Source organism: Natrix helvetica (assembly GCF_964273705.1).
Source record: "Natrix helvetica genome assembly, chromosome: Z".
Taxonomy (NCBI): domain Eukaryota; kingdom Metazoa; phylum Chordata; class Lepidosauria; order Squamata; family Natricidae; genus Natrix; species Natrix helvetica.
Genome location: NC_138554.1, coordinates 69,510,107 through 69,798,464, shown reverse-complemented (window position 1 = coordinate 69,798,464; position 288,358 = coordinate 69,510,107). Strand labels below are relative to the sequence as shown.

The window sequence follows — 288,358 nt, the reverse complement described above, 5'->3', positions numbered from 1 at the left end:
GGGAAGCCCCATGTAGAGAGCATTGCAGTAGTCCAGGTGAGACGTCACCAGCGCATGAGTGACTGTGCGTAAGGCATCCCGGTTCAATAGGGGGCGCAATTGGCGCACCAGGCGAACCTGGTGGAATGCCCCCCTTGCCACGGCTGTCACATGGTCATCCATGGACAGCCGGGCATCCAGGAGGACGCCCAAATTGCGCGCACGCTCCACGGGGGCCAGTTGTACGCCCCCAATGGCCAAAGATGGAAGCAATTGGTTGAACCGGGGGGCCGGAACCCACAGCCACTCCGTCTTGGAGGGGTTGAGCTTGAGTCGGTTGCCATCCATCCAGACCCGTACGGCTTCCAAGCACCGGGACATCACTTCGACAGCCTCGTTGGGGTGGTTCAGGGTGGAAATGTACAGCTGAGTATCATCAGCGTACAGATGATATCCCACCCCAAAACCACGAATGATCTCGCCCAGCGGCTTCATGTATGTGTTGAACAAGAGTGGTGAGAGGACCGACCCCTGTGGCACCCCGCAATTGAGGGGGCTTAGGGTCGACCTCTGCTCCCCTGTCAACACACGTTGCGTCCGGCCGGAAAGGTAGGAGCCGAACCACCGCAAAACGGTGCCTCGAACCCCCAACCCCTCCAGTCGGTGCAACAGAATACCATGGTCGATGGTATCAAAAGCCGCCGAGAGGTCTAATAGGACCAGGATAGAGGAACAACCCCTATCTCTGGCCCTCCAGAGATCATCCACCAACGCGACCAAGGCCGTCTCCGTGCCGTGCCCGGGTCGGAAGCCGGACTGGCACGGGTCTAGATAATCATTTTCCTCCAGGTGTCGCGGAAACTGATAAGCTACCACACTCTCTACAACCTTCGCCAGAAAGGGAAGGTTGGAGACAGGACGATAATTGGCTAGCTCCGTAGGGTCCAGGGAAGGCTTCTTGAGTAAGGGTCTCACCACCGCCTCTTTCAAGGCAGCCGGAAGAGACCCCTCGCCCAACGAAGCCTTCACTAGGCCCAGGAGCCAGTCACATGTAACCTCCCAGGATGCCAGTACAAGCCAGGAGGGGCACGGGTCCAATAAACATGTGGTAGGTCGCAGCTGTCCACGCAGTCTGTCCAAATCCTCGATGGCAACCAAGTCAAACTCCTCCCAGAATAGTCTCTCAAGACTCGCCTCGGACGTCTCCACTGGACCACTGAAAGGGACCCATTCCTTCCGGATTTGAGTGATTTTATCCTGCAGATATTTCCCAAATTCCTTTGCCCTGCCCTGTAAAGGGGCCTCCCGCGGCCTCTGAAACAGAAGGGAGCGGGTCACCCGAAACAGGGCGGCAGGGCGGTTCTCTGCGGATGCAATGAGAGCGGCACAATATTGACATTTGGCCGCTCTCAATGCCACAAGGTACGTCCTTAAATGGGTTCGTACCTGTGCTCGGTCAAACTCGGAACGGGGGGATCTCCAACGACTCTCTAGGCGTCTCTTGCGGCGTTTCATCACCCTTAGCTCCTCGGTAAACCAAGGGGCCAGGGTGGATCGTTGCCGCCGGAGAGGCCGCAAAGGCGCCACTCGGTCTAAGGCCCCGTTAGTCGCATTATTCCACGCGACCACCAGGTCCTCTACCCGGGGGCGGGTCAGGGCTACAGGAGGTGGCCCAAGCTCCATCTGGAACCTATCTGGTTCCATCAGGCGCCTGGGGCGGAACCATCTGATGTCTTCCGGCTCCGCCTCCCCGCAGCGGGGGGTAGCACCAGGAAAGTCAAGCCGGAGAAGTGAGTGATCTGACCATGACAGGGGAGTGATGGTTAAATCCCCTACCCCCAGATCACTCAACCACTGGCCAGAGACAAAAACAAGGTCCAGCGTGTGGCCTCCCTCGTGTGTCGGGCCCTGGATCAATTGAGTCAGGTCCATGGCTGTCATGGAAGCCATGAACTCCCGAACCCCCTCGGACGCTTCTCCCACCGATGGCAGGTTAAAATCCCCCATCACTAAAAGTTTGGGGGTCTCAACCGCCACCGATGCGATTAGCTCGAGGAGTTCAGGCAGGGCCGCTGATGTATAGCGAGGAGCCAGGTATACTATCAGCAGGCCCAACTGTCTCCCAGGGCCCCACTTCACGACAAGGGACTCACACCCGGATGTCTGCGGCACAGTGGACTCCCTCGGCTCTAAGTCCGCCCGGATAATCACTGCTACCCCACCGCCCCTTCCCTGTGCCCGTGGCTGGTGAAATGCTCGGTAACCTGGTGGGCACATTTCCACGAGGGGTAAACCTCCCTCGTGGCCCAACCAGGTCTCCGTTATTCCTGCGAGGTCCGGCTCCCCCTCAAGAATTAGATCGAAAATGAGGGGGGCCTTGTTGACAATGGACCTCGCATTGCATAACAACAGCCTCAGGCCCTGGGTCTGCAGCTCCTGACCACCTAGTACGTGGGGGTTGGTACAAGCGACCGGGTGTAACCAACAACCATGGTCTCCCAACCGACTACGGGTTCTTAATCTGTCCTCGCACCTGCCCCTCCCTACGACCGTTGGAATCAAAAAGCCCTGTAGGAAAGCTAAATCCAAAGCAGTTGCAATTCCCAAACACGCTACAAGCCTGTCAACACGCATTTTTGATTTGGTACACACTGACATAGTGGGTCCTTTCCCACCATCAATTGGTGGCAGAAAGTATTTTCTAACAATTGTAGATAATCATTCTAGATATGGATTTGTATATCCTATGAGAGAGAAATCTGAGACCTTTCAGATCTTTAAAGACTTTGCAGCTTTTGTTTCTACCCAATACCAAGTTCGCATCGCCAGAATCCAGAGCAACCATGGTGCCGAATTCATGTCTCAGCGTTTCCAGGACTGGATGTGTAAGAATGGAATCCTTCATCAGATATCCGCTCCATATACACCGGCTCATAACGGAGTCATAGAAAGAAGACAAGGGGTTCTACAAACCATGATGCATTGTCTCCTAGAAGATGCCAATCTTGGTAGAATATACTGGGGTGAAGCTATCAAATATGCAAATTACATTGTCAACCGTACTTGGAGCAGTGTAATAAATCAAACTCCTTTCTACATGATGTATGGCTACAAGCCTAATTTCAAGAACCTCCACATTTTTGGTTCATACACCATGGTGAACATTCCCTTAGCTCAAAGAAGAAAAGGAGGTCCAGTAGCAAATAGACTGAGATTTATGGGTATTGATGATAATTCAAAATGGAGCAAAATTTATTGATCCTAAACATGTAATTGTCATTTCACAATCTGCTAATTTTGAGGAAGATATTGACTGGTCTAGGATTCATTCCAATGATCCTGGAGTTTATTTTCCTAGAGATGATGTTGTAGATGCCACGCAGACTGATGACCAACATTGACAAGCAGATATTCCTTCTACCAGTTCTTCACAACCTGATGTTCCGTCTTCACAAGCCGCAGATGCTGATGCTAGTGACGAACGTGAGGACGAGGACGAAGGAGAAGAAGAAGAATGGACTGTTGTTCCGAAACGTTCCAAGAGGGTCACAAAAGGAATCCCTCCACAACGATATTCATGGCAACTGACAAAAACACCTTTGCCTTTGATTTGCAATGTTACTCTTCCTCCTGATACATTCACACAAATCAGACAGCTTCTTGCTTCGGAGCAAGACAAATGGTATGATGTAATGCAGGATGAAATGGACAGTTTAAAGAAACTTAATGTATTTACACCTGCAAAACCTCCAACAAACAAGAAAGTCATTGGCACTCGATGGGTCTACAGAATCAAGAAGAAACCAAATGGTGAGTCTTTATACAAAGCTAGACTTGTAGCTCAGGGTTTCGCCCAACGTTATCCTGAGGACTACACTTAGTCACCAACAGTCAGAACTGAAAGTGTAAAAATTGCTTTAACCACTGCAACTATTCTTGGTTTAGAAGTTTTCCAGTTTGATGTGGACACAGCTTATCTACATGCAGACCTAGATGAAGAGATCTACGTAAGAAGCCCCCCAGGATTCCGACAGAAAGAAAGGGATACCTGGTTCCTGAACAAGTCTTTATGGTCTGAAACAGTCAGGTTTAATGTGGTAATTATGTCTTACTGACAAACTAAATTCAATGGACTTTATTAAGTCCGAAACTGATGAATGCGTGTTCACAAAAAGATCTAACAATGCATATGAGATAATTCTTGTTTATGTTGATGAAATTGTTTACATTGGTCCAAATAAGAAAATGAGTGAGATTTTTGCAAAAAGTTTGCAGAGATACTTCACATTGAAATCTTTAGGTCACATTAGCACTTACTTAGGTGTTCAGATTGAAAAAATACAGAAGGGGTTTAGTCTTTCACAAGAGAAAATTGACCACATTTTGCATCATTGCAACATGAAAGATGCTAACACAACAAAGACACCCATGCAAACTGATTTTCACAACTTAACACATGAACCAAGTCCTGAATTCGAAGATCAAGCACTTTATCATTCAGTCATTGGGTCACTGTTGTACATTAGTAATTGGACCAGACCCAACATTGCATTTAGTGTTAATCTCTTATCACGACAAATAGGTAAGGCAACACAATTTCATTGGACATGCGTTAAGTTAAGTTATTGAAATACCTGAAACACACTAAACACATGAAGTTATTGCTAGAACCAACACACACTGATTATGCAGAATTATGTTGTTATGCAGATTCTGATTGGGCAAGTGATAAGAAATCACGCAAAAGTACTTCAGGTTACATGATGTTCCTGAATGGATGTCCTGTTTACTGGCAAGTGAGAAAACAGAGTTTTGTTTCATATTCATCTACTGAAGCTGAATATGCTTGTGTTTCAGATGCATGTAATTCTCTAACATGGTTTGATGCTTTGATCACAGATATCTGGACATGTCCGATTCGACCAATCACCGTGATGGAAAATAATGAATCAGTGGTTTACATTTCTAAGTCACATTTCACAGGTTCTAGGTCCAGACACATTGACATTCGTTATCAAAACACAAAGCAATTAGTTAAGCAAGGTTTTGTTAAATTGCATTATGTATCTACACATGATCAAATTGCTGACATGCTCAACAAACCACTTCCATCAGCTCAACACGAGTATCTGCGAAAGAAGATGTGCCTTATTTGACGATTTGATGACATCAGCCCAACTAGCAAAAGAAGGGGTGTCACTGCGTTAATTGTTTGCTAGCTGTGCTGAAGATTTACTGCGCAGATCACAGTCTTATCAGCAAGTGATTTACTGCGCCTGCTTACACACATTCCAAAGACTTCTGATCTTCGTTTGCCTGCCGAAGGAGGTGGGCAGCAATTGCTCTTTCCAGAATGTAAGAATTTAGATAGTAAGGTTTATTTTTATTTTCATATTAAAGTTTGTTTTCATTAGAACACATTCTCGGGTTGTTTATTTCTTACCAAGAGATATGCTTCTTGGAAGGGCTGGCAATCCGCACCTCAATTGGAGGTGGGAGGGAAACTTCCCATCCTTCACAAGTTTATTAATATTTATGTTATTCACAGTTCTGATTTGTTTGCATATTAGCTAAAATAATGTTAACAGAGTTTCTCTGTTTTCTATAAATTTTGTATTAGTAGTATTAATACAAACATATATGAAAAGGCTTGACTGAAATATCAATCAAATAATATTATTTGAACCATTTAAAGTGTACAGAGGAAAATAACCTTAACAGCTCAAAGAAAGATCTTATGTGTAGCTGATATTCAATGAACTGATGTATTCTGATATTAAACTAAATGATCGATTAATATATTCAGAATAAAATTTATAATATTTACATTCAGAAAGTTCCAAATGTAATTACTGATGTCTCAAACAGAGTTTGAAAACCTATGTTTGATACCATGAAAAACTGTTTTCTATCAGTGGAGATTGCTGTACTGGATGAAACATTAACTTATCTAACAATAAAATGCAGCTTCCTTTGCTTCAATGAATTACTAAAGGAGTGCAGATCCACAAGCAAAATTTGTAAGGAAGCAGACTCCTGTATTGCTGGCTAACATTAATTTAAAAATGGCTTTTTGAGATTGGCAATAAATTACTTTTCAATACGAACCTGCTTTTCTTTAAATGAGAAAAATCCAAACCAACAAATGAATTATCCAAATTTTGTACTTTAACTATGTACTGTATTTTTCAGACTATAAGACGCACCAGAGTATAAGACCCACCATGATTTTGAAGAGGTAATTTTGCACTCTGCAGGCCTTCCAAACCTTCTGCATGCCCCGTTTGTTGCAAAGAAGAAAAAAGAAAAGGGCATGCAGAGCTTTGGGGGGCTCTTAAAGTGGTCCTAGGGGCTATGGCAGTGGTGGGTTCCTACCAGTCTGCACTGGTACGCCCATATCGGTAGTGAAAATTGGGTGTCTGTTTCTGTATCAGTGGAGCCGGAGGCCCCCGTACTGGTATGGTCCCTCCCCTAGCCTGCCCCCTCTTGCTCCCCCTGCCTGCCCAGTTGCCACTCACTCACTCACACACACTCCGTCCGCACCACACTTGCCCCACCTGCCTACCCGCCCACTGCTTACTCACTGGATGGCTCGACTATCACCCTGCCACTGAGAGCTCTGTATACTGCAAATGGCCAACATACTTCTTTTCCTGCTTGGCTCTTGTGTCGTTCTTTGCTGACTCTATCTTCGCCTCGCTGACTTCCCGGGTTGCCTGCTCTGCTGTGTTACTGCTGCCTCCTCAGGTAAATAAGCCTACAGCTGCGACTTCACGGGGCACAAAGGTGGGTAGAAAACTACTGGGAGTGCTAGCTGGCTTCCCAGACTATGTGAGCCTGAGGACTTCCTTGCAGCCACTCCCCAGGTTCACGTAGACCGTGGAGCTGGCTGGCACTCAGTGGGCGACTTCGCAGGGTGCATGGGTGGGGTGAAAGGTAGCGGAAGCACCGTCTGGCTTCCCAGTCTATGCAAACTCAGGCTGCAAGGAACTTTCAGCTGCTTCCCAGGCCAAAAACAAGCAAAAATGATCTGTTTTTCACAAAAAAAAGGCATGCAGAGCTTTGGGAGGCTCTTAAAATGCTCCTGGGGGCTGGGGGGCACAAACAAGCAAAAATAGCCAGTCCCCAGCCCACAGGAGCACTTTGCAAGCCTCCCAAACCCTCTGCACATCCATTTTTGAAAAGGGGTGGGGTTTCAGGAGACCAAAAATGCTGTATTCAGTGTATAAGATGCACCCAGATTTTCACCCTCTTTTTTTGGGGGGGGGGAGAAGGTCTGTCTTATACTCCGAAAAATACGGTAACTTAGCAAATGTAAAAATTAAGCAAAATTTATGCTCAACTATCTAATTAGATACCAAATAAATAATTTAAATAGTCTTTTTTTTCTTCCATGATATGTCAGCATTTCATATGACAAAATTGGCACACATCCATTTCTTAAATAGAGGCTCAAAGTTTCTGATTCTTACTCTGGGGATTTATGAAGGTCAATTCTCTAATTCCTTGATTTACTCAGTGAAGCCAAGTACAATCATTTCATCTGGCATGAGAAACTAGTTATAAGCCAGAACTGCAGACATTTTAGATGTGTATAATATGGACACCAATAGAATGAGACAGATCTGAAAATGCTATCTTTGGAATATTAAACCTTTGTCAATCTTCAAATACAAGATTCAATTTCAACCAGTTTCACTTGTGAAATATGTTAGATGCACAAAAAAATGCCTTTGCATGTATAAAGGACCATTTTCTCCTTAATTACTCATTTCTATATTTTAGACTGTTATATGCAATGTTTTTGAAGTAGTCAGAAGGCCTGCAGATTTATAACACGGGATTTCTAGGGTATTTGAGTGGCATAAAATAACTTTTCAAAAACAGAACAGTTAATGAAGGTGGATGAGATCACATACAGTACATTCAAGGATAGGGGGCTGGGAAGATATAAAACAGTCTCTCTTTGCATAAAGTTGCAAAGTTGCAGAAACCTCCAGTGAATTTGTATGGCTAGAATTCAGAGGTGGTATTCAGCAAGTTCTGACCAGTTCTGGAGAACTGATAGCGGAAAATTTGAGTAGTTCGGAGTACCAGTAAATACCACCTCTGACTGGCCCTGCACCCATCTATTCTCGCCCCCTGAGTCCCAGCTGATCAGGAGGGAATGGGGATTTTGCAGCAGTGACGTGCGGTCAGTAGAGGCAAGGGAGGCAGGGCTTCACCTCTCTTCATGGAATAATAGTATATAATATTATATACTATATATATATATATAATATTATATACATCCGTCCGGCCGTGCCCGGGAGCTGCGGAGGCAGAAATGTTGTCGGCGCCTCCGGATGACGAACCAGTCGCTTGCTTTCATCATCGGGAGGCCGATAACATTTCTGCCTCCGCAGCTCCCGGGCGCGGATGGACGGAGGTAGCCAGAATGGCGCCGAAGCAGTCCGGTGGGCGAACGAGCGAGCGAGCGAGCGAGGCAGCGAGATCTTCGGTCACTCGTCCACCAGACTGCCTCGGCGCCATTCTGGCTACCTTCGTCCGGCCGTGCCCGGGAGCTGCGGAGGCAGAAATGTTATCGGCCTCCCGATGACGAAAGCAAGCGACTGGTTCGTCATCCGGAGGCGCCGACAACATTTCTGCCTTCGCAGCTCCCGGGCGCGGATGGACAGAGGTAGCCAGAATGGCGCCGAAGCAGTCCGGCGGGCGAACGAGCGAGCGAACGAGCGAGCGAGGCAGCGAGATCTTCGGTCACTCGTCCACCGGACTGCCTCGGCGCCATTCTGGCTACCTTCATCCGGCCGCGCCCGGGAGCTGCGGAGGCAGAAATGTTATCGGCCTCCCGATGACGAAAGCAAGCGACTGGTTCGTCATCCGGAGGCGCCGACAACATTTCTGCCTCCGCAGCTCCCGGGCGCGGATGGACAGAGGTAGCCAGAATGGCGCCGAAGCAGTCCGGTGAGCGAGCGAGCGACGCAGCCTGATCTTCGGTCGCTTCCAGAGCCGGAGCGGGATGGAGCAGCCACCGCCTTGGAAGTGAGTCGCGCGGATGGAGCTTTGGGGCTGAGGAGAGAGGCAGGGACGGAGGGAGTGGGGGGAGAGGAGCCGCCCCCCTCACCCCCCAGGCAATGGGGAAAGCTTTCCCGAAATGGGGGGGATGTCGCGGGAAATAAAAAGGGTGCGCGCTGGGGGGGGACGAAGGAGGCTTTGGCGTGCCTTAGAGGCAGGCGGGCAAGCAACGAAAGGAGTAGCGAGGGCGGGAGGTGGCTGCAGGCGGCAAGGCTTGAGCGGGGTGAAAGGGACTGGTGCCGGTGGAGGAAGCAATGCTACGCCACGGTCCCCTTAATGTTCACTCAGGAAGGCGGAGAATGAGACCACGTGTGCTGCACACGTGGTCCCATTCCCCGCCTTCCTGATGACGTCACCAGCCTCCCCAGCCATAACCCTCACCGCATGTCACTGTTTTGCAGTAACCTTCCCCTGGAGTGGGGAGGGAATGGAGATTTTATAGTATCCTTCCCCTGCCATGCCCACCAAGCTCTGCCCACAGAACTGGTAGTAAACATTTTTGAATCCCACCTCTGATAGAATTTCTAATTCTATGCAAATAGCTTATACATTCTAAAATTCTTCCTCTATATTCGGTGAATGCATGGAAGAAATGAAATGGCAGGAGTATGGATGAATATGTGTGCATGAGCATGTGAGAAAGACAAAGGTGTGTGTGTATATAGCGCGCACGCACACTATATACCATATTTTTTGGAGTATAAGGCACACCTTTTTCCCTCAAAAAGAGGCTGAAAATCTGGGTGTGTCTTATACACTGAACACAGCATTTTTTGCCTCCTGAAACCCTGCCCCCTTCACCAAAATGGCCATGCATTGCCTTTAGGAGGCTTCCAGAGTGCTCCTGGGGGCTGGGGAGGGCAGAAATGAGGAAAAAGCGGGCCATTTTTTACTCAATTCCCCCCCTGCCCCCAGGAGTACTCTATAAGCCACCAAAAGGCTATGCATACCCCTTTTTGACAAAACATGGACCCGTTTTTGTGAAAAATGGGCCCTTTTTGCTCATTTTTGGAGGCCCGCCCCTCAAGAGCACTCTTCAAGCCTCCTAAAAGCTATTCATACCCTTTTTTTTGAAGAAAAATGAGCCCTTTTGGGGAGATCTGGAGAGTGCAAAAACTTTTTTTAAAAAATTTGCTTCTTCAATCTTGTTACATCTTATACTCCAGTGCGTCTTATACTCTGAAAAATACGGTATATGTGGGTGTGTGGGTTTGTATTCTGAGGTGACAAATTTTCAGCAGTTTCCTAAATATTAATAATGAGAGCATTGGAGGAAGTCTAGTACTAAAGCAGGAGAGATCCATCAGAGAATAATACAGATATTAGCAAGGTATTAGTACTAAGGGTTCCATTCCAGTTTGGTTTGTGGGAGCCAGGTGTCTACTGTTGCTCAGGGTAAGGGGAGATCATATTATTTGCCACTTTAGCCTATGGAATTCTACTTTTTCCTGTTTTGGAATACTGCAATTCAAATTTCCAGTATTTTCTAGTTGCATTCTAATAAGGAGATTGAGGCACAATTATATATGGTCATTATATCATAACTACTACAACAAATCTAATGGTGGATTAAGTGTTTTACATATAGTATTGGCTATGGATACTATATGGATATACTGTAGCATTTAAAAATATATCTATTACTACATTAAAATACATGATCTTATAGAGAACATAAAGATATATATTGGCAAAGTTAGACAATAATTTGACCAAAGTCTGAAGTATTATCTGATGGTTAGGAGGAGTTGGACCCTCTAAAAGTACACTTCAAATTATAGAAAATGCTCTCCAATTGTAGTCATGAATAGAGATGGGCTATTTCTGAACTATAGATTTAAGCCAATCTATAGGCTGATTCATCCAGCATGTTAATATTCATGAGCAAGCCTTCTTCCATGCCCTTTCTACCATCATCTATCATTGAAGATGAAGACTCCCTGGGAATTTCCCTAGGTTATTCATAATTAATGAGAGCTGCATTTGCAAATGTCCTAATTGGAGAACCTGACTCTGATACCGATTCCCTTTAATATCCTCTTCCAAGTGTGGAAGGATTATTAGTTTGCAAATTCAGAAAGAACATTAGTTGATTCTGCTTCTTGAATATTTGTAAGCAGAGCCATACTGGGGGAAAACTACTTCAAAGTGCTCCTGTTGATCCTTTGAAGTTGATTTGTTTTAGGGTTTGGATGATGTTATACATACTTCCAGCTGTTTTGCTCCATTCATTCATCATCCACATTCACATAGGAAGAACACATCTCCTTCCCTTATAAAAGAGGTTCCTGCTTATCTAATAAATAGTAAAGTAAGGTATAAGAAAATATGTCAAATGAATTGTTTCAGCAATAGCCTTAATTTAATTGATTGTATTAGTTGTATCTTTTTTTAAAGTGATTCACCCAACTAATTTATAAACTATAAAAACTAAGACCAAAAATTCTCATGCAAACCAGTTTCTAATTCACATTTATACTCAGTTTTAGCAGGACAAAGTTGTCTATTTGCAGCTACAGCTTCATCATTGTTTATAATGCACTGACTTGCCTCAGGACATGATTAAGACTTTCTGGCTGTTCAGAATACACTTTGTTTAAAAAATCTATTTTGTTCTATAGAAATGGTAGCAGAGGATGCATAGCTATACAAATCAAATTAAATGTACAGTGTACAGACACCATGAATCTTGCTGCTTAACGGTTTCAACTGTCATAGGAAATCTCATAATAAAAGGAACCATAGATCATTTTTGGCTTTTTGTAGTTTTTGCATTTTAGCTTTCCAGATTCTGCGAATTGCCTTTAAATGACTATTTTTCTTGCACACAAAGCATTCACATGTTTCTTCCTTCGTGTAACTTTTTATTCCTATTTTTTGTCTTTAAAACAGACCCTGTAACAGAAACACCTTCACTATTAATGCTTTCTGTTTTACAATTATATTCTTGCAGTTTTTGCAAGAAACCAAAGACTAAATGGATTAAAACATAAAACAATAACACTTAAATCTATATAACCATACCCAATCTGTAGAACAGGATATAACCCTTCAACCACAATAGGAGCCAACTCACTACAATTAGAATAGTAAAAGACATTTAAGTCTATTGCACAACAGATCCAGATATCTCAACCTCAAAGCCCCAGAACCACATAAAAATCCACCCACTTACCAAATGCTTTTGTTTGCTGTCCTAGAACTGAACCGTGTTTGTCACTTCATTTCTGAATATACCTCATTTCAAGCAGCTGCCATAGATCTCTTTATTTCTGCAAATGTGACATTTTTGCCGCTCACTTCCTGACTGAAGAACGAGCCCAGAATTCAACTTCCAACAATTTTGGCAACCACAAAGGGACTCCATCCAACCTACCGCATTTTTCGGAGTATAAGACACACCGGAGTATAAGACGCACCAAGGTTTTGAAGAGGCAAATTACAAAAAAAGTAGGTAGGTAGATAGAGGGATAGAGAGGGAGAGAAAGAGAGAGAAATACAGTAGGGAGGGAGGGAGAGAGAGTAGTTAGGTAGATAGGTAGATAAAGGGGGGGGGGAGAGAGAGAAATACAGTAGGGAGGGAGGGAAAGAGAGAAGTGTAGGTAGGTAGAGGGATAGAGAGAGAGAAATAGTAAGAGAGAGAAATACAATAGATAGGGAGGGAGGGAGGGAGAGAGAGTAGGTAGTAGGTAGGTAGATAGAGGAAGAGAGAGAGAAATACAGTAGGTAGGTAGGTAGGGAGAGAGAGAGAGAGAGTAGGTAGGTAGGTAGGTAGGTAGGTAGGTAGAGGGAGGGAAAGAGAGTAATACAGTAGATAGTTAAGGAGAGAGAGAGTAGGTAGGTAGATAGAGGGATATATATATAGAGAGAGAAAGAGAAATACAGTATGTAGGTAGGTAGATGTTTCCAGGTGTATTTATCCATGTGCTGGAGAAGGAAATCACTGACAATCTGCAGCACCTAAGACTTGTTTCTGCTGGCACAGCACTTGATCAATCTAATTCTCATCAATCACTCTAACTAAAGAGCTTTCGGAAAGGAAAAAAAAGTTTTGCACTCTGTAAACCTTCCAAAAATGGCCCATTTTTCACGAAAACAAGCCCTTTTTTTTAAAAAAAAGGCATGAATAGCCTTGGGGGGCTTGCAGAGTCCTCTGGGGGGTGGCAAAAACAAGCAAAAAATGGCCCATTTTTTGTTTAAAAAATTGCATGCATAGCCTTATGGAGGCTTATAGAGTGCTGCTGGGGGCTGGAGGGGGGGGAAATGGCCCATTTTTTGCTCATTTCTGCCCTCCCCAGACGCCAGGAGCTCTCTGAAAGCCTCCATAAGGATATGCTCAGCAATTTTGGTGAAGGGGGCGGGGCTTTGGAAGGCAAAAAAATGCTGTATTCGATGTATAAGACACACCCAGATTTTCAGCCTCTTTTTTGGAGGAAAAAAGGTGCATTTTATACTCCGAAAAATACAGTAGTCAACAGACTGGGCCCAGGTAAGCCTTCACTTAGCCAGCAATAGGCTTCTTTGTCTGTGGGTAGTAGTGGTGGCTTCCGAATCCTGTTACAACCAATATGGTGCAACGGGGCCGGGTATCCACCACATGCATGAGCACAGCATGCGTGCAGTGTGTGCATGCATATTTACTGCCTGCAATGCTCCACAATGCTCTGTGATGCTCCGCAACACTCCAGCTGCTCGGCAGAGCGTCACGCAGGCGCCATACATTCCATGCACGTAAGCCCCGATCAGCTCAAATACAGGTAATGAGGGCAGGCGGGCCCTCCAGAGCACCATACCAGAACAGTATCTGGTGCTCCCAGCAGGTACCGGTATGCCCGTACCGGGGTGTACCGGTCGTATCCCACCACTGGTGGGTAGGCTCCCCAGACCCTGCTCAATTGAATAAGAGTTGTGAGACTTGTGTTCAATGGCTGCTCAAAAGGAAATATCATCAAATTTTTATTAGATTTTGTACCCCAGGCGAGCAAGGAGAGAGAGTGTGCATACGTGAATGCAAAACAAAGGACTTTCTCCCAATCGCAACTGGATCCTGCTCTCTCCATGCCTTTCCTAGCTGCACCCAGGCTGTTCACTAGAACCACAGGACTATGACCAATGACCATGGAAAGTAAAGGGATTTGGCCAGAGTGAAGGATGTTCTGCTAGGGAAGAAAGAAGCCATGTGAAAGAGGAAATGAAAAAGAGAGTGAAGGAGTTGCACTTAGGCAACCAGCTGGGAAATCACTCAATCACATTTTGATGGACAAAGTCCTCCCAGGGCATTTGTCTGAAAACCCTGAGGCAGCAGACCAAAGGTTAAAAGGTTCCTTCATCTTGTGGTGGTGTGAAGTAAATCCATGGATTGTGGGAGACACAGGAAAGAAGTCTTAGAGTCTCACTGCAGACAATAGGCAACCTGAGGAATACGGCCCAGAAAATGGGGAACCAAAACCAGAATCAAAGTTCCCACCGAGATCTCCCCTAGGGAGATTGATGGAGGCTTGGGGGTGGAAGGAATTGCCCAGCAATGCATGGAATTAAAACATGCATGCAAACTTTGCAAGGAGTGGACCCTGCTCAGTAGGGTTGATTTGGATAGAAAATGGGAGAGTTGATTTGGATAGAAAATGGTACCTTTGGTTATGGGATTTTAAAAGCACTAAGGCTTAAGTTAAAGCTCTCCCACATACCATACTGGTACTATTGGACAGAGTTATCGAGACCAGAAACTAAGAAAGGAGAAGAAACTGAGGAGCACCAGTTAGAGACAGATAGCACAATCACAAGCAACAAGACAGGAACCAAACTCATGGCTCCCTTGCTGCAAAAGCCCATCCCCGAGGAGGCAGGGGCCAAGTAGAATACATTCTTACCCACACCCCTTTTTGACTTTGTAATATGGAAAAAGGATACCCCTCCTTCAGTTGAACCCCCCAAAAGTCATTAGAACCCTTCAGTCTATTATTAATAGTCACAATCATTCATGGGGATATGACACAACTGCTTCATATTTTCCTCATGAAGGACAAACTTTTAAAAGTTGGAAAAAACGAGGAAATTGTTGGACCATTTATTTATTGTAATAAGTTTTTTTTATTTTATAGTATATAAAATTCCAACTTCAATTGAACAGTGTGTTGTCTGGGTACAAATCATTTTAAGAAGTAATAAAGTATTTACAACAATATTCATTGCATTATACTAATATTAATACCAATAATAATCATACTATTTGTTTAACCAATTTAACACATCTTCCTTGTATCATTGGAATCTTTCATATATTTCCCCGTTTCTAGCTCCTATTTTTGTCAGCTAGCCATTGATAAAATAAGTCGCAAGTCAAAAAATATTACGTTTCTTTCTTTTCCTTAATTCTAAGTGTTAGCTTGTCCATTTCTGCACTTTCTAATATTTTTCTAATCATATCTTCATCTATTGGGATATCTTCACTTTTCCACTGTTCTGCAAATACTATTCTTGCTGCTGTTAACACATGTAAAATCAGATATACATTCCCTCTATTATACTTGTCTGGCAAAATGCCCAGCAAAAATGTCTCTGGTTTCAAGTGTGTTATTTTATCATTTTTTCCAGCCATGTATGTATTTTTATCCAATATTTTTTCACTTTTTGACATGTCCACCATATACGATAGTATGAACCAAGTGTATGATGACATTTCCAACATTTTGCAGATTTATTCTTAAACATCTTTGCTAATCTTGAGGATGGAAAATGCCATCTATAAAACATTTTATAAAGATTTACTTTGTATTCAGTAAACTTTTTTAATTTACAGTTTCTATCCTATAATTTCTGCCATTGATCTAACTCAATCGAGTGACCAAGATTTTTAGCTCATACTGACAATCTCAATCTTACACGGGAAAAGACCTGAATAGAACAAGATCAGCATACCTACACCTGTGAAAATCTATGAATATATATATATATATATATATATATATATATATATATATATATATATATATATATATATATATATATATATATATATATATATATATATATATATATATATATATATATATATATATATTTGTTTTTGTAGATTTTCACGGGTGTAGGTATGCTGGTCTTGTAGGTATGCTGGTCTTTTTAAGCCCACAGCTTGAAGATGGCAGGTGTGATCCTGCCGAAACGTTGCAAAGACAATCTCAACCTTACACGGGAAAAGACCCGAATACAACAAAACCAGCATATATATATATATATATATATGTATGTATGTATGTATGTATGTATGTATGTATGTATGTATGTGTATATATATATATATATATATATATATATATATATATATATATATATATATATATATATATATATATATATATATATATATATATATACACATACACACACACATACATACATATACAGTATAAAGAATTTTTGTCTGTCGTTGTTAATATCGGATCTAATTATGTTAATTCTTTACTTAAACCATACATTTAACATTCTTCTCATATCTAGATTGTATCTGCACATATGAAATGAAATGAAATGAAATTTAATTTGTTAGCCGCACCCTCTCCAAAAGGACTCGGGGCGGCATACAATAAAACACATATAATATACATATATATATACAATACATATACAAATACAAATAGACACATACACGTACATGTACATGGAGGAGGTGAAACTCATAAAATATATATAAAATAGGATTAAAATAACTATTTAAAACACCCTCAGTTAAAATTACAAAATTTAAAAAAACCGTCAGGAGCAATAGGATAAAACTATGGTTGAGCCAGGCCTTGTTATCCAGTGGTGGGTTTCAATTTATTTTACTACCAGTTCACTCATGTGCGCACACTCGTGCAACGCTTCTGCACATGCGCAGAAGCAGCCAGGTAGATAGTGCCCAATGTTCAAGTTTGTCAAGATCCTTCTGTATCTTTAGCCTATCTTCTGGAGTGTTGGCTATTCCTGCCAGCTTGGTGTCATCTGCAAATTTGATGAGTTCCACATTTATTTCCTCATCCAAATCATTGATGAAGATGTTGAAGAGTACTGGGCCCAAAACAGAGCCTTGGGGTACTCCATTGCATACCTCCCTCCATGTAGATGCAGTTCCATTGAGCACTACACATTGAGTGTGGTTGGTCAGCCAGTTGCGAATCCATCTGGTGGTGATGCTGTCAACCCACATTCTTCTACTTTATGTAGTAGGTTATGGTCTGCCTTATCAAATGCCTTACTGAAGTCCAAGTAAACTATATCGACGGCATTCCTCTGGTCCACCAATTTTGTCACATTATCAAAGAATGCAATAAGATTAGTCTGGCATGATCTGTTTTTGACAAACGCATGTTGGCTTTTCGCTGTTACTTTTTTTGCTTCTAAATGTTCGCTAATTCGTTGCTTGATTATCTTTTCCAGAATCTTTCCTGGTATTGAGTTCAGGCTGATAGATCTGTAGTTTCCTGGATCTGTTTTCCCCCTTTTTTGAAGATGGGAACCACATCGGCTCTTTTCCAGTCCTCTAGTAGTTCCCCGGTGCTCCAGGATCTCTGAAAGATATAGTTCAGTGGTTCTGAGATCTCATCTGCCAGTTCCCTCAGAACCCTGGGGGGTAATCCACCCAGTCCTGGTGATTTGAACTCGTCTAGGGTAGATAGGTGCTCACTTACCATTTTCTTCCCTATTTCAACTTGTGTTCCTAATCTGATTTTTGTAGTGCTGTTTTTGAAAGGTTGGACTGTTTTATCCCTTTGTGTAAAGACAGATGCAAAACATGAGTTAAATAGTTTTCTGCTTTCTCCCTGTTGCTTGTCACCTTCTTGCCACTTTCGCCCAGCAATTGACCAATTGTTTCCTTAACTTTTTTCTTGTTTTTAACATGTTGGAAGAAGCTTTTTTTTGTTATTTTTTACTTTTGTGGCAAGCCCTTCTTCATTGTGAGCCTTAGCTTTCCTCACTTCATCTTTACATGCTTGGGCTATTTGCTGATATTCTGCCTTAGTTATGTCCCTCCCCCTTTCCATTTTTTTGTACTTATCTTTTTTGTCTTTCAATTTGTCAGAGAGTTCTTTATGCAGCCATGCTGGTTTCTTTTGGGAGCTGTTATTTTTTTCTTCATTGGTATTGTGCTAGACTGGGCTTTTGTAATCTCATTTTTCAAAATTTCCCAAGCTTCTTGAGTTGTTTTCCCCTTAAGGATTCTCATCCATGGAATTCTTCCCAAGCTCTCTCTAAGTTTATTGAAATTAGCTCTCTTAAAGTCCAAGACTCTAGTTTCACTTTGTTCTACTACTTGTGTTTGCATAATGTTGAATTTCAATATTGCATGGTCACTTGTCCCCAGGGTTCCTGTACTATTACTATAATAGTAATCTTCTTTAATCATTACACACCTTGCCATTAATTGGATTCCTAAGTATTTAACTTTCTTGATTATCTGTATACCTTGTTCTTTTTTCTCTCTGTGTTATATTTTTAACTATTATTTTTGTTTTTTCTTTATTTATTTTCAGTCCTGAAACTTCACCATATTCTTCTATTTGGCTAATTAAATCCATTTTCTTGTGGGTCCTACAAGATAAAAATCAAGTCATCTGCAAATGCCTATAATGTATATTGTTCCTTTTTTATATCCATACCTTTAATTTCTTTATCTTGTCTAAAATTTCTATTTAGCACTTCTAATGTCAATATAAATAGTAAGGAAGATAGTGGACATCCTTGTCTTGTGCCTTTTTTATGTTAAAATTCTCTGTCATATCTCTGTTTACTATCACCTTTGCCATTTGTTTGTGGTATATTGCCTTTATCATGTTAATAAATCTCTCACCCAAAGTCCATACATTATAGTTGTAACAACATAAGTCGCCAATTTACATTATCAAATACTTTCTGCACATCTAAGAAGATCAACACCATTTGTTTTCCAGGATGTGCCTCATAATATTCAATGTATTTAAAATTATTCTCATATTGTTTTTAATCTGTCTCTTAGGCAAGAAGCCATTTTGGTCTGAATGTATAAATTCACTTAAAAATCTTTTTAGTCTCTCTGCCATTATTAAAACATATATTTTGTAGTCTGTGTTCAGTAAAGATATGGGCCTATAGTTTTTTATCTGCATTAAATCTGAGTTCTCTTTTGAAATCAAAGTAATATTTGCTTCCATCCATGAATTTGGTACCTTCGCATCAATCAATACATCACTTCCAACATTGATGAGTTTAAAATATCTTGTAAGCATTTATATAATTCTGCTGGTAGTCCATCTGATCCTGGTGTTTTCTTGCTCTTTTGTCTTTAAATCACTTCTGACAATTCCATCATTGATATTTGTTCATTTAACATGACTTTTACTTTAGGTAGTTCTGCTTTTTCAAATATTCTTTAATTTTCTCTTCTGAAACTTTCTGCTGCTCATACAACTTTTCATAATCTTGAATTATTATTTTTTATTTTCATTTTGTGATTGTGGCACATACCTAAAGTGTTCAGTTATTGTGACTCCAATTTAGTAAAAGATAATCATATCTGAATATATTTTGAGATAAAACTCAGAATGATGCGTTATCTACATTTTTCCTTAAAATAAGCTGTTAGCATTTTGCTGCAAACAGAATTAACATAGTATGAGTTTGAGGTTGTTGTTTTTTTAATATGAAACTATTGCTATTAGCACACGTCCATTCAGTGGAGATGATGATTTCCAAAACTCTCCAAAGAGTTGATCCAGATGATTTTTATATTCTTCCTTTAAATATTGACCATTTTACTTAATAATTACTATGATGGGGCATTGAAGCAACTTTAATTGGGTTTAAAAAGGCAAAAAGAGTGATTCTCAGTGCATTTAGAATGTATCCTATAAATAGGTCATCTGTCCTATGATTAGCAACACATGAAGAGTCAAGAAAAAAAATAACTTAACACAAGTAAAAACATTAAATTGGACACTAGATGAATGATAGGGCATGGTAACTAATGGTGGGGAGAATTATAAAGCAATATAAATGAGATCATCTTGCTATTTATATACCCAGCAAACCATTGAGAAAGAACTTGGGAAAATTGAGTTTCAATTCATAGATGCTTGTTGATCTAATTGAAATACCTCCAGCCTACATTGGCTGCAGGGTTGGGTTCCGGCAGTTACTACTGCCAGTACACTCGTGGCTGCATGTGTGCACACTTGATGTGCGCTACGTGCGCATGCGCAGTACAATAAAATTCATTCTGCGCATGCACAGAAGCAAAAAATAAGATGGCGGTGCCCAGAGAACCCGTTTGGGGATGTGGCAGGCTTGGGTCAGGCCAGTTCCAGCGACCCAGGTCACCAAACCACTACCAGTTTGCCCGAACCGGTTTGAACTGGCAGGCACCCACCACTGATTGGCTGGAGGGGACATTGAAGTAGGATTTATTTTCTGTTTTAAAGCAATAGGACTATAAGAGAAAGGGACTTATTTTCCTGGTTGACCTACAGTAGTGGCCAAAATTGTGGAAACCTTTTGGGAAAAGTGTATTTTTGAGGTTTGATGGCTAATAACACCAGGTTTGTTTGTTTTTTGGAGTTTCAAAATAATCATATTCTCCTGCTGGAATGGCCTGGGAATAGCCCAGACCTTAATCCAATTGAAAATCTATGGAGCCAACTAAAGAAACGTGTTAGTCAGAAGCGACCCAGCAATAAAACCCAGTCAATAGAAGCAATCGATCAATCTTGATTTCACATTATAACCGCTGCAGAACTAGAAGACTTGGTTCACTCCATGGGAAGATGTTGTAAAGCTGTAATTCATACTAAAGGTTACCCAATTAAGTATTAACTGATGTGGTAACTTTTTCATATCTCATTATTTCTATGATGAAAATTTTGTAGATCTCATTTTTTCTGTGTTTCACTTTCCTTCTTTATACTCTAACTGCTATTCTAATAGCAAATCCTTCATAAAAATTGTTGCATTAAATTCTTAATTAAATACCTTTTGATTTTATATATAATTTTATGATACTACTCCAAAAAAAGGTGGTGTTATTGCTAGTTTTAAAAAATACACTTTTCCCAAAAGGTTTCCACAATTTTGGTCAGTACTGTATACAAAGCCATAAGTGTGATATGGTAACCTCTTATGAAAAGGGTTTTCCTAATTTTTTAATAATTTCTTATGAAAAGGTAATAATCATAATTGTCATAATCCTCCATAATCACTCCTGGGGGGCTATATTATTTTGGATTTCTACCATAATTTCTAATAATTATTTTTGCCATTGTTGTTATTCCGTTTTGTGTGGTTTTTGTGTGGGTTCCCCCTTTGTTCTTTTAAAATGTTTTAACAACCCAGAGTTACTGTATGTATTTGTGTGTGTGTGTGTGTGTGTATGTGTGTATCTATACAGTCACATATGCATGTGCAGCACACATCATAGAGTAATACTGTAGCCATTTGGAGAAGGAGTAAACATCCATCCATCTTCATACTTTCAAGAAGACAAGACAAGAGTAACAGAATTAGAAGGGACCTTGGAGGTCTTCTAGTCCAACCCCCTGCCTAGGCAGGAAACCCTATACCCGTGATGGTGAACCTATGGCATGTGTGCCACAGGGGGGCACGCGGAGCCATGTCGCCTGGCACGCCATCCACCAGGAGGTTGATTGGTGCCTGCGCATGCGCACAGAAACCGAAAGTTAATTCAGCTCCTCTTACCTCCTTTGAGAAGCTGAACTTTCGGCTGCTCTCGGAATCTCAGCTTGCTGCTTCTGCTCCTCGATTGTAAGTTGCCTGGGCTAGTGCGGGGGTTGGGGTGTGCAGAGAAGCCTTGCTAGCTACTTCCCAAAGCCCCCAGTCTCTGAAGTTATTTAACTCCATCCTGGGCTAGTGCTGGATTTGAAGAGGGGGGTGCAGGGAAGCCTTGCTAGCTACTTCCCAAAGCTGTCCACCTCCAAAGCTATTTCATGTCCTGCCGGACCAAATGAGATGGGCTAGAAGGGGGAAGGGATGCTTTTCAAGGAGCCACAAGGGTGGACTGAAATCTGGTTTCTGTCCCAGAAATAAGATTTTGTCCAGAACCAATCCCAACCTGAAGGGCTTTTGTTTGCTCATTCTACTCCTTCTCTTTGCATTTTTGCCAGGTAAGAAATTAAATTTCTTTTTTTTTTTTCAAAAAAATTTTTATTGGTTTTTTAAAACATTTATAAGGAAAAGGGTAGGTGGAATGGTTACAAATTTTGGCAGTTGCAAGTGTGGCAGACACCCCCTCCCTCCAAACTCATAAGATACATCTAAGTATAAAACATTAATACATAATCATAAAAAATCAGCATATTAATTCTAAAAAAAAGAGTTTTCAATCAATTTATATAGATATGATATATAGTCTAGATATAATTTCATTATTACTTTCGGTCTGTTTATAACATTGTGGTTTTCTTATTCATTTTTGTGATCTGAGCTTTCTTGGTGTTGCCCCTTCACCCCCCGCTGGCAGAGCTCCGGCCCCTCCCGTGTCCTGTATGACCGTTGTAGCGTCTTCTGTTTTTTCTAGGTTCGCTTTATTTTTTCCATAAAGGCCTGTGCCTCTATGGGTGTATTGATTCTGATTCTTGTCTCCTCCCAGAATATCAGCATACCTTCAGGCATCAACCATCTAAACCACACCCCCTTCTGGTATAGTTTATTCGCCAATTGCGAATAGTTTTTCCTTTTCTCCCTAATTTTTTTGGGGATCTGCTTCAGGATGGTTATCTCCCTGTCATGATATGTCAATGCTTGCCCCCTTTGTACACCCAGAATTTCATCTCTTGTGCTTTTCCTAAGGAATTTAATATGAACCTCCCTGGGTACATTGTGTGTTCTGGCATATGCTGAATTCACTCTATAGACCAGATCTATCTCCCATTCCATCTGCTGTTTATCTTTGTGTATGTATTCAGCTAAAATATTAGTCATAATGTCCCTTATATTTTCCCCATCTGCTTCTATTACATTTTGAAATCTAAGATAAAACGACATTCTCTCAAACTCTGTTTTCATTTGTTGGATATCAAGTTCTTTGTTTCCCTTCTGTAGAGCCTCTACCCCCCCTCTCACCTCCGCCACCCCACCCTCCACAAGGTCCAGTCTCTGTGAGTTCTTATAAATTTGGGCTTGATTCTCTTTAATTTCTTCCTTCATTTCTTTTAATTGTTTCTTAATTTCTTCCTGGCCCTGTATGAGTTGCTGGAGCATTTTTTGCAAATCCATCTCTGTACTCTTAGGTTGCATCAGTTCTGTGATCTTTGACTGTGTGGCAGGACTGGATGTTGCAGATGTCGGTGCAGAAGTAGCAAAGCCAGGTTTTCCAAGGGGTGGTCTTTTTGGAGACATGGTTTATAAAACAAAGAGATCAGTCAGTGTAGAGACTGGGCAGCTGGAGAAGTAGAGCAGGCAGATGAGTCCAGGAGGCAGAAGATCCAAACAGGTGGGAGTTTCTTTAATCAGTCTAGCAATAGATGAAAGTTTTTTCTCCAAAGAGTTCAGGAAATAACAATCCACAAGAGATTCCTCTGGGTGACACGGAGACAAAGATCGGAAGCCTGAATTTTAAAGGTGGAGTCAGGTTTCACAGTTCATGAAGACAACGGAAGTGTGCCATCTTGCCCTGCCAGCTTTGGGCTCAGAGGCATAGGAAAAATTTTAAAAGTTCACAAAGTTCTCAGGTCATCAATAAGTTCTGGAACTAAGTCCAATGAAAAACACTTTTACTGGGGTGAGGCATCATTAGTTGGCTCTCCCCCCTCCTCCTTCCCCTGGGGGCGAGAGCAAAATTTTTTCAAGCCACTTGTCCAAGGGAGGGTGGAAATCCCCCTCCCCTCCAGCCGCTCCTCCAAGAAAAATCCGAAAGATTAACTTTTAAAATTACTGAAAAGTCCATCAACTCAAAAGTAAGGGAATGAAGAGAGGAAGCATCTCACCACACCGCCGCTGCTTCCTTCAGTTTTGCGTTCTCCGATCGGCATGGAGCGAGACGCCCATGCGCCCTCCGATACTGCTCCCCGGTGCCTAGAGCGAAGCGGAGAAGCCCCCACCAGCTGCCGCCGATGCCCGGGCCCTCCGCAAGCCACTCCCTAGGCAGGACGTCTCTCCGGGGCGTCCTGTGCCCCCCCAGAAGCGGGGGAAGCCCACCGGGAGAGCGGGAGCGGGCAAAAGCTTGCCCGTCGCCGTAGCCGCCGGAACCGGAAGTCAGAAATTAAATTTCTGATAATGTAAATTAGCTCATAACTCACCTTACTAGACGGGTATTATCATGTCTAAAAGCAAGATACTCTTCTCCATCTTGTCTGGAGTGCCATTTAATCCAGAGTCTGACTTCTGGAATTAATAATGTAAACACGCAAAGGCAAGGAGTACAAGAAGCAAATAAAAGACCTTCATGTTGGACCAAATCCTACTTCAGGGAATTTCTTTAGTGTTAACTAATAGTGTTAGCTATCGTATTTATCAGACTATAAGAGGCACCAGTGTATAAAATGCACCAAGATTTTGAAGAGGTAAGTAAGAAAAAAAGTTTTTGTCTTCCCCGGCTGCCAGGAGCTCTCTGCAGGCTTCAGCAGGGCTGGGGCATGGCAAACACACCCCCATTTTGGTGAAAAAACGGCCCATTTTCTGCCCGTTTTTCACCAAAACATGAGGCATTTTTCCCTTCCCCCAGCCCTGCTGAAGCCTGCAGAGTGCTTCTGGGGGATGGGGGAAGGCAAAAACACCCCCGTTTTGGTGAAAAATGGCTTGTTTTTCACCCATTTTTCACAAAAATGGGACATGGGGGTGGATATTCGGGAAGCAAAAATGGCTGCATTTGGTGTGTAAAAGACACCAACATTTCCACACACTGAGGGGGGGAGAAGGTGTGTCTTATGTTCTGTAAGCGCTGTTATGGTGGAGTTTATTTTTTCCAGAGAAAAGACATTAATGAGTTGCTTTTTCTACATAAAACCTCATTATTCAGGTTAAATTGCCATATTGGCACTCCAAGATAAATATGTGGGTTTTGGGTTGCGGTTTGGGCACTCGGTCTCAAAAAGGTTCATCACAACTGCCCTATATCATTTCAGACAAATGGTTAGCCAACTCCTCCTAAAAACTTCTAGTGTTGGAGCATTCACTTCTGGAGGCAAGTTGTTCCAATGCTTAATTGTTCTAACTGTCAGGAAATTTCTCCTCAGTTCTAAGTTGCTTCTCTCCTTGATCAGTTTCCACCCATTGCTTCTTGTTCTACCCTCAGGTGCTTTGGAGAATAGTTTGACTCCTTCTTCTTTGTGGCAACCCCTGAGATATTGGAACACTGCTATCATGTCTCCCCTAGTCCTTCTTTTCATTAAACTAGACATACCCAGTTCCAGAAACCATTTATATGTTTTAGCCTCCAGTCCCCTAATCATCTTTGTTTGTTTTCTTATTCTATGATGCCACTCAATTATTGTCCATTTTATAGATGGAAGAGGCTATTCTAGACATTTGGAGTGCATAGAGATATACCAACTCTGAAGACTATGATCAGTACTAACTGGCTTTGAAATCCATATGAATCTCTGGTGTGGTTTCCATTTATTCTTCCACCATGGATTACCGTATTTTTCACCCTATAAGACGGACTTTTTTACTCCAAAAAAGAGGATGAAAATCTGGGTGCGCCTTATAGGCCAAATGTAGCCACCTGGGCAGTGGTGGGTTTCTGCTGGTTGGTCAATGAACCCGGAAGCCCCGCCCCTGTCACTCACTCGCAAGTCCTTGGCGTTTTTTTGCATCGGGGCTTGCTGCAAGAGAGAGGGAGCAAAGACCTTTTCCGGATTGATGGTGGTGGAGGTGCGGGCCCGTACTCACTAAAGCAAGTCTGGGGAAGTCCTTTGCGCCAGCTGGAAAAGGTCTTCACTCCCCCCCCCCTTGCAGCATGCCCCGATGCAAAAAATGGCGAGATCTCTTCTCAGAAATGTCTTCTCGGGCTGGCCGGATCTCTCTCCAGATCTTGCGGCTTTTTCAGGGTTTTCTTTTTAAAAAACACCTGTCCGAACTATCTTGAAAACCTGCGATGTTGCTTTGGGAGGGGGCAGGCGGCAGCATTTGCCCCTGCCGCCCTCCCTGGGCACCTGCAGCCTTGCAGCCTGCAGCTTTAAAACAAGCCTTTGCACAGCTGCCCGTCTTTCCCCTCCGAAAGCAACCTCGCAGGTTTTCAAGATCGTCTGCAGAGGCGTTTGGCGTGAACTCCTCTCCTGTTCCTTCTTCTGCGGGGGGGGGCTGCCTTGCTTGTGTGTCTGTCTGTCTCTCACTCTCCCTCCCTCCCTCCCTCTCTCTGTGTTTCTCTCTGCTCCCTTCCTCTCTCTCTGTCACTCTGTGTGTATATGTGTTTGTGTGTGTGCGTGTCTGTCACTCACTCACTCACTCACTCTGTGTGTGTCTCTCTCTCTCTCTGTGTGTGTGTCTCTGTCTGTCTGTCCCTCTCTCCGTCCCAACTGGAGAACAATCTTTTCTGTCCCCTTACCAGCCCATCTGGGAAGATGAGGAACGCGAGGGGGATCCCTCCCCCCCATGGATGGGCTCCAAATCAGCGGAGCTTCGTCCTTCTTTTAAAGCAGGCAGCTATCAGAGAGAAGAAGGCAGCGCAGCTTGTGCAGCAGCCGAAGATTGCCTGCTTAAAGATTGCCTGCTTAAAGATTGCCTGCTTAAAGATCGCCTGCTTAAAAAGAAGGACGAGGCTCCGCTAGTTCGGAGCTTTTCTGTCCCCTTACCAGCCCATCCGGGAAGATGAGGAACGCGAGGGGGATCCCTTCCCCCCCCGCGGATGGGCTCCGAACCAGCGGAGCCTCATCCTTCTTTTTAAGCAGGCGATCTGTAAGCAGGCGATCTGTAAGCAGGCGATCTTCGGCTGCTGCACAAGCTGCACTGCCTTCTTCTGTCTGATAGCTGCCTGCTTAAAAAGAAGGACGAGGCTCCGCTGGTTCGGAGCCCATCCGTGGGGGGGAGGGATCCCCCTCGCGTTCCTCATCTTCCCGGATGGGCTGGTAAGGGGACAGAAAAGGTTGTCCTCCAGTTGGGACGGAGAGAGGGACAGACAGACAGAGACACACACAGAGAGACACACACACACACACACACACAGAGTGAGTGATTGAGTGAGTGACAGACACACACACACACACATATACACACAGAGTGACAGACAGAGAGGAAGGGAGGAGAGAGAAACACACAGAGAGAGAGAGAGAGAGAGAGGGAGGGAGGGAGGGAGAGTGAGAGACAGACAGACACACACATACAGAGTGACAGATGGAGGAGAGAGGAGAGAGAGAGACAGAGATACAGAGACAGACAGACAGACACACAGAAAGAATGACAGAGAGAGACAGAGAGGGGGGAGGGAGAGAGAGACAAAGAGCTACACACAGAGAGACAGACAGACAGACACACAGAGAAACAGAAAGAGAGAGAAAGAGAGGGGGGAGGGAGAGAGAGACAAAGAGCTACACAGAGAGAGAGAGACAGACAGACAGACACACAGAGAAACAGAAAGAGAGAGAAAGAGAAAGAAAGGCAGAAAAAATGAAAAAAGAAAAGAAAAAAAGAAAGTGGGAGAGAGAGATGAAAGAAACAAACAAAGAAAGAAAACTTATGACCACAATTGAGCCCAAAATTGAGTGGCAATTGAGCCCAAAAATCTTTTTTTTCTAGATTTTCCTCCTTTAAAATTGGGTGCGTCTTATATTCCGGAGCGTCTTATAGGGCGAAAAATACGGTATATACCACTCCTTAACAAACCCCTCCCCCCAGAATTGCAATGAACATTGTTTTAGAAAGCAGATTTACTATTTATAGCAACCTTGTAAGAACCTATAAAAGCTTAAGATAGAAAGCCTAATGATATGGTTACCCTCGTAGGCTAATATTTTATGCAAATTGGTGCGTTCACTGCCAAGTATGATAATCATTAAATTCAAATCTTATCTAGCAGAGAGATAGGCAACTGAAAACACAGGAATTCAGGAAAAAATATAACAGTATGAAATATAGCACAATTACATTTTCACACAAGAAACAGTTTCTAAAATTAGATTGTGCAAATTTGGTTAACCCTAGGGCTGGAATTAATGTGAGCAAAATTTGAATACAGCCTGCGATAATCTAGAAATACAATGACTGGAACAAGGAGATTATTTTATGCTTCTGCACTATATAATGCATTACTTTTGTTTTTCCCAGATTGTAAATGTTATCATTTTATCCTTGTCCTGTATGCCACAGCAAAATAAGTATAAATATAATCTTTATTGTCATTGTACTTAAATACAACGAAATTGGTTTTAACCTCACTGGTGCAAAATTATAACAGAAACGAAAAGAAAAAAGAAAAAGAAAAAAAACCTAGCGTGTGCATGGAGTGATTGTGGTTGTATTTAAAAGTCTCACAGCCCAAGGATAGAAACTTTAAACCTGTTTGTTTGGCTGGCTATACTTTGATGTCTTCTGCCTGATGGCAAAAGAAGTTTACAGGACGTCATCCCTGTGGGTATGGCCAATTTCAGCTTTCCACTTCATAAATATTTGATGCAATACGGCATCATGAGAAATGGAGGAAGTATTAGTTATTGAAGGTGGGATGAAATGCTTATTGTTGCTGTAGAAATGTCTTTCTTTTTCTTTTTTTAAAAAAGTTTTAGTAGAATTTATAGATATTTCCCCTTCCCTCCCTCCACCGCAACCCTGCCACCCCTCCAACCCTCCCTCCCCCCACCTTCCCAGAGCAAAATACAGGGTATAAACATTTAACAATCATACACTAACATAAGCTAACTAACTATAACATCTTACCTCCCTTTTGTACTTTTACTCCCCTTTTCTTAAGCTAAATGTGGATAAACTATAACATCCCTTGTTCATTCATAAGCTAATTGAAGTTCCTTAGTCCAATGTTTATTTGAATAGTCAATCCATCTTCTCCATTCCAACTTGTGTTTCTCCTCTGAATAGTCTTTCCAATATGCTGAAATTTTAGCCGTCTCTGGTAAATTAACTACTTATAACGTCCAATCTTGAAAGTAAGCAATTCTTCCTTCTTCCAGCAATCTTGTTGCCATTATCAAATTAGAAACAAATTAGTCTCTATAATTGTACAGTCTGTAATTATACCTAGCAAAAACAACTGAAGAGTGAACTTTATCCTCTTTTTGAGAATATTTTAAATAATCCAGCATATTTTTATCCAAAATGCTTTAGCTTCTTTACAAATTACAAATCCACCATACATAATAATACATAGCATCAACTCAATCACATTTCCAACATTTAAATTATAAATTGGGATACCCACAAGCTAACTTTTTAAGATCTAAAAACAATCTATAAAACATCTTATAAAAACTCTCTATCAAGTTTTAATCTTACATAATTTTTTCATTTCTTACCCAAATCATTTCCCATATTCCCATCATTATTAGACAAAATTATCAATACCTTTCTACGATTCTTCCATATTTGCACCTCCCCCCCCCTTTTAAAAATCTTTGTATAATTTAAAGAAAAAATAAAAAGTTAAACAAGACTTTTTTTACTACTATTATCCTTCACAGCAAAAACTATTGTAAGTTCTCCCATTTATCCATCTGTATCTATATTTTGTGCCATAATGGTCATAATTATACTTATGTAATATCCCATTTAAAATTGTAATATAGAGTCTTAAGTGGATAACCTTTTTTATTATCTCACATCCTGTTATTTTTCTGATTCTTCTTTGGGATTTATCCTGGGATTGGTGGATATCCAGCCTTTAGTACATTACTGTAAAAATTTTGTCTTCCAAACTGAATTAAGATGATATCTTTCTTCTAAATAATTCACCACCAATCCGGCTGGGGCCTCCCATCTATACTGTAACTGGCAATTTCTAAGTTCATCAACTAGGAATGCATAATCCTTTCTGGATCTCAATATTTTAAAAGAAATTTCCTTCAGTACTGCCGCCTCCTGTCCTACTACCTGTAGTTTGCTTTCGTAAATCACTTTACATATTCCATTCCTTGTTTTCCTGGTAACAAAGTAGATTACAATATCTCTTGGTAGTTGTCTCTGTCTGGCAATCCATGAATTAACATGATATTTTTTTTCAATCTGCCAATCATATTCTGCTTTTGGTTCACCAATTAACTGAGTGAAAGCTTCTGCAAAGATCTCTCTCAAATTTTCTTGGTTATCTTCTTTCAGGCCTCTTATTCTCAAAGCAAATTCCATCGCTCTGTATTGTATCATTGTGACGTCTGCCTCTGATTTTTCAATCTTGATTTGAATCTCATCAACTTTATTCTCCAAATTCACATTAGACTGAATAATTTCTTCCACCCTGTCATCCAATGATGTTACAAAAGCAAACAGACCCTTAAACGCATCCACTATATCCTCTCTTATTTGTTGATTACGGGTTTGAATTAAGTCCTTAATTTCAGACATTTCATCAGACACATCTTTAAGGGCAGATGTAATTTTTTCTTGCAGAAATGAGGCTTGTGCCCTTAAAGCGCCTTGGAGATATTCAAATGTCACTGTTTGTGTATCCGCTAAAGATAATAAAGACTGCAATTTAGGTAGCTGGGTCGGGTGACTTCCAGCACTCTTAGAGGCACTTATTTTGATTTATTTTGAAGGCATTTCTGAATATTCAAATCACACTTTCCAACAACCAAATTATTGAGTCCAAAAAGTCAACTTAATCCCCAAACTTGTTAAATCTTATAGCTCATTAGTAAACCAAAACTGTTATCTTTAATCTTGAGCTCTTGAGTCTTTTAACGACATTAACCAACACTTAAATACTTTCCTTTTAAGTTTCACTTTGATCACACCCTTTGACTTACAGACATCATCTTTATTACTCTTTGTTCTCCTCAATCTTCACAGAAGGAAGTGATACCGTGTCGGAGTTAAAGTTTATACTTGCAATTATAATCGCTCCTGTCTTTGCTCTGCCTGCTTCTTATTCAATTGTAGATTAAAACATTGATTGCAGGGGTGGTCGTGGCGCTTTGTTTCTGCTGCAGCAGAAGCGTCCCGAGATGCAGAGCCTTGTCGGGCTGCTGGGCGGCTCTCACCCTTCGAGCCCCAGAATTGCTCCTGGGGATCTATGGGGAGCTCTACCCTTGCCCGACTGCTCTCCTCCCCTTTTCCCGAGGGGGGAGTTTTCAAGCCGCTTGACAGCTGATTTACACTGTTCTAGCAGCTTAAATGCAATCACGAGGCTAGCGTTCCCAAAGGAACGTCCTTCAATGCCTGCGGTGCCACCGGAAGTCGAAATGTCTTTCATAGTATGTATATATATTCCAAAGACTAAATGTCCTAACATTGTGATATATACTATAGAGCAGTGGATCTCAACCTTTCTAATGCTGCGACCCTTTAATGCAGTTCCTCATGTTGTGGTGATCCCCAACCATAAAATTATGTTATGTTTTCATTTTTTTTTGAAAATATGTGTTTTGCGATGGTTTTAGGTGACCCCTGTGAAAGTGTCATTTGACTTTCACTGCTATAGAGAATGTCTCACAGCTTCAGTTTCTAAATGAATTTTGTAATAGTTAAAATGTCCTGTAATATCAAAAAACAATCTCTATTATCCAAATGAAAGGTTTAAATAAATAAATACATTTCTTCTAAACAACTTGTTCTTATTTCTGAATGAGAGGCATGTACAGTTGGTATGAATTAAGAATGAATTCCAAAACAATATTCTGGGGAGTTTACATCCCAAATGTTATTTTGCAACTGTTGATATTGTAAAATATCTGTTATTTGCTTATAATTTTGTTTCCAAATCTTCTGCACATAAATGTCAAGCACAAAAACCTAATTAACTTTCTTGGATTTGAAACATTCTAGTCAATTCATAATAACATATCTGCAACTTCACAATTCAAATTATGTTTCTGCTATAGGTTTGTTTTTAGAATCTTAATAATGTTCCTCTATTGCTAGGGTCATATCTAGTGTTTAAAAAGTGTTAAGAAAATAAAAACCTCGAACTAGTGCGATTCTACATCACATTGTTTTTCTCACAAAGAACAAGTGTTGATAAAATTTTTTGTTTTAAGAAATTGTATACATTGTATGTCTCTGTATTTTATCTATTTTTAAAAGATGCTAACTTTATTTTGTCTACATCTGGCCCTAAGATTTTCTGAGCCACTTAAAAATGTTTAAAATCAAGCCAACAATGGCTAACTTTCATTGATCTCTAAACAATATTTCTGTACATGCAGTACACAGCACTACATGAGCAATTAAAAGTGACAACGTCATTGTTGATAGCAGAAATGTGACAGTGGTTTTAATTTTTTGGCCTACAGCAAGAGGTCTTTTGTCTATTTCAATTGGCTTTTACATGACAGCAGCATGTATTATCAACATGATTACCTAGGCTGATCTTGAAAAAAACTGAGTAGGATCAGATGTAATTAACATTTGGATACAATTGGAGGTGGCCCGAAAATCCCACAGGGTAATCAAAGAAACCACCTAGAACATGGCTCTGGGAGTCAAGCAGAAAAAGGTTTTATTACCACCAATATCTAAAACTAGAATGTGGTGACAGATTTCTGGCTCAGGCAAATTATGGTCTGGACAATACTATAAGGATTAAACATATTTTATCAATCTTTAAAAACTGCTAAGGAAGCAGAACTGGCAGCCGATCCCAAATATAGACAATGCTTTTTTATAGCTTTTATTGTTTTTCTACAGTCTGTCTCTTGTCCTTTTTATTTCTCAATAAAATATTGTTTCTCCTTCTTTATAATATACTTCCCAAACAAATGTGGGCATCTACACCTACTTTCAAGTGATTGACTCATTTCCCACCTTGGTCTATTGCTTTGTTTCTCGTGAAGAAGTGTGTAGGACATTCATTCATGTCATATCACACTTTCTGAGCATTCTCCCTGATTTTGAATATGCAAATAGGCACTCCATTTTATCTAAAACTCTTATTGTTGAAATGATTTGATTGGGTCATAATTCCTTCCTTATGGCTCTTAAGTAGATTTTGCTAAATCAGTAGAATAGATAAGGAAAAATGTTGCTGAACTGTGTACTTAGTTGATTATATGCCAAGTTTCTTTTATGAAAGCTAAAAAAGAAAAAAAAATATGTGTTGTATCTGATCTTAGATCAGATTTTCATCAGACATTTTAGGTATAGTTTTTGGAGTGTTCACCAATTAATTTACTTGTGAATATATTCAGTTCTGAATTGTTGGGTTATTCTCATTTGCCAATTAGGATATCCCACATATATATTTACAGAGGATGACCCCAATGTCCTTTGTGTACGATAATTTTGGTCTTTATCATGTCTAGTACTTGAAAAAATGAAGTGTAAAAGTGGCTGTGAAAATATACTATCCACAGCACCTAACATTGGTCATTTTCATAATGACTGCAGTTTTGGGAACCAAGAACAAAGCATCACAAAGAAATAGAATAGATTTTTAATCTCATTTTGGTATACTTTATTTGCAGTTAGATGGGGGGATTCATTCTATGTTTTTGACAATATTTGAAATATATATGAAAATCTGGGTTATTATGGATAGCAATAGTGCAAATAGTATTCTGCAGTGATTGACCAGGATGCAAAGAGATTATACATTGTAGAAACTCATCTCTTCAGCCTTTCTTTCCAGAATCTATTTTAAGCAAAATCACTATTTCAAATCAAGTTTTAAAAATATTATAAACTAATAATTATTTTGTTGATCAATCTTTGATATAGACAAACAAAACACAACATATTTTCACAAAGTCTTTGCTAAATTTCTCTTTCTCCCCTCTCCACTTTCCTTCCTCTCCATTTTTCTGTTTCTCATAGTGTCTATCAATATTCAATGAAATTTTGAAAAATAAGGCAACTATTCTATTTAACTTCCTTTAGGGAAGGGAACTTCAGTTACTAAAGCTACTGAAGCTACTTCAGTTATTGGAAAATACAAAATATTTCTTCCAATCCTAAATTCATATAGCATTCATCCTCTAATGGCGATGTACTTCTGCAAAAACATGTGAGAAATGAATAGCGTCTTCCATAGCTGCCTGTAAGAAAATATGGAATTGAAATAATTTTTTTGAAATGTTAATGGAAAACTTTTAATTTATATAATATAATAATATATTTATTTCTTAGCCGCACCCTCTCCCGAAGGACTCGGGGCGGCGTACAATGAAACATATGAAATAAATATGTGGACAAAACAAACATATAACAGAGACATATACCGAGACACACACAAGGAGGAGGTCGGCTGATAAATAAAAACAATTAAAATACAGTATTTAAAAACCCCTAGATAATTAAATATAATTAAAATACCCAGTTAAAAACCCGTCAGGAGCGATATGGTTAGATCAAAGTTGAGCCAGGCCAGCTGCTTGGAATAGGTGGGTCTTAAGCTTAATACGAAAGGAGCGGAGGTCAGAGGTATTCCTAATATCCGGAGGGAGGTCATTCCACAGGGCTGGGCCCGCCACAGAGAAGGCTCTACTCCTAGGCGCCGCCCCGCGACACTGTCTAGTGGACGGCACCTGGAGGAGGCCCTCTCTGTGCGAGCGAATTGGTCGCAGGGATGTATGCAATGAATTCATATATAGTGGTAAATCATGATATGTATTATTATTATTATTATTATTATTATTATTATTATTATTATTATTATTATTATTATTATTATTATTATTGCATCAACAGAATTGTATCACAGCGGCCAGTTGTTTCGCCGGATTTGGCATTAATTACTAATCGGGCCCCACCCAGGGGTCTAGGACGTCGTAACGTATTTTCATAATATGTGTGCGGATCCAAGCAGTGCGGCCTTTTGCATTTGACTGATGGTGATTTTGTCCATTTTTAACTGTTTTAAATGTAATTCCAGTGCTTTTGGAATAGCACCCAGTGTGCCGATTACCACTGGAATTACCACTGCTGGTTTGTGCCATAATAGTTGAATTTTGATTTTTAAGTCCTGGTATTTCGCGATTTTTTCATATTCCTTCTCGGCAACCCTGCTATCACCTGGTATTGCGATGTCTATGATTGTAACCTTATTTTTCTCAACCAGTGTGATGTCTGGTGTGTTATGCGCCAGTATTTTATCTGCTGGTATGCGAAAATCCCACAAGATCTTGACCATCTGACCCTTGATGACTTTTTCAGGCTTATGTTCCCACCAGTTTGTTGCTGTTTTAATATTATAATTTTTGCACAAATTCCAGTGGATCATTTGTGCTACTGAATTGTGCCACATTTTATAGTCAGTCTGTGCGATTTTTTTTACAGCAGCTGAGTATGTGGTCAACAGTTTCATCAGCCTCTTTGCAAAGTCTACATTTGGCATCATCAGAAGATTTTTCGATTTTGGCCTTAATGGCATTTGTGCAGATAGCTTGTTCTTGCGCAGCCAGGATTAGTGACTCTGTTTCTTTCTTTAATGCACCTGCTGTTAACCATAACCAAGTTTTTTCACTGTCCACTTAATCTTTTATGTTTTCCAGAAATTGCCCATGCAATGCTTTGTTCTGCCAACTCTCCATTCTTAATTTTATCACATCTTTTTTGTATTCTTGTTTTGTCTGTTGGGCCTTCAATAGATTTTTGTTCTTTACTTCAATTAATAGATGTTCTTGACTTTCTTTTAAATAATCAGCCAGTGCATGTTTTTCTTCTTCAACTATTTGCTTCACTTGTAATAATCCTCTGCCACCTGATTTTCGGGGCAGGTATAGTCTATCAATATCACCATGTGGATGTAAACTGTAGTGCATTGTCATTAGTTTCCTGGTTTTTCGGTCCAAAATGTCCATATCAGCTTGTGTCCAGTTAACTATACCAGCTGTGTATCTTATAACTGGTATTGCCCAGGTGTTTATGGCCGTGATTGTATTTCCACCATTCAATTTAGATTTCAAAATTTTCCTAACTCTGTTGGTGTACTCTCTCCTGACAATAGTTTTTACTTCTCCATGCTTGATGTTATCCAACTGCAGAATGCCTAAGTATTTGTAGGCTTCATTTTCATTGCATTTAATTAGTTGGCCATTGGGCATTTCAATTCCCTTATATGTAGTGATTTTGCCCCTTTTTATGGATACAGTGGCACATTTTTCCATGCCAAACTGCATTGAAATATCGTTGCTGAATACTCGGACTGTGTTTGTCAATGATGGGATTTCTATTTCTGACTTTCCATAGAGTTTCAAATCATCCATATATAATAAATGCGAATTTTTTTCGGCTTCTTTGGCTGTTTGGTAGCCTAATTTCATTTTTTTAAAAGATTACTGATAGTGGGATCATTGCGATGATGAAGAGAAGAGGTGAAAGTGAATTACCCTGAAAATTCCTCACTTAATATTAACCATTCCGTAGTTCTCATTTCCTACTGCCAACTCGGTTCTCCATTGTTTCATCGCCTTTTCAGTAAAGGATGTAATATTTTTGCTAATGCCAGTTGTTTCTAACCATTCCAACTATATGACAATGAGTCAAATGCCTTTTTGTAATCAATCCAGACCATATTCAAGTTCGTTTTTCTGTTCTTACAATTTTCTAATATCATTTTATCAATTAGGAGCTGATCTTTTGTGCCCCTGCTCCTTCTTTTGTTGCCTTTCTGCTCTACTGGCAAGATGTTGTTTGTTTCCAAATTATTATTATTATTATTAATAATAATAATAATTTTAAATATACATCCATATTGTGTGTGAACAGCATTGATTCTGGGTATCATTCATATTAATCCAAATTACAATAACAATATTGCTAATATTTATCATATTTATGAAACTTATGTGATTCTCATAAAATTTAAACAACAAAAATGCCTAACATCTGTAAACCTCTAATCTATTATTTTTGTTGATTCTATTAAGATATACATTCTAATATTTCCCCTAATTTTATTTCTGCCTCTTCCAGCTTACAAGCTCCCTTAATGTTTAAAAGGCAATTATTTCTATCCATCATCTCCTATCCTCATTAATACTTCAATTTTTATCCATTTTTTTACTTGCCTCCCACACTCCTCATCTTTACCTCTTTCTTTCTTGTTCAGTTTAGGCCTTTTTCCCAGTACAAACTTATGCTGGCAATTCTCCCAAATGTTTGCCCATGTCTCAATATCCTTATCAAAGATATCTTTCTGTCTATCCAATTGTTGATTTATCTGTTTTATTTTCTTCAATCTTTCTTCCTTTATCGGCTGGTTTGTCAGTCCTATTTTTTGCTCCAGTTCTTGATTTATTTGTTGATGTCACCACTTCATCTGTTCTTTCCACTCATTTTGCTTGCCATTTGTCTGGTCTTTCACTTCATCGAGCTTTTGCTTCATTTGCTAATTTTTCTTATCCATGTTTTTTCCCTGTTCATAATCTGGTTTGCTGGTTTAAGTAGTCCATTTTATCAAAACTTTCTGTTGATTCCACCAATTCATGGGCAGTTTTGTCTTTATTCGTTCTTTGCAGAATATTTTCCATTTTCTTGTCTATACCATCCATTGATATTTTAATATTTTTGAACAACAAAGTTATCTCATTAAAAAAATCCTCTCATTTTCACAGGTGTTCCTTCAGTTCAAGTCATGATAGCAATATAAGTACATTAAACAGTAAAAGTCTGCAAAGAACAACAAATAAAGACAAAAGTGCCCATGAATTGGTGGAAACAAAAGCTCGATGAAGAGAAAGATCAGACAAACGGCTGGAAAGAATGAGGATTACTGGGTCACTCAAATCCATCCATTTCCCAATATTGTTATTTATTCAGGTGACCAAAATGATTTCTATTTCAAAGGCAGGCTAAAAGCCTAATTGGAATGATGTATATTATCAGTACTTCTTGTCACCATTTTTTCTAAAATTTTGCAGACAAAAGATGTGTTGAAGATTCTGCAAAAATATTTTAAACGCAAAAGATTTAAACTAGACATTTTCCAGATAACCGTATTGTTGCTGGCCTGTGGTTTAATGCTACCTAGGTTATTCTAATATATTTTAGAATGTACGCTATGGATTATTGTTCTAATTTATGATTTTAGTCATATTTTAAAATAATAAAATGTCTAAAACAGAACAGAAAATAAATGTAATCAATAATATCACGAACAATCAATAATCTGAATTGAATATTATTAACCTCTCCTTAAAAAATGTCAGCCTCCACTTTGCTTTCTTGCTATTGGTTGGCATAGTAATGGAGAGAGTGGGGGCATGTGGTATTTGGGGAGGGAATTTCTAGGTGCTGGAGGAGTTATCATGAAGGGAGTTTTGTTCTCACCATCTTATGTGCATGCTGATGGCTCGTGTTTAGGCTTGGTCAAGGTCATACGTCTCTGCCTACCAACTGAATGAGGCCAGTTGAAGATGCATCTCAAATGACACTTTTGGGAATTGCAGCCTGGACATTGGGTTGGGTAACTGGGGGGAGTGTCCTGGGTAAACGTTTGATATGTACACATTCGTGCCTTTTTGCTTCAGATCTTGCTTATCTTTAGCTGTTTTCATTTCATGTCCAGTAAAAGTATCTTTATCTCTCTTAAAAAAAACCCCACACCAACAAGTACCAAGGAAACGCTGTGAAATAGCCCTCAAAGGCATGGAAGTTGCTGATTTTCTTCCTCCAGCCAGGAGAAGGAACCCTCCCCCTTTTATTCAGGAGAAAATGAAATCGACTCCGATGACGACCCCATGGTAAGTCCTCATGCGGGCCCCATGACCATCCCAGTAGAACTAAAAGTATCCTTAACTGGTGCCCAAGGGAAGATTGTGGCCCTTTTAGATTCTGGCTGAACCAGATGTGTAATTAGTCCAGAGGTGGTGGAAAAAATGAGTTTAAGACTGAGAACTATTAAAGTACCCATCATTTTTTGCCATTTGGATGGGTCAGTTGCTGGGGGTGGTGGCCCATTTTGTAACCGAACCTCTAGAGATGTAGTTGGGGGACCACCAAGAATCCTTGAGTTTTGTCGTGGCCCCTCATAGTGGGATTGCCTTGGCTATGGAAATGGAACCCTCAGGTGAACTGGTGGAAGGGGTGGCTACACATCCATTTGGCCAAGCCGACAGAGTGTGGGGGAAGACTTCCCACCTAGCCAGAGTCCTAACAGACCTGGCAGCATTGTCGCACGAAAAAATTGAGGGGGAGGAAAAAAATTCCAAAAGAATATTGGAACCTCAAAGAGGCTTTCAGCGAAAGGGCTTCCGACAAACTCCCACCCCCCACCGCACTACCGATTGCAGCATAGAAATTGTCCCAAGGAAGAAACCTACCTAAGCCACAGATTTCCTTGACCACCCCACGCAAACTAGAGGAATTACACAATTTCATTGATAAAACTTAAAAAAGGGGTTCATCCAGCCTGCTAGGCCATGTGTGGCCATGCCAGTCTTATTTCGAGAAGAGAAGAAAGATGGCTCTCTTCGCTTATATGTGAACTACAAAAACTTGAACGTCACTTGCATGGAAAACGCATACCTTTTACCCCTCATGAAGGACGTGTTAGAGCACTTGGCAAAGGGGATTTTTTTTCACTAAATTAGGTTTAAGAGAGGCCTACTACAGAGTCCAAATAAAGCAAGGAGATGAGTGGAAGACTGCTTTCAACTGCCCTCTGGGGTGTTTCCAGTTTAGAGTACTCCCATTTTGGACTGCAAGGGATGCTGGCCGTTTTTATGCAGTTGATTGAGGTATAAGCACCTGTATAAGGGGGTGTTAGTTTACCTTGATGACATCCTCATCTACACAGAAACACTAGAGGAACACGTAAAACTGCTCAGTCCTGAAAAAACTCTGAGCCGCTGAACTTTATGCTAAATTGTCTTAAGTGTGAAATTCACCAGGAGAAAATTGACTATTTGGGATACCACATTTCTCATGAGGGTATTGAAATGGATCTGGAGAAAGTCTGGGCTGTTACAGAATGGGCGCCCCCCCCCCCTGCACAAGCAGCTACAAAGTTTTTTGGGATTTGCCAATTTTTACCGCCAATTTATTCCCTCATTCACTAGCATTGCACTGCCAATTACGAACCTCCTAAAGTCAAAGGGAAAAGGAAAATCAAGGCCTAGTAAGCCCTTGAAGTAGACTACGGAATGTCAAGCAGCCTTTGAGAAATTGAAACAGCTGTTTGCAGCTGAACCTGTTTTAAAACAACCTGACATGAATGCACCATTTGTGGTCCAAGCAGATGCAAGTGACATGGCCATGGGGGCAGTGTTACTTCAAATGAATGCAGATGGCAACCTGCAACCTTGCGTTTACACCTCCCGAAAATTGACGGAAAGTAGGTGGGCAATTTGGGAGAAACTTTTGCAGTCCGGTTGGCCTTACTAATGTAGCGACATTTCCTTGAGGGGACTAAGCACCCATTTGAACTATGGACTGATCATAAAACCTTGAAGCATTAAAAACCCCGCAGAAATTGTCACCTAAACAAGTTCGCTGGGCATAGCATTTTAACCAATTTCACTTTACACTGAAATACCTCCCTGGGGGGAAGAACTTTATGGCTGATGCCTTGTCCAGGCTACCCCAGTACAATAGTGCCAAGTCGGTAATGATTCATTCCATCATTCTTGCCAAACACCTAACAGCTCCGGTGGTCACCAGGAGCCAGGGGAAAGTGGATTTGGAAGTGCCCACTGATTTGACGAAAAGGCTGAGGGAAAGCCTTGCAGCTGATGAGTGGTTCAAGTTACACTCCAATGAGTGCACCATGCAGGATGGCCTTGCATGGGTAGGAGCTAAGCTCTATGTTCCTGCTAGTCTAAAAAGCGTTGTCCTCCAGCAGGCCCATGACTCAAAAATGGCTGGGCATTTTGGTTTCGTGAAAACATTACATTTGGTTAAAAGATAGTTTGGGTGGCCTTCTCTGAAAAAAGACATAGAATCCAACATTGCTAGTTGTCCTATTTGTGCTGTAACAAAGAGACCACCTGGTAAACCTTAAGGACTACTTCAAAGTGTCACCCGACCTTGTGCACCGTGGAAGGAGATATCAATGGATTTTATTGTCGAGTTACCAGAAAGCCTCGGAAATACAGTCATCTGGGTGATCACGGATTTTTTCTCCAAGCAAGTGCATTTTGTGCCCTCCTCCAAGATTCAGTTGGCAAAACACTGGCTAAACTATTTATTTTACATATGTATAGGTTACATGGAGTTCCTGAACGCATTATTTCAGATAGGGGGGTGTCCAATTCACCTCCCTCTTCTAGAAGGAGTTCCTGAAGTTAATAGGCTCCACCCAGGGTCTAAGCTCCGCCCACCATCCCCAGACAAATGGGGCTTGTGAAAGGGCTAACTCGGTTCTAGAGCAGTATCTTAGGTGCTATGTCAATTATCAACAGGATAATTGGGTTGACCTCTTGCCCTATGCAGAGGTAGAGTACAACAATTCGGTACATAGCAGTACTGGAATGACTCCTTTTAAAGTAGTGTTTGGCCAGGATTTTGTACCTATTCCTGAATTGCCTCAAGAGAAAACACAGAATCTATCTTTGTCTGAGTAGAGTAATCAGCTTCAATATTTCTGGCCTATGATTCATAAGGCCTTAGATGATGCTCACCAGGCACACAAAAGGCAAGCTGATAAAAAAGGTCAAAGCCAAAAGAATACTGGGTTGGGGATAAGGTGTTCTTGTCCGCTAAGTTTCTTCAGACTACCCAGAAGTTGAAGAAACTTGGTCCTAAATATGTGGGGCATTTCCTCATTGTTAAAATTGTGAATCCTGTCACAGTGCAATTCAAATTGCCGAAAACCCTTAAGAGAATCCATCCTGTGTTCCATATGAACTTACTGAAACTGGAATGTACGTCTTCTCACCATCTTATGTCCATGCTGATGGCTCGTGTTTAGGCTTGGTCAAGGTCAACCGTCTCTGCATACCAACTGAATGAGGCCAGTTGAAGATGCATCTCACACGACACCTTTGGGAATTGCAGCCTGGACATTGGGTTGGGTAACTGGGGGGAGTGTCCTGGGTCTTTTTGCTTCAGATCTTGCTTTTCTTTAGCTGTTTTCATTTCATGTCCAGTAAAAGTACCTTTATCTCTAATCAAATGGAGTTGGAGGTTTTCTTTCTTGGATGCTGAATGAGGCACGCCTGACAGACCAGACTATTTTTTCTAAAATTTTGCAGACAAAAGATGTGTCGAAGATTCTGCAAAAATGTTTTAAACGCAAAAGATTTAAACAAGACATTTTCTAGATAACTGTATTGCTGCTGGCCTGTGGTAATGCTACTTAGGTTGTTCTAATATATTTTAGAATGTACGCTATGGATTATTGTTCTACTTTATGATTTTAGCCATATTTTAAAATAAAATGACTGTTGTCTTACCTGAACGGTTGTTCTCGGGGTGCTGCGGGAGAGTCCAAGGAAGGGTTAACACAGCCTATCTGCCCAAGGACTGAGTTGATTTTTCCCCTGGTCACGCCTCCTTTGCCTCCTTAGGTTCAGTTTTAAAAAAGAGGTCTTGTCCGTTGAGGATGCCCCTAGGTCACTTAACTTCACGGAACAGTCTTAGTGCTATCTATCAACCCTGGGCGGGTCTTGGACTCTCCCGCAGTGCTCCGAGAATGACCGTTCAGGTAAGACAACAGTCATTCTCCAGTGCGCTGCTTGGAGAGTCCAAAGAAGGGACATACCCAAGCTATTGTGTCCGAGGGCGGGAAGTGACACCACTGTCCGGAGCCTCTATAACTTTTTGCAAAACTCTTCTTCCAAAAGAGGCTTCGGCGGAGGCAAAGGAATCAATCTTGTAGTTTCAAATGAAAGCCGTGGGGGATGCCCACGTAGCACTCTGCAAATGTCAAGGATAGACGCTTGGGTCGCCCAGGCCGCAGTCGTGGCCGCGCTTCTTGTGGAGTGGGCCATCACCCGAGCTGGAATAGCCTTGCCGTGGTGCTCATAGGATATCTCAATGCAGACCCTAAGCCAGCGCCCAATGATCGATGATGAGACCTTGCGACCCAACGATCCCAGTTGAAATGACACAAAGAAGGCTTCAGAGTGCCTGAGGTCTTTAATCCGTTTCATGTAGAGCCGAACAGCTCGCCGCACGTCCAACTTGTGCCAAATGCGCTCTTTGGGGAGCTGAGGCTTGGGACAGAGGTTCGGGAGTATCACCTCCTGGGATCTGGGGAAATGAGAGTTCACCTTCGGTAAGAAGGCTGGATCAAGACGCAAAATGACTCGGTCTGGGTGGATGATGCACAGCTCCTCCCTGACAGAAAAGGCAGCAATCTCTGACACCTTCCTAGCAGAAGCGATCGCTATTAGAAAGGCGGTTTTAAGAGTCAAGTGACGCTGAGAGACTGATCCCCTAGATTAGAAAGAGACTCCTCTCCCACATGTCTGAGTAGAGGAGACTTTGGCCCAGCCTCACCGGTCAGAGGAGGCAAAGGAACCTGGGCTTTAACAGGCCTCTCCTTTGGAGTTTCCTGCCCCTTGTCCCCGTGGTGTTTGGGGGCCTTGCTTCCAGAAGAAGAATGGGAAGTCTTCCCCCCTGTGCCCTTATTTCCCTTTCTCTCTTGGCCTGAGGGATCTGGCCTACTGCGCTTTGCAGATGGCCCTGCCAGCTCCTCCCGTTGCTCCAAACCTTCATCTGCCATAGTCAGAGGAGTTGGTCCGGGTAGAAGAAGCAGCAGCTGCGGGAAGGGCAATGGATGCTGGCCAGACAGCGCCAAAGCATCCGCAGATCAAGCTGAGATTGGAGGCTGGATCCAGGAACCAGGACACTCCCTGCCGCCGCCCCCTGGGGTGGGGGTCGCTGAGAGGGAAGCTTAGGCTTGCCAGCACTCCGGACAGGCCCTCGCAACCCTCGGCGATGATCTGTGACGAGGCGGAGAGGCGCGAGAGTCTGCTGCTGTCGGCGGCAAGTTGATGAAACAAAAATGGCCACCGCGGTTTTCGCACGCTTGAAGAGCGGCCCAGAATGCAGCAGGCTCCCAATTGGTGGCCGTTAGAAAACGCGCCAATGCGACATCTTCAAAAATGGCTGACGTGCCCTCCCGATCATACAGAAACGCCGCCAGAGGAAAAAATCTTTTCAATTCCTTCCTCTGGAACGGCTGGAGATGCACAGAGAGCTGTCGCCATCTCCACGCTCGCCAGCAGTCGCCGGACCAGCGGTCTCATCTGTCCTGCCTGCTGCAAGTTAAATACAGCAGGAGGAACCCGATCGTCGCTTCAGAACTTAGTAACCAATTTAGAAATACAGACAAAATAATTCCAAACGAAATGAAACACAACTAAAAACCAAAACTAAAGGGAAAAATCCTAATAACCACTAAACTAACTGTTTACACTAAAATACAATGGAGAGCTCAACCTATCTGTCCAATAATTGAGAGCTCCCCAAAACTAGTCCTATCGGGCGGACTGAGTTTTTAAAACTGAACCTAAGGAGGCAAAGGAGGCGTGACCAGGGGAAAATTCAACTCAGTCCTTGGGCAGATAGGCTGTATTAACCCTTCCTTGGACTCTCCAAGCAGCGCACTGGAGAATGTCTAGAACAGAACAGAAAATAAATGCAATCAATAATATCACGAACAATCAATAATCTGAATTGAATATTATTTCAGGAACTTTTTTTAGATGTAATAGAGAAAAATTATTAACTTCTCTTTAAAAAATTCCTGATTTCCCATTCTTACCATGTGTACAGTTAAAATCTCAAGTGATTTATCATATTTTTCGGACTATAAGATGCACCAGATTATAAGACACAATAAGATTTCAAAGAAGAAAACAAGAAAAAGAATACTTTTTGCACTTCCTGGCCCCCGGAGCACTCTGCAGGCCTCCCAAACCCTCTTCATGTCCCAGTTTTGATGAAAAATGAGACATGGGGGGGGGGGGGGTTCGGGAAGGCAAAAATGGCCATATTCAGTATAAAATGCACTGACATTTCCACCCTCTTTGGGAGGAGGGAGTACGTCTTATACTCTGAAAGGTACGGTAATAATATTCTGTCCAATGGGCATTCATAGGATTTGGAAGAGACAAATAGAATCACCTCTGATACCAAATGTATGTTACATTCAAACTGGAAGAATAGGATCTAAAATTTAGCAGAAATGTTTTATATCTTGTAAAGTCTTTGTTTAGAAACTTCCAGGAAGAAAAGTCAACATTCGGGAAGGATTTTTAAGAAGAAAGGTGAAAAGGAAAGGCTCTAATGCTGGGAAAGGTGAAAGGGAAGAAGATTATCAGCAACAAGGGGACTGGATTCACTTATGGTAACACTGCATTGTTGGAAGAGCTGAAGGATAGATTAAAGACAATCATTGTGGAAAAAATCTACCTGTGTCACTAAGAGTAGATAATAAGTTGATGATACATAATAATTCAATAAAGAATTGGCAATGTTTGCCAACAAACATTCAGCATATGCCAGGTTCTCTCTTCCCTTTTTAAAAAAACGTATAATTAAACTACAAAATACAAAGCAAAGTGCCAATGTCCAGAATTATCATCATTTACAAAAATTCCTCTGGTCTATTCATAGGCCTTAATGCAATTATTAAAAATTCTGGGTGACTGCTTTGTTTTGCTCAGAATGAATGTCAGGCATTTGCAACACTTTGATGTAAATAAGCCTCCCAGAAGTAAAATAATTGATGATGCTTTAGAGCTAGAATATATAATATAGTAATAGAAAACATCCCCAATGGTGGCCACTGAGCTTCTTGCAGCAATTCTTTAAAATAATACTGGAAATGGACAAAACACTTTGTAAAGGCACAGTCTGAGATCCATCACTAGTTTTAGAAAATAAACAGGCTATCTGGCCGAGGCTTTGCACATTCCTACAGGCTTAATAGTAGTGATGGGGAAAGAGATATCAGTCTCATTGGTTGGTTTTCTGGTAATCAGGTGTTTTGAAAATGGCAATACACCCCATAGGTCAGTGATGGCGAACCTATGGCACGTGTGCCAAAGATGGCACACAGAGTCCTCTCTTCTGGCACGCAACTGTCACCCCAGGTCAGATCTCCATGGCGTTTCTTTCGTGACCTTCTGTTTCCTTGCAAACGACGAAAAAGAAGCACACAAAAGGTTTGCCCCATCTCTCGCTTGCCAACTGGTCTTCAGGTCTCTGCTGCGCATGCACGCATGTCCACGCATGTGCATGCCCACGCATGTTCATGAATGCACATGCATGGACCTGTTTGCGTGCGTGCCCACCTTTCAGTTTGAGCATGCACACACAGTTTGGGCACCTGGTGTCTAAAAGGTTCGCCACTCATAGGTGAATGTTGGTGAGAAACTCAAAATACTCCTATCTACTCTGGTGTATTCTGCTTATTAACCTCAAAAGTTTTTTTTTTCAGAAGGGGGCTGCTCAATGGGGCTTATTCCCAGAGAAGTAGATACAAATGAGGTTAGATTACTCTCAACTTTCTTGGACTCTAGAAAGTCCTTGAAAATACAAGGCTTGTTGAGCCCCTTCAAAATGGATATATTGCCTATACAGGTTGCTACTTTCCCACACTTTCTGATTGTTTTAATTGATTCATACAAATGTATCTTTGCTATTTTAACTTGTAAGCCAACCCCAGTCACCTAAGTGAGATGACCAACTATATAAATTAATTGAAATAAATACTGCTGCCTCATTCTGCCATAAATTTGGTGGAATACATTCCTTTTTAGTAACTCTATATAAATTTAGCTGTTCCCAATAAAATCAATAGTACTTAGCTTAACTGCATCTTCCCAGAAAAGAAAAAGGTAAACCTATTTCTCATTAGAAAACAAATCCAGAAATAGAATCCAGATGTATCAGATCTGGGGTGCAATATCAGGATGATCATTAGACAATAGCAGTGTCAGACAATTTACATTCTTTGCCTCAGATTATTCCAAACCAGATATATTATGCTAGCTCTTCTAGATGGTCTAATCTAAAATAAATCACCTGCTTCCAAAGGCTGGACACTGTTGAATCCTATGAAAAGCACTCATACTGAATGCATCTGACAGGAGTCCCATTATTGGTCACTTGAATGTCTGCCCAATAGAAAGATTTGGCAGCATAGAGACGATATAACCAGAAAGTGTATAAATGATACAACAATATACCACCATTCTTTTTATATATATAAAAAATCAAATTAAGCACTGCAGAAAACTGCACTAATCGCTCTCCACCAGTTTCTCCCCAATTTACCCCCTCCCCAAACAATGCTGAATTTTCAGGTGGTCTTGGCCGACAGCACCCATGCCCCTGAAAATAATGCATCGTCTTCGAAGGCCCCAAGAACTATTGGCAGCCGCGTTTGCCGTGCTCCCGTCTCCAAAGAACACGCATCAGCAAGCCCCCGACGCGTTGATGATCACCCGGGGATCCGAGAAGGAGGACCTGCCAGGGGAGACCCGCTGTCGCAACCAGGCGCGCTTCGTGGTTGGCTATTTCAGCTCGGTCCTCAGAGTGGAGCGGGGCGGAGCTGAGTTGAGCTGAGCGAGCCGCGCTGGCTGCGACACGACCAGAAGAGGCGTATTACGCGCTAGCGCCGCTTCTGCTGCTGTTGTTGCGGGTCCTAGGAGTCTAGTGGTGCTTGAATGAATGGACTGTCGCACGTATCTTTCCTCCCTCGCGTCGTTCCAGTTTCGAAAGAGGCGGCGGCGGTGTTGATACAGCAAGGCGGTTGGGGAACTCGGAAAGGCCAGACGATCTCACATTGTACCAGAGAGCTTAGCAAATAGGCATCCAGCCATGAGCCACATGTGTGGGATCTAAAGCCTGTTCTTTTTGTCACCGCTCCCCATTGCTCCCATTGAAAGAGCATGCTCTGCGCTCAGCCCAGCTTTCTCCAGGTAAGACACGTGCAGAGTTGTCCCGCTTTGCCTCGCTTGGTTGGTTGGTCCTTCCCAGTGGTAGTTGCTGTTATTTTCAGTCGCCTTGTCTCACCTTGGCCAGCATTCTTCCATTCCTGCTCTTAGGACTGGAGCCGCTCCTCTGTCTGGCTCACATATAGTAAAATGTTCCTGCTGTCTTCCTCCCATCCCCCCCCCCCCCCGCCGCCCCGAAAGCTGGAAAGGGTGTTATTGTGGCTTTGGGTTCCTACTCTGCAGCATTTTCCTCCTCGGTCCATACCAGGCTCTTGTGTTGTTGCGGGATTGGATTCGGACATGTTCAGGGAGTTACCAAATGCATCCTAATAGAAAGCCGCTTTGGGAGTAGGGAAAGGCCAGGACATATTTTCTATATTAAGTGCCCAGTCCAAGAAAGAACCAAAATGAGACATCTCTTTTGTGGCTTATCTCACAAAGGATGTTAGTAATACTCTAGGAACTATCGGGTATTATCAAGTCATAGAACACCCTGTAAAGCTTTATTAATTGATTGATTTCTTTCTTTAAAGGGACGGAGAATGTAGATGAGTGTGAAATGACAGCAAATCTGTCATTTTTGTTTTTGTTTTTATTCACCTACTGGCATCTGATTGAAAATGTCAGGGAGTGGGAAGAAGATAGCAGGAGGATTCTGTTTATGTGTGTACAATACAACATTTATTTTTTGAGTGTCTCCAAACTATGTCACCCCTTATTTTCCTGGTTCTAAAGGGAATTAAAAGTCAATATGCATATGCAAGAACACCTTTATGTTGCTGCAAGATTGGAGAAAGGAGTTGGGCACTTTTGGAATTCAATTGTTCAATTTCAATTCTAACTGTTAATAAAAATAGGAAAGCATAAGTAACCCATTACTGGTCGTATATCACATAAATCTGACAATGTTGATGCAATCTAGTTATCAGATGTCTGTAGCTTTGATATTTTTTTTTTGACGATGTCAATGCAGCAAATTCTTACATATGAGTTTTTGCTTAACTCCTCTTCGCACCCATCTTGTTTTATGTTGATGAGTGGTACTTCATCGACTTAGTTAAGTACTTCTGGTTTGTTTTCATACACTATATTGCCAAAAGTATTCACTCACCCATCCACATAATCAGACTCAGTTGTGAGTGAATACTTTTGGCAATATAATGTATGTAGTTTAAAATTAAGATTACTGGTGCAATCATGAATAATGCAGATTTTTTAATTTTTGTTTAAAAAAATGTCTCAGCTTCCAGCAGACATATAAATAGGGAGGTAGAGCTTACTGGATTTCACTAGTATATGTTCTTCAAATGAAAATGAACATTGTTTGTCCTGGTTTGTCCTGTTTATGTTCATTATTTTTAGAACTGCAGTGGTACCCCTGTTATGCTGCACACAGCAGAAGAGGAGAGCTGTTTTACAGCAGTCAGTTAGGCTGGGAAGAACTCTTCTCCTGGCCGATTTTACTAATTTGTCTGCATTTTTAATTGACTATCTGATTCAGTGGGGTGCATCCCTGGACTGAAGAGAGCAGCATTTAAGGGATAGAGGAACTGCTGTTTGGACAAGGTAACCTAGCAGGTGGGTCAGCTGTTCCCTTGTGAAGCCAGGAACATATGAGGATTTCAGGTATTACAATAACTCATATTAGCTGGGGGATTTATTTGAAAATTTAGATTTTCCACCAAGAAGGGATTATAACTTTCCTGTTGTGTGACTATCTTTTGTGAAGCAATGAAGTATACTAGAGTATGGTGTGTTGAATGGAATGTATGTTTATCTATCTCTTTTAAAATATACAATTGTTTTAAAAAGTATGACACTATTTTTATTAGTAATATAAGTAGCATCTTATTCAGTTATGATGCATTTTAAATAAAATCCTGCCAGCACTTTGAAAAGACATTAGAAAGCAGACTCTGCTGATTAAAAGTATATTTTATCACTTTGCTTTTATTTTTTATATTCTATTTTTATAATTGAGTATTGTGAGTGAGAATGTTTAGTTTGTTATAAAGCTAATTGTTGAAGACTAATGCTAATTAGACATTGACATTTAGCCAATGAAATCCTATGTTTTCAAACTTCATGTAAATATATTATTTTGTAGTTATTTAGTATAGAGAACCATAGAGACGGACTATAGAACTTCAGTTAGAATAGCAGTATTTTATTCCAGACAGGAAGAAGAAACCATTAGAAGAAACTCAAACGACCTCCACCTTCATTGTCTAGAGTAGCACAGGGAAAATGCACCCAGGCTTTCAAGATTCTGTTATAGTAGCCTTTATCAGTAAAACAAAATTCCAGTCATATTTATGGAATATGTTTCCTGACATGGCCTATCCTAAAAGATTGAAATCTAGTTTCTAGCTGGAAATGTTCAAATGTAATACAAAAGGCAATGCATTCTTTTTTGAATGAGTACATAATATAATTATAGTTAATTCTTATTAATGATGTATAATTGTAAATACTGCATTCATTTATATATTATATGCATTTTATTTACCTCATGAGTTTGCTATGGATTTCTAAGCAGCTTTCATTATTTAAGCAGTAAATAATGTCTTTAATTCCATTTACAAGAGTTATGGCCATCATAGTCATATGTCATGACAGTCATAAAATTGCAAACTTTTTGTGGCAGTCATTAAGTAAAGCAACTGGCACAGGCATTAAGTGAATGCCATGGACATTAAACAAATCGATGGTTTGCTATGGATGCTGTTTTGCTGAAATTTCAATATAAATGCTGGTTTTCTGCAAAATCATTGTAAACGTGTTAATGTGACTGTGGGATGCTGCAGGCAGACATAAATGTGGCCTGGGTGCTGAGCTCCCAAAGTTCAGTCACATGATTGTAGTTGTCATCCGATCATTAGAATTTTGAATCCAGATCTTAAGTAGCCCTAAGTAGGTTTGTTCTAACTTGGAAGGATTGCTATGTGATTGGTCATAAGTCAGGAACTACCTGCATGGGTGACTTTCAACAACACTGCAACCACAAAACAGTAAATCTATCCTATAAGACAAAAATTCTCTGGCACTTTCAACAAACTATTCACAGGCTCACATCTCATTTTAGTCAGACCAAGGAGTGGCTGTCCCACAAATAGCCTGACCCTACACACCTTGAATTATACCCATAAAAAAACTGAAGTCGGTGCAGCTCACACAACAGAAGTATAATAGTCATTAAACAAGGAGTGCCCAACAATGCAGACACTTTTCCATTCTGGCTCACAATATAACTTCCAAGGGAACTTCAAGGATAGTATGATCTAGTGCAGTGATGGCGAACCTATGGCACGCGTGCCACAGGTGGCACGTGGAGCCATTTGTCAGGGCACGCGAAGCGCTGCCCTGTCAGCTGGCCAGCACGCATGCTCGCGCTGGCCAGCTGAGTTCACCTTTTTAAAAGCGATTTTTCGCCCTCTCCAGACTCCAGAGGCTTTATAGGAGCCTGGGGAGGGCGAAAAGAGCCTTCCCCGCCCTCCCAGAGAGCCTCCGGAGGCTTCAGGGACCATCCGGAGGCTTCCATGAAGCCTTCGGAACGCTTAAAACAACCCTCCGAGCAAACCGGAAGTGACTTCTGGTTTGCTCGGAGGGTGGTTTTAAGCGTTCCGAAGGCTTCAGGGACCGTCCGGAGGCTTCCCTGACGCCTTCGGAGCGCTTAAAACAACCCTCCAAGCAAACTGGAAGTGACTTCCGGTTTGATCGGAGGGTCATTTTAAGCGTTCCGAAGGCTTCAGGGAAGCCTCCGGACGGTCCCTAAAGCCTCCAGAGGGCCTCCGGGGGGCGTGGGGGGGGCTCTTTTCGCCCTCCCCAGGCTCCTATAAAGCCTCTGGAGCCTGGGGAGGGCAAAAAAAGCATGTAAAAATGGGGGAGGGTCGCGCGTTGTGCGTGCATGCCCACTGGGAGTGTTGCGCATTGCATTATGGGTGCGGCACACCCGCACACAACCCCCTGCGCTCCCCCCACTTGTGGCACGCGAGCCAAAAAAGGTTCGCCATCGCTGATCTAGTGCTTATTGCAATACTCCAATTGGAAGTGCCTGTGAACCAGTCTTCCCTACCCAGGAAAGGGAGCCATTGAGATAAAATAGGAATTTGTAGAAAGGCCCTCTGACTATGGCTGCCATCTGCTCTTCAAACAGGAACCTGGAATCCAGGAGGATCTCCATATTGTGGACCAGTTTTGCTTGTGCTTTTGCTTTGTCTTGGACACCAGAATATGTTATGAATGATGCCAGTGTTCCTGCACTTCATTCCAAAATGCAGCCTTTGTTAAAAATGAACTGCAGGTCAGAGGTTTTAAAGTATCAAATGATGCACCCTGGTTGCTGCATTTTGTTCAATCTACTGACTGAACCAGTCTTGCTTTTTTCATTGCATGATAACATGCAACCCTCCAAGTGTCAAATGGCTCCATCTATTCACTTCTCAACTACTGGCTTAAGTTGAGGAAACTTGGAATCCATCAACAACTGAAGATCAGTGTTCCCCAATCAGATGAGTTGGGTTTATATCTGTCATTAACCATTGTTAGGACTTATTGTACTTATGTGAATTGAAATCCAGCACACAACAAAGGCGAATATTTCAGAAAGACTAAACCCGTGATGGCGAACCTATGGCACGCGTGCCACAAGTGGCACGCGGAGCCATTTGTCAGGGCACGCGAGGCGCTGCCCTGTCAGCTGGCCAGCGCGCATGCGCGCGCTGGCCAGCTGAGTTCACCTTTTTAAAAGCTATTTTTCGCCTTCCCCAGGCTCCTATAAAGCCTCTGGAGCCTGGGGAGGGAGAAAAGAGCCTCCCCCCCCCCCCGGAGGCTTCAGGGAACGTCCCGAGGCTTCCCTGAAGCCTTCGGAACACTTAAAACCAACCTCCGAGCAACCCGGAAGTGACTTCCGGGTTGCTCGGATGGTCGTTTTAAGCGCTCTGAAGGCTTCAGGGAAGCCTCGGGACGGTCCCTGAACAGGCACGAGACGTGCGTCTCCATCGCCCGGGCCTGGATTGCCTCCACCGCGCGGCGCCTCAGGCTCGGCGTCCTTGTGCCCGGCCTTCACATTGCTGCTGCCGCCGCCACTGCCACTAGGACGGGCTCGGCCGAAGTGAAGTCCATCAGGCTTCAGCCGCGCCGCCCTCGCCACCTCCTCCTCCTCCTCTAGCCGCGCCATCGCAAGGATTAAGGCGAAAGGGGGCGGGGAAAGCGAAGGGGGCTTTGCATGATTTTTTCGCCTTCCCCAGGCTCCAGAGGCTTTATAGGAGCCTGGGGAGGGCGAAAAGAGCCTCCCCTGCCCCCCCCGGAGGCTTCACGGAACGCTCGAACGCGGTGCCGGGGCCCGGCAGGCAGCGAACGAGTCGGAGCCTGCCGACTGGAGGAAGAGGGTGAGAGGCGGGTCCTGTGAATGGCGGCAGCAGCGGCGCAAATAGTCGCAACTCGGCTGCCTGCCGCCTTTCCCCTCCTTTGTCTCCCAGCCGGAGCGGCCCGCCGGCAAGTTACGACTATTGTCGCTGCTGCTGCCGCCGTTCACAGGACCAGCCTCTCACCCTCTTCCTCCAGTCGGCAGGCTCCGACTCGTTCGCTGCCTGCCGGGCCCCGGCGCCACGTTCGAGCGTTCCGTGAAGCCTCTGGAGCCTGGGGAAGGCGAAAAAATCATGCAAAGCCCCCTTCGCTTTCCCCGCCCCCGCCCCCTTTCGCCTTAATCCTTGCGATGGCGCGGCTAGAGGAGGAGGAGGAGGTGGCGGGGGCGGCGCGGCTGAAGCCTGACGGACTTCACTTCGGCCGAGCCCGTCCTAGCGGTGGTGGTGGTGGTGGCGGCAGCGATTTGAAGGCCGGGCGCAAGGATGCCGAGCCTGAGGCACCGCGCGGTGGAGGCGATCCGGGCCCAGGTGATGGAGACGCACATCTCGTGCCTGTTCAGGGACCGTCCGGAGGCTTCCCTGAAGCCTTCAGAGCGCTTAAAACGACCATCCGAGCAACCCGGAAGTCCGGGTTGCTCGGAGGTTGGTTTTAAGTGTTCCGAAGGCTTCAGGGAAGCCTCCGGACGTTCCCTGAAGCCTCCGGGGGGGGGGCGGGGAGGTTTTAAGCGTTCCGAAGGCTTCAGGGAAGCCTCCGGACGTTCCCTGAAGCCTCCGGGGGGGGCGGGGAGGTTTTAAGTGTTCCGAAGGCTTCAGGGAAGCCTCCTGACGTTCCCTGAAGCCTCCGGGGGGGGGCGGGGAGGTTTTAAGTGTTCCGGAGGCTTCCCTGAAGCCTCCGGGGGGGGCGGGGAGGTTTTAAGTGTTCCGAAGGCTTCAGGGAAGCCTCCAGACGTTCCCTGAAGCCTCCGGGGGGGGGGGCGGGGAGGTTTTAAGCGTTCCGAAGGCTTCAGGGAAGCCTCCGGACGTTCCCTGAAGCCTCCGGGGGGGCGGGGAGGTTTTAAGTGTTCCGAAGGCTTCAGGGAAGCCTCCTGACGTTCTCTGAAGCCTCCGGGGGGGGCGGGGAGGTTTTAAGTGTTCCGGAGGCTTCCCTGAAGCCTCCGGGGGGGGGGCGGGGAGGTTTTAAGTGTTCCGAAGGCTTCAGGGAAGCCTCCGGACGTTCCCTGAAGCCTCCGGGGGGGGCGGGGAGGTTTTAAGTGTTCCGAAGGCTTCAGGGAAGCCTCCGGACATTCCCTGAAGCCTCCGGGGGGGCGGGGGAGGCTCTTTTTGCCCTCCCCAGGCTCCTATAAAGCCTCTGGAGCCTGGGGAAGGCGAAAAAATCATGCAAAAATGGGTGCGTTGTGCGCGCATGCGCACTGGGGGCGCGTTGCATTATGGGTGCGGCACGCCCGCACACGACCCCCCCCGCGCTCCCCCCACTTGTGGCACGCGAGCCAAAAAAGGTTCGCCATCCCTGGACTAAACTATACCATCAATATAATAATGTTTATATGGCTGATCTGTGAAAGGAAGTGCTTTAAAAAGCTCTATCAGTCAGTCATTGATTATGTATTATCAAGTTGTTTTCAACTCCTAGTGACTTCATTGATCTTCTTCATGACAATCTATTTTAATCTGTTCTCTCAAGTCTCCCAACGGTGCACTCATTGTCACTATGACCAAGTCCATCGATCTTTGGTGCTAGTCATCTTCCCTTTCCTTCCACTTTTCCCAGCATGATGGCCTTTTCCAGAACATCACATAATATAGATATCACTAAGATGACCACACAAATTGTGGGAGTGTCTGATGTTTATTGGCTGCTATTTCCTAATGACTCTGAAATTAGAATAAAGATAACATTTTTTTCTCAGTTCTCTTATTAGGAAATGGACTCTAGACCAGGGATTCTCATTTTTTTTTCAGGGTGTGGAATCTGGTAGCTAAAAACAAATATCCCCAAACCCAAACAAAGCTCTTGTTGCAGAAAATTGGCTACATTCACCTGAACTCCCCCCATCCCTTAGTCTCTCCTATAATTCCCCAAACTATTCTGTTTTCTTTCCTCCTGCCAATGTTAGTTAAATAATTAGTTGATAGAGAGATTTGCTTATATAAAGACATTAGGAACATTACAGACAGTCTTTGACTTACAACCATTTGTTTTAGCGACTGTTCAAAGTTATAATGGTATTGAAAAACGTAATGTATGACTGATTTTCACACTTATGACAGTTGTAGCAGCCTATGGTCACTTGATCAAAATTCAGGTGCTTTGCCTAGAATGTATTTAAGACAACTGTCCCTGGTTCGTGTGATTATCATTTGTAACCTTCTCAGCTGGCTTCCAGCAAGCAAAGTTAATAGGAGAAGTCAGATTCATTTAAGACTACATGATTCAGTTAACAGCTGCAGAGATAACAATTATTGTAGCAAAAAAGATTGTAAAATGGGGCACAATTAATTAAATAATTGCCTTATTTGGCAGTGGAAATTTTGGGCTCAGTTGTGGTTCTAATTCAAGGATTACTTGTATATAAAATTAATCTTAATATGCATTTCTCCCAAAGTTGTACCTAGCTAATATCTAAAAGTATAGCTGCTGTTATAATATTATATGATCAAGCACTACCTGGATCAGGACAGAAGTCCCATCAAGTCAAGTCAATAACCAAATTTTTACTGTTGTTACCTTGTTAATAGGATATGCAGAAGTGAGTATATTGCTGTTACTGTTTTGCTGTGTTCAATGTTGTGATTTATTGTGCAACAATTAGTCTGTTGGGCAACTATTACTCTGGATATTTAAAATTTTTAATTTTAAAAAATAAAATACAAATATTTTACATTATTACCTTGGGCAGGGAAACTTGAATATGAAGGAAACACAAAGGGATGGTTATGCTTTCAGAAAAGCCTTTTCAAATAATCTGCTTTCTAGCAAATGAAGTGGGCTTGTTATTCAGTATCAGGCTTAGAAACTATACCAAGTAAAAAATCCTTGGCATCTGGTAGTAAAAGTATGAACAAATGACAAAAATATATCTAAAACCATTTGGTTTTTACAAACTGTATGCCTATGACTTTTAGATGGAGTGTTTGACTCATTTATTCTATTAAAGCAGATCCTCAAATCAAATAAATCCCTACTTTGAATTATCAAATCATCATCAAGCTTAATCTTTAATTTGTAGTTCCATATAAGGAAAATGCAATGGGTGGGAGTTAGTGTCACCATGACCTTGACTTTGACTGACCTTAGTTACCAATGAATCAGCTTAGTAACTTATTAAACTCTGTGCTTATCAGAGTTTTTTTTAGAGTAATAATATTTGCTTTGCTTTGCTTTTTCAGATCTCAAATTCTTTAATGTGGCCAGCTACCAGCCTTAACTATTTTATGCTAATTTGTGGTTAAGGTTATAAGGGCCCTTCAATTTCCAATATTCTCAAGAAGGATGCACCCCTGCTCTTATCCTTGAATTCTAAACAATTGGTGAAGTACTAAGTCTCTTTGATTATAACCAAATAGGTAGAAGCTAATATATACAGACAGTGGGAATGTAGCTGATCTGCCAGCCAATAATACCAAACAATCAATGTACATCCCTGCATTCTTTTGATAAGTGAAATAAATATATATCTTCCAACAGAGACATGAATTTTGCTCAAATACAAAAATAAATTACCCCATTCCTCCTTTGTTGATGGTCAAATTTTTAACTTAAAAAAATAAAAATATTTTACATTATTATCCTGTTCAGAGGATGCGGAATATGAAGGAAACCTTTTGTAATAATTTTACTGGGAGTACCATTAAATTATCTCAATTTCTTCAAATATGTATTACAGGGAGATAAAGGTAAATAGACTATTAATTTACATTGGAATATAAAATAATTTCTTTGTTAGTAATATACATTTGCACTCCTGTTGAAACAATGTAAAACAACTTCTTGAGGCAATCTTTCATGATGAGTTTTACTTTTGAAACAATGCAAGAAACGCTGCATTTTCAAAGTGAAACACTCTGATGGCAGGAGCCATTTCTCTTTATACCAGGGGTGTCAAACTCGCATCATCACATTGTCAAAACATGATGTATCGTGACTTTCCCTCTTCATTAAAACAGTGTGGGCGTGGCCAGCACATGACGCATCCTGCCCATGGACCACGAGTTTGACATCCCTGTCTTATACTGTTTGTGGACGTAAGAGCAATTTATAAACTCATGGCACATGTATCCACCTTGCAGCAGTTATGGGGTCAAAAAATAAGGGTCACTTGTGCTTCTGAAAACAAAACACACTGCAGTTTAGTTCATGAATGCTTTAGTTTGTACATTTAAGCAATGAAATTAATCAGAAACAGGCAGGGAGCTGCCTCATATTGTTGAATCATTTCTGATAAGCTGCTCCTGGAAGCACTGTTGGATAAACAAATGGTAAGTTCTTTCTGTGGTTTTATCATAATTCTCAAACCAAAGTTGCAGCTTGAGTGTGGTCTGTACCTTGGAAAAAAGGAAGCGGAAGGGAAATGAATGCATGTCTTCTGAATAAGCCGTTGATGTATATTCTGCTACCCTTTTGTTGCCATATCAAAGTAGTATTTTAAAGGTAGGATTGCATAGGCAAAGAAATCTGAAGAATATTAATTGTTAAGACTAACTTCATAAAGTGCTGACTTTCCCCCAGATCCTAATTCTATACTAAGCTTTGTTTCTGCAGCTGCAAATATTTTTTTAGAGAATTGAATTACTTTTTTTCAGTATCTTTAACTACTTTTAAAGAAGTCCTTAAACTCATTAAAATTGACCAATTGAGTAACTATTTCAAAAGTGAATCATTTATCATTTATCAGCTAAGCTAAAGCATGTGTAGAATAGGAAGAAGCTAACATATACAGATAGTGGGAATGTAGCCTGCCTAGCCAGCCTATAATACCAATTATAAAGTACTGTGCTGCCCCAGCAGTATATAACTAGTGTAGAAATTAAGAACTGTCTCCTTTAAGAAACTACTTCCTGGGAAATGTGACAGAGACTGCCTTATGGGAAATGTAGTTCCATGACATGTGATCACATCTCTGTTTCTGATTGGCCACTGGGGCATTCTGCCTGTGTGCAACATTTATAGCTGGTCAGTTTAAATGCCTTCGTGAACTGGAATAGTAGTGTTTGTATCTCTGCTCAACATGGGAGTGAAATTATCATCTTTTTACACCACGTGATGGGACAGATTATGGAAAGTCAGAAGTATCTTAACTCTGAACTGTAAGTTTGCTATTAAGAATGCCTGATAATAAACGTGATCTAAATAAGATTCTAAGCGTGGAGTTAACTGCATGCCCTGAGCAAGCCTACAATGCTCGAGGCAGAACAGTAAAAAGATGATGTTTTCACTCCCCTCCAATAAAAAGAAGTTGTTATTTTGAGCTCCCCTCGAGTAAAAAAAGTCATTGAAGTTGAATACCAAATTCTGTTTGCATTTTAACCGAGAACAGCTGCCGGGATTTCCCCCACCCCCTCTTGGAGCAAAGAGAAACATCCAGTTTCAGTAAGAAAGGCTGATTAACTGTCCTGGGATGAAGGACTTTGTTGTGATTAAGAGAATGTGCTAAACAGGGGCCAAGAGTTGTATGAAAAAAGTAGCCTCTACAACCTAGCTGGCTCAATCTGCTCTGAAAAGCCTGTTTTGTATGGAAGAATGCTTACAGACTAGACTCTTTTTTTCTCCTCTGATATACTGAGAAAGCAGATCCTGCAGTTAGAAAAGCATGTTTCCTCTCTCTCCCTGTTTGAAAGCAAGATAGACTTTGTTTTCATCTAACTGAGCTCCAGGGGTGGGGACCCAGGAATCGCATGATAAAGCAACCCCACTTCCCAACCTATCCAGTCTGATCTACTGTTATTAAGGCCAAATGCATGTGGCTTGGAAGCAAGCAGCAGCCTAACAAAGAAAAAAAAAACTGTTTCAGTAGATCAAAGCAAATTCCAAGCCTTACTCCTTAAGTGATTGCAAAAGCCTCATGGAAAGGTCTCCATGGAAACAGAATTTGAATAAGTGAGAGGTCAGTTAGTCCAGGTCCTTTGAACTTTATTTATAAGTTGTCTTGACAATGAGGGGCAATAAAGAGGCCCCAATCATTCCAGCATCAGCTTACTTTGTGTGGGCAGAGCCATCTGGCAGTCAAATGGCCACAAGGCAGATGCAGTCCAGCTGAAGGGCCTGCAAGTTATGGGCAGGCTGTTTTGTGACTGTTGTTTATGAAATATTGGAAAAAGGCAAACTCCTTAGGAGGTAACAAGCTAGCAGGATCCAAGACAGGTTCCGAGTCCAGGTAAAGACCCTATGGAATTCCAAAACTGGAAAGTTAGCTTGACAAACCTCAGCAAGGAAAACACCATTACCAATCACTCCAAACATTAGTCACAAGCAGCACCCTCTGGGGGCTCCCCTACAAACTGCAGTCCAGTATTTCAAGCCAACGCATGCAACGCACCCTAGTGCACCCCAGAAGCAGCTGCAAGTGCACATCAGTATGTGGTGACTCATCATCCCCTTGCTCATACCAACCAATCTGTTTAGTGAAAGTCTACCCTGATGGGTGCCTAGAAGAAGCCGGGAAGATGCCTAAAATAGTAGATGCACAAAGCTATATCATATCAGCCAGTTCAGCACTCTACAGCCTCATCAACATTCAAAGTGAAGAAACACACTTCATGACATCAACGTTCACTTGATCCCAGCGCACGGCGGGGAGGAAAGTTGATAGACTCTGTATAAAATTGTTGGATGGGAATGCACAGTTCCCTCTGCCACCATTATTAGAATAGGACGACCCACTAGATGATCACAGTCAGATTGCGACACCAGGGTTAGCAAGCTCCACACCTTACCTGAAGCACATGGCCAATCACTTTGCTGCTCTAGATCCTAAAGCCATAATCCTGCTCTTGCCGGGAGCAGACATCTCTAACGCTTTCACCCCCCAAGAAGTGGTCAAAGGCCCAAGGGGCTCCTCATTCACCCTCAAGACACAATTTGGAAGGTGCATCTTTGGAATGGTTTGTGTCGATTGGCCACAGGGCCCAACCCAGGCAAATGTCTTTGCAACCTACACTCTCAGTAACGGGAGAGCATCCCACTGGAGACCATGTCAAGAACACTTCACGACTTCAGCAATCAAACCAGTTTTAAGAGCAACAGTGTTCCAGACCAGCAAAGAAGACAATGACTTGGCCTTGTCGAAAGAGGACAAAGAATTTCTGAAGCTCATAGACAAGGAACTTCAACAGGAAACTACTAAGAATTGGATGACTCCACTACCCTTCCGCCTACTTAGGCAACCACTTCCAACAACCATGAGCAAGCTCTCTCTTGGCTTTCCAGTCTGAGATGACTTAGACAAGAAGCCTGCAATGAAAGTTCATTTAGTGGAGTTCATGGATAAGATGGTCCAGAACGGACGGACACACAGAACTTCCCCCACCTCTGAGAAACGATGAGAAATACTGGTACCTGCTATCCTTTGGAATATACCACCCACAAAAGCCAGGCCATATTCGAGTAGTCTTTGATGCCAGCGTGCAATTCCAAGGCCTCTCTCTGAACAAGGTCCTCACAGGACCTGACTTTACCAACAGTCTGCTCGGCGTGCTCATTCGCTTCAGAAAGGAAGCCATAGCCATCATGGCTGACATCCAGCAGATGTTCTACTCATTCCTTGTCAGAGAAGACCATCAAAACTACCTATGTTTCATGTTTCCAGTGTCAAACAGCACAACCAACAGAAGCAAGAATGGGAGATATGGCATGCCTCCCTGAGTTGTCTTCAAAGTGTTCCTGTGCAGCGCATATCAGTTTCATCATGGGAAAGGTGGAACTAGTACCACAACTACTCAACCATTCCTGAGAACCAGCTCGCTTCAAACGCTTCTCCAGTGGAAACCTCTCATGTTGGGCTTTGTGAAGGATGGGAAGTTTCCCTCCCACCTACAATTAATGAGGTGCAGATCGCAGCCCTTCCGAGAAGCATATCTCTTAATGAGCAATAAATAAAATCTGAGAACATGTTCTAATGAAAACAAACTTTAATATGAAAATAAAATAAAACCTTATTATCTAATTCTTACATTTTGCAAGAGCAATTGTCGCCAACCTCCTCCGGCATCCAGTCCTGGAAACGCTGAGACATGAATTCGGCACCACGGTCGCTCTGGATTCTGGCGATGCAAACTTGGTATTGGGTAGAAACAAAAGCTGCAAAGTCTTCAAAGATCTGAAAGGTCTCAGATTTCTCTCTCATAGGATATACAAATCCATGTCTAGAATGATTATCTACAATTGTTAGAAAATACTTTCTGCCACCAATTGTTGGTGGGAAAGGACCCACTATGTCAGTGTGTACCAAATCAAAAATGTGTGTTGACAGTCGTGTAGAATGTTTGGGAATGGCAGCTGCTTTGAATTTAGCTTTCCTGCAAACTGCACAATCCAAAAACACCTTACACCCCTTTAGATCCAAACCTTTTGCGAACTCCGGCATTTTTTTAAGAACACGGAAACTGGCGTGCCCCAATCTTCTATGCCACTTGTGGATACACCTGGAATGCAAAGGTTTACCAGTTAGTGAATTTTCAACATTAACAGTTTCATGAGGAAGCTCAGGCTTGCTCTGAGCAATCTGCTTCTTTTTTTCTCTGTTTGTTGACTTTAGGAGCCTTTGGAGTAGCAACGGGTTCTCTCTCTGAAGCAACTCTCTCTGGGCCCGTGCTGTCCCTTTTTGGAGTTTGCATACTTGCCTTGCTTTGGGCTTTAAGTAATAAACACCACCAATCAACATGGTTTCAGCAACAATATCTCCATCTTTCTCGAGGTGGTGAACCTGGAACTTTAACTCTCTAGACAAGTAACTTTGACTAAGCAAATTACTGATTGCTGAAGGTATGTAATAAACATTAGGGATGAATGTATCAAGCTCTTCAACGTAAACAGTTCCTTTTCCCATGACCTTACAAGTGTGGTTGGAGAAGGAGTACAGTTCTCGATATTCGGGCTCTGGCTCGCCCATCTCTGTGAAAAGTTCCTTTCTGCAGGTAGCGTGTAAAGCTGCACCACTATCTAAAGTCCACAAAAGACGTCTGTCGTATTCTGGACCAGGTTGTGGAACGTTGGTTATGGCCAATGTTGTGAGTGGAGCTTGTGGATCACGCCTTGGACCACGATTACCTTGTCTTCCACCTCCACCTCTGCCTCTGGAGTCTGTTCCTCTGGCTGGTATGTGACGGGAGCTGGAACTCGTTGGGGACAATCCCGGGTGTCATGTCGGAAGGGACGTCTAGCTGGAGCTTTTGACGCTGGGGGTCGTTGCAGATGTGGTGTAGCTAATTTGATAGCTTCCTCCTCATTTAAAAGTCTGCATACATGATTAACAGTGCGTTGAGCAATAGGCACGTGGTTAATCTTTGCAATGGCAACTTTCCATTCATAATTCAATGAGTTGATGATGCTGATCATTTGGATATCATCAATAACATGGCCTCTTTCTCTCAATTCACTTCTCATTCCTTTCAGTTTGGTCAAATGTCCACCAATTTGTTCACCAGGTTTCAACTTCGAACCATGGAACTCAGACATGAGCAAACATGAAGACTCAATTGAAATGGGCCTGTAGCAATCTTCCAAAATAGCCCAAATTTGTTGGGCTGTTGCATCAGGTGGGAAAGTAACCTGCAATTCAGTATCCATGGACATCAATAATGTTGTGCAAGCCCTAGTCTCTAGGTCTTTTATTGCAGGAGTCCATGGTTGGGCAGGAGGATTAAACACCATACAATGGGTACCTTCTCTGTGAAGCAAGAGTACAATCTTACTGACCCAGGCTTTGTAATTGTGTCCTGACATCTTTAATTTGGACTCACCAGTCAAAGGAGTGACAGAAAATGCCTGTTGAGGAATATGCATTTGAGCAGGTAAATATGCTGGTTGTTGAACCAGGGGGCGCTGTAACGTGACCTGTGGTCTCTGTGTTACAGTTGCCATTGGTGCTTGAGCAGCAAAATTAAATTGGCTTGCTTGAAAGGTTGGCATTTGCCTTTGCTGCATTAGGTTTTGCCTTGTTCCATCTAGGAAAAATCCAACACCACCAGGGGGCGTTGAAGATTGAGCCTTTGGAGGCATTTGCATTAGTGCTTGGACATCTGGACGAGCTACAGATATATTTGACCAAGACTGTTGCAATTTATTTAACTACTGCTGTAATAAATTATTTCTGCCAGGAGATGGCAGTGCAGCTTCACTTTTCAGCTGTATCATTTCTGCCTGCGTGGCTGGAGAACAAAGGAGATCACGTGGCTTCTGTGACGTGTACATATCTCTCTGTTCTGATTTGTCTGACACAATATCCTCCAGGGGGTGTGTCTTAGGCTGTGGAGAAGAAGGCAAGATGGCGTCCTCAGACATTTTGGAAATGGGGAAACCCCTCCTACTTGCCTCTAATCTATCATAGTGTTTTCGGGCTTGAAAAGCTGTTTTTCAAAAAGGTCTATCTGATCACGATAGCTTTTCATACCTTGCTCAGGGGTTGGGAAGAATTCATAAGTTTCACTTTCTACGTGGGGGTGGAATTCTTCTGCCGGCTGTTGCTTCGGGAGCTGTGGCCAGACATCAAGTGTTTCATAATCTCTAAAGATATTTGGGATTGAATTTCTCTGGCATGGAACGCCTTGGTTTAGCCCCGAGCATTTCATAATCTCTTGGAGATATTTGGGAGCATGCATAATCAGAAGGGAGTATAACTGACCTCGGTCTGTTTCCTTCGGCTTCGAAAGCAGCTCTATCTCCTCTGTGAGATTTTCCTCCCATGGTAGATTCTCCTCTCGGACCGGTTCGGAGATTTGGAAACCAGCTTGAAAAGTCTTCCATTTCTGTATCAGAGGGGAGGGACCCCTCGGAATGTGCTTCATTTCTGTCTTTCTTTTTCTTTGGCATGGTTAGGAAGTTGATTTAAGCGTGTCTCAGTAGCTATAAATCATTCTTCTAATTAGGCTAGCCGCTTTATCTCTTGGAGATAGCTTAACAAGGAAGAAGGCTGTTAATTAAGAGAACCATCCTGTCTGCTGCCAATTTGTGAAGGATGGGAAGTTTCCCTCCCACCTCCAATTAACGAGGCGTGGATCGCAGCCCTTCCGAGAAGCATATCTCTTAATGAGCAATAAATAAAATCCGAGAACATGTTCTAATGAAAACAAAATTTAATATGAAAATAAAATAAAACCTTATTATCTAATTCTTACATTTTGCAAGAGCAATTGTTGCCCACCTCCTCCGGCAGGCAAAACGAAGATCAGAAGGAAAGTACAAGAATGTGTGACGTATTATGAAACGTATTAGGAGGCATGCACAGTAAATCATTGTCAGATAAGAAAAACATTTCTACAGTATAACTCAGAATAGAAGCTCAATTGACAAACAAATTAATGTAGGGACAGGCTTAGCAGTGATCATCCTCACCACCCTCATGGCAGAGGTGGTAGCTATAATCAACACTCAACCTTTGGTTCCAGAGTGTTCAGGTCCTGAAAACCCAACTGTCCTCACCCCAGCCACCTTGCTGAACCTGGTGACTAGCCAGCACCAGCAGGGAACTTCATTCCCAAAGACATGTATTGGAACTCATGGCCTAAGGGCCTATGGGACTTATGCACCAAGTCCTACCCAGTAAAGATGGACTAGTTTGCCAGGTGGAAGCTCAGGTCACAAAGCTGCTGGAGTCATGTCGCGACCAGCAGACTTTCGTCAAGAAGCTCTACACCAAACCAATCACTGACCTGGTACTGCTGTTAAGGAAGACTGAACTAGAAGATTGAATCTCAAGCTTTGCATGCTTTGTGTTTACATCATTGTTTGCACTGTTTGATGCTATGCCTTTGTGTAACTCAGTTAATTAGTTAAGTTTGTATGTTTGATGTTATGCCTCTGTTTATCTTAGTTAATTCAATAGTCAAGTCTGCATTGTTTTATACTATGCCTTTGTTTGCCTTTAGTTAAAAGTTAGTTGATAGTGGAATTTATAATTCCAGGCAGGGAGTGTGCTGCCCCAGCAGTATATAGCTAGTGTAGGAATTAAGAACTGTCTCCTTTAAGAAACTACCTCCTGGGAAATGTAGGCAGAGACTGCCTTATGGAAAATGTAGTACCATGACATGTGATCACATCTGTGTTTCTGATTGGCCACTGGGGCATTTTGCCTGCATTCAAAGTTTATAGCCAGTCATTTTAAATGTCTTTGTGAACCGGAATAGTAGTGTTGTATCTCCGCTCAACATGGGAGTGAAATCATCATCTTTTTACACCACGTGATGGGACAGATTATGGAAAGTCAGAAATATCTTAACACTGAATTGTAAGGTTTGCTATTAAGAATGCCTGATAATAAACTTGATCTGAATGAGATTCCTAAGCATGGAGTTAACTGCATGCCCTGAGCAAGAATACAATGCTCGAGGCAGAACATGTACATCCCTGAATTCTTTTGTTAAATGAAATAAAGATATATCCCCTCAATTGAGACATGAGTTTTGGTCACATACAAAAACCCACTCCTTCTTTGCTGGTGTAGAGAGTAAGAACAATGATCTTGATGAAGACATGCAGGATCTGTTGTCTAGGCAAAAGTGAGAAAATGATTTTTTAAGTCTCGAATGCCCAAATAACATTTCAGAAGTGATTCAGGCATATGCCTTCCTAATTTACTGAATGAAAAGGTGGAAGCCAGAGTGCAGCACATTCAGGCTGGCATGATTTGTTTATTGTAGCCAATTTAAAGGTGTAGCCAATTTTAACCTTCCTGTGGAGTTGATTTCCTGGTTCGCCTTACCTGGTGGATTGATAGCCGGAGATAGAAATTTGTTTACTTAAAAGTGAAGAGGAGGATTTGGGTAAGGATTGAAGCAAAAATTCATTGAAGATTGTGAAGTGGTGCTGGAAGAACTACCTTTATTTCACACGGCTTCTGATTATAGTTTGGAATCTTCAGAATCTGGAGAACTCCAGATAATTGAAACAGAGGAACTTTTGCTATGCAAACATTTATATTATAGCAGAAATAGATAGTATGTCTAATTGAGAATTTCTATTATGTTATTGATTTCTGTTTTCTCAGAAATTCTTAGACTTGCTGCTTATAATTCTATAAGTTATGAAATGTAATAATTACTAACTGCAATTTATTTATACAAGTAGTCTGTATAGCAACCGCAATTAGAACAAGTAACTCAGTTAAGTGAAACAGTTGCTAAGTTAAACTGTCATCCTGCAAAGTAATTCAGATAGATTACTGTCAGCAGGTTAAAACTCTGACATAATTGAATCCTGCCAAGTATAAGAGAATCTGTCTGTTCTTGGAAGTGCTAGACCTACCAACCAGCTGTGTCCATGCTTATAGTTTCTCAGTGATCAGATCAATAAAACTTCCCATCTCAGGAGGGGAAATTGATGGTCATTCTTCCTTGTCATGCCCACCTGATGTCCTAGAAAAGTAAGTGAAAAGTAAGATTTAAAAAAAATATTTTGAATTTAGGGGTGATAGATTTAAATATAGTGAGACTTTTTAATATTTTTGTTCCACTATTTTTTCTTTCTAAATTGTAGCTGTTTACTGGATAATGTAGAAATTTTGTCCTTATTCTCAAGGAGGAAGATATCTCAAACTTTCTTGTGGTAAACTCTTTGGAAATATTCAACTGAAATTCGTACAGTTCATATCCCCTATCTCTTCTGTCTCTTGCTATTATTTTTATCCTGTTCTGTCAGAAAGTGAAGCACCATCAGACATTTCTTCATTATAATGAATCAAACAGTAGATTCATGAAAGCCTTTCAAATAATACATTTAAATTCATATAAACTAAAAGTCCATTGAAGAAAATGCATGCCTGCAAAATACAAAAGCACTACCTAAAAAACTTATATAGATATTTTAGTGAGTGCATTTTTCTATTGTTAAGTGTCCTAGACTTTTTTGTAGTTTAGTTACAGTTGATGAGACTTTACAACTTGAAAAGTTCTGTGAACTGAATAAGTTTTTTTTTTTAAAGTATGCCCTACTTCCTGCATTTGATAGTTTATAGTTTGCATTAAAGCAGGTAGCTCTAGGCAGATGAATCTTATCTTTATAGACAGAAATGTTAGTTCAGAGTAAATATGCAATTTGCTCTGGTTCAGTGGTGGGATACCAGGTACCGTTCCACCTGCCTTACCTGCATTTGTGCTGATCAGGCTTATGCGCACGGAGTGTACGGCGCCTGCGTAATGCTCCACCGAGCAGCTGTAGCATCAAGGAGTGTTGCAGGCGGTAAGTACACATGCACACACTGTGCGCGTGCTGCATGCGTGCATGTGGTGGATGCCTGGCCCTGTTGCACCATACCTGTTGCAATGGGATCCGGAACCCACCACTGCTCTGGTTGATCATGAATTGAAGTGGCCCATTTTGGTGAGATTTAGACCTTCTCTAAAGCTGGTTGAGCTTATCTCAGAGCTTTGAAATAATTTCAGTACTTCAAAGAATTGAAAAGATGCAGACAGCTTGCTTTGTTTTTGTATAAGTTATCTGAAAAAATGTAAACTCTTAAGAGTGATGAAAGACCAAAAATAGATTAAGCTCTTGGTTCCAACCAATCTTTAAATAACAAATCAGAGTATTTGGATGGACAGTGAAAAAATATGTCAGATATATGTCATATGTCTGCGTTACTCTTTTCTATTGCTCTGTTTCACTGGGTTAAGGCCTTTGGTTCATTGGCTTTTATGCTAAAATATATAAATGTCTTTTCTTATTTTAAGAAGTCAATGTTTCTTTGTCATTCACATTTTTTCGTGTTTACTTGTAGGGAAAAGGAAAGGTACTGTTTTTTAAGTGCATGAAATAAAGCAGAGTCTATATACTATTTTTATATTATTTTGGAAATTTTAAAAAAAAATTCCTATGCATTTTGCAGTTAAATCTGAATCAGTGATGGGGTACGACCAGTACGCCCTGGTACGGACATGCAGTGCCTGCTGGGAGCATCAGGTACCGTTCTGGTACGGTGCTCCAGAGGGCCCACCTGCCCACCCTTCTTACCTGCATTTGAGCCGTTCTGGGGCTTACGCACACGGAGCGTATGGCGCCTGTGCAATGCTCTGCCAAGCAGCTAGAGCATCGCAGGTGGTAAGTACACATGCGTGCACTACGCGCATGCTGCGCACATGCACGTGATGGATGCCCGGCCCTGTTGCACCATACTAGTTGCAACGGGATCCGGAACCCACCACTGATCTGAATGCTTCTGTTTAGGAGTAGCAAAACCTTTATTGTAAAATAATCTTATCTTTATTACCAAGTTTGACCAAAGTGAGTAATTACTTTTTAGTAACAAAATATTATTCTTGCTCTTTGACCACATTCTGTAAAATTATGTCACACTTAAAAATAGTGGATTTAGCCAATGTTTGATATTCTGTTTTCCTTTCCCCCCTTTGAATGTGAATTCACATGTTCAGCTTGTCTGGCAGTGGTTATATCAGCATTTCAAGTTGCTTTCTGATACACTGAGAGATTAAGTTCTCCTTATTACTCTAATATATCTGAACAGATACATTTATATCTCATAGCATATGGTACAATGAATCATATCAAACTCATATATGACTTTCCAAGTTCCCATGTTATTTTTCCAAATCAAGGTTAAGCTTTTGGCAGGGGTTGTGTTTTGTGCATTAGGAGGAAAATTATACTTCCATCTAATCCTATCCCATTTTGACAGAATGACAGCAGGTTTTCTAATACCTACACAAAAGAAAGGGTTTGCAACCCTCAAATATATTCTTGTCACCATCCACAAATGACTGTGGCATAGTATGAAAATTGGGAAATTTAGATACCCATAAAATTTGGAATAAATGAATTCAGTTGCCTAAATTATGCCCGTTTCTATATTTTGCTATTAAGTTAAAGAATGAAAAATAAGTTTATATTTTTTCTTTCTCTAATAACCATATCCCGTGCCACAAATATAGGAGAGTTGGTAGAAAAAAAGAAACACACTAAGCATGCAATTTTACCTTATATTAAAACCTGGAGGAAAGGTAGTTTTAAACAAGAAACCGATGAAAGAGCAGGAAACATGAACCAGAGAATTACCTTGGCTGAATTTATAATTAAGATTGGCTAGCTGAAATAATTATTATTTCCTCCACCCCATCCCTATTAAGAAATAGTTGGATTATTTCTGAGTACAATTTTAAGTCCTAATTGGATCTGTTACACTTCCAATTAAACCACTGGAGGCAAAAAAGAACTCTCATCCTTCAACTGTCCTGTGATTGCCCTCCACAGCTTCCTTTGAATCTCTTGCTCTGCTTTTTCTTCACCTTTTATCTGTTCCACTTTAATTTTTGTAGAAAGATTTGCTGTACATCTTACATAGTTTTTCTTTTGTCCTTGATATATCATACTTTGATCTGGAAAAATGATGCATTACAAGACTAATTTAGGTAGGTAGCTTGGGCTTCACTTGTGCTGTACATTGAGTTGTAGTGATAGTGATATCAGTGATATAGACTACTATCAGTCTGGTTCTTGGGGAGAAGCATGGATTTTCTGGAAAATTTTAAATTTAAATACTTTCTGTGCCAAAATGTATGATTCAAATGTTTTATTAATTTTATACAAGTGAAAAATCTAGTACAGGTAGTCCTCAAGTTACGAATGGAGCCTGCCAAGTACATTTGTAACCTGAGGATTCATAGGATTGAATTGCCTAACTTGACCGTGATCACTCCCTGCTTTTGCCCATGCATTCACTAATCGAATGTGTCAGTTGTTAAAGGCACAAGAGATATCTCAGGGTGGGGAAGGCCATGGGAGGGGGGGAATAGCGATGGATTAGACCATTCACTTAAGACCACCCAAAACCTCCCCCAATCCACTGATATACCTCATGCTCCCCATAATTGTTTTCCCCATCCATCCTGCCATGCTGTGGAGGCCTATGGAGGCTCACCTTTCGAAGATCTAGCTGTCTCCTCTCCACCCTCTCAGTTTCTTTGCCTGCTCCTGGTGAGTGGGGAGGGTAGAGGGAGAACAGAATGAGCGCACTGTTTGTCTTCTCTAACTCACTGAGGCTGCCTGCCACTTCAGGCAGCCTCAATTAGTCTCCTCCCAAGCTTCCAGTCATGCCACATCAAAGCACCTCATCAGTGCTCAAACACCTTTTGCTTGGAAACCGGAAGATTCATTTGAGATGACAAAATCACATTGCCTCAAAGCACTCCATCTGTGCTCAAACACTTTTTGCCCAAAGACAGGAAACTTCATTTGGATGCCAATGGGATGCTTTGAGGTGGCAAAATTGTTCCACCTCAAAGTGCCCATCAGTTCACAAACAGTTTTTGACCCAGGGACTGGAAGCTTCTCAGGGCCATAACCTCAAGTGACTTCAGGCAGCCATCTGCTTTTGCAGAGAATGGATGCCCGAGGTCCTGTAAGATCAGGGTACCCAGAAGCTTTCAGTCTGCACACAAAAAGTATTTGCAGTCCAATGGAGGCTAGAAGCAGTGCAGTTTCACTCTCCCAAATCCTTCCATCGGCATGCAAACATTTTTCTGTGCCAAGACTGGAAGCTTTGGAGGAGACTCACTGAGGCTGGCTGCCATTCCAGAAGTGACAGGCTGCTCAATGAGTCAGAGAAGCCAAGCAGGATGCGCTCGTCCTGTTCTGCTTTATGTATCTGCTCACCAAGAGCAGGCAAAGGAACAGAGAGGCTAGAGAGAAGACAGCCTACCCTTGGAGACCCTGCGGGAAGGCGTAGAGAATAGACAGGGCAAATGTTGCAGTGCCTCTGCAGTCATTCGTAAGGGTGAACAACTACCATGGTGCTGCAACATTCGTAACCTCAGGATTGTGTCGTAAGTATTTGGGGGATGTTCAATATTGTGAACAAAGGTGGTGAACAAACAGGCAAGACAGAGCTATCAGCAACCATTTATTTTAACAATGAATATCTACTAACACACAAACTGGCAACTAGCAACGAACCACAAGTTTCTGTCTGATAGCTCCTTAAATACCCCGCTGTCAGATGTCTTAACCAATCAGAGTCCGGCTCCATTCCCACCCAGGGAACGGCCTGCGTCAGACACTGAATAAGTAACAGGAGTTATGTCACAACTTTGAATGGTCACTAAGTGAACTGTGGTAACTCAGGGATTACCTATATAAATCAGGTCATTTGAATTGAAAGGCCTATTTAATTACTTCCAATTCAATAGAACGTATATTTATGGAAAGAGAATTTGTAAATAGGCATGGGACTTTGTTTATGAGGATGATTCTCTAAAAATAGGATAAAATTTAATGATGGTGGGTGAAAAAAGCTGGCAAAAAGAAATTGAGTTTGAAGATAGGCCAGATCAAGTCAGAGCTGCAGGGATAAAATCCAGAAAAATTGCTGCAATGCATCCCTTTGAGAGAAGCAGTTCAGGCAGCACCTCAGAGAATTGCTGACCAATCCACTCTTTCATAGTATCTCCAAATTTCAGCTTAAAGTGCCATGGAAACACAGTAACAAGTTAATATTAACTTTTTTCAGAGTGAGTTGGCAATATATTCCTGGAATTATTAGATTTTGGTGACATCTTAAATGTTCATTCAAGTTCATATTGTTCTGATGACAGGACAGTAAATAACTGAAACGAACATAACCCAGACATGCAGTATTTGAGAGTTTATAAATTGATAATTGATAATTTATAAATATGTGATGGGCTTAATAGGTTTGTCAAATCTCAAGTCTTTTTGATATTGTCATTAATTCCATCTTGCCACAACTTTCTTGGTTTTTGACTTGTTCTGAACTTGCTTACTCTTCCCTCATAAATTTGTTTTGCAGTTGAATTCTCATGAATTCATTTAAGGCCTGGCTCCTCCCCAGATCCTTGATGAGAACAATAAGAATGAAACCACTTACTTCATTACATTTTTAATTGTAATTTTTTATTATTTTTATTGTAATTTCTTTGTTTGATTTGTGCACTGCTCAGACTTGTTGAAAGTTGAAGGCATACAAATTTAATATTAAATGGTTGATTACAAATCATCTAGATATATAGGATTTGGCATTATGTACATGATAGTGTCTTTCCCAAGGACCTGGAGATAGACAAATATCATTCTTTAATATTATTAAAGGTATCATTGCAGGATGTAAGCTGTTTCAAGTAAGGCTGCTTTTTGCAATTACTGATTTTTGTTAGTGCTGATGACGTTCAAGAGGCATTCTAGATGTTTTGGGATTGCACCCAAGGCAGCTCTTAGTATTATCTTTGCTTTTTTTGCCACAGTCATTCTATTTCTATTTGCAGGTCTTTGTATTTTGTAATTTTCTCCAATTCTTTTCTATTCTTCCTCTCTCTAGGAACTACCACAACCACTGTCCAGATATTTTTGCCTTTCTCATTGAAATTTATTAAGTTTGAGGTATTACTATTATCACCTTTATACAATAAAACATAGATGTAATTCTGGATGTATGACTACAATTGGGATCATAATTTCCATTTCTAAGAATAGTGGTCATTATGTTTCCAACTTTATAACTTGTTAAACAAATCACTGCAGTTGTTAATTCAATCATGCGGTCATTAAGTGAATGTGTTTTCCTGCATTAATTTTGCTTGTCTGAAGCCAGTTGGGAAAATTGCAGATAAATGATTGTGTGATCCTAGGACACTGCAATCATTGTAAATACGTGCCACTTGCCAAATGTCTGAATTTGATCATGTGATTGCAGGAACACTCCCAACAATTATATGTGCGAGGTCTAGTCATAGGTCAATTTTTCAATGCCACTATAACTTCAAATGGTCACTAAATAAATGGTTGTAAATTGAGGATTACTTTTAGTCACTCATGATTATATTCAGCTCACATACATTCACATCCCATTCATTCATGTCCTTATGTTTTATTGCATATACTGCTTGAGTAACCATTTCCTGGTAACATCCTCCTCTCACTTTTGTATAAAACAATATGAGCTGCAGAATGATTTTATTTATTCATTCATTTAATTTAGAAGCCATCTGGCTCCATATGGACAGCTTAGCTTTATCATTAAGTTGGGAGCCATATAAATATCTGGGCACATGCTATTCTAGAGATTATTCCTCTGTGACGGAGAAACCCTGCTTCCTAAGACTCAATAGATAATATTGTTTAATTGAGGGGGGGGGGCTGGAATTTGCCTATTGTGGCTGATATTACTCATAAGCAGAAACAATAGAAGATAGGGAGTCCGTTTATATGCAGCAATTTCTGCTTTTTTAAATAACATGTTCATTTCTCAGTTATTAATAGTCTGCTACAAACTATGTATTGTCCATTACCTTTCTGTCAACATTGGTATATCATTTTAAAAATGGCCTTCCTCATATCCTGTTCCTACTATGTCTAACAATTAGCCTTTAAATCTGTATTTCACATGAAATATTCTATAATTGAAGCCTATTTCAATTTCAGTTATACATTTTCTAAATCAGCAATGAATTATTATTATTTTGCTCACAATTGTAGTGATCGACTGAATAACAAAAATCTGGACTCTGAAGCAACAGTACTTGCCAGTTATTTTCACTATTGCCTATCACACCCTTTCAATCAGAATTCTGCCAGATATCTTAGGGATGCTTAACAATCAAAATATAATTTTTGCATCCAGACTTTGTGTGGAGAATAACAGTTTCCTTCCAGTCATTAGAAATAGATGGAGTCTTCACTTTACATATTAAACAAGTTGCCTAGCCATTGTAATTATATAATTACAACAATTACATAATAACATTAAGTAAATACATAAACAAATATTGCTAGGACTAGACTAAGCTACCTACCATATTTAGTTGTAGCTTTCCACATGTAGTATTACTGCTAATAGCAAGTGGTCAGTTAGAGCTGCTACAAAGTAAATGCCAGAGAGTCAGCTTGGAACCTCATTTTAATTCAAAGAATGCCCAGAAGATTAGAGGAAGGGGGAGGTTTTCTTAGCAAATGAAACAGGAGGGGAGTGGTTGCAATTCAGAGATTTGTTTCAGCTCTGTTTACATGGTAGTCCTTGTTTTATGAACAGTCATTTAGCAACCATTTCAAGTTATAATAGCCTCAGAAAATGTTTTTTACAGTTTGTAGTGCACTTCTTTGCTCTTCCCCAGTATCTTTATTGGTACCTCTCAGCTAGGGGGACTCTCACTGCTTGGTACCATATCCTCCACAACTTTGAGTTAATCCAGTGGCGTAGCGTGGGGGGTGCAGGGGGTGCCGGCCGCACCGGGCGCAACATCTGGGGGGGCGCCCTGACTCGCCCCGCGCCGCCCTTTGCCGGACTGTGGCCACCTCTTTCCGCGCCCGGCTTGGCCCGCGAACTAAGCTTCCCGGCCCTGGCACGCCCAGGCCCCTCCTGCGCACCGCCTACCTCCCAGCGGAGCCGCCAATACCCGCCGCGCCGCCCCCACGGGAGCCGAAGGAGAGCGGCGCTGTGCTCCGTCTGCCCGCGGCTGCAACGCCACCGCGTCCTTCCGCTCCGCCTGGAGCGCCCCGGGGAGCCGGCGCCTTCCCGAAGCCCCCGGTGCGCCTCCCACCCCCGCGGCACCTGCTTCCCTTCAGTCGAACCTTTTCCCGCTGCCCTGTCGAGCTCCTCCTTGGGAGGAAGGCAGGAGGCCAGCATGGAGAGCCTCACTTGACTGATGCCAACCCAGGGGCAGCTGCAGTCGGGCCGCCCTCGGGTTAGGGGGCGCAAATTACTTGCCCCGGGTGCTGACAACCCACGCTACGCCACTGAGTTAATCCATAAAATATTTTGGTAGGGAAAACTGGAATAGATTGCCACATCTTTCTCCAGGCCAGAGATGTGTTACAATTGATCTTATGCTTGGATAGCATAGTAATTACAGAAATATGTTTGAACTCTCAATCATCATCATTAGTAAAGAAAGATTGAATATTTACAGAAAATATTAAGCTTTGGATAAAATTGAGATTAGCATGTCTTGAAAGAATTCTTTTATTGATGAAATACATGTCGTCCTCAATTTACAACCATTTGTTTAGTGACCATTTGAAGCTACAATGGGACTGTAAAAAGTGAGTTATAACTGGTTATTATACATGAATGTTGCAGCATCCCAATGGTCACATGATCAAAATTCAGACACTTGGCAATTACGTATTACATACATACATATGTACGTACGTACATACATACATACATACATACATGCAATGGTTGCAGTGTTCTGGGATTATGTGATCACTTTTTATGATTGTTTGACAAGCAAAGATTCAAAAATTTAACAACTGTGTTACCTACTTAATAACTGAAGTAATTCACTTAACACCTGGGGCAAGAAAGGTTGTAAAATGAGGCAAAATTCACTTAACTGTGTTGCTTAGCAGCAGAAATTTTGGGGTTAGGACTACCTATAATAAGTAAATTAATGCTTCACATTTTAGATATTTTCTTGTTTGTGTTTGTATTTTCTTTTTTTATACATATTTAAGATGTATAGAATTGCTTTGTATCATGGTTGGTTTATCTCACATCTCAGTTGCCTCTATCAAAATATTATATTTAGTTTACAAAAGTTTTGATCCACATAGTTTTAACAAAAGAACAGAAAAAAGGAAAAATTGTGTACATGTCTTATGTTTAAGTACATCCATTTAGCCACCCATTTTATTAAATATTCTCTAAAGTAAGCCTTTCTTCTTATAGTAATATGTCAACTAAGAGTTAATGGGACCTGAAGTCCAGTGAGATCATTACCAACTTCTTATATTGTCCTCAATCTCTTTCCTGCTTCCATTTCATACTGTATATGATCTGGGAGACACCAGAATTTTGAAAAGCTAGGTATTAGGAATATGTAAATGTCTCAGGTTCAACATGTTTCAAGATTTAAATGGCAGATCTAGGCAAATTAATTTACAGCTATTTCCTTGTGATCTGGTTTTCTTCATCAAAACAATAAGCAACATAATTTGCCCCGCAACTTGTATCACTTCAAACTGCTTAGGGACATATTGTGGGAACAGGGTTTTACCCTGCCTAAAGTGTTGCTAGATTAATTTGTATCAACGTGTTCTGTAGGAATGGCGGCATGAAACTGCTCAGTTTAAATCTGCAGGGATTTTAGCATTCCTTGATTTTGTAAAACAATGTGCTCCTGTGAGTTCCACATTCTTTTTCAGGTAGTTTTTCAAATTCAAAATTGTGTGTAATGTATACAATGTTGCTATGATCTTTAAGGCTACCAAATACAAACAATATTGCTTTTATCAATTGTGTTCACAAGTAGGGGGGCTGTATTTTTTAGTATATTGACAGAAACAAGTGAAATGTATTCAAATTTTGCATTTGTGCTAATGCACTGATTGATAATTAACTTCTGTTGCAATACGATAGAGAGTTGTTTTTTGTGCAGAAAGCATGCATCGAATAAGCATGTGTAGAAAAAAGAAATTTACCTTAAGAATCAGAGAAATGATATGAAAATGGTATTTAAGTGAATCCATTGTAGTTGCTTTTTACATGCTATGATTCTTAGGTAGGCCTAATTGCAAAAGTATATTGTACTATTGCTTTAATTGTTTTCTGTATAAAAAATAAATAGTTTTTTCCATTCCGTACTACATTATGTCAGAATAAGTGAAATATTTAGGGGTTTTATCCATCAGAAAACAGCTTATAAAAGATTCTGGTGCAAATGAGTTTGCTTTGTTTCAAGGTAAGAATATTTGCCCTTTGTTTTGTGCACAATCTTACCTTATATCTTACAAAGATTTTAAACCTTTGTTTGGCTTCATGTCTTTTTGTTACAGAGTAACAATTGACAGTAAGTGAACATATAACAAAATAAATTGAAACATGATATTGACAGCTAACAATATGCATAGACTTGAGATCTATTATTCTTGTGGTATATGCCCAAGATGACCTGAAACAGCTCCTACTAGATTTGTTAGAAGATAAGTCCAAATGCTTTGTTTCCTCAAGGAGCCATTTCTTGTGGCTTTATCCTGTGGGGAAGATTCAGAACTAAATTGGTCATAGTAATTTCCATGGCAACTCATGTTAGTTTCCATGGCAACGTAAGATTTTCCCAACCAAGTGGTTACATCTTTACATTACATTGTGAAATATTGGGAGAAACTAAGAATAAAGGGAGAAGGCTTCAACTATATGCGTTATTTGAGTTGTGGGGGAAGATTAATTGGTCGCCACAATGTAGAAAAAATGTGGAGACTCTAGAAAGAGTGCAGAGAAGAGCAACAAAGATTATTAGGGGACTGGAGACTAAAACATATGAAGAACGGTTGCAAGAACTGGGTATGTCTAGTTTAATGAAAAGAAGGACTAGGGGAGATATGATAGTGGTGTTCCAATATCTCATGGGTTGCCACAAAGAAGAGGGAGTCAGATTATTCTCCAAGGCACCTGAGGGTAGAACAAGAAGCAATGGGTGGAAACTAATCAAGGAGAGAAGCAACTTAGAACTGAGGAGAAATTTCCTGACAGTTAAAACAATTAATCAGTGGAACAGCTTGCCTCCAGAAGTTGTGAATGCCCCAACACTGGAAGTTTTTAAGAAGGTGTTGGATAGCCATTTGTCTGGAACGGTATAGAGTTTCCTGCCTAGGCAGGGGGTTGGATTAGAAGACCTCCAAGGTCCCTTCCAACTCTGCTATTGTATTGTAAATAACTTCTCCATTTAATCAATTTAAGTAATCATGTCAGTATTCAACTGCCTCATTAAAACCCTCATTTAGTATGTTGGTGCAAAGTGCATCACTAAGAATATGTGGTGCTCTCATAATGTCTTATCCCATGTGTATCTGTAAATTATCTTAATCTCGGAACAGATATTTAATCAAAACATGACTCTATTAATTTTGAATACATAGCTATGTCTTGTTTAGTTATTCATATTCATTATGATAGAGAAAAAATGGTTGCATTGGAATTTCTATTGCTAACCCTAATTTTAGATTTCCTTGCATGTATTTCCTTCTTTCCTCTAAGTAATTCATATAGTTTCTCAAGAAAAATTAAATAATTTCAAGTTGTGAGGGAATAAAGCTGGTGTTACTATCTGAAGTTGGGAAATGCAGCTGCAGTCAGGTAGAAAAGCTTCCCGCCCCCACTTGTCCAACCTTACCTAAGCTCATGCTTTTTCTCAAAGGCTATAAAAGTTTACAGACCCAGAAACTTGTAATGGAGTTGGGCTTATTTATTCTTCTCCCACTCATAGTATACTCACAAACATTTATTCCAGCATTCCAAATGTCTGGCTAATTGAGGCATATTCTGGTACTTCTGCAAATGTACAAACATCTTTAGGCAGCATCACCCTATCCAGGCCTTTAAACTATAAACGTGTGAGTGTAAAGGAGAGAAAACAAAGAAGACAACAAGGAGAAAGAATTGGTTGGTGATGTCTACAGTGTACCATCAAGTTGCTGCAAGACAACTCCACATGGCAACTCGCTCAGGGGACAACTTACTGTAAGCAGCCAGAGGGAGAGCTAAGGTGGCGGTGGTGAGCAAGCAGTTGGGCAGAGCACAGATGCATTGGGGCTGGAGGCAGGGAGGCTGCAGCAGCCAGGGCTTACCATTTTCTCACACCCTTTCTCTACCGCTCTGCCAGACCTGAAGTGGAAGTGGCCAGGGACAGCAGCAGCAGCAGCAACTGTCGAGGCAGGCAGTAGAGATCCTCCCATTTTCACACCATGTTACCACTGTGCTAGGCTTGGAGCCTCTGCCATTACTGCTGCTTCCATGCTGAGCTTGGAGATGTCACTGATGCCCGCCACAGTGGCAGCATTGGCAGCAGCTTCAAGTGTGGCACCACTGCTGCTGCTCCTGGTTCAGAGTCTGGCACAGGGGCAATAGTGGGTGTGAAAAAGGAAAAACCCCAACTTCTGCTTCCTCCCCACTGTCTACCTCAACTGCTGCCACTGTTGTCCCTGGCCTGTTCCAGGGTTGTGAACATGGGAAGCCCCTGGTCTCTGTAGCCCTCCCCCCTGCCACCCATCTCAATACACTCTTTACTTTGCCCACCCACTCACTTTTCCTCCTATCTGCTCTCCAGCTGCTCATCTGCCTGCCCATCTGGCTTCCCCCTTCGGCTGCCTGCAGCAAGTTGTCCCTGTGGTGCGCTGGCCATGTGGAGTTGTCCTGTAGCGACTTGGCAATGGCAAGCTAGCCATGGCATTTTGTCTCATTCCATCTAGTTTCTCCCAGCCATGTTATATTTCTTTCCTAAGTGAACTTTGCTGAGATCAATGGAACTTCTAGTATACAGTTCCATTATATATATTGCATCAGATAAAGCATAACTAACTTGTTCTTATTGCCCCATTGTGGAATTATTTAGTTGCTGTTTTGTTTTAATTCTTTCCCCCCCACTAGAAGCTTCTTTGAAAGTCATGTATAAATGATGTAGATAAAAACAAACCAAGAGAGTTCTCTATAAAAAGTTTTTGAAGGAGCAATGAAGCGGATGGCTTTCAAGAGAAAGTGGGTTAGGCTGCTCCAAGCAAACAAAGCCATATGGCAGAAGGTGTGAACAGGAAAATGGGAAAGCATCTGCCAAAAGTCCATGAATTAAGAGCAGAAGGAGAATGAAAAAGAGGTTAGGAAAATTAAAAGGATGGATGGACGGAGTGGGCCATTTTAAAAACGCAGCCCTTTTAGGTAGGTTAGTGTGAAAATTGTGTCCTGGGCCCATAGGAAGTATAATTGCTGAAATGGTTTGAATGTTTAGATTTGAATCATTTCTATGTCCCACTTCAAATCTAAACACCTATGTAACCTTTGATACTTCTGTTTTCTTAATGATTCACTTCAGTGCATCATTGAACTTCTATTTAAAAGTCATCAGCTGTGTATTATTGCACTTTCAATCCTTTTCCTTAACATTTCTCTCTGTAGAACTCCATAGATAGAGCAATATTCTTGTTCTAACAATTGTTCTAACAATTCCTTTGTTATGTGAATATATGCCATGTTTATGCTACATATTAGGATTAGGGTTATAAAATCAAAATTAAATTCAGACTTATATAAAGTATCAACATTAATTTTGCCATGGTCATTTATCCTATGTGGAAAAATATTTTATTAATGTAACTGTTAAAAAAGTAAAATGCATACTGAAGGTAGAGTGGAACACGTTTGTCTTATTCAACCTTGTCTTTGAGCTCTGTTATGCTTTAATACTATGGAAATATAAGAGATAGACAAAAAAATATTGCTACTATGGGTGTAAAGACAAACATATAAATGGTTCCAACTGATTATGAAATTTGTACTCTGGATTCTATTTGGGTCATTCCCAGAAGATATTGAGATACCGTTTTCTGGGAGGCAGACGGCCAACAACATTCAATTATATGTTAACTTCAAGCAGCAAATGTTTTTCATTGCCTTTCACCTTTTCTACCTTTAATACAGGGATCCCCAACAGGAGTGGGGTGCTCTCGGCATTACTGCTGGTTAGCAATCCGCACACAATCCGCGTGCATGCACCAGACACACACTGTGTGCGCACGCATTGTTCAATGTAAATTGTTCTGCGTGCATGCACAGAACAATTTTCAGTGAACTGTGTGCGTATAGTCATGAAAATCCAAAATGGTGGCAGCCAAGCGACAGCAAGAGAACTGGTTCTGGGGCATGGCAGGTTTGGGTCACTGCCGGTTTTGCAACCTAGGCCTAAATTCCATTGGAATTCCATTACCAGTTCAGCCGAACTGGGCCAAACTGGCAGCAACCCACCTCTGATTTTCCCAACCGTCACTACCGGGCCATGACTTGTTTGGAATTGCTTTAATATATCACACAAAAAACCCCTTTTTCCTAGTTTTTTGTTTCTCAATTTTACATAAAGAGTTAGGGTTACCATATATATAATTTTTAAATATATAAAAATTCCCAAGAGATAAAAGTCGATCTCAGTACACCCAGAGTGATCCTTCACCCAGTACTGTATTTAATAGATATGGTCAAAGAAATCTGCAAGTGCTGTTATCCAACTTCTAAATTTTCATAGTCTTTCATTTAAAACAGTTTGTAAGCACCACAAAGTATGCATAGGGAAACCTAAATATTTTGCAAGGAATTATTCCAGATGTGGGTTTCAGCCGGTCCTGTCAGGTATGCACGTACTGGTTGAAAGAATTTAGCATGCCTTCCTGTACCAGGGCTTCTGGGGGCCCAGTACCCAAACGTTCCCTCCCCTGGCCTGCCCCCCCCATTCGCCCACCAGAAGCCTTCTGGGAGGTTTTGGCTGGCGTGTGCGTGGAGGGAGGAAATTGCATGGATTCCCCACCCCCTTCATTAGAAAGGAGGCGGCTGTCAGAGGAGAGAGCAGTGCGCACCAGTGGGTTTGTCTGACAAATTCTCCCCTCCTGTTCCTTCTTCTGCTGTTTGAACAAGCCGCACAGGTCACGCTCCCTTTTCTTTCACAGCCGCCTCGTTTCCAATTGGGGGTGGGGGGGAAGAAATTGATCTTTTCTGTCCCTCTCTGTGGATTCCCTCCCCAATTGGAAACAAGGCGGCTGTGAAAGACAAGGGAGCGCGATCCATACTGCATGTACAAACTGCAAAAGAAGGAACACGATAGGAGTTCCATGCGGGGCTTTTTAAACAGCCAAACTCCCCTCCTGTTCCTTCTTTTGTTGCTTGTACACACCCAGTGCATAGCGCTTCCTTGTCTTTCACAGCTGCCTTGTTTCCAATTGGGGGGGGAAGAAATTGATCTTTTCCGTCCCTCTCCATGGATCCCCGCCCCAATTGGAAACTAGGCAGCTGTGAAGGACAAGGCAGCACACCCCGTGTGGCATGTACAAACAGCAAAAGAAGGAACAGGAGAGGAGTTCCACGTGGGGCTTTTCAAACAGCCGAACTCCCCTCCTGTTCCTTCTTTTGCTGTTTGTACACCCTGCACGGGTCGCACTGTCTTGTCCTGGCTGCCCTGCTGCCTCTGGCTTCCCTCCAAGAGTCTTTGCTCTTTGGGGCTGTAATTATGCAGGCTGTGCACGCATGCCTATGTTTTCCATAGCAGCGACTCCGGAGCACATCTGCAACCCCGCGTGGAAAATATAGGCGCGTGCGCACAGCCTGCACAATTACAGCCCCAGAGAGCAAAGACTCTCGGAGGGAAGCCAGAGGCAGCGGGGAAGCCTGGTCTCTCGCCCTCAGAGGGAGGAAGGGCCAGTTGGGAGAGGGGCTTTGGTCCTGCTGCCTCTGGCGGATGGAGCTTTACTGTCCTGCAGCGAAGATTCTGTCCCTCAGTCCAGAGCTTCGTAACTTGTTCTCACTCGCCTGGGCTTGTGCAGAGGCTTCACTCTCTGGGTCTGTAATTGTGCGGGGCATGCACGCACCTATCTTTTCCATGGCATGGGGCCGCGGCCGGAAAACGAGGAACGCGAGGGGGACCAGCGGGGCCTCGTCCTTCTGAAGAAGATCTGACCCTGAAGAGGGCAGATGTGGTGGCATCAGTTTTGGGATGTCCTACAGAGCCCCCCAGGGAAAACGCCGCTGCCAGATACACACTATGACTGCAGAATGCTGCATAAAACCATAAATACAGGCCAGTTGAGTGTTTCAAATGTGATTGGAACACTCAACAAGGTGACCACAGTATGTGTGGTTGTCTGTGTGTGTGTGTGTGTGAGTGAGAGAGACAGACAGACAGACAGATAGAGGCACAGATAGAAAAAGGGAGTGAGAGACAGACAGACACACAGACACACACACAGAGGGACGGAGGAGATAGATACAGAGAGGCAGACAGACAGACACAGAGAGAGAATGACAGAGGGAGACACAGAGGGAGGGAGGGAAGGAGGGAGAGACAAAGAGCCACACACACACACACACACACAGAAAGAGAAAGAGAAAGAAAGGAAAAAAGAAAACTTATGACCACATAAGAGAGATGAAAGAAAGAAAGAAAAAGAGAGAGACAAAAGGAAGGAAGGGAGGAAAAAGAGAGAGAGAAAGAAAGAAAGAAAGAAAACTTATGACCACAATTGAGCTCAAAATTTTGGTTGCTAAGCAAGAGCGTTGTTAAGTGAGTTTCACCACATTTTCCAAATTGGCCACGCCCACCTGGTCACACGACCGCCAAGCCACTCCCACAAAACAGGCCATATCTACAGAATAGGTTCTAAAAAATTTTGAAACCCACCACTGAATTATTCCATGAAAGTTTTTATAAAGTGCAGCTCTATTTCTGTACAGAATAACTGTAATAAAGCCATAAAACCCTAATTTGAAAAAAAATATGTCTTAGGAAGGTTGTTTCTGCCTACATAGTATCAACATTCTTGATTTTTTTTTTTAGATTGCTGAGAAAGGAATATTATGTTTCTACAGGGAAGGAACAAACTATACAGCATTATGTAATATTTGCCAGCTAGAAGTGATAGCTCATGCTTCATAATTTCTGATTCTGACTCCCCCCCCCAGCCCAAATATCTGCTATTTTAATTTCAAATTAAATATTTCAATTAAAGAATTGTAAAGGAGGAGGAGATTTATTTACGGTAATTCCCCAGAATTTCTAAAAATACTTCTCAATTTGTGAGCCTCTGTACTAGATCTCCTAATTATAATAATAATTCCCTATTGGTGTTATCGGCCCAATCATCCTGCATTGCCTCTTGTGAAATTATCTGGATTAAAATTAAAGTGATAAATCAATGCTCCCTGCTGATCCAACAAAACTGCCAGCTGTTCTTGCTGATTTGGAGGATGAATCCAACTCTTGGGACGGTTCCACAGATTTTGATATTATGCCAACATCAGGTAAATTTGATTTAGTGAAAAACTGCAGTTTCACTAAACTGCACCAAACTATTTCAGCAGTTTTTATTATTTTTTAAATATGCAAAAAGAAAAGGTTGGATAGGGATGGCTTTGCTTCAGCAGGCATGAGAATTAACTATATTCGATTCAATTTCTGCACATACTTGCTTTTTTGCATTCTTATTTTTATTGTTTTAGTATTTATAAAACAGGGAGACATACATAGGTTATTTTTAATTGCTTGTAGTTATATCAACCTATATTGGGGGTTAGTTCAGTTTTGAAATGAATATAACTTATTATTGCCAATCATAGTTTTTAATCATAGTGGATAAGTCAAAAGTCAGTCTGCTGTCTTTTTCCAATTGAGAATGTATTAACTGAAATTTTTATTGTTTCTTCTTATAAGAAAATCCCACATATTTTCTTAATATACAAGTAAAATGTCCTTTAAAAAACCTGTTAAGAACAGTTTTAAGCAACTGTTATCTTTTTTATAAATGTATAATCCTAGATTATCTGATTATAGAAATTCCAAAAATTTAACAGTATATTCTTCCTAATATATCTTATCTGTATATGCTTAATTACTTTTTTAAAAAAAAGAGCCCTCATGAAATATGTGTTCCAATAGTAGAATTTTAAGGCTTTGGATCTGATGTGGGATTATAATATAGAATCATTTAAACAATTGTTTAAATTGTTATCATAAATTATGATCACATTTAGTAAGGAACATCAGTTGCTACTGCAGTGTATCAGTGACGTGCGGTGAGGTTTATGACTGGTGAGGCACTGACACAGTGCTGAGTTTCAAATATTTTTAGACTTGTGGACTTCAACTCTCAGAATTCCACAGCCAGGCATGCTCAGTTCCAATTTAAAGCGACAGCATTTGTTTTTCTTCTTTGCTCCTTCTTTCTTTTTCTTTTTCTTCTCCTTCCCCTCCTTCCTCCCTCTCTCCCTTCCTCCCCCTCTCTCAAACAAACACACACACACACACACACACACACAAGTTGGATTTGACTATCTCTCCTACCCCTTCCCTCTCTCACTCACTCTCAAACAAACCTCCCCACACGCAAAAGTTGGATTGGATATCTTTTCCAGTGGCTTGAAAGCAGCTCCTCTGCCACCACCACCCCATTCCCCTGCTGCCTTTCCCAAACACCTCCACCATTGCAAATGCAGCCTGCTGTCTGGGTGGGAAATGCCTGGAACACAATAAAGCCCACCCACCACCTCCTGCTGGCAGGCTGGGGTGAGAGGAGAGGCAGAGAAGCCGGAGGGGAGCCGAGCCGAGCCTTCCAAAAGAAAGAGGCTGGGGGGAAGTGGCTTCCTGCCTCCTCCTGTGGTCTCAGTGCTCGCTTGTGCTCTCCCTCCCCAAGTGTAGCTTGATTGCAGGTGGAGCCACGTTGCCTTTTCAAACTTGTAATCAGTGAAGCTGGGCTAGATTTTTATATAGTTTTATCCAGCTGTGTGTGTGTGAGAGAGCAATGAATGGGGGCCTGGGGAGGAAGTCACTACACTTGGGGAGGGAGAGCACCAGGGAGGTTAAGCAGAGTCATCCACGATGAGGCAGCAACTAGCTCAGCTTTTTCCTTTTCCTTTTTTTTTTTCATGATGAGAGCGGTGAGGCTGTGCCTCACTTGCCTCACCTGACTGCACGTCACTGCAGTATATATTTGCTAATCTTTCTAAAATATGAAAGAAACAAAGAGTTTAAGCTTTTTTTAAAAATCTACTGGAGGATCCAGCAATAAAACAATATGTTAAGGTTTTAAAGCTAAACAGAAGGTGATTGTAAATTCAGTTCAACATATGAATAATAAGTATTGCAAGTTCAAAAGTTTCAAGATATGTGTTGAAATTTATCATGAAATATAAAAACAGTATTATTTCTGGATGGTTGACATCATAGTTAAGATATATCTCGCGTTCTTGGGGTACTGTAAGAAACAAGGTAGTCTTCAAGATTCCTATCTTGCCAAACTCTGCTTTCTCTGTTACACAACTAGGAATCAATGGACTTGGTATTCTATAGGCTGCAGGACATATTCAGCCCTTTGGCTGTCCCTGTCTGGCCCCTGGAGATGACCTATTGTTCAGATCTCCACAACAGTTCCAATTTTGAATGTGGCTCCTTGGGAAAATTAATTGCCCACCCTTTTTACAAATGTATTCCCTACTCTCTTTGGGAGAACAGAAGTCTTGGAACAAATAAAATATTGGGGATTTGCCTTTTGACAAGGATGCAACATAGTACAGCAGTTCATATTTTCATTTTGGTATTATCAGTATAAAAAACATGGAAGCCTCTCCCGGTACTCGATTAACATAAGGTCTTTAACATTCTGCACACCATGCACCACTTTCTGGGAGAGGGGCGGTCTAAAAATCTAAGAAATAAATAAATAAATAAAAATGCCCTCCAAATATCTCAAAAGGATATATTTATAAGTTCCCTGTTGAACAATGTCTCTCTACCTTGTACAGTTGATCAAGTTCAAGTTATTATCCGTTATGTCCTCCGCCACCCATTTTTAAGAGCAAGTTATTAATGGTAGATGAACTGAAGAGCTTTGACCTTGAAAAATTGAACTATGTTGTGTTTCCAACTGTAAACAATCAAGTGCTACTTTTGCTCTACTGTTATTTCAAATTTAAAGAAATGTTTCTTAGTTATAGCTTTGGCTTTTTCTGTTATAACCTTTATAGAATAATTCTTCCACTGTTATAACCTTTATAGAATAATTCTTCCATTCTTCCTTTATAGAATTATGTCTTCCATAATTCTTTTTAACAATTTGCTGTTTTGTTATTATTTTATAAGTTATTACATGTTTACAACAGCAATCCTATTTACTTACTGTTTTATTATGATTTTCAGTTTTGAATTTTTTTAATGCAAGAAAAAATTAGTCAAACGTCCTGGATAAAGTAGTATTTTAATATGTCTTTTGGCCTCAAATGTAGTTGTAGGATTTCTTCCACTATTATCTGCCTCAATATGGTAAACAAATTCTTATGAACAAATTCTTTATAATTGTTATGAATTCTCACAGATTTATAAGTCTTTTAAATTTGTGCCATTTTCCCTTACTCTGGAAATGAGAGTAAAAAATATTGATGCCTCTACAATAGTGCCAAGATTTGTTGATTTTTCATCCTCAAATTGCAAGGCAATCATTTACTTAAGTTAACAGAAGTACACTAATACACTTGTGAGGTAATGTAAGAGTCACCATCTTCTCTGTACCATTTCCTTTTATTTTTGCATATCATTTTATTTTTATGTATTCGTAGTTGCCTCATATATCTATTATTTTTATATGTGTGTCTTTTTTCTGCCTCTCCGTAATACAGTAGGTCATTCATACATCTAAAACTTCATTTTAAGCCTTTATTCTGGGTTGATTCAAGCAATTATGGAAAGATTCCATGAAATATAGACATTAGACTGATGGCAAACACGAACACTGAGATTATGCAGTGGTAGGTGAAAAGGTCAGATTTCATAAAAGTTGAGAAAAGCAATTGGGGGGGAGACTGAGCCATGAGAAGATTCATTTATAATTTCATACTCACTGAAGTTTAAGCAATTGGACTGTATGTCTCTGTGTATATGAAGGCAGACAGGAAATGAATGCAAGGATGTATCTGAAAATCAATAGATTAGAAGATGTTAAAAACATAATTCTTGGACCATATATATTTAGAAGATTCCTTCAGAATCCATTAGAAATACATCTGCACTGGAGTTGTTTATCCCATTTTCCTTTGGCCATTTTAATTTCAAAATTTATCAAATATCCACTTTGTCCACTAAATAGCTAAGGCACATTAACTGTACTTATTATGTTTTTGCTTATTTTTATTTTGGTATTAATTATCATCAGCAATATTCTCCTGATTTGATGCTCAGAGGAAAGCCAGAAATCTGAAAGGAATTCTGGATTTTATATACTTATATTTGGAGGAAAGTCCACAAGATGAAAAGTGTTGTTCCTTGTTCTTTATAAGCAATATACAAGAGTAAATTAAATGAAGGCATAACTATAACAATTGCATTAAAGTCTTCAAATGATGCACTTCATTATATAGTATTGTTCCCATGGGAATTGGGGTTCAGGAGAGCAGCAGGGTATCTTTTTTTAAAGAGCTAAATTACCACCTAAAGTGGTGACAAGGCTGTTACCAAGAAAGAGGAGATAAAAATCTTACTCTATAAGTAAAAGGTAAGCTTCCCTCCTTTTCAGTTTTGAAAATCTTATCTCCTGAATACTACATTCTATTTTTATTTTGGGAGAGTACTTTCATTATGCCCCTACTCCATTATAAAACCAGTTAAGAGACAAAAACTGTTTCAGCAATATTAATTTTAACTACATATAAATATTAAGGAATATAGAATTAAATTGCATGATGATGCTCTCAAGCTCTGTATGTGTAACTTCTTTTTTAAATCTGTAACTAATAATACTTCATATAATAACCCCCATTTGTTACCAAACGTTGTTCATCTTCATGAATTATACTTTTATTTTTTTGTTCTACTTCAGTTTATTGTATTCTTAATAATGCCATTTTATTGGTTTGTCATTGAACTATACAGCAATAGCTTAAGAGAAAAATGTTAAAAATAAATAGAATACTTTTTCATAGAACCTAAATATAAATTTATTTGGCATAGCAAAATACATTTTGGGCCAGAACAAAAAGTATAAATATATATCTTTATGTCTTTTTAATATATATTTCTGTGTTATTTTGGGATATATACTAAGTTAACCTCATTGAACTTTTCTCCAGGAATTGATGCACTTACAATTGGCGAGTCATTATGCTGCTCCACCTGTGTAGTGTTAAGGTCAGTGTGTTTTTCTGATTATAAAAACCCATCCATGTCATTCCATTATAAATCATAACCATTCATAATGGAATGTGCCATAGCCCAGAATTGGTACACACTGTTTAAAGACCTGGTACACATGGTCAGTTCAGGCTATTTGAAACAGGGTTAGGGAAATTAGAATTACAATGAATCTCTTCTCTTTTCTATCTTTTCTACCGGCATTCCCTTGAAGATCCCACTAATTTCACATTTTGCTTAGCCAGAACCATATTTGTAGCTATAGGAATCTTTTAACTAAATAAATACTTTTGGTAAAGGGGAGGTAATGTGAACTGATGAAAACAAATCTTTGTCTTCTGAAATATATTGAAAAGATTCTGTCACACATTTGTTTTATTCCTAAGGCATTTGTTTGGGGTCAGAGTGTTTGCTCAGATTATTTTCATTCTGGAATGATGGTCTGTTCTCCTATGATCGTGGAGACAGCAGCCAGAATGGGTTTGCTGTGTCCAGTAACCAATTGGACTGAGTCTACACTTATGATGTCATTGAGCCCTCTCCTCCAAATTTTAACCTTATAGCATTAATTGGCGATTTTTTACAATTTATTTTCCTTTAAATTGGCTTTTTAAATGATTTTTTTTCTTCTGACCAAATTGGAGGGAAATTCAAAACTGCTTCCAGGCTGCTTCTCCTCTGCCGTCTGACTGCCTGCGGCCACAAGTTCGTTCACAAAGCCTGCCTTGCAGTCAGATCGGCCAGCTCACGAGCTCCGGCTCCAGAGCTGTTTCTTCAAGGCACTCCTCATCTCTGGGCACACAGAGGGACAGCGGCTGCTACAGATCGTTCAGCCACATTGAGTGTCGATGACCATTTTGCGGGTCGGAAAAGCCTGCGAAGATAGCAGTGGCCATTTTGAGGCTCAGAAAACCCTCAGAGGAAAAAAGTCAGCCATTTTGGACACTTTAAAAAAGACACGAACTCTGCAGCAGCCGTGGGAAGTGCCCAGCGACCCAGGATTATCCCAGGAGGACCGAATCAGGAAGCGCATGTCCATCAAACGGGTGAGACAGTTGCCTATGCTTATTGTGGCTTTGATTTATGTCTTGTGAGATGACTGACCAAGCTGTGGCTGCAGATACAGGTTTTGAGGAGGCAGGGCCATCGGGGGCAAAGAGCAGTAGGAAGAGGCAAGCCAAAGAGGCTCCTTCCTCAGGGGGTGAACCCCAAGATCTCTAAAGCGGCTACCAGAGCAGAAGAGCGCAGGCAGAAAGCTCTGGAAAAAGAATTTAACAGGGCCCAAAAGCAGCAGCAAATTCAAAATACTCAGCCCTCTCCCCCTTCTCCCGAAGGGATCCAGGCTGCCCCTCCAGATCCACCAGTCTTACCCCCCATGGGTCCTTGCCCTTCACTGGCTGATTCAGATGGGAAATTGTCTTCTTCAGAGTCTTCCTCTTCTATAGAACCTCACAACAGAGGCAATTTTTTTGATGTCCATCTGAATAGGGATTGCACCTTTGAACAAGCTTCCCTTCCTGTTGGTCATGGTTCTGGGATTCCCCAGGCCATGTTCACCTCACCTGCAGATATGGCAACCATAATTGCTGAAACCATTAAACAGATCATGGCTGCTGGCCTACAACAGCGCCCCCAGCCTTCTCCATCACATAACCACAAGCATAGATCATCTACAGCTGCTCAACAACCTGCTCCCTCTGCTTCTACCTCTCAGGCTTCAGTTGGTGGGGAGCAGGATAACTTATGGGATTCAGATCTGTCTGACGACGAGGTGGTCACCCCGGATGCCCCAGCCTTTGCCGGATTATTCAAAACTGATTGCTTTAAGCCCCTTTTCCTTAAGGCCATAAAAGCTGCTAACTTACCATCTTCTGCTTCAGCCTCTACTTCACAGGCTAAACCGACAGAACCGGCTACAACTGAGGGTCCCAGTACCCCATTCACCAAACCTACTGTGGAAAAGGAGGTGATCCATGCTCCCAAGATCTTCATGAACGTGATCCAAAAGCAGTGGGAGTCCCCGGGCACGGGTCCACAGCCAACCAACCTCGACAAGCGTCTCTATAATATTGCACCAGAACTCACCAAATTCTTCGAGACTCCTCCAGTGGATGCACCGGTTGCAGCCCCATCATCTCCTACAGTGGTCTCTGGAGCCCCTGAAGAAGTTCTCAAGCCTGAGGAGAAAAGGTCAGACCAAACCTCAGGCAGGGGCCTAGGTTGTTAGGGTCTATACTGCCACTTCATTTTTCTCCAGAGTGGCCCTAGTCTGGATTGAACAAGTTCAGGAGTGTATTGCTCCTACAGACACTAGATCACATAGGGACCTCAACAAGATTAGGGCAGCCGTTGAATATGCAGCTGATTCTTCTTTCAATGCTGCCATGTTCGCTTCTAAAGCCATGGCCTCTTCGGTCATGGCCAGGCGTCTGCTTTGGCTCAAGCCATGGCAGGCGGATGTCTGTACCAAGTGGGGCCTAGCAACCTCCACCTTCAGTGTCACCCAATTATTTGATACCCCTTTGGATCTATACCTCACAGAGTCTAAAGACAAACTCAAGGTCCTTTCATCCATCTATAAGAAACAGGACAGTTGTCTCGCTCCTTACTACAGGAGGTCGACCTTTCGGCCAATCCTTCACTCCCAGACAGAGATCTCACCAGGACAGATCTAACAGATCTAACCCCCAAGAAGTCTTACTGTGGAGGAAGCAACTGCCAATTTTCATGACGAAAATGATTATATGGACTCTCTTCCAATCGGAGATCGCCTGGCATTCTTTGACCACTGCTGGGAAGAGACCACAACAAACAATTGGGTACTCAAAACTGTCAAATTTGGCCTCATGCTGGAATTCCTCTCCACCTCCTAGGAACACTTTGTGCCATGCCCAGTCTCTCAGTGTCCTCGCAAGAGGTCACTGATAGAACAGCCTTTCAGCACCTGTTGGAGATATGGGCCATCCAACTGGTTCCTCCTCATCAGGAAGGACAGAGTTTTTATTCCCACCTATTTGTGGTACCAAAGAACTCCGGGGGATGGAAAGCAATTTTGGATCTAAAATCGTTGAATCACCATATTGTCTACCGGCGTTTCAAGATGCATATCTGCTCACCATCATGCAGGGAATCAGAAAGGGTGATTTCCTCACGTCGGTAAACTTAACCGAAGCTTACCTTCATATTCCCATCTTCATAGACCACCGAAAATATCTCCATTTCTCTTATGGGAGGAGGCATTTCCAGTACCGAGCTCTTCCATTCGGACTGTCCTCGGCCCCCAGGGTATTCACAAAGGTAATGGCAGCCCTAGCCGCCCACATCAGGTCACCCCCAATTTGGATTCTCTGTTACCTGGATGACATCCTCCTGTTGTCCAGGTCACCGGCTCAAGCAGAAAGGGATCTCTCTCTCACCATTCACACTCTGCGGAATCACAGGTTTGGGGTAAATCTCAAGAAGAGTCACCTCATACCCAGAACTTGCATTCTTCACCTCAGGATCTTAATAGACACCGTGGCGGAGAGGGTGTTTCTATCCAACAACCGCATATTCAGTCTGAAGGAAATTATCAGGAAGGTTTTGCGCCTATGCTTCTTCTCTCCCAAGTTTTGGGCAAGATGGTGTCTTGCTTTGGGGTTGTCCTGTCGGTCAGGTTCCACAGCAGGATCCTTCAATGGTTCATGCTTCCGCATCAAAAGGCCGACAGGAGCTGCTCCCTTCTCAGGGTTCTCCTTCCCACTCAGGTCTTACAGTCCTTCAAATGGTGGCAGTCCCCAGCAATTTTGCAAGGAACATTGTTCAGGGATCTGAGTTGTCTCACACTTACAACGGATGCAGGTCTGATGGGGTGGGGGTGCACATACAGGAGCTAGTGGCTCAGGGTCAGTGGTCCTTCAAAGAGAGCCAAAACAGCATAAATTGGCTAGAGTTATGGGCTGTTCGCCTCGCCTTCATACAATTCCAACACAAAGTTCAGGACCACCATATATTAGTCCTAACAGACAATACCATGACCAAGGTGCACATAAACAGGCAGGGGGGAACACGTTCCTGGCCCCTGATGCAGGAGTCCACCCTGTTGTGCCGGTGGGTGGAATTTCACCTGTCATCTCAGAGCAGAGCACATCTCAGGGGTCTCCAACATCCAGGCAGACTTGGTGAGCCGGACCAGGATAGATCAGGCGGAGTGGAGCATCCATCCGAACCTCTTCCATCGACTGACACTACAATTCGGCCTCCCGGTGCTAGACCTGTTTGCGGCGGCAGAAAAAAACCAGGTACCCAGGTATTACTTGCTGTTCATGGATCCCATGGCAGAAGGAGTTGATGCCCTCAGGTGCCATTGGCCCAAAGGTCTCCTGTACGTGTTTCCACCCCTTCCCCTCATTCAGGGGATAATTCGGAAAATTTTGGAGCAGGAGGTGGAACTCTTACTACTATTTTTTTATATTTTATATTTCTTAGCACTTATATACCGCCCCCTCTCCCGAAAGGGACTCGGGGAGGTGTACAGTCCGTATCAGAAATACAACAAATTAAAATTATTAAATAAATAGATACATATATACGTATATGAGAGGAGGATAAAAAGATATGCAAAACTGTACAGCTAAGTAAATAAATCAGAATATACAAAATTTAAAACCCCAATATCCTGTAAGATTAAATTTAAAAGAGACAATCCCTCTAAAAACCAGTAAAAGATATGTATGCCAGGAGGTAGACGTTATAATTATGCCAGGCCAGCCAGTCGAAACAGGTGTGTCTTCAATTTCTGTTGGAAGGAGCGGAGGTCAGTAGTGGTTCTAATGTCGGGGGGGGAGGTCATTCCAGAGGGTTGGGCCCATCACAGAGAGGGCCCTACTCATCGGTGTCGCCCGTTGGCATTGCCTAGTGGACGGCACCAGGAGAAGCCCCTCCCTGTGAGAGCGAATTGGCCACAGGGATGTGTGTGGGAGGATGCGATCCCGCAGGTAGCTAGGCCCTATGCCATGGAGCGCTTTAAAGATGGTGACGAGAACCTTGAAACGCAGCCGAAAGACCACAGGCAGCCAGTGCAGCTCGCGCAGGAGAGGTGTTACGTGGGAGTACCTGGTACTCCCCATGATTACCCGCGCGGCTGCGTTCTGGACTAGCTGCAGTCTTCGGGCGCGTCCCAAGGGAAGCCCCATGTAGAGAGCGTTACAGTAGTCCAGGCGAGACGTCACCAGTGCATGAGTGACCGTGCGTAGGGCATCCCGGTCCAGAAGGGGGCGCAATGGGCGCACCAGGCGAACCTGGTGGAACGCCCCCCTTGCCACGGCTGCCACATGGTCATCCATTGACAGCCGGGCATCTAGGAGGATGCCCAAATTGCGCGCCCGTTCCACAGGGGGCAATTGTTCGCCCCCTATGGCCAGTGATGGAATCAGCTGGCTGAACCGAGGTGCCGGTAGCCACAGCCACTCAGTCTTGGAGGGGTTGAGTTTGAGTCTGTTGTCCCCCATCCAGACCCCGACGGCTTCCAAACACCGGGACATCACTTCGACAGCCTCGTTGGGGTGGCTTGGGGTTGAGATGTACAACTGAGTATCGTCAGCGTACAGATGGTACTCAACCCCAAAACCACGGATGATCTCACCCAGCGGCTTCACATATGCGTTGAACAAAAGGGGCGAGAGGACCGACCCCTGCGGCACCCCACAAGAGAGTGGCCTCAGGGTCGACCTCTGCCCCCCAGTCAACACACATTGCATCCAACCGGAGAGGTAGGAGCCGAACCACCGTAAAACGGTGCCTCCGACTCCCATCCCCTCCAGCCGGCGCAATAGGATACCATGGTCGATGGTATCAAAAGCCGCTGAGAGGTCTAATAGGACCAGGATAGAGGAACAACCCCTATCTCTGGCCCTCCAGAGATCATCAACCAACGCGACCAAGGCTGTCTCTGTGCTGTGCCCGGGTCGGAAGCCGGACTGGCGTGGGTCTAGATATTCGGATTTGTCAAGGTGTCGTGCAAATTGCTGTGCCACCACATTCTCAACAACCTTCGCTAAAAAGGGAAGGTTGTAGACTGGACTATAATTAGCCAGCTCCGTTGGGTCAAGTGAAGGCCTCTTGAGTAAGGGCCTCACCACCGCCTCTTTCAAGGCAGTCGGTAAGGAACCCTCACCCAATGAGGCGTTCACCAGGCCCAGAAGCCAGCCTCGCGTCACCTTCCAGGATGCCAGTACCAACCAGGAGGGACACGGGTCCATTGAACATGTGGTGGGTCGCAGCCGTCCACGCAACCCGTCCAAATCCTCGGGGGCAACAGAGTCAAACTCCTCCCAGAGTGGACTCACAAGACTCACTGTTGACGGCTCGTCCAGTCCACTGAGGGGGGCCCATCCGCTCCGGATCTGAGCGACTTTGTCCTGCAGATATTCCCCAAACTCCTCTGCTCTTCCCTGCAAGGGTGCCCCCCGCGTCTCCTGCGACAAGAGAGAGCGGGTCACCCTAAACGGCGGCAGGGCGGTTATCCGCAGACGCAATGAGAGCGGCACAATGTCCACGTTTGGCCGCTCTCAATGCCACAAGGTAGGTCCGTAAATAGGCTCTTACCTGTGTTCGGTCAGACTCGGAGCGTGAGGACCTCCACCTGCTCTCTAGACGTCTCCTATGGCGCTTCATCACCCTTAGCTCCTCGGTGTACCAGGGAGCCCGGGTAGGTCGCTGCCGTAGGAGAGGTCGCAAAGGCGCAACCCGGTCCAAGGCCCCCGCTGTCGCCCTATTCCAGGCGTCGACTAGGTCCTCCGACCGAGCGCGGGTCAGGGCTACAGGTAGTGGCCCAAGCTCCGTCTGGAACCTATCCGGTTCCATCAAGTGCTTGGGGCGGTACCAGTTTGAGCAAACTGGCTCCGCCTCCTCGCGGTGGAGGGTAGCGCCAGGGAAGTCCAGCCGGAGACATGAGTGGTCTGACCATGACAGGGGAGTGATATCTAGATCCCCTATTCCCAGATCACTCGTCCACTGCTCAGATACAAAGACAAGGTCCAGTGTGTGGCCACCTTCGTGGCCAGATTCGCCACGCTGGCCTTCGTATGCCAATCTAGTGACTCTGTCAATCTCCAATCCATGGCACATTCCACGGTCTCTCCTGTCTCTACACCAAGGGTCAGTTTGTCATCCCGACCTCCAGTGGCTACAATTAATCGCATGGCGAATGAGCGGCAAGCCTTAACTGCCGATAACATCTCCCTCAACGTCATTGCTACCATTCAAGCATCACGCAAAAGCTCTACTAACTGCATTTACGATGCCACTTGGCAGGCATTTGCACTTTGGTGTGCTAACAAGACTATTGACCCACTTACAGCGTCCATTCCTCAGATATTGGACTTCTTGCAGCGGGGACTTGATCAGGGCTTTACTCCTAATATGTTACATCAACAGGTGGCCACTTTGGCTTTTATCCTCTCATCCTTTGATCTGGAGATTTCTCCATGGAGCCTCCAACCTCTGTCCTCCATCCATCCCTAGGTATCTGACTTGGGATTTACCTCGTGTCCTAGAGGCCTTGACTTCCTCGCCCTTTGAACCAATGAGATCCACTTCTTTGAAACTGTTGTATTTTAAGACATTGTTTTTGGTGGCTATAACATCTGCCAGATGCATTTCTGATATGGCTGCCCTTTCAGTCAGGCATGACTTGTGCGTGTTTCATCCAGACCGAGTCATCTTAAGACTGGACCCGACATTCATACCGAAGGTGAATAGCTGCTTCCACAGAGGTCAAGAGTTAACCTTACCTGATTTCTGCCAATCTCCTCGTCATGAGAGGGAGTGTAAGTGGCACACTCTTGACGTACGACTGCCTTCAAGATCTACATTGACCACACCACTTCGTTCCGCCACTCGGAAGCGCTCTTCGTATCCTTTCGCCAAGCTTCCTTGGGTAACAAGGCTTCACCGGTGAGTCTGGGGCGGTGGATCAGAGCCTGTATTAAACTTCAGTCTTTGCAGGTACCTCTAAACATTGCAGCTCATTCTACACGAAGTGCTGCAACAACTGCTGCTTGGACCACGCAAACCACATTGGAAGAAGTCTGCCGGGCAGCCACATGGGCGTCTCCCACGGTCTTCATACATCATTACAAAGTTAGACAAGTATGCGTCAGCTGACGCAGCCTTTGGGCGCAGGGTGCTACAACAAGTGCTTGTGCCTTTAGTATTCCCACCCTAGTGGACAGCCCAGTCTTTGCTACATCCCATTTTGACTGCTGTCTCCACGATCATAGGAGAATGGAAATTGTTCTTACCTGACACATTCATTCTCTATTGAAGTGGAGACAGCAGCCAGCCCCACCCTGGGTGTGTCATGCAGTTCAGAACTTTTTGTGTGGAGGAGAGGGAGTATGGACTTGATACATGTGCGTTTGATTCTCACAATTCTCACTTGAGTCTACAGTCTGCTTCGTCTAAACTGGGGAGGAGTCACCAAGGGCTCGATGACATCATAAGTGTAGACTCAGTTCAATTGGTTACTGGACAGAGCAAACCCATTCTGGCTGCTGTCTCCACTTCAATAGAGAATGAGCGTATCAGGTAAGAACCAACGCCCATTTTTACCTTCCGGGCTGAATACAATGAGAATTTTTCACTAATAAAAATATTACAAGCCATCTGATTTTAGACAATTTCTTCTCTTCCACCTCCTCTTCAAGTGCTCTACATAACATCCTACACTGTTGTGAAGAGTGAATCAATTCTTGTGAACAAGTTTTGAGGGGGCTGCAATCAGTATGGGTATTGACAATAATTTGAGTACTTCACTTGTACGAGCAATATGTTTTCAGTGTAACTGCATACATTGCCTTGGGAGCCTGATTTCTAACTAAACATTGTTTCAGTTTATATATTTTGAATTAAAAAAACATCATCTGTTCAAATGTTAACAAGAGCATCGTGATTGTCTTTTTATGAATAATAAAATTCACAGAAGTGACACATTATGTTCCAGGAAAGTCTATGCCCAATATATTTCTTATTTTTAATACTACTACCTGTAAATTAAGATTGAAACTCCTGAATGTAAAGTGGAAGATCATGTGAACCATAATAAGAATATACTTGTGAACTGGAATACATCTTTCAGTATGGCATATACAGATATTTAAACTTAAATCCATTTAAACCCTTAGATCTTAAAGATTGATCACCTTTTCATTTTGCTTCCTTTAAAAAACAGCTAGCCCTAGATAAACAATTAATTCAACCTCTGGGCAGCTTCAACCCTGTAACTGCCACCTGTCAATTTCATGAGTCTGTATGCAGTATTGATTTGATTCTTAGTCATCCCAGTACATAAATCTGCCATGACAATGTGCATGCTTTATATATTTTGACATATGTCAAGCTGGATTGATTCCTATTGCAATGTACACATTTTAGCCATATCATATTATTAAATTATTATGTGTTTATTAAAACTAAGACAATATAGTACCGTTTTTCTAAACAATTCAATCTCTGAATTAAACCAAATATTTTCTGTTGTTTTTTTTACTTGCTGAGCTTTTCTTTGCTGCTGATTTATCAAAATAGTTTCATTTTCTGGAGGGTAGAATAATTTTCAGGATCTGCATTATTGTATTAACAATTGAGCAGCTGATCATGCCTTTTAAAATGATTGAGATCTGTGTTTATGGCAAACAGGCTTTTTTCAGTCAGTTAATTAAACATATTTCAAAAACTTACATAAGAAATAGTTGAAGCTTGTTCATTGAACAAAATATTGATGTAACTGTTCAGAAACTACTATGCAATCATTTTATAATATTTTCATGCATATTTTCCTATGCCACTCTTGATTGTTTGTAACCAAAGATCTCTGTATAATCTTTTAAGTGGAAATAAATTATTTTCATTTATCAGTTGTTGCCTTTACAGTTCAAGAATTTAGGAAGTGTCCCTTCTGAAACATTTGCCAAGCACCCATTCCTTCTGCATAGTCAGCTGTCACTTGCCTGACCATTGTCTAGTTTGTGGCTCTTCCTTTGGTTATTCACAGATATCATAACATCCATGTTCCCCTCACCTTACGTTAGGTAAGTTCTTAAGCGAGCCCCCTCTAAATAGAAAAAATATTGCATACAAGAATTCCCTAATTTTTTGGGGGGGGGGGGAGTTGCTTAAACAGAAGTTCCATCAGTACATTCTCAATCAATATTAGAATGAACTTGAAACCTTTCTGTATTTGATTTATAAAATGTGTTATTGTTAGTCATTCAACTTAGATGCCACCCAACTCCAAGTTTGCTATCTCACAGCATAAAAACAAAGCAAATCTACAATAAAAATATAAAACAATAAGCAAAATGGTTAGTGATAACAAAATATAAGCTAGCAAGGGCTTCCAACTACTCTAGCTCAGAGAACATTATATTACAATATGGTGATAATTCAATCTAAAATCATTGAAACTTTTGGGTAGAACAGAGCTTCTGTATAAGCTGCTCTGGTGGAAGGAAGTGTTAGGTTCAATAAAATCATATTTCTGTGCAAATATGAGTAACCCTGTGGTCAAATTCATATTTTGTCAAAATAGAACATCTATGAAGTGGATAAGAGATAACTTTCAATAAATATTGTTTCTTTCATGTCCATAGAAGTAAGCAAGTTGTTTCTTTAACTACCTGGCTAGTTTTCTTTAAGATAAGTCAGCTTTTCTGACACTTATCATCTTTCAACAGTCAATTCCATTCCATTTACAAAGGCTCCTCCTTATTCTTTATCCCACTTTTTTATTCAAGCAGAAGATAAATTAAGTGTTAAGAGTTATTGAATATCTTAGGTGAAATGTAAAGCACCTCTTCCAGATCATTTTTACCCAAGCACACAACACATCAGATTTCATTTAGAAAAGGTAGTCTGTTTGAGCCCCTACACAATTTCTTCCTTGTGTATCTTTTTGGAACTGAATTTGAAGCATTGTGTAGGGCTGACATATGCTCTCTAGACATCTGGGAAAAACCTTACCAACATAGGCTTATGCTACTTAATACGTAAAGGAATACTATGCTCCTTTAATATACCGTACTTTTTGGAGTACAAGACACACCAGAGTATAAGACATACCTTGGTTTTTGGGGAGGAAAATAAGAGGGAAAAGATTCTGCCTACCAGGTATTCTTCTGGCTAGCATCCTTAGTCTGGTCAGATTCAGCACATAGGTTTGCTGGTTTTGAGTGCTCATGTGTGCGCATGCTTTTTATCCCCTGATTGGGGATACAAAAACAGTTTCTAAAGCAGTGGTGAAATCTAATCCCCACCTCCATCGGTTCTGTGGACATGGCTTGGTCGGGGGGTCATGTGACTGGGTGGATGTGGCCAACTTTGTTTTTAGTTTCAGCTATTTTTTTAGCTTTTTAAAGCATTTTCCCCCTGCCAGTTCGGGCGAACCAGCAGGGAAAAAATGCTTTTAAAAGCTTTTTAAAAGCCTTTGGACGATCACATGGCTCACAGCTGAGCCGCACAATCCTCAGAAGTATTTTTTTTTTTACTACCGGTTTGCATAACCAAGGACAATCGTTCCTACCGGTTCAGCCAAACCGGGAGAATTTCACCCCTGTTCTAAAGCACAGCTGATCATTGGAGGGAGCAGTAATGAGAAAAGCAGGCAAAGCACGGAAGACCGCTTCACTCATTAACGGCTCATTAGGGCTGAAAAACAGCTTCGAAAAAGCTACATTTGGAGTATAAGACACATTTTCAGCCTCTTTAAGAGGGGGCAAAGTGCGTCTTATACTCCGAAAAATATAGTACTTTGTGAAGCATCTCTTTGTGAAGACTTGGCACTGTGGGAACAGAAACTAAGTTTGGAATATACTATATAAATAAGAAAGAGTGTCGGACACTTTCAATATTTCCCACTTGATTGGATGAAAACAGTATAAATGTCATATTGCCATGGTCTGAATTGCTCTTCCCCAGCAAATTAATCAGAAATAAAAACTTTAATACTATCGCTCTTCACCTCCAAGCCAGAGAAGGTACTTCATTATAAATAAAATCTTTGCTCTCTTTTAATAACACCCATGCTGTAAAAGTGAGGACAATAATTTTTCTGTTTAAAAAGCCAATGAAATAGTGTAACTCCTTAACATAATTTAGGAAATCCCTACAGGAAATCATCGGTTTACAAAAGTCTTTTAAGAAATCCCTCTGGACGCCAGACCCAGCTGCTCTTCACAGAGCTCTCCGTTCAAGCAGCCATTCTGCTGGCAGCTAGCCCCGCCTCTCCTGAAATCCAAGCTTTTAAAGGAAGGAAAATCATTGCTAAGAACAGAATAGAATGGAATAGAATTCTTTATTGACCAAGTGTGATTGACACACAAGGAATTTGTCTCTGCATAAGCTCTCAGTATACATACAAGCAATAAGAGATCATAAATCATTTCCTGCCAACACCAAAAACAAAAGTATTATATTTTATTGAGCATAAATAAAAGCAACTCTTTGATAAATAAAATATAACAATTGAAAAAAGTACTTTATAATTGAATGTTACCCTTCAAAATATCCATATAGAGAATAATGTTATAATAAAAATGTTTTTGGATTGTTATACTACACAAGACTTTCTCATTCTTTTTCTTGTCTGAAAACAATAAGTTAATTTGAGTAATTGCTACTGTATAAGATGCAGATGATACATTGAAGGAGAAAAGAATTTTCTTCACTTCTGATTCTATTAAATCTTTTTGACAATTGCATGCTGCCTCATAACCATAGCATGGTCTCTTTGTATTGATGCACTTTGGGAGTTTTCATTAAGAAACCTTATATTTTAAAGTCATGGGGCTTTTACTTTTCTACAATCCCATTTTTAGGGAATAGAGCCTATGTAATGTTTGCCTTCTTTTGGGTATGTTCTTATTACTTTGCTTCTCACCAGCTCAAGGTTGACTCAGCCTTCCATCCTTTCAAAGTCAGTAAAATGAGAACCCAGATTGTTGGGTGCAATATACTGACTCTATAAATCACTTAGAGAGGGCTGTAAGGCACCGTGAAGCAGTATATAAGTCTGCTACTGCTATTGCTACTTACAGCATAAAAATGGAATATATAGGTTGCAATTCAGTTTTAGGGTGAAACATTTCTATAAGTCCCCCAGGTCCTGTGGACTATATTCATGTAGCTATGTATAGAAATGCAGACTAAAAATAAATTGATCAATCAAATGTCAAAAGCAAATTCAATGCACAGACTCAATTGATTGAAAAATATAATTAAGGGCTAAGAGGGAAAAAATTAGTTCCTAAATACAGTTGAAACAGACCATTAATAATTTTCATCCACAAAATAATGACCTTCAAGAATTTAAAAAGACTGCACAGTGATATGCTATCCATGCACAGCTAACCAGTTTAGCAATCACCAATATTTCTGACTTCAAAAATATAACACATGCATACACACCCAAATCAAGTTGAAGCAACTGTACAACAATTATGCAACATTTGACAGATACATCAAAGTAAATAGTGTGCCTACACGTTACATGCATCTTGATCTGCTAAGAAGAGCAGGTCTTCATGTCTTCTAAAGGACAGCAGAGTCAGGATCATAGAAAATTCAAAGGAACAGGGAAATCATAGAAGTTTTCCCATATTTTTGGAATGATTAATATAATGACCTCTTAAAAAATAAAATGCCATACTCAAGTCTCTAGGCTATTATTTATTCACTGTTTTTCTCATCACAGTTGTTGAAAGTTGTTTTTCCAATTTTCATTTTTCACTAAAAGCAAGAATATTAGCAAAAAAGTATTCTACTTTAGCTCAGATAATTATAATTGTACATATGTTACTATGTGTGAAATCTATATAGGTAGTTCTTGACTTACAATCATTTCTTTAGTGACCGTTAAAGTAATGACATGTTATTGGTCCTTGTACTTAGTGACTATTGTAACATCCATGTACTCATGTGCTTGTGATTTGAGTGCTTGGCAATCAGCATATATTTCTAACCGTCATAGCATCCTAGATTCACTTGATTTTCAATGCCAATTTTTCCAGCAAGCTTTCAACAATTAAATGTGATGTGCTTAATGACCATGGCAAAATAGTTGTAAAATTAGTCATGTGACATCTCATTTAACAATCGCATTGCTTAGCAATAAAAAAAATCTGGTTCTAATTGTGATTGTAAATTGAGGAATATTTTTAATGCACATTATGTTTTAGGGTTTTTTGTGAGTTTTGGGGGAGATTTCAGACTCTAATGCCCTGATCCTTTTTTTTCTGCTGAAATTTTAATGAAGGGGAGCTGAATCTAGTTGAATTTATTTAAAGTCTATTTTGAAATCACAAAAAAATAGATATAATCATATACAATACATTTGTTTCTGTACAAATTTCCTAGAGAATAAAGAATAAATTACAACATTAAATCCTTTCTTCTTAGGACTTAATTTTATTAAAAAATGGGATGGTGGTGGAATAGTAATTACTATAAATTAAGAGGATAGTCATGGCTACCTCTGCTTGTTTCCTTCTTAACAATATTTCCCAGCTTTTATTTCCTTTTGAATAAAGAGATTTTATTCTGGTCTCTATTGTGATACTAAATTAAGCCCGATTTAATGCAGATCTTCTATTTAACTGTATCCTACAGTACAGGTAGTCCTTGATGTACGGCCATTCATTTAACAATATTTCAAAGTTACGTCTATATGATCCTGGGTTTGTAGGATCTTTATCTGGTTTCACTATCAGTATTATCAAAGATTGCTTCCAGGAACTTGGAATATTTCCCCTTCCATTATTTTATTAAACATCATCTTCATCTTCAGCACCAATAATCCTTTAAAATGTTTATAATATTCTATCCCTAGCCCATCTAACCCTGATGCCTTACCTATTTTCAAGTTATTAATAACTTCCAGTATCTCCTTCTATTATTGAATTTTACAATTTAATTTTTTTCTATATATGCCTGACTTTCATTCACATTTATTTTATTTCCCTTATATAGCTTTTCAAAGAACTTCTGAAATATCAATAATTTTTCTATCATCATGTTACATCTTTCCCCCTTATCATTCTTTATTACTCCAATCAGGATTTTTGCCTTTTTAACTTGTGTGGCTCTAGCCAACATTCTAGAATTTTTATTACTATTTTCATAAAATTCGCTGTTTAAATATTAGTTTTATTTGCGTTATTGATGGAGGTTTTGGCAAACACAATTAGGGAAGATTCATTGATTGAAGGAATTGGTGTACAGAGGGAAATTAAAATGATACAGTGTTAACATTTCAAAATCCTGTAGTTATTATAGAGAGGATATATTTACACCTGAATGAATTTGGGAAATATAGTGGTTTACAAATAAACAGGGAAAAATCAGAAATGATGTTATATAACCATAGTAAAGAAGAAGTGAATGTATTGAAAGGAAAATATAAATTAAAAATAGTAGATAGTATTAAATATTTAGATATTGACATCCCCAAAAATATTCAAGTGTTAAAATAAATTATGAAAAGTTAAAGAAATATATAAACAATAAAAAAGATAAATATGGGAAAGTAAAATTATCATGGTTTGGAAGAATTGCAATGATAAAAATGAAAGTTGTACCAAAATTTAATGTCTTGTTTTGAATGATCCCAATTAAATTTTTGGATCAAGAATTAAAGCAAATATAGAAGTTGCTGGAGGTGTATTGTAATGGAGGTAAGACAGCAAGAATAAGTAAAGCATTATGGTATGAACAGTTTAAAAAGGGTGGGCTGGGTCTTCCAAATGTTAGAAATTATTGAGTAGCTAATAAATTAGCATTAACTAGAGATTTAATATGAAGGGATATAGAGTTGGAAGTATTAAGGAAAATAGATGATCCCTATAGAAACATATTGCTTTAAAAAGGATATTTTAAAAATTGCTAAGTGGATTCAAAATCCCTTTTTAAAAAATTTGATAGAACTATGGAATATATGGAGATATTGGTTAATGCCTGGATACTGGTTAATACTCGTTAATGCCTTTAACATTGGTGGTGGAAATGGATAAATTCCCTAAGATTGAATTGAAAGAATGGATTAGTAAATTAAAAGAAAAGCAGATATATAAATGGGAAAAATGGAAAAACAAGATAAATAATATAACACAACTAAAGAACGTTTTATCAGATATTAAATTACATTGGTTGAATTTAATATAGTTTGATAAAGGGATAAAAATGGAAGAAAGATTCGAGGAGAAAGATAGACAGTTAACAAAATTTGAAATGATTATAAAAGAATGAGGTGAATGATAAATATATACTGTGTTTCTCCGAAAATAAGTCAGGGTCTTATTTCCTTTTGACCCCTCAAATAAGCAGTTAGCCTTTTTTTCTGGGAGGTCTTATTATTTTTGAGGTGCAGGAGGTGGTGAGTGTGGTCACCTCATGGCTGCTGCTGTGTTGCAATATTTTCAGGAGGGCTTATTTTCAGGGGAGAGGTTATTTTAGTGCATGCACTCAAAAGCCTGTTTGTGCTTATTATGCAGGGAGGTTTTATTTTCAAGGAAACAGGGTAGGTAAAGGAAGAATTGGGAAAATATACAGAATATTAACTGAATTAAAAGATTAGGCAAACACTTTAAAATTAATTTGGAAATCAGATTTAGTAGAAATAAATGATAATGATTGAAAAATATTTGGAATAGAAGAATATATAAGAATATGTCAGTTAGAGTTAAGGAAATGAACATAAAGTGATATGGAGGTGTACCTAACATCATGTAAATTAAATCAAAAATATGTTAAATATACAAATAGTTGGAAGTACGAGAAAGAGATTGGAACATATAAACATATGGTGGAATTGTGATAGTGCACAAAAATATGGAATATAGTATTTAGGGAAATTAAAGCACTTTTGAATATGAATTTAGATATGTCACCAAAGATTGCATTACTGTTGCTGATGGAAAAACAGGATATAAATTATGAAACAAAAAAGGATTTGATTGTAAATTTGATAATGGCAGCTAGATTAGTGATAGCTAAATATTGAGGATGAAATTGGGATATTCAAAGAAATGAGTAATATAATAAAATCTGGATTATGAAAACAAATGATAAATTAGCAACAGAAATGAAATTTTAAAAAGGGATGATTGAAGTAAGCAATTAAAATGAAATATGGGGGGATTTTATAAAAACAGTGTGGGTGGAAGGCAAAGGGAATAAGCCTACCATGTTTCCCTGAAAATAAGACAGGGTCTTACCATATTTTCTAGAGTATAAGACGCACCCTTTTCCCCCTTAAAAGAGGATAAAATTTGGGTGCGTCTTATACACTGAATATAGCCCCACCCACCCACCGGCCCCAACCCTTTGGCCTCTGCCTCCCAGCAATTTACCTTTTTACAGCAAACAGGGGCTTGCGGCCCTGCAGCCTGTAATAGTTGATGATCGGGAGAAATTGAAAGTAAAGCTTGCTGTTTGCTCCAAGTGGCAAATTGCTGGGGGGCAAAAAAAAATTCTTGTGCTAATCAGGTTGTTTGCTGCAAGGAGATAAGTCAACAACTATAAATGCCTATAGAATGTTCAAATTATTAGACTTATTTTTTAACTGCTTTATTATTATTCTAGACAACTTAACAAAATGAAGAAGCTTTTTTTAAAAAAAATGCTTGATCTGAAGAGGCCCCGTGCTATTGTTTTAAAAAGTGCTATTCTTTTAAATAGCAGAGAATAATTATACTTCCAAAAAGTACATCAATTTTAACAGTATCTGTACAAGTCTAGTCTGAAATATAACACTACAAACAGTGTATATTGTCTGTACTATTTGTTGCAAGAAGGCAATTGCTGAGAGGCAGATATTTTTCCCTTGTTTTCCTCCCCAAAATCTAGATGCGTCTTATACTCCGAAAAAGATGGTATTTTCTTTTGCCCCCCGCCCCCCGAAATAAGTGCTTGGTCTTATTTTTGGGGAGGTCTTTTTGAGGTGCAGGAGGCAGCGAGCGTCGTCATCTCATGGCTGCTGCTGTGTTGCAATATTTTCAGAGAGAGTTTATTTTCAGGAGAGGGCTTATTTTAGTGCATGTGCTCAAAAGCCCGATTGGGCTTATTATCTGGGGAGGGCTTATTTTGGGGGAAACAGGGTAGTCAAGAATATATTTGGTTTTGGAGGATAAGGGCACAATATATCTTTTAGTTGTTATAGAAGAAGAAATATAAGAAACATATGGTCTCTGGGGGACCACTGTAATATTTGCATTTTCCCCCTTTTTGTATTTAGATTTATATGTATTATGTTTGTATTATTTGTATTCAAAATTAAAAATACAAAAAAACCAACAATATTTCAAAGTTACAACGACCTTGGTAAAAGTGATTTACAATCTTGCACTTATGACCATTGCACCAATTCCGTGATAATATGATTACAATTTGGGCACTTGGGCGCTGACTCATGTTTACAGCAACATGTAACATCTTGTGGTCATGTGATTGCAATTTGTGACCTTTGAGCAAACCTTTGAGCTTTCTCTGTGGGAGCGCCTTCCCTCTGGAATGAGCTGCCCCTGGAGCTTCACATAATCCCTGACCTCCGGTCCTTCCGACGCACCCTAAAAAGTTGGCTTTTCCAGCAAGCCAGCCTGGCCTGTTAATTTTAACTTATTTTAAATGTATTGTCTTTTAAATTCGGTTTGTTTTTTTGGATATGGATTTAAATTTTTTTTAACTTTTGGGATGTATGTTTTTTAATGTTGTACGCCGCCCTGAGTCCTTTTGGAGAAGGGCGGCATATAAATCCAAACAAGCAAGCAAACAAACAAACAAACAGATTTGCTTAACAACTGTGGTGATTTAATGACTGCAGTGATTTGCTTAACAACCATTGTAAAAATTATCATAAAACTAAGTCTAATTTGACTTATGACAATAGTAACTTACAGTGTGCACTGGCCAGCTGGTCTCATGCACACGCCAGAAACCAGAGGAACAGCTGGTGACAGCAGACTTGCCCACAGAGAGGGCTTTGTGTACCACATCTGGCATACGTGCCATAGGTTCACCATCACGGTGCTATAGTTTAACATATATTTCTGTCAAATAGTCTCTTCAATGTTGCATATTCATATATTTACAGTGACCAGCATTGATATTACCCTAAAACTGATACAACCTGTTTTCATAAGTACTTATTTTCCGCCTCGTCAGGTTGCTTGAATTAACCAAAATTAGTAGCAAAATTACAGTAACGAAGTAGCAACGAAAATAATTTTATGTGTTGGGGGTCACCACAACATGAGGAACTGTATTAAAGGGTCGCGGCATTGGGAAGGTTGAGAACCACTGTCCTAGACCATCTCCAGCACTACAATAGTCTTTGCACTCTATCAACTGGAATGTTCTCGCAGAAAGCTAAAAATATTGGTATCAATATAGTAGGATAGAGACAATTTTTATTCTAATTAAAATTTAACTTAAAAAACACTTAATAGTTCTATGCCCATGTGCCACTAAGAATGGACCTTTATGGCTCAAGAGAAAGATATCTTCTAGATTACATGTTAATAGCATATGATTTTGAATTTATTGCAAAGATTGTAATCTGGTTTTTCTAGAGAATCATCATTTGTGAGTGTCTTCGCCTTTCATCATTTAATAAAGCAAAGTTGACTCAGCCAAGCAAGTAAACATTCCCCTTCTACTGACAGATATCACAAGCTTCTATGGTCCTTTAATTGTCTACAGCCTCAATTCAAGGGAGGGAGGGAGGAAAGAAGGAAGGAAGGACGGAGAATGGAAGGGCAAAAAATTATAGAAAAGGTGAAAAATGTAAAAGAAATAAAAACATAAAATAGAAGTTGTGTATTTGTACCACAAATATATCAATTAAAACCAAATATAAGCAATAAAACATGATAAGCATAGGATTAAAACCGAATAATAGAGTACATTCAATAAAAGCGTGGGATCTACAATGTCCTGGTTACAATTTTTACATATATGCTTAGTTATGCAGTAAATAAAATTACATTTGCCATATCACTAACATTTTAAATTAAAAACTGACACTGTGGGTTTTTTAAAAATATAATTTTTAAAATCACTATAAATTATTAACTAGAATTATAAAGTGTACCATATTAAGTTAACTCTAGGAATCTGCTTTCTTATAACATTGAAATAATAAACTGTTAATTTAAAAACAAATTTAGAATATGGTGGAACTCTGGAAAGTAAATCAAGATCCATGAGTGGTTTTTAAGATATGCAAAGCTAATTAAATATATTTTAAGGAATGCATTTAGTAAAAAAAAAATTCTGATTGGAAAAGGAATTCAGCTTTCCAGATTTGTTTCACACTGATATGAATAATTTTACAAAGTTCCTAAACTTTACTGCAGGCTTTTTTGCATTGCCATAAATGTGAAAAATGATTCACCTGATTCATTTAACTATTACCAATTTTTGTAAGATGTGATGAAGGTAGTGTGCAATGTTCCCTTTTTCAGTGTGTGCGGAAAAGTATAGTGTTTGAGCGGCACATTTTCAGGCCTGAGCACCTGAATATTTTTTAGCCATAATTGCCATCAGAGCAGATGTTGGGGAGGGGGGCAAGAAGGAAAAGGGTCCCCTCCCTCTCCCTCAGACCCCCCAGAAGGAAAGGAAGGGGGAGGGAAAGGAAATGGGAAAAAGGAAAGGAAAAAGGAAAGGAAATGGAAAAGAAGTCAAGGAAAAGGAAAGGAAAGGAGAAAGGAAAGGAAAGGGAAAAGGAAAGGAAAGGAGAAAGGCGAAGCCCCAGAGGAACCGGCGAAGGGAAAGAAAAAAGGAAAGGAAGGGAAAAGAGAAAGGAAGGGAAATGGAAAAGAAATTAGGGAAAAGGGAAAGGAAATGGAAAAGAAGAAAGGAAAGAATGAAGAAGGGAGGGAAAGGGAAGGGAAGGGAAAAGAAAAAAGAAGAGAAAAGGAAATAAGAAAAGGAAAAGAGAAAGGAAGGAAATGGAAAAGAAGGAAAGGAGAAAGGAAAGGAAAGGGAAAAGGAAAGGAAAGGAGAAAGGCGAAGCCCCAGAGGAACCGGCGAAGCTCCAGAGGACCAACAGAATTATTCCTTCTGCAGCGTCATTGGTCTCCGGGCAGAGTCTTCCTTGATTTCACCAATCACCAGATAGAGGAGAGAGTTCGGTGCAGAGAGAGAAGGGAGGGAGGGGGGATATTTTCAGTCATATTTTAAGACATTAAAAAACACTGCGCGGCAGTTTGAAACTTCTGCGCTGTGTTTTCTTGTTACGTGCGCGGCCGCACAGCCGCACAGCTTAGAGGGAACATTGGTAGTGTGAAAGGTAGAAGGTGGGAGGGCAACATTCTAGGGCAAAGAGGCAAAGAGCCATAGAAAGTTTGATAGGGAGAAAGAGTTTAAAAGGCTCCTGTCTGGTGATTCTCAGAGTATATCTGTAGTTATGCAAATAGTTTCTTTAGATAAAATTCTGTCTATAAGTGAGGAACAATAAAGGAGAATGAACTCAATAAACTCAGAAGTAACTATTTCCTAGTTCCTGGGGGTGTGACAGAAATGAATTATTCATCTTAGCAACGAAAACTTGAATAATGCACTAGTGACAAAATATTTTTACACTTTTGTCTAATTATCATATTCTGAATAAAATTAATAATTTTCTTCCATTGAAAGTCCCATTGCATGTTATTACAGTATTCAAATTCTCCATCCGTTTAATCATGCAGTCTTGCATATATTTGTTTCTGTTCCCAGGCCTATTTTATTAATCATTTATAAATTAAACTAAATAAAAATGTAAAGTTGTATTTAATATAATATTTGGATCCTGTCAAATTTCTCAATATTCCTCTTTTTTCCTGCAGTTGTTTTCATACTGAGCTTCTTATTTGAATGTTCTGGAACCAACTATTGTAAAATAAGAATCTTAAAAGATTTTATCTTTGTCAACACGTCTTGAAATCTGCTTATATTATTACTTTTCCTCTGATCAATTTTTAATAACCTCATCTCCAAAAGCAGATTTTTAAAAACAAAGCTAGAGGGGAAAAACTGGTATCATCACCAATATAACAGCACACAATTCATTATTGTAAGGTCTCTTATTAATGATTTATTTTTATTTGTATCAGTTCAAAAATATGTATGCAGGGCATCAGGAAGCCCTATTCCTTTCCAAGAAAGGATAGAAGCATGAGATAAAATCTCTTCTGTGATTCATATTTAACAACTAGCATAGTTGTACTGTTTAAGATTCAAATCCATGAATTCTCACTTTCTCAAATCCTGCAAAATCTTGATCTGAATCCTCTGGCTTTTATTGAACAGTATTTTATGGTTGACCATACTTTAATTTTAATACATATATGTAACATTTCTTAATATCTTATGCTTCCTGAAACTCACATCTTGATAACCACCCAGTTAGATTATGAAAACACATTCTGCATAGAAACAATCCAGAATCAATAGCTAGTACATTTAATAACTTGAGTATTGGTGAGATAGTGATGCCAATGTAGAATAATAATTATTTTTTGGGGGGGTTATGGTTAAGTAGTTTTATATTATTTCTGTATGGCTCTTAGGGTTGTTCAGGTGAGTTAAGAAATTATTAATTAAACATAAAGATCAATTGTGCTAGAAATGAGTTGTTTAGATATAACCAGATGACATCATATTTTTCATGGCAGATGGCCTTATTGTCCTTACTCACTGACTATCTGATAAAAGCAGCAGTAAATTTTCATGCCAGTTCTTTGCAAAGAGTGTTTGACTCATCAAGTTAGAAGATCAGGTATCTTTCTGCTGTTGCCATACTGCAAAAATGAAAACCATGTGCCACATCCCTTTACCAATAAAAGATAGAGGGTTGCACTTCTGTTTGAGAGGCCCAAGCTTTATCTTTGAGCTTTGTGATATGTCTTTTGATTTAGTGCTTCCAAAATTGCTAAACAATGTATGACACTAAATAAACAATAGCATATTAACTATAATTGATAAATAAAAAACTATTTATCAATTATACAGCAGAATCACAGCATAAGAGGCAAGTAGAATACCAATCCAAACTGCAGAACTGAATGTTGCTTTCGCCATTTCATTGACTCAGTCCTAGAAATTTGAACAATAATTAAAATAATTTTTATTTCAAACAATATGAACATAATGGAAAGAAACCAAGGGAAAATTATATCTTAATCTGCCTATATTCTTAATGAGAATATTTCACAATGTCAAGAAAGCACTCAGTTTTTTCATTAGATACTAGGCTTGAATATGGCTTCACCATCTTTGTACTGGGGCTGATATTAGAGGGCAGGTAGGCTACTAACAACTCTGTCTACCGATTCTGATCAAAGAGATAATTCGAAGTTACATAGGCTGCAAATTCCTTTTATTTTAGGTTTCCTTCTGGGTTGGGAATTATAGTTCAGTTTTTCACAATGATGCAGATTATGCATTCAAAAAACAAGCCATCTGTTTCTTCAAGCTGTCATTGAAGGCCGAATATGGCTTTTTCAGGCTCGTTCCTCGGCATGCATATTTTCCAGTGAGACAAACTGAGACAGAAAGATAATTTTATTGCAGTTAATCAGAATCTTCAGACAAAAGGAATTCCTCATTCAAAGAGGAAACACTAGTCTTTAGCTTACACCTATCCCCTTTTATAGTTAACATAACAAATAAATCTGAAAAAGGAAAGTTGATTGGACAGGATAATAGTATACATGTTTATTAAAATGAGGTCTGAAGAGGAATAAATTGTAAGGAGAAAGGTTGTTTAGGGTTCAAAAATAGATAAGCCAGACCCCAATTTGCACTAACAAACTTTTCTTATCAGGAGCTAGTCTCCAGCTAGTCTCTAGTTTAGGAATGTTAAAAGCTAATAAATCTTAGAATAGAATAGAATAGAATAGAATAGAATAGAATAGAATAGCAGAGTTAGAAGGGACCTTGGAGGTTTTCTAGTCCAACCCCCTGCCTAAGCAGGAAACCTTACATCACTTCTGACAAATCATTATCCAACATCTTCTTAAAGACTTCCAGTGTTGGAGCATTCACATCTTCTGGAGGCAAATTATTACACTGAGTTGCTTATCTCCCTGATTAGTTTCCACCCATTGCTTCTTATTCTACCCTCAGGTACTTTGGAGAATAGTTTGACTCCCTCTTCTTTGTGGCAACTTCTGAGATATTGGAACACTGCTATCATGTCTCTCCTAGTCTTTCTTTTCATTAAACTAGACATACCCAGTTCCTGCAACCGTTCTTCATGTGTTTTAGTCTCCAGTCCCCTAATCATCTTTGTTGCTCAGCTCTGTACTCTTTCTAGAGTCTCCACATCTTTTTTACATCATGGCGATCAAAACTGAATGCAGTATTTCAAGTGTGCCTTACCAAGGTATTATAAAATCTTGAGCATCATTTTAAAAGAAAGATATAAATCAGATTAAAATACAAAATAACTATGTTAGTTAACAAATAACAAAACCCATGTTATTTGCCCCTCATCATAAAAGCTGAAAATGAAATGTGTTGTGCCTTCCTACTAATTTAATGCTTTCAAGTCCCTTAGAATTCACGTGAGTTCCACACTATTTATGTTTGTATATGAGGTGGGAGGGGTATTTTGTATGTGTATATGTGACATATGTGCGTATATGCATGCATATGTAAACAAAAGTATGTTATCATCATCATTTTAGTGATTGTCCACTGCAGGATGAAGGCCTCTTCCACATGTTTCCAAACAATTGGTCCTGAGCTTTCTTTTGCCAATTGGGCCCAGAATACTTCCTGATGTTATGAATTCATCTTGTCTTAGATCTCTTTCATGGACGCTTTTTATCAAGTGGGATCCATTCTATGACTGCCTTGATCCACCTGCCATCTGTTCTCTTGCTATGTGATCAACCCCAATCCATTTTAGTTGTTTTACTCTTGATGATATCGTATACTTTTGTTTTGTTCTCTAAGCCATGTGCAGGTCTTTCTATCTTGTCGTGCAATTCTGAGGATGTATCTTTCCATGGTTCTTTGCATCTCTCATAGCTTTTGTATCGATTCCGAGGTTAGTGTCTATGTTTCACCAGCATATGTTAGAACAGGTAGTACACACCGATTGAAAGTTTTTCACTTCAGGCATAGGAGGAGGTTGTTCTTAAAAATTATGCTTACCTTGCCAAATGCCTGCCAACCACATTTAACACAATGTTCAGTTTCCTTTATTTTATCACTTTCCATTGAGATCTGTTGGGCAAGGTATATGTAGTAGTGTACTACATCTAGCTCTTCTCCAGATATTGTTTTTTTTCTTTCTTTAGTAAATTTATTAAACATAACCTGGCTCTTTTTCAGGTTTATTTTAAGCCAAATGGTTTTCCTTCTTTGTGCAGCTGCTGTGTGTGTGTTTGTAGTTCTTCTCGATCTTCTGAGAAGAGAACAACATCATCTGCAACTAGACGCCATTGGTTTTTATTTCATTTTTTGCCCAGTATAGTTTGCAAACTACTACTTTAAGGCAGGCTGAGAAAAGGATAGGCCCATGATGGCAAACCTATGGCACATGCCAGCTGGTCTTCCTCCAGAAACCAGAAGAGCAGCTCCCTGGCGCGCATGTGTATTCCAGGAAGCTGAGCTTCCATTTTACTGGTGCATGCATGCATGCTGGACAGCTGATCTTTGTGCGTGAATGTGTGCCAGAAACCAGAAGACTCATGCGCATGCTGGAAACTGGAAGCTCAACTTCCCAGTGTGCACATGAGCACTGGGCAACTGCTATTCTGGTTTCTGTCGCTCCCATGTGCGCACACCAGGAAGCTGCTCTTCCAGTTTCCGGTGCTTTCCCACACCCGCATATGCACTACCATTTCTGAGCTCGGTGCTGAAAAGGTTCCCCAACACTGGGATAGGTGATATTATATTATATAGTCATACATCTCATTCTGTGTTGATATCAATTTTAAGATCATTAAGCCAAATTGTCACATTATTTTTTTCATATATTGATTTTAGTAAGTTTATGTAAGCAGTATCTACACCTACTGTTGACCAATATATTAATTATTGCTTGCTGGAATACTGAGTCAAATGCCTTTTTGTAGTCAGTGAAAGCCATGTACAGAGGCATGGTGTACTTCTGTCTTTCAGTGACTTGCTGAACAACCTGGATATAATCCATTATGCTATGACTACTTCTGAACCCTGCCTGTTCCTTTTGCTGTGCATGATTTAATGTTTTCAATATTCTTTGTGCTATCATCTTGATGAAAACAGTTATCTTGTAGAAGACTGAAAGGTTTATTGGATGATAGTTCTTTCAATCATTTTGCTATTTTAAATAATACACAAACTCTTAATCACCCACCCTCACTATTGTATCAATAAACATAATATTCGTCAAAAGATAGTGGCAGTTTGCTTTGCTGATTATGTCTTTAATAAGATGTCTACAGTGTCTGTTACTCATATAGGATTGTGTACACAGATATACTGTAAATTGCCTTCCATGTGCATATGTACACACACACACACACACACACACACAACTACAAAAATTTCATCTGGTTTAAAGTGGATACTTGATCTAAGGCTAAAATATTATAAATTCCAAAACTAATTGTTTTCCAAATGCCTTGGAAGTACTAGTGCTTTATCTGTAGAGAAATGAAAAATGAGGGAAGGCTGAACAATAATTGCTTATAGTTGCTGGTTTTCACTGATCAGTAAAGCATTTTTATTAATAACGATTTCAGCTGGACTATCATAGACTTCAAAATCTAATTAGCATAAACTAATTATAGATATGGCCTACTGATAGTTTCTCTCAAAATATAAGTATAAGTAATGTATAAATCTTTATTACGGTCAAAGACCAGCAATACACATTACTTTTTACAATATATTTAAAAAAGTACTGACATTAAAATATATTTAAAAAGTATTGACATTAAAAGTGGATGTTCTCAAACTGTTCAGGTCACTCCCTGGTTTATGTGGATAAGTATGGGAGTAAATACAATGGTCCAGAAATTGTTAGAGATATGTCCAAATAATTGGTGCAAGATGACAACTATAATTCTGTAATCATTTTTTTTTCTTATGGACATTGCAGCAACACAGAATTTTGCCACTGCATATGTGGTAGACGGGTTTGTGTCCTGGAGGAGAAAGCCTACATAAAAATAGTCTGCCCTCCCTGGCAATCTCTCTAATAAGGGGAGAATATATGCAGACCTATAAACTCTGTATAGCTTACGGTATAATAGAACATGTGGGATACCTTCAACTTCTCTTTTACCACATATACAAATCCGTTCTGCTATTGGAGTTCTCTTATACCTGTCCTGGAGGAGTGCTGAAGGAAGAATGTTAAATCTGGCTCGGAAGAAAGCTATTCTTTGTTTTGGGAAAATCAGGTCATTTAGATATCTTGCTGATTCCCACAAACCCTGTTTGATTCCGTCCCTACTGTGGAGAGGGAACTATTTAGTTGTTCTTGGAACTCCATGCCCTTCAATCTATTGATTATTACTTGCTTTGCTTGGTCAAAGCCTAGGGACATTAAGAATACCAGTGAGAGCCCATAAGAGCCCAGCTTGTGATCTATTGGCTGCTTGCAATGTATGATCCAGGTGTGCCTTCTATGTCCCTTGCAAGTGGAAAACCACACCAAGGTATCTAAATGTTCTATGCTGTTCCATACTATGTCCTTCTGTTTTCCAGGAGTATTGGCTAGGTCTTTTAGCAAAAACTAAAATTTTTGATTTATCAAAGTTAAGGACCGGCTTTGCCTGCAATAGCCAAATGTTGCCCTAATTGCTCTCTTCAGTCCTACAGGAGTTTGTGAAATAATAGTGGCATCATCAGCATATAGGAGAATCGGAATTTTGTGTTGTGCTAGGTTAGGAGGATGGAGATCAGGGTTTTGTAAGAGGTCGATCAGGGGATTGATATAGAACTTAGGGAGGGGGACAGGATGCAACCCTGCCGTATCCCTTTTTGTATCCTTACTGGGTTGGTCAAAGTCCCTTGGGGATTGCACCTCACTTTCAAAGTGGAATTTGCATACAATTTTTTGTATGAGGAAGAGGAGGCGTTTATCGATAGTAGTGCATTTTAATTTCTCCCATAGAGTGTTCCTGGATATTGAATCAAAAGCCTGCTTAAAATCAAGGAAGGCCACAAAAAGAGGGGATTTTTAAAATATGTGTATTTTTGTACTAAATGGTGGAGTACCAAGATATGATCCATCGTTGATCTTCCTTCTCTAAAATCAGCTTGTTCGTCTTTGAAATAAGCCAGTCCTGAAGTTTATAGTTTGGCATACAGTTTACTAATAACACTCAGAAGACTAATGGGTCTATAATTGCCCAAAGATAAATTCTATTACTTTTTTTATAAATTGGTATATGGCCTATTTTATCTATAAATGTAAACAGAGATGCAAAAAGTGAAGCCCACCAACTGGGGTTCTTTTTGATTACTTTTGTCAGGACATTATCAGCTCCAGGTGCCTTATTAGCCTTTAGAGCTCCGATCAACCGGGATATCTCTTCTGGTGTAACGGGGCCAGTAAGGAGTTTGGTCAAAACTAATTTGGCTCTCCTTGGTTACATAGTCAGGGTCTGTATATAGCTCCCTAAAATATTCTTCCCAGGCATGAATCGGTACCTGATTAGTTGTGGGTAGGGGAAGTTTCCCTAATCCTCTGGTGATGTACCAAATAAAGGATGTATTTTTTGTCCTGACTGAAGTAATTAATCTATGTCAAGACTCCTTCAGAGCCGCACTTTTCTTTTCTTTTAGAAGGGTCTTATATTGTGCTTTCAACTGCTTTAAGTAGTCAGTGTGATCCTCAAAGGGGGCATTTTTACTTTTCCTATACTCCATATTATATATCCTTTTTAGTTGCATGCAATCTCTATGAAACCATTTTTATTCTTTGAGACCGGCCTTTTGGAGTGAACTAGTGTTCTGTTAGTGAGAACCAATTTCAAATTTAAACCCCTCTAAGTAAGATCCTCCAAACTTATTCCTTAGTAGAGATGTACGTAATTCTATGGTTTCTGGAACTAACATCCATTTATTAACTTCCTTAGCATTTTTCTCATTCCATTTAATTTTTACCTGGGTATTTTGACTTTCTAATCTGGGTAGGTAGGCTGTGCCTGCCCTTAGAGATTTCTGGTGTGAGAGTAAGGATTATTGCATCATGATCACTTTCCAGTCGCGAGTCTATCTCCATTTTCTGTAAGAACTTCAGGATATCATATGATATTATCCAGTAATCATCGTGGATTTTCTTCCTGCTCCTGATACGTATATTCTGCTGGGTAATCATCCCATGTGGACCCATTAAGGATACAAAGATCCAAATGTACAATCATCTGTCTTACAAACAAACCTAACAATATTCTCTGTACTTATTTGTACTTTTTGAATTTCTAGCATAATCATTTGCAATGTAAGTTATTTTTCTTCTTCATGTTGCGCCATTTTTCCAGGTTATAAATACTGCCACTAAAACATCCAAGGCTTTTTTGTTGTTTCAAACAAGTTCACAATAATCTTTGAAGTCAAGGCTTTCTCTTCACTCCAGTCCAGCTATTGATAGTACTCCAGAAGAGCACCTGCATAAACAATTCGTACTCTTCCCACTATCCCTTTCAATATATAAAATCAGGAGCTTTGAATTATAAGATATAAATTGGATGTTCAAAGGGAATAAGAAAAAAAATGTTTCCAAGCCTCCAGCCTCTAGGTGGCAGTATTACTTCTTTTTCCTCTGCTTTTACCCCTCTCTTTAATTCAAAGTTTAAGAAAAAAAATCCTTAAAAAAAAGACAATCCAGCCGAGCGTTGAAAAAAGAAAGGAAATAAATTCATAATCCACCAATATGAAAAAAAGGAAAAATAGAAGAATAAGGAAACCAGTTTAAAAAGTAAGAGGCATTTATAAAAATTCCATCCATAAAAAAAAGTTAAAAAAGGATAACACCCTAAGTTTAATACAGACTTAATTCACTGCTTGCTCTCTTCTGTCTTCAATTTTAATTTTGCTCTAAGTCTTTTTGGGTGTTCTCTTCTCTAATAGTAAAATTTTATCTCACCATTTGGACACACTCTCTCTCCTGCTTTTCTTCCATTTGGGGACTGTCCCAACTTTCTGCAGCTTAATGGCTACTGGAAAAAAGAGCTTCTCTTGGATCAATCAGGGACTTTATGATGTCCCTGAGGTCAGCAGGACCTGCCCTTCTCTGTCACCGTCTCTACAGGACAGTATGGGTCCAAAAGGACCATCAAGCAACAGAGATACCAACAGCAATCTTGAAGCTCAAGATTGCATATCATGTCATTGCGATGTCAGGCTCCCCCCCCCCCATAATTATTGCTGCTTTGGGATATTTGTCTGAGCAGCCAAGAATAAAATCTTATTTGCTGTCCCAAATCTTATTGATCAAATTATTCTTATTAAGTGGAGGAATATAGATATTAAAAAGGAAAATTTCCACCTGTTTAAATAAGAGTAAGGTAGTCACAACCCCTGGCTGGAAAGGTGGCAGTGATACACATTTAAATTGCAAGGATGTATTAACTAATGTCACAATACCCCCTTTAGCTCTCCCACCCACCTTGCTTGGGACAGCCGGGATTGAGTTAATCCGATAACCATCTAACTGAATCTCTGCGGAGGCCCAGGTTTCCTGTAAGAAGAGGATATCAAATTGTGATATATAGTCAAAAAAGAGTTTGTCTTTTGATGGAACAGACCAACCTCTATATTCCAGGTTATAAGGGAAAATGAGTAATCTTTTGCAGCTCATCAGGAAACTTGATTTATACAAAGGGAAGTTGTTGGGTTGTTGCCATGGATTGAGGTTTCATCACACACAGAATTGGCCTTTTCTAAAAGTATGGGGGTCCCATCTAAGTCTTTTGTAGACTCCTGAGGAACTTGTTCAGAGTAAGAGGTTTTAGCACCAGCTAACAGAGCTTGCCATTCAGATGCCTCTTCTCTGGGTGTGGGGCAAGGAGTTAGGTCATGCTTCATTCTTTGAGATGGTGGCTCTGACATGGGTCATCTCTCAATTTCCCTGGGTGGTGCTGAAGGTGTCATGGGATATTCACATAGGGATGATATCATCTCCATTTCTACTGGGACTGCTAATGGCCCCTTTGGATCTTGGCTTCTATTTTCCATGATCTCATGTTCATGCAATCCCTTGTCCTCTGGGGGAGAAGTGAGAGGCTCAATTATTGGGAAGACCAGATCTATAAGTAGCTCTGCTGTGTCCATTGTGACCAACAAGGATTTCTTTAAATTTTCTAACTTGAATAATATATTGTCTTGTTCTTTCCTTGGGAGAGCGCCAAAAGCATTAATGAGACCAGTTTCTGTACTGTTAAGTATCTCTTCACTGGACAAGGCTGGCTGACTCCCACTTTCTTTTTCTCCCTTTCCCAAGGTTAAAAATGAGGAAGAGACAGCCACCTTGGGAGCTTGCATGTTAACAATTAAGGGAGTAACCCTTTCCTCACAGAAGACTGATGGGAAAGATTTGAAAGGAAGCTGAATGTGCCCTCATCTTAAATAGCATCTGTGGTATGGTGGGCTGTTTGAAAGACAGGGGCCTCAGGGAGACACTCCATAGCACAGAGATCAATCAGCCCCCTGTGGCAGTGAAGAAGCTGGCTTAGGGAATTTAGTATTGCACTTCTGGTATTCCCACATTCGTAATTAAGTCCATTCATATGAATTGTAAAAGCAATCTGTTGTATTTGTAGTGAGCGATATGATTATTGTAACTGGGGGTGGGGAGATGCTTTCCTGACTTCTCGTGAGACTTCTCTATTGATATGTTTCCCTCTCGTTGTCTTGTCTGGGGAGGGACTGTTTTTCTGAGTGGACTGCCACCTTTTATCCGATTCTTTAACTGTTTCTCTGGCTCTTGGCTCTTGGCTCTTTTTCCTCTTCTTTATCCTGCATATGAGAGTTAACCAAGTCTACTGCAAGAACTTTAGTGGGAGTGCCCAGGGCCTGATATTGTACTTGAAGAAAGCTAAATCTTTTTTCAATGTCTCTAAAATTGTGTTGGATGGCAATTAGTTGTTCGAACATTGAAACCACAATTTGTGCTGTGAGAAGGCATTGCTTTGCTATAAACTCCGTTGAATTTTCCCAAGGTAAACTCTCCATACTCTGAATTATCTGGTTGTTCTTCATCTTTTTAGCCTTTAACTCAGACTCCATACATGATGTAATTGGACTAGTTGTTTGTGAGAACAGCTGGCTTTCAGTTTGTTCTCTCCCCACCAAAGTCTAGTAACTGCTGTTTTGCCAAATCTTTTTGCAGGTCCCATTCTAATCTCTCCAGATTGTTGGGAATGGGTGGGGGGGGAGGAGGTTAGTTTTACTTATAGATATCTTGCCAACAAAGTGCTTCTCAATTCTTGGTTGTTTTGCTGTTTTCACTGGAGGGAGAGATCCCGGACTGGTGCCATGGCGTTTCTTTTTCCCATGCCTTTTTAATCCTCAGCAGCAACAAAAACTTTTGTCAGTGTTGTGGTCTATGCTGTTATCTCTACCGAAAAATGTTAATTAAATAAAAAGAATCCAACAAGAGTACTAAAAATTGATAAAATAAAACAAAACCGGGAGACGCTCTGCAAACACGCTCCAGCTGCACCAGCTGCAGTCCGCCCCCCCCCAAATATCAATGTCTTAAAATGGTAATGTAAGCTTTATATTAATCTTCAGAATCTTAAATGGGTATTCTATCAACCACAAAAATAAAACAACCTGTACTTATGTGTCTATGAATGAAAGAACGGAATTTCATTTGATGAATCTTGGATAAAATGGCCAGTATGTGAATGACACTTGAAACTGTATTTTCTTGAAGGTTTCACATAGCATGTTTTTGATGTGAAGTCATTTGACAGGTTGACCTGCCGTTATGTAATTTTCTTCCAGCAAACTGTAATGATGCCAGAATGATAGCATGCATATTTATTATGAAAATGCTACCATTTGATACTCACATCCCATAACTCAGAAAAATAAATAAATAAATAGCATTTGTATGATGGTTAGATCACATAATCTTTCTTTCCTTCTGCAGATGTCATTGGTTTTTTTTTCACAATATTGCAGACTGAATCAGATTGACATTGCAAATTAGAAGTAAATCACAATGGAAATATCTGCTCAACCTAATGTAGCGTTGCAGTACAGAATTCCAAATAAGTGCTATAATTGAGCATCTTACAGTCTTAATCTTGTTACTTACCTTTCTAACTTCGATATATAAAAATGCATCATAACTGCATAGAATTCTTCTATACTTTGAAGGTACAATCAGCTACAGCAAAGTAGCCAGCATTTAGTTTAGAAAGGAATTAAGCTAAGAGGTTCACTTCTTACACACTATTAACCAAATTGAGTTGTCAATAATTGCCAACCACGAGTACCAAGCATATGATAAAAGCTCAGTTGGCAGCAGTAATTTTTGAGAAGGTGACTTGCATTTTTACTTTTTAAATTTTTTTTTTGACAAAAGTAGATTATGCAGTTGGGAGAAGCAGTGAAAATGAAGATGACTGCAGTAAGATTGAGGCTAAAATATTGCCTTAGCTGCCAAAGGCTGGTGATGAGCCAAAGTTAAAAGTCAAACAGAAATGTAATTTGCTGATGAAAGTTCTGTATACTTCATTAAGTAATATTATATTTCTAGTAAAATGAACCCCACTTTTGCAACATATTTGATACAAATTCATATTGCATCAGACAATAAATGTATATATGTTAATAATAGCTACTTACAAATGTATTCCAGGTTTTATGATTACATAAAAACATGCAACACTCTCTTCATTCTATTTGGTAATTTTCAAGGGGATGTCATTTTCATTTATATGAATTCCAATGATTTCTCTCTTTCATTTTGGCAGAATCTGTACCAGAACAGGTTATTAGGCCTGGCTGCTATGGCATCTCCATCCAGGAACTCGCAGAATCGGCGTCGGTGTAAAGAATCTCTGAGGTACAGCTATAACCCAGACCAGTTCCACAACATGGACATTGGAAGTGGACTCCATGGGACAGTCACCATTCCCCGCTCAACCAGTGACACAGATTTGGTCACTTCAGACAGCCGGTCTACACTCATGGTCAGCAGTTCCTATTATTCCATAGGACATTCACAGGATCTAGTGATTTATTGGGATATAAAGGAGGAAGTAGATGCAGGTGACTGGATTGGCATGTATCTCATTGGTAAGTGAGGATACATCATAGGATTTGTTGTAACTTAATTTTGCAAGTAAAATATGTATTGTAAAACAGATTTGTTTCAAGTTGAATATAATCCATAATTTACAAACAGTGGTCTCCTTTCTCCAGTAAAGAATCAACAAAAGCAACAGTAAAAGAGGTATCAAATGGAAAGAAAAAAGAGAAATGTTGATAATGTGAAACTTCTGCCAAGCCCTAGCCTAGGAAATGAGTTTAGTCTAGCAAAATCAGATTTGTCATTTAACTGCTGAATCCTAGTAATCAATGTCTCATAGCAAGTCCTACTTCTTTTGCTATTTTAGATCAGTAATGTAATTCCAAAATAGGTACTGCAATTAACAACACAAATATCTGTGCAGAGAAAGCTTGTAGGAAGCATGGACTTCAGTAGGATTTGGATTGTCAGCATTTCCAGTTATCCGTATTGAAGGGAAAAGGTAATTTGAAATAAATAGGGGTGCTACTTAATGATCATTTATTCAGTGACTCTTCAAATTTACAGAGGCAGGAAATAAATGATGGTCCTTGGAGTTATAGCTGTTTCAGTATCCCCACGATCACATTATTACAATCTGGTCGTTTGGCAAGCCATTTTTACTTATGACAGTTGCCAAGCACCTTGCGATCATGTGACTGCCATTTGCAACTTTTCATGCAGTTCAAAAAGTCCAAGGTCAAGGTGGCAAGGAAGATCTCAGGTTTTTAGGGCAAGTCTTCCTCTCACCTGCACACCCTCCCCTAGCTCTGTGCACTCACACAGGACTGGCAATTTGCACAACTCTTGCATAATCTCTACAACCCACATGGTACCTTTCACACCATCCTTGAACCATGCAGAATTTAATTAACAACTGCAACCAGGACTGCAGGGATGAATGTTACTAAGCTATGCAGTTGCACTGTATAATTGCAATGCTTAACAATGGAACTTCCCAATTGCCATTATAAGTCAAGGACTACCTGTATCTTCCATTTGGGAAAGACATTTAAATACAGTGTTGCACATAGAAACATTAGGAGTATTTTCCGTACTAGAAATCCAAGCAAGGATTTTTCTGGTAAATGCACCCATATTTCTAAACTTACTGCCAACACTAATTATGCTAGTTTCTTCTTTGTTGTCTTTCTAACTTCAAACAAACATTTTTACTCAGAAAGGCTTTGTATTTAAGTTGTTCTCAACCTGAGTCAGAATTGGTATGGGGAGGTGCTTATTTCTTAACGTAAGTGGTAAATATGTTTTAATCTATTGTTTTAATGTGAAACTTCTTGAGTATTGCTTTGGTGCACTACACACTGTGTGTTTAATTTTAAGCTATGATGATTTTATTTTCGGTTTTCATTTGTACTTTGTTTTTAAAAAAACTAACCAAACCATCTCAGAAGCCAGCAGATTATTTTCAGATCAAAATAAATTCTCTTTCAGAATTTTTTCCAGATTTATTATTATTATTTATTTATTTCTTTAGATTTCTAAACCGCCCCCTCTCCCAAAAAGGGACTCGGGGCGGTGTACAGTCAGATAAAATGCAATTTAATATATAAACTGTATAATTCAATTGAAAAAACAACTAAAATCTTTTTCTTGGGAAAATGTAAAATAAAAATCTAGAATAATGTGGCTACATAAGAGTTCACACCCTCTATATGTGACTGTATTCAGAATTAACCAATCACATTCAAACTGATGTTAAATAGTAATCATTACTACTGATATTCCTGCTGTCAATTAAAGTGATTTTAATCAAGCCCATATAAAGTTCAGCTGTGGCAGTTGGATTTTTCTGACATTTCCTCTATAGAGTATTAGAACAAAAGCCAAGGTCTGCAAAGAGCTTAAAAAATATCAAAGAGATCTCATTGTTAAAAGGTATTTTTCAGGAGAATACAATATACCATGGAACACAGTGAAGACAGTCATCGACAAATGAAGTGATTACCAAGTACTGAATGTCCCTCTAAAATTGATGAAAAAACAAGAAGAAACTGGTTTGAGAGACCTACAACAACATTAAAGCATCTGCAGGAATTTCTGGCAAATACTGATTGTGTACCATATATGACAGAACTTTCCCATATTCTTCAGTAGTATACAACATGATGCAGGGTGGCAAGACAGAAGCCTTTTCTTATAAAGAAAAAATATCCAAATCCGATACACATTTTGCAAAAATCCAAATTAAGTCTGACAAAAACGTGGAAAAATATATTATGGTCTGGTGAATCCAACATTGAACCTTTTTGCCATAATTCCAAAACTTATGATGTATAACAGAATAACAGGGAACTTGGCAGTCTTCTAGTCCAATCCACTGCTCAGGCAGGAAACCCTATATCATTTGAAACAAATGGTTATCCAACCTGTTCTTAGATATTTCTAGTGTTGGAGCATTCACAACTTCTGGAGGCAAGTTGTTCCACTGATTAATTGTTCTTTTTATATATATATAAAGTTTTTTTTATTTTTTTCATTTTCATAACATATAATCACATGTATATTATTACATAGTCAACATTGTATTGTATTATTAAATGTTTACATCATTCATCTTACCATCAATTCCCAAAAACAATTATTGGCTCTTCTGCTCTCCATACACCATATTTGTACCTTATCCTTAATTCTTTCTCCCTCTCTCCTCCCCTCTGTCATCTTTCTTTTCTCTACACCCCTTTCCACTCCTCCTTTCTCTTCTCCTCTTCCCCCCACCCTCTCTCCTATCCCTTCTTCTTCCCTTACCTCTCTCCTCTATTTCACACTCTTCATCTCATTTACTTGGTGTATTTCAACTTCTGAGCAAACTCCATTTTATGTTGATGGTATTTATATTCCTTTTCAATATACATATTTAATTTTAACATATATCTTCCTCCTTTTTTTAAAATAGAACAAAAAAGTATACATATGTAGTCATTGTGCTTTTAACACACACACACACAGAGCCTAATTTTGGGTGAGATATAGACCTGGTTGCAATTCCCAGCTATTCTCGTCATTATATTTATATAATTATACATCCTTACACACACCCAATTTGTGATTCTGTCTTTAAATCTTAATAATTTCCCATTGTAAGTATATTTGATGTTGTCTCTCCATTTTTCATATCTTGGATTAGATTACCCTTAATTATCTATAAATGGCAATCCTTACTGTTCAATGTTCCTTACAATTCCCTTAATCTACTATATAGAATAATAAGCGGTAAATGGCAATCCTTACTGTTCAATGTTCCTTACAATTCCCTTAATCTACTATATAGAATAATAAGCGGTAAACATCTCACTTTGTTCATCATCTTAAAAAGTTCTATATATGTCCATGTTTAATATATTTTAACCCATGCTTAATTGTCCTTCTATTGTCATATTCAATCAATTAGCAACTCAGTTTAATTATCATGTATAAAAGTGAATCACAAACCTCTGCTTTACAGTCTTCCCATATCAGTTTCATATTTGTCCATATTCCATATATTTTAACCTTTATTTAATTATCTTTCCATTATGATATTCAACCAGTTAGCAACTCCATTTTATTGTCATATTTAGGAATCAACCTCTTATCTTAGCTTTATATTTTCCCATATAACAATTTCTACTTGTCTAATTTTTCCTAGTAAGTCTTTTGTCCCACTCCTTTGTTCCTGCCTTCTCCCTTTTCTTTGTTTTGTCACATCCACCCTCTTCAATTTTCCCCAACCACCATCAAAATGATCTTTTATATTTCTCTTTGTTGGGGCGTAATCTCCTACTTCAATTTTCCTCATATTACTAACAACCTCCAAAACATCTTTTGTCTGCTTTTTCTTCCCTTTTGTTGGGACACATCCCCCTTTTATAATTTTCCCTAGACCACTGCCAAGTCCAATGGAGTTTTTTGTCTGCTTTTTATTTCTCTCCGTTTCTACCCCTTCATTATCTTGCCCTCCTTCTTTCCCTTCTTCTTTAAATACCTGCTTCTCTGGGTTCAGAATTCTATTTATGCTTGATTTTAATGATTTATGCATATTTTTTGTAATTTCACGTAGTTCTTCAAATTTCCAGCTGTCCATGATATCCAGTTCCAAAGTTAAAGTTAGTTATACAGTTCTTATTTCAGAGTTCTGATCCACCTTAAATTTATCTACTTCAGTTGCTGTGGGGAAGAATGACGGAAGCCATCTTGGTCTTTTGTTCTTCCTTAATGTCCAGTTCCAAAATTGCAGTTAGTTATACAAGTCTTATTTCAAGATTCTGATCCAGCTTAAATTTAGTTAATTCAACTACTGTGAAACCGGAAAAGAAGCTGGAGCCATCTTAATCTTTTGCAGAAAAAAAAGGAAGAAGAAAAAAAACCCTTCATATTTCCCAGTTCTTGACTCTGTTATTATTTCCTTTCCTTGCCACTCTTCACCTCTCGTTGGTCATAGCTTCTCAAAATATATTAATTGGAACAAGCTTGCATACAGCCAAAACTCCTTTAAAAACACAATCTTTTCAAGTCGGAAGCCAAATTTAAAGTTAGTATTTGAGTGGGCTTGTCACTTCTTCGCTTTCTCCCTTTCTGTCCAAACTGTTTCAAACAAATAGCTTTTTTTTGGGGGGGGGTTAGTGTTTCAGCCCCCCATTTTCCTTTCCTTTTTTTCTTTTTGAAAAAATCTTGGTCTGCCCATCAATATTATTTATGCTCTCAAGATTCTTTGTCTTTTCCAAGTTTGATTTATGGCTGTGGGTTAAATGAATTTTCTTACCGGTCTTTCATCTCTTCCTCACACTCCTGTTCATTTGCTTGGCTGGAAGTCAGCTTCTTGTACAGCATGTTGCCATGCTGCCACCCCTACTCCGATTCAGAGGGCAAATCTCCAACCTGCAAGGAACCTGTTGCCTCCCACTGGGTCTGATGAGATGCTGCCCCTTCTTCACCCCCCTCCAGGGGGGGGGTCCAATCGAAAAAAGATATCGGAGATGGTTTGTCAGACAGGGTTCATGTGAGATTCTTGAGAGACGACACCCCCCCCCCCACGTCTGTCCAGCTGGAGAACTTCCAGTCGAATTCCACCAATTAATTGTTCTAACTGTCAGGAAATTTCTCAGTTCTAGATTGTTTCTCTCCTTGATTAATTTCCACCCATTGCTTCTTCTTCTACCCTCAGGTGCTTTGGAGAATAGGTTGACCCCCTCCTCCTGTTGCAACCCCTCAGATATTGGGATGCTACTATCATGTCACCACTATTCCTCCTTTTCATTAAACTGGACATACCCCAAAACAATGCTGTGTATCATCAAAAGTATACCATACCCACAGTGAAGTATGGTGGTATATATGGTGGTAATATGCTTTGGGGCTGCTTTTCTTCAGCTGGAATGGAGGCTTTAGTCAAAGCGTGTGTGGGAGGAAATATGAACAGTTCCAAATATCAATCACACAAAACCTTTAGGCCCTGCTAAAATATTGAAGATTAAAAAAAATTCACTTTTCAATGCAACAATGATCCAAGACATACTTCCAAATCAACAAAACAATAACTTCACCAGAAGATTGAAGTTTTGAAAGAGCTCAGCCAGACCCCAGACCTGAATACAACTGAAAATCTGTGGGTTTACCAGAAGATGAATGCACAGTCTGACAAATTTGCACAGAAGAGTGGGCAAAGATTCCTAAGGCAAAATGTGCCATGCTGGTGAGCTCCTACTCCAAAAGACTGAATGCTCTCATAAAATAAATTTTTAAAAAAACTGTTTCAACGAAGTATTGGTTTAAGAGTATGCATTTTTATGCACCATGTTATTTTATTTTATTTTTCTCCTAAAAGATTTGGGGTTTTTTCCCAGTTGAATTATACAAACTATATTAAAGATAGAAAAAATTCTGAAGTGATTTACCTTAGTCTAATTTTTTTTAATGTCAAAAAATTTACGGTACATTTTAACAGGCGTGTATAGACTTTCCGTATTCATAGTATGTTAGGGAATAAAATCTGGAGGTTTTTTTTCATTTAAGTACATTAACATTTTCTAGCAATAACTGCATTCTTATTCAAGGATTAGGAATAATTTTAATCAGTTCTCTCTTTGTATAATTTTTCATTCCTCAATGAGCTATTTCTCTGGAAAAGCTATTTCAATTATTCCATGTGTTTATTTCCTTAGTTTAGATATGAAACTTTTAGTGATTTGACAGTATTAATGATTTATTTCTTTTAAAACAGAACTACAAAGAAAACCTAGTTTCTTAAAATTTCATCTTTTTAATCTAATTTTTGAAATTATAGCCAATAAATGGAAAACATGTAGCTTAGTAGTAAACGTAAAGCATCATGTCAATTTCATATTCTTTAGGATCTCTCAAATCGTCTCTGTTTCAAGTGTGATACCCATGGGAGGCCTTGGGCAGACCTGGGTCTGTCTTCTTTGAACATCACATGGCCTCTTCCCTCCCCCCCCCCCAAAGCACCGCATGCTGCACTTCCCACTCCTTGAGATTCTTTCAGACCTTGATCCTACTTCCTCATCATCAAATTCCTGCAGTCTTGGGATAATTTCCAACCCAGTCACTCAGCCATGCAATATAGTCTAGGCCGATGGCTGAGTTTGCAGCTTGCAGACTTTGGCTCTTCTTTCACTTATCTGGTGGGGAAGGTGGAGGATTGAAAATAAGCGGGGAGGTGCTCAATGACTCTATGGTCTGTCATAAGGTCGAATCTCCCTAAATTTGGTACATGTGATCAGGGGGGTGCTACAGCATCCATAACTTCAAAACCAGGTCATAAGGAGCTTTGGTGCAAGTTTGACACCCTTGTTGTAGTAGAATATAATATGAACAAAAGCATTTTTTTTGAAAAAAGAATTTTAAATAGAAAATAGTGGAATCAATATAAATATGTCATACGGAATAAATATATTTTATCTATTTCATAATTTGTGTTTATTATGAAAATAGTAGGTTGGAAGAATTTCACAACTAAGTGGCCTTTGAAAAATGTGAAGAACTCTAGTTTCATTTCATCTAGGCAATCTTGAGTCATAAATGCCTAAAACAGGCAATTTGTAGACTGTAATTTATGATTTCATATGCAGATAATATTGTATTCTGCTTATTGATATATTGTAGACTTTCTTCTTAATTATCCTTATGGAAAAATTAAAACATTTTAAAAAAATCTGATAAAATGTCATCATATTCTCTCAGGCCAATTTCTTGTTCTTATTTTTTTTTTAAAGTGTCAAACCTATTTTGAAGTAATTAGACATAGAAACTTTGCTTTAAGTATCATACGCTTCTTTCTCTTCGTTTTTGCCTTTAATTTTATTTTCCCTAAAAGGTTCTAAAATGAATGTAACATGAAAATATTCTAATTAGTGAGGATTTTCTGAATATACTAAGTGTAATTCTTGAAAAAAGGTGGAGGCAATTCTCAAAAACCCTGAAGTTCATAGTGAAAGAGCAATATTTAATGAAGCTACATTTGATGTATGAATGCAGAGTACTCATTCTAATACACAGTGAATTTTAGGGAATATTTTGTACATAGTATGCTTATTACAGAACCACTAAATATATGCTTTGGGAGAAAATAGTAACATTGGCTAGAATGTAGTTCTGTATGTAATTCAAACAAACCATGTCTTGACCCAGCAGGCTGACAGCCATTCCATTTAATTTGAGGATCTATTCTAAGATACACCAACCCAAATACAGTGGGTCAGGCAGTGTTGGCGGGGGAAATCCAGAGGTCTCCGGCAGGTGTGAGAATCGTCACAGGATGAGATGATGTGAGGTGTTGCAGGGTGAGGGGAGGTGCTGCCACTGCGAGGCAACACGGCGTGGGGGTGCTGATGCCAGCAACTGTCGACCATTGCATGCTTGCTCTCCTTTGTGTGTCTGTTTTTGTTTGTGGCTGAAGAGCAGGTCACTGCTGGTTATCTTCTCAGCCCCCTAGCGGGTCTTGCTCTTTTCCTGCATGTAGAGTGTGTTTCCCTCAAGTACCAGATACATATTGGCACTGCCACAGGTTGCCACTGCCACCACTCAGTAGACCTGTTGCCACTTAGCTGACCCATCCAGCCTGAAGGAGGTAGATAATGCCCAGGCCAGCAAGCAAAAAACAGCCACCTTGAGCAGGTGGTATCACCATCGGTGCCATGGCCGCCCAGGCCCAGCAGATATTGGGGGGAGGCACATAATCCCTGGCCTTTGCCATGCTCTGCCACCTCTATTCAGCCTTTATAGCTGGCCACTTTGCCTCCTTTGGGCTGGGCAGACCAGGTGCCCCGGGCAGCGACAGCAGTAGCCTAATGGACCTGCACAAGTTATTGGTGGTGGCAGTGGTCCACAGCAATGCTGAGGTGTGTCAGGTGACCTTTTCTGCTTGCAGTGGCCACCTTTTATCTGCTAGGCCTGGGCATGCTCTACCACCTCTCCTTTGCCTTTCTAGCTGGCCACTTTGCCTTCTTCGGGCTCCAGGCAGCAATGACAGCAGCCTAATGGATCTGTCTGAGCTCCTGGCGGTGTTGATAGTGGCAGTGGTCCAGAGCAGTGCCGAGGTGTCAGGTGGGAAAGTGGAATGCCCCACATATGTGGGCCAAGGGAAAGACCCGCAAGGGGGCCAAGGAGATGACCAAAGACTTTTCCAAATGCAAGCAAAAAGAGATGGGACAGAGTAGGTGGGCTGATGGTGTCTGGCAGCTGCCACCCCACCCCTTGCCTCATATTGTCTCAATCCATGGCAGCGGCAGTAGCTGGAGGCTCTGCACTGGGAGAGGAATGTGGTCTGGCCTGCTGGATGTTTTGGGCAGCCACCTGCCACGTGGGATGGAGCAGGCACATCTGGTGGTCTCTATCACATGCCTCTCCCCCCACTCTGCCCACTGCTGGTCCTGCTGCCATGCCTGCTTCTTGGAGGGCCAGCCTGGTGGTTGCAGCAGGCTGTGGAGCCCCTGCTGCCAGACATCTCCCTTCCGTATGTGCACACATGCAAACACGTACATGGATCTGGGAGAAGTAAGTGGAGAGCTACGCAAAGGCAATGATGGGGTAGGAATCAAAATGGGAAGCCTCTGCCCAGAGACTCTGGCAGGTTAAAAAAAACCCTGCGGAACAGCAGCTTCCCTTTTTGTCCACCTTCACCTCTGTTGCCTCCACACCTGATGAGGAGAGGATAGTTCTGCTCTCCCCCTTGCAATGCTAGAAGCTACATGCCATCCCGGCTCGCATGCCGCATTCCCCCCACAGTCCCTGTGATCGCCTAACGCCCATTGCACCTGGTAGACAGAAGCCCTATTGTCCTAAAGATCCCATTGCATTCCCTTACCATCCCCTTCCTTCCTCCATGCTCAGGAAGGGAAGAGTGCGGGGGGAAAGATTGGCAGCGTGGCTTTCCCGTTTGGGGGAGCAGGCGCCGATCTGCAACCTGATGGCTGCCATCTGGGCCAGATGGCAGCCAGCCTTAGATCTGCTGTGTCACCTCAACCCCACCCCACCCCCTTGCGCGTGCACATAGGAGGCAGCGAACGTATGAGGGCTGGCATTCTGGGTGAAAGGCAAGTGCTCAGAACGCAGTCTCCAGGGACACCAGGCCCTATGCGCTCACTGCATCCTGTGCGCATGGCCAGGAGGCAGACCAAGGCAGATCTAAGGCTGGCTGTGGTCCAGCCTGGATGGCTGCCATCAGGTTGCAGATCAGTGCCCAGTCGGCCAGGGCCAGGCTGAAGGCCAGTCCTTCATTGTTTCCAGGATGACCCCACGGCCAGATCTAACCACCTCACAAGCTGGATCTGGCCGTGGTCCTTGAGTTTAACACCTCTGTTATAGAATATGAGTTTTATATGACAAAATTGAGATTGCTATTAAACTGTATTTAAAATGATAAGCTATAATGATGCAGAAAATGATGCTATACTGGACACACAAAAGACACCAGCTAAGTATTAATCATTAAAAGGAATATACCAATAAAAATGTAACAGGGTGACTTGCATAATTTTCTTATATTGGATTTACAAAAGAGGCTTGCCAAAGCTTTGAAGAATTATGTGAGATGGACAAAGGAAAAAAAAAAAAAGCATTGGCAGACAGCTAGTCCCTAGAGACAAAATCCAAGCAGAAAGATAGCACAATTAGGTCAGGAGCATAGAGCTCTTCAGGCAAGAAGGGTCGGCCATGGAAGGTCCAGCCAAGATCATACATGAGTATCTCTCCCCCAGGGATGAAAAATCATTTTCTGATTTAGTCAGGGAGGATTTTTAGATCTGATCAGAACCTTCCAGGCTCTCCCCCTCTCCCGGCAACCCACTCTGCTTACCTGCATCTCCACTTAACCCACAAGACCACTTAATGACTGCAAATGAGAATGCCAGGATTGTGGTCATTGAGCAAAGGAGTCACATGGCCATTGAGCAAATTTCAGCTCCCTCTTGTCATGCTTAATGACTGCTTCACTCAACAACTGAGATTCTGGGCTCAGTTGTGGTCAACAGTTGAGGACTGCTTGTATTTCTTTTTCAATACTACATTCTATTTTTTCTTTATTTTTATTTTAGTTTGCATTACTAAAAATTACAATTGCAATTATTTTAATTATATTTAGTATTTAGTAATAATAATAGCAAAATTACTATTAAAAATATAAAACAAATGGTATGCATGCTACAATCCTTTGTGATAAAGAAAGTGTATATTCATGAAGAAGTTTTTTCTTTGTTTAGTTAATTTGCCTTAGAATTCATGCTAATTTTACTTTAATCAACAGATAGTAGTACATTTCATTTATTCATTTATTTATAAAATTTATTGCAGCCAATCTTACCTCAGGGTAACTCTGGACTGCTTATAGTCATACAAACAATTTGCCAATGATTCCTTATTTTGCTGTCAAATAATAAATTTTTATTTACTTCCCAGATGAGATTCTATCAGAAAACTTCTTGGACTACAAAAATCGTGGAGTAAATGGTTCTCACCAAGGCCAGATTATCTGGAAAATTGATGCCAGCTCTTGCTTTGCAGAATGTAAGTATCATTGTTCTTCCTCACTAATTTAGTGAACATTAATAGAGTTGCGCTTGCAAATCAAATCAAAATTTAGTAATATAATCACTCCATTTTTCCACATAGATTGAACTAATGTTCATTAGACATTTTTGAATTTATGAACACAGGAAGTCAGGCTCAATTACCCACATGTTTAAATATCAAGTGGTGTGGGTTTGTTCGTTTTTTAACTAAAATTTATGATCTTTATGAAATAAACAAGACTATATGTAATTATTTTTTTCTTAGAGAGACGAATAGATTATTAGCACTGTCATATTCATTCTTATTTGTTCCTTTATTGCAGTTTGAAGAGGTTGGTACTTTTGGGTCCACAAAGCAAGAGCCCAGGGTACTTTTGTGTGCTCTTTTATACAGTGTAGTTACATTATTCCTGAAGTAACTTTTAAGTGCTTTCATATGCTATCTCTAAAACTCAGGAAAATAAGTTTAATGATATTAGAAATATGTATAGGCTGGGCCAAGTATACTATAAGAAATGACAACAACAAAGCAAAACATAATAAAGCAAGCACACTGTTGTTTTGGAAAATGACCAAAAATACTAGGTTAGATTTAATGGTACTATATTATTAATAATGAAAAATGTGCGTATACAGTATAATTGCATCTAAGATCCATCTTACAGGAAACCTTTACAGACTTCTATCTCTTTCAGCTAATAATTATTCTATTCTTCAGCCCACAGAAAACATTCCCAACCCAACTGGACTTGCTCTATGAAAGCTCTTGAAATCTATTGCCACATATACTGACTTGCTTTGTCATGATTTCTACTTGCACTGATAGTATAAAGATACTACACATGATGTTCTCCATTCATCTCCATGTTGTTCTAGAATTATTAATAGGGAAGGGAATGCAAGAGCTGTGGTGGCTCAGTGGTTAGAATGCAGAACTGCAGACTACTTCTGCTAACTGCTGTTTGCCTGCAATTTGGCAGTTCGATTATCACTGGCTCAAGGTTGACTCATCCTTCCATCCTTCCGAGTGGGTAAAATGAGGACCCAGATTGTTGGGGGCAATACGCTGACTGTAAGCTACTTAGAAAAGGCTGTAAAGCATTGTGAAGTGGTATACTGTATAAGTCTTAATTACTATTGCTATTGGAACATGAAAAGCAATGTGATAAACCATTCTTCTTGTTTGCTTTTATCTATTTGACTTCAGTTGGAAAGGGGATTATTGACAATGTGTGTCTGAAATAAATTGTTTCTCAAATATAACACTTAATTTCTTTCCTCCTTCAGTAAAATAAGTAAAGACTCATTCAAGATAGTTTACTAAGCAACAATATTGGTTCCTCTGAACCAATTGCTTCCCTTCTCCTCCTAGGATTTATTTTCTCCCAGCTTCTTAGGGTAGCCTAATACTGGTGATTATTTAGGGGCTACTCAATTATTTTGTCCCACTCAATCATTCCCTTTAAAAAAGGAATCTAATGGAATCTATTTTACACAATCCTTAAATTATATTTAGATATTATATGTAATTATAAATAATGAAAAATGTGTCTCTTCTAATTATAAAAATGGGAAAGATCTAAACTTTGAATAAATGAGGTTTCTTATTTACCATTATTCTTTTGTCATTGTTTCTTAAAATAATTGTACTGGAAGACTTTGCCATGTGCTGCTAGCTTGTCCAAGCAGAGGAGAAGCAATTACTGACAACAATCTAGCTTTGCTGTTTTTTGTATATAGAAAAGCTGTGTGAGACTGCATCCTGGAGTTGCTTCTATAATTCGCTTGAGCAAGGTGACAGCTGGCTTGTCCAAGCACAATGGGGGTAAATTTTTGTGCATATTTGTACAGGCAAAGCCAGAGCCCTGTCAAAACATGCTCTGGACTTTGCTTGCAGAAGGCTTCTGTCAAGATAGGTGAGAAAATGTTTTAATAACAGCATTAATACTAATATTATTAGATTTTTTAGTGAACGGAAAAAACTATTCTCTTAGATAAAAATACAGATCACAATTAAATTATCTATTACATAAAGCATACTAAGAAAAAAGGAATCTCATTTAGTTTTAAATAGGAATATAACAGAATAGAAACTTTGTTAAGATTTGAATATGTCAGATATGAAAAAGTAATACAAAGATACAAATAAAACAATAACGCATGTTTGTAGTAAGTCATCATTCCTATAGATAATCATTATCTGGTTTAAAAACTCTTATCCTCTTCAAAATGGCTTTTGAAAAAAAGAATACAGTCTTACTAATGATATGTAGGTTTGTTCTCTACAAAAAGTAATATGTTTTATTCTATGTACCCCAATACTTTTTACTTTTTAAATAAGAATGTAAGTAAACAACCCTTTCTAGAGAGTACCGTTTGCAGTGAAAAAGAATGTGTCCAATGTCTTCCATGGCCAGTGCTCCACAAAAGCAGAGCCTTTCTTCAAAAGCTACTCTATGAAGTCTTATCAAGAAGTTCAGCAGTTCAAATTGAGCTCTACAAAAAGCTCTTCTGAAATGCTGAGATTTGTAAGTTGTTAAATATTTTTCTAATGAGGGGGCTGTTTTGTGTTGAGCCAGACATATCAGAGACTTGACATATTGAAGTGCTGTAATACCATCTTGGGCATCCACAACAATAACTCTTTGTATGAAAGCTTCTGTTTACCTTTAGATCTGTTTGGGCTAGGAATTGAATGAAGAATCCATATTGTGGGTGCCATTTGAAAGTTGAACAATCCAAGCATAAGATTGTATTTTCTGTGACTGCTTTTCAAAACAGAGCTTGGGTAATCTATCTGGGTCCATGGATAGTCAGTAATTGAATTCTTAACTGTTCTATAGGGAATGTACCCAACTCTAACATTATTGCTGAGGCTGGTGTAGGTTTGTCCAGCTCCTGAAGGGACATTTCAAAAAATACATTGTTTCTGTTTCAGTAAGGAGACATTTATACAATATATCTCCATAGTCTATTGGGAGTAGTTTGCTGTTATATACAATTATGGAATTAGAGAACCTAGGTAACTTTTGGTGAGCTACTTTATGGTATTGGCACAGGCCAACTTCTTTTAAAATGTGGGACTAGGAACTGTTTCTATAAAAACAAGTCCTAAGTATACATAGGACTGAAGTTGATTTATATATTCCATATCCAAACTCCGGTTATACCTGGTCCATTGCTTTTAGAAACAACTATTTTAGTTTTGGACTTATTGAATGTTCAGGTAGCTGAGTGTGCAATATGTACTAAACCTGTATAGCAGTTCTTCTCATCCGTATCTGGCTGTATGACATAATACAATACAATACAATAGTAGAGTTGGAAGGGACCTTGGAGGTCTTCTAGTCCAACCCCCTGCCTAGGCAGGAAACCCTATACCGTTTCAGACAAATAGCTATCCAACATCTTCTTAAAGACTTCCAGTGATGGGGCATTCACAACTTCTGGAGGCAAGCTGTTCCACTGATTAATTGTTTTAACTGTCAGGAAATTTCTCCTCAGTTCTAAGTTGCTTCCCTCCTTGATTAGTTTCCACCCATTGCTTCTTGTTCTACCCTCAGGTGCCTTGGAGAATAGTTTGACTCCCTCTTCTTTGTGGCAACCCCTGAGATATTGGAACAATGCTACCATGTCTCCCCTAGTCCTTCTTTCTCTTAAGCTAAACATACCCAGTTCCTTCATATGTTTTAGTCTCCAGTCCCCTAATCATCTTTGTTGCTCTTCTCTGCACTCTTTCTAGAGTCTCCACATCTTTTTTACATCGTGGCGACCAGAATTGAATGCCGTATTCCAAATGTGGCCTTACCAAGGCATTATAAAGCGGTATTAACACTTCATGTGATCTTGATTCTATCCCTCTGTTGATGCACCCTAGAACTGTGTTGGCTTTTTTGGCAGCTGCTGCACACTGTTGGCTCATATTTAAATGGTTGTCCACTAGGACTCCAAGATCCCTTTCACAGTTACTACTACTGAGCAAGGTATCATCTATACTGTACCTGTGCATTCCGTTTTTGTTGCCTAAATGTAGAACCTTACTTTTTTCACCATTGAATTTCATTTTATTAGATAGTGCCCTATAATATAGTGCACTATATTATCTGCATAAAGCAGAATGTTTACATATTTTTTTAACTTTACCAATGTGTATATCAATAGAGTGAAAGGACTTTGGGATGTAATTAATATACAGATTAGACAAAATGGAAGGTCCTGTCTGATTCCTTTGATGGTACTGATTTTTCCTCTTATGGAACTATATGTTCCTGTGTTTACTCTTACGCATTCGTTTGAGTAGAACATAGAACAATAGTTTTGGAACAGTCCTTGGAAGTCATCTAGTCCAACACTCTGCTTGAGCAGAAGAGTCTACTCTATACCATTTAATAAAAATGGCTGTCCAATCTCTTCTTGAAAGCACCCACAATGTCTGAAGGCAAGGCATTTTGCAGGTTGATTGTTCTCATTATTAGGAAATTTCTCCTTAGTTCTAGGTTGCTTCTTGGTTAGTTTCCATCCATTGTTTCTTGTTCTGATTTCTGATGCGTTGGAAAATAGTTTTCCCCCTCATCTTTGTGGCAGCTCATCAAATACTGGAATATGGCTATCATATCTCTCCTTGTCCTTCTTTTCATTAGACTAGACATATTCAATTCCTACTACAGTTCTTTATATGTTTTAACTTCCAGCCCCCTAATCATCTTTAATGCTCTTCTCTGCAGTCTCTCCAGAGCCTCAATAATCTTTTATATATTGTGGTGGTCAAAAATGGATGCAGTATTCCAAGTATGGCCATACTAAGACTTTGCAAAGTGATACTAATACTTCACATGATCTTGATTCTATCCCTGTTAATGCAGTCTGGCTATTTTGGATGGTGTCACACACTGTTCACCATATTTAAGTGATTGTCCATTTTGCCAAGATCCCTCTACAGTTACTAGTATTGAACCATGTTTGACCTAGTCCATACCTCTACAGTTGGTTTTTCTTGCCTAAGAATAGAACCTTACTTTTAACATTGAATCACATTTTATTATATAGGGCCCATTGTCCAAGTCTGTCGAGATTGCTTTGGATCTTGAGTCTATCTGGGGTGTTAGCTTAGTGTCATCTGCAAATTTGATAAGTTCGATTCCATTCCCCTATCTAGATCGTTTATGAAGATATTGAAGAGTACTGGGCCTAAAACTGATTATTGGTGTACCCCACTTACTTCCCTCTGTGTGGCTATAGTTCCATTGAGAACTACACATTGAAAATGGTTTGTCAGCCAGTTACAAATCCTTCATGTGGTTATGCTGTCTATCCCACATTTTTCTAGCTTATCAAGAAGTATGTTGTGGTCTACTTTGTTAAATGCCTTACTGAAATCTCTGTATACTATGTCATTAGCATTTTGCTGATGCGCTAATTTAGTCACTTTTTCAAAGAATGAAATAAGATTTGTTTAGCATGATCTTTTTTTGACAAAACCATGTTGGTTTCGTCAAAATTGGTTATAACTTTATTTGTTTCTAGGTGTTCACAGATTTGTTGCTTGATTATCTTTTCTAAGATCTTCCCAGATATTGATATCAGGCTGATTGGTCTGTAATTTCCTGGATCTGTTATATATATATTTTCTTTTTTGAAGATGGGAACTACATCAGCTCTTTTCCAATCCTTCGGTATCCCCCAGTACTCCAAGAACTTTGAAAGTTGTGGTTCAAAGATTCTGAGATCACATCTGCTGGTTCCTTCAGAACTCTGGGATGTAATCTATCAGGACCCAGAATTTGAATCTGGAGCTGACAGGTTTTCTCTTACCTCATCTTTGCTTTTTTAAATTTGCACCCGTAGCCTGACTTTTACAGTTTTGTTTTTGGTAAATTGGTGCCTTTGCTTCTCCTTTATGTCTTTTGGGAGGGCCTATCATCTCCAAGCATTACTCCTGAATCGCCCCTTTTGTCTTAACTGTTCTTGCCTTCTGGCAGCTCTGTGCATGCTCGCACTGGGAATAGGCTCCTCCTGTTCCCTCGTTCCTCTTCCTCGCTGATCTCAGACTCTGGAGGCTCTGGAGACAGCACATAACTTCCAGATGGCCCTGGCCCCCTCTCTGCCTCTGATGCAGAGCCCTTGTCGAGCCTTCCCCAGACTCCAGGACTGGCCCATGTTCCTCCCCAACCTCCTCTCTGTCTGACTCTGCTGGTAGCTCCGTAGGCCACCACCGGACTACAACATGTTACACTTTCATTTCATTACCTCTCAGATATTCCATTTTTATTACCTAGTAATATTTTTTTAATTTTTTTCCTTTTTTGGAATATTAAAATACATTTAAATATGGAAATTTCCAGGATATTTTAATTGTCTTTTTGTTTTGTTCTGCCATTTTTAACTTTGAATGTGCTGGAATAAACTTTTATATGTGAACTTTTGGAAAAGCTATATATCTAAATAAGTATTGAAACATATAATCCACTCAATAGTTTTTGAAGAATCAATTCCACATTTGGGGTTACATTGCATAAGAAAGATTTTGCTTCCTGAACACTTTTATCGTAATAGATTTTTGGCTGCTGATTGCAAAACTAATCTGCAATTTAACCTATCATTTTATATAAATATTCTGTTTTTGTGCAATGGCAATGTACACCATTCAGTATCTGTTGGCCATGCCTTACACAGGAAAGAAACATATAAAAACATGGGACTATTGTTGACTACTCAGGTACAGGATTGGCCTGTTCCACTTGTGCTGGCAAAGGAGGCATGATGCGGGTCCCATCAGCCTGATCATTCTGACTGACGGGGTCCAGGAGGATTCTGCCCTCTGGAACATCTTTCTTCTGATGCATCAACCTTTCTTTTGTAAGGCTTAAAGACATGGCTCTGCCAGTTGGCTTGGAGCCCCAGTGGGAGAACAGCACAGTGGTTAATCAAGTAACAAGAGATCCTACCTTCCCCCCCACACCACTCCATCCCTATCCTGCCCAAGTGTCCTTGGACTTTAATGTTTGATTTTTATTTATGTTTTAATGTATAGGTAAAGGCATATTTTATTACTATAAGTTGCCCAGAGTTATCTTATGCTCTCTACATGGGGCTTCCCTTGAAATGCACCCGGAGGCTGCAGTTGGTCCAGAACGCAGCCGCGCGGGTAATTATGGGGGTACTAGGTACTCCCACGTGACACCGCTCCTGCGCGAGCTGCACTGGCTTCCTGTGGCCTATCGGGTGCGTTTCAAGGTTTTGATAACTATCTTTAAAGCGCTCCATGGCTTAGGACCTAGTTACTTGCGGGATCGTATTCTGCCCCATACATCCCTGCGACCAATTCGCTCGCACAGAGAGGGGCTCCTCCAGGTGCCGTCCGCTAGACAATGTCGTGGGGCGGCGCCTAGGAGTAGAGCCTTCTCTGTGGCGGGCCCAGCCCTGTGGAATGACCTCCCTCCGGATATTAGGAATACCTCTGACCTCCGCTCCTTCCGTATTAAGCTTAAGACCCACCTATTCCAAGCAGCTGGCCTGGCTCAACTTTGATTTAACCATACCGCTCTTGACGGGTTTTTAACTGGGTATTTTAATTTATTTAATTTCTAGGGGTTTTAAATACAGTATTTTAATTGTTTTTATCAATCGATCTCCTCCTTTTGTATGTCTGTATGTTTTAGTGTACCTTTGTTATATGTTTGTTTTGTTTACATATTTATTTCGAATGTTTCGTTGTACGCCGCCCCGAGTCCTTCGGGAGAGGGTGCGGCTAAGAAATAAATATATTATTATTATTATTATTATTATGCTGAGATGGGTGGTCAATAAAATTTAACAAACAAATATCTATGGAGATCTAAAAAGTAATGGCTCTGATGCTTGGAATGCAGTTCAGATATATCAAATACTGTTTTTACATATGTGAAGGGGACAGCCATGTAAGAGAATTGCAGTATAATAAAAAGAAATGGCCACTCCAAAAGAATCTGTTCCCGGACAGAAAAAAAAAAACATGGCACATGAACTACTTGTTGATGCAACAAAAATATTTTTGACTCTGCTTCATATAAAGATTTAATGAAAGCAATGAACAATAAAGGTGAAAATCTTTGTTATTTGAAACAGATGTTAGAGAATAAGTCATGCCAAAATTAAGGATATTTTTTGTTTCACAGATCAGATACATCATCATGAAAAGGGGTTCTAAGATCTGATAGTGGGGCCAGAGGAAATCATTTGGAAGACATTAAAGGATGTTGTTGATAATTTTCTTGGCAAATAAGCAATAAACTACATTCAGCTGGCTGCCAAACTTCTTACAACAGGGGTGTCAAACTGGCGGCCCATGGGATAGATGCATGACATGCAGGCTACCCCCATCCTGGCTTTGCAAAGGCAAAAAAAGTTGTGATAGGTCATGATACAATCGAGTTTGACACCTGTGTTTTACAGCATACAAGACTATGAAAGGCAATCACTAAAGATTCATTTTCTGCATTCACTTTTTTTCTAAAAATCTGGGTGTAGTCACTGACCAATATGGTGTAAGGTATTACCACATTATCACAGCACATTACCACAATGGAAAAACAGCATCCAGGCAACCAGAACCCATTGATGCTGGCTGACTATTGTTGCATCAGATAGTGAGATGCATTGTACATTGACTACAAATGAGCACTTTTGAACCATGAGCATTATCAGAAACATTTTGCAATTATACATTAAACTCATTAAAAATTAATTTCATATTTCTCAGAGACTCCTAGGTAATAAAATCATTCTGAAATTTTATTTGTATTCAGTTTGAAGGGATCTCTCATAATCACTATGGGGTTTTCAGGAAACAAAACTTTAGAAAAATATTTGTTGTCCAGTGTTATTTCTGAAGCCAATTTTGCATCCAGATAACCAAACGATGCCTCTAAGCTTCTGAAGTTTAGAGTGGTATATAAGAGAGAGATGGAATGCTGTGTCATAGAAATGCTAATTTTTTACAGGCGAATGTAAAAAAACAGAAAATATGTTTTCACTGTGATGTTTTGTGCTTTGTAAAGCACTTTTAAAAATAGTTGTTGATCATACCATTTTAAATTACATAGTGAGAGTAGTAAGATTAGATTAGTCTATTTAACAGTAACTGGCATTGGGGAATTCTGAGACTTATAATCATGAAAGAAGGTTGTATTAACATATTCCAATCAAGGAGCTTTATACAACTGATTAGGTACAGCTTCCATGGTTACAATGAGTATTTCATTTGCATATCATAGGACATTATTTGATTCATTCCATTTCATTCAGTTTAATCCACCAGCTGGTATTTTCCATGTGGTAAGAAGAAATATATTGTAGAATTTTATTTTCTGCTGGCTAATTAATGTAAGCAGGAACTCCTATGATAATGTCATCATACTTTTAATTTGTACATTACTTAGAACAGGGGCCAGATATGGCCTGTGCAGGCCCTTACCACCCCAGCTCCATAAGGGCAAAAACAATTTCGATACATCCCAATATGGCCCACAATGCAATCAGATTTTACACTCCTGGCTTAGAATGTAATCATAGAAAAAAATAATCCACCAAATTTCAGAGAATATCAGTAATGCCATAGATAACATAGATACAATTCAGTCAATGCATGTTTTTGTTCATATGATTAATTGTTTCAGGTGCTAAATAACATGATATACCTTCATGTATTTGGGTATATTGTTTATTCCCAAATTAGTCAGAAGCAAGTATGCAAAATATTAAACCATGACACCCAATGGCCTCAGTAGCTAAATTATTGCAAGTAATGTTTAAATATAGTGTATTTCAAATATTGCTAAATATATTAATATTGTAAAGAAAATAATTTTACAAAATGATAAAATGTGTTCAAATCATAGAACAATTCAACTTTAAATCAATCTGTTTAAAAAAAGAGGGCCAGCCCACAAACATCAGCCCAGAAAGCTTAGCATCAACTTCTAATTTAAATTATGACTTGTAACTTACAAATGGCAATATTTTATTCCAATTGTATGCTGAATCATAGTTTGTTTAGCTTGTTTTATTGAATAAACCATATTAAGTCAGATCTGAATATGCTAATCAATAAACTAAATTGACAATCATTACAGCTAAAAACATTATAGTTTAGTAATGAATGAGAACCTAACCAACTGGACTTGCTAGACAAGCCCATGTGCATACCTAATCACTGAACTTTTATGTTAACTCACCAATTCATTTTAATGAAATTGGCCTACCTCCATTTTGAGTCATCAGCATAATAATTAATATAGAAAATTTTAAAATCAGCTTTATCCTAGACTGTCAAATTCTCTTATAAATAAGTGATACAAAAGAAATGAGATACTAAGATACAGAATTGAATTGAGTCAATACATGTAATCAAAATATAAGTTATATATATATATATATTGCAGATGCAGATGTATGCTATAATTCATATGTATAAAGGAGTGTAACATTTTCTGCTGTAATGAAGTTAGTTTTGGTCATGACTGTCTTTTTGTACCAAAAATATATTAAAAGAAGTGGCCTTTATTTATATCTCAACTACATTCATTTTTAATCAAATGGAATAAGAACCAATAGATGCATCTGTGATGCCAGTAAGCAACTGGAAAACAGCTTAGAGCTCTCTTTGAATTCCCTTGTTACCCTGGTATCTCTCTTTTCTCAAATGGACAATTCCTTGCTTTGTTGCTATGGAAATATTAGACTAAAAATACCATTGGATGTAGTTGATATAAAAAAAGTTATGCATGTTGAATAGAAAAGAACGAACATGCAATTATTAATGGAGCTGGCCTCATTTTTTGAATGTATTTCCAGGGGGAAATTAATATGTGTAATGGTAGATATAGGAAGCTTAGCTTTTTAATGGGTTGTTGTTATTGTTGTTAATTATTTAGCTTTTTTTAACACATACATCACATAATACAGGAGCAAAACCTATGCTGGCAAAAATATGCATGCTATTCCAAAATACTAATTATTATTTTTATATTACCCTACATAAATGCAATGGGAGAAATAACAAATTATTTCAAAGAATTGGATTAAACTTGGGGTACATAAACTTTAAATTTATTTTCTTCACTACATTGTCCTTTGTCTAACATTTCAAAATCTTGGAAAAGAACCAAACTATTTATATCCTACCTTGCCTCAGAAGTTTAAGATGGCATGCTTCATATTTCAGATTTTATCTTCACATCAGCCATGCTATTAAATTAAATTGAACATTAAATGAATGATTGAGTTAAAATCATATGTTAAGCTTCTTTGAAAATTGAAAATGGGTTTGAACCTGCACATCTTCATTCTTAGTCAGTATATTATTATTATTCTTTTATATCTTGGTCAAACTTTAAATTGCCAGAACGAAGCCACCTTTCTGACTTTGTCATTGGCCTAAAATAAGTCATTTTTGGTACTGTACATGTTTTTGGTTGAAGCCAACATATCTGTAGATAGGCTGGACTCTATTTCTCCCAATTCACACAGAGTGTTGTTACCTGCTAAGAGCCTCCACTTGAACGTACTGGTTTTACGCTTAGGCATTCCGACTCTCAACTTATTCAGGATCCTCCAAATAATATCAGGAAGTTTACTTCATCCACATCTTTATTTAATGTTATTTCTTGCTTGACAGTCTCTGTTCTGACCCAAATACTATAAACTCCCACATACATCCCTGCGGCCAATTCGCTCACACAGGGAGGGACTTCTCCTGGTGCCGTCCACTAGGCAATGCCAATGGGTGACACCAAGGAGTAGGGCCTTCTCTATGATGGGCCCAACCCTCTGGAATGACCTCCCCCCCGACATTAGAACCACTTCTGACCTCCGCTCCTTCCGGCAAAAATTGAAGACTCACCTGTTCCGATTAGCAGGCCTGGCATAATTACAATCTGTCCCTCCTGGCAAATGTATTATTATCTGGCTATCTTAGGGTTTTTTTAATTTGTTGTGTCTGTTTTAGGATTTAAAACTTATATTTATATTAGCTTATATATATACTGGTCTCGTTGTATTCGGGTCTTTTCCTGTGTAAGATTTTACCAATCGTTTATTCATGTTGTGGGGGTGTTTCTCTATTTCGATAATAATTATGGAAGCTATTGAAATAGAGAAACACCCCCACAACATGAATAAACTTTATGATACCTCCCGCCTACCAGACATCTGGAAACCAGCCCTAAGTCAACAAACAAGCCCCATCTATCATCCAGGCAGTTACAACATAAAACAACAACGGACACACAGCTAGCACCAATCAGCACCAATCTACCAATCATGATACAACTACACAGCCAATCAATCCACTTACTGAAACAAAGCCAGCACTCCACACAACCCCACCAAGATTTATAGAAAGACAGCAGCTCTGACCACACCTTACTCACACAAACACGAAGCCGAAAACACCAGCCTGAGGATGGCGAGTGAGACCTCGCCGAAACATTGCCAAGAAAATCTCAATCTTACACAGAAAAAGACCCAAATACAACAAGACATGCATACACACACACACACACGTGTACTAATAGTAGAATTGGAAAGAATATGAATAGAAATACCCTAAATGTATAAATGATTGTGATTTACACTAAAACATGAAAAATGGAAGAATGAAGAATGGAACTTTGATTTAACTAAGGAAATATGAACAACAAAATAGGTGAAAAACATGTTTTTGAATATTATAATGATATGAAAGGGGAAAAAAGTTAAAATAGGGAGAGAAAATAGTGGGGAAAATAATAATTATATATTAATATGTTAAGATATACAAAAGGACAGAAAGATGGTTGAAAATGAAGGGTGATAATAAAAGGCATGTATAAATAATACGAAAAAAATAAAAGTTTGATTGAAAAAAAAAAGATTCCTGTATTAGGAATGCCAGCAGCCCCAGGAAAAGGTTTCTCTTGTAGGCTAACAAGTCTGTCTGGCCAGAAGATGAATAGTTGTTTGACACACCTATTCATCTCCACCCCTTGCCTTTTATCGCCATAACTAGAGTGGGGCCTCACTAGCAGCGATGGCTCTTCCTTCCTCAGGATCGGCTCACGGCTTTCCATCGCTCTCCTCTTCTCTGCCTTCTGCGCAGCTGCATGTCAGGCACTGGACCTAGCTTCTTCATCAACCACCTCTGGACCCGGGGGCTATTAAATCTTCACCTCTCTCTCTTTTTTTCTCTCCGCCAGCTCCATTCCCTCTTCTCCCTTGGGCTCCCAGGTTGCCCTGATGCTGACCCTGATTCCCACGCACCTCCTCCTCTGATTTGGCTGCTGGAGGAGCCAGCAGCTGACAGGCCACAACTGTCTCCTTCTCCATAATTTTATTTGATTTTGTTATTATGTACCCTCAATGATGTTCACTTTTGCCATAAAGTTGTTTCTAGAGCTGAATTGAATGACTTGGGCCATATGTCTTTTCAGAGGATGTCAAGGGTCGGAAACTTGCTTAGTTCTCTCGGTGTTCATTGTAACCTCTTTCCTGATCTTAGGTGGGGCAATGCCGTTGAGAGAATATATTTTCTCAATTGGTGTAGGTTTGAGACATCCTATCACTAAGTGTACACAATAGTGACCATAATATCAACTTGTTTCACATGTGCAGATGTGCCCTACACTGGAGCATATTCTGTTGCAGAAATGCTTAAAGCTAAAGCTGTGTGTGCAAAATAGATGGTTGGGCTTCCCATGTGTAGAGTATCAATTTCGTGTTGATATTGTTCCTCAAGCTGATTTTAGGCTTAGTTTCAGGCAGTGCTGTTTAAAAGAGAGCATCCTGTTGAGTGTCACACACAGATTCTTCGGTGTTGGACAGTCCTATAGTCAGTTCCTTTACCACATAACATCCAACTCTTCCTTTGCAACTCAAATTTTGGAAGTGGAAAGAACACACTTTTGGATTGGGTTCTAAGTGTTTGATAATGTAATATCATCCTAACTCTTCAAATGCTACCATAAGTTTCCCACTTACCACATCAAAAATGTGCAGCCATTTTTATATCATCTGTATAGATGAATATGTATTGTTGGGGACTAGTTCATTGTTCCTTTATATGTTATACACCAGGGCAGTGTTGTGTTCCGACCGGTTTCGCCGAACAGGTAGTGGTTTGGCGGCTGGGGTTGCTGGAACTGGCAGCAACCCAACCTGCCACACCCGCAAACCAGTTCCCCGGGTGGTCCCATTGGCACAGCCATCTTGTTTTTCAGTTCTGCGCATGCACAAAACAATTTTTTACACTACACATGCACTATGCATATGAAGTGCGTGCACGCAGCATGCACGAGGGAACCGGCAGTAGTGCTTGCCGGAACCCACCCCTGCAGCAGGAGTGTCAAACTCAAGGCCCACAGGCCAGATTCGGCCCATGGGGGTCTTAGATCAGGCCCACAAGGCTAGCCTGGAAATAGGAAACCCTTTTAACCCTCTACCTGTGACCTGTTTTTGGCCTGGAAGGCCTCCTGCAGCACTCTGCTGGCCAAAACAGGTTGTGTGGGCCTCCAGAGGCCTCCCCAGTCTTGTTACAAGCTGAAATGGAGCCTCTGTGTGTTGGATCTGGTCCTCCCCCTCTTATTTTTCATGGCTTTACTGTACTTACTTTTTGAAGAGCACCAGAAGAGGCTGACCCAAGTGGCAGAGAAGCCAAAGTCTTTTATTCAGAAGTCTGTGAAACTGTAAGAATGTGAGATGTAAGGAAAACAGCTTTCCCCATTGTTCTGTAGGGAGAACGAGGCAGACAGGGACTGAGTCAAGGCAGGTTGAAGCTAACACAACCTTTATTAACAGTGACAAACAGCTCATATGTAAGGGAAACCTCGAACCGGCAAACAGCAAAGCAAAGGAAGCTGACAGCTCTTTTATACTAGAGCTGTCAGACGCTTAGCCAATCAGGTAGCTAGATTCTCCCGCCAGCAGGCTGCTCGCATCTCAGCCAATCAGGAACTAGCAATGTAAGTCAATGGCAGGGAACTTCAGTACTCAACACCCCTCTCCTCCCAGTTGGCACATGCGTAGTCTGCCAAGTACCCCGGCCGGCGACAGCTCCGTCCTGATCGTCTCAGTTCTGGGACGGCAGTCAGAGGAGGAGTCTCTGCTGGCTGGGCCTGTGGAGCTGCCGGAGACTGAGCAGCCGAGACGGCAGGAAGAGTGACCTCCGCTGGACCAACTGGACTACCAGGTAGGGTTGGCAACGAGAACGCGTTGGAGAAGGGCCCGGGAGCAGCTTCTAGTGGTGTTAGTTCACCAGGGCAGGATTGGGCCTGTCCTGGCTGTTGATCTGCACTGGGATGTCTCTGACGAAGCTGATTGATGTGCCGGCGCCACTCTCGCCCATCGTCTAGCTGGACCCTATAAGAGTAGGGTCCAGTTAGTTGTGTTATTAGTCTGGGGAGCCACCTGGGTTTAGCCCCGTAGTTTTGGGTATAGACCAGATCTCCCATGTCAAATGTTCGAGTAGAGTCTCCTGTGTTGGGGCTTTTCTCTGCGGCCTAGCCAGGGTGCAGCCGGTCCAGGGTTGTCTGGAGCCGGCGACCCATAAGTCGTTCTGCGGGACTTTGGTTGGTAACTGGGCAATGAGTTGTATGCTGCGCCAGAAGGTATTGGGACAATTTGTCATGCCAATTTCCTGGCCCCAAGTGGCCCAATGCCACCTTAGGCGACCGGGCGGTTCGTTCTGCCAAGCCGTTTCCGGCTGGGTGAAACGGAGCCGTGGGTGCATGTTGTATGCCATGCTGGCCTAAAAACATTTGGAAGGGTGCCGACGTGAACTGGGGCCTGTTGTCCATTACCACCACGTCAGGCAGCCCATGGGTTGCGAAAAGTCTCCCCAGCACCTTAATGACGGCCTCCGAAGTGGTGGAGGGCATGAGTGCCATCTCCACCCATTTCGAGTATGCGTCAATGATAATTTAAAAATTCTGCCCTAAGAACGGCCAGCGAAGTCCATATGGATTCGCGCCCTGGAGCTCGGGGCATATCCCACTCTCTGACGGACACTGATGGGGGAGCCGGTCTAGACTGCTGCACTGTTGACAGGCGGCTACCCAGTGCTCTATCTCCTGATCAATTTTGGGCCACGACATGTATCTCCGGCCTAGCGCCTTCATGCGCACGATGCCCGGGTAAGCAGTGTGCAGGCAACTCAAAATTGGCGCCCTAAGCTTGGGGGGAGGCACTACCCGGTTTCCCCACAGCAGGCACCCATTGAGAACGGACAGCTCATGCTGTCGAACGTAAAAGGGTTGGAACTCCTGACCAACTGACCCTTGTGGCCACCCCCTGCGCACCCAGTCCAGCACTTTGGAGAGGACAGGCTCTGTTGCAGATAGCCTGGCAATATCCCGGGCGGATACTGGCATGGCTAATTCCTCTACGAGGAGGACTGAGGCAGCGGGAGCAGGGTCCTCGACAGGCGCTGGTAAAGGGCAGCGACTGAGGGCATCCCCATGCCCCAAATTCTTTCCTGGCCTATAGATAAGTTGGTAATTGTATGCTGCCAGGAAAACAGTCCATTTGGACATTCTAGGTGACAAAATCTGCGGAGTCTGGCGGTCTCCCGCCAAGAGACCCAAGAGGGGCTTGTGGTCAGTAATTAATTGAAAGAAATGACCATAGACGTAGTCGTGGAAACGCTTGGCCCCTGCTACAGCAGCTAGAGCTTCTTTGTCTAGCTGACAGTAGTTCCTTTCTGCAGCTGAGAGTGTGCGGGAATAATAGGCAATTTGGGCTTCAGAGCCATTAGGAAGGACGTGGCTCAGAACATCCCCAATGCCATAGGGCGATGCATCGCATGCCAAAACCAAAGGGAGGCAGTCACTGTATTGGACTAGCAGTGACTGGGACGTGAGAACATCCTTAACTGCCTGAAAAGCATGGGCTTCCTTGGGACCCCAATGCCATGGCGTCTTAGAGTCCAGGAGCCTGTGCAGAGGCTCTGCCAATGAAGCCTTATGGGGCAAAAATATGACATAAAAATTAAGAAGCCCCAGAAAAGCCTGAAGCTCTACCTTAGACGAGGGTGTGGGCGCCTTTTTTATGGCTCTATTTTTGACGGGGTAGGGTGGATGCCTTTGGTGTCCACCAGGTACCCCCAAAATTCCACGCTGGGGACCCCTATCCTGCATTTCTCCTGCTTAGGAAGCCATGTAGTCTGTCACGGATTTCCCTTCTCTCTGGATCCTCTGTCGGAACACATAGCGTCTCGCCATATGTGAGGGAGTTGGAGAATAATGGTTTTTTAACTTCTCCAAAAGCGTCTCCCAGGGCATTGAGTGCACTGACTGAGGGGCTGCTAAAGCCCTGGCTGTGCCGAACATCTCGTGGCCACAGATGCTGAGGAAATTGCCTCTTTTACAGCCACTAATAATAATAATAATTAATAATAATTTTTATTTGATTAGCCGCAACCCTCTCCCGAAGGACTCGGGGCGGCGTACAATCAAAACAAATAAAAATACACATAAGACAAACATATATACAAAAAGAACAGAGACATATACATATGTGCATGGAGGAGAGTTGACTTATAAGTGAAAGACAATTAAAAACACAATTTAAAATCCCCTTAAATAAAATTACTAAATTAAAAAACCCATCAGGAGCGATACGAAGTTATGGTTGAGCCAGGCCAGCTATTTGGAAAAGGTGGGTCTTGAGCTTGACACGGAAGGAGCGGAGGTCAGTAGTGGTCCTAATATCCGGGGGGAGGTCATTCCACAGGGCTGGGCCCGCCACAGAGAAGGCTCTGCTCCTAGGCGCCGCCCCATGGCACTGTCTGGTGGACGGCACCTGGAGAAGTCCCTCTCTGTGCGAGCGGATGGGTCGTAGGGATGTATGGGGCAGAATACGATCCCGCAGGTAATCTAGACAAACCAGTGAAGTCGTTTGCCTCCAGGAGGCACTCAAACCGTTCGAGGTAAGCATCCCATGTTTCGGTGGCCGGGCTGAATGCCATGAATGCCGGTAGGGTAGCCATCCTGAGAAGGACGGGCAGAAAGAATCAACTCTGAGCGACGTCTCATTGCCTGGTGACTTGAGGCAGCTCTAATAGTGACTTAGCTTTTGTCCTTTACCTCAGACCTGATCCCATCCTCGTCGCCAGTGTTCTGTAGGGAGAACGAGGCAGACAGGGACTGAGGCAAGGCAGGTTGAAGCTAACACAACCTTTATTAACAGTGACAAACAGCTCATATGTAAGGCAAACCTCGAACAGGCAAACAGCAAAGCAAAGGACAGCTGACAGCTCTTTTATACTAGAGCTGTCAGACACTTAGCCAATCAGGTAGCTAGATTCTCCCGCCAGCAGGCTGCTCGTGTCTCAGTCAATCAGGAACTAGCAATGTAAGTCAATGGCAGGGAACTTCAGTACTCAACACCCATCTAAATAAAAGATTGGCTTCTCTGCCATGAGGGTCTGCAGACTTAGTTTAGGCCCAGTCTGGCCGATGACAAGCAGCCTCCTGCTTGCTGCTGACTGGCTAGTTCGAATGAGCAACTTCAGGAATTGGGGCATAGCAGCCAATCAATTCCAATAATCCTGGTAAGCTTATTATTTTCAGTGATACTATTTAACTTGAATAGCAATATTCTACAGTTGCAGTTCAGCCTGATGAGACAAAGGTAGCAAGCTCCTGATTGATTGGCTGCTGAAGCTGTCCTGAAGCAGGAGGCCTTTTCTACCACCAGAAGCCTTTTATTCAGAAACTGGTGAAAATGTTTTCCTTAGATTTAACATTTTTACAGCTTTCCCATCATCTGAATAAAGCACTTTGGCTTCTCTGCCAATGGGTCAGCCTCTTCTGGAGATCTTCAAAAAGTAAACAAGCCATAGGAAATGAGTGAGGAGGAGTAATTGGAATTTGGGGTGCTAGCAAAGCAGGCCCAGTCTGGAGGGACCCTGCAGGGCAGGATGGGAGGAAGCAATTGTGGGGACCCCAGGTGAGCATGAGGTATCTCAGTTGATTGGGGGAGGCCTTGAATGGCCTGCTCCAGCACCAGGCCTCTGCAAATTCGATTAACAAATGCATTGGGGAAAGCAGGGAGTGATCACATTCATTTAACATGATTCAATCAAATGAATCCTTGGGTTACAAATGTAATTGGCAGACTCTATTACATTCATAACTAGAGAATTACCTGCATAATGAGAGTGAGGGAGGCTCTCAGGGAAGTCCTGTCTTAGCACTTGGCCACCATAGGTGCCCACACACATTAATTCCGTGTCTCGGCCACCATGACCACTCCCCTGGGCTAGACCCGCCCCCAGACTTCCAAGATCAAACACAATTCTGATGCAGCTCTCAATGAAATTGAGTTTGACACCCATGTTATATAGTGTTGAACCCAGTGCACTTCCTTGTGGCAGCCCATTCTTCCATAGTACTGTTCTTACTATTGAGAGTCACATTAAATCTCCAGTGCTGGAGAAAATCCTGGTAAGCTTATTATTTTCAGTGATATTATTTAACTTGAATACAATATCCTATAGTTAATCGTGTCATGTGTTGCAACTCCAGTAATTAGCTTTCTTTTGAAATCATCCTCAATGTTTCGTGAGGTTTAAGATTTGACCACCACATGACTACCCCAGTCTGAAACCTGTTTACTCTCTTATGATCTTTGTATCAATGCATTTTGAAATATGGTTGAGAATCATCCATTCCAGTGCCTTGCAGAGAATGGCAGAGGAGTGATACCAGTTGATAATTTTTCAAATTGTCTGGATCTTTGCCAGGTTTCAATAAGGCAGCAGTTTTAGCCTGCTTCCACAATTTCAGGATTTTAAATTTGGCTATACAGTTGTCTATCAATTGCAGGAGCCACTCCAGAGTACGGGGACCAAACTGCTTCATCTGTTCTGTTCTTATGTCATCAACACCTGCTGCTTTATTCATTTTCATAGTCTTTATAGTTTCCGCCAGCTCAAATACCACAAAAGGGGCATTTAATACTTTCTCCTCTTGTTCCTTTGTTTGGATGGCTTGTTCCTGCATCTTTTTACCTTGTGTTTTTCCATTCTTCAGCAGCTGGCTCTCTACTTGATCTGCTATTACATTCATATATGATTATCAGTTAATAGTTGCATCAGCTCTTTGCCAGTTTCAACTCTGTCTTCCCAGAAATGTTCTTAGTTATAAAGTGCCTGATATTTATCCAACAAAGATTTAGTATCCCCAGTAAAGCCTGAACATACCTAGTATGTCATCCTCTTGGAATGGTTCTCCTTTGTATTACTTTCACAAGATGAATACATTCCTTTAATTATTTATGGTATGGAGAGATCTTCCTCCCATCTTTATCCAGCTGCTGTGAAAGTTCACGTTTAGCCTTCTTAAAGTTAACATGTCTATGAAAAGGAACTTCCTAGGGTTTCACAAAAGCATGTACCATACTCACAATGGAACTATGCTGAGTGTGTGGAATTGGCTTATCAACAATTTTCCTGCATTATGCTGTGATCGTCTTGCTAACAAAGATGTTATCCATGTTGTATTCCCCCTCCATCTGCCGTTGTTGAAAGATAATGGCAATTTCAGCTCATGAACAAGTTCAAATGCATTAGTATCTGCCCAAGATACAAGTCATGCCCTGTCTTTATTGGTTTGGTTATATCCCCAATCCTCACTGTGACAATTAAAATTCCTAATTATAAAATGTATTCAGTCATTTATCTGGTAAATTTATCTGGTTTGTTGGAAATGAAGTTTACTTCTGGAGGCTTATAAACAGAGGTAACAGAGAACAGTTTAAATAGTGAGAATTTCAATGTTGTTTGTTTCTGTCAATACAGTTGATATTATGCTGAGACCTGGTCTAATGTATATCGTGTCTTATTGGTCATGTGGGTTCTCAATCACCAGTTCCATTTCAGCCATTTTAGGCCTATTGCTTGTTGTCCCTGATGTGTTTCCTGAGCGGGAAGTATGTCAAATTTATGTTTATTATACATATCTGCTAATAAGGCACTCTTATTGCTAAAGAATCCCTCAATATTTATTGAGATCATTTTTAAAAGTTGTCCAGTACATAAATCTCTACAGTAATTTGGTTTTCAGTTGACATAATCTTGAATTTTGAAAGAGCTGAAACAATTTCCAGTTTTCACACAATTTTTGCAGTTTCAGAAAATGCTTTTTTTTAAAGTGTTTTTTTAAAAAATATTTTTCAAAAATAGTTCTGGGCTTATTTGTCTTCAGTGATAGATTCACATTGCCAAAACGGCTCAGTTGAGTTTATGTCATTTTAAAGAGAATATGTAGTATAGTATTCCGTTTTCCAGAGTGTATGAGAGTTATTAAGAACTAATATAAGCAAATTTTCTTTTTGATGAAAGATTGTGTGTTTCTCTTTTGAAACTTCTATTATTTTTCTATTATTTCTTCAACCTAAAACTGAATTTGGTAAAAAAGAAAAAAAATGTGCTGTTTTAGTTTTAATGTAGCTTTATTTCCCATAATTTGTTTTAGCATTTTCTCCATGGTGCCTTTTTTCTTATATTTCTAACAAATGTTAAAAATCAATGAACTCAATTATGTATTTATATGTGATATAGAAAATATCGACTACATAACACATTAAAAAACAGCTACATATAGATCAAGATTAGTGAAATTGGAATCAAACTCTACAGAGAATGACCATTATCTCCCATTGAAAATGTTTTTGAATAAATTGTTAGCTCTCTAATAGCTAAAGAATAATAGCTTAAAAGCTAAATAGAAAAGAGGCAAAAAATTTATCACAGAATAGTGATTAGTGTCACTGTAATTAAGAATTTTAAATTGTTGGAGGATAATATTTTATTATAATAAGATTGCATAGTCTTTATTTAATTTATATGATTTCTACATGCAACAATAAGTAAGCCAAAACACAGGAAATTTCGTTTCTTTGTTAATTCTGTATTTGTACATAAATGCAAAATTTCTGCTTCCTGATGATTTAGCTGTCTTTATACAATTTACAGTATATTGTTTGCTTTCAAATATAAATGTAGACATTTGTTGAAAGCAAATGATAAATCAAAGCTGATCTTTAAGCAGAAGTAAAGCAATGTAGAATGAAGAATAAGAGAAATTCTGAATGAGAAAAATAAAATAAAATAACTCTTCATGAAGAGTGCTAAAAAGATTAATGAAAATGTTAAAGATAATTATAGAACATTATTATATTTAAATTAAGGAAATTTTATGTTGAGTTATGATGAAGGTAAATATATTTTATAAACCACTGATAGAAATACTTTGTGTTTATAGTAAGACTTGGTATGTGTTTTAAGTAGTCCTAAGCAGAAAAAGAGGATAAAATATATTAAGTAAATTTTTCAAATAATTATGTGACACAAAAGTGTTTTCATAGAACCAAATTAGCATAATAATCATCATTTGGAATTGTATATTATTGCTGATCAAGATATATGTTAAATGTATAATATATGTAGTATGAATATAAATAACAAATTAAATTAGTATCATTATGTACTGTGTATGTTAAGATTATAAATTGGGTAATTTAATTTGATTTGAGAATGGAATTTAATTTGAGAATAGAAAGACAACAATATTTTTAGACAAGGAGAAAAATAGATGCTTCTGTAAGGTGTACATACTGTAGCAGTGGTGGGTTCTGGATCCTGTTGCAACCGGTACACTGCAATGAGGCCGGGCATCCACCACATGCACACGTGCAGCACGCGCGCAGCACGCATGCAGTGCGCGCATGCATACTTACCGCCCGCAACACTCCAGCTGCTCGGCGAAGCATTGCGCAGGCGCTGTATGCTCCGTGTGAATGCACAAAGGCCCTGATTGGCTCAAATACAGGTAAGGAGGGTGGGCGGATGGGCCCTCCAGAACACCATAGCGGAACGGTACCTGGTGCTCCCAGCAGGCACCGATATGCCCATCGTATCCCACCACTGTACTGTAGGTAGCATCTTAGGTTTGTTAACTCTATTCAGCATGTTAACTTCTATTAAAGTTTAAATTTTATCAATGATAGTTTTATCTGGTTAATCTTCTATTCTAATATTAAACTGAAACATTCAATAAAATCCTAGTATTTTTTGTTTCATATCAAGATTCAAATGCATAACTTTTTTTAATCAAACAAATCACAGGTAATTAAATGCCTTAATGTGACTGCACTGATTTAGAGCTTGATACTTTATTGATTAGAACATGATATGTTAATCTATTTAGTAGCACTAATTAAAAAGAATCAATTATCTTATTACTTGACCTAATAAGCCTAATAAATATAATTAGGAAAACCTAATAAATATAACTGGGAAAAGAAAAATACAGAAACCATATTATGAAGCAGTAACATTTAAGATGTGAGGCTAGGAATTAATTGGATGAGCTGTCATAAATTACAGTTTGAAAGTGAAAAGAGCTGTTGAAACTTGGGCTAAAGCTTCCAGTTAGACTTACAAAGTAAGGAATTAAGTTTCCATACATTAGCTTTCCTGACCAGCTGGAGTTTCAATACTGAGTGAAGTCAAGTAGCTTTGCCCAGAAGATGCTGTGAATATTCCTCACAGTAACCCTATAAAAATTCTCCTGGGTCCTCCTTATCTAGAAGGAAACAGATTGCCAGGCAGCTATCTACAGGGGGTAGAGGCTGCCCATATTGTTTCAAGGTAAATCCCAATAAAGACTCTTACCTGTGCTAGGTTGATTTCATTCTTTGTCTCACTTCACTTTTTAATTACTATTACTAAATTGGTTAACATATTATGTCACTTTGTCTCTCAGAGCTGCTCAGTAAACCATGGTACACTATGAATGTGCCATGGCATAATCCAGTCCAGCAACCTCATTGTCTACTCAGTCCAAGCCACGATAAGGGTATCAATGAAATATGTACCAGAGTTTGAGAAAAACTGTCCAAGCTGTCTGTGAAACTACATTGGGTTCATCAGGCACATCAGGCACTTGGATCAATAAGCCTCACCTCCTGGCATTTAGGAGCAGCTGCAGAGAACTCTAGAGCCAAAAAGGAATTATCTGTTCATAGCAAGGGACTGATGTTAACATTCCCAGATTCCAAATCATGATGCTCTTTCCCTGAGGCATACACCAGATCCAATGTGCAACTAATCATATCAGTTAGACTATGAATTAGTTGAACCTTGGCTACCATGGTGACCATGACTTCCTGTGCCATTCAGACCTTGAGCCCAGAGAAAACAGGTTGAAGGCCCCCCAAAACCATAAGCCTGGAGAATCTGACTGAATCAGATTCACCATGAATCTGAACACAGAATTCAGCAGCATAGATAGCGACACTGCTACACTATGGGGAAAAAGATAGGTGAGCAGAAATCCCCACTGGTCCCTATAGCATAGCCTGATAAAGTGTGTCTGATGTGATGATGTCTGTGGCAGGGCAGCTAGCAGCCACTAAAAACTATCAAATAACAACAGGAACTCTCCCATCCCTTTCCTGGAGTTGTGGCGAGTGCCATACTCCAAACTAGGAAGAGTACATTTCATAAAAAGCACCCTTCCAGTGCCCAAACAGTTTCAAATGAATGTGCTTTTTAAAAAAGTGAAAAGGTAATTTTAAAAGGCTACTTGGTTGGAGGGAATCTCGGTTTCAAAAACAATGTTGTCTAACAAAATATGGCATCACAGAGATTTATGCCTTTTGCATGATACCATAAATTTCAGTATAAATCGATAAGATAAGGTTTCACTGTAGCTTAGTTTTTGTTCTTGACTAAGCAGACACTTCTATCCTGAAATGTTTTTGTAATTCCTCACAGTTACTAGAAGAAAACTTCACTGAACTTAGTGCAGGTGATTTTTGATTAGACATGTTTGATATTGCACTCAAGGATTGCAAATGTAAACTATTTACAAGGAAATAAGCATTAAAAGCATAAGCACAAGCACAAAAGGGATTATTTTCTCTGTAGAGAATTATACTATAAATTTGGTACTTGGGTAAAGTAAGCTTTTTAAATAAAATGGGATAACCTGGGATTTGTTGGGTTACCCTTTCAGAGATAGTTCCTTGCCTGAACAGAGAAAGAAAATGAAATAAAAGCAGTGGGAATGGAAGCGACTTCTGGTTTCCTGCTGCTTTTCCCACTGACACTCCCAGAAGTTGTTAAGAAGCATCAGAAATCACTCCTCCCCTCCTCAACTGACGTTCTGTTATTTTGCTGAGAGGAGAGGGAATAAAGGGAACCATGGACAATTAGGAAAACTGCATCGCTGGTCTCCATTCTTGGGTATACTCAAGGGCCCTTTCTTTCCAGGTAAAGAACTCACATTTAACTGCTTGTGCCTTCCAGCTTGCCTCCCATGCAAGCATCTGAGTCACTTTGTTATCTTTTCCTCTTTGTCCACTGCTGTAAACAGATTTCAGATTTCAGACTGTGTTCCAAAGCAGCGGATTACCACTCAACTGTCAGGCCTTTCTGCCAATTGATTGGGTGCAGGAGTCAAAGCAAAGTAGGACAGATATTTTCCAGTAGAATGGAGGGAGGGATTACACATAGTATAGACAAAGCCTGATTGGTCCATAGACTGAGGGAATTTTCTTTAATATTCCATCATTCCCTATTGGCTTCCAATTTCCTCCCAGTCTTTTAGTCCAAGCACTGCTTTGGCTCCTAGATAGGAAATATTGTTAAATTCTTTAAAATTTTTAATTTGAATAATTGACTACTCTAAAATTTCTAAATTAATTGGATGCTGCCCCCAATGACTGTTGTTAGTGTTCTATGCAAGGTAGGAGAGCCTGCCTGACATTTTCCCTCCTACCTCACGAGGTGAGGAGCCCTGTCCGATCCTCGGGCCAGTGGAGGTGATGGACTCCAACTGGCAGCCATGTGGGAGTGAAGAGGAGGCTACGAGCCGGTTAGGACTCATTCAAGCATGCCAGGGGTGAGAAAAGCAAGCCGTGCCTTTAAAAAGGCTAATTACGGCTTCGTGGCACCGGCGGAGCATCGGAGTCTTCTTTGGAGCCATAGGCTTCAAAGAGCACAGCCGCAGCTTGTTGCAGCGCTCCTGGGCGAGTTGGAGCCTCCGGCTTCTGATGAAGAACTACAGCTGGTCGGCGCGAGCTGTGGCTTGAGAAGGCAAAGTGTCTGTTGGCAGCGTGATCGGAGCCTCCAGCGGCCATTTTAACCAGCCACGTGGAGGCAGACATTTTAGAACGCCTTGTGGTCTACACCTCGGACCTGCATCGCGGCCACTAATTGAGGCTGGCAGGTCACTAACTAAGACCTACTCTCCTCAGCTCCGGAGGGCCCAGGCACAGGTTGGAGCCAATGATGGCCATCTCTGCTCCAAGGGCACGTGAGTAGCTGGATGGCAACAACCGGATCTGAATTGCAATCGTCGCTTCTACAACATGGAGCAGGCTTTTGCTCAGGCCCTGCAGCTGCCAGCAATAGATACACCTGTAGCCTGGTCTCTTCCTCCTCTATAGTGTCATGGATGCAGCTGACAAAATGAAACTGGAGGACAGGCGTGTGGAACTTACACTATGTAAGAACTTCAACGCTTCCGCTTGGGCGATTAAATCCGCTGCCACAGCCTCTTACTTTAACTGCATAGCTATTATGTGGCTACACCAACTACAGGACCGCATCCCGGTCCAAGATGAGCGGCTGTTGCAGGACATCACTAAGATTATAGCTGCAACTCAGTTCTCTGCCATGCAACTCTGGATTCCATTAAATATGCTTCCAGGGTGATTTTCACCTCAGTGACCTCCAGACGGTTGCTTTGGTTATGCAGCTGGCAGATTGATAACAAAGCTAAATGGAACCTGGCAGCTGCCCCGTACATGGGCACCAATCTCTTTGGGGAAGCACTAGATCCGATCCTCATAGAAAACAAAGATAAAAAAAGGTTCTTCCCTCAAATGCCAAAAAGTCAGATTCTTGCCCAACACCATACCGTAGGCCCTCTTACAGGGCACCCGAGACAGAACAATAGCATAGATATCCTCGTTATAGATCTAATAGGCACTATCAATGCCCCTTTTACCAGGACAGGAGCAGGTACCAGGGCCAGTCCAGGCAGCCCTTTTGTGTGTGGGGTGGTGGTGGTGGCCGTCCCTTCCGCAAGGGGAAATGACTCCAATCCGGATCTCCCTATAGGCAGTCACCTGGCGAAATTCACGGATCAGTGAGATCGGATAACTTCTGATGCCTGGTCAGATCCACAGTCAGGAATGGCCTCCTTGAATTCCTCTCCCCCCCCCCCCGATGTTTTTCCACACCTTTCCTCTGTCCTGGGACCCAGAAAGACGCCGCCTGATGGATCTCACCATAGATCATCTGCTGGACATTCGGGCAGTGTAACCAGTCCCATGGGCGGAATGTGGGTTGGGTCATTACTCCAACCTGTTTGTGGTCCCGAAGAGCTCAGGGGGCTGGAGGGTGATTCTAGATCTCAAACGCGGAGATCTCATGGAGGCCCACCTCCACATTCCCATTCTGCCAGCCCATCGCAGATATCTATGTTTCTCACACAGGGATCTCCATTACCAGTACTGAGCTCTCCCTTTCAGCCTGGCCTCAGCATCCTTGCACCTTCATGAAGGTCTTGGCAGCATTGATGGTTCACCTGAGATCTGCCCCGGTGAAGCTCCAATGTTATCTCAACAACGTGTTAGTTCAGGCCCAGTCTCTTCCTCAGGCAGTCCTCGACCTCCAACTCACCATCCAGACCCTCCAATCCCTGGGATTCTCTGTCAACTTTCCCAAAAGTCACCTCTCTCCTTCCACGAGGATACTCCACCTGAGGGCAGTGATAGACTCCGTAGTGGTTCACTTTTCTCGAGACTCATTGGTCAGCCTTCAAAAGCTGGCAAACCGGGTGACAGAAGTCGGTCAGTTTCCATCCTGACCTTGTCCCAGTTGCTTAGCAAGATGGTGTCATCTATAAGGATAGTGCCCTGGACCCGCCTCCACTTTTGAACTCTCCAGTGGGCTCTCATCCCATTCCAGCAGAGACAAATGAGCAACTCCCTGCGATCTGTCCTTCTACCAGTGGACGTGTGGTTATCCCTCAAGTGGTGGCTCTTCCCCACCCTGAATCGGGGCTGTGTGTTTTGGGAGCTGGACCAAGTGACGATAACTACGGATGCGAGTTTGTTTGGTTGGGGGGCCTTGATGGACTCCAAGATGGCGCAAGGTCATTGGACTGCCTTGGACCTGTGCCACAACATCAGTTGGCTAGAGCTGAAGGAGGCTCGCCTGGCCTCCGACACTTCAAAGACTCGATCGTGGGGCGTCACATACTTCTTCTGATAGACAATGTAGCCACAAAAGCCCACATAAACCGTCAGGGGGGTACTCATTCCCAGAGGCTCTGGTTAGAGGCTCTGAAGTTCGGATCTTGGGCGGAGAGACACTTACCATCAGTCTCAGAACACATCTCGAGCATAGCCAACCATCAGGCCGACTGGTTGAGTTGTGCAATAATTGACAATTATGTAGAGGCATCCTTTGGACACAGGGTTCTACAGTAGGTAGCGCCCGTCCCTCCTCCTGGGTCCTAAGTTTCCACCCTGGGACTAAGCTTGGGTACATCCCATGTGTAATCCCTCCCTCCATTCTACTGGAAAAAGAATGTTGGTCCTTACCTGAACGTGTCTTTTCTGACACTTCAAAGACTCGATTGTGGGGCGTCACATACTTCTCCTGATAGACAATGTAGCCACAAAAGCCCACATAAACCGTCAGGGGGGGTACTCATTCCCAAAGGCTCTGGTTAGATGCTCTGAAGTTCGGATCTTGGGCGGAGAGACACTTACCATCAGTGGTCTCAGAACACATCTTGAGCACAGCCAACCATCAGGCCGACTGGTTGAGTCGTGCAATAATTGACAATGGCGAATGGCAACTTCAACCCGAGTTATTCCAGAAGATCTGCCTATGGTTTGGAACTCCACTGGTGGACATTTGCCACCCCGGCGAATTCTCAATTGCTGAGACTCTTTTTCCATTTCCAGACCCGAAATGCGGAAGGCACGGAGGAGCAGATGGTCTCCAGGCCTCCTTTACGCTTTCCCCCCTCTTCCACTCATTCTGGGGACCCTGAGAAAGGTAGTGGCAAAGAGGGCTCACATCATCATGCTGGCCCCATCTTGGCCCAGGCGGCCTTGGTTTGCGGACCTTGTCCAGATGTCCACATCTCCCCTGTGGAGGAGGTCTCCTTGTGCCAGGGTGTCCTAATCCACCTGGAGCCCCAGTGGCACCACTTGACTGCCTGGCACTTGAGCGGCGCCTCCTGAGGAATGCTAACTTATCCTCCCGAGTCATCGTAACCATAAAGGCCTCAAGATGGCCATTGACCACCCAAATTTACAATTCCACGTAGTCAGCATTCGTCAAATGGTGTGAACTCAATATCTGTCCAACTGAGGCTTCGGTGGCTCAGATACTCAATTTCCTTCAGAAAGGTCTCGACGGGGGCCTTTCACATAACACTCTGCGCCAGCAAGTGGCAGCCCTATCTTCAACCTCTGCCCTCCCCAGTGCATAGGTTTCCCACTTGGGATTTGCCCCTTGTGCCCAGGGCCTTGGCAGGGACCCCTTTGAACTGTTGCGGACGGTCCTCTCAGGTTCTTATCTCTAAAGGTAGCATTTCTGGTTGCCGTTACATCGGCCAGACACATTTCTGAACTAAGGGCTCTATCATCAAAAGATGACCTCGGTCAATTTCACCAGGATAGGGTAGTCCTTCGCCTGGAGGTCAATTCCCCTTTCACAGGGTGCAAGAGATCGTGTTGCCTAATTTTTGTCCTTCCCCCTCTCATGAGAGGGAGCATCTATGGCATTGCCTTGATGTCCGCCATGCCCTGCGCATCTATCTCAGGTGTACGTCAGAGGTGCGCAGATCTGAGACCCATTTCATTTCAGCCGGGTTCCTTGGGGGCCTGGGTATCTTCCGCCACAATTGGTAGGTGGTTAAGACAGGCCATTGTTGCTGCCTATGAGGCATCTGATCAGACTCCTCCCTCGGGGATCATGGCCCACTCCACTCAGAGCGCCGTCACCATGGCGGCGTGGGCCACCACGGCTCTATTTAAGGACATTTGCCGGGCGGCCATCTGGTCGTCCCCAACACCCTTTATCCAGCACTATTGGCTGGATGTGTTCGCTTCTGTAGAGGCATCCTTTGGACGCAGGGTTCTACAGTAGGTAGCGATCGTCCCTCCTCCTGGGTCCTAAGTTTCTACCCTGGGACTAAGCTTGGGTACATCCCATGTGTAATCCCTCCCTCCATTCTACTGGAAAAAGAATGTTGGTCCTTACCTGAACGTGTCTTTTCTGTAGAATGGAAGGAGGGGTTACAACCTGCCCTAGTTAGCTATAAGGTCAGCCAGGTGGAGGGCCAGGAGATCCTGTGGTCTGCTTGTGTTTTTGCAGGTGCCGCCCTTCGACCTTGAGGAAACTGGGAGCCAATAGGGAATTGAGGAATATTAAAGAAAATCCCCTCAGTCTATGGACCAATCAGGCTTTGACTATACCATGTGTAACCCCTCCTTACATTCTACAAAAAAGACACGTTCAGGCAAGGACCAACATTCTTTTGCCCTCCCCCATCTTCTCTTGTACCACATAATCAATGGATTTTCGGGAAGTGTATTCAGAAGGCATGGTGGCATTGAAGCAGCCACAACTTTCTCAAATTTCATTCCCATGGGAATCATGGCTTCCAACATTCTGTAAACTTAGCCCATTTGAGCTACCTTTATTTAATATTGTTGATCAGTTTTGCCCTATTGAAGATTACAAACAAAAAGACACAAGTTTTAATAGTATATGGATAAAGCAATGGGTACAAGTGAAAGTAAAGGGTTTATTTTTTATTAATTATTATTTCTAGATTACAGATTAGGACCATGCCAAGATTGCACTATCCTTTTCAAAGAAATAAATCAGAGTTCTACAAATAACCTTTCTTGATTTACTCCAGGAGCTGTACAATCTGACACAATCCATGCATCTGCCATATGGTTTGAAAAAAATGCAGCTGTTCTCTTAAAAAAGATTCTTGTAATATAAAACAATTTAGTTCCTCCCCCTTTCAAGGGGATGGAACAAAGGCTTCTGCTATTCTTTAGCTGAGAAACTTATCAGGCAATACCCTGCTGTTGTTACAACTATTTCCTGTTATGTTTAATGGAAAGGACTGTATTGCAGCCAGCAGAAATTTTTTAAAGCTCTTCTGCCCCAGGCAGCCGACTAACATGTTCTCTCTAAAGATATCCAGTAGAAGATCCAAAGAGGCTCCTTGTCCAAACATTGTCACTATCTCAATTCTAGAGAAAGTGAACCTAGGGTGGTCATTAACAATGGGAGAGAAAGATTAACCTTTCTCTCACCAAGGATCATCGTGAATTTCCCCCCTTTATATTAGCAATCAGTGTTTTCCAAATATGACTGTAATCCTTTGTTTTAACACTATTTTTTGTTCTTGGTTTCTTTTCTGAATCTTAGAAAGTATTTGTTCAGAACATTTCCACCAGGGGTGGGTTCTGGCTTCTTCTACTGCTGATTCACTCAGGGATGTGCTTCGGGCACATGCATGCGCTTCAAGCGTGTGCGCGCTTGATGCGGGCACACGCTTGAGGCGGGCTATGCGCGCATGCACAGTAGTAAAAGAAACAAGACAGGACCTGTTTGGGGGCAGGGCAGGATGAATTACTACCTACTCGGCCAAACCGGTCTGAACCGGTTGAATATTCAAATTTGCATTCACAATTAGATTGAAAACGGGCCTTGCTCTGCTCTCCTTTTGTTTCTTTGCCTAGCTCTCCTCTATCCTGCCTGTATATTTATTAGGCTTATTAGCTCAAGTTATAAGGTGATTGATTCTTTTTAATTAGTGCTACTAAATAGATTAACATGTTCTAATCAATAAAATATCAAGCTCTAAATTAGTACAGTCACATTAAAGCATTTAACTACCTGTGATTTGTTTGATTAAAAAAAGTTATGCATTTGAATCTGGATATGAAACAAGAAATAATACTAGGATTTTATTGAATGTTTCAGTTTAATATTGGAATAGAAGATTAACCAGATAAAACTATCATTGATAAAATCTAAACTTTAATAGAAGTTAACATGCTGAATAGAGTTAACAAACCTAAAATGCTACCTATAGTATGTACACTTCACAGAAGCATCTATTTTTCTCCTTGTCTAAAAATATTGTCTTTCCATTCTCAAATTAAATTCCATTCTCAAATTAAATTACCCAATTTATAATCTTAACACACACAATACATAACGATACTAATTTAATTTATTGTTTATATTCATACTACACATTATAGTACACTCTGAACATTTTTGTTGGTTATTTAATCCAATCTTCCTCCTATCACGTCTGTCCATCATGACATTTTATATATTTTTTCTTACTTTTTTCAATATAGCTGCCAGGATGCACTAATTGTCATATGCCAGACTTTGGAACAACATAATTAATGGAGAAGATATATTGGGGGATAAGGGAAGGACTTCTATTGCCTAATTCAAATCTTATTTTTCTTTGTCCTTGAAAATCTGTAATAATATCAAAAGATCTCTTTAGCACAGGGGTGTCAAACTCGATTTCATTGAGGGCCGCATCAGGGTTGTGTTTGACCTTAAGGGACCAGGGTGGGTGTGGCTAACTTGACATCACTAATGTTGGGGTTGTCTGTAGTGGCCCGAGCATTCTGCTAGCGAAAACGGGCCCCTGAGTTCTGTTTTCAACTGTGACGGCTTCCTGCAATCTGCCAGTGAAAATGGGTGACCGAATGATCTCCTGCAACCCTCTGCCAGTGAAAAGGGGGCTTGTGAGGGCCGCATGTGGCCCTCACAAGCTCCATTTTTGGCTGCAATGCTCCTGCAATACTCTGTCAGAGGAAACTAAGCTCTGGAGGAGGTCCATTTTAATTGACAGAGGCACCATGGGCCGGTCGATCACTGTTTCCAGGGAGTCCCATGGGCCAGATCTAAGCAACCCTTGGGCCAGATCTGGTCTGCAAGCCTTGAGTTTGACATCCCTGCTTTAGCACTTCAATTGGAACTGCCCCCAACCCTCATTGACCCATCTTCACTTCTAGTGGGTCCCAATTGCCATTGTAACCCAAGGACCACCTTTATTTAATAGTTTCTCATTCTTGTACACTAAACATTATAATTCCGAACAACTTTCATATAATTATCAAACATCATCCCAGCCTGTCAGAAGACATGTGTACTCTTGTGGACTTGGATAATTGTGTTTTAAAGGCTCTTTCAAACATACTACAGGGTTTTGTTGTTGTTTTGTAAAAGAGAAAAGAAACTAAATCTCATTAATTCCAACTTGCCCATTTGTAGATAAATCCTGTTTCTATTCCAGTTTTGCTAACCTAAACTCTGTAGTTGCTAACATTGGGAAAAGTTACCTATTATTTCTGTTTAAAATGAGCAAAACCTTTGACTAAGGTTTTCCTTTTCTTTTCCATTTTTTAATATTTCTCAATTAACAATTTATATTAACAATAAGCTCTAATTATAATGGCAGAAATGTATCATACAGAAAGCAAATTCCCTCTCTATCTATTGTATCCCCTCATCTCATTTACATTTTCTTCCTTATTTCAAAATGTGCATAACTTACATGCGAATAAAAGTAAAATCAATATGCAGTAATTAAAAGAGGGGGTAGCAAGAAAGCAGGGGAGCACAGAATGATGTCTGCTACTGTTAATGGTACTGTAATTTAGTGGGTTTCAAATTTTCTGCATTTGAAGAAAGCTTTTTATATGAAAACAGCTGATTGGAAATCCCTTGAGTTTCTCTACTGCTCTGCTTCTAAGGATTATAGATGATATTTAGGACATATTTTATTCATACTGGGTATATTTTCCTGTGCTGTAAATTGCAGAACAAGATCAAAACATGTTGGTTTTCAGAGGAACTTGTTCACCATTCCTGATTTTTTTAAATGAAGAATTATATACTTCATATACTACTGTTACTTAGAATACAGATTGCTGCTACTAAGACACTATTAAGCTTTAAATATTTAGTGTGCCCATCTGTTTACAGCAATATACTACTTTCAGAAAATTTAATAGGTTAGATTTTTTGTACAGAATATTTACATACTAAGTAACAAGCTACTGTACTGAATTGTCATTCCAATTCTAAATAAAGTTGTATAAGGAAACTCCTTTAAATTGAAAAATCAACCTCAGCCACATTTGGCATGATGCAGTTATTTTGACATCACCAACCTTTTATCATGGTTTATAAGTCAGTAAAGCTGTGGGAATTGAGGTGTTGAAATTGCTATGAAGAAAATAAATGTTTTTAAGTCAGACCTGATCTCTAGCAGCTATATGAAGTAATCCACAGTTTTTCTAGATAGTATTTTTAGAAGTCGTTTGCCATTGCCTTCTTCTAAAGGCTGAAATTAATGGATCTACCCACCTGGCTTTCTTTTCTTTTCTTTTTTTAAATAATTTTTTAAATGATACAATTTCATTGTATTTAGGTACAATGACAATAAAGATTATATTTACAACATCCAAAAATGCTTGGTGGACAGTATATTGTCTGGGTCAATATACTTTACACACAATTCTGATAATGATAGTACTATTTAAATATACATAATCATAACCTATCAATTTCTAACATTTGTGTATACATAGTAATTATAGTATGTTCTATTATATTTCAGTATACATAATACTATTTTCCCAATTTCTATTTTCTATTTCTTTTTTCTAACAATGCATGTAATAATCGGCATCTTAAAAAAATATTCTATATCTATCCATCATCCCTTGCCCTTTTTACTTCTTTTTTTTCAGACTAACAACTTTTATTAAATGCATATTTTTTATTTTTTATTTATTTCTTAGATTTTTAGACCGCCCCTCTCCCAAAAAGGGACTCGGGGCGGTGTACAGTCAATACAATAAAACCAGTCATAAAATTAAATACATTTAAGCTACATTTAAGATACATTTGGAGGGGAGATAGGCTGTACTAAGAAATAAATAATTCTAATCCTAAAATATATAGTTTCATGAGTAACAGCTCCCTTCCTCACTCCTTTTATCAAACAAAGTTTCTTATTTTTTTTGTTGCATAATTAAAAATTCTTTTATGAACAAAGTGTTGTCTGGATTTCCCCTTTAATATTTTCACATATACATAATTCATTTTACATTACATTTCCATTTCCAATTTTTGCCATATTACTTTTCTTCTCTTATTTTCCAACTTTTAATTTTTATTATATACATAAACAATATCATTTTTTCTTCCCTTTAAAAATAAAGGGAATTTATCATTCCCTTTTCATCTATTTTCTACAAGCAACATATGTCTTCAATTTCAGATTTTTATATAGTAAGCTTTTAACAAAATTACTTTGCACGCTTAAAAGTATTAATGTAGCTCACACACGTCTTAATTAGGTATATACTATTGCCATGTTTAAAATATTTCATTTCATTCTACTAGCTATATTTCATTCTACTAATCTCCAATTCTTAGATTTTCTTTTCTCTTTGTCTTCTTTTTATATGTCTTATATCTTCTCTTCTGAATTTTTTCTATTATTTTCAATAGATTGTTTGAATGGCTCTCCTTCAAGTGTTCCTTTTCCACCTCCCATTGTTTCTCTCTTTATTTTTGGCTGATTTCTTTTTTGGATACCATTTTCCTTTTTTCTTCTCTACTCTTTCTGTGCCTCTATAAATCTCAATAGCATTGTCCCACTGAGTTTTGTATTTCATTTCTTTTTCTACCTTGTTAATTTCTTGTTCATTTGCATTTCTTGTCTGTTTCTCTTCTATCTCCTGTTTCAACAATTTTTCTGGCTCCATTACTGGCTCTTTATTACCTTTTAATGTTGCTTCTGCCTTTTTTTAACATTTCCCTTACGCTTTTTAGAATTTCAACTCTTATTAACTTCTTGGTGAATCTTTCATGCTTCTCCTCTGGTATTTTGTGACTCATTTTATCATGTTTATTTAACCTAAACATTTCATCTGCCACAGCATCTATCTCTTGCTGTTGAATCTCTAGTGTACCCATTTGTAGTTTCCCCATCATTTTCAGGAGATCTTTTCTTTATTCTCTTTTATATGTTGAATTTTTACGGGATATTCTATCTGTTCCATATTAGAAATTATTGCTATCTCTTCTATATATCTTTGTCTACTTGTATCAATTTTGGATTTATCTCCTCTATTCTTTCCTCAGCTATTTCTGATTTCTCTCTGATCTCTATTTTCTGAATTTTTTGATCATTTTTTATTGTCATTTGCTGGGGGGTTTTCTAGTCTCAAACCTATATTCTGCATCAATTCTATCATCTACCTATGATTCCTTGTTAATAAATCTTCCTTAATACATTCTTTATAAACTGCATTTGTTTTCCTCTATTGTAACATTCTGTGATAATGTAATAAACTAATCACTGCTAATCACTACTCAATATTCCACCAAAGTTTCAATATCCCAATTGCCCAGAAACACCAATAATGCCAATATTAGTAAAAATTGCACAGTCCTGGAACTGTTCCTCAAATTCCACTAAATTAATTTTTCTTAATTTTTCTTTTTTCTTTTGCTTCGTAAAATGTTCTGTCAAATGATCTTAATAATCCAAATTGGCTCACCAAATTTCCCCAAGTGCCTTTAATCCACAAAGTCAGATATTCAGTCTCAAGGATGTTTCTTGTTAATTGTAATCCACTTTGCCTTAAAAATCTTCAAATGGCTCCCTAGTACTCCCAGGCAGCCAAAACTCCAGTTGATGTAGAACCAAAATAAAAAGGCCTTCTGGGTGTTGTTTGCCTTTCACTATTTTCTTTCTTCTCCTCTTTGTTATTCTTGTATTATCAAATAATTCTTACGTTCCACGGTTATTTCCACCATATACTAATATAATATCGTCTTTGACCAGTAGGTGGCACCATCGCTCTAAGTTCCAGCATTAAATGCAACAAGAATAAAACAGCTGACTGTCAAAGAGGAAGATTGGTAAAAAATAAAAAAGCAAAGTTCCTCTTTCTTTGTACAAATTCTTCCAGTAATCAAACAATATTATCCACAAATTGAACCACTTTTCATGCTACTACCAGTTCCAGTCCTGTCTTTCTATATTTTAAAGCTTCACAGTCTTCTATTAAAAGTTTGTCTCCCTTTAAGGTCTATAATCTTTCTCCATGTGCTAAATTGCCCCTTTCTTAATGATTTGGAGAGTCTTTTTTTCTTAAGAATTCTTTTATTGGGTTTAAGTCTCTAGTATAGAAGTTGAAAATTGTCCCACCAGGTTTCAATCCTCTGCCCACAAACTACTACAGCACATATTCTTCTTGTCCTGGTTGTTGCAGCTTCGGTCTTGTCAAAATGGTTGTCGTCTCTGTTGCTGATCAAGGGGGTTTTCTTTGGATTAAACAAGGAAATTGCTGTTTCCTCATGATCTACAAAGCATCTCTCCTTTCTTCATCATCCTTCCAGGGTGGCCTTTGGCCCCATAGGGTCTCCTGGGTAGCAGTATTGGCTGGGTTTCGCGGTGCACTATGGAGCTCCGCTATCTCATAAGCATCCTGCTGCAACACCAACTGGTCAATCTCTCCCTCCCATCTGCCTTTCATGCCATCAAGAAAATTAGTAAATGAAAACCTGAGTTTATAGTTCATGTGCATTTAAAGTGAAACATGACAGCATTCAAAGACAGACAGAACAATTGATGCTCCTTGACCTTTTTCCTTGGCATAAATTAATGCACTAAATCATTGGAGTGACAACAGATAGATAAATCAGCTTTCCCTATACAAAAACCTTTGTATGCTCTGGTACAAAAATTTAAAGCAAATAACATATACTTGAAAGTGCCAAATGAACACTCAGTGGTTGAACAGATTTCATATTATCAAATGTCAAAAAGTAACTATTCTCTTGATCCTGAAGTTACATTCTTCTTCTATTCAGTCCATTTTCAAATACCTTCAAGAAGGTATCATTAAAATTTCTCTCATTAGATATATCACTATAGAAGTACTTTTTATTCCTTCTTTATACTAATTAAGTATTTTGGGCTCGTTTTGTAACATCATGTTGATAAAATACACAGTATTTAATACATTTTTTATAATTGGCCTTGGACTGTAAACAAATAAACCAAAGCTGAGAACTACTGTTCCTGTCCTAATGTTTGATTGATAGTTATGTACCTCAGGTACACAGATCTGTGTATTGTTTCATTATGATTCACCGTAAATTTTATATTCTGCATTTCTTTTTCACTGCATCAAAAAGTACTTTGGGTGGAGACGACTTCCAGCAGCCGAAGGCGACGGTCGCGTGCGTCCGCCTTCTCGCTGCTTCGGTGGGCTCCCCTGAATCCTAGGGGGAGCACAGGGTGCCTTGGAGGGGCGCCCTGCCGTAGGGGCGGCTTGCTGGGACCCCCTGGAGCGGCGGCGGTTGCAGGGGGGTCTCCAGCTTTGCCCCAGGAGCTGGAGAGTGTAGGGAATGCGCGGAATGCCACCACACGCTTCACCAAACGCAGCCTGGAAGGAAATGATCAATCTGAATGTAACAGCTGAAGTGCGGTGAGGTGGGGGGGTCTCCCCAGGTCTTTTACAGTCTATTATTCTATTGACTGATCTGCAGTTTTTTGGGAGGGGGACTTTGTTTCAACCCTTGGAGGAGTTAAAATTGGAGGGGGGGAAATTTCCACCCCCCTTGGAAAAGTGGCACTTGGAAAATCTCTCCCTTGTAAGGGAGAGAGAGAAAGTTTAAAATCTACTTTCACTTCCCTTAAATAAGGGGGGGGGATTTCTTTTTTTTCTTTTGACCACAACTGCGAGAGAAAGGATGGTTGAAATGATTCTTCTCTAAACTATGCATGGGAACTTTGATTTTGTTGTTTCCTGACCACCTGTACCGGCTGAGCCAATATGGCCAACTTCCTCCTTCTTCTTTGTCTTTGTGCATGAGACTCCTCCCTTGAAATATTTTATGGCTTTGAACTAATTTCCACTCCAGAGACCTCCAGGAGCCTCTTCAAATAAGTTTTTCCCCTGGATTTGGAATATTTTGATCCACCTATCTGCTCTAGTTTTGTATTAAATGATCTCTACCAGCTGTGCTTTCCCACAGATACCATTTCTCTGTATAGAACAATAACTATCTCCGAGCTTCATGATGGGTCCAAAGAAGTTACCGCCTGGAAAGGCCTCATCGGCCCCGTCATCTTCTACGTCCAGCCCCATTGCTCACCAGTCACAACTGGGATCTTTTTTACAACCTAAAGCCCCTGAAAAGAGTTCAAAGGATTTGTCCATTCATCAGATGCTTCAAGCCATCTTAAAGGGACAGGACAAAATGAAAAAACAACTGCAGGACTTAAATGATCAGCTCAGAGAGACGCAACAACAAACCACACCGAATGAGCAGAGGATAGGTGCACTGGAGGAGGGTGCGGTTGGGATGAGAGACGACCTGAAGACAATCCAAAGGGGGAATGCAGAATTTGAGAACCATGTGATAAAAATGGAATTTGAAAGGATGTCTTTTTTCCTTAGGTTCCAAAACTTGTCAGAAGTTGAGAATGAAGATCTTAAGGAGATTATGACCACAATGTTAGCAGAATATATTAACAGAGACAAACAACAGCTTTGGTGGGATATTGACCTGATCTATAGGATTAATTCAGCCTATGCAAGAACACACAATGTTCCAAGGAAAGTTCATGTTAAATTTCTTAGAAAAACCACAAGAGATGAGGTTCTAGGAGCTCAAAGGGGAGGACCATTGAAATATAAGGATAAAGAAATAACCATTCTTAAACAGATCCCAAAGAAAGTAAGAGATAAGAGAAGGAAATATTCCTTCTTAGCAAAAAAAATATACAATAATGTGGTTTGGTTTAGGTGGTTGTTACCAGAAGGCATGTTGATTTTTTGGGAGGGCAGTAGAATTAGAATTAACACAGTTGTGGAAGCAGAGGCTTTCACTAAAAAACACAGTGCTCTCTTAGGTGACATGGGGGATGTTACACAAGAAACAAAGGAGGGAGAGGCTGAGGCTCTGCCAGTGGACGGGGGGGGGGGGGGGAGGATGCGACAACTAGAAGACTCAGATCACAAAAGTGATTTGAAACATTATTGCAAATGTTGTTACAATGTACGTTTATGGAAGTGCTAAAAAGCAAAATGATTGAAACATACTGATGATTTTGTGTTAAACTTAAAACTGCTAATATCTATGTAAATGTTGATAATTTTCTATTTTATTTTTTTTGTAAAAGTTGCGAGACCTGGGGGGGCTTCTCCCCCCCGCACGATGTAGCTGTCAAAATGTTCTATAACCTTTTAACCCTTTTTTCCCTGTAAAACTTTTAAAATCAATAAAATTTGGACAAAAAAAAGTACTTTGGGTGATTTTGTCATCAGTCACCAGTTAGGAGATATTGTGTTGCCACAAGAGACCCAAGTCTACTTCTCTATGAATTCTATTACCATTATCTAGGACCAGTTTAGCTTTGATCATTAGTTTCCTAAATTGTTGTGTATATGTAATAATAATAAACACTTATGTGCTTTAATTGAATTACTTGTGGCGGATATTAGGTTGCCTTTTAATTGAAGTATTTGGAATAGCAAATTCATTTTTTGTTCTCATAAAATGATAGCCCATATCAGTATTCACCTCGTTACAAAATGGTGCCCATTAATCAAAATGAAAGTTGGTGAAATTGTTCAATATAAGTTCTCTCTAAACCTTTCCTGTATTGCTGGTACTTCAGCAAAACTTTCACCTCAATGTATTATTGTCAAAAAAAATATGTACCAAAAGTATCAAAAAAAGTATCAAAATGTAGTACATGGTTTGTATTCTAAAATTAAAATTAGAATAAAATTATTCTAAAAGTATTCTTATAATAAAGAGTATGAAGCAAGTGGGTGCTTTACTTTAGAGTCTGCATGCTTCCATTTTGTATTTATTTAAAGTAACCTTTTGAAAATTCAGATGGAACACGAAACATGACAAGTGCAAAAGGAAGTGTACTATAAGCATCATAATGCAAGTACAGGTAATCCTTGTCTCATAACTGTTCATTTAATGACCATTCAAAATTTACAAAAGCATTGAAAAAAGTGACTTATGAACATTTTTCATACTTATGATCATTACAGCATCTCCATAGCCAAGTGATTAAAGTTCAGTATCTTGGCAACTGACTCTATTTATTTATTTATTTTATTTATTGGAAAATTTATATTGCCATCTACACACTCAAGGCGGCTGACAGGAAATGCATGATGGTTGCAGTGTCCTGAAATCATATGATCACCTTTGTTACTCTTAACAATTGCAGTGATTCATTTAACAGCTGTGGCTAGAAGGTTATAAAACAGGGCAAAATTTACTTAACAAATGTCTCACTTAGCAACAGAAAGTGTAATCATATTAAACAGCCTTGGGAGTAAGTTAATGTGGCAAATTTGAAAAGAAAAATAAGGAAAATGATGCTGAAAAAAAAGACCTGGTGTTATAAAACACCATAAAACTTAATGCAGAAGTCTGAATAATTTTCTATCAGTTAGTATGAATCACATCTGTCTTTTTCAAAGGCTATATACATCATAAAAACAAATCAGTTGCCATGTGTCTGAAATTTGATCACATGACTATGGTAATGCTGCAATGATCATAAATATCAAAATTACACAATAATCAGCAGAATTTCTATTGTGCTGAACAAGAGTAACAACAAATATGGAGTCAGGCCCATTTTTTCAGAAATAATTTCCTAAATTTGAATATTTACTATATTTTTATCTAATTATCTCTAAGTTCTTAATCTCCATTTATATACCTTCTCAAATTAGCCTGAGTACCAAAAGACAAAAGTCCTTGACTTACAACAGTTATTTAGTGACGGTTGAAAGTTACAACAGCACTGAAAAAATGACTTATGACTTTTTCACACTTACGACCATTGCAGCACTCCCATGGTCACGTGATCAAAATTTGGATGCTGGGCAGCTGCTTCATATTTATGATTGCAGTGTTCCAGGGTCATGTGATCACCTTTTGCAACCTTCAGACAAGCAAAGTGAATGGGGCAACCAGATTCACTTAACAATCCTGTTACTAACTTAAAAATTGAAGTGATTCTCTTAACAACTGTGGCAAGAAATGTCATAAAATGGGGCAAAATTCACTTAACAACTGATTCACTTAGCAACATAAATTTTGGGCTCAATTGTGGTCATAAGTCAAGGATTACCTGTAATTGTATTATCTTTAAAATATTTTTTAAATTAGATTCATTAAATTTTATTCAATTTGAAGAATTATTTGAGTGCATGAATTATGTACTCAAAATGTATTTTCTTGTACTAAGATTGAATCTGCACAACAGATATAATTCAAAGTTATTACTTTTTTTTTAGCTGAAACAAAGATCTGCTTCAAATATTATCATGGAGTGAGTGGGGCACTGCGTGCAACAACTCCCAGTGTGACAGTGAAGAATAATACAATTCCTGTAAGTTTTATGCTGGCTTCTTGATTATGATCATGCTGTTTTTTGCTTATGACTATGATTCAGTGGTATCAGTAGTTTTCATCTTTAAATCTGGACTTGCTGAATTGTTATGTTCTGTAATCCATTGGCAGTTTTTCTTCTCTTTGTGTATTCTTGCAATTTAATACAAGTATGTATTAAAGTATTCTACAGTTATAAAGTTAGGCTTGATAAGTACCAATAAAACTAAAAGTCAAGGATAATTGCATTTCTTTTCACAAAATAACAAAGTTGGAGGGGACCTTGGAGGTTCTATACTATTCCAGACAAATGACCGTTCAGTCTCTTTTTGAAATTCTCCAGTGATGGAATATTCACAACATCTGAAGGCTAGAGATTCCATTGATTAATTGTTCTAATTATCAGGAAATCTCTTCTTAGTTCTAGGTTAGATCTTTCCTTGATCAATTGTCTTGCCTTCAGGTGCTTTGGAAAATAGGTTGACCATCTTTTCTTTGTGTCAGTCCCTGAGATATTGGAAGATTGCTATCATGTCACCAATCGTTCTTCTCTTTGTTAGAGAAGACATAGCCAGTTCCTATAATCATTCTTCGTATGTTTTAGCCTCCAGTCCCCTAATCATTTTGGTGCTATTCTCTGAACTCCTTCTAGAACCTCAACATCTTTTTTATATTGTGATGACCAGAACTGGACACAATATTCTAAGTATAGGTTATCAAAGCAGTATGGAATGATGCTAGCACTTCAAGTGATCTTGAGTCTACCCCTCTTTTTATGCAGCTTAGGATTGTATTGGATTTTTTGCAAGTGCAGGACACTGCTGACTCATATTAAATGGCTGTCCAGTGGGACTCTTCGATCCATCTCTTAGTTACTGCTATTGACACAGGTACTATCTATTCTATACCTATGCATTAGTTTTTTTCTTGCCTAGGTGTAATACCTTATTTTTAGCACCTCTGAATTGCATTTTTGAATCGGGTTCTGTGTTCAAGACTATGTCAACAGCCTTCTGTGTCTTGAGCCTATGTTCTAAAGTGTTGTATATTCCACCTAGGTTGGTGTCATTTGCAAATTTAACCAATTCCCCTTTATCTTCTCATCTAAATCATTTATGAAGACATTGAAGAGTATAGGGCCCAAGGCAGAACCTTGAATACTCCACTGCAAACTTTCCTCCATGTAGATGCAGTTCCATTAAAGACTACACACTGAGTTATGAATCCATCAATGGTGATGTTGTCTAACTCACATTTTTCAATCTTATCAAGTAGTAGGTTGTGGTCTACTTTGCAAATGTCTTATTGAAGTCCAAGTATACTATGTTTACAGTATATCACATGATAAGCAAAAAAACATTCCCATAAGTATATTTGATATGTAATCTTTCTCATGATTCACACAGATAGCTTTACAAGATTACAGAATTGATTGGGCTGTTGTTGAAATTCCTCAGTTTCTTTTCAGCAGTGAGATGACAATATATTTGTCCTTGAGCTAAACATATTGTTCTTTTTTAAACTTTTCAAATCCCCCCTTTCTTCCCCTTCCTCTTAGAATAGAATAGAATAACAGAGTTGGAAGGGACATTGGAGGTCTTCTCGTCCAACTCCCTGGTTAGGCAGGACACCTTACACCACTTCAGACAAATGGTTATCCAATCTCTTTTTAAAACTTACAGTGTTCAAGCATTTACAACCTCTGGAGTCAAGTTGTTGCACTGATTAATTGTTCTAACTGCCAGGAAATTTCTCCTTAGTTCTAAGTTGCTTCTCTCTTTGATTAGTTTCCACCATTGCTTCCTGTCCTACTCTCAGGTGCTTTGGAAAATAGCTTGATTCCCTTTTCTTTATGGCAGCCCCTGAGATATTGGAACACTGCTATCATGTCACCTCTAGTCCTTCTTTTCATCAGACTAGATATACCCAGTTCTAGCAACCGTTCTTTATATATTTTAGCCTCCAATCCCCTAATCATCTTTGTTGCTCTTCTCTACACTCTTTCTAGGGTCCCCACATCTTTTTTACATCGTGGCAATCAAAACTGAATGCAGTATTCCAAGTCTGGCCTTACCAAGGCATTATAAAGTGGTATTAACACTTCATGTGATCTTGATTCTATCCGTCTGTTTATGCAGCCTAGAACTGTGTTGGCTTTTTTGGCAGCTGTAGCACACTGCTGGCTCATGTTTAAGTGATTGTCCACTAGGACTCCAAAATCCCTCTCACAGTTACTACTAATGAGAAAAGTACCATATATGCTGTACTTGTGCATTTTGTTTTTCTTGCCTAAATGTAGAACCTTATTATTTTCACCATTAAATTTCATTTTGTTAGATAGTACCCAATGTTCAAGTCTGTCAAAATACTTCTGTATCTTAAGCCTATCTTCTGGAGTATTGACTATTCCTGCTAGTTTGGTGTTGTCTGCAAATTTGATGAGTTCACCATCTATCCCCTAGTCCAAATCATTGATGAAGATGTTGAAGAGTACTGAACCTAAAACAGAGCCTTGGGGCAGCCAACTTCCATTGAGAACTACATGTTGAGTGCAGTTGGTCAGTCAGGTAGAAATCTGGTGGTGATGTTGTCTAACACACATTTTTCTATTTTATCAAGTAGTAGGCTATGGTCTACTTTATAAAATGCCTTACTGAAGTCCAAGTAAATTATATCAACAGCATTCCTCTGGATCACTAATTTTGTCACTTTGTCAAAGAATGCAGTAAGATTAGTATGGCATGATCTGTTTTTGACAAACCCATGTTGGCTTTTGGTTATTACTTTGTTTGCTTCTAGGTGTTCGCTGATTCATTGCTTGATAATCTTTTCCAGAATCTTCCCAGGTATTGAGGTCAGGATGATAAGTCTGTAGTTTCCTTGATAACACAGAGATCCAGTTTCTAGTCCATCCTCATTCTTGAATTTCCCTGAATAAATTTCAATCCGTGTTCCTTAACCCCACTTTATAGGGTTAGATTATGGAAGAAAAGTAGATGTGTACTGCTCATACATTTAAATGTACATCAAACAAAACTACTAAATACTAACATGGTAAATTTTTGCAATTTCAATTTTGTAATTTTTTTTTACAATTTTACAACTTGTCAGTTTTAACTTTCTGTATCTTTCTCTCTTTCTATTTCTCTGTCTCTATCCCTCTACCTACCTACCTACCTACCTACAATCACTCACTCACTTTCTCTCTACCTACCTACTGTATTTATATATTTATATTTATACACACACACACACACACACACGGGAAAAGACCCGAATACAACAAAACCAGCATATATATATATATATATATATATATATATATATATATATATATATATATATATATATATATATATATATTTCTCTCTCTCCCTTTATCTACCTACCTACCTACCTAACTACTCTCTCTCTCTCTACCTACCTACTGTATTACTCTCTCTTTCTATCCCTCTCTATCCCTCTATCTACCTACCTACTGTTTTAAAAAAAATTGCCTCTTCAAAACCTTGGTGCGTCTTATACTCCGGTGCGTCTTATACTCCAAAAATATGGCATATGTTTTATCTTTGAAGATAAAACTTGGTTGCATCTTTATTGTTCTTCTCTGCACTCTTTCTAGAATCTCAACATCTTTTTTACATCATGGCAACCAAAACTGGATGCAGTATTCCAAGTATGGCCTTTCCAAGACATTATAAAGTGATATTAACACTTCATGTGATCTTGATTCTAACCCTCTGTTTATGCAGCCTAGAACTGTGTTAGCTTTTTGGGCAGCTGTAGCCCACTGCTAGCTTATATTTAAGTGATTGTTCACTAGGACCCCAAGATCTCTCTCATAGTTATGACTATTGAGCGAGGCACCACTTATACTATTACCTGTGCATTTTTCTTGCCTTGTAGGACCTTACTTTTTTCACCATTGAATTTCATTTTGTTAGACTGCGCCCAGTGTTCAAGTCTGTCAAGATCCTTGTGAATCTTAAGCCTATCTTCTGGAGTGTTGGCTATTCCTGATAGCTTGGTGTCATTTGCAAATTTGATGAGTTCCCCATTTATCCCCTTGTCCAAATCATCGATTAAGATGTTGAAGAGTATTGGGCCTAAAACAGAGCCTTGGGGTACCCCACTGCATACTTCCTTCAATGTAGATGCAGTTTCATTGAGGACTACTTGTTGAGTCCAGTTGGTCAGCCAGTTACAAATCCATCTGTTGGTGATGTTGTCTAACCCACATTTTTCTATCTTATCTAGTAGTAGATTATGGTCTACTTTGTGAAATGCCTTGCTGAAATCCAAGTAAATTATATCCATAGCATTCCTCTAGTTTACTAATTTTGTAACCTTGTCAAAGAATGCAATAAGATTAGTCTGGCATGATCTGTTTTTGACAAACTCATGTTGGCTTTTGGTTATGACTTTGTTTGTCTCTAGGTGTTCACTGATTCATTGCTTGATAATCTTTTCCAGAATCTTCTCAAGTATTGATAAGTCTGTAGTTTCCTGGATCTATTTTCCCCCTTTTTTGAAGATGGGAACTACATATAGCTTTCCTTGCCACACTCTCTCATACTGTTTTGTTCGGTCAAACAAATTCTAAAGGGAATTGTTATTGAATACAATTAATTTTGCAGTGAATTTTGGAATGCTCAGAAAACAATAAATTTTCATCCTCTCAATGAGTTTAAATAAACATCTAAATTAATGCTATCCATGCTTTAGAAAATCTGAAGCACATAGTTCCAAATTATGTGGGTGGGGGGCAAGAGACTACAATTTAGTCTTAATATTCAAATACATAAACATGTGTTCTGAGATTGATTCAAGTATTTTTTTATTCTGTAACTAATGTTACATGGTCCAATTGAATCACCATCCTAACAGGAGTTGTTTCCCAGTTACACATTTCCAGGTGCAGGCTAAACATCCTTGACTCCCAGTAAAAGAATGTTGTTATGGATATACAACTCACCCCATTGCCATCCAACCCCCCTCCCAGTTCCCACAGCATGCCCATCCACCAAATATGGCAGCCCTGAACATCCAAAGAAAAAGATGCCTTCCAGGGCTGATAGGAGGACACGCTCATCGACTGAGGGTTTTTTTGGATGGAAATTCCTTTATAGAAGTGGCTGAGGAATTATAACCACCATAAACAACAGCTCTAATTCAGATCAGTTTATTTCTACTCGGAAGAGATAGGACCCTAATGCATTTTCTATTCTCAGCTGTGAAACCGAATATACAATAGGCGATTCAGATATATCCTGCACTCTGCTTGAAATGAACATAGTCTAGACTTCAATAAATGCTGCACTGCTCTGAAATGAGAAAAGTCATTGGCAATTCCTTTTGTAGTTTATAGCAGAGAATCATGATTGCAACCATTTATGAAACTTCTGAAAGGAAGCACAAGTTATCTTCTGAATAATGGTTAGGTAAGAGATTCTTACAGATCAGAAATGGCATAACTCAACTACCGTATTTTTCGGAGTATAAGATGCACTCTTCCCCCCCCCCCCAAAGAGGGTGAAAATTTGGCTACATCTTATACACTGAATGTAGCCAAAAACACGAGGCATGAAGGAGCCGATGGTCTGTGGCAATCCCTGCAGCCTAAAACAACTGATTGGGGGTATTCAGGGAGGCTGATCCACCCACCAATCATCTGAATCAGGCTGCAATAATGTGCTAATGCTGACCTAACTGTTTGCTATTTGCTGCAAGGACATGTCAGAGTTTGCAGCAAACAATCACATTCAGAAAGCACACACAAGTAATTGATTCAGCAAGAATCAATAACATCTCTTTATAAATAATATTACCCATTAAGTAAATATACAATACCAAAAGCAGTTTTTCCAACATGGTAGTTCAGCAGAGATGTTTCACTTTCAGTTTTAGTTTCAGATATCAACACAGCATGCAGCTTTAGTACAGAACAAACCACGCCCAGGCTCCATGCTGTCTCCTTCCTTGTTGCTCACACAGCAAATACTGTTTGTTTCCAAAAAACCCTAATCTCTCTAACACACAGACAGGATACTAGCCAGATTTTTTTTTCTTATTTTCCTCCCCAAAACCTAAGGTACATCATAGTCTGGTGCATGTTATAGTCCCAAAAATATGGCAATTATTTTCTCTTGAATTTATGCCCTCCCCTGTGTGTAATCTGAATGGTGCTGTGTTTATAAGGCAACAATCATGTTCCTAAGATTTCTCTACTGTAAATGTCAGCTATAATACAAATTGCATTTAGAAGTACAAAATAGATTTATAACTGATAGTGAGATTGGTACAGAGTGGATCTGTACCTTAATCTCTTATATGAAACTTCAAGATGCATCAGTCTTTTTAAAAGCCTGCTGTAAAATCCTTCCAGATAGTTTGAAGAAGTTATTTTCAGAATTGCAAATTTCACATCATAATACGCGTCCGTCATATGCCCTAGCAAAACAAAATTTCATTTGTAAGGAAATTGAAATAATAAATTCATAAGTAATACCTATAAAGAATAAATGTAACAAATCCTCACAACATATAATATAAATATTAATAAACCATACAACATAATATATGTATTACTAAAGGTATAAGATTAATGAAAGACAAATCTGGGTATTATTAGTTTCAAATCTTACTTTGACTTCAAACCAAAGTGTGTTGTCTTCCTTTCCCAACACTGAACAATATTTCTGTCAGATTATTAATGCAGAATTGCTCTAGAAAAAAGATCTCTTTATTTTTTATGTTGTAGAATACCATTTTAAAATACAAAACTTGTTCATAGGGTTTTCTTATCAGCATAATTAAAGTGTTCGTCACTATCCTTTTCCGTGATTCTCTCCCCCACCCATCCACCCACCCACCATTACTCAGTCAAAATGTTAAGCCTAGAAATCCCAGATGAAAGTTTGTGGAATTTCCTCCTAAATTGGGACTGACCCTGTTTGAGAAGAAATGCTGCCACCTGCTGAAATTCTCTAGTCACAATAAGTAAAAAATGTGGTTGACACAAAACCTGTATCAGCAATAATCGTCATTGGCCTTGCAAAGAATATGAGAAAAATGCTTGGTTATAGTAGAACATAGTCCAACTTGATACCTATTTTGAGTGGACATCATTGTAAGATAAACTATGGCCAAAATAGGTAATTTATAAACATTATAGGAGCATAACATTCTTAGACTGTGGTGGCAAAAAATAATAATAATCAGAAGGAATCTTGTAGTATTTTTTCTGAGTATTATTAAAAGGCAGAAGCGTTTGTGGGTAGCAGCTTATTCCTTTATTCTTTTAAATAAAATGCGCTAGTTCAAAAAGGTACTGCTTGCTCCTCCTTATTTTATAAATTATTTAGCCCTGAAGAAACTCCATATGGAAACCATTTTTCCAGTGCTGATTTTGATGGACTTATTTGCACTTCATTGAATGGTTGGGAAAAAAATACAAGAGAAAATGCCTATACAAGGAGGTCTGTTGAGAACAAATAATAGCAACAGGTGATACAAATTGAGTCAAGCAAAGCAAATCCAATGAAATCTGGCACACTATCCTAATAGGTAATGTGCAATTAGATTGCTGGTTTGACTGAATGCCTTACTTTTCCCCTCCTAAAAGTTGCCTATTAAACTGATGACATCTCAGGCTGGAGATATGCTTTTGTTGGAATTACCTATAACTTTCCTGTTCAGATCATCAGAAGCTGGAGAGCTAGAACGGTGTACATCTGTTGCTTTATGCACAAATAATAAGAAAAATTATTCAGGATATGCAACTGGGTGCAGTAAACCTCATTTTAGACTTTATGGTGAAATACGTGAATTAGGTATTTCACTGCCATAAAGGAGATTATATTTCATTTCATTTTTCTCAAGCCTAGTAATGAGTACAAAATCCTCACCTGTATGGCAGTCATTTGACCTATTGTAATAAGTAATTGTGATTTGTAAATACTAGAGAAAGTTCCTTCTCCAAAACCATAAATTATAGTAATTCTTTATCTTGCCTTCCAAATTTCTATGGGATGAAGCTCCCCTGTGGCCTCTTTACATTGAAAGCATGGATTTATCAGAAGTGTTTTAATCAATAGTTGTTTAATGAATGCTTATCATAGATTTCTCCTTGATTGTACTTCTTGGATTAAGTTGTTCCCCAATATTACTCTACAAAAAATATTGATGCTTTTGATATCTTTCTCTTCATTACAGATTTTTAAAAGCATCACTAGTGAAGATTCAGGCCAGGGTCATGGAAGCAGAAGGCTGATCAGTTTCTCCCTTTCAGGTATGTTTTTTCTCTAACATTATTTTATTAAAAGTTCCAGTGAATTTTTGTCATGACACCTAAGCTCAATAAAATTGGACTAATATCAATACAATATTTCAAGAGTAAACCCCTCTCTTTTATTGCTACCTATTTATGAATAAGAAAGCACCTAGAGTAAGATATCTGATGAACACCTTGCAGAAAGATTAGTTTACACTGTAACAACATTATTTACTAAAATAAGAGGAAAGTTATTTTTTAAAAATCCAGGGAAAGTCTTCAAGATGTAAAGTAATTCTGTGCAAAGATAGACACTAAATTAAACTTGGGGTCCTGGTAATATCTCAGTTATATATTCAGTTATATATTAAAGAAGAGGAAATATTTTAATATTTCTCATCAAGATTAGTAAGATAAACTTTGTTCAGTTTTGCGTGGCAGTTATGAGGGTATGCACATCTCTTTCAGGTTTCTTAATAAATCATTGTCTTCTAAGGAGAAGGGAAGAGGCATAGTTAGTGCATACTAGAATTTTAAAATCATGCTGCTGCCAATATTTTTTCAGTGTACAGCAGTATCTGTTCTTACCAGTCAACCTCCCTGGACCATAGTTTAGATATTTTATTTTATTCTTTATTGTACCAATCTTCTATTTGTGTCTCCTTGCTCTAATATTAATTCATTTTTCACTGCCTTGGAAACTATCAAATAAAATACTAAAGACATGTGCTTATAGGCATCATAAAAATGAACAAATACAGTAAACTTTATTGTATTCTTTGAGATATCATTAGGTAAAGCGTTATGGTAGATTTAAATTATTGAAAAACATTCCCTTTCAACTGATCTGGAGCCAATAATAGTGACTTTAAAAGATTTGGAAGAGTAGAAAATAATTATTATAATAAATAATAATTAATAGTAAGAAATTCAGGTTGCTAGACTAAACATTTATGGTTCAAGAAAAGCCTTGTAATATTAAAATCTGTTCATTGGCTTTTCTATAACTTTTAAAGTAGGGCTCATTATTTAATATATTTGTATTGCAGTTAGAGCTTCCTCTCCCCCCCCCCCCACTTTTTTTTTTTACTCCACAGCAAATCTCCTTGGGAGATTGATCTAAGATGGTGTTTTACCTGCTTTCCATCCCATCAGATTTTGTCTGTTAAGAAACACATCCTATCTTTCCTTAATTTTTTTATCTGTCTGGTGAAGTCTCATTTCTAGCTGAACTTTTGTAGAGCAAAAAATACTGGTGGTGGATAAGCTGTCTTTCAGGGAAGCCAGAGTACTTCTTGGCCTTCTTGATAAAACATTGCTGCATCTTCTTGGAATGCAGGTTTTGAAAATTACTTTAAAGATCCAAACATATGTGCCTTCATTCCTCTCACTATTTTTTTTCCTGGCTTAACAACGACTTAATTATAATCGTTTTATTATTTCTGAAAACAGTTAAAAACAGCCATATCTGTTAGCAATAGCATTAAAACATTAAAATATTTCCTTCTTTTTAATAATAAGTGAAATATCACCAGGATCCCAAGGTTAATTTGTTGTTTACTTTCCTCAAAGAAGTATATTTGTATCTTGAAGACATTTCTCTTATTTTAGTAATTAAGGTTGTTACATTGTAAATTTCATGTGCTCTCTTCTTCATAGATAGGTGACAAAAAAAGAGAGGCTTTGTGATTATTGTATTTATATTAGAACAGTTTTGTAAAGCTTTAAGTGTTACAACAAAAAATATTACTGAAATCTTTAATAAAATAATGCTATTTGTATCAGTCTTGTTGTTATACATATTTTATAGTTAATTATCATATACTATTCTTTAAAATTAGCTCCCTTCATGCAATTTAATTAGTCTATATAAACCCCAACTTCATCCATTTGGAATTGTCGTGTATGTTGAACAACATCTGGAATAGATATGCTGATTAGAAATAGTGAGGGTTGTAGTCTCAGAGTTTTTTTGTGTCTGTCTAAAAGTTATTTTCCTGAAGTATACCACTGTCCCTGTTCTGCTATATAAAATTATATTAGAAAACAGTAACCTGCTCTATCTCCAAATAAATGTACATGCATAATATCTACATATGTGTGTTTCTGTGTGTGTCAATTGTTATTGTATCTCTGTCTGCATCATTTTAATAGATTAACCTGCAAAAATTGATCTGTGTTATGTAATGTGCAAGTCATGCTAGTTTTTAAATGTGAAAAATAATTTCCATCCATTTCTTATGTTCTCAGTTGTTTGAGAAAATTTGGCTGTCATTTTCAAACAGATTGATATATACCAGTTGTGCAGAGGCCTATGATTTATAAACAACCAGAAATGATGTATAATACACATGTAATAATTCTCTTCATCAATAGATTGCACTGAAAAATATTCATGGAGAATTTTAACAGGTGCCTTCTTCCTCTTTGATTCATATAAACCCAAGAAATGTATTTTAGAAGTGGACAGCATTGCACTTCTTTGTATATTGGTTATACAAATGTTTCAATCTATAGCAGAAGTATCTGGCAAATTTACTTATCATAATTTGGTTCCCATCATGGATATCCAAAGTGCCTCATGTTCATTCTCCTATTTATATTCTTCTACTAGTCATAATGAAGTTTAGCCAGTCCAGATCTTCAGGATAGGGAAAGGAGCATCCATTTTTCATTCTTGTCTCCTTTCTATAAGCTATTCAAGAAGTAATGGAAGACTTTTTCTAGATTCTTCAGGATTCAGTTTCTCAAAATATATTTTTTTTAATTCTGGATTTGTGTTACTGAACATACATTTCTTTCGATTTACTTACATAGTTTCATCCATGGCTGCCAAATTCTTTTTATTCTTTCAGCATTTGCAGGAAATTGCCCCCATCTATTTTCATCATACCATTTGCCCTGATTGAGTATATTGTGAATGCTACAATGATTTTTAATGTGCTTTTATTCAGTTACATCTCAGAGCAATAATCAAAACTTAATTCACTAGTTTTGAATCTTATTTAGTTATAAAAGTTGTTGATACAGTTCTACAGAGAAATTATTGAGCGTCATTTCTTTTTCTATAACTGTCTGGTTTGGTACAACAATTAAACAGGACAGGTACAGACTTCAGTGGAAAGTTAGGACTGCATAAAAAATTATTTCAAGCAGCCTGCCTTCCATTGAGGACCTATATACTGCATGAATTAGGAAGAGGGCTGACAAAATGTCTACAGACTCCTCACATCCTAGACATAAACTGTTTCATCTCCTCCCTTCAGGATGCATACCAAAACAACTATACACAAAAACATTTTTTTCCTGTGCTGTCTTTCTGCTAAACACATAATTCCCACAGCACTGTCTTATCTCTAAGGATATTTCTCATTTAGTAAGACTATATTACTATTATCCTTTTCATTTCTACTACCTTCTCTTATTGGTATCATGATTATATTATTTTGCTATTTGTATTCCCAGTAAGAGCTTATGCACTGGAGATAAATTCCTTGTGTGTTCAATCACACTTGGCCAATAAAGAATTCTATCCTATCCTATCCTATCCTTTCCTTTCCTTTCCTTTCCTATTCTATTCTATTCTATTCTATTCTATTCTATTCTATTCTATGAGAAAGTCTTCATCTAGCAACAATGGTGAAAAAGTAATTTTATGATCAATCCTCCGATTTAAAACCTTTGTAAATCTACACAGCAAAGGAAAGCTGAAATAAGATCATAAGCACAGTTGTGTTTCACTTAGTGACTGCTTTGCTTAATAACTGAGTTGCCAATCCCAATTTTTTCAGTAAACATAGACCATTTATATTTATTTAATTTGATACACAATTAAAAATTTTAAATGAAAAATATTAGTAGTTTAACAGAATATAAATAATGCTAATATGGATATCTAACATTTTGCAGATTTCCAAGCTTTTGGTTTGAAGAAAGGCATGTTCTTCAATCCGGATCCTTACCTTAAAATTTCAATCCAGCCTGGAAAGCATAGCATCTTCCCAGCTCTTCCACACCATGGACAGGAAAAAAGATCCAAGATTATGTGTAACACTGTCAATCCCATCTGGCAAGGAGAGGTAAGCCATGGCCAAGAAAGAAATAAGGATGCCTAGAGAGAGAAAAAAGAGGCAAGATTTTTCTTGCTGACATAGGCTGATCTTTTCTTCTATAGAGAGAAAAGACTCATTTTTAGTGTTTTATATATTCATTTTATTTTTTTAGAAACCGAACATTTTCAAGGTAACTCACTCTTCCCATTTTCCCCTATAAAAATACAGTATTTAGTTAAACATTAGTCCTCCAGAACTCACATATCACTCTACACACACAGCATTTAGATATGCTTTTGATTTCATCTTTGGATCCAAACTATGAAAGAAATTGAACTCTTCTTCAATTGATTATTTTTTATTATGTATGATATAATGTCCAAGGACACTGGACCAAAGAAATTAACCCTTATAGACAAACAGAATAGCCTAGTGATGGCGAACCTATGGCCAGCTGAATTCACCCTTTTTTAAAGCCATTTTTCGCCCTCCCCAGGCTCCAGAGGCTTTATAGGAGCCTGGGGAGGACGAAAAGAGCCTCCCCCCCCCCGGAGGCCCTTCAGAGGCTTCATGAGCTTCTCAGAAACAGCCCCACAGGCACACCGGAAGTTCGGGAATGGACTTCCGGTTTGCTTGGAGGTTCATTTTGACTGCTCCGGAGGCTTCAGGGAGCTTCCTGAAGGTCCCTGAAGTCTTCGGAGCGCTCAAAACGACCCTCCAAGCAAACAGGAAGTGAAGGTTCATTTTCGCCTTCCCCAGGCTCCTATAAAGCCTCTGGAGCCTGGGGAAGGCGAAAAAAGCATGCAAAAAATGGGGCGTTGTGCCTGTAGTGTGCGCATGCGCACTGGGGGGGCACGGGTTGCATTATGGGTGCGGCACGCCCGCACACGACCCCCCTGCGCTCCCCCCACTTATGGCACGCGAGCCAAAAAAGGTTCGCCATCGCTGGAATAGCCCATTTCTTCATCTGTCAAAATAGAGGAAAAAAACAGATTTTTGCTCTTCTATATGCAGATGGTGTCATGCTGCTTTATCCAACATAATTGTCCTCAACCAGTTGCTTTGGCTAAGCATTCTAAAAATAACAGCTAGAAATTAAGTACTCTGAAACCAAGATCATTATTTTTGCTAAATACCCTAATGTAACATGTCTAGCAATTAAATTTAAAAGAGCAAATGAAGACTGTTAAATATCTGGAGATTGTTTTCCATGCTATGAGCAACTGTAAATTTCATACTGACTATGTTACTTTAAATGCACACGCGCGCACACACACACACACACACACACACACACAGCATTGGCTTTACACACCTTCTATTTTTCCAAAGAATCTCAGCATATAAATGCAATGATTACAATCTCCTTGGGTATGATTTAAACCCATCTTCTTTTTTGGAGCTCATTTCTTTGGAAATAATTCTATCCAAATTTTTGAGAGCAATTTTTCAAGAACTTGCCTGTATTTTGAACATGACCTTCATTACAAAGCTGACCTACTTAAAATAGAAACTTCTGCCTAGGCTTTCATCTTCTTCTGTTGGCATAAGTTCTTTTTTTTTGCAACCAGCCTGGTCCTCATAATTATGATTGACAGTTTTCAGTCCCCCAATTCATGACAAATTGCATTTTTATGACTATCCAAATATACCGATTTAGTATATTTTCTTTAAGCAATGAATTATCAACTTTATATATCAATTTATATATCCAATATATCTTTTCAATATTCTCATTACGTATCACATTTAAATCCATATTCAGAATAATTTCAGACTGATACCATATAGCTTGTTCTTCTGTAACTTCATTAACACAGTGTCTTATCAGATAACATTGAAGACTGTTTGAATATCCACCAGGTATTCTATTGTTAAAGTATTTTGCTCCATTTTTATTAAACTTAAGTTTCCTTCTCCTTTAATTGAACTGTTTATTATTTTCTAGCTCCCTTTAATGCCTGAATGTCAAAACCTCTTCTATCATGTTTTTTTCTAAAGAAACCCAAATAATCATCATTTCATCTAATTAATTTAAAATTGTAGTCCATCTGACTCCCTAAATCTTTTGTTAATTTTCTAAAAACCAACACTATCAGTTGCCTTTTGCTGTTTAATCCAAAAGTAATATTCCCAAATTTCAAAAGTGTATTTAAAAATTATTTCTTTAAGGAAAAGGTGAGTCACCTAGTAATTACCACATAATTTCCTACTGCCAATGGTTTTAATATTTCCATGGCAATAAAAAGCAAATCCAAAATGACTAAGAAATGAATCTCAGTCAAGTTGAGCTTGTTTCTCCCACAATTCCCAGCTCTCAATTCATAAACCAAGAACAAGAACTTATGCCAAATTCATATACATGAAGAGTGGCTGTCTGGAATACACATGGATTATCTCAAGATCTCCTCTCTTCCAGGAAGATTTCAGCATCCAAGATCCAACTAAACTAGTTGAAGGAGAATATGCTTTCTCATAAGCTATGCTTTGTGAAAGTTACATAATGTTTCTTTCTTTGTGAAAGTTACATAATGTTTCTATTTCTATTTATTCTATTTAAGTAGGTACTAGCAAGGACAGATATAGATACTCTGTACTCCTTAAATTTCATTCATTATAGCTTAATTTGTTGCTAAATCAAATGTTGTATTTTCTGCACTTTGTGTGACAAAATGGTTATTGGTGAAGCTGGTAATTATTAAATAAAGGCAGAGGCTGGCATTACAAGAACATAATTAGAGGCTGGTTGAGTGCCATTATTATGTACAAATATAACAAATAACTGGGAACAAAAGCAAAAATAAATAACATGTTTTGGTAGTGACAAGATAACATAAATTTAATTGAATAATTTGCAAAGCTCCAAATGCATTGCCCTTACACCTAAGAGCATATGGAATGTACTCAAATGTCAGAAGAACATTGGACTATGACACTTCATGGTGCTTCCTTTTAGAATGTTGTGCAGATGAGGGTGAATGAATGGAGCAGAACAGATGGAAATAGTAGCTCCTTTATAGATGGTTATTGAATATTTGAATAAGTATATAGTAGGTAAGATAGTCAAATAATTCAGGGAGGAGAAACAAAAACATATTTATGTTAGATAGATTCAGTTTGGAATATATGAGTACAAAGAATTAAATTGTCAATAAGAAATTTCAAACAATCCGATAAAGCTGGAAACTGCAAAGAGCTGTATAAATTGGAATCAATTAGGCAGTGACACAGTCAGCAGTTTTTGTAGGAGGTTATTCTGATATCCTTTCTGTGTCCCAGATTCTGTTTCACATTTCATTCATCCCTCTACATGTTTCTCATTTTGGAGTTCAGATTTGGAGCATAATCTGCTAAATTTCCAGTCCCCAATTCAGTAGTTTAATTCTAGTGTAATTAAAGGTCTTCCTCAGTTCAGCTGAATGTTTGCAGCAGGAATTGATTAATATTATACCTCCCTCCCACGCAGATCTACTATTTCAGCATAGGGTAACTTCAAGTATCTTCAAATGTTGTCTCTGACAATATGAAAAGGATTTGTTTCTAAATTCATTTCCTATGTACATACAATTGTTGCAGATGGGATGGAAATTACTTCTTTCTGTTCATTGGCTAAGTTTATAGGATAAAATTATCTAATATTCCTTATTAAATATTTGTTGACTGAGTTGGTCAGTAAAGTTGTTTGTGAGGAAACTAACAAAAATAAGTATCTGTAAGCAGGATGCTCTTTATTAGTTATCAGTTATTACAAGGAATTTAATCTTGCAGTGTAGCACTTCTTCATATACAAGTAATCCTCAGTTTATGACCATAGTGGAGCATGGCTCTTACGATTTTAAGTTGTGACGGTTGTAAAGCAAATTATCATTGCCTAGCCAGTATTCAACAAAAATGTTATGAATCACAGTCATGTGACCGTGGGATACTTCAAGCGGTCATAAATATGATCCAGTTGTCAAATGCCTGAAATGTGGTCACATAACCTGGGAATGTTAGCTGTTGGAACTTTAGAAACAGGTTGAAAGTACCATTGTAACTTTTAACAGTCTGATTGGTCATTTGTTGAGCACTACCTATGCCAGTCTGTAACTTATTTTTATTATAAGATTATAGGTTTTCCATTAAGAAATATTGTATGATTATTATTTTTAATTTCTTAGTATCAATTTTTGCACTACAAGATATATGTTTGTCTACATAAGTCAAAAAGTTAAAACTGAAGGTGTTTCTACTTGTGGGGAATCTTGTTGAGTGGAATTTATGTTCATAGCCATAATGTGATCAGGCAACCTCTGTGATTTTTTGGAAAAATAAAACCAGATCCTTGTTACAAGATTGTATAGCCAAAATTCTTTTTAATTGTTAAATCGATTAACCAATGGGCTATTATTCCCCAGAGGTTTTGCCTATATCATAGTAATTTTTAGTAATGGGATAAATAAGAGCAGAGATAAATAAGTCTACTTTCTATGGATTTTAATGATAATTTTCCATGAGATGAAATGCTGTAGTTAATTTAATAAATGTGTTTGTATGTTAGTTTTTTTAGTAGACAATAGTAGTAGTAATACTTATTTATATTTATTTTCCACATTTCTTACTTCCCATCTCTCTCAGAGATTAATTAATTGTCTTATATAGACAGTACATCTCTGCAGAGTTCTAAGCATAGCATGGCAAGACAAATACAACATAGAGGAAGCTTCAAAAGTTGTTCTCAGCATCTACTCCTAGGAGTAACATCAATAAAACAGCTACCCAGGCTGTCCATCCAATACAAAACTGGCAGAATTGACTTTTCTGCAGGCTTGCTTCTTTACTAACCTGTCAGATCTACAGAATTCTGGGGTGTATGTGTGTAAAATACATGTGTGTGTGTAAATAACATAACATAACATAATATGACATTTATTGGCCACCCATCTTACCTCAGACTAACTCTAGACAGCTTACAACCATTAAAAAATATCTGTAAAAAGATAAAAAGCCTAAGTAGAATACTTATTTACTTGGCATAGTTTTACTTGATGTAGTATTACATAGTATTTACTTGGCATACAAACCCCCAGCAACCCCTTTGTCTTTGATCTCATTGGACAGGCAGATTCCATGTCTAATAGGCAATATCACAGATACCCAGGTTTCAATCCATGCCAATTGGCATCTTGATTTGTATTCATAAACTGACTGGCAGCCAGTGTCACATTCATGAACTTAATATATCAAGAAAAGGAGTAGAATTTAGAATGAATGAGCTAGAAGGGACTTTGGAGGTCTTCTAGTCCAGTCCCCTGCTCAAGCAGGAGAACCTGTACTATTTAAGATAAGTGACTGGCTAGACTCTTAAAAACATCCAGTGATAGAGCGCCCATGATTTCTGGAGGCAAGCTGTTCCACTGGTTAATTATCCTCATTATTAGGAAGTTTCTCTTTAATTCCAGGTTGCTTCTCTCTGATTAGTTTCCAAACATTGTTTCTTGTCCTGCCCTCTGATACTTTGGAGAATAATTTGACCCCCTCTTCTTTGTGGCAGCCCCTCAAGTACTGGAATACTGCTACGTCACTCTTAATACTTCTTTTCTTTAGATTAACCAAACCAAAATCCTGCAGCTATTCTTCATATGTTTTAGTCTCCAGGCCTTCGATCCTCTTAGTTACTCTTCTCTGAACTTTTTCCAAAGTCTCAACATCTTGTTTGTAGTATGGTGACCAAAATTGGTTGTGGTATTCCAGGTGTAGTTTTACTAGGGTTTTATAAAGCTGTACTAATATTTCATGTTATCTTGATTCTATGCATCTGTTTATACAACCCAGGATTGTATTAGCTTTTTGATGGTAGCTGCACATTGCTGGCTAATATTCAAGCTGATTAGATTAGATTAACAGAGTGGAAGGGACCTTGTAGGTCATCTAACCCCCACCCAAGCAGGAGGCCCTACATCAATGATGGCTAACCTTTTTGTTGTTTCGTGCTGAAAGCACCTATGCGCACCTATGATGCAATGTGCATGTGCGCCCCTGGCACCCACCCCAACGCATGCATGTGCAACCCCTGCATATGCCCCACCCCCTACACATGCTTGTGTGACCCCCATGCATGCGCAAGTGTCTTCAGCATGCACCCCAGCTGGCCGACGGGAAGCGTGCATGGATGCACAGTAGAGCTGAATGGGTGATGTTGCCCAGCTCATGTGCCATAGGTTCGCTATAATGGCCCTACACCATTTCTGACAAATGGCAGCCCAATATCTTCTTGAGCTTCCAGTGATGAAGCTCCCACAACTTCCGAAGGCAAGCTGTTCAACGGGTTGATTGTTCTCACTGTGAGAAAATTTCTCCTTATTTCTAGGTTGATTCTCTCCCTAATCAGTTTCCATCCATTATTCCTTGTCTGTGTTACTGCGTTTATTTGGTTTGCCAGCTGTGCCTACATTCTGTGCAGCATGAACTGTCTCTTATCAGAAATGATTTACTGCACATGTCATTACATCACATACCTTCTTCCTTCCTTCCTTTGTCTGCATGCCAGGCAGACAGAGGCTCTGCCAAAGATGTAATTAATTTAGTTAGTAAGCTTGTATTTTTACTTTATTTACAATTAGAATGTTTTTTATTAGATTATGCCTCGGTTTTATTTCGCTTGAAAGATATGTTTTCAAGGAATGCCAAGATTCACACCTCGTTAATTCAGGGAGGAATTCACACCCTGACAGTCTGGCCTTAAGGTACCTTGGAAAATAGCTTGACTCCTTCCTCTCTGTGGCAACCCCTCAAATATTGGAACATCTTCTTTCAATCCTGGAGTGAATTATACACATATTGAGGATACCTGCCTATGCAAATGGATAACTTTTCCAATGGTTTCATTTAGATGTTAAATAATACAGAGAAGAGACTATATTCACTTCAGAAAAGCATGAACTCTCACCCCTTGCTAATTGGTTAGAAAGGATTAGATCTACTGCAAAATTGTGTTGTTCATTCCCAACTGTTTACAACACTTAATACATGATTAATGATATCAAATGGCACTGAGAAGATCAGTAGGATCATGTTCCCATTATCCTATTCTTGCTATGAGTCATTACCAATCAATGCTAGCTCAGCCTCATAGTCAAGCTTCAACCAGACTTTTCTCCAGGATCTTCAACAGCTAAACTTCTACCCTTCCTAAAAACAGAATGTAGAAGTCAGGCTAGTAATTGTCCAAAATAGCCAGATCAAACAATTGTTTCTTGAGGAAAGAGCACATAATTTCTTCACCCAAGAATGTAGTAAACACCATTCATACATATTCTCTTTCTGGAAATATTCAGTTATCAAATGAGACAAGGATCTAACTGGCAGAGCTTACATTGCAAATCACTCAGGATATACAGGCCCCAAACTATCCCAAATAATGTAGCAAGATCTGTCATCTGTCATCACTGTTGAGCTTACCTGGCAAATGTCAAATCCTATCAAACATGATAAGGATTGGACATCTAAAATGTATTGGACATCTAAAGGGATTGGAGGAATATAAACATTTTATTTTTAGATTCCTCATAAACTTTTCAAGCAACCAACTGTTAATTCTTCCTAAATTATCTAAACAGTAATCAATGGGTGCAATAATATCGAACAATCATAGACATTTACTTCTTTTATCACCACAATGAAAGCTTGGATGTGAACTCTTAACCACATTTAGACATATTAAGTCAAATGAGATTTTCTTTGCACTGTATTTCTTATCCCTTTTTTGTAAACTAAATTGAGTTTGATCTTAGAGACTCCATGTTGAAAATACCAAGAACGTTTGTCCTGTAGATCTGATTTGTCTTTTAGTCTTCAAAAATGCCACTGATCAGACTTTTCAGTGCCTAGCTATTCTCTATTAAGAACTGCATTGCTATTGTTCATTTAGTGGTTAGCCACTTGAGGAGCAGTATATTCTGTAGTTGTTATAGTTCACTCATTATCTTCCAAATTTTTACCATATTGCAACATTTGTCAGATGCCTCACACATTCTCAAAGTTATTTCAGATCCTCACTTGTTAGAGGAAATTGACCAAGCCATCACTGACACCAAGGAAATTGCTCACAATAATGATCAGAACCTTCTAAGAAGACTATTGATTATTTTTTTAAAAAATAAATAAACGGGGAGTGGGGAGAAGATGAAAAGGAAAAATGCAAGCCCAATCACTCCTTTGTACTAACTCCCTACAGTCCTAAATCCCTCACCTTGTTATCATTCAAGACTGCTGGGGTGGTTCTGTCATTGTTGGGTTTATCAATCCCTATAATCCTGTCTTTGTTAGATCCTTTTCAAAACAGATTTAATGTTGAAGGGAACATTAATTAATTTATAACCTCAGGCATCATTCTCAATTTCAGACCTCTTATTGTAAATTCAGGATTGGAACTGAATCCATTTTCTGCTTCAATTTCAGGTTCACAAAGGTAGTTGGGTAGTTCCAGGCTCAGGTGTCCTTGAAGATTGTCTCATTTAAGATCAGTTCTGAATCTTGTCATACTTCAATTTCTTCTAGGGCAGGCTATTGACCTTCATGAAATCAGCTTTTTCATGGTCCCACTGAGCTGCTACATATTTCTCATGATAGCCCAAGACCTCTTGGCCTTTCATTCCCTCCTCTGTTTTTTCTCATTTCTAGTCAAGTAGTGTTCTAGAATTACCATAAAACCAGGAAACTGGTTTTCTTTTCTGTTCTCTTATCCTGTGGACTACCACTGTTATTCCTCTAAAATAAATTGAATATGATATATCTGATATCTCTTGGAACGATACAATGTTCTTCTCCACTGTCAGTTGGGCCACAATCTGCAGAGGCTGTTGTGTTTTTCCTCCAGCAGTTATTTCAAGGGACATACAGTATAGTGTATTTACCACTGAATGAAAATCAGTTCAATCTTTTGAAAAGGAGGTGTTAATGGTTCTGACATTCCAGGTTATTCAGTTCTTCCTTCTACCACACAATTGCTGATAATTGGTATTTGGTTGGAGAGTAAACACTGAGATCCCCTTCAAAGAGTCTGCCTTTTTTTCAGCAAATAAATTGGAAGGATGGTGGCCTAGAAATGTAAAGTGCAGATGACCTGGTCTACTGATTGATGTAATCTGCTACTCCTTTTCCTGTCCTTACTACGGTTTCTGAATAACTTCTGGACCATCACTAGTCATTTTCCAAGTAGGTTGAATATGTAACTAGTAATCTGTGGTTTCCATCAGTTTTATTTCCAAAGTTGACATATTAAATCCTGAGATAACTATCACTGCTTCTCCCAACCAAAATAGAGAAGGTCTGCTGTTTCTTAGCTGCTGTTCACAAGAACGTCTGCTTAGATCCATATGGAAACAAGATTTTTGTCAAGCAAATAATCTTGAAAGGCATGATCTGTCAATTATTCTCTTGCACTTGAAGCAATATGGCTTAGCATATCTTCTATAAAGGCATAACTTGCAGTCATATCAGCTTTTACTCCGGTAGGTGGTGCTACTTCTCCCCCCCCCCCACAAGAACCTATAATTCTTTGTCTAAAGCTGCTTCAATTAACATAAATACAGATTCTACAAATGAATATCATCAGCATCAAATGCAATAGGAAAAATAAAATAATGGAGACTGTAGCCAATTCAACCAGGATTTTTCCAGGATAGACTAGGGCATGGACCCAGAGGTGAAATTCAGCAGGTTCTGATAGGTTCTGGAGAACTGGTTGTGGAAATTTTGAGTAGTTTGGAGAACCGGCAAATACCACCTCTGGTTGGCCCCAGAGTGGGATGGGAATGAAGATTTTGCAATATCCTTCCCTTAGGAGTGGGAAGGGAATGGGGATTTTGCAGTATACTTCCCCTGCCATGCCCACAAAGCCACGGCACAGAACCGGTAGTAAACAAAAATTTAATTTCACTACTGCATGGACCATGAATTAGTAGTGTCAAATATATGGTTTAAACTTAAAAAATTAAAGAGGACAGATAGGTCTGCAAAATTTGACCTGAAATATGTTTATTGCAGATGGAAATATATATCAAATTACGGAACACAATAAAATGGTGAAGTAAGTGCTTATAAACCCTGCTTGTTTATGGCACAAATTATCATCCAACTCATGTTGATCACTGCTTCACCAGGCAGGCAACATTGTAGCAGCATCTAAAAGTATCAAGAAGGTGTAAAACTGTCCTGGGTGCCCTGTAGGTGCCGTGGGTGCCCTGCAATATAGTAAAATTGAATAGTGTAGTATTTAAGACATCGGGCTAGAAACTGGGTGAATGTGAGTTTAATTCCAGCCTTAGATACAAAGACAATTGAGTGACCGTGGCCAGTGATTTTCTCTCAGCCTTATGAATTGCAAACCATTCTGAAAAAACTTACCAAGAAAATTGAGGGAAATTTTGGACATGATTCAAAGGAAGAAAAAAAAATGATGTGAGAGTCATACAAATGTCTCTGTAATAAAATACAGACACTAGCAAAGGACATGTTCTGTTGAACATGGACTTTGAACTTTAATATAATAAGGACAAGGATATATATCAATCAAGAATAATATGCCATTGAGGAAAATAACAGCAGAAAGAAAAAGTGAGGAAACTATGAAAGCTAAAAAGTGAGACAATGGAAGATCATTAAATAATGTGAAATCCTAACTTTAGAGTAGCAAAATTCTAAAGACAATACCGCTAAGACAGTAACTAGAATTAATAGCATTAGGAATGAGTTAGAAAATATTTGAAAATGTTTCTAACAAGATAAAAACAATTCAAATAATAGAAAAGAAAAAAAAAGAATTATGATTAAGAAACAAAAAAAGGGAAGGAAGGGATTGTAAAGAAGTTACTTCCAATCTTTTTGACAGCAGTTACACATTTATATTTTAGCTTCTCATTCTAAGGTTACATCATTATTTCCTTCTTTCCATAAACTATCCTTTCTAATCTTCAAACACATAAATCACAAGGTTTTTTTCCTCTTTTTTAAAGCAAAAAATCCATAAGGGATTGTCAAACATTGATAAGTATAGTTGTTGGTCTTCCTTTAATCAAACAAGTTAATTTCCTCATCTCTTTGTCACCAACCATTCCTCTGTCAGGGGCATTTCAGTGTCCTTCCATTTTTGCATGTATAATAGTCTTAATTAGCAGTAAGAGTCTATATTAGCAGTAATATAAAAATATAATTTTTGCCATGGATCTTTTTCTTCCATGATTCTTTTCTTTCAATAAATCCCAGCAAGAAAAATTCTGTTTCAGTTGATCTTTAAAAATGTTTCTATCATTATAAAGTATGTATTTGAATCCAGAAATGTCTGGCTTTTTTTTTCAAGCCTACCAGGCCTGACCAAATTACTAATTCTTCCACACTACAAGTTTATCATAGTGGTTAACTTATTGCTTTCTTTTTAAATTAAGAATTATCTATTGCCATCAAGCTCAATCAACTCTCATTAGGAGACTATACTGTTTGTAGATCGCAGTGACGTGCGGTGAGGTTTATGGCTGATGAGGCTGGTGACGTCATCAGGAAGGCGGGGAATGGGACCACGTGTGCTGGATGCTGAGGCTGCCTCAGCCTCCAGCACACGTGATCCCATTCCCCGCCTTCCTGAGCGTGCTCCGCCGGATCGCACTCCGCAGTCTTCGAAAGCAACTGGGGAACGACAAGAACCTTCCTGCCTCTGCTGGACTTTGCACACTCCTCGCGACTGCAATAGACATCCAGATGTGGCAGGGGCTGTTGGGCTGGAAGCCCAAACCCCATTAGCCACAAAAGCCGCTTCTGGTTGTATATTGCAGTCGCGAGGAGCGCGTGAAGTCCAGCAGAGGCAGGAAGGTTCTCGTCGTTCCCCAGTCGCTTTCGTGGCTTCGTCATCCAGGAGCGCCGACAACATTTCTGCCTCCGCAGCTCCAGGGCGTGGCCGGACGGAGGTAGCCAGAGTGGCGCCGAGGCAGTCCGGCGGGCGAGCAACCGAGGATCAGGCTGCCTGATCCTCCATCGCTCGCTCTTTCGTCCGCCCGGACTGCCTCGGCGTCACTCTGGCTACATCCGTCCGGCCACGCCCGGGAGCTGCGGAGGCAGAAATGTTGTCGGCGCTCCCGGATGACGAAGCCACGAAAGCGACTGGGGAACGACGAGAACCTTCCTGCCTCTGCTGAACTTCGCGTGCTCCTCGCGACTGCAATATACGTCCAGAAGCGGCTTTTGTGGCTAATGGGGTTTGGGCTTCCAGCCCAACAGCCCCTGCCACTTCTGGACGTCTATTGCAGTCGCGAGGAGCGCGCAAAGTACAGCGGAGGCAGGAAGGTTATTGGTGCTTCCGAGAACCCTCCTGCCTCCGCCAGTTGCCCAGCTGGCACCACCCTGCGCACGCACCTCCTCCTCCTCCTCCCTCCTCTTCCTCTTCACTCCCCAAAAACTCTTCTCCTTACCGGAACTTAGCGGGAGCCGTGTAAAAGGGATGGGATGAAATATATATATATATTATTATATACTATTATTTCATGAAGAGAGGTGAGGCTCTGCCTCCCCTGCCTCCCCTGACCGCACGTCCCTGATAGATAGGTAGTCCTCAACTTACGACTACAACTGAGAACAGCCACACCCAATATTAAGACATTTTCTGACACAGTTGTTAAGCAAATCACTTCAATTGCTAAGTGAATAATGTAGCCTTCAGCAAATCCAGATTCTCCTATTGATTCTATTTTTTGGAAACTAGGTGGAAAGGTACCAAATGGTGACCACCTGACTCCAGGACATTGTAATTGTTGCAAATTCATGCCACTTTCCAGATGCTTTAGTACCGGTAGTGAGTGCAGGGACCAGTTGTAAATTACTTTTTTCAATGTTACTGTAATTTCGAATGGTTGCTAAACAAGAACAAATCTGGATCAGTCACTAGGAGCAGAGATTTACTCTTCTAAGCTTTTGGACTCCTGCTGAAGACCATCTTCAGGGAACTTATCTTTTCTCTGTTGATGGCTGGTGATTGACTGTTGTTTCCTTGTGCTGCCAAGCCTCAGTTCCTAAGTACCCAATAAGATGGTGGCAAATCAGCATTCCTATTGACTGACATTTCTCAGAATTCAATCATTTCCTTGGCTGTCTTTGTATCTGTATGGCCAACAAATAGTTGCAAGTCAAGAACTATTTGTGATGGTCTCACTTTGATAGTAGCATCAATAGAATAATTTTATGAATAAAGGTTCACGATGACTTAAAATTCCAGTTATGGAGCTGTTAATGTTGAATACAATAAAGTTTAATTAGCTGTATCTATACATATTTGTCTTGCCTGCAAAAGAATGTCAACCAATCTATATAATGTTATAAAAATGTATTCCATTTTTAAATACGAAAATATATGGTGTTTATTCTATTGAATCAAACAGATATTTAAGTAGGATATTTCCCTTGTTGGCAATTTTATAGACTTAGACAATAGAGTTATTTGCTGCAAAACAAATTTTTTCAACAAGAAGTTTTAGAATATTGACAAAATTAATGGAAATTGCCTTATGGTATGCATTCATCAGGAAAGGAAAATGAGTTATTGAAACTTCAAATTGCCTGAAATTTCTGTTTTATTTCTTTAATAGTTCTATTGCATAGTTGCAAATCAATTTACATCAGTCACAATAAGATCAAGCATAAGATCAATATTCAGTTCTTTCTTTTATTAGCAAGCACTTTATCCATAAATAGATTGATCAAGTTAGAATGAGTTCTCAGTGCAAATGTTTTGGAAATGGGCCCAAATTTGCCAATATGTTTTTCCCAATTAAATTTCCCCTGTGCACATGCTTATGTCTTTGACAAGCATGTTATACAGTATTAGTGTAGTATTGAAATAGAAAAAATGAAGTGTCTACTGTTCTGGCTTCAGAATTTTTTAAATAGGTATAATTGGAGAAATGCCATTCTGAAATAATATGTGGCAATGACCTTGGGAAACAGGAAGAAGAACTGCAGATTAGACAACTATCTTTCAAAAGGTATCTCAGCCCACAGAAGGAAAAAAGGACATAGAGATGTCTCAGAAGGGATTTGCACAATTGATGTTTTCAAATAGTACAGAAGCACAAACCTTGTTGTATTCTATATTTCCTCATAAACTAGAGGATGACAAATGAATCTCTGATAAATCTCTGAAATGCAACTGGAATTTTGTCAGTGAAATTTATTTCACAGTCTAAGTCCAGAGTAATAATTAAATCTTTCAGAAAGGAAACATTTTTAACATCATATAGTTCTGTTAAATCCCATGATCTTTACACTTGGCTTGTACCTCATTTATGGTTTGATTTTTTATTACCTCCCGATAATCCTATTCTTACTTTTTTCTATTAATATTTCTATTCTTTTCAAACACTCATAATTTGTATGTTTCCCTTTTAATCCTCCATCCAGCAATTTTCTCATCTCATCATATGTCTCTATTCTACACTTCCAAAACTAAAACAAATAGTAATGACAAGAGGGATCCTTGTCTTGTCTCTTTCTATATCTTACTCACGAGTCCCAGTTTATTGTTCAACAGTGCAAATTTCTGTTTCTGTTTCTATTTCCTATCATCCCAGATGCTATATGGTTTGGCTAAAAACCACATTGTTTTATTGTATAAACTATTTTTTTAAATAAATACTAGCTTGTTAGAACACTTACCACTTAAAAACTTTTAAGTTAAAGCCTGAAGTCCGAATTAACATGATGAATAATGGTCTAATCTAAGAGGCATAAGAAGAAACCAAAGAATTTGCTTACCTTTTAAAGTATTTTAACGTCAAAATTAAGCATTCACATCTGCATCACTTACTCAAGGTCTTTGCATGAATTATTCATTGAAACAAAACTTGGGTGTATACTCAAGAATGCCATATAATTCTTAATTATTTAAAATGACAAAATATACAACATGAGATATTGCAATGGCTAAAAACAATTGGAATATTTGATCAGAAATAATGAATAATAAGCAACTATAAATGTGATGTGAGGAAGTATTGAGTTGTTATCCATCTTAGTCAATAATGCCTAAGTTTAGTGAACAACTGCAGTGAAGAAAGGAATTTATTCTGAATTAGATAGCATCAAACTGCAACCATGTAGGAAGAGTAGGGTTTCTGCTATATGAAGTAGCTGTTCCTTCCTTCTTATGAATGTTGAAATATTAGTATCTTGTCAGTCTTTGCTTAGTTTGTAGACCATCAGTTCCCATCTCTGAGCAACCCTTCTCAAGTAGTACCATATTTTGTGATAACAGCATTTTTGACATTTCCCATATATTCAAGATGTGCTCATGGTTGGAAAAAATTGAGAATCTTATAGCCCAACCGAATACTTCTATAAAGAGTCTGAGAAAACTTCTGGTTCTTTGGCTAAAGAATATAATAATAAGAGAAACACAGTGACCAAATATTTAATAAAGGACAAAGAAAATAATTCATTTTTTACTGCTCCAATAAAAATTGTAAAAATTTCACAAGGGAAAAACCTGTTAAGAATAGAAGAAAAGTGATATCTCTAAGATCTCTATGGTGAGGTTGGAGGTTAGCTCCTAAACAAGCCAGATATTTTCCCCTGCATTTTTATTTGCATTTTTATTATTCCGGACACATCTTGTCATAACAATAAATCTTGTCATTTATTAAAACCTTACTAAGTAGATCAAACAAGAAACATGACCAGATAAGCCAAGTTTACTTTATTGTTACATTAACAAAATTTTGCAAATCTGGGAAGATAAATTTCCTGTCATCTCCTTTTTGGAGCAAGAAACTAGGGAGGGACTCTTCTGAGCCTCCAGCTGTGGGCTATGTCCTCTCTTATATGACTGTTTTCTAAGCAGCATCTCTTTGCCTTTCTTTCTCATATGCAATTACATCTTTCTTATATTATGGCAGTGGTGGGATACGACCCGTACACCCCAGTACGGGCATACCAGTGCCTACTGGGAGCACCAGGTACTGTTCCAGTACAGTGCTCCAGAGGGCCCGCCCGCCCATCCGCCTTACCTGTATTTGAGCCAATCGGGACTTTCGTGCACGCGCACGGAGCGTATGGCGCCTACGTGACGCTCCACCGAGCAGCTGGAGCGTCGCGGGTGGTAAGTATGCATGTGCACATACTGCACACGTGCATGTGGTGGACACCGGGCCCTGTTTCAGCGTACCGGTTACAATGGGATCCAGAACCCACCACTGCACTATGGCCAGGTTTTTAACTGACTCATCCCAGGCCTTAGCAATCATCTACTGCCATTTGTTGCCATTTATGTACATAGTATTAGTGAAGTTCAGGAAGTTAAAAAGTTTCTGGAATCTCAGAACTTCTGATGCAGACAGAAACAGTGAGAAATTAGGTTTTCAATTTGAAATATTGTCAGCGTGTGTCACACAAACATACTATTCCCAAATTAAAAGCAACATATAATAACTGATAGAGAACAATGAGTTACATATGGGCTTCAGGGTTTCCAGTATTTCATCTGGGACTTACTGAAGTTATGGATAATCAGATACATATCCAGATATTTAGTAGGAAAGGTAGGGAAAACATCTGTAATTTTTTCCCTTTGTGTTTATTTCTTTTCCAGCTGTTCAGCTTTGTTTCTCTGCCCACTGATGTCCTAGAAATAGAGGTGAAGGACAAGTTTGCAAAAAGTCGACCTATCATTAAGCGTTTTCTGGGAAAGCTTTCCATGCCAGTACAACGATTACTAGAAAGACATGCTATAGGGTAAATCTTTGCAACATAATTTTATCTTTTTTATGAATATATAAGAATCAAAAGGAGAGTGATGGTTGCCATTGCAATTACACAATTGGGGAGGGGAATCCATAATTTAATCTCAATAATTGCCTTATTTTGGATAAACATTTTAAATAATTTAAATAATTTATTTCTGGTTAATCATAGAAGACATCTAATCTTCTGCTTACTATAGAATCTTCAATAAATTCAGATGATAATGTAGATGATAGCCTAGATAATAGTCTAGTCTTTCAAATATGTCAATGAAAAGAAAATCCATTATGTTTTACTCTATCTTCTCTTTGTCTTAAATTAGAATGTTAAATCTAACAATCTACTTAAGAAAAGCAACATAATCAAACATTTCTTTCTCTTCTCCGATTTCTATGTATATACTATATAGCCATTTATAATATATTCAGTTTTGATAGTGTTTATATTTTAGTACATATTATAATTAATAGAAATGTATATAATATTGTTTCAAACATAGCTGTGGTTTCTAGGTGTTCTATATACAGGATAGGGATACCTTATGTTAAGTTCATCCATTTACAAAACAATCAAGGCCTTACCACACCTCGCTGTGCAGTATATAGTGGCTTGCACTTCTATACGACACTGATATATTGTATTAATAGTCACAATTGAATCTCATGCATAATGGCTCATAGAATATTATATGCTTCTCAATTTATAAAATATGGCCTGTGCTTTACTTCTATAATAGAAGCTATTAATTCTGAAAAGGAAATTATACTGGTGTTAGGTATAAAAATGTTGTTAACTAAAAAATGTTAGGTACAAGGCTGTTAATAAGATTACTTGAACCATGTTTCTACAGATGAGACTGTTGGGATTGGCAAAACTACTTCTTTCATCCTTTTGGATCTCTGTAACTCACTGTCAGCACAAATATTGATGTTACACCTCTTAGTATTTACCAAATTTATCTGCACTTTCAGGAGGCTTAAGTGTTAGGACTTAGATTCCAGTTCAGAATTAATAATTGCCCTATGATGTCCTTTTATCAGATTTTTTACAAATAAGTCTAATGAAGAATATTAATTAATAATGTATATGAAGCAGTTGCAACAAGTATACCATATATAAAAATGTAATACTTTTTATTTACTTTTTTTCCAATAGAGACAGGGTTGTTAGCTACACACTGGGACGAAGGCTACCAACAGAACATGTCAGTGGCCAGCTACAGTTTAGATTTGAGATAAAGTCTTCAATTCATCCAGGTATTATTTATTTATTTATTTATTTATTTGTGTCCCACCTTTATTCCTTTTACAAATTACTAAAGACATTGAACATATCAACACACCTTCGTCCTCCTATTTTCCCATGATATTTTTTTTTTATCAAGTAGGCTTGGCTTCACTTAGGCCTTATTTAGCCTATTCACAAATTATGATTCATGTAACTTGAATTGGAATAGGAAACAAACAAGAAATGAATCAACAGATTGATAGGCTATGTGGAACTGAAGTTGATTTTCTTTTATTTTCCTCAGGCCTGAGAAGATAAATTGATGGTAGAGACTGAAGGAATCTTCTGTGTCATAATTGGATGATATGCTGTGTTTGGCTTTTCAAACTAATCATCAAGCAATTTTTAAGCAAAGTTTTGCCTCATAAATGTGCATTATAGATCATAAGAGATTCCTAGTTCTCCTAGGCGCTGCTTGGAGTGTCCAAGCACAGGTTAACTTCAGCTTGCTGTCCAAGGACTGAGTTCAAAAGATCGTGTAACCACGCCTCTTGCTCCCTTCAGAGGCTCAGTTTTAAAAAACTCAGTCGCCCTACAGGACGCTTTTTGGGGAGCTCCAGTCCTTGAGCAGCAGATTGGACTCTTGTGTTTTTGTGTTAGCTAGTGTAGTGTAGCCTTATAATTTGTTGTTTTTGTGTTAGTAGAGCTATTTCCCTAGTTTATTGTTTTCGGCTCCTGTTCTTCAAGAAATTATCAATTAACGCACGGATCACGCTGCCTGGAGCGTGGCTGGCTCTCGCCTGCCGCGATTACAGCAGCACCGCGGGGGACTCGCTTAGCGGCTGCTAGCAATCCTCTGGGGACAGGTAGGCAGTCAAGGTCCCCTAAAAGGAGTGGTAGGCGCCTCGGCCATCCCTCGGTATCGCTCCAGACATGTGGCAGCCATTTTGAAATCGCAAAATTGGCATGTTTTTCTTCTGAGCCGCTTTTCCTTGCCGCGCAACCTGTATTCAAAAGCAGATCGTCCCTGGAGGGCATTTTAAATATCGAGCCTAGCTCCGGGTCTCCATACAGGCCTCCCTCCTCCTCTGGACTCTTATCAGGCGGCCTCAGGGATTTTGGCCATTGCCAGGCCATTCTCTGTTTCTTGAAATAGCGCAGATCTGCAAGTGCCCTGATTACTTCAACAGGCGCCATTTTCCAGTGCCTCTGCCTCTAGCTGCGAAGTTGCCAACGTCTGAAGGCCTTTCCACCGCCTCAGCCGCAACTGTCCCTGCCAGTCATTGCAGCCACTCTCTCCCTGTGCCTCTCATCATGGCCAGTACTGTGACAGCTGAAGTGGATTCTCAAGCTGATCCCACCATCAGTAAGCGCAGCAGGCCCAATCCTGCTGCCAAGGGTGAGGGGGCTGGGTGCCCAGCAGAAGGGAAACACCCCAAGATTAAAAAAGTTTCCAAGGCAGCTGAAATAATGGACCAGAGGCACCAAAAGGCCCTGGAAAAGCAGTTCCAAAAGGCCCAATCAGCACAGCAACAGCCAGCAGCTCCCTCTCCACCCAGGGAGGATGGGGCACGTCCTCCCCTTCCCACCCCCAGCAAGAGGGATCTCCTTCTCTGGCAGCTGAGGATGATTTTGATTTTTTGCCCAATCCATCCAGGGCCTCTCTGGGGTCCCCCTGTCCTTCCCTGGCCAGGGATTCCATTGATGACATGGGTTCCATCAGAGGGGAGGACTCACTGCCCCCTTCTGAGGCCGACCTGAGCCTGCCTAGGACTCAGGAGCCACAGCTGACAAGAGAAATGCAAGATGTGGTCACTCGTACGATCTCCCAAGGAGGGCATCCACCAGTTGGCCTCTAAATTGCTCCCTCCAATGGCGAACCCTAGCAAGGGTCGAACTGTAAGATCTCAGGATCCACCAGCTAGGGAGGCCTCCCCGACTCCTACGGGGGTCAGTGAGGTGTCTGAGGGAGAGGAGGCGGAGCAGGATGCTCCGGACCTCTCAGAAGATGAGAATCCCGTACCTGACACGCCTGCCTTCTCAGGCTTATTCAAGCCCTCCATGTTTAGGGCTATCCTTACCAAGGCTTGGGCCTCTGCCACGCAAATGGGCCTCCCAGCCCCGGCACACACGCCCTCCTCTGATCAGGGTGCCAAAGATACCATTGGACCCCAGGATCCAGGAGCGGGGTTATTTAAGGAAACCTCTCCTCCCCTGGACCTGGTTCCAGCTCCTCAGTTGTTCCTTGACATCATTCAACGCCAGTGAGCCCAGCCGGGCACTATGGCTAACCCCAGTGGGATAGATAAGAAGCTTTATATCATGGAGTGTAGCCTAGAGGATCTCTTGAAGCTGCTCCAAGTGGGTGATCCCATTGTCTCTCTCACTTCCAATTCAGTACTTCCAGCTAACCTGCTGGAAGGCTTAAAAGCGGAGGACAAGAGGGCAGAAAAGGACTCCCACAAAACTCACCTGGCCGCTGCATGGGCCATGAGGGCCTCTTTCTCTTCCTCATACTTTAGCAGGGCTGCGCTCTTCTGGCTCCACAAACTGTTGTCCAGCCTACCAGCAGGGGACGCCAGAGCGAGGCAAGATGTTAATAAAATCATAGCTGCTGTTGAGTACTCGGCTGACGCTTCACTCAATGCCACAAAGTTCTCTTCCAGAGCCCTTGCCTCTAATGTGACCTCCCGCCGCCTGCTGTGGCTTCGCCACTGGCAGGCGGACATGAAAGCAAAGTGGAAGCTCACTTCCGCTGCTTTCAAAGGGGGGAAGCTGTTCAGGGAAGCCCTGGATTCAGTTTTAATTGAATCCAAGGACAAACGTAAGATCCTGCCTGCGGTCACAAAGAAACCGGACCGTAAGGGCCAGCCCTTTTGCAGGCAGCTCTTTCGGAGCTCAGAGCCCTCCACCTCCTCAGGGGGGATTTAGTCAACCTTACTCCCAACCTCAGGATCATCTCCAAGACAGATCCTCCTATAGGGACTAGAACAGGCGGCAGGGCAACCGTAGGCCCTTCCGTGGAGGGTATTCCAACCGCCCCTTTCGGAAGTCAAAGTGACCGGCTCTGGTCCTCTCCCATAGGCGGCTATCTCCAACTCTACACCGACCAATGGGAGGAGACCACGACGGACACTTCGATTCTGAATACTGTCCGTCACGGGTTGACCCTGGAATTCCTCTCCTTTCCTCCAAGGACCTTTGTCCGTTGTCCCACTCCCAAATCGGCCCACAAGTTCCAACTCATGAGGGCAGAGATAGATCATTTTCTGGAGATAGCGGCTATAGAGAGGGTCCCCAGAGACCAGGAGGGCAAGGGGTTCTAGTCCATCCTCTTCCTGGTTCCCAAATCCTCAGGAGGAGTAAGGGCAATACTGGACCTCAAGAAGCTCAACATCCATCTGGCATATAAGCGCTTCAAGATGCAGTCACTTCAGACCATTCTGGGCTGCATCAGGCAGGACGACCTCCTGACTTCCATCGACCTGAAGGAGGCATACCTGCATGTTCCAATCCATCCAGCGCACCGCAAATTCCTGAGGTTCCAGTTTGCCAACCAACACTTCGAGTACAGGGCCCTTCCCTTCGGCCTCTCGTCGGCCCCAAGAACATTCACCAAACTCCTAGCCACCATCGCTGCGCATCTTCGATCTCCCCCAGTAAGACTAGAATGCTACCTAGACGACATCCTCATCCACTCATCGTCCAGGGAGCAGGCCCAGAGGGATTTCAGTGTCACCATCCGAGTCCTCCAATGCCATGAGTTCTCAGTCAACCTCGACAAGAGCCACCTGACCCCCACCTTCAGAATCCAACATCTCGGCACGGTGATCGACTCCAGGAACTGCAAGGTCTTCCTCACACAGGAGAGAGTGGACAGCATCAGATCCCTCGTGAGAACCATCCATGCAACGAGGTCAGCATCCATCGTTTCTCTCTCCCAGTTACTGGGGAAACTAGTGTCATGCATATTGGTGGTACCGTGGGCGCGACTGCATACACGGGAACTCCAGTGGTTCCTTCTGCCGCTCCAGAGACGCAAGGCCAGCAACTCCAGGAGGGTGGTGCGTCTCCCTCCAAAGGTGGCATAATCTCTCAGGTGGTGGCAGACGGACGCCCTTCAAGGGACTGTTTCTTCAAGGAACCAGAGTGCCTGGTCATAACAATGGACGCCAACCTATTCGGTTGGGGGCGCTCATCTCCAGACTCACATTGTCCAGGGCTGGTGGTTGCAGGCGGAGCTCGCCCACAACATAAACTGGCTGGAGCTCCGGGCCTCCAGACTTGCCCTGCGTCACTTCCACCATCGCGTGAAAGACCGCGATGTGCTAATTCTAATCGACAACATCACCACGAAGGCTTACATCAACCACCAAGGTGGCATGCGTTCTCTGGCTCTGATTGCAGAGGCGGAGGCTCTGGGCTGTTGGGCGGAACGTCACCTAATCTCGCTATGGGCAGACCACATATCGGGGGAGGACAACGTGACTGCGGACTGGCTGAGCAGAACCACCATCCAGAATTCAGAGTGGCGTCTTCACCCAACTTTTTTCAGTCAACTGTCACAGAGATTCGGTCCCCCGAGGGTTGACCTCTTCGCTACCCCGGCCAACACACACCTTCCCCGGTTCTTCACCAGGTTCCATTGCCCCAGAGTGGAAGGGACGGACGCCTTTCGGTCTCACTGGCCCCCGGACTATTGAACACTTTTCCACCCCTACCACTAATTCCACTGGTGATCAGGAAAATTCTGGCAGAAAAGGCAGAAGTGTTGCTTGTGGCTTCACATTGGCCAAGGTGATCCTGGTTCGCCGACCTTGTCAGCTTGTCGGTGACTCAGCACTGGCGCATACCTCAGGAGCAGATCTCCCTCAGCCAAGGGGCCATTGAGCCTCCGGAGCCCCAGGTGCTGCAACTAGCTGTGTGGCACTTGAAGGGGGCCTCTTGAGACTCAGCAGATTCTCTGACAAGGTCATCCACACCATCCAGGTGTCCAGGCGCCCCTCCACTGTCAGGATCTACAAGGCAACTTGGTCTGCCTTCTCAACCTGGTGTAAAGCGCATCAGGTCATTACCTCCTCTGCAACCATTCCACAAATCCTAGACTTTCTACAGGAGGGCTTGGACAAGGGGCTTGCGCCTAACACCCTCCGGCGACAGACGGCTGCCTTGGCTACCATTCTGTCCACTGACTCTCAACTGCCTCTTAGTAGGCATCCACAGGTTCGTAGCTTCCTCAAGGGGGCTGCCAACCTCAGCCCACCTACAATCCACAGATACCCGACTTGGGAATTGTCTTTCGTTTTGCAGTCTGACTGCAGCCCCGTTTGAACCTCTTCGATCTGTCGGGCTGCACCACTTGACACTAAAGACGGCCTTTCTTATTGCCATCAGCTCGGCCCACAGGATTTCCGAGATAGCCGCCCTTTCAGTCAAAGACGACCTTTGCATTGTGCATTTGGACATGGTCATCCTCAGACTGGACTCAGCCTTTGTGCCAAAGGTCAACACCATCTTCCATAGAACACAGGAGGTGATCCTTCCGGACTTTTGCCCGTGTCCCAAGCACCCAAAGGAGCACGCGTGGCACAAACTGGATGTTCGCTGTGCTGTGCATATCTACATAAAACGAACTCCTTCCTTTCACAAGACAGGACACGTTCTTCATGTCCTTTCAGCCTGTCTCCATGGGCAAAAAGGTCACGTCTTCCACCATAGGGCGCTGGTTAAGAGCATGTATCAAGCTGGCCTATGAGCAACAAGCCAGACCGGTCCCTCCTCGCATTACAGCTCATTCAACGAGGAGTGCTGCAACCTCGGCTGCATGGGCCATGCAAGCACCCATCAAGGACATTTGCAGGGCCGTCACTTGGTCATCCTCATTCCCCTTCATGAGGAATTATAAGCTCGGCGTCTTTGCCTCGGCAGAGGCTTCATTTAGGAGAAGAGTTTTGCAATGGGTCATCGCAACGCCCACAGGCCTGGACAGTTCTTCTTCCCACCCTGGGACTGCATAGCTTGGGCATGTCCCATGCATGGACACTCCAAGCAGCACCTAGGAGAATGACCGTTGGCTTATCTGAATGGTCATTCTCTAGGCGCTGCGGGAGTGTCCAACCCCACCCAGTGGTAGACCCGCAGGGACGTGAGTTTCAATTCATGGACATAGAACAGTACCAGATGTATCTTCCTTCTGGGGCTTACTCTTCGTTTTTTAAAACTGAGCCTCTGAAGGGAGCAAGAGGCGTGGCTACACGATCTTTCGAACTCAGTCCTTGGGCAGCAAGCTGAAGTTAACCATGCTTGGACACTCCCGCAGCACCTAGAGAATGACCATTCAGGTAAGCCAACAGTCATTTTCTGCATGTTACTGAAATTCAGAACATCTCATAGCTGCATTCTATATTTAATTCTGCTTTGGATGTTTTGAATGATGCATCACAATTTCAAATGCTTTCTACATTTTAACTTTCAATCACAGCAAAATTTCAAATACTGTACTTAACCTGCTAATGCTGGTTGATAGAGTAGACCGAGTGCAGGACTCGAAGAGGGGAGACTAGAAATTAAAGGTCTGCTGAAGTCTGAAATTCACTTGGTAATTTTAAGAAGCCTCCGTCATTCTACTTGACTTCCTCCTAGACGTATTCTACAGACAAAAGATTAAAGAGGGCTATTTTCAAATTTAGAAAATTTTAAGTTTGATAGAGTTCATCAAAGGTCATTTCCCCTGTCCATGACTTACCTGATGGCTTAGCCATCATTTTGTTCACAGTGTACCATTCCAATAGTAGCATTAGGAAGAACCAATAGCTCATGTCAGTTTTGGAACCATTATGAAACATTTGGATGAAGAATGGAATGCAGATACCACATTCAGTTCTGTGTCATAAGATAGTAAGAGAATGCTAAATGATAAAATGGTAATAAATTACATATATGTATAATTATTTCTAGATTTCTAATTTATTAGGGTTTTGTGCCTTTCAAAAATGATTTGAAAGAAATTTTGTAGACCTGTGACCCTGAGACAATATCACTCTTGCCATTCATTAAAAATCTCCTTTTTTTTTTTTTGAAAACCTGGAATGGGGATCGGGTGTGGGGAGGGAGCCGTAACTGCTTTTAAATGAATTACTTGCGCAGAAATATGAAAAAGAAGTTGTTTAAGAAAAAGAAGTTTAAATGAATTATACTGTACACATGCTTACAGGAAATTCAGAAAAACATATTTTAATCATTTTCAAAAGATCACAGTCCTGTAATTTATATAGTTGAACATGGATGAATGAGCAAGAAGCAAAATCATGGCCCAGGATTTTAATCATAATCATCAGGGATTCTGTCTGTTTGCAAAAGAGGAAAAAATGGGACATAATTTATTTTAAATTTCACCATGTCTTGCGAAGTCAGTAATAAGATTGACTACACTCAGAAAATAAACATATACTTTGCATTCTGAGTCAACTTGGGGATTTTGTTGGCCTCTGTTTCTCATACATGCATATGAAAACAGAAATATCATTTTGCCTTAAGAATAATGCTGACCTTTATTACTCTTTTAATTAATTCCAAACATCTGAAAATAAATCCATTAAACTCTGTTTCTGTTTCTGAGTAGATATGTGTAAAATTACCTCATTAACCTTAATAGGTTGATATTTTACACATGGATCTATTTCTCTCTCTTCTTTTACATTTTTATAAAGAAAGCACATAAATTCAAAGTACAATGCTATGCATATCTACTCAGAATAAAATCCCATTGTATTCAATAACATTTATTCCAAGGTGAGTATATATAGGCTTCTAGCTTATTTGATAATTTATTCACTTGATCATGGATTCAGTTTTAAATAATAGAAAATTAATATCTTGCTTAATATTAAGCATTTTGGTCTATATATGATATTCCAAATTATTTGATTTGATTTTAATAAATGCATTTAATTCACTTGTTACTAAAATATATGAGGTGCAGCTTAATTCTGAGCTGTAATTAACAGATATTTGTAGATATTTAAGTTTTTTGAAGTGCCAGGCTATGTTATTTATACCCAATGTTACTTATATGTCATGTTTCTTTTCTTTTTGCTTCTAGCAGATGATGAAGAGGTCTCTATTGCTGCAGACCATGAATCAATTGAACTTCAAGAAAGCCCCATTAACACCTCAGCCTGCAACAGTATAGAGACCTCAGAAATTGCAGCTTCAGAAAAGCTAAATGAACGTCCACTACTGTGCATCAGTGTGGGCAACTCTGGAGCTGAAGAACCTACCTTGAGCTGCTCCTTCAAAGAAGAGCTAGCAGGATATAGAGAGAATGATGCTGTACCAGCAGACACAGTTAATCTCTTGGAATCTATCCCAGTGGAAATAATGCCTTCCCCAAGTGCTGTGGATTTCAGTGAACGACTACATTCGCTGGCATGCACTCCTCCAGAGTCTGAAGTTAGAGAAAACAACAAAGTTAATTCTGTTACTCAGGGAGATAGTGACATCTTTATCAGCATAGAAGCCTTATCTATTGATGAGGTGAGTGGGGATGCACAAGCTACCAAGGATTTAGAGAAGAATCAGGATGATGAAGGGGCTTCAGCCCAAGAGGACCAAGATGAGAATGATGATGAAAAGGAGAGCAAGCTACAACTAAGGATCATGGTGAAAAGAAAAAGCAGGCCTTGTTCCTTGCCTGTGTCAGAACTTGAAACAGTGATTGCATCTGCTTGTGGGGAGCCTGAGACTCCTCGTACACACTACATAAGAATACACAATCTCTTGCACAGTTTGCCTTCTGCCCAGTTGAGTAGTGATGATGGAGAAGGGGAGGAGGAACAACAAGGCAGTGTAATAGAGAATGACGAGGAACTGACAGTGAAGGAAGTATCTGAGAAAGATTTAGTTAGTGAGACTGAAACAGTGTTGGCTGAACCTCCTCAGGAAAACTTAGTAGAAGAGAACTTTGTCCGGGGAACTGTTCCATGCAGCACTTCCATTGAACACCTTGCTGATTTAAATGAACAAACATTGGATAATGAAGGGCCAAGAATTGAAAGTGACAGTGAACTGAGCCCTAGACCAAATGGTGACCCTGAGTATGAAGTGTGTGACACATCCTGTTATAGCACTTCTTGTTATAGCACTTCCTGCTACAGTACCTCCTGTTACAGCACTTCCTGTTATAGCACTTCTGGCCATGAGAGTGCCAACCGATTCTCAAGCCATACTAGGTTCTCTTCCATTGACAGTGCAAAGATTTCTGAGAGCACGGTTTTTTCTTCACAGGATGATGAAGAGGAGGAAAATAGTGCTTTTGAATCAGTGCCAGACTCAGGCCAAAGCCCTGAGTTGGACAGGGAACAGCTGGATAGCTCTGCCCATTGGCCTGAGGAATTGGTAGTTCCCGAAACAAATCTACAGGGAACTGCAGAAAATATAGAGTCTCCAGTAGCAGGCCCAAGCATCAGAAGAGAAGGTTAGATTTGAAGGAGGAGGAGACTTTGAATATCATAACTTAGGCAGAAATAATAAAGATCATATCATATAAAGGAACTTCTATTTAATGTAAGATATCAGATTTAAAAACCTACTTTTAAAAGCAGGTTTTGAATTTTGGGTATTGAATTTTCTTTTTTTATTGTGCTTTCATGATAATTTACATAGCAAATGAACTATCAAATGTATGGTGTGTAGAAAGTGAGAAATATATGGTTGCCACTTTGCAGTCCATGTTCTAAGCATTTATTATTGAGTATCAGGTGCTTCAGGTCACAAGATTTCTGTCTTATTTCTAAACATTTTTTTCAGCTCCATGAGTCCTTGTCTACTTTTTCTGTTAATGAATAATACACCTCATGTGATAAAGGACGAATTTAACCCTGGATTATAGAAGAAAATAATACCACCAAATTCAGAAATTTTCAAGTACAGATTGGCTGATTAGAATCACTAAGCTGTCCAATTTTATCTTTATTTCCTTTGTACTTAACAGTGACGTGCAGTCAGGTGAGGCAAGTGAGGCACAGTCTCCCCACTCTCATCAAGAAAAGAAAAGAAATGTAAAAGGAAAAAGCTGAGCTAGTTGCTGCCTCACTGTGGATGACTCTGCTTAACTGTTAAAAAAAGCCTCTAAAAAGTGCCCTCTACTATGAGGCAGGAGAACTGCATGCCTCCTCTACTCTGACTTTAGGCGTTTTATGATCACTCGAGCAGAGTTAAGCAAGGGTTAAAAGCCTAAAAATTCCTGACGTAGTTGAGGCACACAGTTCTCCTGCCTCATAGTAGAGGGCACTTTTTGGAGGCTTTTTTTAACAGTTAAGCAGAGTCATCCACGGAAGCCAGGCAAAGAGCCATGCTGTAGCACACACACTTTCCCCCAGCCTCTTTCTTTTGGAAGGCTCGGATCGGCTCCCCTCTGGCTTCTCTGCCTCTCCTCTCACCCCAGTCTGCCAGCAGGAGGTAAGTGGGTGGGCTTTATTGCATTCCAGGCATTTCCCACCCAGACAGCAGGTTGCATTTGCAATGGTGGAGGTGTTTGGGGAAGGCAGCAGGGGAATGGGGTGGGGTGGGGTGGGGTGGCAGAGGAGCTGCTTTCAAGCCACTGGAAAAGATATCCAATCCAACTTGTTTGTGTGTGTGTGTGTGTGTTTGTTTGAGAGTGAGTGAGAGAATGAAGGGGGTCGGAGAGATAGTCCAGTCCAACTTGTGTGTGTGTGTGTTTGAGAGAGGGGGAGGAAGGGAGAGAGAAACAAATGCTGTCCTTTTAAATCGGAACTGAGCATGCCTGGCTGTGGAATTGTGGGAGTTGAAGTCCACAAGTCTAAAAATATTTGAAACCCACCACTGTGTCAGTGCCTCACCAGCCATAAACCTCACCGCACATCACTCGTACTTAAATATATGTTTTTGTATGATATGTTCAAACATCACGGATATGCTGTATCGTCCTTTATTATGCTGGTGCCCTCCATGTGAAGCCACATAACACTCAGCAGTAGAGTCACTAGCGATGCTGACTGGAATTCTAAGTTAGAAACGTTAGTGCCAATTGAGGAAGATTACATTTATATCCTCACCTGGTATTTTAAATTGTTATGGGTTTACATGTGGGGATTTCACCCATCGATCCTCCAAAGATCTTTCTTTTGCTTTTATATTTCAGAACCCATCTGCTATATAAATATTTCTAGATTGTTAGTACACCAAACTGCTTTCAACTCTTATCATTCCCAAACCTTCATATCATATGTGTATCACAATGCATCTGCAATCAATGTGTGGCAACTTTGAATGAATATGCACTTCTGCATTTTCTTATCCATAGGTGATTGCCCTTTGCTCCATAATTCTCAGCCAATCAACCAGCTTCCTTCACTGAGACCTGATCACCATCAGTACCCAACTGTTGATGAGCCTCTCCCACCAAGTAAGATTCATATTTTATATTATTTGATTTAATTCCTCTAAAAGGTAAATATCAATATCTCCTGTACTTATACATCAAGCTCGCAAGAGTTAGGTTTGCTAAGATATAACCTGCCACCATCTGTCTTTTGTTTTTTCTTTTATGCCAGAAATACCTTTTTTAAACTAGGATTTTTGCTGCGTTTTTCCTTGATTCTATGCTGTTCTCATAATTACAGTTTATGATTTCTTCTCTTGTCATGTGTGTATTGGTGTATTTTTTAAAAACATTGTTTTGAACAATAGCAAAGTACCCGATAATTATTAGAGGAAATTTTTATCTATAGGACACGGTATTGTTTTTAAAAGGCAGTTCTAAAACATGGAAATAGAGAACAGACTGAAGCATTGGGTATGATTGAATGTACATTTTTCTTGCTTTTGAGAAAGTAGAATGACATGAGACTCAACTGTAAGTGAAAAATTACTTCTGCTTTCCCTTTAAGTCCATTTTATCTCATCAGTTCATGCTTTACAAATTTAGGTATGCATCAGCTGTATGAATTTTCCCCCAGATATCATAGTGCATTTAAGTCCAATTCATTTCAGAAAGCACATGAAGGCATCCTGATAAAATGTGGCTATGATGAGTTAAATCTTCAGTTGCTTTTCAAAGATGAAGAGGACAACTGTTCGAAGAGAATGCATTCTATACTGAGGATCCCACGAGATCCAAATTACCTCTTCATTTGAAGTTTGCCTATATCATCTTCAGACAGCAAACAGCATATAAATATGGATAGTTTAGACATTGAACCATCCATATTTCTTGTATGTTTTAATCCTTCTGCAAAATATGTATGCAAAATGAGTAAAGTAAAATCAATACTTGTAGTTAAAATTTTCCTAAAGTGTCCTGCATTAATAAATGTTGCCCACTAGAGGGCATGTTCTGATCTATAATACTCCACATCGTTGTCACCTTTAAGATTTGAATAATGACCTTTATAAATAATTCAGAGTCTTGTTATTAACCAACCTAATCATTGGATTTGATTGTGTTCTTGTTAATTTAATAAAAACCAAAAGAAATCTTCAGTCGTGCCACCATTTAATGCTCAGAAATTTCCACACTAAGGCCAAACATATATATATGTATTTGTGTTACAACCCCTGGTATGCCTAAATATGGGAGGAAGGTCACTACTCCCTCTTTCTGTCCTTCGGCTTATCACAGAAGACCATGCAGGCAGAAAACCATATTTTTATTTTTAATGTTGCCTTTTTATATTTGTGTTGCATTTGTACTGATAAATAAATAAAGGGAGACTAGTATAGATCTATTTCGAGCTAATTAGCTCTCATCAGCTAGCCATACCCTTACTGGGATTTGAACCCGGGCTGTATATATCTTAGGCAGGAGTCTTAGCCACTAAGCCACGGGCTCTCTTTCTTATCAGTTGAGCCAGGGAAATAGGTATGTATTTGTGTTACAACCCCTGGTATGCCTAAATATGGGAGGAAGGTCACTACTCCCTCTTTCTGTCCTTCGGCTTATCACAGAAGACAACACAAATATAAAAAGGCAACATTAAAAATAAAAATATGGTTTAATCTGGTGAATGTCGACATTCACCGGTGAAAGACCGAATATTTCATTACATTGTTTTACATTCGGACCTTCACCGGTGAATGTCGACATTCACATAGTCGCTTGGTGTATGTCCGAAAATACCCTTATCCTCTCGACACCCTTACCCTAATCCCCTTACCCTAATACCTCGGCTCCTCGCTTCCTTTTAAGCGTCTTCTATTCACGGAGTTTTTTTTTTTAAACCTGCGATCCTTAAGAAGACGCTTAAAAGGAAGCGAGGAGCCGAGGTATTAGGGTAAGGGGATTAGGGTAAGGGTGTCGAGAGGATAATGGTAATCCTCTCGACACCCTTACCCTAATCCCCTTACCCTAATACCTCGGCTCCTCGCTTCCTTTTAAGCGTCTTCTTAAGGATCGCAGGTTTTAAAAAAAAAACTCCGCGAATAGAAGACGCTTAAAAGGAAGCGAGGAGCCGAGGTATTAGGGTAAGGGGATTAGGGTAAGGGTGTTGAGAGGATAAGGGTAATCCTCTCAACACCCTTACCCTAATCCCCTTACCCTAATACCTCGGCTCCTCGCTTCCTTTTAAGCGTCTTCTTAAGGATCGCAGGTTTAAAAAAAACAAACTCTGCGAATAGAAGACGCTGAAAAGGAAGCGAGGAGCTGAGATATTAGGGTAAGGGGATTAGGGTAAGGGTGTCGAGAGGATAAGGGTATTTTCGGACATACACCAAGCGACTATGTGAATGTCGACATTCACCGGTGAAGGTCCGAATGTAAAACAATGTAATGAAATATTCGGTCTTTCACCGGTGAATGTCGACATTCACCAGATTTCGGTCTTTCACCGTAACATACATACATACATACATACATACATACATACATACATACATACATATATATATATATATATATATATATATATATGAATGACATGGCAACATCACCTAATAGACAAAAATGTCTTTCCTTTTAAATCTTTACCAAGCAGTTTGCATATCAGAACAAATTGTACTAGTGTTATTGTTTAAGAATGACATTTATTTATTTGCATATTTATATCTATTTTTATTATTTTCCCAAATAATTCAAAGTAGCAAACATATCCAACACACCGTCCTCCTCCTATTTTTCCCACAACAACAACCCATGAGATGGTTTGGGTTGAGAGAAAGTGACTGGCCCAGCTGGCTTTCAATGTCTAAAGCAGGATTTGAACTCATTGTCTCCTACTTTCTAGCCCGATGCCTTAACCACTAGACCAAACTGGCTGTCAGTATATTGTCATTGTTATTTAATAATTTGACACGTATTGAATTATTGCAAAATTTGGGATCCATGACTCCTGTGGGAATGAAATTTGGCAAATTTGAGGTGGTTTCAGTCCTGTCAGGCAGTCACATAACCCCTCAAAGGTTCAAAAGATCAGTCCCAGTGTAGTCTTGCAGAGGCCAGGTAAACCACTCCCAGCATTGGTTACCACAGAATAGTCAGCCATGGTCATGCCAGCAGGAAATCAGAAATTGTTCCCGCTCATACTGGGGTTTTGTTTCTTGTTTTGTTTTTGGTCCTTGATCATTCTGTTCTCTGGTTAGGTAAGGAAATATTTCAGAAATAATGACTCATGGGACATGGATTATCTAGGGTTATTTATTAACAAGAAAATAAAGAACTAATTAATTAGTTTCCATTATTATACCACCTTATTTCTTTGTTCCTTGTTTCTGAATATAGCTTTTTTTTCTTTAGTGGTTTATGCCTATTGAAAGCTTGCTGCACAAATTGTATTTTTTTCTTAATTTGATTTAAAATTATGTTGGAATAATGTTTAGTGGAATGATTTTTTAAATTCAGTTTTACATCTGCAATTTCAGCTCAATATTTAATATCTTATGTTTTGAATAGTGCTTCATAAACAATAAGTAGACTACACTTAAGCTGAGAGAACATTTATTTAAATTTGATGTATATCTGAGGTAATAAAGAAAGAACTATTTGTGTTAAGCTATTTATCTAACTTAGTGTTTCTGAAACTTGGCAACTTTAAGACATGTGGGCTTCACATTCTCAAATTCTGGGACTTGAAGTCCCCCCTCATTCACGATCTAATTTTAGAGGGGGAGCCGGACCTCGCGGGAATAACGGAGACCTGGTTGGGCCACGAGGGAGGTCTTCCCCTCGTGGAAATGTGCCCACCAGGCTACCGAGCATTTCACCAGCCCCGGGCCCAGGGAAGGGGCGGTGGGGTGGCAGCAATTATTCGGGAGGACTTAGAGCCGAGGGAGTCTACTGTGCCACAGACGTCCGGGTGTGAATCCCTTGTTGTGAAATGGGGCCCTGGGAGACAGTTGGGCCTGCTGATAGTATACCTGGCTCCTCGCTATACATCAGCGGCCCTGCCTGAACTCCTCGAGCTGATCGCATCGGTGGCGGTCGAGACCCCCAAACTTTTAGTGATGGGGGATTTTAACCTGCCATCGATGGGAGAAGCATCAGAGGGGGTTCGGGAGTTCATGGCTTCCATGACAGCCATGGACCTGACTCAAATGATTCAGGGCCCGACACACGAGGGAGGACACACTCTGGACCTCGTTTTTGTCTCTGGCCAGTAGTTGAGTGATCTGGGAGGAGGGGACTTAACCATCACTCCCCTGTCATGGTCAGATCACTCACTCCTTCGTCTTGACTTCCCTGGTGCTACCTCCCGCTGCGGGGAGGCGGAACCGGAAAGCACTAGATGATTCCGCCCCAGGCGCCTGATGGAACCAGATAGGTTCCAGACGGAGCTTGGGCCACCTCCTGTAACCTTGACCCGCCCCCGGGTAGAGGACCTGGTGGTCGCGTGGAATAATGCGACTACCGGGGCCTTGAACCGGGTGGCGCCTTTGCGGCCTCTCCGGCGGCAACGATCCACCCTGGCCCCTTGGTTTACCGAGGAGCTGAGGGTGATGAAATGCCGCAAGAGACGTCTAGAGAGTCGTTGGAGATCCTCTCATTCCGAACTTGATCGAACACAGGCACGAGCCCATTTAAGGACGTACCTTGTGGCATTGAGAGTGGCCAAACGCCAATATTGTGCCACTCTCATTGCATCCGCAGAGAACCGCCCTGCTGCCCTGTTTCGGGTGTTCCGCTCCCTCTTGTTTCAGAGGCCGCGGGAGGCCCCTCTACAGGGCAGAGGAGAGGAATTTGGGAAATATCTGCAGGATAAAATCGCTCAAATCCGGAAGGATTGGGTCCCTGTTAGTGGTCCAATGGAGACGTCCGTGGCGAGTCTTGAGGAATCGACCTGGGAGGAGTTTGACTTGGTTGCCATCGAGGATTTGGACAGAATGCGTGGACGACTGCGACCCACCACATGTTTATTGGACCCGTGCCCCTCCTGGCTTGTACTGGCATCCTGGGAGGTTACACGAGACTGGCTCCTGGACCTAGTGAACGCTTCGCTGAGCGAGGGGTCTCTCCCGGCCGCCTTGAAAGAGGCGGTGGTGAGACCCTTGCTCAAGAAGCCTTCCCTGGATCCTTTGGAGCTGGCCAATTATCGTCCTGTCTCCAACCTTCCCTTTTTGGCGAAGGTTGTAGAGAGTGTGGTGGCCTACCAGTTTCCACGGCATCTGGAGGAAAATGATTATCTAGACCCGCGCCAGTCCGGCTTCCGCCCCGGTCACAGCACGGAGACGGCCTTGGTCGCGTTGGTGGATGATCTCTGGAGGGCCAGAGATAGAGGTTGTTCCTCTATCCTGGTCCTATTAGACCTCTCGGCGGCTTTTGATACCATCGACCATGGTATCCTGCTGCGCCGGCTGGAGGGGTTGGGGGTCCGGGGCACCGTTTTGCGGTGGTTCGGCTCCTACCTTTCTGGCCGGACGCAGCGTGTGTTGGCAGGGGAGGAGAGGTCAACCCTACGCCCCCTTACTTGTGGGGTACCACAGGGGTCGGTCCTCTCGCCACTCCTGTTCAACACATATATGAAGCCGCTGGGTGAGATCATCCGTGGTTTCGGGGTGGGATACCATCTGTACGCTGATGATACTCAGCTGTACTTTTCCACCCCGAACCACCCCAACGAGGCCATCGAAGTGATGTCCCGGTGTGTGGAAGCCGTACGTATCTGGATGGATGACAACCGACTCAAACTCAACCCCTCCAAGACGGAGTGGCTGTGGGTACCGGCTCCCCGGTTCAGCCAATTAATTCCATCATTGGCCATCGGGGGCATTCAACTTGCCCCCGTGGAGCGGGTGCGCAATTTGGGCGTCCTCCTGGATGCCCGGCTGTCCATGGATGACCATGTGACAGCCGTGGCCAGGGGGGCGTTCCACCAGGTTCGCCTGGTGCGCCAATTGCGCCCCCTACTGGACCGGGACGCTTTACGCACAGTCACTCATGCGCTGGTGACGTCTCGCTTGGATTACTGTAACGCTCTCTACATGGGGCTTCCCTTGAAATGCACCCGGAGGCTACAGTTGGTCCAGAACGCAGCCGCGCGGGTAATTATGGGGAGTACTAGGTACTCCCATGTGACACCGTTCCTGCGCGAGCTGCACTGGCTTCCTGTGGTCTATCGGGTGCGTTTCAAGGTTTTGATAACAATCTTTAAAGCGCTCCATGGCTCAGGACCTAGTTACTTGCGGGATCGTATTCTGCCCCATACATCCCTGCGACCAATCCGCTCGCACAGAGAGGGCCTCCTCCAGGTGCCGTCCACCAAACAGTGTCGAGGGGCGGCGCCTAGGAGTAGAGCCTTCTCTGTGGCGGGCCCAGCCCTGTGGAATGACCTCCCTCCGGATATTAGGAATACCTCTGACCTCCGCTCCTTTCGTATAAAGCTCAAGACCCACCTATTCCAAGTAGCTGGCCTGGCTCAACTTTGATCTAGCTATATCGCTCCTGATGGGTTTTTATTTGGGTATTTTAATTGTATTCAATTATTTAGGGGTTTTTAAACATTGTATTTTATTGTTTTTATTCATTAGCCGACCTCCTCCTTGTACATGTTTTGGTATATGTTTTTGTAATATGTATGTCTTGTCTATATATTTATTTCATATGTTTTATTGTACGCCGCCCCGAGTCCTTTGGGAGAGGGTGCGGCTAAGAAATAAATAATAATAATAATAATAATAATAATAATAATAATAATAATAATAATAATAATAATTATTATTATTATTATTATTATTATTATTATTATTATTATTATTATTATTATTATTATTATTATTATTAGTCTTAAAAGTTGCCAAGTTTCAGAAACACTGATTTAACTGATGCCTAGATATTAAGTAATCATTAACATGGAGTCAGGCCCTTCTGAAAATTGTAAGGAACTGGTATTTAAGAGAATACCATAAGAAAGATAATATTCGGATATTTTGGACAGAAGCATAAGAATGAATTATTAGTTATATACATGGCCCAATGTACCCTGTGATTAAACAAGTTAATATAATTGCTATTAGCATTATTAGTGACTGTGATCTAGGAATGCTTACAAAGAAGTACAATCTATTGAACATAATGGTTCTTGCTTCAAAGTACAGAGGGATTTCAAGAGTATAGCTAAATATCTGTAATCCTGTCATAAATGTGCTTATTAGAGAGCCATGTTTCTCTTATGTCTCCGGAATTTTGAGTAAAGACCTATTCAGGAATATTCAAAACTGAGTGGTCTGAAATACCCATACTTTCCTGATCTATACCCCTTTAAAGATGAGTTATTGCAATTATCCAGAAAGCCAGCATTGATAAAAGGGGAAGAAAATGCATTTATTTAAAATACAGTATATTATTTCTATGGTCACCCAATTCTAGAGCGTTATCCTTTGGTTAAAAATGTAGAAATAGAAATAAAAAGAACATGAAACACAGCAGTACAGGATAATTCAAATCAAACCAAAACATATTTTAATTAATAGTCATTTCAGAATGGGCTTATCCAAGGCACAGAGAAGAAACCAGGTGTTCCAGTAGAACCGAGGGAGGGGTCACCACTGGGTATTCTCAAAGCCTGATTGGTCTAGAGACTGAAGGAATTTTCTTTTAATGCTCCACCATTCCCTGTGGTTTCCAGTTTCCTCTCAGTCTTTGGTCCAAGCACTGGTTTTGGTTCCTTAGAGGAAAAATTTACTATTGATATTCTGTTGTTTTAATTCGGTTAATTGGCTTCCTGGACAAATTCTAAAACTTGTATTGAGCTGCAGCCCTCAGAGACCGGGTCGTCCATCTTGTCTTCAAGGTAAGGAGGTTGCTTCGGCAATCCCTCCTCTCTCAGGGGCCCGGGAGCTCTGTCCGGTCCCTGGGAGAATGGGGGTGACAGGCTCCACATCGGCAGCTTCCAGGGAGCTGCTGCAAGTCCCCAAGTGATCAGGACAATGCTAAGTCGAGCCGCATGCTTTTAAACGAGCCGCGGCTAGATTAAGCGCGCCACGGCTTTAAACAGGCTGTGGCTGTGGTTTATTTCAAAGCACTGTCTTTCCTAGTGAGCCGTGGCTTGAAAAGTACCCATGGCATTTAAACAGAGAACCGTGACTCCTGAAGGCTCGAGAGGGGTGAAGAAGGATCCAGCGGCCATTTCCTCTGCACACATGGAGGTGGCCATTTTCCAGAGCATTGGTCCTGCCTTGCAGCCACTGATCAAGACCGGCAGACAGCACTGACCTATTTAGCGGCCACTTCTGTTTCCTCACGGTCTTGACACCGACAGGCATTCCTACTGGGCCGAATTCCTTGGTGGCACGTGAGTGTGCAATGGTGGATTCTATGGAAGATCAAGTCCAAAGGGATGTAAGGAGGAGAGGATGGACAGGCCCAGAACCAGGGCTGCTGCCTCCAAGCCCTTGGCTGCACAGCATCCCTCTCAAGCCATGGTCAGGGACGAACAAAGAAGACACGAGCTCTAGAAAAGCACATTGCCAGGGTGGAAAGGCAGGCCCAACCCATCAGGCCCATTCCACCCAACAGGCCGATAGATCCAGATCCCCAGTCAGATCTGGCTCCCACCTTTCTGGTTCTCCTCCCAGGGGTTTCAGCCCCTCTTCCCCTTCTGCTTCCCCTGCTAGGCCACTCAGGCAAGCTAGACAGGAGATTTCACCATCCCCACCTGTTTCTCCGAGGTCAGTCAGGGAAGACGGGGAGGACCCATTGGAAGGGTCATCTCGTGATCTCTTTCCGCCTGCAAGTCTTGCTCCCCAGGATTACCCACTGGGGCCATCAGAGGATGACCTGCATGAATTGGAACTCCTTCCCGAGAGTATCAAAAACCTCATCTCCTTGTCTATTACCAAGGGCATAACCACAGGCCTTTCCCAATGGGAACGTGTCCCTCCTAGTGAGAGTAGGCTTCGTATTGATCACCAGACAACATTCTACTTCTGCTTCTCATAGGCAGGACAACATCAGACCTCCATCCCCTTCGGTAGTCAGTGAAGGCTCCATTCTGGGGGAGGAGACTCAACACGACATGGGGTTTTCAGAGGATGAGGATTCTGTTCCTCCCGATCCTCCAGCCTTCCCTGGTCTTTTCTCTCCACCTATGTTCAAGACCCTCATGCACAAGGCAAAAAAGACCACCAAAATTGGGACAGGAGACCCTAGGGTGTCTCAGCCTAGGGACCCTAACTTGGCCATGTTCGCTAACAGGGCCACCAACAAGGAAGAGGTTCCTGCCCCCCACTTTGTTCCTTGAGGTAGTTAAGAACCAATGGGCCTGCCCTTCGACCTTTCCCAACCCTGGGAGTAACAATTGCTGCTTCTACAACATGGAGCAGGCCTTCTCCCAGGCCCTGCAACCTCCGGCCATAGACACCCCGATAGTTGCTCTGGTTTCTTCTTCTTCCGTAGTCTCAGGAGATGTGGCAGATAAGTTAAAACCAGAGGATAAGCACGCAGAACTTACGTTACGTAAGAATTTCAACGCTTCCGCATGGGCGATTAAATCCATTGCAGTAACCTCATACTTCAATCGTTCCACCATTATGTGGTTGCGCCAGTTGCAAGAACACATTCCTGTCCAGGACGAGCGTCTCCAGCAAGATATCATCAAAATTATTGCTGCCACTCAATATTCTGCTGATGCCATTCAGGATTCAGTTAAATTTGCATCCCGGGCTCTTGCGACCTCAATGAAGACGGCTTCTTTGGCTGTGTAGTTGGCAAATGGACAATAAAGCAAAATGGAACTTGGCGGCAGCTCCATTTTCTGGCACTAATCTCTTTGGGGAATCCCTAGACCCGATCCTCATAGAGAATAAGGATGAGAAGAAGATCCTACCCTCTAATGCAAAGAAACAGGACACTCGTCCAACTTCCTTTCGCAGGCCCTCCTACAGGGCACCCGAGTCTGATTATGAACACAGGTACGCCCCCTTTAGGACCGACAGACAACCTCATCGTCCTTTTTACCAAGATAGGGGTAGATTCCAAGGACAGTCCAGACGGCCCTTTCGTGGAGGGGACGGCCGTTCCTTCCGCAGAGGGAAATTACTCCAACCCGAGTATTCCCATAGGCGGCTGCCTGGAACTGTTCATGGATCAGTGGGACCGGATAACCTTGGATGCATGGGTCAGGTCCACCGTTAGGTACGGCCTCCGTCTGGAGTTTTTCTCCCCTCTCCAACTTTCTTCAAGACCTTCCCCTAATTCCGGGACCCGGAGCATCATCAGCTGATGAATCTGGCCATTCAAGAACTGCTGGATATATGGGCGATAGAACCGTTCAGAGGGTGGAACACAGGTTGGGCCATTATTCCAACCTATTCATGGTCCCAAAGAACTCGGGGGGGGGGGGGTGGAGAGCGATCCTGGACCTGAAGCATCTCAACGCCTACCTGGTTTACAAGTGCTTCAAGATGGCCTCCCTCAAGTCCATCCTCCTGGGGATCAGACGGGGGGATTATCTGGCGTCTGTAGACTTAACAGAAGCCTACCTTCACATCCCAATCCTGCCAGCCCATCGCAGATTTCTCCAGTTTTACCACAACAGGTGACACTTTCAATACAGGGCCCTTCCCTTCGGCCTAGCCTCACCCTGCACACATTCACCAAGGTCCTGGAGGCATTGGCGGCTCACCTGCGAGCCTCCCTGGTGAGACTCCAATGCTACCTTGATGACGTGCTCGTTCAGGCCCAGTCTCACTCACAAGCTGTTCACAACCTAAATCACACCATCCAGACATTACAGGCCCTGGGGTTTTCCGTCAATTTCCCCAAAAGCCACCTCTGCCCACGACGAGAATTCTCCATCTCGGAGCAATGTGGGACTGATCCAACTTTCCACCAAACATCTCACCAACCTCCAGCTGCTGGCATGTCACGTCAGCACAAGATGGTCAGTTTCTAACCTGATCTTGGCCCACTTGTTGGGCAAGATAGTGTCATGTATAGTGATAGTGCCCTAGGCTCGCCTTCACGCCCGACCGTTGCAGTGGGCTCTCATTCCATATCAACGTTGGTGACTGAGCAACTCCTTACAGGTCATTCCCCTGTCTCCGAGACTTCGTCTGTCTCTGAGGTGGTGGCTATCTCTGGCTCGCCAATGAAGGTCGACAATTTGGGAGCCGGATCGTGTCACAATCACTACAGATGCAAGTTTATACGGCTGAGGGGCCCGAATGAACTCCAAGCTGGTGCAGAGTCATTGCACAATATCAGACCTGCACCACAATATCAACTGGCTGGAGCTGAAAGCAGCTCGCCTGCCCTCCTTCACTTCTAGGACTCGATTGTCAATCATCATGTGCTCCTCCTGACAGACAATGTAGCCGCAAAAGCACACATAAACTGTCAGGCGGGGCACCCACTCCAAGAGTCTCTGGCTGGAGGCACTGAAGCTCGGCTCCTGGGCGGAGAAGCACCTGGCATCAATAATGTTAGGACACATCTCAGGCACAGCCAACCACCAGGCCAATTGGCTGAGTCGCGCAACAGTCAACCATGGTGAATGGCAACTCCACCCCGACTTGTTTCAAGCAATTTGTCATTTATTCGGCACCCCACTACTGGACTTACTTGCCAGCCCAGCAAACGCTCAACTGCCGAGATTCTTCTTCCGCTTCCTGACCCAGAATGCAGAAAAGACAGGTGCACTCAGGAGCAGATGTCCACCCGGCCTGCTCTATGCCTCCCCCCTCCAATCCCAGGGACCCTGAGAAAGGTAGTGGTAGAGAGGGCACACATCATTCTGCTTGCTCCATATTGGCCCAGGCGTCCCTGGTTTGCGGACCTTGTCCAACTGTCCATCTCTCCCCCGTGGAAGATCCCTCAGGAGGAGATCTCCCTGTGCCAGGGGTTCCTGATACACCCGGAGCCTCAGTGGCTTCACTTGACCACCTGGCACTTGAGCAGACTCTCTGAGGGGAGCAAACCTGTCTGCCATAGTTATTGCTACCATCGAGGCCTCCAGACGCCAGTCTACCACACAAATTTACAATTCAACATGGGCAACCTTTGTCAAATGGTGTGTTCCCTTCAACATCAGTTCGTCGCCCAGGTTCTCGTATTCTTGCAGAAAGGGTTGGAGGGGGGCCTCTCACAAAACACTCTATGCCGCTAAGTAGTGGCCCTGTCCTCGGTCCTTGCCAGGGATGGTCATTCCCATCTCTTGCAACTTCCTCTGGTAAAGAGGTTTCTTAAGGGAGCTGCCAACCTCCGTCCCCCTCCTGTCCACAGGTTCCCCACATGGGACTTGCCTTTAGTTCTTAGAGCGCTCACCGGAGCTCCCTTTGAACCCCTGAGGACAGTTCATCTCAGACTCCTATCCCTGAAAGTTGCCTTTCTGGTTGCTGTGACATCTGCATGGCGTATTTCCAAGTTAGGGGTCCTATCATCAAAGGACGACCTTTGCCAATTCCACCAGGATAGGATGGTCCTCCGTTTGGACCCCATGTTCCTCCCGAAGGTCACCTCTCCCTTCCACAGGGCACAAGAAATTGTCCTGCCTAATTTTTGCCCCTCACCCTCTTATGAGAGAGAACGCCTGTGGCACCGATTGGATGTCCACCACGCCTTGCATATTTATCTCAGATGCACGGCGGTGGTTTGCAGATTGGAGGCTCTCTTCATTTCTTTTCAGCCCAACTCCTTGGAAGGCAGGGTGTCTTCTGCTACAATTGGCAGGTGGTTATGACAGGCTATTGTTTCTGCCTATGAGGCTTCAGGTCAGATTCCCCCATCAGGGATCATGGCCCATTCCACTTGGAACGCCGCCACTACGGCGGCATGGGCTACCAGAGCCCTGTTCGAGGACATTTGCCGGGTAGCCATGTGGTTGTCTCCGGCCCCATTTATCTGTCACTATCGGCTAGATGTCTTTGCATCGGCAGATGCATCCTTCGGATGCAGGGTTCTCCAACAGGTAGCATCTGCCCCTCCCTCGTGATCTCAATGGCCCGCCCTGGGACTGAGCTTGGGTACGTCCCAGTAGCGACCCCTCCCTCGGTTCTACAGGAAAAAGAACATTGGTCCTTACCTGAACGTGTCTTTTCAGTAGAACAGAAGGAGGAATCACATCCTGCCCTAGTTAGCTACCTTAGTTAGGTTGATGGGGGGGTCGGGGCGGTCCCGTTTCTGTCTTTCTGTTTTTTTAGCAGTGTTCATCACTCGACCTCAAGGAAACTGGGAACCACAGGGAATGGTGGAGCATTAAAAGAAAATTCCCTCAGTCTCTGGACCAATCAGGCTTTGAGAATACCCAGTGGTGACCCCTCCCTCTGTTCTACTGAAAAGACACATCATATCTGAATTGAAATTACTTTGTTGTCACTATCATCTTGAACATAGTATTCCAACTATATCTTTAAAGTATGTGAATACACCTGGCATAATTTATAATATATGAAAGATATTTACAGTCTTTCCCTATAGATTGCCAGTTGGATAATTAATTGTTGTTTTTTTTCCAGTTTTCATTAACCATTTTATGTGATATATGAATCTTGCTGTATTATTCATTGGATAATTTCACAGTTTTAAACTGACTGAAGAAATTCCCAATTTCTTCTATTACATTCTGAATTTTAATGATTCAGTGATCAGTGTCCCAAACATCACATTTTAAAATAATTATTACAATCTACAGCCTACCCATCCAATCATAGTTAATATTTTGGCATTATATGCCAAATAATAATGCATATCCTATTATTGGCTTATTGTTATGTATATTTTCATCCATCATTTAAAAAAACCATTCAATTTTTTATAAAATATTCTTACAAACAAATGGAAAGGTTACAAATAAGGAAACATTTGCAGTAAAATTGATTTTTTGGGATTTCCTATTTCTTGCAGAATATTAGCTCTTAAAATGTTTATTTAAATATACATTTTTTATTTATTATTTTATTATATATTTATTTAAATATACATTTATTTAAATATACAATAAATATATTATTTACTGAGATATTAACCCTAATTTGGAAACTATATGGCAATATATAAACTTTAGTGAGAGATATATTATATGGGTGAGGTCTTCCTTGATCATTTCATTATCCAGAACAGCTCCATTGCTGATAGATGGAATGAGAACATGTATTGTTCCTAATACTGAGGGATTTCAACTTCCCTAAGACTTAACCACTATGGACAATTGTGCTCTAAATGTAGATTTTCCATTTTAGCTTCTGACATTATGATGGAGAATGGATTAGGAAATCCAAGGACCAAAATTGTAGAAATGATTTTAGATTATTTTCTCATTCCCCCCCCCCCTCCAATGAGATTAGCTATGCTGACTAGTTCACTTGATATATCCCTAATTCAAACCTTTGAAATGATATATTGGCCTAACTTGGGGCTTTATTAATGATTACTTTAGATCACAATAATTGCAGAGTCAGAAATGGGAAGGGTGGGAGTACAAATGCAATTTGGGAATGTAGTAAACATTCTTAAATGTTTGCATGTTACTTATTAAATTAATCATATATATGCTGTCATACATCATACATCTTACCAAGATGGCTTATACAATAAGATTAATACATCAGCTCCTACACTGATTGTAATGTTTTTTGATAGAATCTCTGCTTAATAGATCAATACACTTTTTCATTTGTTTTATGTAAATATGTTTGCGTAACTTTATAAATTTTAGGGCAAATGCAACATCTATAGGCTACATTTTCAATATCTATATTTTGGATATTCCAATTAAAATTAATTTGTTTTTGCCTCCCCCCCCAACTCCCCCCCCCCCCAATGTAAGACTGGGAAGCTCGAATAGACAGTCATGGACGAGTATTTTATGTGGATCACATAAATCGAACCACAACTTGGCAACGACCTACAGCTGCAGCTACTCCTGATGGAATACGCAGATCTGGATCAATCCAACAAATGGAGCAACTCAATCGGCGGTAAGTTTTTGGGCCAAAATATAATAGGCAAAAGAAAAAAGAAAAAAAGTATATATGTTCACAATTCTATTCCTTAGCAGACAGTAACCTAAAGAGGAAATACACAATATATTTGCCCAATAAGGCTCATTAAACATATCTTGCTATAACTGAAGAGATATAATATTGTGTCTGTGTATTAAAAATGATTATATAAAATGTTTTGTTCAGTGAATCTGATCAAAGTTTAATAAATGTCAAATATTTGGCAGACAGTTTTCATTTATTTTGTGCCAACATAAATGCCCAAGGTTAGTCACTGAGTGCAGACGTAAATGTCTCAATAGATAAAGTATACAATAGTGTTCCCCAAAAACAACTTCAATTCAAATGGCTCTTAACATAATTCTCATTTCTGCAAACTGGAATCAAGACTAACTTCTAGCCAAAAAAGTCAAGTAACTTATACAATTGTAAAATAATTTATGAATTTAAAGCAAAAAAAAAAAAAGTAAGTGTAGCTTACCAAACATCTAAATTAATTAAAAGTTGTTCATTACAAAAGGTTATACCCTTCTTTCCAATTAGGGAAAATATTCAAGATTATTAAAATCCCACTGACTCAGGTTAAGAAATCAATATAAATAGGTACATTTTATTTTAACTGTTTATTCTGCCTAATTAACACAGAATAAGATGTACTTAAACAGTACTGCAGGTAACTTCTGCTGATTGCCGGCTGCCTGAAATGTGGCAGATCAAGTCTCACAGGCTCAAGATTGACTCAGCCTTCCATCCTTCTGAGATCTGTAAAATGAAGACCCAAATTGTTAGGGGCAATATGCTGACTCTGTAAACCACTTAGTGAGGGCTCTAAAGCACCGTGAAGTGGTACATAAGTCTAAGTGCTATTGCTATTTTATTTAATTTAAATGTTCCATGCCTTTTTGAAGGCAAAAATCAAATGCAGGTGGAAGGCTTTAAGAAGGCATTTTTATTACTTATCATAGTCCCATGGAAGTTACATGAATTCAGACATCTGTGAGCCTTATAAAATTATTCTCTGTAAAAGATCTGAACAAGATTATATGAGTCTTCAGCCTATGTCTTTCTGGTGTCTCTGTTCTGATAGTTCTGTAGGTCTTTTCCAGCCAAATGCTGTAAGATTCAAAACAGTAATATATTACAACAGAAGTACAGAATTTGCAAGCCTGTTGGGTAAATACTACAACATAATTGCTTGTTATCATTTACTCTCCGCCTATATTTTTAAATATGGTCTGCCTGAATTTTTAACTATTAAAACTAAAAAACTCCTGCTGAAACTTATTTTGATTTTTTTTATTTACCATCAAATCTGTGTCAATTTTTAGTGATTGCCTAGGAGTTCTCCAGAAAGAATTGTCCCCAAATACCCCTTCAGATCTTCCAATATTTCACACATTGCTGCTGTAATCAAATCCACCTCTCGGGGTCTATAAACCCGTCATCAAGGCGGGCCCTTGCAAGCGTCAAGGGCCATGCCTGCGAGAGGGGGGTTTCCCGCAGGCGGAGCAGGTTAAACCTCGAACAAGTAATCTTCAGAATCTTAAAAACACGATGGGGTCAAAATGTTATAGATGGTAAGTGGTCAGTCATAGAAAAAAAAGGGGGGGGAAGAGTTCTTAGATGTCCAAATGGTGGTCTGGGTGGAGGAGAGATGGTCTAAGGGTAGATGATCCTGTAGACACACAGACATTGGAAAGTTTCTTTCCTAATTTCAGATGATTAATATATTTCTATTTCTTTCCTTTTTCCAAAATCCAGATATCAAAATATACAGCGAACTATTGCTACAGACAGAACAGAAGAGGATGCTGCTGTCAGCAGTTGTGTGGAAAGACTCCCTCCTGGAGGAGGCAGTGATTCTGAAACAGACCCTTCCCAGGCAAATACAGGTAAGACATTTTGTGTGGCCAAATGGTATTCTTCACTTTGCATTAAAAATACAATATTTTTCACTTAAAATGTTAAATAAATTACATTTAAACAAAATAATTCCTCCATTTAAGAGGAGAAAGAGCAACTTTGGGCAAAGGCTTAAATTCTTAGCAGTAACTCTATCATTTCAATTTGCAAGTGAGGGAATTCTGAGGTGTCATCATCATCATAGACCAAACAGTTTGTAAGTAATAAAAGCTTGGTTTTGGCTTAGTTTTTGCGTTTTAAGTTTTAAGTTCTGTTGCAATGAATGTTTCATTTTCTGTACACTGTGATAATAATGTTTGGCATTAGAGAAAATGTAATACGTCCTCAAAGAGTGTACTCATTACATCTCTGTTTACCATGCAGCATATTGTGTCTGCTTTTATTGCAAAAAAACATGGTTAAATTCTTGTTTCTTTGATATTTTTTATAACCAAACAGAGGTTATATGCATGTGTGAATGTCCAACAAATTAGAATTGTTCTTTGAAAAAAACTCTTCTGAAGTTGGAAAATATTTTTCAGTTCAAGAGAAGATGGTCCATAGATGCGATTTGTCTCACACAACAAACTCAGATTATTTTCAAGTGAAGTGCCTTTTCTAATACCTAATAATGGTCTGCAAGTTCTAGTAAAAAGTCAAGAAGCAAAGGGAAAAAATGGGACTAAGGTTAAATATACAGAAGATAAAATTAATGACAACAGATATAGGAAACAGCCTTAGAATTAATAATGATAATAATGAAGTTCCTTTTAGGATCAACACTAATGCAGACTAATATTTGATTAGAAGAACAATGGTCTTGGAAAAGAAATTCAATGTGCAGGCTATATGTTCAAAATCATGAAGGCAAGTATATTTCCTGTGCACTATGAAAATGGAACTTGGGTTTTGAAAAAGCAGGAAATACGATAGCACCTAGACTTATATATCACTTCATAGTGCTTTATAGCCCTTTCTAAGCAATTTATAGAATCAACACATTGCCCCCAACAATCTGGGTCCTCATTTTAATGACCTTGAAAGGATGGAAGGATGAATCAACCTTGAACCGATAAGAATCAAACTCCTGGAAGTGAGCTGAATTAGCCTGCAATATTGCATTCTAATCATGGGGCACCATGGCTCCTATAATGAGATCTTTTAACATGTTGGAGAAAACTTCTGAGAATATTATAGTTAGTAAAAAACAAAAACAAACAAATGGATCATTTAACAAATCAAGGCAGAGTTCCTCTTGAGATACACATTACCAAGGTCAAATCATTATACTTAGATACTGTGCAAAGATCTAGTTTTATGAATATGTCTATAATGCTGGAAAGCACTGATGAAAGGAGAATAAGAGAATAAAGAGCAGCAAAGTAGATGTACTCAATTATACCTGAAATTGCTGCACTCTTGGTAGAAAGATTGTCTTGGGAAAATATGTATCTATACTTGGTCATTAAGAATTAATATTGATTTGGTGGCATATGATGTGGAGAGACCTAGCCCATATCAATAGCCAAGAATCGGAAAGAAGTGAATGGATAACATCATCATCATTATGGCACATAGTATCTGCTGATCTTATTTTAAAACTGTATTTTTAAGATATAATTTCTAAGTATATCAACAAACTTTGGAATGTCTTTTAGTAAACTTTTATATATTTTTTATTGTTGTGGAATAGAAATATAGTATTGGTGTGGAATTAAGACTGTGAATATTATCCAAAAATATATTTTCATTTTACTGATATTGATATACTAAGTGCAATAGAGTTTTTTAAAAAGCTTGTTAGAAATATAAATTAGAAACTCAAGTCATGGTAGCTTCCAGATAGTTGTATATATTTTGTCCTGTTAATCTTCTAACAATTAATTAAACACTGTTAACCTTTAACAGTGATTGGTAAATATTTTATTGGATAAAATTTTTATTACATTGAAAATTATTTTTAAAGATAAAGTTAGTATAGTAAGAAAAGCACAGGCCCTAACTATTAAAAAGGAGTGGTAATAATAAACATTTTAAGCAATACATTGGGGGAGGGCAGAAGGATTATGCATGAAATCATTCAGAGAATAAGAGAGAGCAAAAGATACGAAGACTGGAATGATATAAATACCTTTTTGTTATAGTTTATACATTTACCATTTTGTTTCAGAAATTAGGAGAGAAATATCTGTTTCACCAGTGAACTCTCAAAAAATCACTTTATTGCTGCAGTCACCAGCTGTAAAGTTCATTACCAATCCTGAATTTTTCACACTGCTGCATGCAAATTATGTAAGTACTTGATTCTCTGCAATACAGGTTGGTGACTTACTTTAGTGATATCTTCTAGAGTGTTTTATTTCTCACATGCATCATTCTTAATCAAGCAAGTGATTTATGAAAGGGTAATGTGTCTTTTATTATATGTTCTATGAATGTGTTCATGCCCATAGAAGATCTAAATTACACATGTACAAATATAAGCTAAATGAATTACTCAAACAAAAAATAAAGGGTTTAGAAGCAAGTCTAGGTACTCTTGAGACTCAACCAAAAAAAAAAACCCAAGAAAGTCCATCCAAAAGAAGATTCAATCCAAATTGAACACAATAGGGAACAAACAACTGCCAGAAGAAATAAACCTTTAGATGAACTTTTAGAAATAGGCAACTGGCAACATGTCACTCATAGAACAAAAAACCCTAAAGAACAATGTCCCTGCTCTCTAGTGCAGTCCAATCCAATACAGCCAGCTGGAGCTGAGTAATTGATTTCATATCCTCAGCTTGGAGGAAAGCATGTAGACATCTGGAGAAGGGACATAATCAAATGTTCCAGTGACATGAAGCCCAGACTTCCCCAGGGAATAAAAAGGTGTTTTTGTTGGTGATAGGAGATTCATTTTTCAGAAGAATGGAATCAGCAATTTGTAGAACAGACAATCAGTCCAAGGAGGTATGTTGTTTCCCAAGAACAAAATCAAAGATGTGACTGAGAGCCTTACTAAAATAATTAAATCCGTGGATTATTAACTTTTTTCTTCTCTTTCATGTAGAGACAAATGATACAACAAAGAACTTGAAAACAATATTAAGAAACTATGAGCTTCTTGGCATGAAAGCCAAAGAGTTAGGAACATAGGGTTGTTGTTGTTTTCATCTGTACATCCAGTGAGGGATTGGGGATTTTAGAAGTAAACCATTGGTTTAAGAGATGGTGCCATTGAGACAACTTCAAATTCCTAGGTCACATCTATTATTTACAAGATGGGTTTCTGACAGGGGATAGGCTGCACCTTACAAGAACCAGGAAGAATCTATTTGGAAAATGACTGGTTTAGCTTATCAATAGGGCTTTAATCTAAAACAGAAGGAGAAGGATAATCAATCTGTAGGATCTTTGGAAGATAATCCCAAGCAAAAATTCCAAGACAAACAATCAAAAAATTAGTTAGGAAATGGTAGGAAGGAAGGGGAACTTGGATACAAAACAGGAGATGTAGAAAGCAAAATCAGGGTCAGCAACAAAGGACTCAAATGCCTGTTCACTTATTGCTCAGAAGTTTGAGGAGAAAACAGAGTGAACTTGTCCCTTGGGAGCAGATATAATATAATTATCATTACTGAAAGATATTGGTGGGACGAAACTGCTGGAATGTATTTTTGGAAGGATATAAATTGTTTAAAAGAAACAGACCTAAAAAAAGAGAACATAGAGTTCCACCCAGCTCATCTTTTGTTAGGTCTTAATTTTTTACTTGCATAAGAAATCACTACACCTCTACAGACATTCATAAAACCAAGGATGAAAGCCTCATTGAATCCATATTGATTGATATAAAAGGGGGTGGGGGTGGAATGGCATTGCTGTAAGTGTATACCAGAGGCTACCCAAACAGACAAATGCTGATCTGTTAGCTACAGTTTGCATGAAGCACACCAAAATAGTAATGGAGGACTTTACCCTGAGACAAAGAATTGTTTGGTATGTTTTGAAGTTCAATTGACACATTCTAACTTTCCTCAGCTTTATCTTTAATTGTAAGCCTGTTTAAAGGGTATTTTTAAAGGTATTTTGTAAGTTCATGACAAGTAACTATACTGAGAAGTGTCAGATTGTCTGCCCTTGGTATTATAGGCATTGCAAGACTAAATAATTGGACTGGGTTAGGTTCATCTCTGTCTGGTTTTTTTCACCTGAATCAGCCATACTAAAAAGTTGCTTTGCAGCAATCTAGAAAATAAAGTCTACAGACTTTTTTTGTTTCAACACTGAATGTTATTGTTTAATAAGTACTCATCTGCAATGTTAGCACCATTTACAACAACATATGGCTGGTTATCTTTGATATTGATCCAAGATGAAGTCACAGTGTGTCACTAACAGTTATAAAGTACAGGATTTTTTCTGGTTGTTGAAACATTGACAGTATGTGACTTAGTCATGAATGTTAGCATATGCTATATAATATGCATCTTGTAGTTGGAAGGGAAATAGTTTTATATAAACATAGTTTTACACAGATATAATCTACTAATATACTTCTGTGTAAAACATAGAAGAAAGTAATATTTCTCTAGTCCTGAAACAAGAATCTCAAATTTCAAATCCTAGATTATTTCTGATATCTTTTATTGGATTATTGAATTTTTTAAAAAAGACATCATGCATGGCACAAAGACTTCTACAAAAATAGAAAAATGCATCACAATATGCAAGTTTATTTCCCCCAAAATCTGTGACATAAAAGGGAGCAACGTGGTATATTTAAGACTTATTCATGCCAGACTATTGTGAGGCCTAACACCTCACTTCCCTCAATAGGGAACACTTACTATGGGTTTTGGATTATACTTTTCATAGCCTGTTATTAGTAGTCAGACAGAGTGAGTTGAAAACAGGGAATATACATTTGCCTATTTCCATCCTACAGTAAGTAATTACATGTGCTAGTATGTATTTTGGAATCATTTGCAGCATGCAAGCAGTTCTGTGATAAAAAGTGTGAAATCTCCTTGAAAAAAATTTATAGGACATTTCCCAGAAAATAAAAATTGAGAATAGTAGTAAAGAAATATCTGTTTTGATAGATGTGTATACTTTGCTTATAACTGACTATACAGAAATGAAAGACACAGGTTAAACAAATTGTTCTAATATTCTCTAATTAGAATATTATAATGCTTCATGAGGGATTGTTTTTCCTTAAAATTCATTTTCTGTAATTGATGTATTTGAATTTATTCTGTGATGAGTATGATTCTGGCTAATATCAATAGCTTTCATCCACCGGAGTTTAATTTTTTTTGTTATAACACAATCTTTTTTTAAACCTCCAATCCACCAAAGAAAGCAAAATGACAAACTAATCATCTTTCATTCAGATTCTACCTATAAAATAAGTATGCCACATGTATTCAAGCTTAATGTCACAACCCTGAATTACGTAATGGGACTGTTCTCCTTATACCCTTCGCTGCCCCTTTTTTGCCCTCAGAGTTCTGCCCCCAGCCATTCACCTCTACCATTTTGACTCTGCTGTTAGGCCCCCAGCTGTTCTCACCGGCCAATGAGACCCAGCCTCTTCAGTCCCAGACCCTGACGAAGTACTGTGAAATACTGTTCACCCCGGACTTTTGCGCTGAGGTGACAGTTCACCACCAGCCAATCAGAGGAAGGGAAGGGAGAAAGAGAGAAGGAGAGGAAAAGTGTTCCGTGTGGAATTTCCTCTCTGGAGGTTTGGAAAATCCTTTGCTCCCCCCTCCCCCCGAAATACACAACGGCCACAGGAAAGTTAAAATCATGACTTTCTACTTGTCACAATTCCTCAGACTCCTTCTTTTACTTTTATGCCAAAACTCTTAATATTTTAATTACTTTAGTCATATAATCTAACTACATTGTAAAACTCAGCCATATACCCTAACATAGACAGATTCCTTTCTGGCAGTGTTTATCTTTTGTTATTCCTGATTGGCCTATTAACAGCACAAAAGGTGTGAGGATTGCTCTGGTAGTTCAAGTTACTTGCCAATTCCTGAAGGGAATGAGGGTGGCATTTATAAAAGAAGGAAAAGGACCCATGAAGGATCCAGATCCCAATGCAGGAAGGATACAATTGACCGCAGGCACATGCTTTCGCAGAGGCACATGTGCCACAAATGCCCAAAAGGAAAACACCTTTATAGCAGCACAACACATATACATATTACAACAGAACAAATGCCTATAACATAACAAGTTTCTACTTCATGTGATAATACTTATTACTTTTTATTTATTACCATTTCCTTCATTTTTCTTCCTGTTTCACAAATACGGTAATAGAATTCTTTCTATCATGATGAATGAGGGGTGCATATTTAACAGGGATAGTTTGGAGGACCATGATATTTGCAGGCTTATTATGAGGGGAGGGAAGAAGAACAGCTCCGTAAAATAAAACAAGCAATCCAAAAATAAGTACTTTGAGTCAACACTCCAAAATATCAGATTCCATTCAGATAGAAGCAAATTTTCCAAAGGCAGCTATCAGAGTCAAACAAACAAACAAACAAACAGTGACATAGAATAGAGTACTTTGACTCCAACATCAAAGAGGGAGGTACAAAGAACAGCTTCAAAAATAACAAGCTAAACAGCTTCAAAATAAAACGAACTTAATGAGGTATGTTGAGTCAAATCAAAATCTACCTACAATAATAAATAAGTATTTTATTTCCTTGAAGATAATTACTAAACATTTGGCAAGAAAGTTCATAAATTCAGAGCAAATTTCAGATGAAATTGGGTAAAGTTCTAGTATTAATTATTAGAATACATTCAGACAAATATCAATATTCTCAGGCAGGTGAGCTTCTTTATGTATTCTATAGACAATTCATTGTCCCACTACAATATCAATAATTGAATCTATTGAATCACATTTCTTTTTATTGCCTTTGCTTATGATTCTGGTGTGCTGATTAATTGTATCACTTGCTATATTTTTTGCTATAGTAATACATACATTACTATAACAACACAAGACCCATCTATAGGTAACAGGTTCCCTCTTGGGTTCAAAGCGACCTTATAAAAGTACTTTGATTAACTAACATAGTCACATAGAATCAGTCATTTTTGTAAATGGGCTACCTGCTTTTTAATTTTGATTTGTAGATATACAGAAACAGAGTTGGAAGGGACCTTGAAGGTCTTCTAGTCCATGACCCCAAGATTCTGCAACTGTCATAAATGTGAGACAGTTGTCAAGCATCCGAACGTAAATCACATGACCAAGGGGATGCTGCAACGGTCATAAGTGTGAAAAATGGTCATAAGTCCCTTTTTTCAGTGACTTAAGTGAACTGTTGTAAGTCAAGAACTACCTGTATACTTGTTCTAACCATAGCCCTCCTGGACCTTTGGTTTCTGTTGGAAAAACAGTTGAGACTGTTGCTAGGAGGACCTTTGCCAGATTGGTATTTGCTATTCATTGCTGCTGTAGGTAATTGCTATATTAAAAAGGCACACATAATTAGTACGTATGGGGTTGTTGTTTTTTTGGCAAAAGTGTATCATAGTTATTTTGCAACAATGTATTTGAATTCCCCCACTTTTTTTCTTTGATATTCAGAGTGCCTATCGAGTTTTTACCAATAGCACCTGCTTGAAACATATGATTCTGAAAATCCGCAGAGATGCTCGGAATTTTGAGCGGTATCAGCATAATAGAGATCTAGTAAATTTCATCAACATGTTTGCTGATACACGGTTGGAACTCCCGCGAGGATGGGAAATCAAAACCGATCAACAAGGCAAGGTACAAGAATGAAATGAAGTTAATATTTAATACTGTGTAAAAAAAATACGTACATACAGCTTCTCTTCGTGCAGTATTTTATTCAGGAACATATACCTTAAAATAATTATTTATTTATTTATTTATTACTTGAACTTATTAGTCGCCCCCTCTCCCCACAGGGACTCGGGGCGACGTACAAAGGTATTATATAGCGTATAGAGGAGGTAAGAATAAATAAATAAGTTACAATACTTAAAAAGTTAAAACCCCAGTGAAATTGACCCTTAAAAACTAAAATTACAATTAAAAATGCCCTGGGCTGGGGAGGTTGTAGAGTTATGCCAGGTCAGCTAGTCGAAACAGGTAGGTTTTCAGCTTCATACGGAAGGAGCGAAGGTCGGTTGTAGTTCTGATGTCTGGGGGGAGGTCATTCCAAAGGGTGGGGCCCACTACAGAGAAGGCCCTACTTCTGGGCGCTGCCCTCTGGCACTCTCTGGAGGACGGCACCCGGAGTAGTCCCTCTCTGTGTGAGTGGACGGGTCGCAGGGATGTATGGGGCAGGACGCGATCCCGCAGGTAACTAGGCCCTGTGCCATGGAGCGCTTTGAAGGTGGTAACCAGTACCTTGAAGCGCACCCGGTAGACCACAGGAAGCCAGTGCAGCTCGCGCAGGATAGGTGTTATATGGGAGAACCTCGATCTCCCCATAATTACCCGCGCGGCTGCATTCTGGACCAACTGCAGTCTCCGGGTGCACCTCAAGGGGAGCCCCATGTAGAGAGCATTACAGTAGTCCAGGCGAGACGTCACCAGCGCGTGAGTGACTGTACGCAAGGCCTCCCGGTCCAAAAGGGGCCGCAACTGGCGCACCAGGCGAACCTGGTGGAACGCCCCTCTCGCCACGGCTGTCACATGATCTTCCATAGACAGCCGGGCATCAAGGAGGACGCCCAAATTGCGTGCCCCTTCCACCGGGGCTAATTGATCATCTCCGATGGTCAGCGATGGCATATGCTGGTTGAACCGGGAAGCCGGAAGCCACAGCCACTCTGTCTTGGAGGGGTTGAGCCTGAGCCTGTTGTCATCCATCCAGACCCGTACGGCTTCCAGACATCGGGACATCACTTCAACAGCCTCGTTGGGGTGGTTTGGGGTGGAAATGTACAGCTGAGTGTCATCAGCATACAGATGGTATCCCACCCCAAAACCACGGATGATCTCACCCAGCGGCTTCATATATATGTTGAACAGGAGAGGCGAGAGGATCGAGCCCTGTGGGACCCCACAGATAAGGGGCCTCGCGGTCGACCTCTCCTCTCCTGCCAACACACATTGCGTCCGGCCAGAGAGGTAGGAGCGGAACCATCGTAATACGGTGCCCCCGACCCCCAACCCCTCCAGACGGCGCAATAGGATACCATGGTCGATGGTATCGAAGGCCGCCGAGAGGTCTAATAGGACAAGGATGGAGGAACAACCCCCATCCTTTGCCCTCCAGAGATCATCCACCAACGCGACCAAGGCTGTCTCCGTGCTGTGACCGGGCCGGAAGCCGGACTGGCGCGGGTCTAGATAATCAGCTTCTTCTAGGTGACGCGGAAACTGCTGAGCCACCACACTCTCAACAACCTTCGCTAAGAAAGGAAGGTTGGAGACAGGACGGTAATTTGCTAGCTCCGTTGAGTCCAGAGAAGGCTTCTTGAGCAGGGGCCTCACCACCGCCTCTTTCAAGGCAGCTGGTAAAAGGCCCTCACCCAGCGAAGCGTTCACCAGCTCCAGTAGCCAGCCTCGTGAGCCCTCCCAGGAGGCCAGTACCAACCAGGAGGGACACGGGTCCAATAAACATGTAGTGGCTCGCAGTCGCCCGCGCAACCTGTCTAAATCTTCGGTGACAACAGGGTCAAACTCCTCCCAGCATGGTCTCTCAAGACTAGCTTCAGACGTCCCCACTGGAGCACTGAGGTGGGTCCATCCCCTTCGGATCCAATCGATTTTATCCTGCAGGAACTCTCCAAATTCCTCTGCCCGGCCCAGTAATGGGGGGTCCCGCTGCCCCTGTGACAAAAGGGAGCGGGTCACCCGAAACAGGGCGGCAGGGCGGTTCTCCGCGGACGCTATAAGGGTGGCACAATACTGACGTTTGGCCACTCTTATTGCCACAAGGTAAGTCCTTACGTAGGCTCTTACTTGTGCTCGGTCGGATTCGGAGCGGGAGGACCTCCACTTGCTCTCTAGGCGTCTCCTAAGGCGTTTCATTGCCCTTAGCTCCCCGTTAAACCAGGGGGCCCGGGTAGAACGTGGCCGTTTATCTGTATTGCTTTTCTTTCTTTTAATGTAAGTAGTTCTTCAGTCTACTTTCAATACATTAGTCACAATGTGTTTAGCCATTTCATTTCTTAAACTAAAATAAATCAGTTAGGAATCATGTTTGAACCTATATTACCAACTTGGTAGCTCTCTTAATATTATTTCTCATTCTTAGTATTCTTCTATTGCAGTCTTTCTTTGTTGACCATAACAGTCGTGCTACCACTTTCATTGACCCCAGAATTCCACTTCAGAATGGCCGTCTACCCAATCACTTGACTCATAGGCAGCATCTTCAGAGACTCCGTAGTTACAGCGCTGGAGAGGTACATAAATATGGGCTATAGAACCTAAGAATTTCTTCAGATTCATTTTAGTAAAAGCAGATGCTAATTTTTAGCATGAGCTTTAAAAAGTACTGATATGCGACTTTTTCTAAAGAAATTACAACTGATTATTTATTTGCTTATCTCTGGGAAATTAATCTGCAGGGTGTTAGTAGTAGTTTTGCATGGGTTTATACAGTCTGACCAGTTTATATAGTTGTTAGAGTTACACCTGTAAAAAAAACAGGGAAACTGGAAATAATATTTGTTACATTTGCATACTGCTGATTCTATGTGGATTCTTGGTGGATTGCATCAAATACCAATAAACATAAAAATAATTTTTAAAAGACATAATATTCTACAAACATACAATAAAGCTTCAATTCAGCTCAGTAATATCAAATGGGAAATACTGTCTGGAACAGCTTCACTACCTTCCTAATATCCATCATGTATGATGATGCCATTTGAATTTTTGGGAGTGAAGTCTTTTATTGGAATACAGTGTATAATTAGAAAAATATTTTTTTCACTTCCCCACCCAAAGTTTCTTATAGTAGAGGTCCTCTTAAAAACTTTAATTGTGAAGTGCATTCTTTACAGATCAAGTTTAAAATGGCCAGTCCTACAATTATCTAGGTGTCAATTCATATAGAGCTTCATATGTGACTAGGGGTTTGATTAGTAGCCTATTGATAGGCAGTACTGTGCCACATAAGAAATGTTATATTAATTAATCCAATATGTCTCATCCAGTAAAAGACTGCCTACTGCAATTCTGTGCCTGATTGTAGTTTCTACAGGGAGCCTCATATAGAGCACAGGCTTATTGTCAATCATAGAAATAATGAGATGAGTTATTAATGCCATTGCCTCCCTCTTCTGATTTGGAATGGGACAATTTACAACAGCTGCCTGGCCCTGTCTGCTTCATTCTGTCCCAATAGTCCTGCTGATCCGCCATAGGCATTCTTCCCCAGCTGCTCCCCCTCCTCCACTCCTTCCCCACCAATTCTCCCCTGCCACATGGCCCTGGGCAATTTGCCATGGGACATGTATTCTTATCTTTTCTCTGATCCTTGCCTTCTGAGGTGCCTGGGCCTCAATTTAATTTTGCTTTCTTCTGGGCACATTTAGTGGCGCTACTATGGCTGAAGTTTATTTCTATACAAATTATATTCAAGAGCAGAGAACTGTGAATAGGACCCTGTGTCAGCTGTCCCTAATTGGGATTAAAGCACTTTGGACCAATGACAGAAATTCTTAGGTCGCTTTGTGTGCAGCCTTCAATCGCCTTGATGTGCCTCCGAAAGAAGAGGAGGTTCAAGTAGCCCGGCCTGCCCTAGTGCTACACATAAAAGGATATTTAGTTATTTATATATGAATATTTCATTCTTTCATAAGAAGTATGGAATATAAATAAATTTTCTACCCTACTATCCCTAATCCAGTCATTCTATTCAATACAAATGATAGTTAAGAATATTATTCTTTAGATTATTGTATGCAGTCATGCTCACTAGACAGAGAAGAGAAATGGTAAATGTCATGCCTACATCCTAATTCTACTGGAAGATATTGTCATGGCATTTTCTGAATCAGTAAAATTAGAAAAAATACAAGACTGTAGCCTAAGGTGGGATAATGATTTTTAATATTCTCATGCACTCAAACAACAAAGTACTAGTTTCATTTTTTCAACATTTTTCTAGTTTGCATATTCTGTCTTGGCTATGATTTTTTTATAAATACATACTTTTAAAAAAAATCTATTCAACTTTTTACTTTAAATACAATATAATTATAGGAATTCTTATTTCAGGCATCAGAAGTCTCTCGAAACAGAGCGGTTTCTTTGTTGACTAGACCAGCCAATAGCCTAGTAGCAGCAATTCGAAATCAGCATCATCATGAATCCTTGCCTCTTGGTATGTATCACTGCTTTTTAAGTGAGTTCAGATAATATTTACTAAATTTTCTTAGCTAAAATAAAAGGCTCACTGCAATTCTGCTGTTATTTTTTCATTTAAGAAATATGGCTTCATTTAATGGATGAATGAGATATTGCAACAGTTAATCCCCTCTGGGTACAGAATCACAGCAAAGAAAGAGTTCGTCAACAAGCAATAAAACTGCTGCTTCATTGGAAATTGTATCTTCGCATCCTCTTGGCTTTAGAAATAACACAATTAACCAGGTTTACCAGTGTTGTTGATTATCTAATTTAGCTATTGGTAAATCACTCCAAATATATCGCATTCATGTATTAATGCCATTATGTGTAAGCATTTTTCTGGTTTATACTTCACAACACAGCTCATAACATATGAAAACAAAAAATATTAAATTCATTAAAGCATAGGGAGCACATCTACAAATATATTATACATAAAAAACAGAATATGACAAGGCAAGGAAAAATGTTAAATACATTGTTATTTCCGATGGGCTGGGATGGACTTCCTTAGGCACACCCTTATGGAATTTAAAGAGTTTTTTTCTTTGTTTGTTTTCAGAACAGCAAATCATGGATGTGCTAAAGAATAGGCCCAAAAGTGAGCCTAATTTTTTTTTCTTAGTAGAACACACACCTATTTTATTCTCACTTGGCTATCTTTGCATAATATAAGCCAAAATATTTCAAAAAAGTTATGGGACAGCTGAAGCAACTGTAGTACTTCCAATGTGCCTCTTATAATAGACTTTTCAAGTCTGGAAAACAGATTGATGCAAAATACTAAAGGCCTGAAACATCAGCATATTTTCCCATATTAGAGAAACAATCAGCAGCTTTCCCCCTTTTGCAAGAAGTCAAACAGTCCCTGCCTGAAGAAACTTACTGACAATGGAATGCTAAGGTACACACATCCAATTTCCCTTTCAGATTCTAGAGTCTAGATCTTTTCAGGATCGTATTAACCATATGTATTGAAAGGAAAAAAGAATCCAGGATATTGGCTGTGTGCACTTCAGTAATCAAGTAATAAGTAAACTAATTCAGGTAAAGATTCTTTGATCCTTTTGCTCATTCAGGTTAAGCCTGGGGAGTTTGCTCTTTGAAACAATTTGGGGGACAGGGTTTGTTTGGAAACATGGGGGTATTCAGATCAATTATAGTGGAGGAATGTGCAGAAATTCTGTCCCTGTTATATTTTATAAATGACAATTCTTACTCTGGCTTTACATCTATTGCGTCTATTACTATGTCTATTACATCTCCAAGGACAGGGAAAGAAAAGATGTGGTAGGAAGGGAGAGACCTTGATAGAATATCCATAGGCTAGTTGAAGGTCAGACATTCTCTGTCCTGCTGCTCAACAACATACTACAAGTAGGCAAGCAGGACGAAATGGGTAGCATGAACAATCCTAAACCCTAGTGAGTATGCTGTGACAGTATATTTCCTATAATTATGCTATGAATTCTGGTCAGCACCAGAATTCTGTTATATGCAAAGTACTAAAGGTGCTTTTACGAAAAGGGAACTGGACTATCTTGGGTTTTTTCCTTTTGACAACATTTTACTTCTCATCCAAGAACCTTGTTCAGTTCGGTTCTTGGATGAGAAGCAAAACATTTGGAAAAAGCATCTTTGGGACAATATAACCTGGATAATTGAAAATCTCCATAGACATGTGGCTGTGCAAAATATTTCAGTGAGATGCTCTGCAGTTCATGAGAACATAAATGAAGTGCCATTGTTTTCTAAATCACTAAAGCATTTGCATATGGAAAGAGCTGAGCAGCTTTTGGAGCATCACTTGGAAAAGATGCAAGCACTTTTGACAATACAGATATGGATACTCTTTTGTACTCAAAACAATACTTTAAATATACCTAATCTTCCATGTTATTTTTACTTGTTAGATTTATTTGCTTTTTCTTGTTTACTTATTAAATATATTACTTTTCCATCAGAAAACCCAGGGTTCTTTAGAAAACAAAGTTTAAGGCAAAAATAATAAAACAGAAGAATGATTTCACACTGGGATGTTTTTGTGCTTTTTCAGCATACAATGACAAAATAGTCGCGTTTCTACGTCAGCCTAATATTTTTGAAATGCTGCAGGAGCGTCAGCCAAGTTTGGCTAGGAACCATGCACTCAGGTACAACAGTCTATAGCTTAATTACTGAATACTCTGGTAAAGCTAAGATAGGAAAGCCCCAAAGTGTGATTTACCTGTAGTTTATTGGTTACTATAGACAATAAGAAACTAGGTAGATAGGTAACATGTGCTTTGTGCTCATAAGATTCCAGATTGCTTTCTTTTTCAATTAGAAGATTGAAGTTATTGTTAACCTAATGTATAGCTAGACTTCAAGGTCCAATCTGTGTTGGTCAGAAATTTAGTCTGCAGAGAGGTAGTCCTCAACTTACAATCATAATGGAGCCCAAAATGTATGTTGCTAAGTGAGACATTTGTTAAGTGAGTTTTGTCCCATTTTATAATCTTTCTTACCATAGTTGTTAAGTAAAACATTGCTGTTGTTAGGTTACTAACATCGCTGTTAAGTGAAACTTGCCCATTCACTTTGCTTGTAAGAAGGTTATAAAATATGATTATATTCTCCCAGAAAAGTCTAATTATCATTAATATGAACCAGTTAATAAGTTTTCAAATTTTGATCGTTTGACCATGAAGATGCTACAATGGTCATAAATGTAAAAAACTGTCATAACTCACTTTTTTCAGTGCCATTGTAACTTTGAATGGTCATTAAACAAACATTGTAAGTTGAGGACTACCTGTAATTCATTCGACAAATGCAGTGATTTGCTTTTAATGACCCTGGTAAAAATTATAGTAAAATCAGGTCTGGTCATATGATGACTGACTTTATGATTGCACAGACTTAACAATGGAAATTCCAGTCCCAATTGTGGTTGTAAGCTGAGGACTAGTTGTAAAGCATCTATAGTGAGAATACTGTTAATTAATAATACTAATACTTTACTCCTTTAAAATGGTAGTGGAATAAAAGGGACAGCAGAGGAGGAGATGATTAGGTAGTATCAACAATGCAATGAACATGAATTTGTGAAAATTCCTCCAATTAAGGAGAGGGGGACCATATGGGGTTGTAAGAAGTCAAGAGACAACTTAGTGAGTGAACAACAGAATATTAGGGACTGAAAAGTATACAGTAATGTGGTTTAACTTTATACTGTTGATGTATAATAAAGAGCTTATATCAGCAATATAAATATCAGTTATAACTAGATTAAGAAATTTCTTCACCATGGTGCATAAATATATTTTTGAATGTACAGTGCTTTGAATCAGGAGATGAAAAGATCTTTTTGAATAGACATGGGTGTGCTTGCCACATCTGTTGGCACCTTCTTGAAATGGCTCTGTCTCTTCAAAGATTGTACCAATAGTTGACAGTATGCTTACATCCGCTCTGAAATGCTTTGTTGCATGCTGCAAATTCCTTCTTAATCCATAAGTTTATTTTCCTGGGATTGAGCAGCTATTGAGATAACTCAGGAAAAGATTCTAGTTCTTCAAAGAAACACTAATAGTGTGATATGCATATCCATGCTCTCTCTGAAGTACATTTTTTATCTTTGGATTTGAAACACTCCACATCCCTAAATATGACTTGTCAATTTATTTATTTAAGAAAATTTGTATGGCTGCCCATTCACCCTTAGTTGAGTGATGTTTGGATCATAATGATAATTTGTAAAATACCAAGCTAAAATGCCATCCAGAAGGGCATATTTTGGCAACATTTGATGCTTGACAAATGCCCGTATCTATAAACACACCAAAACACCATTGTTGCAATCTAAAAAAAGGTAGTAAGATCAAAAGATTGATTAATTTCATAGTTAGGCATGATAGGTAGATATCAGTATATCAGATCATTTGTACTAGTTACATTGTATGTAGGATATTAATATACATGTAGTCCTTGGTTAATAATGGTAATCATGACTGACTGCTCAGTTACTAAGAGATGCATAAAGCATCATAAGACAAGACATCACATCCAGCTCAGACTTACAACAGTAGTTTCAGCAGATCTAGTTACTTATCATTAGGCAAATCTTGCATGGTCATTAGATATGATGTCATGTGGTTGCCATTTTTGACCTCCTTTTGGCTCCCCCATTGACAGATTAAGGGAAGCCTCAGTGAAGGTCGCAAATTTCAACCACGCTTGCCTTCTTTCTCTTGCTTTATTTTTCCTCCTTACTGGTTTGTTTGTTTGTTTATGGGATCACTGACTACTCTGATTTAATTTATAGGTCTAGACAAAAAGATATTTACTTCCAAAGAATTCAGTTTGGCTCCAGAAGAAAAACATTTATAAGATTTAGATGAGTCACATTAATAAATTAATTGTTTTTAAAATTCACTTTTCCATTAGGTGATCATTCTGATGATGACTATCAAATTATTTATTTTGTTCTCTTTTGTTTTAAACTAATTTCAGTAATAATATTTCAAATAATGTTTTAAGCCCTTTTTAATCAATTCTCCCATTACAATTTTGTTTGCCAAATGACTATGCACCCTACTTTCTTTACAACTTTTCCTTTTACCTGCACATTTCTGAACAATGTTAATTTCAAGGAATTTTTTTATCATATTACATGCATTGTAAGTTGATTTAGATACAAATATTAGCAAACTTTATAAGAGAAACCAATGTATGTTTCTGTACTGACTGTTTTATATTAGCTTTTGGAAGAGAAATGGGTCAGTGTAGATCAAAAGGAATGTATCTAGCTTTTCTTTAATATAATATCAGTTTGTAGATAGAATATATATAAATATATATTTATATATGTTAATTCCCTAGGGAGAAGATTCATTATATTCGAACAGAAGGTACACATGGAGTTGAAAAATTGTCTTGTGATGCAGATTTAGTAATACTTCTGAGGTAATAGACAATAATTATTTCTAGTATAATTTTTTTAAATTAAAAAACAAGTATAAAAAGGATCACACAAAAAGAAAGATAAAAGTGCGAAAAGAAAATAAAAAAATAAAAAATGACTTCTGACTTTCTTTGATACAGATATTAAAAAGTACCTCCAACTCTTACTCTAAATTTGGCAATAGCCTATATTACTTCCATAATTCCATTAATTCCAATCATCAAACCCAATCATCAAACTACATTTCCCAAAGGTAGCTCCATTAGCAATTCATTACTGTCTCTTGAAATACAACAGCTCTTCATTCCATACTACATATCCTTTTTTATAAACTCATCTCTAAATCTTCACCTCTCCTTATTAAACATCCAGTAAAATTTTATTAAAATATCCAATAATATAAAAATAGAGTGCCTTTTCCATTTAATATTTGTTCCCCTCATCCCTCTCTTAACAATTCAACTTTTGTAAAATATAAAATTATTAAACATTATCAGAAATAATCACCCCCTATTTTGGAATGACTGGTGGAACTAGAAGAGGCAAACAAGTAATTCACTTATTTGATAGCATCAAAACTGATACAAAGATGAACATTGAACAACTGAATATGCTGTGCTTGACATGGTAATATGGAAAGCACTTGCCTATAAAGTTGCCAAGAGTCAGACAGGACTGAATGGTTAAACCAGCAACATTTAGATATCAAAAATTAATCTGTTACCCCATTACACATTTCCAAACTGAACAATTGTTCTAGTTCACCAAAATATAAGAATTCCTTATTTAATCATATTCTGATTTAGCAGTTTTATTTTATTTTTTTCTTCTTCCTGCCAACCATTCTTAAGTCCTGTAAATACATTTCTGGCTCCTGTTTTTTTCTAGTATCTTCTAGTATCTGTTTATACTTTCCAGGAAGTAATTCCAATAAATTTCTTCTATTTCATTTTAACATAAACAATTCACAACATTTTTCAGTTTTTAAATGATTATTCAATTACATTTGTAAATGCAGTGAATCCATCTCAGTTGTCTCCAGATAATTTGTTTAACTTCAATAATAACATATTGTTCCAGTAAAGAGTTTAAAATATTAAGGACTTCAAAGGCCATATATCAAAAGTTTCTGGAGGGGGTTTCTTCTTCCAGAACTTAATCAATCCATTTGCCCTCCAGTTTCTCATTCCTCATGAAATTGAGGTTTTCTGATTGGCTGATGAGCTGAGCGACAAGCGTGTTCCCTCAAGTTCACAGTTGTGACACAGCCTAAATGTATGGGTACTAGAATTGGCTATTTTCGGGACTCAATATACTTAATAATTAAATGATTTCTTTCCATATCTAAATCCTTCCTTCCAAGAGTAGCTACTTCATACTTACATCAATAAAACTCATAGTAAAAGAAAGAAAAGAAAATTCTACATAATTTTGGTTGTCAAGGCCAAAAATGTTATTAGAAAAGCATGAGCAATCCTAGAACTAGAACAAACTATTAATGGCCTTTGAAAGATAAGATTAAGTGGAAATATGTGGTAAAAATATGTTTGTATTTTATGTACAGTGTTGGCTTTTTTAAAGAACGTTTTCCAAATTTAGAAAGATTGCTTTTGTTCAGAACAGGCTTTGGAGGTCTTCTACTGTAGTTCAACCCTTCTAGTTCAATTTTTATTCTTAGATTTGGAATCTGTAAGAAACAACTGGAAACCAAGATTCATATTTGTGGGAATTTTTACACATAATGAAGTTCTCATATTTCTCTCCCTTTTAGTCTTTTTGAAGAAGACATTATGTCCTACATTCCTCTTCAATCAGCCTTCCATCCTGGCTACAGCTTTTCTCCCCGTTGTTCACCCTGTTCATCACCTCAGAATTCTCCAGGTAAAGCACTTGAAAGTCAATTCTGCGGCTAGATTTGTTTCCTATTATATTGTATTCCTATTCCAAAAAATACAGCAGCCAAAGAACACACAGTGCCTTGTTTTTAGATCTCCCCCTCTTCCCTCTTCCATAGAAAAACATGATAAAAGATATGTTTGCCAATATTCTCTTTGCATAAGCCTGAACAATTTATCTCTGTGTTTCAAAACAGATCATTAGCAACCTACAAGGCTTCGTCTAAAACAAATTTTCCCTAATATTTTTGTACCCATTATAAATGCATATTTTAGTTTATATCTGATCTGAGGAATGTTCTGCCAAAAAAAAGGTGGTTGACAACTCTCACTTTCTTCCATACTTTTATGCTGTTAATTTGCAAGAAATAATGAATTTGCCACTTTTGTAGTGTTAGCCACAAAAAAATTTAAAGAAGCTTTCAGCTATCAGGACTCTAGCTGTAGGTATTCCTTTGCTTCTTTGTAATGGAGGACTTGTTTGGGCATGCTAAGAAAATACCTTCATTATAAAAATATGCATAACAAAATCTTGTCACCACATAATAGTGTTGTGTATATGTTTGCTACTGTAGCTTAATTTTTTAAAATCTTGAATTTAAAATATGTAATCAAAGCACTATCTTTATATACAGAGAAATAATTTCCAGAAGATGCAAGATTGAATTCCACACATTGTTATGCGATCTCTAAAAATAGTTCTCAGCATTGTTTTCTTTCTTAATCCATGTAAAATATTCTACATCAATCTTTGAATCTAGTATCATTTAATAATGCCAAATGGTGCTAAATTTAAGTCAGATAAAATTAAATTCTTTGCTATATTTAACATACATACATAGATTAGATAATTTGGTAACATGTCTGAGTTGTTTAAATGTACAGCATTTAAAGATAGAGAGGATAAATTAATGTGAAATATGCATATGGATGGTTGCTAGTCAAAATGTCTAGTTTCTTTCATCAGTAGTAGTATACATTTAAAGAATAATCATTGGAGAGAAATATTGTCTTTATGGTGTGGTTTCAAGAGTTATTTGGTTAGTTGTTTCCACTATGGAAAATAACATATTCTGCTATAAATGTAGTTAGCCTCATTTAACTGGTGTTTCTTATATTTTTAATTATTTATGACATGATGACACTATATTATATAATTCGTTGTCCCATCTTAAAGTCACTAATCAATATCCTGTCGACTCAGTAGAATTACAGTAAGACAGGGACAGAAGTGGCATGGTAAGACCCAGATATGTGCAAATCTCATCTAATTTTTTTCCTAAGTGCAGGTGCTAATTGAGATAGGTGGCTTTGTCACAAAAGCTCATCTACACCCTTATCTATACTCTCAGTTGATTACATGAAACCTTCTAAACAGCTGAATGATACTCATATGCTACAAATGTGAAATAAAAAGTTTTGCCTTTTAAATATAAAGATTATACTAGGAGATCATTAATGAATCAGATCATTGTTAACAAGTATTAGTTCAAGCCAGTGGTTGCAAATTATAAGTTCTTTCTTATGTTTGTACTCATCAGGCTTGCAGCGGGCCAGTGCAAGAGCACCTTCTCCTTACAGGAGAGACTTTGAAGCCAAGCTTCGCAACTTTTATCGAAAGCTAGAAGCAAAAGGATATGGCCAGGGTCCAGGTAAAATTAAGTGAGTAGTTATTCATGATTCTATATATTATTTATTTAAATAATTTACAAATATGAATGTTTTTATAAAGGAATCCACTTGGAAAAATTTTCAGTTCTGCAAAGCAGAAAAATACAAAGGACAATTAGCAAAATATAAATGTAATCTGAATGCAAATAGTGATAATTGTGAAGCTAGTATATAGTAAAGGAAGAAAATCTGTTTTTCATGTAACTTGTCATATTTTTTGTGGAGAGCTAAGCAATACCCACCTTGGAAAAAAAAAAAAAAGCAAAGGCATTATTTGAGAACAAAGATTAGTGTCAGCCTCTACTTTACTTGCTTGCCATTGGCTGCCATAGAAACGGGGAAAGTGGGGCTTGTGGTATTTGCGGGGGGGAATTGCTAGGTGCTGGAGGAGCTATCATGAAGGGAGTTTGGTTCTTACCATCTTCTGCGCAGGCTGATGGCTCGTGTTTAGGCTTGGTCAAGGTCAACAGTCTCTGCATACCAACTGAAGTTGAAGATGCACCCCACATGACACCTTTGGAAGCTGCAGACTGGACATTGGGTTGGGGTAACTGGGGGAAGGATCCTGGGTAAATGTTTGATATGTACACATTTGTGCCTTTTTGCTTCAGATCTTACTTTCTTTAGCTGTTTTTATTTCATGTCCAAGAAAAGTACCTTTATATCTAATCAAATAGAGTTGTGGGGTTTCTTTATTGGATACTGAATGAGGCACGCCTGATATTAAGCAAGATCTCTCTTTGCACCCATCCCGGAGTTAAAAGCTGTAAAAAAATGTAAATACATTTTCAGCTTATTAATTTGTTATAAAGTTCCAAAGCTAAGGCATCATCACTAAAAATCTATTTTGTGATTATTTAGCAGCACAGTTCTAATAAGGAAGATTGTATAATTTTAGAATTGTAATTCTCTGCTGATAGACTGATAGACTGTATAACTTTGTTTTATTTACAAAGCACAGATGGGTCAAATTGTATGCCAAAACTCTTTCAACAATATTGAAGCAACTTATTGCAGAAGAGAACTTTATACTTAATTAATTACTGCAATAACAATAGTTGGGTAATCCAATTTACATAATTACTTCTCATTCACCCCACTCTAGATTAATAATAAGGCGTGACCATTTGCTGGAAGGCACTTTTAATCAAGTGATGACTTACTCACGGAAGGAGCTCCAAAGAAATAAACTCTATGTTACATTTGTTGGAGAAGAAGGGTAAGGAGTTGCAAAATGTGAGCAAAAAGCATGTTTTCTGTAATTTGACATGGATTAAATTTATAACGGAATAGGTTATACAAAATAACTGACAAGGAATTAAATCCAAATAGTGCATTTTTAGCATCATAATATCATTGCATTATGGTAGAAAAAGTCAGGAGGGATTAATCAAAAGATCAGCCTTGATATCAGCACATAGAACAAATGTGAAATTGGTACAGTAACACCTACCTTCCTTATTATTTCAAATGAAGGACAGTATATATGGATATAAATAATTGGTATGAGTCCAGCCCATAAAAATAGCATCCTACAGAACTTGCCAGTAATTGCGTAGTAGGGAGGGACTCCTCCTGGTGCCATCCGCTAGGCAATGCCAGCGGGCGACACCTAGGAGTAGGTCCTTCTCTGTGATGGGCCCAACCCTCTGGAATGACCTCCCCCCCCGACATCCGAACTACCACCGACCTCCGCTCCTTCCGTCAAAAATTAAAGACTCACCTGTTTCAATCAGCTGGCCTGGCACTCTCTTAGTTTTGTCTCCCGGGGATATATTTTAATTGGGTTTGGGTATTTTAATTGGGGATGTTTTTTAGGGTTTCTGTAGTATATTTATTTCTTGTACAGTCTTATCTCCTCCATCCAAATGTTTAGTATTTAATTGTTTTATATTATTGTATTTTATCTGCATTTTATTTGACTGTACACCGCCCCGAGTCCCTTTTTGGGAGAGGGGGCGGTTTAGAAATCCAAGAAATAAATAAATAAATAAATAAATAGTCAGTAAAATTTACAAATGAATTAACGACTCCTTGCTATGACTTATTCAAATATTTACAATGGAATTAACTGCTTGAACTAAGGTGGCTTAAGAGCTAATTTTTTTTTTCTAAGGATTTTTTTTTCTAATATTTAAATGTTTCTACTTATTACGAAATAAAGGGTCCTTATTAGTTAGAAACAGGCTAAAATTATGTTAATAATGGAAGAAGAATAACAGTTGGTAGGAATTTATATAATTATATATACTGTATGTATAAAATTATAATATATATATTAGACTTGGACAAATCATTCTAGGAAATACTTCTTTGCCAGAGGAAGGGCCTTGAAGACAACCACAAATCACAAAATATTTCACATTCTTGGCATTTGTTTTAAAAAAGCATAAAGAATATTCCATTCAGTGGTATTATAAGTGATGTTATGTCATTTTTTCAGATGAGGTGAAAATATCATTTAATGTAAGGATGTAAAATAATCAAGAATAAATAATTCTGTAGAGATAAAAAGCAGCAGAAAAATTATTCTAAACATACAGAAAACAAATATCACTCAACATTTGTTATTTTTACTTTGGAGATATTATTTTGAATATCTCCAAAGTAAAAATAACAAATTTTGAGTGATATTTGTTTTCTGTATGTTTATAATAATTTTTCTTTATTAATAATGTAATTATTTTTGCTGGTACATAAATGTCATAAATTGCAGTGACTATTAACTAAAAGATTTTGGAGGAGAGGTGTCTCTCTCTGCTGATTCTCCCCACCCTTCCAGTAGGTAGGTAAAAAAACCCAGTAATTTGGAAAATGTGAGTATGTGAAATACAACTTAATTTTAAATTGCATTTTAAACAACTTTATATTTACTTTGTATTTCAAAGCAGTTTGGAGAGGTACATTTGCAGCATTAATTCTCAATCAAAATTAAAATCCATTCACAAAACCTCTATAAAATGTCTAACTGTTTAACATGGATAAAGAGGCAGAATCAGCAATTTGTCATGAAACATATGATTAGTAAGAGCCATTCCTTGTGCATTTTCCCCCCAGCTTGGATTACAGTGGCCCATCCCGGGAATTCTTCTTCCTTCTTTCTCAGGAGCTTTTCAATCCTTATTATGGCCTGTTTGAGTATTCAGCCAATGATACTTACACAGTACAGATCAGCCCCATGTCAGCATTTGTAGAAAATCATCTGGAATGGTAAGCTATTTAGTTAAGAATACATGTCATAGTAATTCTCAAATAAACTATACATTTTTTTATTCTCAAGTATAATATTTTATAAATTACAATATTATCTTTCTTCATATGAGATTATGTCACAGTATTAGACCTACAGTAAGGCAGCTAAAACTGAGAATCCAGTATTAACAAAACCTTGGGGAAATAATTACTCAGTCAGACTTAATTGTTAATAAAAGAGCCAGGTTTAATCATGACAGAATTACTTTAATGAAAGAAGAATCTAGTAACTTATTTGACAGACAGGAAAGCTACAATGATACATCTGGTTGAAGGATTCAGAAGAAGTGGAAAGATGGAAACAAGAACAGTGCACCATAATTTTATTGTTTTATATTTTATTGTATTATAATAACTGATTTTTCATACTCTAGGAAACTTGTTTTTAGATATCGTGACACTCAAATTTTCAAGAAAGATAATTTCTTCCTTTGGTCTTAGAGAGCACTTGGGTGAATTAAAGACAAAGCATTGAATACAGTCATAAATATTTTTTTGCATGTTTAACTTGTTTTCTTGGTATATTTAATATTATTGACATGGTACTCAGTTATATAGGTAAAATAGTGTTAAAAGCTTTTTTTTAAGTTAAGAGGCTTTATCTGCCATACTAAACTTACAGACTCCATGTCAGCACAGAACTAGATTGATGAAATAGAGGCTTGTGTCAAAGTGTTACTAAACTGAATAGAAAAATGTGCTTATAAGAATTAAAGAATTTGTTTCATTCATAACCACAATTAGAATACTCTAATTGTCATATTAAAAATATTCAACATACATTCTCTATTAGTCATTTAGGTCCTAGAATTTTCTATTGAATTAAAGTTCAAAACTCTCATTTTCTCTCATAATACCTGAGCATGTTATTGCCCTGAAAGACTGGAGATGATCCTATTAGGACTCTGGTTTTCCTTGTGCATGATTATTATTTTAGCCAGTTAGGTGGCAGCACTTACTAGAATGTGGCCAATCTGAAAATGTTAGCAAGATCAGACCTGATTAGGACTTGGAGCTGTAAATTAAATTGAGAAAACATTAAAAAGAAGGTAGTATCCAAACACTTTCATATTATTGCCACAAAAGTTCTACTTCTGGCTGATAAATTATATACATTTAACTTATGTGTCCCTTGTGAAAGAAATAGAAATAGCTAAAAAATATCTAATGCTGAAATCATTAACATTGTAAGTAAAAATTCTCCCAGCTCACAACTAAGCAAAACATTATTGTGGAGAGGTAATTGCCTGGGTTTCCAATTAAAGTAGGATTAAGTATCATATAATGAGAAGGATGTCTTCTTCTGAAGCCTTAAAAACCCATTATCAGAAGACAGCTCTGGGCTATGTAACCAAGTTATCCAGCTACTGTATAGATTTCAATGCCCAGAAACACAGGTTGAATAAGTATTGCATTCATTTCCTGCAAACTGCTTGTGTGTTGATCTTTCAGGCATCAGTTAGGAAGGAAATTTATGAAGGAAGGTTTCAAAATAGAAACTCTGACTTCCCTACATTCTTAACTAGATAGTTGAAATACTTAGTGTAATGGTTAATGTACATACCTGGAAACCAGGAACTTGTGAGTTCTAGTTTTGCCTTAGGCATAAAAAATAACTGATTGACTTTGGCCAGTTACTCAGCCCAACTCATCTGATAGGGTTGACGTTGTAAGGAAGACAAGAGGAGAAAAGATTACTGGTATATTTGCCATTTTGTTGAATATAAAAAGAAAGGGTGGAATAAATATTTTTAAAAAGCCAATGTATTAAAATCAAAAGAACAAGAAATGGACATTATTTTCCTTCCGTTTCAATAATGTACATTGTTTATCTCTTATTCTTTCCATTGGAAAAGTACATTGTGGTTCTAGCATGGCATTCAATTTATTGGTTTATTTAAGTTATATAAGATATAATAATAAATATATGCCTTTATAATACAGTTGTATCACATTGTCAGGAAGGAAATTGTTTAGAAAATCAATTCGGATCACATTAAATGAATCCTATGATAAAATCACCAATACAGTTTTTACATGTTGGTTAAATACTTTGATTGCTGTTAGATATATTATATTATTTTCAAATAGAAAAAAAGGAATAAACTATTTCAAAAATTACGCATCCCTCATTATGTATGTTTTTGGTTCAGGTTCCGATTTAGTGGTCGTATCCTTGGTCTTGCTCTTATTCATCAGTATCTACTTGATGCTTTCTTCACAAGGCCATTCTACAAAGCATTGTTAAGGCTGTGAGTATTTACAGACTCAATGGAAGAAACCATTATGACATTTCTTAATCTCTTGACAAGATGGAATAAGTGGAATTTTAAAGAGAGTTTTTTATTTATTTATTTATTCATTCATTCATTCATTCAATTTATACAGCCACCTATTGAGTAGATGTCTCAGGTCAGTACACATCAATAAGCTGCAGTTAAATTCATGTAAAAGTGACAAAGTAAATATAAAGACATAAAGTGCCAAGAAAAATTCATTCAAAAATTCATTCATGCCAGTCTCTGACCTAGTGCCCTGGGGAAATCTTAAAGGTTTTTTGAAAGGCAGACAGAATTGGGATCAACCCAATCTCATAGAATACGCTACTCCAAATGGTGATGCTATTGGCACCAGAGAAGTTGTTTCTTCTGGATCCTACCAGATGACATTGCTTAAGCAATCTAGAGCATGCTGATCCTTTTAGAACTTACCAGCTGAATGAAAATAATTAGAAATAGATGGTCCCACAAATAGTTTAGCGTGAGATTCTCTGTAGATAAGAACCAGTTCCTTAGATTGCATTCAAAATCTCACTAGTATTCAGTATAGCTTGTGAGATGGTCTCCTAATTACTCATGCCACTATATTTTGGACCAGTTGCATTTATTAAGCGATTATCAAGGGAAGGACCATATAAAGTGCATTTCAATAATCCTATTACGAGGTGACCAGAGCAGGTACGTCCATGAGCAGGGTCTCCCAATCAGAAAACAGGCAAACTGGTGTGCAAGTTAAAGCTATACAAAGGCTGTCCAACCCAGTTGTTCAATTGAGACAAAGAGTTTAGAACCCCCAAATTGCACATCAGATTGTTTGGGACAGTTCAACCCCATCCATACTTATGTATGATGCATTCATATATATGGCAATATTTAGGTATGGGAATGGGGGAAACCTTGAATTCAATAGGACACATCTGAATTTATTTTCCTAAAATATATTTTAAAAAAAACATATTTTTATTACCCTTTATTTTATATGTTAACAATGAAATATTTTGAATTACTGCTTTTTAAGAAAATCTGTATAGCAAAGTTTTGTATGAATAAAAAGTCCAATAACACTTCATGATCAGAAGAGAACAATATCAAGCATGAATCAAAAAGTTGTAACTCACTCTAATAATATTAAGAAAATAAATATCTAATCACTCTAAATCTAGCAGAGGACTTCCTTTCTTAACCAACTAGATCATAGGTGTCAAACTCAATCACATCACATGACGTATCATGATGTATCGTGATGTTTCTTGCCTTTGCAGAGCCGGGTTTGGCGTGGCCTGCACATGATGCATCCGGCCCACGGGTTGCTAGTTTGACATCCCTGAACTAGAAGATCCCTAGAAAGCTGATACAAAATAATGCAATAGAATTCTTTATTCAGTGGTAGTGAAATGCTGATTCTTCATATTCCAAATTTTACTACCACTGAATAGAGATACAATGCTTAGCTATGGTTGCAGGTAGCTAATGAGAGTTAAAGTTTGAACTGAGGCTACTGTGTAATATTTTACTATTTGAAACTTAAACATAATTTATTATCTATTGTCAATCAGGCCATGTGACCTTAGTGATATGGAATATCTGGATGAGGAATTCCACCAAAGTTTACAATGGATGAAAGACAACATCATTACTGATATTCTGGATCTCACTTTCACAGTGAATGAGGAAGTGTTTGGACAGGTAACTTAATATGAGTATTACAAGTTAGAAATTAGGAGTCATAAACATTTCAAAGAAAGCTTAACTGGAGACCAGTTATTAAAAGGATAGGAGGCAATGGTGGGTTTCAAATTTTTTTAGAACCTATTCTGTAGTTGTGGCCTGTTTTGTGGGAGTGGCTTGTGACCAGGTGGGAGTGGCTTGGCAGTCATGTGACCAAGTGGGAGTGGCTTGGCAGTCATGTGATATGGTGAGAGTGGCTTGGCAGTCATGTGACTGGGTGGGAGTGGCCAAATTGATGTCACTGAATTCTTTGCCCCAATGAATGACCTACAAAAAGAAGATATAAAAAAGGAAATTTATTATTTTGTGCACTTACTACTTAAATAAGAATAAAATAAGTGCACAAAATAATAAAAGAGCTAGTTACAGAAGGAAGATGACTGTCCTTGCCAGTCTTCAACATCACTGACCACCTTGCTCCAATGAATGGCCTGCACAAAGAAGAGAAAGAAAGGAGGACTTTAATTGCATACACTACATTAAGGATGAAACCAGCACACACAAAAATAAAACAGCTACTTACAGAGGAAAGATGACTGTCCTTGCCGATCTTCAACACCACCACCTCACCACCTTGCTCCAATAACCTGCACAAAGAAGAGACACAGATTGTTGTTAGGCTTCCAGACTCCCGAAAAGTTGCACTTCTCTTGGTCTTCACTCATAGATCATCAGCCGTGTGATGGTGTGCTCTGAGCCACTTTTTGACAGTAGCAATTGGGTCCCATCTCTTATCAGGCATGCCAACAACATTTATTGTCATCAGTTAGATGAGTTCTTTGCTCTGAACATATGAGGTTCATGTTTGAGAACCCCCTTTCCGCCTCTGCGGAACTAACTGCAATTGTCCTGACAATATCTCTAGCTTTTTTGATACTGTCAGGAATTTTGTAGGTTTTTGGATCTTTGATCACATTTTCCAAAAAATATCTGTAGTTGTTCAAATCAATTTCATGATTAAACATTTCGCCAAATTGAATCAATCAATCCTGCCTCTGCTTCTGCCCATGGTACGACTACATCTTCAATGTTCCAGTAATCCAGCTCCAAATATGTGAGAAATTGTAATTTGTTTGCGTCTGGCAATTGGCTACCTGTTTTTAGATGGTTGCAATCCATCAGCCTTTTCTTCAAATTGATGATGATGCTTGCCAAAATATTTTCATGAGGAAGGGCAACAAATTGTTGATTTGGAACTAATTTTATGTTTTTGAAGGCTTCTGAATCTAGCATTCCATAAACCTTTTTTTCATATGGACTCTTTCCCCGTCTAAGCATTTCAAATGCTTTAATTGATCCCAATACCAATTTTTCTGCCTTGATGTGTTTCTGTGTTTCTCCCTTGCAGGGCATTTGACAGAAGAGAAATCTCATTTAGAATATCAATCATTGGGGCCAAATCGTTCAAAAAATTTAAAATTTCAAAACGGGAAGCCATGCCTAGGAATCTTTCATTGCCCAGAAAAAACTGATGTAGCGCTGGATAAGCGTGCCACATAGCTATGGTCAACCTTAAGATACAGGCAGCCCATCTTGGTCCTAAAACTCTGCTGCCAATCTTCACAATTTCAATGCCCAGTTGTTCAGAGATTTGGAAAAGTTCATTCTGGCTCTTGCAGGATTTATGGAAAGTAGTGTGTATCTTGTCAAGGAATATCTTGAAGTGGTTCACTTGTTTGATTTCTTTTATCGCATCATCCAGCACAAGTTGGACATGGTGGTTCAAGCAGTGCCAGATTACAATGTTTGGGAAGTCTTGAGCTATTCTGGAGCTGAGTCTAGATTTTCTCCCAAGCATAACGCTGGCACCATCGGACCAGAATGTATTAAATTCTTCTGCAGATATTTGGTGGTAAAACCAACTTTATGTAAGCTTTTCATCGCTGCAGAACATATGGTCTCCGCATCTTGTTTCTCCAATTCCAACAGCTCAAGAAAAATGGTTACTGGGCATTCTGAATCCTCAACTTTAACAAAAACTATCAGAACTGCTTTCATTAATAGCGTTGAGGCTTCATCGATTATTAAACACACATTTAGATTCTTTGCAATAATGCTGGCAAACAGGGTGGTTTTAATTTCGTTTGCAATGAATTCAAATATTTTCACTGCGGGTCTCTGTGAATGCAACCCTACTCCCACATCTACTCCAATTGCAGTTAGCAAACATACCTGCCCTTCAATGTCTGAGAATGGTTTGCATCTTTATGCCCATCTGTAAACAGTAAAAAATATTTTGCTAGTACTGGATAAATGTTTGTCAGTTGACTTATCTATGGATTTGGTTAAAGCATCCTGCTCCCGTTGTTTACTGTTTACTATTCTCTCTACAAATAAGGCATGCTTTTGATTGAAAATGTTCCTTCAATTTTTTTCTGAGAGATGATTGCTGATTCTCCTTAGTTGTCCGTACTGCCACAATCTGGAAATTTTTCCACTCTCTAGAAACATGAATACCTTTCTGTAATGGGAACATGGGTTTCGCACAGTACTCACAACCTAACTTTTTGGTGGATACTTCCAGTCCATCATACTTCTCCTTGAAGTTTCTGTATTGCTGCAAACTCCAGCAGTCAGAAGGTTTCAGTGGAGGAAATGCATTTGCTGCATTCTCCGACTTCAAGTGGTGCTGGTGCTGGTGCTGGTGGTGCTGGTGGTACTGGCACTTGTGGTGCTGGTGACTGTTGTGGATCAGCTGATTGCTCCTCTCTTGGTTATTTGGAGAAGAAAGCGGTCATACTCTGTTGCCTCTTCTTCATCCTGTTAAATAATACTAACTGCAAAAGAAATAAAACAATATTGGACTTGATTGTGGTTGTAAGCTGAGGACTATAGGCAACAGAAGGGATCTCTGTTTTCACCCAACAATGTACAGTCTTTTCAAGAAGGAAGTCCCCCAACAAACAAGAAAGATATAGTTTTTCATCATCTAAGATGTTAGATCAAGAAGAATGAATGTCATAGGTAGATTCACAGAGCAATACAGATTTCTTTTTCTGAAATTTATTCTTCAATTAAAAAAACAGGAATATATGAATTAGGTTCAGTACTTAGGTCTGTCCAAGTAGCTATTCAAGAGTTAGTGGTGTCATGGTTAGAAGCAATGGTAAATAAAGATATGGATTTAAAACCAGAAATATTTTGTTGGGTATTTCAAAGGGAATACAATGCATATTTAATTTTACACATATAAACAGCTGCTGGAATTGTGTTTCCACAACAGTGGAAAAACAAAGATATGAAAATGAATAAATATTAGAATGTGCAGGAATGAATAAATTGACAAGAAGGTTTCAAATACTTTTCCACGTGGGATTTGTTTTATCAATGGCTAACTAACAGAAATAGAAGTTATAAATCTAAAAGTATGAAAGAAAACACCAATTATGTAAGGAAAGGTAACTAAAATGTATAAGCAAATATTATTATTACTTGATCATTATTAATGTGTAGATAACTGCGGGACATTACACACACACACACACACACACACACACACACACACACACACAAACTATGACAGCACCAGGAAAATACCAAAAGAATAACAGTTTCCCCCAAAAGACTGCAGATGAAACCAGTTATTCCCCTAACCCTAAGGACAAGAAAGACAAAGCCACTGGAATAAAAACCATCAAGGCATTGTGGGAAGTTATAAAGGACAGTGCCAGAAAGTTCACAGAACAGAAACTACAGAAAACAGTGGTTTCCCCTTTAAGAAAACACCAGACAAAAACACCAGCTGAAAGGTAAATTTTAAGAACACCCATTAAGACAAAGGCTAAAAATAGCTCACCTGGAACTCCCCTTTTCCTGTTTCCTGGCAGAACTAACCCCCAGGTAGGAAAGACAAAAGACCTGGGACCAAGATTAACCAAGGAAAACAAGAAAATAAAAGCAGGGCAATCAAAAACCATCAAAACTCATCAAACTGCAGGAGCTCACAAAGAAGCACACAACTCAATATATGAAAACAGCCATGGAGTCACATAAAAGGTTATTGCTGCAAGAAGCAATCGCCTCACAATTACCTCAAAAACAAGGTATCACTACAGAAACACACAAAATCTCACAAACCATGCACCAACCTGCCCACTTAAAAGCAACATATTGCATTACAAATAAAACATTTCCACAAAGCAATAACATTTATTGTAAAAAACATGTTCTAAAAACAATAAATAATAAAAACATTCCCTAAAACCAATAAAAAAACAATTCTATAAAAATAAATAAAAAATATTCCCTAAAACAATTTAAAAACATATTCTGTAAACAATAAATAAAAGAACATTCCCTAAAAACAATTTTTAAAAACATATTCTACAAACAATAAATAAGAAGAACATTCCCTAAAAACAATTTTAAAAAACATATTCTATAAACAATAAATAAAAAAACATTCCCTAAAAACAATTTTGAAAAACATTTTCTGAAAACAATAAATAAAATATCCTTTAAAAAAACATTAAAAGCATAAAGAAAAAAACCCAGTCACTTACCATCAGGCAGAATCAGCTGCTCTTCGATGTGATGGCTGCAGGAAGCAGGCAGGCGACCAGGCGGCAGACCCACCTGGCATGAAGCCGAGGCAGCTTACAAGCTAGGCGAGGCTAAGGACTGGGTGGATGGGGTGGCAAGAAAGGCACTCAGCTGAACGCCACACGGTCCTGTGATTTAGGCAAAGCCGGGGATCAGCCTTGCCTAGAACACAGGGCGCTCCAGCTAGCTTCCTGCCGCCACCCCCATACGAAACCGCTGGCCAAGCGCCACGTGGTCCTTGCTTTTAAGTGTGCAAGTTGGTACATGGTTTGCGAGATTTTGTGTGTTTCTATAGTGAATTCATTACAGAAATAAACACACAAAATTTCACAAAGCTGCCTTGGACCAACCCGCCCATATAAAAGTGGCAGCTTTTCTATGGGCAGGCCAGGTTGGTGCAAGGCAGCTTTGAAAGTATCAACTTATAAAGCGTTTCCATGACTATTATCAAGTTGGAATGAAAAGGGAGGGAGAATTCCATGCATACCTTCGACCAGAGTCAGATCTCAAATTTCTACAGCAGACGTGTGAGGTACAAAGTTCACAGCTTTGTGCAGCACCTTGTTGGTGGATATGATTTATGACACAGACTGAAGGGAGGGGAGACACAAGGGTAAAGGTCAGAGACCATCAACTGGAAATCAGTTTCGGCTCCGCAGAAGAACATATCAAAATGTTGATCCTAATAAATGACTGGATTTCTTTTGAACTTTGTCTCGAGGCTTGTAAATTAATTAGGTCATCTTTTGGAAACTTTACAGAGAGTCGAAACTGACTTTTAAAATCTGTCAAGATTTCCAGGTTTCCTGAATCCCGGGTTCTCCAATCACTTCCTTATATTTGGGGTTCTTGGAGGGAAAATCAGGCAACCATGGCTGAAGAGAGAAACTGATTGCAGCTGGAGGAATGCGGCTAACTCCAGATATCAAAGCTCCAGACATCCAAGCTGCGATGCCTTTCCCAGCGATACTTATGCAGTTAATAAATGAGGTGCTGCACAAGCACCTCTATAAGGGGGTCTTCGTCTACTTGGATGACATCCTCATCTATACTGGGATCATGGACGACCACATATCCCTGGTCCACCAAGTACTGGAAAAACTTCTGGCAGCCAATCTGTACGTCAAGGCATCAAAATGCGAATTCCACTGTGCACGGTTAGACGACCTGGGTTATCGAGTGTCAAATGAGGGAATAGAGATGGACCCAGGCAAAGTACAAGCCGTCCTAGGCTTGTAACCCCCTCACAGCTGCAGACAGCTACAAAGCTTCTTAGGGTTCGCGAACTTCTAAGGGCAATTCATCCCCTCCTTTGCGAAGATTGCCAAACCCCTGACAGACCTCATGAAGACAGGGAGCCCAGGAACGAAACCTCGCCCGGGACAACCTCTACATTGGGACCTAACCTGCCAAGAGGCGTTCGAAACACTACAACAAATGTTTGCAAAAGAGCCGATGCTGAAGCATCCTGACCTCGAGCAATCCTTCGTGATCCAGGCAGACATGGCAGTGGGAGCGGTGCAAAGAAACAACCAAGGAAACTTACAACCCTGTGCCTACACCTCCCGCAAGCTCACAGACACAGAGAGACGATCAGCCGCATGGGAAAAGGAGGCTTTCATGGTGAGATGGGCACTGCTAACCTGGAGACACCTGTTGGAAGGGGGCCAGAAACTGTTCGAAGTCTGGACTGACCACAAAAATCTGGAGGCGTTCAGCATCCCGTGGAAACTACCACCCAAACATGGGCTCAATACTTCAACTGTTTCAATTTTGTATTAAAGCACATTCCAGAGGGGAGGAACTTGCTAACTAGACCAACCAGCAAACGACCTAACCATGAGACTCAAAACCGATCTCAAATTTCTACAGCAGGCGTGTGAGGTGCAAAGTTCACAGCTTGCTGCAGCACCTCGTTGGTGGATATGATTTATGAGGGGAGGGGAGACATAGGGGTAAAGGTCAGAGACCATTAACCAAAAATCAGTTTCAGCTCTGCTGAAGAACAAAAAACAAAGTGTTAATCCTAATAAATGACTGGATTTCTTTTGAACTTTGATCGGTGAGCCAGCAGGTCACTGAGCGGCAGGCAGGTAGGCAGGCAGGGCAAGCATGGTGCAGATGGGCGAGATGAGCGAGCATGCAGCAACTGGGGGGTGAGCGGGCAGGGGGGGCAGGCCAGGGAAGGGACTGTTCTGGTACTGTGCCTACAGAAGCAAAATTCTTTAAACAGATACGGGCATACTTTACCGTACCAGCTGAAACCCACCTCTGATAGGAGAACAACAAACAGCAAGTACAGTATTATAAAATAAGAATAGACAAGTATCATGTTCATTTGCTTAATTGTCTTTACAATCATTACTGGGATTATTTATGTCAGGATCAGAGGTGGTATTCAGCAGGTTCTGGCCAGTTCTGGAGAACTGATAGCAGAAATTTTGAATAGTTCAGAGAACCAGTAAATACCACCAACTGATTGGGAGGAAATGGGGATTTTGCAGTAAATTTCCCCTAGAGTGGGGTGGGAATGGAGATTTTAAAGTATCCTTCCCCTGCCACACCCACCATGTTACACCACACCCACTATGCCATGCCCTCAGAACCAATAGTAAAAAAAAATAGAATCCCACCACTGGTCAGGATTTGGGTTTTTTTGTTATAAAGTTTTTTTATTTTTTTCATTTTCATATCATATAATCACATGTATACTATAACATAGCCAATATCATATTGTATTATTAAATGTTTACATCAATTCATCTTACCATCAACTCCCAAAGACAATTGGCTCTTCTGCTCTCCATACATCATATTTGTACCTTATCCATCATTTCTTCTCCCTTTCTCCTCCCCCTCCCTACCTCCTTTCTTCCCTCTGTCATCCTTCCCTTCTTTACTTCTCCTTCCTCTCTCCTTCTCCTCTCTCCCCTTTCCATTCCTCACTTCTCTCCTCCTCTTCCTCCCTTGCCCTCTCTCCTCTATTTCCCAGTCTTCATCTCATTTACTTGGTGGATTTCAGCTTTTGAGCAAGCTCCATTTTATGTTGATGGTATTTATAATTCCTTTTCAATATACATATTTAATTTAAACATGTATTCTCCTCCTTTTTTAAAAAAATAGAACAAAATAGAACAAAAAAGTATACATATGTAGTCATTGTACTTTTAACCCACCCACCCCCAGCCTAATTTTGGCCGAGATGTAGACCTGGTTACAATTCCCAGCTATTCTCATCAATATCTTTATATAATTATACATCCTTACATGCCTCCAGTTAGTGATTCTGTCTTTACATCTCAATAGTTTCCCATTGCAGGTGTATTTCATGTTCCTTCTCCATTTTCCATTTCTTAGATTAGATTACCCTTAATTGTTATAAATGACAATCCTCGCTGTTCAATGTTCATTACAATTTCCTTAATCTATTATGTAGAATAACAGCAGTAAACATCTCACTTTATTCATCATCTTAAAAATTCTATATATATATCCATGTTTCATATATTTTAACCCATGCTTAGTTGTTCTTCTATTGTCATATTCAGTCAATTCACAACTCAGCTTAATTATCATATATGAAAGTGAATCACAAACCTCTGCTTTACAACCTCCCCATATCAGTATTATATTAATCTATATTCCATATATTTTAACCTTTGTTTAATTATTTTTCCATTTTTCCATATTCAACCAATTAGCAACTCCATTTTATTGTCATATTTAGGAATAAAAACCCTTATCTTAGCTTTATATTTTCCCATATAAAAGTTTCTAGTTGTCTGATTTTTTCCTACTAAGTCTTTTGTCCCACTTCTCTGTTCCTGTCTTCTCCCTTTTCTTTGTTTTGACACATCCACTCTCTTAAATTTTCCCCAGCCACCATGAAAAGAATATTTTATATTTCTCTTTGTTGAGGCAAAACCTCCCACTTCAATTTTCCTTATGCCACTAACAACCTCAACCTCTTTTGTCTGCTTTTTATTCCTTTTTGTTGGGACACCTCCTCTTTTTACAGCTTTCCCTGTATCATGGTCAAGACTAATGGAGTTTTTTGTCTGTTTTTTATTTGCCTCCATTTCTACCCCTTCGTTGTCTTGCCCTCCTTCTTCTTTGAATTCTTCTTTTGATATCTGCTTCTCTGGGTTCAGAATTCTATTTAGGCTTGATTTTAATAATGTATGCATATTTTTATAATTTCACGTAGTTCTTCAAATTCCCAGCTTTCCATATGGTCCAATTCCAAAGTTACAGTTAGTTATACAGTTTTTATTTCAGAGTTCTGATCCACCTTAAACTTATCTACTTCAGCTGCTATGGGGAAGAGCAATGGGAGCCATCTTGGTCTTTTGTTCTTCCTTAATGTCCAGTTCCAAAATTGCAGTTAGTTATACAAGTCTTATTTTGAGGTTCTGGTCCACCTTGAATTTAATTCAATTACTGTGAGACCAGAAGAGAAGCTGGGGCCATCTTAACCTTTTGCAGAAAAAAAAGGGACGAAAGTGGGGGGGGGGGGACCCTTTCATTTCCCAGTTCTTGACTCTGTAATTATTCTTTCCCCTGCCACCAACCACAGCTGCTCAAAGCATATCGATTGGAACAAACTTGCGAACAGCCAGATTCGGGTACATTTCTCTTTTGCCTCCTGCTTTTCCAAATTCTGATTTATGGCAGTTGGTTAATTAAAATAAGTCATAGCATTATCAATAGGAATGCAGTTCTCAAACCTGAATGTATCTGAATTAAATAAATCAAATATTTATTAGTCAAAAAATCAGCATATAACTGAACTCCTAAAATTTTAGATTAATATTTCTTATCTCTTGGATATTGGAAAATTAGGAATCTGCGCCAAATAATACAATTTAATTAAAGCTAAATTAAAATAATTGAGAAATGCAGTTTTGGAATGTTAAGACTGATAAAAATATTGAAACTAATAAAAAAAATCCAAATAAAGAACTCTGATCTAGATGGAATTTTTTGAAATAAAAAGTTGGAAAAATTGGGTTTGGCTGCTTTATTCAGAAAACTACTTTTTAGGTAAATAATGAGGATTTAGAGAATTTGTTACATATTTTAACCACCAACACATCCATTTTAAATATTGCTGGCTTAGATAACTAATACAATTTTAAAGGCAATGCTGATTAGAAAGGAAATAAGTTATGAGCCATAACTGTATTACACTAAACTCCCGCAATTAGCCATGTGCACAGAACTGGGTTGTTGTAATAGAATTTCTCTTCAGTGGCCTGGAACTGAGTACACAATATCTCTAACATATGCCCATACTTCCAATTTCAATAAATTGGTTCATTATGGTGTATAGTAAAAACATAAACATCTACAACAAGAAGTCAAATCAAATAGCATAACAATACATACCTTCAGGCAATATCTCTTTTGAGCAACATGATCATTAAAAGTACTAGTTGTCATGGTAATTTCTATATTCCTGCCCAATATTTATGTTTTGCTTATTTGATTTGTTTCCTAGGTAACAGAAAGAGAGTTGAAATCTGGAGGTGCAAATACGCAAGTAACTGAAAAGAACAAGAAGGAGTATATTGAAAGAATGGTTAAGTGGCGAGTAGAAAGAGGGGTTGTTCAGCAAACGGAGGCACTAGTTCGTGGCTTCTACGAAGTATGTATCATATTTTATCAAATAAGGGTTGAAGAGTCATAAACATAACGGCATTTCAATTACAGCAAATGCAGTACAAAAAAGGATAAAGAATTAATGTTCTAGTAGTGGTTTCAAATCTTAATAGGAAGCATCAGTATAAGTGGAAGATCTATCATTATTTAGACATAGCATGCTTATATACCTTTATTTTCATTTAAGAAATGGACTTTTCACTTCTATTTTACCAGTTTTTGGTAGCAAACCTATGAAAAATAAAAGTGCAAATTCCATTTCTTAAATGAAAATAAATGTAAAGAGTTGTGCCTATATAACATTAAATTTCCCTCTACAAACTTTCACAGAAATTCTGATACTGCCCATTGCGGTAATATTTTCCTTCCTCCTGGGCCCAAGTCCATTAAATCAGCGGTCCCCAATCTTTCTAGCTTAGCGATCTGGCGTTGGGTGTTTATGAGTGGCAGATGCGTATGTGTATGTGAAGCTCCACTCTCATGAGTGAAGGGCGCATACATGAAGCTCCATACATGAATGCAAGCACCCTCTGTTGATGTGAATGGAGCTTCATGTACATGCGCTTGCCCATCTCTCCTGCGACATCCTAGTAGTGAGCCGCAGCTCAGGAGCTAGTAACCACTGCCTTAAATTAGATTACTAATTACCAATTTGGAAGTTTTTGCATAATTTCTAAGTCCCATTTTGTAGAAAATTGACAGCTTAAATCAAAGCCATAAATTTTAGTTGTCCAGTTTTTCTGCTCTTTCTCCTGTTTTTTAAAAAAAGGTTAATGAAGATTTTCATCTTAAATCTTGTTATCCATGACAATGTCATACACTCCCCCAGCCCCCAGACATAAAACCCCAACAAAAACAGGGTAATTTTGGTTCCAACATTTCAGTAACATTATGAGTAGTCTGCAGTTTTGTTGGGGGGAAAATTGAAACTGTTTTGCCATTGCCTCCTTCCTAGGGCTGAGAGATGGGCTGACCAAGGACAGAATTTGAACTCACATTTTCCTGGTTTACCCGGGAACCTTCACCATCACATCAAATTGGCTCTCCTCCACTATTCTTTTCTACTGATATAATATTTAAAATAATTTTATTCTATGATGTAATATTTCAAATAATCAACATTTTTGTATCAAAAAAACTAATACATTTTATTGAGCAGTAATTGATCGGTGTTACCATTTATTGCTAAGTCAATGGCAGATAATGGTGAGTAGATACATTAAAAGAATGTGTGTGTATCATTCAAATATCTAATAATTGGAAACCAGCTTTCACAAATTTGCAAATATACCTAGCTTGTATAACATATTGAGTCTTTTGAAATTTTTGCGTTTATTGCTAGCATGTGTGCTTTATTTTTCAGGTTGTGGACTCAAGACTTGTTTCAGTTTTTGATGCTAGAGAACTAGAATTGGTAATCGCTGGCACAGCTGAAATCGACCTTAATGATTGGCGCAATAACACAGAATATCGGGGTGGTAAACATTGCAATTATTCTTCCTTGACATTTTTGCATTTCATTAAGTCCTGTTAATGCTGGGAATTCTGCCCATGTCTGCAAAGTATGTGTTAAATTACTTACTTTATAGATTGTAGGTTGGTTTATATGTCTAATAGCTATACCATTTATATATATATTGGATATGCTTAATTCAGATATACCAGCAATTACATAAAACTAATATGGAAAAAACACACATATTTTGGGCAGATATGGCTAGATAACGCAAAATATGATGTTTAGTTCATCTTCACATCCAGTTGTGTCTTTTTTCCCTGGTTCTAATGCATTTGTCTTTTACCCATGTTCTCTTTTAGGTTACCATGATGGCCATATAGTAATACGATGGTTCTGGGCTGCAGTAGAAAGATTCAACAATGAGCAAAGACTACGGTTGCTGCAGTTTGTTACTGGAACTTCTAGTGTCCCTTATGAAGGCTTTGCAGCCCTTCGAGGGAGCAATGGACTACGGCGCTTCTGTATAGAGAAATGGGGTAAAATAACATCACTACCCAGGTATGTTTCATCTTAAAATAATATTCCATCATTCATAGTTGGTATAAATTTATTTTTATGTTCACATGATTCATATTTTTATTAAAGACAAAACTATTTGACAGCATCTTTGAATGTTCCAATTTTTCATATTAAAGACTGCTTTAAAATGACATCCTAATTATTTTGTGTTATAGAAAAGATAGGCTGAAATTGAAAAAGAATATCAGATCCAAAATGATGCAGGAGAGGCATTCATTTCAGGTTCATAAAGGATAACAAATAATAAAACGTTGACAAATCTTAGTCAACTAAAGCAAGTTTTTCTTTCCTATGTGGTTTCTTGTTTTGCCATTCTTTCTTTTGTCATTTGCATGGACTGTTAAGATCGCATAGAGTCAAAAGTAGAATACCATGATATACAATCTAGAATAACTAAAGAAACAGCAGAGAAAGTAGTTCCCTGCAGCAGGGAATTCAAATGCTACTATTATGCTGGTTAAAAAATATTAAACAAATTAATAAATTAATAGTAAACAAATTAAAATAAATTAATTGCTGCTCTTTTATTTTCTAAAGTCATAGTATACCCTCCCAATTTGCCTAAAAGTAATCCTGGTCCTATAAAAGACAGATTAAAGTATTGAAATTGTTTCTAAAATATACTTGTAGTTCTTGTCATTCAAATTTAAAACTTCACATTTTATAATCATGTGTTGGCCTATACTTGGATTTCTAGAAATCCCAAGGTGGGAGAAATTATTAATGCTCAGTTAGAGTTACATATATCAGTACCCAGACACTATAATTATTATTGCTGATTAATGCAAGTATTGATCAATTTAACACTCTTTTGCAAATTTATTTTAAACAACCAATGCTCCCTAAAACTGACATGGTTGTTTACCAACCAGCCAGTCTAAATATAACATTGCAGGATTTCATTTAGCTCAACATTTGGACAGTTTAGATCTAGATAGACTTAATGAAAAGGGTGGTTTAAAAGGGGAGCTTATTATTTGGTGCCCTAATAGGCCCAGTATAGCTGATTATAGCATGATTATCTGGAGCTTTATTCATTTTATAGCTTACTTCTGTATTGAAATTCAAGATGATAGTGATCACTTTCCACTATTTTTTTGATTCTAAAACAAATCTTGAATCATTAGAAGTAGCCCCTTACCTTATTGACATTACAACAAAGAAGCAAGTATGGAACTATTGGTTTCAAGGTTTGGCTAAATTGTTATCTACATTCTTGACTTTACAGCCCCTGCTTCAGATACACAAGCAAAACTGCCTAGCTGATTTCATTGACTAAGTAGTGTCACTGTATCAGTCAGTTTTCCCTTGGACAAGATTTTTATCAACCAATGCTGTTTATGCCCATAAAAAGTTTATACCTTGATATAAATAATGATTGCATCAAGGGTAAAAAAAATCTCTCTTAAATATGATAAATTCATTTTTAAGGAAATTATAAAGACCTTTTGATAATAATAACCTAAAGAAAATGCAGACTGCAAGACAGAATTGGAAGAACTTAACTTTGGAGGCAAAACATAAGAACTCCAGTTGGTTTGGCACTTAATCAATCAGTCCTTCATAGAGTAGATGAACCGTACCTATATTTTGGCCCTATTTTGAAAACATCAGCAGATAAATCTCCCTCTTGTAGTGACTCCGGGATTGTCATTTATGTCTACAACTAACATATCTATAGCCCAATTAAAACAAGATAAGGCATCTAAAGGTGATTTAATTCCCCCAATTTAAAAAAGTAAAACAAAGATTGGTTAGTTCCATTTCTGATCACCCTATTCCTACATATTAACAACACAAGGCAATTTTTATTGTAATTTTAATTTATAATACTAATACTATAATACTAATATCTTTTAATATTCATAATTGTTTTTATATTGATATGTTTTATTATGTTGTAAGCTACTCAGAGTTGCTTCGGACTGTAAGATGAGCAACATATAAATTTAATAAATAATTATTGTTATTAGAAACAGGCTTAATATTCTTGAAACTACTAAATACAGGTTTCTAAAAGCCATTCAGATGGTTTCCAGAAACAAACATCAAAAATGCTATCTTAATGTAGAGATAGGTATAGTTTCATTGTGTGCTAAAACAGGAGTTTCCAACTTGTCAGTCTGAGTGCCAAATTGGACACATTGCAAACATTTTAGGGGTAGGGGAAAATCAATTTTATAAATGAGCAAATAAAAATTAATTGAATGAATGTGTTTTATTTGCTCAATATGATATGATTCACAACAGCAAAAAAGAAAGGCGACACCTACAAAGAAGCAATGCTATGCTTATATAGACAAATGATATGAGAAAAATGTCAAATATTAGCAAACATAAAAGCAGAAAGAAACTATGCTTGATCAGGCCAGTGCCCAGCCAGTCCAGATCACTCCTCTCTCCTCTCCCCCCCACCCCACCTGCACAAGCTTCCTCTTCCTCATCTGGCCAACCCTGAGGCAATTCAGATGGAGGTTTTTTTGTGTAGGGGGAGAACAATCCAAAGGAGCCCCTTGAATCATACACACCCTTTCAGCAAAGGAAGCAACCCTCCAGCTGGTTCAAAGCCAGAGCAAATTTTATGCTTCCTCTTCCTCATCCAGCAATCTTTCAGTTGGCTCACAACCTCATCCCCACCCCATCACAGAAATTGAGGGAATCCTATCTTCCTTTCTAAAGAGTGATGAATACAACCCTGCTTTTTCTCCTTTTGCTGTTTGGAAAGGATCAAAGCACAGCCCATGGGGGGGGGGGCGGGCTGGCAGACTGGAATCTTCCAGAGGGACAGATGTAACCATAGACCATAGTTTGGAGAGTTCTGTGCTAGGTTATATAGTGTCTTCTTATTGTCTTTAGCTAAATGTAATCCTATTTCCTATAGGTTCAGCACCATTTGTACTTTTAGAATAGAGTAGAATTATTTATTGGCCAAGTGTGATTGGAGCAGTGGTGGGTTTCTAATTTTTTAGAACCTATTCTGTAGGTGTGTTCTGTTTTGTGGGAGTGGTTTGGCAGTCATGTGACTGGGTGGGAGTTGCCAACTTGATGGCACTCATCAGGAAATGTCATGGATTCGGTAAAATGTGGTGAAGCTCACTCAACAATGCTTTTGCTTAGGAACCAAAATTTTGGGTTCAATTGTAGTCATAAGTCAAGGACTATCTGCCTTCCTCTGCATGGCAGCCTTGTTCTAGTAAACCCCTTCTCCTTTCTGGCAATTTTCCTCTCTGTTAGAGGCACCAAAATAATCCAGACAATGTAAGGTTTCCTGCTGCAGCAGGGGGTTGGACTAGATGACCTCTAAGTATCCTTCTAGCCCTAAATTGCTGTACTGTTTTTCTTTCTTTCTGCTAACAAAGAAACCTGCCTGAGGCTCATTCCACATTCCTGCCAGATAGAGATAATGAGATAATGACCCTAGAGAAAGTTTGGCTCCATTCACGAGCAGGGAATCATCCAAACCCTTTTAGAAACACAAAGCCCATATTGCAGAAACCCTAAAACTTTGAAAACATAAAACCATATAACATATAATCATTTAACCAATTTGTTGTTCCCTGCACATTTCAATTTAAAGTTATAAGCATTAGGACTTGTGAACTTCAACTCCCAGAATTCCGCATGCTCAGTTCCAATTTAAAGTGACAGCATTTGTTTTTCTCCTTTGCGAAAGAAGTTCCCTTCTTTCTTTTTCTTTTTCTTCTCCCTTCCCCTCCTTCCTCCCTCTCTCCCTCCCTCCCCCCCCTCTCTCTGTCACTCACACACACACAGAAGTTGGATTGGATTATCTCTCCTACCCCCTTTCCTCTCTCACTCTCTCTCAAACACACACACACACACACACACACACACACACACGTTGGATTGGATATCTCTCACAATGGCTTGAAAGCAGCTCCTCTGCCATTCCCCCTCCCAATTCCCCTGCTGCCTTCCCCAAACACCTCCCCCATTGCAAATACAGTATGCTCTCTGGGTGGGAAATGCCTGGAACGCAATAAAGACCACCCACTCATCTCCTGCTGGCAGGCTGGGGTGAGAGGAGAGGCAGAGAAGCCGGAGGGGAGCCGATCGGTGCCTTCTGAAAGAATGGTGCTCTCCATCCCCAGTCTAGTTTGATTGCAGGTGGAGCCATGTTGCCTTTTCAAACCTGTAATCAGTGAAGCTGAGCTGGATTTTTGCATATATTTATCCAGCTGTCGGGGAAGGGGGACTTCTTCCCAGACCCCTATCCATTTCTCTCTCACACACACAGCTGGATAAAGCTATGTAAAAATCCAGCCCAGCTTCAGTGACTACAGGTTTGAGAAGGCAACGTGGCTCTGCCTACAATCAAACTATACTTGGGGAGGGAGAACACGACTGAGCGTCTCCTCCATTTGTTTGTATTTATCCATTGTTCAGAGGAAGTTGCTTCTTCCTGTGTTAGAAACTCTTCTACATTTGTAAAGAAGTGAGGAGTGAAATCACAGAAAGCTGTCTATCAAAGAAAAATTGCTTGATGCTTAGCAGTTGGTCTCTTGAGTATGAAATCCATAATGAATCACAGAGAATGATAAAAAACAGCAAAACTATCAGAGAGCATTTCACCAAAGCTGCTATCGGCAACACCATCTTGGCAACCTTTGAAGTTGTTTTAAATAATAATGGTTTTTAAAAGCCATAGATAAAATTCATCTACTGGGTTTCTCTGTGGAAAATATGTACTCAGTATGTTTTGACAATGTAGAAGTGTCCTCATACATAGAATTTCAGGTATAGATCTCCAACAAATGTAAGCAATTTCACCTTGAAAGGGTTAGCTTTGGCCTCTTATTTGTCATTAATCACACTTTTGAAATTTTGTAAGGCTTTCACTTTAGTCAGGCTGGATAATCACTCTCAGAACTCCTTTTGGAGTATTCCTATGACTACAATTATTTCCAAGTGATAATGCCTCAACAAAACTCTAAGCAATACACTACTATGCTGCTCCCTATATAAAGTCTCCAGAAACACTTTCATTTATCTGACCTTAAAGCAGTGCTTCTCAAATAGTGGGGCGGGCCCCCCAGGGGGGGCGCGAGGCTCCGTAAAGGGGGGCTCAGCTCAAATTATTTTATATATTTTTGTTTTGCAGGTTAAAGTTTTTTTTAATATTGTGTTCCTTTAAATCCTGTGCTCCTTTAAATCTTTTCTGCTACAGTTAATAAAGCTATTCTTTGTTGTAAATTGATCCACATTTCTTTCTTTTTTTATTCTATTATACGTTAATAAGGATACAGTGTTATGCAGAGGTGTACTTATAACAATTTTATAGACAAATGATACTATTTACAGTCGCGCGGGGGGCGCGAAATGTTTTCTTCTTCCTAGGGGGGGCATGACAGAAAATAATTGAGAAGCACTGCCTTAAAGAAACTTCCAGGCAGAGAATATGATTCTCACTTCTTTTAAAAACATCCTCCTAGATGGCCAAATTTGTGCTACCATTTTTGCAATATATTGCACCATTAATTAAATGTGAATACTCATTTATTCATCATTTATATTAAAATAGATAGTCCTCACTTAACAGCAATTCATTCAGCAACGATAGTTACGATGTTGAACAAATAGTAGTTATGGTTTGTCCTCAAAGGTATGGCTGTTACAGTGCCCCTGAAGTCACCCAAGATATGGTCTTTAAAACCATATTTAAACATGCAATTAATTCACTATCAATTATAGTGAAAAAGCAATGAATAGATCAACTAAATAAATAAAAAATGAACAAAGAAAACATCCAAGTCTTTTGTATTACACTAAAAATCATTAACCAGTTTAGATGGCTCATAAGGAATTACACAAAATGGCAGAAATCACCAAGAGTTGAATTTGATATTTCATGCATCTTGCCATTTGGAGAAGTAGAGAGAAAACATACTTTCTGAATATTTGAATTAGGAGATAACCGAGCCTAGAATTATAGCTGCAAATACAGGACTGTCTATCTTCTAGTAAGCATTATCATTACAGCTTAAAAGGAAAGTGACTAATTCTTGTCCTTTGTTGACATTTTTCCTTTCCAGTCTTTCCTACTAGTTGTGGGAGAGTTATATTTACAGTTCAAACGGGAAATTGTGACTAAGGGAAAATCTGGAGAGAAAAATTGTGCATAAGATTCTGATTAAAGAAATAGTATTTCAAACCCATTGTTAATTTACACCATAATAACAAACAACATCCTTCCCCAAAATGTGATTTCACTGCATTTTCAGGTTTAAAAGGATCAATAAGGCAAGTGACATACATTGAACTGTTTCTGACAAAGATGCTGTTTTTAAAGCTTTGCATATTATTTTCATTTTGCAGGGCCCATACTTGTTTCAATCGCCTGGATCTTCCACCCTACCCATCATATTCAATGCTGTGTGAAAAGCTGTTGACAGCTGTTGAAGAAACTAGTACCTTTGGACTTGAATGAAAAAGGGGATTCAATTATTTCCTTGGCAATGAGATCATTCCCTCCTTCTGCCATATGAATTTGATTTTCAGTATTTTGTTTCTGATGGAAAAGACAGGAGAAATAAAAGCTGTGCATGAAGAACAGCTTTCCTTTAAGAACTAACTTTCATGCTTTTCATCTTTAATTCCCAATGGACAATTAACCTGTATGCAATATGAAAACAAGGTCTCCATATATCTACGCATACCTCCATTAGTAATAATGAAAATACGAATGCAAGTTACTCTACACTTGACCAAATGTTAATGTTTACTTCTATCTATGTTAATTAAAATAGAACATTCATCAAGCATTCCAAGCTATATGTTCATCCTTTCCATCTTAATTGTATTATGTCTTCACCTTTGAAGTTGGTCAACAATATCATTCATTTATCCTTGATTTTTGTACATACCATACAAAAGTGAAAAAAATTCATGAGAGAAACTGAATTTTTTAAATGTGAACTCATAATTCATATGAGCTAGATCAGTTGGAATTGGGCCAGATGATGAGGTACAGATAAGTTATTCAAAGCAACAAAACTAACCTGCAGTGCAATCAGAATATGTAATAATTATTAATAACTCTTAAATTAAATTAAAATACATATGTATTGAGGTATAATTAAGAGCTAACGCTTACTGAAATAAACACATATTTGGGGGAACTAAACAATGTCTTACTATGTAATATAATAGGCAGCATCATTTTAATTATTGTACATAACAAAAAATAACAGGACAAATACCTTTCTTTGTCTTCTTTCATTCTGCTTATCAACTCTTGGTTTTTTGATGTTCTGTTTCCTAACAGAAGAGTAATATAGACAATCCTGCACTATTTATTGGGAACCATTATTGAAACTATAATGAGTGGCTTTGTTCCATTTCTGTTTAACGTCAAATATCACAATTAGTTCTATTAAAATGATTTCGCCTAATTACATTATATAAGAAGCTGCAGAGGGTGATGGAGTGGAAATAATATGAATAAGAGAATGATGTTTAGATCTGTTACCTAAACAACTGAACCCCCTGATAAAACTCAATATAGCAGTTGTTTGAGTGTATTGAAGAGTTTAAATTGCTCTGTACCCAGATGAAACAGTAGATAGTTAAAAGATTCATTTTCTATTCCCAAAATCAATGGGAAAACAATAAGATTTAAAATAACACTTCTCTTTATATTCACTGCTGCTACACAAATTTTCTACGCATAATATGAGAATAAAGCTGAAACATACAATGATGATGAAATCTATTGAACTCAGTGAGCTTTATTTCTAAGTATGTACGATTTTGTTTTTAGTAAAATAGTTCATATTTCTATAGTGCGTATCTGTAAAAATTCAGTAAGTTACAAATGATTCTGTATGTAATTAAATTATCACAGGAAGAAAACCATCAGTAGTTATGGAAGTAGGCAGCTGCAATGAATTTAAATATAATAATAATTTTAAAACAATAAAATACTATATAGTTATGGTATTTCCTCCATAATTACCATGTGAGAAAAAATATTTTATTTAGAATATCAAACTTGGAGCTAAAAAATAAGTTGATCCCTGATCCAAATGAGGGGATTTTTTTTAAAAGTGGATTAGCATAATCCAACTAAGTTCTTTAAAACCAGGGACACAGAAATATATTGTGGCAGAATCATGCCTTAAATGGGTTATGGTTTTGTCTTCAGCAAATCCGAATTTGAGATATATTCTGTACATCTTTCAAAAAAGGAAAAAAATGTAAAAAAAAGTTATTTGCAATGCCACATGACATCTGATACTATTTCAAACAGAAATATGAAGCATGGAGAAGTGATTTATGTAAAAGCCTTTACACAAGACAAATAAGACAAAATAACTTCAACCTTTTTAATATGGCTAATTAACTAACATTTAACTTTATAAGTCTAAAATAACTTTAACTAAACTTTTTTTTAAATAAGGAACTTTCCTCTCCAAAGGAAACATGTCTTTTAAAAATCTGTTTAGTATTCAGTATTGTGCTTTATATTATTAAGAATGTGGTCATGCAATGTAATTTTAAAGAAATATTTTAGATGAGCAAGTGAACTGATCCTCCAAACTTAATTTTAGTTTATAAAAGATTTCTTTAGACTAAAGAAATCAATCTAGGAATTTAGTATTATATTCTGTTAAATTTATCATCAATTGGAAACAAATGTTGATAACACTTTCATTTATTAAGATTTTTTTTCCAATCACACATCATATGTGTTGTAACTGTTGCACAAAAATTATACTAAAGACTTCCAAGCATACTATGAAATATATTGGCACTGTCTCTGTTTGATTTAAAGAACTTATCTGCAATTCTTTGAACAAGCAGGAAATCCATTATGACTGTAGGTCACACAGTAAGTCTTCCGATGGAATTCCAATCCCTCCCTCACCCCCAAAAATGGACTAAATGCAATTTACATTATTTGCATTTTTCTGTGGATGAAATCCTTCTGAAATTACTATATCTAAAGCATGATTTTTAGCATGCAAGATTAAGTACAATATCACTGCATGCATATTTATGATATTAAAAATAGGATGGCATCTGAAAATAAAAATTAGCAAACACAAGACACATTTAACTAACCTGTTAATTCCAGATGGGCCAAATATAAATTTGTTTACTAAAAAGCAATTTACATGCTTTACAACACTGTATAATTAAAAACATTAATATTTTAGAGCTATATTTTATTAAAAATTAAAACTATTTCCTGTAGTATGATAAAAGATATGTACACGCTGGAAGATATTTGAAGAGATACAGAGTCATACAGTACATATCCATTAAAGACTGTTTTAGATGTTTTTAAGAACTGGAATAAAAAGTGGTCATTTGGTTTTCTGAATCTTATTAGGAATGTCAGGCAAAAAGAATATGGAAAATAATTGATACTATTTATTCTTTATGCCATCTGAGCAAAACAGTTCATCATTTTTTTCTTATACCATTGGAGTATTATTTATTAATTATTTTGGAGTTGTATGATGCCATATTAAATTGTCTTGTTAGCTATTGTACAGATCCCTCAATGATACATAAGAGGATAAAGCATTGACGCTAATGCCTTAGAAACAGACTTGAGAAAAAACTAATTGCATTTTTAAAATATGAGAAATAAAAGAAAAGTGTTGTCTTGAGACAGTGCTTTTGAGTAGAAGGTAACAGTAATTTTAGAAAACACTATTTTTTGTCTAATCTGAAACTAAATCCAATCTGATTTTTCCTGCTCTGTCCTATACTCAGAAAATGAATAGTAAATTCCACCTGACTTGGTATTACAAGAAATTAGTGACGCACCAGGAAAAATACATAAGTCATTAAGATATCACTCAATATATTACTTTGATCAAAGCCTTTTCAAATTTCAAAACTAAGACTTTCTACTTGATTTTAACAAAACTGAAAATTGGTTTCTATCGGCTGTAATTTTATTTGCTATACAAAATTCATGGCCAAAGCTGGACACATTTTCACCATGATTTCATATTATTGCAAAAAATGTTTTTGGGTCACTTTTGAAATAGTATTTTGAGCCACAAAAGTGGATTCAGCAAAAGTTGGACCACACAATTACAACTTCTTCAAGATCTCAGTGGTAGCAAGCTGGACAGCTTACTGGAGTCAAGTACCAAGATATTATCACACATGGAGATTAAAGTTTTTTCTGGAGATTTCATCACGCACACGCACGTACACACATACACTAAATAGCATCACTTTAAAGTAAAACTAATTATTCCTAAAAATATTAAAGTCAATGTTTCTAAGAAACATTAAATTGCACATCTTTACACACAAATTATTGTCCTAAACACAATAATTTGGCTCTAATTTTCATTGAAATAAATGAGGGTTTTTTTTTCTAATTCAGATAAAGACTTGTTTTTAGAAAGTATTCCCACTTCACTAAATACGGTGCTGAGTTTAAGAAAAATGTAACCATAGACTACTGTCATTAACTTCAACCATGATACACCCTCAGGAAGGAATTCCAAGCAAAGTTCTACCTTGTTTAAATCTAACATACACTTCTTTATATTACAAAACCAATGCTTTTACTGTTACTCTTTTTGTAGGATTTAGTATTTCAAAATTTACTGTAATGTGCCACAAATCTGAAGCTTTTCGAAGGTCTGAAAAGTTATATTACTCCTCTTCCCCATAATATAGCATTGTAACATACATACAAATTGAAATATTGGCTAAATCCCCTGCAGCTTCTATTTGATCTAAAACCAGAAATCAAAATTATTATGGTTTCAGTAAAGACTTCATAAAAGTCAGTGGCAGGAAAAGTCTCTTTAAGGGGTTGGTTTTGGTTCTAAGACATGAAAATGTCACAATACTCAGGCTGTGCTTTTTATTCAATCATATCACCGTAAAAGAATAATAAAATCTCTTTGTTATGGCATGAAGTGATATGTTTATAAATTTCTTTGCTGTGTTTATTCTCTGAACGAAGCCTTTTCTATGCCCTCCAAAAGAATTTTTCTTCATATATATGTGTGTGTGTGTGTGTGTGTGTGTGTGTTGTATTTGTGCTGATAAATAAATAAAGGGAGACTAGTATAGATCCATTTCAAGCTATTTAGCTCTCATCAGCTAGCCATACCCTTACTGGGATTCGAACCAGGGCTGTATTACATATTAGGCAGTGTATTAGCCACTAAGCCACAGGCTCTCCTCCTTATCAGCTGAGCCAGGGAAATAGGTATGTATTTGTGTTACAACCCCTGGTATGCCCAAATATGGGAGGGAGCACACTACTCCCTCTTTCTGTCATTCGGCTCATCACAGAAGACCATCCAGGCAGAAAGCCATATTTTTATTTTTACACACACACACACACACACACACACACCATATTTTTCGCCCTATAAGACGCACTTTTTTACTCCAAAAAAGAGGGTGAAAATCTGAGTGCGTCTTATAAGCCAAATGTAGCCACCTGGGTCCACTGTTCCCTCTAAGGTGCGCGGCAACAAAACACCGTGCAGCAGTTTCCAACTGCCGCATGGTGTTTTGTACTGTCACAGGCGCCGGAAGCTGGGGAGGTCCTTTGCAGACGGCTAGAACTGGCCGCCCGCAAAGGACCTCCCGGACTTGTTTTGGTGAGCGCGGGGTGACTGACTCTAGTTCAGCAAAGCAAGCCTGGGGAGGTCCTTTGCGGGTGGCCAATCCTAGCTGCTTGCGCCCAGTGCTGCGGCTAAAATAAACCCTCAAAGCCCCTGCCGCTACTGGAATATCTGCTGCCGCCTTCTCCTCCTCTAACAGCACCACATTTGCTGCCTGACGCTGCAGTAGATTTCCTGACAGTGAGAAGTGAAGCCGCCAAAGCTCCCGCTGGCGCCCCTGCCCATGGCAGCAACACCTCCCCCTCTGTTCGGAGCATCTGAGCTGAGCCCCATTACCCCTGCCCCCTCCTCCTCTGCTGTGCTTTTGAGGAGCCATGAGCCGCGGGAGCCAGTAGGAAGGCGGCGGAGGGCAGCAGGGGGAAAAAAAGCCTCATGGCTTCTCAAAAGCACGGCGGAGGAGGAGGGGACAGCAGGGTAACGCGGTGCCCAGCTCAGATGCTCCGAGTGGAGGGGGACGCGCCGCCGCTGCTGCCACGGGCGGGAGCCAGTAGGAAGGCAGTGGAGGACAGCAGGGGGAAAAAAGCCTCATGGCTTCTCAAAAGCACGGCGGAGGAGGAGGGGGCAGCAGGGTAATGCGGTGCCCAGCTCAGATGCTCCGAGTGGAGGGGGATGCACCGCTGCCGCTGCCATGGGCGGGGGCGCCAGCGGGAGCTTTGGCGGCTTCACTCCAAATGTGGTGGTGCTGTTGGAGGAGGAAGAGGAGGCAGCTGTTATTCTGCTGGCGGCAAGGGCTCGTCGTCGGCATCTTCAGCAGCAGCCCTGCCCCC

The 288,358-nt window shown here is 39.6% G+C and overlaps 1 protein-coding gene across 6 annotated transcripts; it reads left to right on the top strand.

Annotated features, from left to right (window-relative positions):
* The first annotated feature begins 47,617 nt into the window (after positions 1 to 47,617).
* On the top strand, positions 47,618 to 284,044 carry HECW1 (HECT, C2 and WW domain containing E3 ubiquitin protein ligase 1). Of its 6 annotated transcripts, none has more exons than XM_081932566.1 (29): positions 47,618 to 47,933; positions 89,068 to 89,125; positions 123,076 to 123,400; positions 134,301 to 134,408; positions 176,882 to 176,976; positions 185,190 to 185,265; positions 189,157 to 189,326; positions 205,906 to 206,048; positions 207,213 to 207,313; positions 215,386 to 216,759; positions 218,608 to 218,709; positions 233,495 to 233,645; positions 235,431 to 235,561; positions 237,742 to 237,863; positions 243,190 to 243,375; positions 245,856 to 245,990; positions 247,816 to 247,921; positions 250,004 to 250,100; positions 252,811 to 252,894; positions 254,664 to 254,773; positions 256,329 to 256,449; positions 257,564 to 257,677; positions 259,516 to 259,668; positions 261,864 to 261,962; positions 263,546 to 263,675; positions 273,760 to 273,906; positions 275,284 to 275,398; positions 275,739 to 275,937; positions 282,292 to 284,044. In XM_081932566.1, exons 2-29 carry the CDS (start codon positions 89,099 to 89,101, stop codon positions 282,401 to 282,403), a joined length of 4,833 nt encoding a protein of 1,610 aa, XP_081788692.1. In that variant the 5' UTR covers positions 47,618 to 47,933; positions 89,068 to 89,098; the 3' UTR covers positions 282,404 to 284,044. The 6 variants fall into 6 exon arrangements, with proteins under 6 accessions (XP_081788692.1, XP_081788691.1, XP_081788694.1 ...); XM_081932567.1 differs by lacking the exon at positions 47,618 to 47,933 and adding an exon at positions 64,843 to 65,751; XM_081932565.1 differs by lacking the exon at positions 89,068 to 89,125 and having other exon boundaries at positions 215,389 to 216,759.
* Positions 284,045 to 288,358: the final 4,314 nt, after the last annotated feature.

Coding starts and splice junctions, on each gene's coding strand:
- HECW1 (XM_081932564.1), top strand. CDS start 47,904: ATGCTCTGCGCTCAGCCCAGCTTTCTCCAG. Junction 237,864..243,189: donor CACTGCTGCATGCAAATTAT/GTAAGTACTTGA, acceptor TTTGATATTCAG/AGTGCCTATCGAGTTTTTAC. Junction 252,895..254,663: donor GATTTAGTAATACTTCTGAG/GTAATAGACAAT, acceptor TCTCCCTTTTAG/TCTTTTTGAAGAAGACATTA.